Below are 288358 nucleotides of genomic sequence, written 5' to 3'. Positions count from 1 at the left end.
TTAAAACTTCTCTCCATCTTAGAGACCAACTCTCCATGGCAACTTCTCTCCATCTTAGAGACCATCTCTCCATTAAAACTTCTCTCCAATCTTAGAGACCAACTTTCCATGGAAACTTCTCTCCATCTTAGAGACCAACTCTCCATGAAATCTTCTCTCCATCTTAGAGACCAACTCTCCATGGAAACTTCTGTCTATCTTAGAGACCAACTCTCCATGGAAACTTCTCTCCATCTTTGAGACTAACTCTCCATGGAAACTTCTCTCCATCTTTGAGACCAACTCTCCATGGAAACTTCTCTACATCTTAGAGACCAGATCTCCATGGAAACTTCTCTCCATCATAGTGACCAGATCTCCATGGAAACCTCTCCATGGAAACTTCTCTCCATCTTAGAGACCAACTCTCCATGGAAACTTCTCTCCATCTTAGAGACCAACTCTCTTGAAAACTTCTCTCCATCTTAGTGACCAACTCTCTTGAAAACTTCTCTCCATCTTAGAGACCAACTCTCCATGGCAACTTCTCTCCATCTTAGAGACCAACTCTCCAAAACATAAAAGGTCAAAATCTCCATGGAAACATTTCTCTCCATCTTACTGGAAATATCTCTCTTGGAAACATTTTTATATTAGAGACCAGATCTCCATGGAAACTTCTCTCCATCATAGTGACCAGATCTCCATGGAAACTTCTTTCTATCTTAGAGACCAACTTTCCATAGAAACTTCTCTCCATCTTAGAGACCAACTCTCTTGAAAACTTCTCTCCATAGAGACCAGATCTCCATGGAAACTTCTCTCCATCAAGAGACCAATCTCTGGAAATTCATTAACAACTTCTCTCCATCTTAGAGACCAACTCTCTTGAAAACTTCTCTCCATCTTAGAGACCATTCTCCATGGAAACTTCTCCATCTTAGAGACCAACTCTCCATGGAAACTTCTCTCTATCTTAGAGACCAACTCTCCATTTCTCTCCATCTTAGAGACCAAATCTCTCCATCTTAGAGACCAACTCTCTTGAAAACTTCTCTCCATCTTAGAGACCAACTCTCCATGGAAACTTCTCTCCATCTTAGAGACCAACTCTCTTGAAAACTTCTCTCCATCTTAGAGACCAACTCTCCATGGAAACTTCTCTCCATCTTAGAGAACAACTCTCCATGGAAACTTCTCTCCATCTTAGAGACCAACTAGAGACCAACTCTCCATGGCAACTTCTCCCCATCTTAGAGACCAACTCTCCATGGCAACTTCTCTCCATCTTAGAGACCATCTCTCCATTAAAACTTCTCTCCAATCTTAGAGACCAACTTTCCATGGCAACTTCTCTCCATTGTAGAGACCAACTCTCCATGGAAACTTCTGTCTATCTTAGAGACCAACTCTCCATGGAAACTTCTCTCCATCTTAGAGACCAACTCTCCATGGAAACCTCTCCATCTTAGAGACGAACTCTCCATGGAAACTTCTCTCCATCTTAGAGACTAACTCTCCATGGAAACCTCTCTCTATCTTAGAGACCAACTCTCCATGGAAACTTCTCTCCATCTTAGAGACCAACTCTCCATGGAAACCTCTCCATCTTAGAGACCAACTCTCCATGGAAACTTCTCTCCATCTTAGAGTCCAACTCTCCATGGAAACTTCTCTCTATCTTAGAGACCAACTCTCCATGGAAACTTTTGTCTATCTTAGAGACCAATTCTCCATGGAAACTTCTCTCCATCTTAGAGACCAACTCTCCATGGAAACTTTTGTCTATCTTAGAGACCAATTCTCCATGGAAACTTCACTCCATCTTAAAGAATAACTCTCCATGGAAACTTTTCTCCATCTTAGAGACCAACTCTCCATGGAAACTTCTCTCCATCTTAGAGACCAACTCTCCATGGAAACTTCTCTCCATCTTAGTGACCAACTCTCCATGAAATCTTCTCTCCATCTTAGAGACAAATTCTCCATGGCAACATCTCTATATAGATAAAGAGACCAAAGCTCAATGGAAATATCACAAAACATAAAAGGTCAAAATCTCCATGGAAACATTTCTCAAACCAAATCTTACTGGAAATATCTCTTAGATGAAAAAGGAGACAGGATCACCTTGGAAACATTTTTATAAAATAGAGACCAGATCTCCATGGAAACTTCTTTCTATCTTAGAGACCAACTCTCCATGGAAACCTCTCCATTTTAGAGACCAACTCTCCATGAAAACCTCTCCATCTTTGAGACCAACTCTCCATGGAAACTTCTCTCCATCTTAGAGACCAACTCTCTTGAAAACTTCTCTCCATCTTAGAGACCAACTCTCCATGGAAACTTCTGTCTATCTTAGAGACCAACTCTCCATGGAAACTTCTCTCCATCTTAGAGACCAACTCTCCATGGAAACCTCTCCATCTTAGAGACCAACTCTCCATGGAAACTTCTCTCCATCTTAGAGACCAACTCTCCATGGAAACTTCTCTACATCTTAGTGACCAACTCTACATGGAAACTTCTCTTTATCTTAGAGACCAACTCTCCATGGAAACTTCTCTCAAGCTTAGAGACCAACTCTCCATGGAAACCTCTCTCTATCTTAGAGACCAACTCTCCATGGAAACCTCTCCATCTTAGAGACCAATTCTCCATGGAGAAATCCCTCTATATTAAAAAAATATCTCTATCAGGGAAAAAATTTTCATTTAACATTATTGCATATATAATCATTGATAGTGAAGGCAGGAGGTCTCAAAGGAAACCTGTCTACATTGTGTACAAAAAAACCCCCAAAATTTACAGACAGAAATGTATTTGTCTGAAGTTTTTGTAGTAGAAATTATTAAAAACTTATCAAGGATTCTGCTTTTCATGTGTCAAAATCTGTTTAAAGTTTGTGTGTTTATTAGAGGAAGCTTTTTCATTAATGATTGAAGGAGAACAAAGGACTTGTTCAAAGAAACTTGAAGAAGTCTCCTGTCTTGGAGATATATCACATGTATTTGTGCTATCACCTCCATCAGTACACTGCAGTTTGGACTGGAGGATTTATTCTTAAACAAATTTATCTTTAGAGATTTTATCGGAGGAAGTGACGGTTTGATAGATGCATGTTGCCATGGAAATGATATAATCCATTTGTTTAACCATCAAATAGACTTAGGAACAACTGTTGGTTGTCTGTACTGGGTCTCCATCTTGGATGGGGATCACAAAGATCCCAAGTTTTTTTAATTGAGATAGTTGTATTCTTAGTCAGCCATCTTTTATCATTTACATTCCTGCTGAGAAGATTTCAGAAATTTCTGACATATTTGTGAGTGCAGTAGACGATCACATTTGTGAAGTAATCACAAAAGAATCATTTTGTGACCTTAAATCCCGATTACGTCTTATCTGCTTTATTTGAAATATTCTGTTTATATTTAAAATTACAAAAATAGGTTTTGATGGATTATTTGTTTTAAAAAGTTCCAGAAGGGCTCTGCAGAACTAAACATGGAAACCAAATAAGTTTTTGTCAGGTTTAACTCAAACTGACTGTTTGTTAAGACAGGTTTCTTTTGTCTCAGCTAGTATAATCAAACAATCACTGCAACAGACAGTTCCATCCCTCGAAGGGGGATACAGATTGTCCCCTTACATCGCAAGAACACTGACGTTCGTCGGTGAGACGATACCCGAACACAAGAGGAGTCATGAAGATGGAAAAACTGTCAAAAAATCAATTTTGACTCAGCTGAAGTAAAGTTTGGTGAAAAAAAAAGACAATTCCACCTCATAACATAAGCCAATGTGATGCAGTATGTTTCCCTATAAAGCTTTGACATTCATATTGACTGTAAATGCCATATCTGGAGAGTTCAATTTTCATATTTATTTTTGTTACACTATTACTTAGATTCTAACGGATTAGGTCAGACAAATTATTTGTAAATATCTTCTCCATTGCTTTAATTTTAATGATTGTCACGGTTAAGAGACCAGTTGCAATTATAGCGAATGTGAATGTAACATCTCTGTTATTAGGTGTGAGACATAATAAAGATATTAATGTTAACACGCCCTGAGACCAAACCACTGTGACACCCTATTGATCGGGCACGTGTAGGGATAGTATTACGACAACAAAAGGATGTCCGGTAACCGACATCAGTGAAACAAATGACCAATCGTCGTTTATCCTGATTTTCAATTATGTGTCAATTTCGTCAAATTTTGATTTCGACTCTTGAGGCGTTGTGTAAGTGCAAAGGTGATATTGGATTGGTCCTTTGTCTGGGAGACTGCTGACATGGAGGAGAGCTTTAGGTCTGTAATTACGCAGGTCAATGATGGAGCTGTATAGTGACCAGTGTCCATTTTAGGACTACAGCATGGTGAACTTGATGCTCTGATGTCCAGAAATGTTGACAGTATTCCAATACTGCTTTGTATGTGTAGTGTTTCCTTAAGCATAGACATATCAGCCTTAAAGGTCATCTTATATATATATATCAATTCTATATAATAAATATATATATATAATATATATATGTAATCCTGTATATAACAAACACCTGACTAAAGAGACCACCTTTATTTAGCAAATACCTGACTATAAAGGTCACCTATATAATACAAATACCTGACTATAGAGTCCACTTGCATATAACAAATATCTGTGTATACAGACCACCTATATTTAACAAACATCTGTCCATTACAGGCCACCTGTATGAAACAAATACCTGACTGTAGAGACTATCTTTATATAGCAAATACCTAACTATAGAGGCCACCTGTATATAACAAATATCTGTGTATACAGACCACCTATATTTAACAAACATCTGTCCATACAGGCCACCTGTATGAAACAAATACCTGACTGTAGAGACCATCTTTATATAGCAAATACCTAACTATAGAGGCCACCTGTATACAAGAAAAATACATGTCTTTAGAGGAAACAAAATAACAAATGCCTGTCTATAACAGCCACTTGTATATAACAAATACCTGTCTATAACAGCCACTTTTATATAACAAATACCTGTCTATAACAGCCACTTGTATATTACAAATACCTGTCTATAACAGCCCCTTGTATATAACAAATGCCTGTCTATAACAGCCACTTGTATATAACAAGTACCTGTCTATAATAGCCACTTGTATATAACAAATACCTGTCTATAACAGCTACTTGTATATAACAAATACCTGTCTATAACAGCCCCTTGTATATAACAAGTACCTGTCTATAACAGCTACTTGTATATAACAAATACCCGTCTATAACAGCCCCTTGTATATAACAAATACCTGTCAAAGTTACTGGAGAGAAAGGAATGTGTTATATTTTTAGACAAGCCTTTATTTGTCAGGTTTTCGTTAAGACCTGTTATCCCTTGTGTAATTATGCATCCTTTAATTGCTTGAAGCCTACAAAGATCATTTTGATAACATTATGTTTTAATTTGTTTTTTAAATGAATTCAGGAATTCTGCAATTTATGAATAAATTACTGTCAGCCATTTATATAACATTTCAAAATGACACACTATATTTATATCATGTCTGCTTAAGTACCAGTTGCCACTGTACAAAGTGTCAGTTTGGTGACAACGTGTTTAATGTTTCTCTGTTTTGATTCAGTAAATTAATAAATTTCTAGAAATTTTCATGGATTCAACAAATTAATTGTCATCAGATTTTCTAACAATGTGAAAGATAACAAAGACTTTTGAAGAAATTTCATTAAGACTGAAATCTTAGTAATGACGTGTAGTTAGTTTGGCCGATGGTGGACCTACCACTTAAAGGGAAATGACCAACACTTCTGGAAATTTTTCATTAAAATTGGAACCTTCCTTATATAGCCTTCCAGACACCAATGTGGAGAAGGTTGTTTAATGTTTATTAGCTTTAGTTCAGCATACTTCTACAATGATGATGGTTTAATTTTTAATCTCAACTATGGAAATTTATAAGGGAAGAAATCAAATCACTTTTTTGTGCCAGAAATCACATACAGAGAATAATTGTAGGCAATTTATTTGGAAATATGTTTAAATGTGTATTTTTTGGAGATGTTAAGCTAACAAAGTAATGGGGAAAATTAATTTCCCTTCACAGCCACTTGACCCTTTCTGTTGGGTGTTTAGGTCTCTCAATCATAAATGGACCCTCCCCAAGCCTTCAGGCTCCCACTGAACCTGCTAATGACTCCAGTAATATTATGACAAGCACCGGCCACCTCCCAGCATACTAATTCTATCATCTGTCAGGCCGAAAGGTGGTGTTGATTCTACAATGAACAATTCTCTCTGTGATAATTGTTATGACTGAGATAAAGGCTTGTTATCATGAAGAGAAACATGGTTTTAATACTTGAAATATAAGAATGAAAAAATATCAAGCCTCACAGTAGTAAATTAAAGATTTCTTTTAAAGATATATCCATGCCTAGAAACAAATTTGATTTTTGAAATTATGTGTTTATCTAGAATTAGAATTAAATGTATTATGACTTTTCAAGGTTTGATGTAAACTGAAATAATATCACAGTTAAAATCTGTTGTTCATATTAATGTTCTGTAGTCTATTATAATAAAGAAATTCCTGATAAAGTTAAGACAAAACCTTTTCCCTATATGGCTTCACAAAATTTGTTTAATTACAAAAGACATGGATGTGAGATATCCAGAACTTGATGTGAGATATCCAGAGCTTGATGTGAGATATCCAGAACTTGATGTGAGATATCTGGATCTTGATGTGAGATATCCAGAGCTTGATGTGAGATATCCAGAACTTGATGTGAGATATCTGGATCTTGATGTGAGATATCTGGATCTTGATGTGAGATATCCAGATCTTGATGTGAGATATCTGGATCTTGATGTGAGATATCCAGAGCTTGATGTGAGATATCCAGAACTTGATGTGAGATATCTGGATCTTGATATGACCTTAAGATTGATCTTTTTGTACCACAGGGCCATGTTAGCGATACTTGCGTACACACTCAACCTGTAATTGTTTGTCAAAGTTTACAGAAAAACTGGCAACACATAATCAAATATTGAAATCAAACATTTGTACAATGAAAGTGTAACCAAACATTTCCCACTCTGTGGAACTCTTGAGAAAGTTTAGCTCCTAAGACTGTTTATCTGATGCCTCCTGACTTTCAAATTCCATTCACACATGAACTGTAACAATTATACATTAAAATTTGATTCCGGGTATTTTGGTCAATTTTTCAAATATCGAACTGAGTCTTGGTACATGGGTGTGTGATATGTAGAATCATTGTATTCTCTAAGTTGCTTAACTCTGTGTAGATTTTTTTAAAGACGTGTGTTGTTGGTTTAGAAAGGAATCAGAATCTATTTACTGGTTCAGACAAATGTTTAACCTGAGCTTCTTATTTCATTTTCATAAGAGCTGTAATTTAATATTGAGTTAGATTTATTCAATGAGAAACGATAATTAACAAACATGGGGTCTTTATCTACAATGACAGTTTTTTTTCCTGACCAAACATAACAAAAATCACCAAAATTTTAATCCCATGTAGCATGTTCGTTGCAGTGATTGTGATTATGTATAGATTCGAATTAAACCAATATATAACAAGTTTTTAAACAAATTAAATGTCACGTTAGTAAGATATAATATTTACACCTGTGTTAACGATTGATATGTATAGTACAGGTAAGTATTGACTGGTTTGTGAAGGTATGACGTTCTTTGAAAACTCTTGATGAACTTGTCGCAGGTAAATATTTCAATATTTACACTGTCGGTGAGACTATTACATGAACAGGTCTGCGAACTGCCAAATCAAATATCAAGATGTTTGAAAATATTGCAGTATTTACTTATTAACTAGAATTTTTATGAATTGAGAAAGTTATAGCTTAACTTTAAATGCAATGTCTTATTCAAGCTTTCATGTTTAAACTTCCCTATTGGAATTGCTCTCTTATCAATGGTAGATATTTATACCCCTTCGGTAATTTGTTTGCAGTTTATTTCAGTTACGATCAGGATTAGTCAGAATGTAAAGCCATTTTATTGAATTGTAGTTTAGTACCAAAATGGCTGTATTTCATACAAGATGGCACTACACATAGGGGCATAGGTATGATTCCTGAATAATCCTGAAACGGCTCTCACACCCCATTTTGGGACCGGGGCCCTTAGAATTGGGAAAAATAATGGTATTTTCCTTTGAATTGGGAAAACTTGGGGTCTAAATTGGGGAAAAAAGATACTATTTTGCATTGGGCATGGGGCCGATTATCGGCCCCAAATCTGGCAGATCAAGAGCCCTGTGAAACCAAATGTCCTATTCAGTCATGTATGTCCTATTCCTTTTTTTGGGGGGTTTATATCCTACATTTTAGGAGCCGTTCTAAAGTAAAAAAGAAAAAGGAAAACATCAGTCCTGAAAATTTCCAAACAATATACTCAACAAAACAAAATAATTATCAGTGTTTTTATTATCAATGATAACACGTTTGTAAAATGTTTGAGTAACACCTTGTCTGAACTGTTTCAGGTATTTTGGTGTCTTTGCTGCCATCTGAAACAACCTGAGTGCAAAGAGGTGAGTATTTATCAAATCATCTCTTTTCTGAAATCCAAAATGGCTGCTATGACTTCTGATTGGCCGGAACATTTACAGCTCTGATTTGAATGTGATCAGGCAGATTTAATTATCGTGGGAAGATACAAAAGAGGTAATTCTGCTCATTGTAGATCTGTAGAATATTTTATGTCTCCGACTGCCATTTCATGATCTGAAGCGTTGATGTTACCCGTGGTCGTCATTCCGTCATTTCATTCCCACTCATTTACTATTTCACATATATATATAGATACAGTCCAGTGGGAATGTGAAAACAATCAAATTGTATTCAAGCCTTTATATAAGAGCAAGTTTCTGGCAGACTCATGTGTCAGAAGAATCAAAATCACAAACAAGATTTGGGACAGATAAAAACATCTGTCAGTTGAAAAAAAAGGTGAAGTTTATCAAACACACTTTTAGCATTTCTATGGTCGAGTTTTAACAGACCTCATTTACAGATTTGCTTTGGTATATACTGACGATATCTTGATGTTTTCTTCGTCATCACCAGTAGCTAGTATAACACTGTAAGTTCCACACTTCTCCTTGGTTGTGTGTGGAGGTATTTCATGTTGCTCCGACCCGTCTAGTTTTGGAAAAGTGTTTTGTTTGTATTCTTGATCTACTTACTCTGGTTTTCTTTCCTTACCAAGAACATGTATCATTCATTTTGACTTCCAAATTGAAAATATGGGTTCAAAGTTCGTTTTGGTCGCAGATGATTGAAGGCGAATGAAGTTGTTAGTGTATACAACTGTATTACATTTGTGTTATTTATAAAACATATTCCCATGGTGAAAGACAAATACCTTCATTTGGCATAACAGGAATAATTTTATGCCCGGGAAATCATTTAATCATTTAAAATGCTGAGGGTTTTATCATTTCTAAAATATCCAGATTCTAGTATCTGTCTCCACTATCAGTCGTAATGAAGTTAAATTTTCTACAAAAACATATACTAGATATTTCAGATGATATCGTTCTTATAATGGACTTTCCTTACCCAACATGCCGGGCATAATTCAGATGAAACGTAAATGATAGATTAAATATGATGATGTTGACGTTACAAATTAACGCGACAGCTGCTATTTTGTCGGTGAACGTGATAGAATCTACATTGAGGTTTGTCAGGTGCCTTTATTTTTCACCCGTAGCCAACTTCTGGAATCAAACAGGCACAGTAACCAACACACCAGTACAGAAAAGTGCATTGGTTTCTCTGATAGAGAGTTCCCCCACTGGTAAATTGAGATACCATTCAGTATCTGTAGATTAAAACCTCACTACTTTTTACAAAACTAGGATAGAATTTTGTACGTTTTTACAGCTGAATTCTCCCTTTCGCATGTCTTTGCTATCTGGTATCAAACTGTGTTAAGTTTCTCTGCACGATTGTGGGCGATTTTCATGCAGTTTTTAAGTGCAGTTTGTTTGAACACTTGTCAAGCTTCAACAAGAAAATCTCCCACAACTATTACAAATATAATTCTCATCAACCATTTTCCTGAAACCTTCCAAATCAATATATGGAATTAGAAAAAACGGAGAAATACTGAAATTTTTATTTGTTGAAAATATTTGAATTAGATTTTTGCAAAAACTATTTTGTTTCCTCAGAAAGCTAACCAAAATCGAGATGAAATGATTCATGATATTTGAATTTTACTAAGACTTGTTTTAACCTTTTCACCTTCAGAGCACATTGACATTAGAATATATATAGACGCGTATAAGTTAACTGAGATGAATGGGGGTTTGGATACAAGTTATCTAGAAATCTTCAACGTTTTGCTGAGCAAATGCTGTAATTCCTTGGTTTAAAGCATCAGATGTTCGCCAAATCTTTCATTTATTGATGTTGTAAGAAACATTTTACAGAGAAAAGAGTCCACACCAGAAATCATAATTTTTAAATTTTCGATAAACACACATATCTAATGTTAACACAGACAAAATAGGATGTCTGAATACTCAGGGTTCAGATTAGACAGAATATTAGAATACACAGGGGTAAAATTAGATGTCAGGATGTCAGAATATACTCAGGGGTCATATTAGACGGGATTTCAGAATTCACAGGGGTCATATTAGACAGATGTCAGAATTCACAGGGGTCATATTAGACGGGATGTCAGAATTTACAGAGGTCATATTAGATGGGATTTCAGAATTCACAGTGGTCATATTAGACGGTATGTCAGAATTTACAGGGGTCATATTAAACGGTATGTCAGAACTTACAGGGGTCATATTAGACGGGATGTCAGAATCAGGGGTAAGATTGGACTGGATGTCAATATATTCACAGGGGTCATATTAGAGGGAGTGAATTACTGACACCATCCATAGTAGCAGGCATCACTATGATGTCATAACTACATCACACAATACAGCCAGGTATCAATGTCATAACTACGTCACACTATACAGCCAGGTCCTAATGTCATAACTAGTCCCTCTATACAGCCAGGTCCCAATGTCATAACTACATCACACTATACAGCCAGGTCCCAAATGTCATAACTACAACCCTCAATACAGCCAGGTCCCAATGTCATACCTACCTCCTCTATACAGCCAGGTCCCAATGTCATAACTACATCACACTATACAGCCAGGTCCCAATGTCATACCTATGTCACACTATACAGCCAGGTCCCAATGTCATAACTATGTTACACTATACAGCCAGGTCCCAAACTTCAACCAGTGATAACAATGCCTGGGATTACTATAGATGACAATTGTGACAGCAGTTACAATGATAAGCATTTTATTATGAAATATTACATCATCTTTATTGAACAATTCACACACCAAGTTGACTTCTTGAGTATAGATAACACCAGCATTTCTAATCCTGTATCGATTGTACGACTATCAGCTATTCACAGGTGAAAAAAATCCCAAAATGATACAAATGGCAGCAGATATATGTAAGGATTGTGGGATTACAGGTGGTATACAGTGGAAGTTCTGTCTGTTAAATACTTATTTGTTACACACGCCTGGAAGACTAAAATTGTTTTGCAAATTATTCAATTATGTCTTGGAACCACCAAAATTGTTACATTATTGAGAGATCAAATTTTTGAAGACTAATTTCTCTTATGTTCTATTATTAAAAGACAGAAATTTTCTGTCTTTTAATTATTTGCTAATCAAATTGTTCTGTCTGTAAAAAGACTTGGAAACATCAAACTGCTGTTTTGAAAGGGAGGAAATTGTTCTGACCAGGAAAGACAAAATAGTGGGCTGTTTTGGAAAGACAAAAGTGTCTTGTCCTAGAGAGACTCTTTGGTTCAAGTTGCCTTTTAGCAGTAGGTGACTGCTTAATAGAAGACCATATGGGAGGCCCATGGTGGCCCATTGCCAGACAACCTGAGCAATGAGGGTAAAGTAACTTATCCAAAGACACAAGGAGCGCCAAACCACGCACTACAGATTTTCAACTGAGATTACGTAGACCTGTATTTTACTGACTGAAATATCGTGGCCTCCTCCTCGAAAGACTAGAACTGTCCTATTTAGTCCAATCAGAATTAGACTCTGAGACTGATAATGGACAGACAGAAGATTCTCTGGGTTCCTATTCTCAGCCAATAGAGATGTTCATCTTTATTATCTTCCAACTGTGATAAACGCTTAGAATGGATGGTTCTAGTGGAAAGCTGACAAATTTTAATTTAGGAGAGTTCGTATTATTATTATTTATTATATAGTTTTTATTGCTTTATGAGCTATAAACATCCAGGGTCATTAACGGACATGCCAGGTTTGGGTGGTGGAGGAAAATGAAAACGTCACCCACCTGTGGCCAGTATCATGCCCCACATAGGTCTCAAACCCGTGGCTCATTGGTAGAGGGCTAGTGATAACGATGGTCAGATGTCTAAACCATTCGACCATGACCTGTGTAAAGTTTAGGAAGTCAATTCATAATCTGATAAGCTGACTATATCACAATTCCTTCCCTCATTTTTGTTTCTGTTTAAGACTGTTGTTTTGAGTCCACAGTTTTGTTAATAAATATTTACATGTGCCTGTTTTAAGTTGTTAAGAATCTTGTTGGTTTCTCTATAAAGACATTATATTGAAGAAACTTTTAGAAGTAACTTACAATTTTCACTGTCAAGATATTTGCACTATTTCAAAACTCTCTTTATGTTTGAGATATTTCACATGGGCTGTTTGACAAGTTTTACAAATTAGAAAAAATCACACTTACTTAATACTAGGTTTGAAATGTTACAAATTTGAAATCTGTCAGAAGTTCATTCCTTACACTGAAAAAAATCTGTTCCTACTTACCACCACAAAGAGATGATAAATTTCAATTAGCGCCAATTTGCAGAAATGGGGATGTCTATTTCTCTGCGCCATGTTTCCCTACTGGGGTAATTTATTAGTGCTAAATCTGTTAGAGTTTCAACACTCACAGCTGAGCGTTTTCACACATGGGAAAAATAAATTTGTACTTTTTTCTTTGACATATTGGTGTGTGGATGATTTACTAGAAAAATATCAACATCTCTTCCTCCGTCTGTGATAAGTTAATACATTGACCAGAGCTCTGTTGCTTCCTGTAACACAGATTAATGCTGTGCAACGTTTAAAGCCAGTTATACAGAGGGATACCAAAGTGAAATTTCATGTCGTCAGCTCATCAGTAAAATGAAATGATTTTTTCTCAAAATTGGAATTAAATTTCTGATTTAAAATTTATTACTTAGAATTAATTTAAATGTTGACAGAAAACATTAAATTGATGTAAAAAACAGCTTTTTTTCTATATATATATATATCCACGATTTTATTGTGACGCTCTGACCGCCATTTTACTAGATGTGAACTAACCTAATCTGATGTGTTTTCCCATCATCAATGGACACTTGCCATGTAATTTCAGCTGTCATGTGACCTTTAGCACTATTTCATCATATGATTTGTTGTATTTTATATCCCCCCCCCCCCCCCCCCCCCCCCCCCCCCCCTCTCTCTCTCTATGCTTTGTTACACCATCGACAGGTTATGAAAGGACTTATTTGCAGTAAAATACAGGATGGTCAGATGGCACTCGTCTTTCATCTAGACATCTGGGGTTCGATTCACGGATCTGACGTGAAAAGGTTGGGGATCACCTGCCTGACCATGGTGGTTCTTCCTAGTTTCTCCGAATCCTCCTTCAATAAGACCACTTGCTTGCTTACATCCAGACCAACAAGAAGATTAATAAAGTTGAAATAACTTCTTTCACGATTGTTGTTAAAGAAATAGAGTTTTTATTTAGAGTAAAATACGGTAAGTTGATCAGTGGGTTCCATTATCATGCAGTCACAGGACACATCACCATAGTGTTAGAAATGTCTATATCATTTGTCATATGACCTCAGCTGTAAAATTATCCCCATCATCAATGGACAGCTGTGTATGACATTAAAGATATCAAAATCTAGTCACATTTACTACAGATTATCTGTACTATGGGACATCTACCACAGCTCTGTCTTACATCACTGAAATTTTTATAGAAATCATAACTTTGGGACATCTACAGCCGATATAATCCTCCATTAGTGAAATTATTATGGAAATCATAACTTTGGGACAGCTACCACGAATCTTATCCTCCATTAGTGATATTATTATAGAAATCAAAACTTTTGGACATCTACTACAAATTATTTCTCTTCCATTATTTCAGTAATTACAGAAATCGTAACTTGGAGACATTTACTACAAATCACTATTGATTAGGCACTGGTGAGGAGACTGAGGGGTATATAAGCCTGATGGCGGTACTCTCAATAAGACCGCGACAGATCATTAAAACCACAGTCATAATTCTGTTATCTTGTCCTGTAAAATCCACACTTAATGATTTCATATTCATTTCTTTTCTTGGAAATCTTTTTTCTTTGATCTTCCAGTTGGGTTTTCTTGGTGTAAATATTACACAACCAGACTATTGTTTACAAATTGTTTGTCTCCAGGATAGTGAAGACAATTAACATTCAAAGTCTGGTAACATTAACCTGCTTCCCAAGGACAGAAATAGCATGACACGGATTTAATCACAAACTTTCTATGGAATATGATATAGACTTTGTGCTGTAGACTTTCATATATCTAACGACTCACTCTAAATGTTTAGGATAAAAATTCCTAATTTTCAGTCTGAGTTTTAGCCATAATTTATTTGTAGATATTCTCATTTTCCGCAAATTCTGTTTATTAAGGATGTGCTAGTTAAGAGTTCAAGGTCTATGAAACCAAATTTCTGAGGAGTGAAATTTTGAGCACGTGCAATTTCTGTTAAGAATTTACTAAAATGATGGCATGTATGCTTTTATTTAGCAGCGACAATAAATAGCAGATTTCTCGAGTTAAAGAATGACCTTGATTAGGAGACTACTATTAACTGCATGAACAAACTTGAAAAAGAAAAAGAAGTTGTCTCATTTAGGCAATCTAAGAAATGAGCAATAATTCAACAGAAATGTGTCTTACATAAGAGTTGGCTATCAAGAAAGGGGCCTGTATATTTTATCAGATTTGTAAAATAATTTTATCAATTTTAATTCAATTTTCGTGAATTGTGCTCTAAAATTTTGAAATTAGAAAAAAAAAAAAAAAAAAAAATTTGGGAGAAAAAAAAGTGTGAAAAAATCTAAATCTGTAATAAGAATATTATGCTTTGCTATTCATGAGTCCAGAGATTCAGGACTTGACCGTTGGTCAGGTGTTAGGCTCCTGACTGAACCTACGGGACTATTTTACACTGACAATGACCTGGTGTGTCCACTAAGAAGAAAATCCAATTTAATTAAAAACTGATTGATCAAAGGTTTGCGTGTAATGAGATTTAGACGTGGTTATAGTGTAGATATTGTAGGATGTTTGTCAAGGCCGTGGTAATAGGGTATTCAGTCCGTATGGAAATGATATGGTCTGGTCATTACAGGATGTGGTGCTTATTTCAGGTAAATTATATGATGGATCAAGCCAGGTAGACCATATTGTTGTCAGGACATAAAAGGTTGCTACTTACTTCAGACAGTTATCAATAATACTTTATTCCCCTTCCAAAGAGTACCAGACCATTTTCCCTTCCAAGAAATACCAGACCATTTTCCCTTCCAAGGAGTACCAGACCATTTTCCCTTCCAAGGAGTACCAGACCATTTTCCCTTCCAAGAAATACCAGACCATTTTCCCTTCCAAAGAGTACCAGACCATTTTCCCTTCCAAAGAGTACCAGACCATTTTCCCTTCCAAGGAGTACCAGACCATTTTCCCTTCCAAGAAATACCAGACCATTTTCCCTTCCAAAGAGTACCAGAACATTTTCCCTTCCAAGAAGTACTAGACTATTTTCCCTTCCAAGAAGTACTAGACTATTTTCCCTTCCAAGGAGTACTAGATTCCCTTCCATGAAATACCAGACCATTTTCCCTTCCAAGGAGTACTAGATTCCCTTCCAAGGAGTACCAGACCATTTTCCCTTCCAAGGAGTACCAGACCATTTTCCCTTCCAGGAAATACCAGACTATTTCCTTCAATCCTCTACAAGTATTTCTGTAGCTGAATATCCTGTGAAAACTTAAATTTTGTGCCATCTCCACCAATCTGTCTTGCCACTATCTCACATTTCAAATGAACAATACCTCATGGAGTGGCAGTGTGACATACATAAAATATCAGATTTCATACTCTGCTTTACAGAGTTATTGCCCCTTTTTACCAGATATTACCATAACTTGTACACAATTCAAGTACTTTTTTAACCTCACAATGCTGTGAAAATAATATTAGAATTTACTACAAATTATTGCATTTAAAATCATTTTTCTATAGAAAATTAATTACAAGAGATAATTTTGATGGTAAACAAAGTGTTCTGACTTATTGTGTAGACAGACAAATATTGTGTCAGAACACGTAGTCCCTGACAGTAAGCTGGAGGAAAGATGCCAGTAACTTATCTCCTCTGTGCAAACACTGCACCACAAGGCAAGGACGACACAGCACGGGGCAATATTGACTTTAACAACTCATTCTTAATTCTTATTTACATTGGGACCTGCTGGCTTCATAGGTAAGTCGTGTAGGCCTGGACAGGTGATACAGGTACTGTCAAGACAGGTGAGATATGTTGATAGTTCAGGTGATTCAAGACAGAAGACAGACTCTTATCTAGTATAACATTTCCGACTACCTGTAATTCCTACGTATCTCTCCGCGGAGGAATTTAAGCCGGATTTTCTCCAACACCTAATGACAAAAGAATCATGTATTAAAGGATATTAAATTTGTCATTGGGGATATTCTGACTAAGTGAGGATTGACCGGGGATCTTGGACTTTATGACATGATGCTTGTGTGTATCTGTAGGTAGTTACCTTAGCAATGACGATGGACAATAAAACTTTGATTTGTATCTAGTACATGTTTCATGGATCAGGATTTCCAGCTGGTATCAGCGATGGGGGAGGGGTGGGGTAAGGAAAATTTACATATATTTATACATATTTGAATATTTTCTGGTATTATTTACAAATTATATAACAAAATTTCATTAATTGATCTCAGAAATCAATACATTGAAAAGTCATTAAAGTTAATTTTAATTTAATGATTTATTTTTGATAAAATTGGATTGTTCTTACATTTTGACATTATTCTCAAATACAGATAAACAAATAAGTGGAGCAAATTGTCCTATAGTGTTTTAGATGTCATTTTCAGGCACTCAGACACATACTAGATAATGTCAGCGTTTCGATCGGCACCATGAACAATTTGACAAGTTGACAGTTACGTCAATAAAACTTTTTTTTGGCTATTTTCAAAAGTTAATTCTTCAGATACATTTATCTAAATACAAGTGTATTTGTTTCTGCCAGGAAACTGAAGTATGACACACGGCCAAGATTTATGGGATACGAGATGACAGCATTATTGATGTTTTCAAATTAGACATTGTGATGCAACTAAGTCTGCTGTGATCTTGAAAACTGTGACACAAGCTTCTGCGGGGAGATGTGCTATATGAGAAATTTGTATTACTAGGTGGAGGTAATACAACGGTACTTTAATTATTGCTAAGTTTAGCGATATATTAGGTGTCCTTGGTTGTTTCGTTTTCTGATAATAGTTCTGCACTGTCATTACAACTCCTCAACTCTTGTAGGCGGTTTGTCTGTTTGCTTTACCCACCTGAATCAGAAGGACTTTAAGTACAATTTTGTTCAAAAATCTGTACACTTTCTTTATGCATTGAAAACAGATACCAGAAAAAGTTAAATTTCTCTGCAAATGAAGACATTAATTTCCATATACATTTAAAACAATAGGTAATTAGCCATATTTAACCTTAAATAAATGAAACATCCCTGGTTAGGTGAAAATCTGGTGTTACCTCCTACATTGTGATTTATTGTTCCTGTGATTTGTGATTGAGGTACCCCACGTAGAAGTGATTGTATTGTTACTGTTTACCAGAATGAAACTCTTTTGGGAATGGAGGTTCATTTCAGATTTAAATAACATGTATCCTTAAGTAATACATAAGATAGGGTAAATGACAAGTGTTGTTTCTGTCCTGGGTGGTCTGGGTATATTCTTATTATCATCACAACTGAGAGATCAAGGTGAATTGGAATCCAACAGGTGCCCTCTCACACCTTCCTGTTCAGTTGTCCAGCCATCGGTCAGAAGTCCAGCTGGCGAGATTGACAGGTAAATGAGTAGGCTCTGTTCAGTCCCATGCTGTTGTAGAGCATCTTCGTTCTCTTAAACAGACGGATTGGTGAAGTAGTGCACACGCACTGCCAATAAACACATGACTTTAGGCTATGATTCTGACCGATTGACCAATTAGGCATTGTCCTCGGCTAATGTTGACCATTCACACTGGTCAGTGTCAAATTGTGATCCAATTTGATGTATGATTCTTTGTCTTTGTGTGGTAAAATTTAAGACCAGTATTTGAACAGTGTGAATCTGGTTCTATCCAGAAGGCTTCCTTCTAATAGAAGCCTTAGATCTTTTTATACACCATTCTCCATCATTTAAGATTTTGAATGAAGACTGAGAAATTTGGCGATCTCTGTCCTCGCATTGCACCATTGTTTGTGTGGAGATTTTTGTCCAGTTTGAGTTAATCTGCAATGCTTTGTCTTTGAAAGCCTTTAATATTTGCTCAAGGGTTTGTACTCAGTGAAACATCAAAAATTTGGGAGAAGAAAAGGAAAGTAATGCTATTATCAGTAATTGTACTGGTCAACAATTATACCTTGGCTTAATTGTCTGGTAGAAGTAGACAGATGCTGTATCTGGAAGCTAAACTCACAAGATTAAGAGAAGAAATCATTTTAATCTGGTTCTGTAGAAATATTGGGATAACTGGACATGCATTTAAGGCCAGATATAATGTCATGAGGCAGCCTCTGTAGATTCTTAATAGTTAAATACAGTTTAAAGGAAATTCTCCCTGGGCTTAATTTTCATACTGGATATTTGGATTTTATCCATGAAAAGTATAATTACTAAATGCAGACATCTATTACAAAATACAGAAAATTTAAAGATGAAAATTTTTAATGGTATAAAGTCTGATTTTAAAATGAAAAGAAACTGAGAAATTTATCATCTGTAAATCATCACAGTCAACATGTTTTGTACCAGAAATCTGTTCAAATATATAGGCCAGCCTGCTGTAAAGGTCAATAAATTCCTGTCTATAATGACCACCAGTAAATAACTAATACCTGTCTATAATGACCACCAGTATATGACTAATACCTATCTATAATGACCAATATATAACTAATACCTGTCTATAATGACCAATATATAACTAATACCTGTCTATAATGACCAGCAGTATATAACTAATACCTGTCTATAATGACCACCAGTATATCACTACTACCTGTCAATAATGACCACCAGTATATAACTAATACCTGTCTATAATGACCACCAGTATATAACTAATACCTGTCTATAATGACCACCAGTATATAACTACTACCTGTCTGTAATGACCACCAGTATATAACTAATACCTGTCTATAATGGTCACCAGTATATAATTAATACCTGTCTAAAATGACCATAAGTATATAACAAATACCTGTCTATAATGACCACTAGTATATAACTAATACCTGTCTATAATGGTCACCAGTATATAACTAATACCTGTCTAAAATGACCATAAGTATATAACAAATACCTGTCTATTAAGGTCATGTGTATATAACTAATACCTGTTTATAAAGGCCACTTTTCTCTTTTCTTTTGAGTGATGTTATTAAGTTTGATAATAGTAAGAACGTGAGAAGACACATTTTAACGACAATCTGTCTTAACTACCAAACCCAGTCTTATTGTTTGACAAGACACATGAACCAGTAGTTTTGTATGTCGGAAAGCTTGGTCAGTTCCCTGTGAGCAGATGTATTTCTCCGTTTGATAATCTGTTAAGTCATTATTTCTTTTGAGGAAAGTCATTCTCCTAATTATTCAACACTTGACACGATATGATGTGATTTCCAGGCGTGAATCACTGACTGGACTCCTGGACGTTCTCATTGTATTTACCCTGTGGCATCATTTTAATATCAATTCATTGTCCTCTAATATCCCCATCCAGAGTCGTATTTAATTTGTCAAAGCTTTGATCAAACCTAAAGTTTAATTGTCAAACATCATCAGACTGGCCTCCAGCTGTATACTCCTACAAGGTTTATATGTATCTTTATATTGCCATTTTGTTTGAAACTTTGGATCAGACAAATCCAAGAAAGCACAGTTTTCAGGTTTATTTCTTAATGGATTCATTATTCAAGAGGCCAGGCTATGTCTGGACATATATCTGATAACATGACTACTTAACAATTAATCTATATGTTTTTACTTCATATTAGTCTCGAAACATGTTTATATACTCAACAAATACAGAAACACACAAAGTCCCCCCTCCCACCCTGCATGCAGTGCACCTTAGCTCTAATGAAATGATGGAATATTTAGTCAGGTTTTACATCAAGAATGTTCTCCCTTCTTGACAAACTACCCTAAAATCAGTCAATTGTATGGAAAACTTCTTAAACTGGTACAATAATCAATTATTTTTGTTAGAAAAAAACTGACAAAATGGCTCAACATGTTAAAACATATGATATGAAGTGATAGTGTAATCTATTGTGTTGTCATCATATGGATGAAATGACATCGACATCACAGAATGGCAGATTGTGACGTCACCATGGAGACATTAGATACAGAGCTTTGATATTAACGTAAAGACTAATAATGTGGTTACTGTAAGTTTTCCAAAAGATGCTTTTTTTTTTTCACTTATACCACCAATATTGAGCCCCATGAAGTCCTATGATTTTACAATAATAAGTTCTTTGATGGTCAACCTTGGCAAATTCTTGAAACTTTATTGATACTTCAAGAAGAAGTGGTTCAAATCGTTCATTTTGATCAATATATGAATAATTAACAGACGTTTTCAAATATAACACATTTTTAAATATTGACACTGGTCAGTTCGACCATTGTCCAAAGAACAAAAGTCATCACAGGACCCTTGTTAAAGAGTAGTATTTTGTAGTGGTCAGTTCTGACCAGTGTCTATGTTTGGATAGTGGTCAGTTTGACCTCTGTTACAGAAAGGTTATCAACGGATCAGAGCAAATCCAAGGGAAGCTTATGAAATTGTCAGTTTTGACGAGTGTCTAAATCAGGAGTTAGTTAGATATAACCACTATTCAAATATGTACAATGGTCAGTTTGACCTTGTAACATGAAGGTTATCAAAGGAACAGAACTGCAGCAACTTTAAGGGAACATTATGAAGTGGTCAGAATTGACCATTGTCCAGAGTAAAATGGTGCTAGACTTTGATAGTCTCTGATTCATAGTGAACAGATGTACACAAGAACGACCCACTTCAATATCCTGTAGAAAATGTAACCAGAAGTTTTCAGGGTGGATACTGCCTTAAATCTTTTTAAAATTTTGTTGTGACCGGTTTGGACGAGGACAGATGTCGTAAAACAGATAGAATTAGGGATAATGAAGGGTCATTATCGCAGTGTCCAGTTCCACAATGGTCAGTTGTTTGTCTGATGACGAATGGTGACAGAACCAATAGTGGTCACATTCCCTCCATCACCGTAGGCCATTGTCGAGGGATCAGACGACACACAACAGATTCAGTGGAAAAAGGAAGCAATTGGCCGGATAGATTTCAGTCTCAGGCTCCCTGGGGGAGTGCAGCAATGTCCCTTTCCTAAACCTTGTCCTTAGAGCGTCCATCCATTCACTGGTGAAAATGGGGGCGGGGTAAACATGGTCCGTTCTGTTGTCAAAGCAGCGAGTGGTTTGTTTGATTAAACAGCGTTTCAGGGCAGGGATATTACAAGTCATATAATATGTCCGACCAATTTTGTAAACTAATCAAAAGATTTCAGATCTTTTTCTTATACATGATTAGATTCTGTATAAAGAAAGAAAGCATCTTCCTTTTGGCTGGAGGCATCGGGCTTAACCCGTCCTGGATATCACCGAACAGGTGATAAAAGCCATACAGTTTCTTATCTTTAAGAAGTTCTGATCATAATGATGTGAAGAAAAATAAAAAAAAAAAAGAAAATTTGTTCCTTTTTTTCTGACCTTGAATTTGCTCGAGGCTTCTTCCTCACTAGGTGGTTTGTACTTTGCGGATGTTGTTTCCATTGTCGAGATATTATGTTCACAAATTTTACATTATTGTGATGAGAATTTCTGAAAAAGAAATGTAATTAAACTAAATCAGAGTGCTTCAGGCATATCTGATGTATCTTAGGGGGCTAATTAGCCATACACCAAGGTCTTTTATCGTACGAAGCATGAAAAGCTTTATCGCAAAATAACAAAGCCATATAGCTGGTTTATATAATCTATTTATTACGAAAAAGAAACTTTCTACTGATCAATTGTAAATAAAATAGCTAAAGACAAGAAATATTTAATTATTTATGAAAAATGAAATATATTAAAGTAAAAGAGCAATGGACATATCCAATTAAAAGCTTGGATGAAAGAACCTGAGTGAATTGGATTGCTGTGATGTCATTGGCCTGACTAATTGGCTTGTATTTGGCATCTGACAGAAAATTTTCATGCTGCAATATTTTGCTTTTTGAATTTCCCACAAAATCAGCTTTGGGCAAGGTATTACTGCATATCAAACAAGATTATCTTTTCGTTAATTTAATTAAGACTTTTAAAGCGTTTCTTATTGGCAAGGGTGTAAGATACAGGATTGGTTCTGAGTAACAGAGAATATGGTAAAAAGGGCTTCCAGCTGGGATACGATCTTTATTACCAGGTCTGTGTAACATCAAACTTGAGCCGTTATGTTGTGAAATGTAAAAGACATCGTCATATGATTACATTGTTGTAATTAAAAATGAAAAAGGTTAAAAAGGAATTTGACCATCTGTCAATTGAAATTTGACCTGCAGCACACGAATAATGATTTTTGACAATCTTCAGCCGAGATGATACAACTTGTTACAAGTACACATGATCAGGTGCGATTTGTTAAAAGTACATGTGATCAGAATTACCGTAACAAAGTTCACGTAAGAAATATTTCACGTTTTTTTCGGTAGATCTTGATCATTGTCAAAATTTATTGTCAAAAGTAGAAAATAAAATCACAAAAAACAAAAACAACTTGAAATATGAAGGATTATTTTTCAACGAAAAGGTAGCCAAGTAAAATTTGTGATTCGAAAAAAAGGATCGGCACATTCCTGGATTTCAATTCGCTTTTCATTGAAAATATACTTCAATGAGTTACATTGATAGATTGTCGGTTACTGAATGAAAAGAATTGTATAAATCAGACCTTTTACCATTGTAAAAATGACATATTATTGGGAGGGGTATGGATGACATCCCTTTCGAGTAGAATGACTAACCAATTATTAAGTTCCATCCTTATCAGAAAATCTCAAACCATATCTTATAACAGACCATCTTAGAGTGAAAAGTGATATGACTCAGAAAAAAAGAAAATAAAAATAAGAAGAAAAACGGGGTGAAAAAACTCACTTTCACAACCTCATTCATGCTTTCTGTTCTAAATTGTTGGCTGTTGTAATTGAGATACTTTTACCTTCTGTCGTTAAATCAACAGTGTTTTGATAGAATACCTTACTGAGATTGATCAGGTAAAAAAATCGGTCACTACAATACGTGTTCAACAGCGACTAAGAACTTCTGTGTTTAATCTGGATATTTTTTATGATCCATCAACAGCTATTCTATAAAGCCTTGTCCCCCCGGGGCAGAAATCCGATATAAAAAGGGGTCGTATTAGTAACTATGGCCCAGGTCTGTAAACACTAACCTGCCCTTTATAAGGAATGAAGACGTACCTTCCTTTGTTTAGTGCTGACCCTGAAATGATCAAACATTTCACACTTAATTTGAGTACAGGTGAGACTAGTGTTATAAAGATATGTGTTTTTGGTTGTTTCTGATCTGGGAGTCTCGCCCGGAGGCGATGTGTCTCAGGGTCATTGATTACACAGGTATTAACAACGGTATGGCGAGACATTTAACACAGGATTTATACACACGTGACAACGGTATTAAACAAAATTGGGAGGAAAATTAGATTTTATTGATGTTTGTTTGTTCTGTGGAGAACTGATCTGTGGGTTTTAGGGTTTGCCTGTGATGGCTGGGCCTGTGATCCTGAAGTATCCATTTAACACTGTTCACACATATCATTTCCATAAAAGGTAAACAGTCTTTTTTCATTTTCTGGAGTTTGTACCATGACTAACCCTATTGGAAATCTTTAAAAGTTTTCTATGACATTCTCAATACAATTTGAAGTTTCATTACTTTAATGCAATGAATCATACCACTAATAATAGTTTAGTCACACTTGGTACAATACTAGAATCAGTGGCCTGTGTAAGTCTAGTAATAGTTTAGCTATCCGTGGTACTAGACAAGAACCAGGGGCCTGTGCAAGTCTAGTAATAGTTTAGCCATACTTGGCACAATACTAGAATCAGGGGCCTGTGTAAGTCTAGTAATAGTTTAGCTATCCGTGGTACTAGACTAGAACCAGGGGCCTGTGTAAGTCTAGTAATAGTTTAGGTATCTGTGGTACTAGACTAGAACCAGGGACCTGTGTAAGTCTAGTAATAGTTTAGCCATACTTGGTACAATACTAGAATCAGGGGCCTGTGTAAGTCTAGTAATAGTTTAAAGTTACCCTTGATTCTTTACCAGCCCATAGGCAGAGTTGTGGATATATGATGCACTGTGAGCTAGAGTTACACACAAATGATATTTTATTTGTTGTGACTCTGTGTTGGGATTATGTATGTTACCACCCCACCATTCTTGGCTTATTTCATGATAATTTAAGATATTGTTACAGAACAATTGAGCTTATTGCTGATGAAGTTAAGGTTGTATCTGTTAATGACCAAGTTCCCTTCATCTGATGGGACCTTGGACATGTGTAAGTCTTTCAATAGCTATATATAGAATCTGGTACCTTTGTCGGTCTATATCACAAAACTTTGAACTTGTAAAAACTTATAGAAAAATTCAGATTGGAACTCTCCTGTACTTCGTAGCAATGAAGGATACGGCAACAGACTAGAAAATCAAGAAACACACACCTGTAATTTTACCTGTCTGACAAGTAATGATGTCGTGTGTAACAACTTTCACCCTACTTGGTGTGTATTTGCCACTAATAGACCTATAAATAATTACATTTGACGGTCTCCGATTTCCATTTCTATCAGATAAACATCTTTTTTCTGTGTCACTAATCCTGTAGCCTCACAAAGCCAACGCCAATTTTCAGTCCCTTTACAATACGATCAGACCGGAAGTCACGACCACTACATTCAACAGTGAAGGCTTGGAGCTCGGAAATTGTCAAAGTTTCCGACAAAAGAAGTTTGATATACTACCTAGTTGTGTATAATTATTGGATTCTAAAGAAGAAAGATGCAATTTATTATAATACTATGACAAGGACGTAATTAGATTTAATAATTGTATCGCGGGTATAACAGATACAATTGGATATTGAATTTCCAGAAGCAAAAAAAATCTAACAGTTTTATCTAATGATGTATGAACGATGGTGTCTTCTCGTGGAAACGTTTGTGTTTTTATCTGGATGATTTACTTCAATGGTTGACAACAGTCGGCATTTTAATACAGGTAATTTACTCCAGTTTGGTTGATGGTTCAATATCAGTGTTGTCATTTAGCAACATAAAAAATCTGATTGTCAACATCTTCGCTAAAGCAGGCCACGCACAGTAAACAATACAATCAGATTCGATCAAAAGCTTGTCATCATAATCTCTTATCATTTTGTAATCTACTTAAGAATAATCCTAAATAAAAAAAAAATTTCAGAGAAGTTACCTTTTTGAAAAAAAGTGTTTATTTTTTTTTAAATGTTAACAGTAGTGAAATTTTGTTGACAATTTTTGAAAGGAAAATATAATTTGAACGAAAAAAATTGGGGGGAAATTTTATCTGTAGAAAAAATTTATTGACTTGTATTTTAGAAATTCATTGGTAGCAAACTTTTGTTGCCTATTTTTTGGACAACCATCAACAGGACTAAGTCCCTAAAAAATGTCTTGTCACTGTAAACAATTTGAAAAGATTTCCTTATTCAACACTGAAGTATTATGCTGATGTATATGGTTGGCAGTTGTGGATTTAATCTACCCTGGGTGGAGAAGGGGTTCGCTGGGATATAAAATGCCTAATACTAATCCGCTCAACTGAGACATAAGATGCCAAGCGATCGTAACAATTTGTCGATTTAAGATCGGGGCGGTTGATTCTGACCGTGGCAGTATTGTTGGAGGGACAATTATCCGTAAATTTATGCTAAATTGTCCGTCCCATAATACCCATGATTTACTGACACCTTAGTGAAACAGGAGGACTCTGTGTCCAAATAAGGTATCCCGACATGGTACAAGTTGAATACTTTTGAGCGAGAGTGAGGAATTTCAGGTCCCAGTCCTTTTTACCTCGTCAAGAAACGAGAATCTGTTGAGAACATATTTCAGATTTCACCAAGGTAAACTGCAAACAGATCTAAGGTTAAGTTTTTAGTATGTTGTATGTTAGAGGTGAAGTCTGCCTGTATCATTAGAAAATTTTAAAAAATCATTGTCATCAAAACTTTTTAACTAATATCTAATCTACAAGATAAAGGATGACAGGATGTCTTAAAGGGCAATCAAGGATGTGGAGCTTGTCATCAATTCTATTACATACTTATTACATCTGTAAGTATTTAGATAATGCTCCAGGTTATATTTTTCTAACCCTGGGAAATACTACCAGCAGTATACCACCCAGCTAGAAGGATTTCTCTTCAGCTGGATCAGTTGAGCATCAGTCTAGTAAGCCAGGGGTTCCGGGTTCGAATGCTAGCAGAGACATTGAAATAAATAATGACCTCTGTTACACATTTGAACATTATTTTTACTATATATATATATTGGATCAAAATAATTATTTTGAAGTTTTTAAAAACTGATTAAAAATGAAGAAAAATCATGTGATCCTAGCTTTTTAAATGATTTAATCCAGATATGTTTCATATCAGGTCAACATCAGCTGAGTTGGTGACACTAGATATTTTGGAAAGAAACCACCCCTCTAAAACTCTCAAAATATAAATAGAATGAAATGGTTAAGTTTGTACTGAAACATTTGTGGAATTATTTTAAGAAAAAACAGTTTAACTTTTCTTTTCTGTTCTTTATTTAAGCATCTGGTTGTAGATTTTTATTGATTTCCAAAAATTTTTTTATTTTCCTGACTTAGAGTCCGAATTTGCAAATGGGTATAGTTTTCTGAAGTGCAAGAAAAGACCAGAGTGTCACCTTTGTACTTCCTCTTAATAGTATAACATTTGTATATACTTGTAGGCAGGTAAATCAGGCCCAAGTCCAATGATTTGAAACTAATGTATCATTCCTAAATTTCACTGTCAAAACTTACCCAATGAATTTGACATTCAGGGATTGTCGTTGACACTGTCAGGCTCCACAATTGGTCACAGATCGTTAACTGTTACACAGAGGCAAAATATCAGCATTCTAAAAAGTCAACAAACGGCTTCAGTGATTTTAACAGTTTATAAATTTTAAGGGCCAGTAGTTTCATTTTCGCTGCCATACGTACGGATTTTATGTGACAGATTGCTGTACGCATGTTCACGTATTGTTTGTAGCTGTTGCGTGATCCGAAATTACATTCACTAGTTTTCGGATCAGCATTGTTTTTGTCGTGACTAATGCACTGTGTGGTTTAAAAGTCCATTGAACTGTGTGCAGATCTTTGTATCGCTGTCAGATGTGTGTTAAAAACATATTAATTCAACACGTTATTTTATAAAATTTAAATTCTTATTCTACGAGGTAAACCCGGGGTACCATATAATAGAGGAAGTCTATAGTCTATTGTGCATTAAAAACATATTAATCTTAAGTGTTATTTTTTAGAATTTGAATTCCTGTACATTGCAGTGCAAACTGAGTGGGAAGACACGTGATGTTTGCGGTAAAGAGATATCGTATCTGACGGAGAGTCCAGTCTGTCGGTACGTACATTCATTCATACTATACATTTAAAAATGGGTGGTCTGACAAGAAAATTAATTACTTTTAAATGTGTATAATGTCCATATCAATTTCTGGAATCTTCTTTTTTGAAAATTCAGATTTTTGTCTCGTATACGATTTTAAGATCAGAAATTATCTGACAGTTTTTCTCGGAGTGGTGTCACTCTGGCAGTTATCCAAGACGTCTGACACTTTGATGAATTTGACTTGTGGGTGCTAATATTTGCAAACAGACTCCTGTCTGTTTGACTGTCCAATTGTCCTTAACAAATGATATATTGATATTTTGACCAATTAAAAATATGAAAAAATATATAGATCTATATATATATATTCTGAAGTAAATAGATATTTTGGACAATTATGAAAATAGAAAATGAAATTGTAAACTCCACATGACAAAAAGGGAAATGAAATGGAAATGATACAGATGTAAATGAAGAATAGAAAAAAAGAATAAATAAATAAACATAAAGATAAATAGATAAATAATGATTAAAAAAATAAATAAACTACCATATGACAAACAGGGAAATGGAAATGATGTATACGTAAATAAATATGTATATAGATAGATGAATTAATAAATAATATAGATTAAAAAAATAATATTTAAAAAAAGATCAGTAAATAAGAAAAGAATAAATAAATTTCATTTGAATGATCAACCCAATTGTTACTGTTACAAGTGTTCTTTACTGGAAGGTATACATTCATCCTAGTCATGCTTTTATTTTTGAGCACGTAAAATCTCCCCCAAGAAAATTTTGAAAAGTTGGCAAGAAAGTGATCGTAAATTGAAGGTTAAGATTAACACTTAAAAGTTTGTTTACATCAAAGATGATGTACAAATTAAATAAGATATGTGATGACAGGCCATCAGAATTTATCAAACTATGACGAACTGCAACTAGGAAAATTCTGAATGGAAATAAAACACTATTTCGAAAGTTATATAACAATAAGACAACTATATATTTTGTAGTTTTAGTGGAAATATCAACAAATAATATAGAAATGTTCTGAAATTGGTCTACTACCCACAACTAAAAGTTTCTACTATCCACTAGTCAGGGTTTCTACTACCCACAACTAAGAGTTCTACTACCCACTAGTCAGGGTTTCTACTACCCACTAGTCAGAGTTTCTACTACCCACTTGTCAGGGTTTCTACTACCCACTAGTCAGGGTTTCTACTACCACCAGTCAGAGTTTCTACTACCCACTAGTCAGGGGTTTCAACTATCAACTAGTCTGGGTTTCTACTACCCACTAGTCAGGGTTTCTACTACCCACTAGTCAGAGTTTCTACTACCCACTAGTCAGTGGTTTCTACTATCCACTAGTCAGAGTTTCTACTACCCACTAGTCCGGGTTTCTACTACCCACTAGTCAGGGTTTCTACTACCCACTAGTCAGGGTTTCTACTACCCACTAGTCAGGGTTTCTACTACCCACTAGTCAGGGTTTCTACTACCCACTAGTCAGAGTTTCTACTACCCACTAGTCAGGGGTTTCTACTATCCACTAGTCAGGGGTTTCTACTATCTACTAGTCAGAGTTTCTACTACCCACTAGTCAGGGGTTACTACTATCAACTAGTCCGAGTTTCTACTACCCACTAGTCAGGGTTTCTACTACCCACTAGTCAGGGTTTCTACTACCCACTAGACAGGGTTTCTACTACCCACTAGTCAGGGTTTCTACTACCCACTAGTCAGGGGTTACTACTATCAACTAGTCCGAGTTTCTACTACCCACTAGTCCGGGTTTCTACTACCCACTAGTCAGGGTTTCTACTACCCACTAGTCCGGGTTTCTACTACCCACTAGTCAGGGTTTCTACTACCCACTAGTCAGGGGTTTCTACTACCCACTAGTCAGGGTTTCTACTACCCACTAGTCCGGGTTTCTACTACCCACTAGTCAGGGGTTTCTACTACCCACTAGTCAGGGTTTCTACTACCCACTAGTCAGGGGTTTCTACTACCCACTAGTCAGGGTTTCTACTACCCACTAGTCAGAGTTTCTACTACCCACTAGTCAGGGTTTCTACTACCCACTAGTCAGAGTTTCTACTACCCACTAGTCAGAGTTTCTACTACCCACTAGTCAGGGTTTCTACTACCCACTAGTCAGAGTTTCTACTACCCACTAGTCAGGGTTTCTACTACCCACTAGTCAGAGTTTCTACTACCCACTAGTCAGGGTTTCTACTACCCACTAGTCAGAGTTTCTACTACCCACTAGTCAGGGTTTCTACTACCCACTAGTCCGGGTTTCTACTACCCACTAGTCAGGGGTTTCTACTACCCACTAGTCAGGGTTTCTACTACCCACTAGTCCGGGTTTCTACTACCCACTAGTCAGGGGTTTCTACTACCCACTATGTGTTGGCCTCTTTATCCTGACAAGGTTGATTGCAGGATAAGTTCTGTAAGGCCTAACATAAAACATAAAGATGGTGGGCTTATTACTGAACCAGGATATATCATATGTTTGTATTTCTACTGTGTCTGTAATATATGTTGGTTAACTTATTACCAAACATAGACTTATTCTCTGATAAATATAATAAGTGATTTTGCCGTAATAGATGTGAGTAACTTATTACCAGATTTGGGCCTTTTCTGAGATAACTACGGTATTACAGAAACAGGTTGATCTACATATACGGTTCAGTCGATCCAAGTTTGGTGTTTTTTTCTGTAGAATGCTTTTATCTGGATGAAAGCTGTGAAGTGCTGCAGCACAGGTTTAAATCGGACCATTTGTATGGGAGGAAGATGCCTATCTGATTTTAAAATGAAACTTTGTCATAAAAACGTGATGAAATCTCATTTTTGTGGCATGTTTTGATTTTGCTGCTGATGTTTAGGATGATTTTGATTTTATGACAGATAGTCTTCATAAATTTCAATTTGAACCTGATTATCATCAACATGCGGCATCCCCTTTTGAATCTAGGCGTTTATCATTGCCAATCTTTAAGGTGATTTAAATGTTAGCAAGTTGAAGAAGACCAATCTTAGTCTAAGTTTACAGACAGGAAAAGCATTTAATTAACAAAAAAGTTTTATATCAGAAGTAAAAATCTGATATTTTATGCTGTATTCTTCAATACTAGTGGCAATCAATTCACTGAGTAAGTAGCAATCTATACATAGGTGTATAATTCAAGCAATAAAATCTATATAGTATGTAAAAGTGATCTACAAGAAAATAGATCAGGTGAGAATCTAGAACAGAAGATGATTACATTATTATGTTACTATACTAAACATACATCTCAGAAAGTTCAATATATATAATTGATAAGATCAATGTTTCTTTTTCTATTTTAGATTTTAAATTTTTTTTTTTTAATTTTGAAGATAATTGTAATAATTATCAGATAAAACTGTTATTCAATCTTTTAAGTAAAATTCTGGTGAAATTGAATACAATTTGGCAGGCAAGGTTGCATGTTTATCTTTGTGTACAGAAAAGTAAAGGTATATGAATATTAAATTTGAAGTCAATTTTTTTTATAATGAAATCGTTTAAGTATACATAGTATATATGTTTTTAATTTTCTTTCACTCGTACTGCATTATGCCAAATTTTCTACTTGGTTTGTAATGCGTTCATGTATGTATGAATAGCATCTGTCAATGATAAATCACGTCTCTGCTATGAAGATTCGTTCAACGTTGTATAATGATGATTTTGATAGAGCTTTGATTTAAATAAAAATGGAAAAAAAGACACGCGATTAATTTAACCACTGATCATGTTATTTTCTCCATCTTGAAACGATATCAATTTTTATCACGGCCATTTGAATTTATGAATATTTTTCTTTTCATACAAAATGTTCCCCCATTCTTCTTGAATTTGTATGCTTTCATTTCAGCATAATAGTCGCGTGTACTCTGGGTTGAGTGCTCATCTTTACAGACACGGCCTTTCTATACTCCCATTGTAGATGATATCTCGTATTTCAAAGGGTACAGACAAATATCTTGTCATTTACGAACCAGTTATGGACAGGATGTAAATAAAAAATTTTTTCCTAGTTTTCATTTATATTCTTTCAACCTCCCTCAAGAGAAAGGTCGATCCCGTTTTGTAAAGATGACACATACGTCAAAAAGTGTTCATAAAGAGAACCCAGGTTTTTGTGTTTGGCTAAAGAGATTGATTCGGTGATAGGGCCTGGATAAAAATCAAATGTCGAGACAGATTTTTCCATATCAAAAACAATTTATCAAGTATAAAGAAAAGAGATGATAGAAGGACATGTGATTGTAAAAAGTTTATCTTCATCAGTAATATTAGGTATCATTAAAGGTAAAAGAAAACTGCTTAATTTTATTGGTGAAAGTCCTACTTCGGGGGATGTCATCGTTCATGGTTTCATCATTGTCATAGTGGCTATCACAACTCTTCTTTTGAATTATATAAGGGACCTTGCACTACTGATAGAACCATCCAATATACATCCAATATATTATCTGATCTTTTGTGATTTGCATAAGGGACATGCATGCACCGTTAATTATCACCATGGTGACATTTGATGAGTCTAAGGGACCTTGCCAAAAAAAACTGTTTGTAATGTTGAAATTTACTGTTTAAATTTTTTTATGAGTTTGCAGTTAAGTAATGACAAATGTTGTTCAATGAAATATTTTGTGTATCAATTCAATAATCTACAAATCTTTTCAGGAGAAAATTATACCAACAATGGGAGAAGCCATATTGTGTACCCCCTACTGATTCTGAAGTAATTGACTGTATTTAATGGTGACATTCGTATAAATTACACAACTCTGCAGAACATAGTCGTATCATGTTTTGATAACTTTATTTGACATATATACGGATTATAAATTCGAAATCAACTGCTATGCTTTTTAAAACCAGAGGGAATTGTATGTGTACCAGACTTCAAAATATTGATGTTAAGATAGCATACACCGAATGGTCATACATTTGGATATTTATAATGGAAATCTAATTAGAAAATGGGTATATCATGTAAGTTACCTAATGAAGCTTGACACTATGCCAGAGATTAAAGGAAATCTGTCCTCATAATGTTACTGTATTAAATATCCTCTAATAAGCAGCAGGACAACAGATCACATCTGATTCAAAGTCAAGTGACAGACAGTAAAATAAAATGTATTGTTACCAGACATGGGCTTATCACCAGACATGGGCTTATTATAAGACATGGACTTATTATCAGACATGGACTTATTACCAGACATTGACTAATTACCATATATGGGCTTATTACCATATATGGACTTATCACCAGACATGGACTTATTACCAGACATTGACTAATTACCATATATGGGCTTATTACCATATATGGACTTATCACCAGACATGGACTTATTACCAGACATTAACGTATTACAAGGCATGGGCTTATTACCAGACATGGACTTATAACCTGACATGAGTTATTAGCAGATACGAGTTTGATCATTACCATGAAAATGTGTTTATTTCCCAGTTTGAGCCTCGTGCTGGATAATACGTTATAATTAGATACCTGTGTAGACAGGTGTAACTATAAGGTAATGAGACCATTTTTTCTTGTGACTTCCGTCATATCAAATGTAATGGAACACAGGCATTGATTCTTACAAATAGATTTTATTTCAAAGGCTGGCGACAGCTACCTTAAAGCATTTTGCTTAGGGAGATTTGATGTGGAAATAAGTTTTTAGAAAAAAGATATTTTTAGAAAAGAAAGATAGCTCATGTTTCATATTATAGTTTACTGAAGTCTATCACATCAAGGGTGGCTATCTGTATTTTAATCTGGTGTTTATCACCCACTCACTGTTTACCAACAGATTTGTGGTTTCTATATAGCTATGACATTTCATAATCAATCTGGCAGTGTTTCTGAGATAAATATGAAGTTGACTGTATCAATGTCTACTCAGAGGCTTCAAAATTAAGGCCCTTAGTATCACTGACGAGTCCTAGAAGGACGAAACGGCTTTATGATGTACCATCACTGAAGAGTCCTAGAAAGACAAAACAGCTGTAGGATGTAGCATCACTGACGAGTCCTAGAAGGACAAAACAGCTGTATGATGTAGTATTGTTTTGCCTTATTTTGTCTTTACTCTAAATTGATAGTAAAAGGTGCAACTCACTTGTGTGTCTTTTGTACAGCCTGCTGGTGTACTTAAAGCCCCATAGGTTTGCTGTAGCCTACACTCCAAGTTTAATTCATTCAAATAGTGGCATGAGTTCAGAATATACACATGTATTTGAGGCTGTTCTAAAATTATGTAATATATAGAAAGTGTGAAATTTATTTATTTTTGGGCTAGTGCACCTCCCGGTCTTTATTTTGGCTTTTCTTTCGATCACTTTAGATTTTCCTTAGTCGCCTCCTAGGCTTCCCATTTCATACCCTTAGTATCACTATGATGCAGTTTCATTCATTGTTTGACTCTATTGTATCTAACTCTAAATTTGTATTCCCATTTACTTATGTGTCTTTAAAATGTTTTACATTACAAATGAATGAAACAAATAATAAAATTTCTTTCAGTCTTGACCGTTCATTGAGCCTTTTTCTCGATGTTCTGTTGTGCTAAATATGGGCCCCATTCCAACTTGAATTTATTTCATGATTTGACCAAATATCCTAAATATGTAGCTTACTCCTAAAATTTCCTTCCAATCTAATAATTTTTTCCCAAAATGAGAAAAAAGACCCATACCTAAATGAGAGGGGAAAAGCCCTAATAGGTTCAAGTGGAGTTGATTCAAACTTGAAATTTATGCGAACACAAAAGACAAATTTGTTTTTCTCATGTATCTCATGATAAGATGGAATTTTAAGATACATTAAGTCTTATTTGACCTTATAAAATTGCAGTGATATTAGATGTTGCATAAAAGGTCAAAATGATCTCACTTCAAGGTTGCAAAGTAGTTCTGCTTCATTGGTCTGCCTGTCAGCTTGTGTTCCAAGATGGCATTGAACTTCGACAAATCATCAGCTATCATTTGACTTTAAAAGTTAAAATGTGCTCTTACCAGTTATTTCCTGTTAATCTAGCTTCGGTTTGAAGTCAATACTTATACTAAAACCTCATTTAGATGGTCGTGATATATTTGGTACGGAGTCATCCGCTGAAAAGCCGAAAAGTTGTAATAGTGGATGAAAAACCTGTTAAATAAATAATAAATAAATATATTTGGTACTGGAGCGATGTCTGACTCATTCAGATTGGTTCTTTTTTGTTTGTGCCGCAGATTTTTGACCCTTTACATCCAGATTACAGTACATCATTGTTATTCCTATAAAGGGTGTCACCCTAAACATCAGAAGTAGCTCCTGTTTATGTTCCCACCATATTGAAATTCATATCTTATCAAAATTTTATAAAATTTTACTAAAGTAAACATTGTGGATCTGACTGAGTTTTAATCTGTTACAAAGTTACTGTTATCATTATTGGCTGTTTGTCAATGATATAAGGGGTCAATTGATTGTTTGTCAATGATAGGAGGAGCCTTATCAGAACAAAGAGAAGTGACTATGTATCAGCCCTGTCCTTATCTGTGTATACCTAGGACAGCTGTATTTTGACCATTACAATATTCTATTGACCGAGTCAACCCATAGAGAGACAAAATCATAACGTAACAAACATTGATTGACCTAGTTCTGACTGTAGCTCTTTAATGTAACAAAAATTGATCCCGGAAATGCTTGGATATCTATTAGTCAATATGAAAATGATTATAAACAATAAATACAAACAGCAATTTGATAAACAAAATGATAATTATGAGATGCGATATCGTGTTCTTTTGTATGTTATTTTGTTACGGTAACATAACTTCCTGCCATGAATGATTTTCCCTCCGTTTAATTTGAATTTCTGCAGATTTAATAGCATACAAATTACTGCCATGAAGAATTTTCCCTACGTTTAATATTAACTTCTGTGGATTAAGTAGCATATGCATTAATCTATTGGTTGGCTTTTTCAATGGTTTGAGTTTTTGTGGTTGCAGAAAATTTTTTTTGTTAATGAAATGGACTTGAATTTTCATTATTATATCATTTACAGTGTAACCATTTTCCGCAATTTCCTTCTGTCCTTAAGCCCGATTGAAAATAACAGTATTTTTGTGTCCAATTATACTAAATATCTATGCATTCTCCTTCTTGTAAATTCTTTAAAGAAATTAGTATAATAAACGAAATTATAAAAGCTGAAAATACTGATTTAAATTTTTAGAATGAAATTTGATAGATAAAATCGGGTGAAGTTCCCACCAGTATCAAGATTTGATAAAACAGAAGCAATATGACTTCATGTCTTAATTAACAACAGGAAGTACTAAAGATGAAAAAACTGTCATGAACGGTGTGGAAGAAGTCCGCCCAACACATAGAATAGCTGGATCAGTGGAGTGATAAGAAAGACATCCAGGGTAAATAGGCCAATTTAAAGTTATGTTCTGTCAGTGGAAAAACTCTTGTATGATAAAGTTGCTGTAGGTTTTGGTTTGGAATGTTTGTCTGAGATAGAAATGTTTTCAGCTGTAGTGAGATGGATATATCCTGTGTCTCACTGTAGTGTTAGGTAGTCGTCAGCTGTAGTGATATAGATACATCCTGTGTCTCACTGTAGTGTTAGGTAGTCGTCAGCTGTAGTGATATAGATACATCCTGTGTCTCACTGTAGTGTTAGGTAGTCGTCAGCTGTAGTGAGATAGATATATCCTGTGTCTCACTGTAGTGTTAGGTAGTCGTCAGCTGTAGTGAGATAGATATATCCTGTGTCTCACTGTAGTGTTAGGAGTCGTCAGCTGTAGTGAGGTAGATATATCCTGTGTCTCACTGTAGAGTTAGGTAGTCGTCAGCTGTAGTGAGATATATATATCCTGTGTCTCACTGTAGTGTTAGGAGTCGTCAGCTGTAGTGAGATAGATATATCCTGTGTCTCACTGTAGTGTTAGGTAGTCGTCAGCTGTAGTGAGGTAGATATATCCTGTGTCTCACTGTAGTGTTAGGTAGTCGTCAGCTGTAGTGATGTAGATATATCCTGTGTCTCACCGTAGTGTTAGGAGTCTTCAGCTGTAGTGAGATAGATATATCCTGTGTCTCACTGTAGTGTTAGGTAGTCGTCAGCTGTAGTGATGTAGATATATCCTGTGTCTCACTGTAGTGTTAGGTAGTCGTCAGCGGTAGTGAGGTAGATATATCCTGTGTCTCACTGTAGTGTTAGGTAGTCGTCAGCTGTAGTGAGGTAGATATATCCTGTGTCTCACTGTAGTGTTAGGAGTCGTCAGCTGTAGTGAGATAGATACATCCTGTGTCTCACTGTAGTGTTAGGAGTCGTCAGCTGTAGTGGGATAGACATATTCGGTGTCATTTTCAAATTGAAGAAGTAAGTACAAATTTTTTTAAGGATGAAGAAAAAATTTCAAAAGCGAGGGGTAAAAAAAGCGAAAAAAAAATGAGCAAATTTTCAGCAATTCAATAAAATGGTAAAATTTTACACTTATATTAAAAATGAAAGGCAATGTTACTGAACAAGTCCAAAGGTAAAATTTGAATGTAGAAATAAACTATCATTTCTTTTGTGTAGTTGCCTCCCTTTAATTATCTCCCTTGATCATTGTGGCATAACAGGTTAATAATATATAGACTGACAAATATATCATCCAAACACTGAATGTTTAATAATTCTGGTTTTAATACTGTCAGTCATTGTAGTATGTATAGCAAAACATTTGATACTGTAGAATAATAAAAGATTTTTCAAAATAAAGGAGTTTTTACATCTTGTTAGTGTAAAAGAAATACTAGCTAGAAAATAATATATTAGAAATTAAAAGAAACTGAATGGTTGAATTCAGAAAAATAGAATATGTAAATATAGGAAAAACTCAATTCCTACACAACTCTTACTATTTGCTTTCTGGGGCTAAATATAGTAACAATTCCCTATTGGATTTATTTTATAACATGGCCAAATTTAAAAAAATATATATAGTTTGCTCTTAAAAACAATTTCCCAAATGACCTTTTTCTCCAAAAATGAGATAAAAGAAAACCATTTCCAAATGATAGGAAAAAATATATATAGTTTGCTTTTAAAAACAATTTCCTAAATGACCTTTTTCTCCAAAAATGAGATAAAAGAAAACCATTTCCAAATGATAGGAAAAAAAGCCTTGCCTTAATGTTGTAAATCACAGTAAATCTTTATTCTTACATCAAAACTGATAGACATTTACCGTATATGTTTGTACCAGAGTGTGTGTTATCATTGAGCTGGTGACTATTGCCTGGCAGACTTTTTAGAGCTGCTGTGCTGCCCCCTGGTGATTGTAATCGGTGCTGCCCCCTGGTGAGTGTAATCGGTGTGCACAGTGCAAGGTAAACCAATTATCTCATAATTATCACTGTATTTATCGGGTAGTGATCTTGACCTAGCCTGGGAGCCATTCATACAGCACCAAAAATTGATATTTCACAGTAATAATAAACTACAATCAATGTTGATGTTCACTTGACTAATGATTTCTGTGTTTGGCCTTAATATTCTATTTGCCGATATTTTTTTTAATTCTCAAATATCACATTGAGAAATAAAATCTTTCTGTGATAAAAACTTCCCAGTCATTTAAATGACCAAGGGCTAATTGTTTTTCTATGTTTCCATTGGCAGAAAATTATTTTCTTGTCTAATTTAGAACTAAAAACAATATGATTTCATTTTTTTCTTTTCCATGATGAAAAATGTAACCCAGAATACTTAAATATTTGCTGAATAAATAAAAGATAATTGAATAGATTTATTTCTGTCTAATATAGCACTGAAAAAAATAGATGTGTCACCCTGATGATGAGTATTTAGGATTATTATCTGTCAATGTATTACTGTTTGTACAAATCATAGTAAAATTAATTGTTAAGTTAGATAGTTTCATTATTAAAGCTTGGATCCTGAGTTAAAGGTTTCACACCTGAATTATTACCAATCAGAAAGTCAATATTTATTCAGTTTAATAATCGTCACTGATGTCTGTGGAATGTTTTATCTATAATTTCCATTTTATTATCCGCGTTTTTCTGAAGCATCATATCTAGATCTCGTTGGGATTCAACAATGGTGTTCATGTTATCACATGAGTCGTCCTGGGGAAACAGTGTTTATTCATTGAAAGCCTTATGCCTTGTTCAGCTTAATTGCAATGTGATGTTCCAGACCAATTAACAAAAATCATGGAGGTTTTGAAAATGGGGAAAAACTGAAACATCAAAAGAACTGAGATTTTACCAAAATAGTTGTACAACATAAGGTTCTCTTATCTGTTTCTTTTTGCATTGCTTTGGCGGAAGCTCAGTTTATGCTAAGGAAGCAGAACCTTGACCTTGAAGTGATACTGATCTAAACCTCATGTCTGACCTTGATATTGACCTTGACCTCATCCCAAGTCATGTCCTTGATCTTACAACTAACATTGAATTTATTCTTGACCTTGACCTATCATTTGACCTTGACCTCACAACTGTCCTTGACTTGACCTCATGGCTGACCTTGACTTTGTCCTTGACCTACACCTCTCAACTGACCTTGACATTACATATTAAGTTTTACTTTGTTGTCCTGCAAAAGCAGATGTTTATATGGCTGTTGGAGAAAAAAAATAATCCAGCGTTATGTTTCAGAAATTTCCGAATTCATTCTGACCAAGTGTTCTGTTATCTGCTATTGTAGACTAAAAACGTTTTGGTCTGTAATTCATTCTAGTTTTATATTTAATCTGCATGGTTGCACTATTTTCTGTTTTAAGCTAAGATGGATGTTTTTGAAGGTTATATTATGTAAAAACTTGAAATGTAATTTCAGAATTCTCTACAGTTCCTTCATAAAAATAAGGGGGATTTATAAGATATTCAGTGTTGCAAATAATTGACAGCTGCACATGCAATCAAACAAGAAAATTTAGGGATTTGTGAAATTGAAAAATAATTCTGGATGTAAATCTTTCTCATGTTTGCTATGAAGGGTAGTTTACAACATTGGATGTTTTTAAATTGAAATTTTACAGAGTCTCAACAAAAATTGTTTGTTATCTATAGAGTTTAAGAATGAAATTGTTTTTTTATGAGCCAAGGAAGGCTGCATCAGTACAGAAAATCGGAGATTCCATCTGATTTTATACTGCTCTTAAACTTGTTCTGAATGGAAGTGGTGAGATTTTAGGGAGATTTGTCAGACACTTCCGTAGTGGCTGGAATATAAGTAATACCTTTTGACCTGAAATCTCAGAATAATCATTTTTTGTGTGGAATATTTCAGGGAGTAGAAACTTCAATTCCATTTTTTTCCAACTGAAAAGAGTTTTGTTGTTTGGGTTTAAATGATGAAATTACAACCAAAAGTTTTTTCTCATTTGCAGTGTTCTTGGCAAAAATTACTTGTTTCTCAATGCCTTTCCATTCACATTTATCAATTAAAAAACCACAATTTTGAAGGTATATTTATACTCTGAACAGTGAACATTTTTGAAAATATTTTTCCATGATTTTTCTTTCTTTTCCTTAATTCTTATTTTACTTCTTTTCAAAACTTTGATTTAAATTTTCGTAAATCAAAATGATAGTAGGAAAATTTTGTAAAAGGAGAATAAGATGACACTAGAGCTCAGGAGTCTTATCACCAGACCCACCAACTACCAATATGTTATGGTAAAAATTACAAGTATATTTTGCTTCTTGTTACTATTCTTTCTTTCAGTAATCTGACGAAATACTATTTTTGATGTAAATATATGTCCCAAGAATTATTAGTAATTATAATTTTTCTGTGAAATATTAACAAAACTACTATTTCTGATGTTCAGAACTACTTAATTTCATTCGGAAAAGTTGGCCTGTGTCAGATTTTTTTTCGAAGTGTTATCATTTCATTCAGGAAATGCTCAATGACTTTAACAGAAACTCCGAGCCCCAAGTTTCCTGTGGGGTCCAGTGGTATCTCATGAAATGGTTTATAAATTATACTATTTGGCTTTGTCTGGGATAAATATTTATGGCAGACAGAGATATATCTCTTGGGAGTTTTAGAGTTACTGAGGTTCACTAAATAAGATTTTACTTATCAATACAGAAAAAAAAAAGATAGGTAGATGATAAATCAATGTATGGAGGAAGATAGGTAATATTTCTGGATGTAACCTGTAGTTATTTAAATGTGTGCTATGTAGATGGTTACACCAGCATCAGGCAGTCCATGACAGTCACAAAATGTAAGGAAACAGAATGGGTTACTTTCATAATGCATTAAAAGTTGTGTATGATTTGATTGTTTTTAATCCCTGATTGTATTTAGTGCTCAAAGTTCTTCTCTTCAACTCATGTTTCTTTTTGTGTCTTTATCTTTTCCCATCAGCAGTCTGACCTTCCACCCATCATCTTCTGGACCTGACCCTGCTCCATCCGATCTCCCAAGTTTTGTACCTGTCCCCATATTCTAGTCGTCTAGTCTTTCCTGCCCCAGCAAACTTTTTGTTTTTCCATCAATCATTTATTTTGATTTTGTTGTGTAGAAAACCCACCCTATCTCAATTATTGTCTGTTTATTCACAATGCAGTGTTCTACCCTATCTCAGGTTTTGACCCGTCCCCTCAGTCTGTCTTCCTTGTAGATCACCCCACCCTATCTCAGGTTTTGACCCGTCCCCTCAGTCTGTCTTCCCTGTATATCACCCCAACCTATCTCAGGTTTTGACCCATCCCCTCAGTCTGTCTTCCCTGTATATCACCCCACCCTATCTCAGGTTTTGACCCGTCCCCTCAGTCTCTCTTCCTTGTAGATCACCCCACCCTATCTCAGGTTTTGACCCATCCCCTCCTGCAGATCTACCCCTGCCGTAGAATTCCCTGACCTTTGACCTCTGTTTCTAGTCATACACTCCCCAGTTAGACATGCGTATGAAGATTGATGATAAAGACAAAACCTATATGATAACGTGGACACCTGCTTCTGTAACTTACGCAATAAATAAGTATAAAAAACACCACATGGGCTAATCACCATCTTTATAGCAACCGTTTGTGCTTCTGGTCCGAGATTGTCATCGCTGGGGCGAACTGCCACCAAAAACTCCACAGGGTTGTCTTATCTCACAGACCTTATCACAGGGGCGTAACGAGTTTCAAATGTTTTCGCGTTGATGTATCATTTGTATGGGAGAATGGATAAAATTGCTCCCGTTTTGATATTTCTTCATCATTTGTAACCACAGTATTCTCAGTAGCCTGGTAGTCTCAGTAGTCAGGTAGTCTCAGTAGTCAGGTAGTCTCAGTAGCCTGGTAGTCTCAGTAGCCTGGTAGTCTGGTAGTCTCAGTAGCCTGGTAGTCTCGGTAGTCTGGTAGTCTCGGTAGTCTGGTAGTCTCGGTAGTCTTGTAGTCTCAGTAGTCTGGTAGTCTCAGTAGTCTGGTAGTCTCAGTAGTCTGGTAGTCTCAGTAGCCTGGTAGTCTCAGTAGTCTGGTAGTCTCAGTAGCCTGGTAGTCTGGTAGTCTCAGTAGCCTGGTAGTCTGGTAGTCTCAGTAGTCTGGTAGTCTGGTAGTCTCAGTAGCCTGGTAGTCTCAGTAGTCTGGTAGTCTGGTAGTCTCAGTAGCCTGGTAGTCTGGTAGTCTGGTAGTCTGGTAGTCTCAGTAGCCTGGTAGTCTCAGTAGTCTGGTAGTCTGGTAGTCTGAGTAGTCTGGTAGTCTAAGTAGTCTGGTAGTCTGAGTAGTCTGGTAGTCTCAGTAGTCTGGTAGCCTGGTAGTCTCAGTAGTCTGGTAGTCTCAGTAGTCTGGTAGTCTCAGTAGCCTGGTAGTCTGGTAGTCTCAGTAGTCTGGGTAGTAGTCCTGGTAGTCTCTGGTAGTCTGTAGTAGTCTCAGTAGTCTGGTAGTCTGGTAGTCTCAGTGGTAGTCTCAGGTAGTCTGTAGTCTAGTCTGTAGTCTCAGTAGTAGTCTCAGTAGCCTGGTAGTCTGGTAGTCTCAGTAGTCTGGTAGTCTCAGTAGCCTGGTAGTCTCAGTAGTCAGGTAGTCTGGTAGTCTCAGTAGTCTGGTAGTCTCAGTAGTCTGGTAGTCTCAGTAGCCTGGTAGTCTGGTAGTCTCAGTAGTCTGGTAGTCTGGTAGTCTGGTAGTCTCAGTAGCCTGGTAGTCTCAGTAGTCTGGTAGTCTGGTAGTCTGAGTAGTCTGGTAGTCTCAGTAGTCTGGTAGTCTAAGTAGTCTGGTAGTCTCAGTAGTCTGGAAGTCTAAGTAGTCTGGTAGTCTCAGTAGTCTGGAAGTCTCAGTAGTCTGGTAGTCTCAGTAGTCTGGTAGTCTCAGTAGTCTGGTAGTCTCAGTAGCCTGGTAGTCTGGTAGTCTCAGTAGTCTGGTAGTCTCAGTAGTCTGGTAGTCTCAGTAGTCTGGTAGTCTCAGTAGTCTGGTAGTCTCAGTAGTCTGGTAGTCTCAGTAGTCTGGTAGTCTGGTAGTCTGGTAGTCTCAGTAGTCTGGTAGTCTCAGTAGCCTGGTAGTCTCAGTAGTCTGGTAGTCTCAGTAGTCTGGTAGTCTCAGTAGTCTGGTAGTCTCAGTAGTCTGGTAGTCTGGTAGTCTCAGTAGCCTGGTAGTCTCAGTAGTCTGGTAGTCTGGTAGTCTCAGTAGTCTGGTAGTCTCAGTAGCCTGGTAGTCTCAGTAGTCTGGTAGTCTCAGTAGTCAGGTAGTCTCAGTAGTCTGGTAGTCTCAGTAGTCTGGTAGTCTCAGTAGTCAGGTAGTCTCAGTAGCCTGGTAGTCTCAGTAGCCTGGTAGTCTCAGTAGTCTGGTAGTCTCAGTAGTCTGGTAGTCTCAGTAGTCTGGTAGTCTCAGTAGCCTGGTAGTCTCAGTAGTCTAGTCTCAGTAGTCTGGTAGTCTCAGTAGCCTGGTAGTCTCAGTAGTCAGGTAGTCTCAGTAGTCTGGTAGTCTCAGTAGTCAGGTAGTCTCAGTAGTCAGGTAGTCTCAGTAGTCTGGTAGTCTGGTAGCCTTGTAGTCTCAGTAGTCTGGTAGTCTCAGTAGTCTGGTAGTCTCAGTAGTCTGGTAGTCTCAGTAGTCTGGTAGTCTCAGTAGTCTGGAAGTCTCAGTAGTCTGGTAGTCTCAGTAGCCTGGTAGTCTCAGTAGTCTGGTAGTCTCAGTAGTCTGGTAGTCTCAGTAGTCTGGTAGTCTCAGTAGCCTGGTAGTCTCAGTAGTCTGGTAGTCTCAGTAGCCTTGTAGTCTCAGTAGTCTGGTAGCCTGGTAGTCTCAGTAGCCTGGTAGCCTGGTAGTTTTAGTAGTCTGGTAGCCTTGTAGTCTCAGTAGTCTGGTAGTCTCAGTAGTCTGGTAGTCTGGTAGCCTTGTAGTCTCAGTAGTCAGGTAGTCTCAGTAGTCAGGTAGTCTCAGTAGCCTGGTAGTCTCAGTAGTCTGGTAGTCTCAGTAGCCTGGTAGTCTGGTAGTCTCAGTAGCCTGGTAGTCTCGGTAGTCTGGTAGTCTCGGTAGTCTTGTAGTCTCAGTAGTCTGGTAGTCTCAGTAGTCTGGTAGTCTCAGTAGCCTGGTAGTCACAGTAGCCTGGTAGTCTCAGTAGTCTGGTAGTCTCAGTAGTCAGGTAGTCTCAGTAGTCTGGTAGTCTCAGTAGTCTGGTAGTCTCAGTAGTCAGGTAGTCTCAGTAGTCAGGTAGTCTCAGTAGCCTGGTAGTCTCAGTAGTCTGGTAGTCTCAGTAGTCTCCTTCCTATTCTATATAAGTGATAGTTTCTGGTAATGTTATAAGTTCTATGTTGGTTTGTTGAAATTTATTTCTTTCTATTTTAGATTCCATCATATTTTTTACATAACATCATTATGAAAAGCTAGTTGATGCGTAGTTTGGTCCAATATTGATGTAAATGTGATTCAAAAGTAGATTTTAATTCAAATTAATTTCACTTGAATGATATGTGGTTTTTTAACCTTGATTTGGTGTAGAATATTGATTTCAAAGATATATATATATATTCTGAAATCAGGAAAAATTTATCGTAGTATTTTGGCAAGATATCAATTTCATATCAATTTTCCGGAGAATATCTTTCAACTTTGTATATTTAATTAGAAAATTTGAAAACACCAGTAAGATGAGATATTTTTTGATGATAAAATGAGATGTGAAAAATTGTTTCTATCTCAATAATACAAATCAGATTTTCATTTCATAGTTACTTCTGAGCATTAAAAAGCAATCTAGTTTTGAATTTAGAAATCACCTAGAACATTACTATATAAAGACTGAGAAAAACTTAGGTTTCCCTCTGCGATGCTGATAAAAAACTAACGCGAAACAAAAATTCAGTGAAGTAAAGATTACACGAGCAGTATATAAAAGATGTTTTAAAGATTAAATAAGAAAATGACAGATTTCCCCTTGGATGGCCCTGCTAGCCTCTGACAGAGTGAGACAAGTGTTATGATAAGCTTTCTCCCCCCTCCCTCCTCTTCACCCCCTCCTCTGTATATTGAGACTATTTACACTAACTACATTGATAAGTCTTCATAGCTGTTGTTGATGTGAGGGAGTTTACACACTATACTCAGCATCTGTACCTTTTCTGTGTTTTATATAGGACCTGTAAATGGAATTAAGCTGTTGCGTCTAATTGGTAAGTAGCATTTAACATCTGATTGATCCTCATTATGATTCTGTGATCACAATATATCAGAAACTTTCATTTTCATTTGCAACTACATGTATTATGTAAAAAACATCTTTGCTATAAGGTTTTTTTCCCCTTGAATTTTGATTTTGATGTGAGGAATAGATTCTTTAAAAAAAAATTTGTTTGAAGATTGTTAGGATGACTTTGATTATTTGAAATAAATCAGAAATCAAAATCAAAAATAAAAAATGCCTAAAAGGAAAAAGGAGTTAATGAATTTCACAGAATATGACATATGCAAATTATTTCAATTCAGAATTACATGATAACAGTAGGGTTAAAGAATTGGAAAAAATACATTATGATGTCCTGTAGTGATTTTAAATTATGGAAATTTTTTTGTGTAATTAAATCCTATTCATATCTCTGAATGTATGTGCTTGAACTGTCAAAAAGTATATTTGATAGTACAAACAAGAGCAGGTGGATAACCTTGCGCTACGCAGATCTTAATTTCACAGGTTGACGACATGAACAGCTGCTTAGTTAAAAGTTAAGTTTATATGTCCTGTTTATGTAAATCTTACGATTGTGAAGCTCCCCCAGTAAGTATATATTACACCCCTTACCGTGCTGCTGGTATTACCATAATAACTGTCACAGATTCAAATACCTAGCATCACAAGAGCTCTCCTTGTCTACCTACAAGACAGGTGTAAAATCTTGTCTCTTTCATTCGTTACGACAGGTGAAAAAGTGACCTTATATAAATTTCAATAAACTTACTGTTAACCAAATGTTCCCTTATTATAAAGGGTTGAAAACTAAATATAAAAACCCCAGGTCATTTTTAACAGAATTCTGTGGTATTGTCTTGAAAGGTGTACATGATGTTTTATATGTCAACTGTCCTCTGTTGCAAACTGTTGATGCTCCGAATCGTTCAGGCGTAAACTATAGAAAGGTTTGGTCTTTTACGAGTCTGTATTATCATAAAAATCACATGTAGAGCTCTAATAATCCTGAGTGTGGATATTTAATAGGTCGGCTATTTCATACTCCTTTTATGTGTTTATACAGAAATATATCCAAACGGCATCCCTTACCTCAAAAGAATAAAGATATCCCGTATTGAATTCTAACCATGTCGAAAATCTATCAATCACGGTTTTAGAGGCCCCCTAAGGTGCCACAGAAATTTTTATTCCTTTTTTTCCTCATTGCAAGGCTGTCGTTGTCACTTATGAATATTCCTGGTCAGCAGACCGTTTAAATGAGGATAACACAGTGAATCTGATATATACGGTTTATCCTTTCAAGTCGAAATAGAATTTATAGTGAAAGATGTCTCCACTCTATCAGATACTGGTTTGCATAATAGAAAGAAAATTTCAGCGCCCCCTTTTTTTTTTAATGTGAAGTAAGAAGATCAACTGCTTTTGGATATATACATAGCGATAATCTTTATCTTTTCATTTGAAAAGTGAAAACGACGCCCTGAATTACAGAGCTAGCAAAAGATTTACCTAAATATAAAGGTTTTTATTGGTTTGATAAAGACAGATTTTTCAGGTCTGATGCACAATTTTATCCGATTCATGGTTGTAACCTAATTGAAAAATTTTGTAAAGCTTACATGAAGTTACTGTTTGATAAACTACTTATATCGAGGGATGGGGAGGGGGGAGAAGGGGGTTAAAAAAAAAGAGCTATTCATCGCATTTAAAATGTGTCAGAGGTTTAACATTCCGAGGGGAATCAGTGCAGTATCTGAACATAGGATCCTGTTGAGGGGGCTGTACGGTTAAATTTTTCGAAGTGTTAACTGAAGATTTATATTTATTTACTCGGAATGTTGAAATTTTAACGAGGTTGAAAAACATTGTAAGCAACACTACAGCCTATAAAGACATATATTTTTCTACATCTGGAAAATAAATCTTTGATGGACTATATTACCGTATGGTGACTTCTTGCAACTAACCTGTCACAAAGTTTTATTTATGCGAAGATGTTTCCTAGTTTTTTACAAGTATCTGAGATTTCATTACCATTGCAAGATAATAATTTGTGCAGAATGTCATTGTGACTGGATTTTTTTGGATGAGTTATTGCCCTTAGTTATTTCATGATCTGAATCTAGTTTAGATATCTAGATCCTCTCTCTCTTTGTTATGAACTAATCTCTTTGAAACTTAATAAACTTCCTATTGATGACTTGAAGTTCAGGATTCATCAATCATACACATTGATTTGACAATTCTTTAAAGAGTTATTGCCCTTTGCTATTTTCACAGCGAAGATCTCTTAACTTCGATTTTTAACCTTTCATTGTGAAACTTGGAACGGTTTATCATCATGACATTTTGAACAGTTTTTGCCGAAGTCGCATTTTGATCTGGACGATTTTTTGAGGAACAGTTCTGACATTGACAAAGTCATGACTATGTCATAACTCGTTTCCATTTTGACTTATATGAAGTCAATGGCATGCATTTAGTACAACCTCAGACATCGTAGTGGTAAAGTTATAATATGATTATAGCCCTTTTACTAGCCAATAGTAATTTCATCATAAATATTGAAAACTTTGTCCTAACATTAAGTCAGAAAGTTTTAACCTTCCTGCTAGTAGAGTTGTACATTCCTCGATTAAAATTTCATAAATATGCACATCTGATTATACTTTGCATGTAAATAGGACCAAATGAAGCAATCGGTACAACCCAGTGACATGTACATTTGTGTTTAAAGTGTGTATACATCACGACGCTGATGGACCACTTAAACGAAGGGAAAGTGACAGTTCTCACTCCTGTTACTAACGGTGACGTGTAAACATTACGAAGTAATGGTCCCAATCATTTTTTCACTTGAAAACATAATCTATGTGATACATACCTTAAGTATTCTGTAAATGTTATCGTTAAGAACTTGTGTGTCAGTTAAGCATACTAATATTCAACCTCAATATGATATTATAACATTCTGAACAAGCTTCTTCATGTGTCTGTACTGCTGTAATACATCAGATCTGTACAGATCATGCAACTTATGAACGTTAAAGAAAGATCTTCTCATCAAAGATTGAAACTTTTCCTAAATGTTGGGAGTCGAAAAGTCTGTCATATCAGCTACACATTATTGTATCATGATTTAAGTGACTTTTTGGCTGTTTGATTTGTAAATGAACAGGATTTTTTGATGAAAGATAGAAGGTCAAGGTCAACCTTGTATCGTTTAAGGTCATTCATAAATGAATTTGTTAATTGCAGTATTTTAAACAAAGATTTAAGTAACTTGGATTGACTTTTTCTTGTCAATTAAACTGAAAGCTGTTATTTCTCCACCTGTAATATTTCATTTTCATTCACCTTCAGACACATAAGTTTTGTAGCATTATCCATCTGAAACTTTGGAAATGAAGTATGATTTTTTTTAAAGTGTCCACAACTTTTAAACTTATTTCAGTAAGAAAATTGATCAATATTGCTTTACTATGAAATAAAGCCAATTAGGAATGGAGTCCAAAGTTAGACTGCAGAGTGACTCTCAAGGAGAAAACACCCTGATGTCATGTTGTGGAATAAGCCCAGCTATTTATAAGTTTTGTAATAAGCTTGCCGTTTGTAACTTAGAATAGAAAGTCATGTGGTGGCTGCCTGGAAGGGGGAAAGGATAAATATAGTTTGTAGATCAGAAAGAATGTTAAAAGGGTGGAGAGTTTGACAAAGGCTCAATGTTACAGCCCAGAAGGGGGAGGAATCGGTATTTATTGAAAATGTGGATTGGAAAATTGGACCAGTATGGAGAAAAGAAGGGAAAAAAGAAAACCAAGACAGATCAGCTTCAAATTTTAGGGGCCGAAAAAAAGGAGGAGAATGTCATGACAGAGATGGATTCTAACGTATTTCTCTTCTTTTCATTGGTTGACTCATGCTTTATAAACAACCATCGAAACCCAGTCCGACCACAGTAGGACAAATCGATCATTACAGACGAAGTCATGTAGGGTTGATCGATCGGCCACGAATACCTGTATTATTGTTACAATATAACAAAGATTGTATTCAAGTTTGAAGTTTTAAACGACCCCAAACATAAATGCTTGTATTTAAATACAATCTCCATTTACTCATGGATGTGGAATTTTTTTTTTCAGATTAAATTTTTCCGGAAATGAGAATTTTATTTCAGATATAGAACTCATTGCTATTGGGCTTGCTTGTCTGTGCACTTCTAGAAACAAATTTTACAATTTGATACAGACACCTGGAGATTTTAAACATTGTCTGATAGGCCATATCCTACTAACATAGATATATTATCTTGTCTCCCAATAGACCAGATTCTACTAGCCTTGAGTCTTCGGTGACTTGCATGTTTGTAAGATTTCGACTTCCATTTCTGTTATGTGTTGTTTTGGAAACTCATTGTGTCGTACTTACCAGTATTGAACTGTTTTGGTTCATCAATAAGCCCATGTCTGCTATTAAACCTGTTAAGAATTTCTAGCCTACCATTCACTTTTGCAGTATCGTGTTCTTTTATTTTTTATCAGCCTCTTTATCCTTTAATAAGCCCATCCTCCAGTTAGAATCAGAGATTAGGTGTTGGGACAATGTCCCCACTTTCCATCACCCCACACCCCCCCAACCCCCTCCTCCCACTTTCCCCCCTCCTTCTTCTTCAGACTTATTGCAGGATATATATGATTTATAATGGTCAAAGTGAAACTGCAAGTAATTAAAATTTTAAATTTAAAATATTGTTGTAAAATAAATTCAAAATATCAAAGTTTGAAAATTTCAATTTTATTTTCAGTGTAAGAATTATGTGCCAAGAAATGTCACGGTTTGTGGTTACAGAAGATAGCCTCTAAAGGCCATAAAGCTGAGAGGTATTAGATAATTAACTGGAAAAATTAGTTGAAGTATGAAGATGGAGTAGTGTAGACAAAATTCTGTTATCCAGGACTGTTTTTATTAAAAGTTTTTGTAACAATATATCATACGGAGCACATCTGCCGATTAATTATATGTTTTAATTGTCAACTTCGTGGCGAAGATCCTCCGAGTCACAATTGTCAGGGTGAGGTAACATTTGTTATTATATCCTGTTGTTGTGTATAAAAGGATATTCATGACCTGTAAATGATAGGTTAATTATAATGTGTAGTAATTGTGAGAGTTTAATTGGTCCTGTTTGTTACAGAGGTTTAAGTTCTATGACTTAATTAGACAGAGCCAGATGTATCAGTAAGTGTATAGCTGTCTCCATATGATTTAGTACGAGACTGAAATAGACACAGGTGTATCCCTAACCTTTAAACGAGCCCAGACCCAAAAGGAAAAGTACAAATAACAAACTGTAAATATAGTAGATTAAAAGTACAACTGACAGGAATTGTCACCAAATTTTATTTTAAAGATGAAAATATATTTCAATAATAAGATCAATTTTACCATTATTTGTAGCAGATGATTTAAAACAGAAAAGGTGATTAGAGACTTACCTAAATACTAAATTTCTGTGAACACAAATGTACTTCCCTGCATACGAGGCAATGTATTTTTGTAACTATGTCGACTGGAGTATGTATAGTCTAATTATGTGTGATTTTTCTTGTTATTTGGTTTTCAGGAATGTGATCAAACTTGTGGTATTTTTGACACATTTTCTTCCTGAAACAGACATAAATAATTCTTAAAAACTCTGGTAATCAGGTCATGCAGACACCCGCTATTAATCTTCTGTGTAACTAATTAATACTGATTAATTTTATTCATTAGTAACACTTTCCATTGATAGAAAATTAACACATTTCATCAAACCATTCAAACTTGTAAAATACACCTGTAATTAAGAATTTGATTTCAATCAGGTACTCATTAGCAGGTGTAATTATGGTGGTTTGACACACATAAGTAGTGTGTCATAAACATGCCAAACTACAATGGTCTGACCCCACCTGTAATTATAAGACGCACCTGTATACAGGTATAAAATGGTCGTTAACCTGTGGTCATCACAAACCATTCACTGCGGACCATTCCTCAGTGAAAGAGAGCTGAAACGAGGTTTACATTATGTTGCTTCATATCATTGTCAGTAACCATCCACCCCCTATGTCTGACTCACTGTCAACTTCTCATTTACCAATGGCGTGTTTGAAAAAGATGTTAATTCCAACTGTTATTAGTAAGTGTTAATACCTGTAATTGGAGAAATATGGAGATATGTATTATGATAAAAAAAACAGTGTTGTCATTTCAAAATTTATCATCATGGCGGAAAAATTAGTTCATACTTAAACTGAATAAGCCGTTCCAATTCATGCTGTACCCAGGGTACTGCAGTGGACAAGTGGTTAAGACATATAACTGTCTTTATCACTACCCCTACCCCTCTAGGCTGCAGGTTCAAGACACATGCGGGGCAAGTACCATGTATTAGCTACAGGTCAATCTATCTCCAGGAACACCAAGTTTTCATCCATCCAGACCTGGCATGGCCTTAAATGTCTCTCGCTTTTAATGGGACGTAAAACAACCGTAAACTCATATTACACCCTACCTTGTCCTTGTATCTGCTAGACATGTTTTTACTCTGTATATTCCAGAATGATAAATATCAGACTAAACTACTACTGTTTTATCTAATACCTATGGTACCGAGTAGCTGTAAGGTAAAACATATTTTTGAGAGTGTATAACAGAAGTTGGGGGGATTCGAACTGAAGACCACCAAGTTTTTAGACCGATATATCACTCACTATCACTACATGGAATGAAGAGTTAATTCGACAGTTACTTGTCAGAAATTGTATCAGAGATATCGAGGTTTAATTTCTGATTTGTCTAGATTCGTGTATCTAAATGTTTAAGGTGTAATATTGTGTGTGGTCAGTGACAAAATTGACCATTACAAAGTGATGATTTGATAAGTCTTTAGTCTCTAGAGTTGTACAAAAGATTGATTATGATAGCTTTTACAAACATCAGTTCAGGCACTGAGTGACCGTTGGTGGTCAAAGTCTGTTTTACGAGGTGACCACTCACCTTGTCGTTCCATCACTGACGGCAATGATCACCAGTACCTTAGCTGTTACGTATCGCAGTTTGATTGATAAGTATACAGGTATATATGTATTGCATCTGTATATTTAAAGCTTATACCCCCATTTGCTGTATATTCCTCACTGAAGGTATGATAATGTATTTGTATATGATACACAACTTTTTCCTATAGCCTGACACCCCTTTAGGTTGTAATCAGACTTCCCACTCTTCCTCTCAGGTATAGACTTTATTGATAACTATGGGGGGTGGAGAACAAGGTGGACTCTCCCGCTAACGAAGGCTTTCCTCACTCAGGTAAACTTCAGCAGTAGTAGTCTTAGTAAAACTGTCACACAGGTAACATGTGACACAGGTAACACGGCTAACGAGAAACGTACTACAGGTAAAGGTGTACTATGACATAGATATACAGACGACTTATCTCGATAAGAACAGACATCTGTTGATAGTGGCAATCGTGTTTGTTTAATCATCCCGAGATAAAGGATCTTACTTCCCCACTCCAATTGTCTTCAAGCGTTGGAGGATAAGTGGTGTGTATTTTTCTGGGAATTATTTACTCTGTAGTGTTAACAAATGTCCATTTGCAGACAAGACTGACCAATTCACTGGCCAATCATATGGAATTTATCATAATTAATGGTCAGTATCAATTTATTGCTGGATAATATTTTCTTCAATTTATACTGAAGGGAAATATTTTCGTGATTTTGTGCAGGTACAGCCTGGGATTCATACGGATTTATACGTGTCGATGAAGCAGGTGGGTGGTTGTTTTTTTTTTATTTTTCTCTCTTCTCCTTCTTCTTCGTTTCAATCATTTTTATTTATTTTTAAAAAAATTTATCAAATGAAAAACAGTCTTTTCAGTTAAATGCCATGTAGAAAAGGAAAAGTTTTCCAAATGATAGAAAAGTTTAAAAAAAAAAAAATTGCTTGCAAAATTAAAACATAAATACTGTGTGGGGGGGGGAATTACTTATAAATGTGATTGATTTTAATTCATGTGTGTTTTAATATGATAAACAGAACTAATAAACGAAACTTCATAGGAATGACAAAACAAAACTCATAACACTGTAGGTCCTATAATTTTTTTTTTTTCAAAACGAGGAATAAAATTCTAGCTGATATCATATTTAAATTTCCTTGGTTGATACATCACTTTTCATAAATTAATTGTCTGTGCATTAATTTAAATGAGTTAGAATAAAAAGAATAAAATATCTTCAATGGAAATACAGCTTTACATTACATGTGGGACATTTCAATAATGTAGGTTCTGTAAGTTATGGATATGAATTCAAAATTGATGGTAATTTATTCCAAATATTAATTATCTGGTGACAAAGTTGATTAATTAGAATAACTTTGAAGTGTTCATTGTTTTGTCGGTGGTGGATTGTACAGTCCATCAAAACGTAAAACAGACATAAATTATACAGATTTATGTGTAACGATTTTGTTTATACAACCTTAATAGTGATAATCTATCTCGGATACAAATACTACTATTTTTACGCCAATTAGGGAATTGTTTGATTAACTGAAAACTTTCTGAACACATGGATATTTTTTTCTCTATCATAAAACAATATCTGGAAGGATCAGTTCTAACTTTCCCTCTGTCTACTGATGTTGGATTTTAATGTACCAGTTGGCATCTGATGAATTGAGTTTAGATTTGTCAAACTTTAAACCAAATAGTTTTCCTGAAAATTTAACAACTGATTGGAGAAGCTAAATTGAAGCTGTATGAACTTGCAAAGAAACATGACCTTAATACGTTGACTTCCCTTTGAAGAAAAATGTACTTGTATCATTTACATAGGACTAGAGTGAAATTAGTAAAGTATATTGATAGCCTGTTTAATTTTCTGTTTTTCTTTTGATGTTTAGAAACATATAAACACAAAATTTATTTGGTATAATTATCAGTTTTGTGTAATTTCCTGAAAATATTTCATGTTTGTGTACACTGTTTGTTGTAAATGGTTTACGTTGTGAATGTCTGAGAAATATTAACACTAAATGGAAGTACAGTACTTTGCGTTCCGATCTCACAATCTGTTAAAGGGCCAGAAAATTGCAGTTAAAACTGTAATCCTAGATATGGGGGTCCCTGTGGTAATTTATCTGTACCTAAGGTACCCTTCACACACAATCATGAACATGAAAGAGAGTTCATTCACGCTTCAGTGCTCTCCTTACTATCACTATTACGTCCCAGGCTTTAGTATTAAAGAAAAATTTCAAATAACGTTTTTCTCGTATATGAATTTGGGTTTGAAATATTTATGTTTGTCATAAACTTGTGCATTTAATACCCAATCCATTCAATTATAGTAATTTTGAATAAATATTTATGAAAGTTTTTGAACGGTTCAAAGTGAATACTATAACACTAAATACTGTTTGTATCAGACTTAGGCTACGAATCCTGATATTACATTGCACCAGTTATTAATAAATTATGCTTGGATGCTTCCGTCTATAAAATCCGTCTCTACAAAGCGGAAAATGTTTTCTGTCTATATCTGGAATGGAACCGTGACTGAAAAAATAGACTTTGTTGACAAAATTCAAAATTATGAAAGTGAAAAATTAAATATTGATGAATGCATCATCAATAATTTCAGCTTTCTTTTTACTATTTATCTGACAGTAAAATTGTGTCCTGTAATAGGCCCACCCACTTACTATGAGCAGAAAGTGATGTGTGATCTCCTGGGCCTAACTGCATACATACAGTATAGTTACTTGAGGGAAGGGGGCTTATCACAGGAAAAATACAGTATGATAACTAAGGGGACTTATCACAGGATAAATATGGTATAACTAGGGGCAAAAGGGGTGGGGAGAGGGTCGGGTTATCACAGGATAAACACAGTATAAAAATGGGGGGGGGGGGGGGGGGGGGGGGCTTAACACAGGAAAAACACAGCATGATAGCATAGCTAAGGGGGCTTATCACATGATATATAAGGTATAACTAGGGATGAATGTGGAGGGGGGTGTGTTTCAGGTTATCACATGATAAACACGGTATAAAAACTAGGAGGGCTTATCACAGGAGAAACATGGTATAACTAGGGATGAAGAGGGGATTCAGGTTATCACAGGATAGATACAGTATAAAATCTAGGGGGGCTTTACACAGGATAAATACGGTATAATAATTATCCAGGTAAATTGGTACAAAATGTGATTTAAAAATTTTCCGTTTGTGACCAAGTAAAGAATGATGCAAAACGAACATTCTTAAGAATTAGATGTGTGATTTTCAGTTAGCAAATCAACTATTGGTGGAAATTTGGTGTCTGGACTCTACAATCGCCTGTCTAGTCCTTTACCTGTGTCTGGACTCTACAGTCTCCTGTCTAGTCCCTTACCTGTGTCTGGACTCTACAGTCTCCTGTCTAGTCCTTTACCTGTGTTTGGACTCTACAGTCTCCTGTCTAGTCCTTTACCTGTGTCTGGACTCTATGGTCTCCTGTTTTAAATTTTACTGTTTGCTCTAGGAATTGTCCATTTTTTAAAAATCTTTTACACTTCCAGAAATATCATCAACTTAAGTATGTGACCATCGGAGGAATTTCACAATTTGATTCAAGGAAGAAGTTCTTAATTGGTTGACAACTTTAGGTTAATTTTGCTCCCTCCTCCCAGCACCAGAATGAAGTTGAATCAGAAGAGCTAATTCCCCGTAGCCAAACCAATATCCATTGTCCGTGGATGGTGATCATGATAGCAACTATCCATGGAAACAGTTTCAGACTAGTGTAAAAAAAGATATAAACTTTATTTTGTTCAATATTGAGTTTGTAACAACACATAGAACAGTACAAGCGAATAGGATCTGGAAACAAGTTGTTGATACTTATATAAATTTGATTTCCTCGTATTCAATGCACGTTGTTTCTCAGGCCAATACAGATACACTGATCCAGGTGTAAATCTGGTCTAAGATAGATTTGTAAATAATTTTGGTCTTCAGAGCTGCTTGTGTGTGATATCTTTCCTAATATTTATTTTTTAAGGCCTATGATTTATTAATGTTAAGTCTAGGTCTATCTACAATGTAGAAGTTCCTGAGAGAGGAGATTTACAAATCACAATAAGATCACTGTGTCTGTAGACGAATCAGATGTGATTTTTATCTCTATATCAACATATGTTCCACCATAACGTTTAGGTAAATATTTCTCCTAAAAATAGATAAACCTGTTTTATTATGTAATGATGGAACATTTCATACTAATGGTTTCGGACCTGCCACGCCGATTGTAGTTTGTGATATTTGACTGGCCCATCATTAATTTACTTTTTCAATTTTTTAAAAGTAACGCCTCAGTTTTCTGAAAATCCTTTAATGCATAGATATTATATCAATCAAACGTTGTTGAATCATTTTTACCTTACACACTTAATGTTATTTTCAAATGAGGAAAGGGGGAAGGATGGGGGAGGGGGTAGAACTATTGAAAAATACAGTATTTGCCTTTGTTCAAACATATGGGGTAGAGGGGTAGGGGTGGAGGGTAGATCAACTTCAGAACAGTAGAAGTGCTGACATTTTGAGATATAATTCAAGACTTACAGAGAACTATCTACCAAAAATAATATGTATCTGAAACATATGGTGGGCTGTCTTATCTATCTCAAACAGCTACTGGTCACTGAAGGGGAGAGATACTGACCACCTGAGAAAGAGTGAAGGCACTGTAGATAGCGGAAGTATTTTGATACTATACTGGATAAAACAGCACACACCACATGTTTTAGTAAACCCAGCTGTACTTACTGTCCAGCTAAGGGTGGGAGGAGTCGATTAAGTAGACACCACAGGGTGTACAGTGACAGTGATATTGTGAAAACAGCTGATATCAGAGTGTAGAATTTCTATTCATCTTGACATGTGTCCCTCCCCTCCTCCTCCTCCTCCTCCTCCTCCTCCTCCTCCTCCTCCTCCTCTTCCTCATTTATATCCTCGTTTTCATCCTCCTTGTTATCATTGTCCTGTTCATCTTTGTTGTCTTCCTCTCCCTTATTCCTCCCTTCGGCTCCATGTTATCTTTCTCTTCCTCGTCTTCTGTCCCTTTTACTTAATAGGAATACCAGGGGAGGGCTGTGGTTGTTGATAAAGTCTGGAATCGCCTATAGAAATTATCTGTATATTTTCACAATGATATCGCTATAGACAAAAGTCTGCAGTATGAATCTGTAGCAATAGACCTGATTGTCTCTCTATATTTGTACCCAGTACTAATCCTAGTTTTCATACACTATCTGAAACCTCAAACTGTCTGTTAAACAGGATAAACTCATTCTACCATACATTTGATTAAATGTGTAAAGCAGTTGTTGATTTACTGAGAACCACATCTATTCTTAGAAGCAGATTTAACATCTACCTGCTGTCTCAGTCTGTCCCTACCCCAAACATACTATATCCCTACCTCCAGTCTTTTAATTTCTTTGCCCCACACTCATTAAACATGCAAATATATATATATTATATACATACGATATAACAGCCAGGCTTTCTTCCTGGTCCATGGTCCTAATACAATACCAGTTCCCAAATGCCTCCCTTTCCCTACCCCATCATCTCAGTACTTTATCATATATTAACCAGGTCATCACTTATAACTGATATGTAGTAGGGGGTCTTGTTATCACCAGACACTGAGGACTTTGATATGAGAGAAAGTAACATTCTGTTAAATAGTTCATAATTGATTTTGACATATACCTTGACATATTATAAAAATGTCAGAGCAATTCAAAATCCTTCTAACTTCAAATGTTATCATGTCATATCATAGCAGCTGACCTTTGACCTTTGCACTTATTCTGGGTAGGAATGAATTTATCCCCCTGTCGATCAGTTCTGGGAAGAAATCCTCCCCAATTTTTACCTTTAAGTCTATTTTCCCACAACCAGTACCTGACTTACTAGACTAACACTCTTTGTATTGGGTGAAAGTGAAAATCTATGGAGAAGGAGGAGGAGGAGGAAGGGTGATTTAGAAGTACTTGGTGAGGGTTGTAACAACTTTGCTCCAAATACACCACCTTTCTTAAGAACAAATTCCAAAATCATTCATCTTCCCGCATAACCACCTTCTGCCTCCTGATCCCCACCACACCTTCCACCTCTTATCCCCCCCCCCCCCTACACATACACACACACACACAAACCCCTATTCCTCTCCCCTCCACTCCTCGCCCTTCACCCCCACCCCATATTCCTTCCAGATCCTCCAACCCCACCCCTTTCTTTCTGTCTGGTTTCTGTGTTTACCTTTCTGCCACAATGTCTTCTAGTCAGGCAGCTCTATCTCTGGTACATATACGAGGCACATGTTTTAAGCTGATAATGTATATCATAAATTTACATTGAATTTAATGAGGTATAATCAATTTTCTTGTCTCTTTTATGTGATCCCATCAATCAGTTTCTGATCAGGTAATTTATTTACTGACAGTCGCTTATACGGTACCTGATTAAGTGTATGAAAATTCAAATTTATCAAATTTTAGGAGTGAAATCACATTTCATTGATCTTGAGAGTTACGAAAGTTACACATTGTTATTGAATATGTATCTCGTAATCCATCTCATCTCCTTTCTTCTACCATCTCACTCCAAAACCAAACAATTTTACCTTAGGAACAACCAACCTAATACTCTAACACCCTACCCACCCACACTATTAACCTAAAACCTTGTCCCAAAGCCTTGCCCAATGCCACCCTACCCCAAAATCCTAACCATCACCACCCTAACTCCAAAACCCTACCATCCACCCACCCATTCCAAAGACTACCCATCACCACCCTAACGCCAAAACCCTACCATCCACCCACCCATTCCAAAGACTACCCATCACCACCCTAACTCCAAAACACTACCATCCACCCACCCATTCCAAAGACTACCTACCCATCACCACCCTTCCCCAAAATACCTTTCTGAGTCAAGATAAAATTTCTAGTTATACTGAATTCTAGTTTGAAAGTTGTTTAATACAGGTGTCCTTTCTAACTCTGTTCAAAAACTTATAATGTCACAATTTATTATGTAATAAGGTAAAAAAGTTTATCCAATGTAATTATCTGTAATATGTTCATGAATATCACAAGGTGTGTTTCCCCAGACTTGTCCATATAACTTACCTGCTTAGGGTTTGTGAATTTTTACAGCAGCGTGTCGTCTGTCTTAGAGAGATTTCATTGTATTGGGGGGAAGTGTAATTGGATAGAAGTGGTCTGTCGACATCTTCGTTTTTATGATGTGATAGAAAGTGCAAATCTTAAATGTTAAAAAATCTGCAACATTTGGAGTTTTATTGTAAAATAAATGGTGTCTGATGGTGTCTTGTTTTTTGTCACGTTGTATAGAGTTTGTGATGTAATTTATACTTACAGTGTAACTTGAACTGTTCGGGGTTACATTTCAAACTCACGACTCCTTGATAGTCATGCCAAAACGTGCACGGAATACTGGCATTTTGTTAGAATTAAATCGGTAAAACGGTCATTTTCTGGTGAAATGTAAGACGATAATTATGGAATGATTGGAGCTATCCAGATGCATATGTTTCATCTTGAATATTTACAAAAAAAAAGATGAAAAATTTGTTTGAAAATTCTAATGTTCATCCTTTTGTAGGAGGATAAGCTTGTGATCTTTACAATGTGTGTAAAAAAAAATTGAAATTTGGTTGGTGATTTTTTTTCATTTTCACATTTAGTAGGTGGAAATTTACTTCAGAGACATAATATTTGGTAAGGGCTGAAAATTAGGTGTAAATCTATCTCTCCAACAGCTTGCCAGACTACACTTGTAATTCGAGAGGAAAAAAAATTTAAAATGTCTTATTTTAAAGAGAAAAAGATTACAGTGTAGAATTAAGTTCATTTGATACAGATAAATGGAAACCTTTTTTTCTTACCTCTGTTGATGGTAAATGAAGAGTTCTACAAAAGTGCATTGTAAATTCACCCATTCACTCAATCTTCTCACCCATTCACTCAATCTTCAATGACGCTTATATCTCATTTTGTAAAGTAGAAAAAAATATGACACTGAAAAATGTCTGTCAGGTTCGACCTAAGAGTATATATATATATTATATACATTCTTGGAGTTTAGAAAGGATTGTATATCTGGAGATACAATTATAGCTTTTTTTTTGTTCTTTAACTGCAAAACTGCACCCAGTTTTGAGAGTACATGATACTCCAGATCATATAGTAAACCGCAACCACGAAGAGACTCCCCGTTTTAAACGTGATATCGCTTGAAATTTTAAAATAAATCAAGAGGAAGGAAAGGAAATATCAAATTTTATTGCAGATATAGATCAAAGTGATTATGGAAATTTGTTGATGGGGTTTTTTTTTTTTAGATTTATGAAAAAAAAAATTCACGTTTAGCACTATGAGGTCAAATTCACAAGAATTTTTTGAGTCTTTAAAATGAAAAATAATGTCAAAATTTATCCTTTTAAAAATTTAAGGCTGTCTTTATTGTAAAGATTTGTTGTTTAAATGGATATTTCGAGGGATGAAATCTTGTAATAAAGAACCATTCATTGAGGAAGGATAAGTTAAGCTTCCAGTGTTTGGAGTAAGTAAGCTGCACACATATCAAGCCGTAAATAAACACTAAATTTTGGCACCTGTGAAATGACAAACTCTAGCAGACATATAGCTTATAGGGTTGTACAAGGTTTTAAAGTGTATATTTATTCAACAAATTTTTTTTTAAAAAAAAGGGTACTTGATAAAAAATAATCTTTTAAAGGGTAGGATGCTATGTGAAAGTGCATTTTATATGAGTTTGTAAGCGTTCTTTCACATGAGGTGATTCTCTGACGGTTTTCTTCACAAGGGGTGGTTCACGCGAGCTATACATCTGTTACGGTTCGACGAATGGATCCATTTCACCGCACACAAAAGCATTATTGTCCAGGCTTTATACGGGGCGAATTCAAAATGCTTTTCAATGTTTACACTCGGGCAGGAATATTCGTCCTATATGATGATCATATAGTTCCTTTACAACATATCGGCTTTATTTCTGAAAACATATACCGCATTATTCATCCCACAATAGGAATATTTACTGAAATATGATCGTCAAATCTTTCCAATTTATACAGGAGTCACGACCCATCGTTTCCTGACAATGATTCCTGTGATCTGTATCATAAGGAAAGAGATATGAGAGACAAATTTTATAAAGAAATATATATTTCATTTCTGAATACTATAATGTAAGTGACATTCATACAGAAAGATATCTACGACATTCCACAATATATTTTTTTGTGTTAATTTTAAAAAGCGTACATGTCAGAAACAACATACTGGATTCTTACTGGAGTGCATGTTGAACACATCTGGTAGGATAAGATAACAGCTTGTAGTTGAAAACCTATTCCCATAGTCACCTGACAGTTAACCTATCTGGTAATAAGCCCACCCATGCCTAATGCAGCTCAGTAGAATAATCAACAAGTGATATTTAACTGTCACATAATAAGCCCACCCCTGACTTCGAGAGTCCGAGATAATAGGTTTCCCCCCTTGGGCTTTTGCAGGACACATATTTGTTTGTATAAGTGTGATTCCAATTTCTGTGACCAGTGAAATTTGAGATACATCAACCTGGTATATCTGATTTCTCAGCCTGTACATCTGTTTTGATATGATAGCTATCAATTATGATGAAATAAAAAATCATTTGCCTTAAGTGGTGGTTGGTTAAGTACGTGGCTGTCAAACCGTGACCTAAATCATGGCCGTACATTAGTTACTGTATCAACGCCCCATTTTGAGTCTAATGACAAAAACAAAGCATTCTTGTACTGACAGAACCATGTGTCCACATATATTTGAAAAATAACAAAGAAGTGCATTTTTAAGAGAATAAAGATTCTTTACAAATACTTTTTTGAAATTGTTTATTTATTTTATGAAAATCTTGGATATACATTTAACATAATGTAACCCGGTGTCCAGACGTGGTCTTACTTAAACAGTGTAATTTACTTTAAACTGGCTTCTGTTTCACAAGATTTTCTGATGTATCCTCATTCTTGTATCACAAACATTACCTTAAAAAAATCTGCAAAAACATTTAAAAATTATTAAACAAAAAGGACTTTGTAGAGATTGATTGAGATCAAGTCTGTGATATTTTTATAATTGTTTTCTTGATTTTGTTATGATACGCATGTCTTTCTTGTCACTTGCGTTTCCATCATATCACATTTTAGAAATTTTAAGTCAGTATTACAGGAGTGCACTGAATGTTTTTTTATAGTTGGGGTCTTAAGGACTCGTAAATATTGTAAATGTTTTGCCGAAGAAGTTATGAAGTATTTCTTGATTTATGTGAGAAATCTTTGTAAAATTACAGCAATATGGCCTTGTGTTAATAAAAAAAAACTGGGGTTGAGATTTTCATGAAAAGATCATGAAAAGATAATGTTTTCATTAAATTGACCGTGATTAAATGCTGTATATTATATATACCATCGGTTATGTTTGTAATATCCTGCTCCAGTGTAGCTCTTTATGAATAGAGAACCTGTTCCGTACCCAGATAAACAGTGTTCATAAAACACGGAAATCGTCAACGATGCTTTCTGTAACGCCTAACCATAACCCAGCTGTACTTCGGACGACAGATAAACAGACCCGTCTAGATAAAATTCAAGTCTCATTTAAATAACAGGAGATAATATGTTTTATTTATCTTGTTCCTCATTTACAAGCGGGAGCTGGGCAGGTGAAATTTTAAACCCACTACGGAACATTACACCTTGTCATTATTAAACCACTGTCAGAAAATATAAACGACCTTCTTACTTGTCTTTCAACTTGAGATGTCCTTTCTTTGACCGAAGACGGGACTCAAAGACAAAAAATAGAATTTTAAATGTAACATATTGTTAAGTTGATAGACAATGTTTAGAAACTCCCAGAGCTTTTACAAATTAAACTAAATCTAAGTCTGTTTCTTAATATGTTATGCCAAATTAGACTCTGATAAATAGATTCTTGTACAAGTAAACATTTTACTAGATTTGATTAAGTAAATTATTTTGAATTATCTTCGCTCAAAACAACCAGTTGGTTACAATTTTTATTTCCTGCAGTACTGTATACTAGACTACAGAGAAAGGACGGCTCTGAATCATATTCAGGGCTTTCAAGAATTGATTTACTTCATGTATTGAGTCGTGTACAGTGTGCTCGGATAAAAAGGAGGAAAAAACTAAAATCCTGCACATTAATATTTGTTAAACTCTAGGCGGCTCCAAGAAAATTCTGCTATTGATATATTTTCATGCTATATTCAAATTTATAATCTTTAATTTCCTACGAGGTGAATAGATCTTAAAGAGAAATGATTTACCATGTCACATTCAGTTGTACAGACATGTCCTGTTTGTTGTCAAGAAGGAAAATCTATTGGATCATTGCTAGAACTTAAATCTTCTTAAATTACTCTGTCTGTGGAATACAAATACAGGATGGATTTATTTATATTGAAATTAGGTGTAAATTAAATTCCGGTATTTGAAATGCAGGACAAATTATGTAACGCGATCTGCAGGTGTGGTTTTCCTAACTAGTTTGTGGACTTCACCAACGAATGAATAATTTATTTTATGGCCATGCATGATCCACAGAAAAGGTTTCGGGAGAGATATTTTACCTTCTGTAGACATACAAGTGCAGTACAGTAAACGAGTGTCTCGGGTTCATATGTCTGTTTTCATGTTTACTAATTAAGGTTACATACATATGCAAAACCTAGCATCACAATAATGATATTGTTACACAGAGGTCAAACTGACTTTTTATAGAGGTCATAACATCAGACAGAGGTAACACTGCTTTTTTATAGAAGTTATGATGTCATTATACAGAGGTGTCATTATGCAAAGATCAAATTGTCTGTATACAAAGGTCAGTGTTTGTTTGCACAGAGGTCAAAGTATCATACAGAGGTAAAAGTGTCATTATACAGAGGTTAAAGTGTCATTATACAAAGGTCACATTGTCAAAGAATACTGGGAATGGACCAGTCCTTGTTTTGGTCGTGTCTTTTGTCAAGACACAAAAGTATCCTAATTGCTCTGGATAGCATGCTATGGGCCTCCCATGTGTTGTTCAGAAAGTTAAAACCATCAGCTTTTTCAAGGAGATCCTGTTCACTGGGCAAAAACCCAACAACCAAACATGGTCACTATATAGAGGTCAAATTGTCATTACACAGAGGTCACATTGTCATAGTTAAAAGGTGACAACATAACCATGCTATGATGTTATTCTCAGACCGTGTCCTGGGTGTGTTGTCTCTGACTCAATCTCATTGTAGATTAGTTCATGCATGCTTTGTCTTCACAGAATAAATAAACACTTGTTCATGAAAAAGTCCATAGTATTTCATAGATGTCTTTGGGAATTCTTTCAAAGTGAGAAAAAAGGGCATTTGTTTCTTAAAAGCCGGTATTATTCATGATATCTTAAATTGTGTTTGTTAGAAAACACTCATTTGTTTCAGTTTTCATCTACCATTTCAATTAAAAAACATTTAAATCTTTGTTCTATTAAAGACAGCAAGGTTCATAGAGGTCGATGTTTATATAATAATCTTTGGACTTTATTATTTCTAAATTACAAACAATATTCCCTGTACGAGTTTAGACTGTCTGTGATTTACATACAATATTTTCTGTGTGGTAGCCTCCCGGTTGATTGATCGAAAGTCTGCCGATTATCAGCTGATCGAGGTGCAATTACACAGGTGACTGATAAAGTTAGGGATAACCCTGACTGTACCATAATACACAATGAGTAGTTCAGTGTAGATACCGAGGTCATTTCTAAGCCGGGTGACATTTTACCAGAATAATGACGGTAGGTAAACTGGAAGCTAATGACAGTGATCACAGCTACTTAGGGGGATGACTTCCTGTTTCATACTGTGACGTAGTGATAATGGTCGATGTTTTGTGTTGGTGGTGTCTGTTGCATACTGTGACGTAGCGATGATGGTCGATGTTTTGTGTTGGTGGTGTCTGTTTCATATTGTGACGTAGTAATGATGGTTGATGTTTTGTGTTGGTGGTGTCGGTTTCATACTGTGACGTAGTGATGATGGTCGATGTTTTGTGTTGTCTGTTTCATACTGTGATGTAGTGACGATGGTTGATGTTTTGTGTTAGTGGTGTCTGTTTCATACTGTGATGTAGTGACGATGGTCGATGTTTTGTGTTGGTGGTGTCTATGAGAAATGCAGTGTATTTTGAGTCTGTCAGTGATATGCGAATTGCTACAGCTGTAATAGTAGCGAAAAGTATTTAATTAACGTTGCTACAGCTGTAACAGCAGCGAAAAGTATTAATTTTCAATTATTAATGATACAAGATATTGTTTACTGATGTCCTGTCATTTTTGATGTTTTGTCGTTGTTTGTTGCGGTTGTTGGTGTTTCTTACAAGTGTAGAAATTGAGCGTTCAGATCTCCTTACAAGCCTCGGCGTGTGCGAATTTCCCTGTAGTCGAGCGGTATAGTGTCCGGCTAGACACAGAAGGGTCGCTGGTTCGAACCCCAGCAATGTCAAGATGTTTTTCATTACTGCTTCCTATTACACAAGGTGATATAGAATATATGTTAGTGAAAGCCTTTATCATTGATTTGGGAGGGGTCATTTTTGGCTCATTTTGAAAAAAAAAAAATGGGTGAATTTTGAAGGAAATACTCATAAATTAATTGCAAATTTTGAGAATTTAAATATTAAATAATTTCAATCGAGAATACGGACCCAATATCAGCCCCAAGAACCCCTGGTAACTGTAATGTTTTGATAGGTACTTACATAATCATACTTGGGTCAATATTTTGCTGACTGATATTAATCTTGCTGTCTATTTTAATGTATTGTAGAAGTGTTTAATGTATTTAGGGTAATGGAAAATACTGATGCAGATATTATGTTGTTCAGTTTTCCTTACAAAGAATATAAATTGATTTTATTTGGCATGTATTCAACTGCCAGTGATATTGTGATAAACAATGCATTAATTACCATTTGTTTGTTAATGTAATGTAGTGGGCTGATGTTGTCATTGGATGGCGTTGTGTCACTGTCCTCAGGAATGGTTTGTTTTACATGAAGATATGTTGATAGTGTGTCATTTACCAGAAATATTACAGAAGGTAGCTAATTGTTGTCATCGGATCTATTACAGAGGGTAGATAGTTGTTGTCATCAGATCTAAATGTGTGTGTTAGTTGTGTGTTGTTGATCAGAGGGTAGATAGTTGTTGTCATCAGATGTAAATGTGTGTTAGTTGTGTGTTGTTGATCAGAGGGTAGATAGTTGTTGTCATCAGATCTAAATGTGTGTGTTAGTTGTGTGTTGTTGATCAGAGGGTAGATAGTTGTTGTCATCAGATGTAAATGTGTGTTAGTTGTGTGTTGTTGATCAGAGGGTAGCTAGTTGTTGTCATCAGATCTAAAAGTGTGTAAGTTGTGTGTTGTTCATCAGAGGGTAACTAGTTGTAGATCTAAGTCAGAAGGTAACTGGTTGTAGATCTAAGTCAGAAGGTAGCTAGTTGTAGATCTAAGTCAGAAGGTAGCTAGTTGTAGATCTAAGTCAGAAGGTAGCTAGTTGTAGATCTAAGTCAGAAGGTAACTGGTTGTAGATCTAAGTCAGAAGGTAGCTAGTTGTAGATCTAAGTCAGAAGGTAACTGGTTGTAGATCTAAGTCAGAAGGTAGCTAGTTGTAGATCTAAGGTAGCTGGTTGTAGATCTAAGTCAGAAGGTAGCTAGTTGTAGTAGGTATCTAAGTCAGAAGGTAGCTAGTTGTAGATCTAAGAAGAAGGTAGCTAGTTGTAGATCTAAGTCAGAAGGTAACTGAAGGTAGCTAGTTGTAGATCTAAGTCAGAAGGTAACTGGTTGTAGATCTAAGTCAGAAGGTAGCTAGTTGTAGATCTAAGTCAGAAGGTAACTAGTTGTAGATCTAAGTCAGAAGGTAGCTGTAGTTGTAGATCTAAGTCAGGAAGGTAACTGGTTGTAGATCTAAGTCAGAAGGTAACTGGTTGTAGATCTAAGTCAGAAGGTAGCTAGTTGTAGATCTAAGTCAGAAGGTAACTAGTTGTAGATCTAAGTCAGAAGGTAGCTAGTTGTAGATCTAAGTCAGAAGGTAACTGGTTGTAGATCTAAGTCAGAAGGTAACTGGTTGTAGATCTAAGTCAGAGGGTAGCTAGTTGTAGATCTAAGTCAGAAGGTAACTAGTTGTAGATCTAAGTCAGAAGGTAACTGGTTGTAGATCTAAGTCAGAAGGTAGCTAGTTGTAGATCTAAGTCAGAAGGTAACTGGTTGTAGATCTAAGTCAGAAGGTAGCTAGTTGTAGATCTAAGTCAGAGGGTAGCTAGTTGTAGATCTAAGTCAGAGGGTAGCTAGTTGTAGATCTAAGTCAGAAGGTAACTGGTTGTAGATCTAAGTCAGAGGGTAGCTAGTTGTAGATCTAAGTCAGAGGGTAACTGGTTGTAGATCTAAGTCAGAAGGTAGCTAGTTGTAGATCTAAGTCAGAAGGTAGCTAGTTGTAGATCTAAGTCAGAAGGTAACTGGTTGTAGATCTAAGTCAGAAGGTAACTGGTTGTAGATCTAAGTCAGAGGGTAGCTAGTTGTAGATCTAAGTCAGAAGGTAACTGGTTGTAGATCTAAGTCAGAAGGTAACTGGTTGTAGATCTAAGTCAGAGGGTAGCTAGTTGTAGATCTAAGTCAGAAGGTAACTGGTTGTAGATCAGAAGGTAACTGGTTGTAGATCTAAGTCAGAAGGTAACTGGTTGTAGATCTAAGTCAGAGGGTAGCTAGTTGTAGATCTAAGTCAGAAGGTAACTGGTTGTAGATCTAAGTCAGAAGGTAGCTGGTTGTAGATCTAAGTCAGAAGGTAACTGGTTGTAGATCTAAGTCAGAAGGTAACTGGTTGTAGGAGCAGAGTATAGAAACCTCGGATCAGAATTTGTGTGACAGTTTTATCCCTGCTTTCATTAACCTTTAACAAGCTAAGCTAAACTGTCACGCCTCTCTGTGTTACTCTTACTTCTGGGTTGACAAGTTTTATACATCAAATTCAAACAAAGATAGATTCAACTAATCTGCTATGTTAATTTTATGGCTTCTGTTGAAAGACGCAGTTATTTAAAAGTATATATATATATAGGTAATGCTTTTCAAGCAGTCACAGAATATATACGAAGTGTGGGGAAAATTAATTTTCCAGAATTTTAACCGAACCGTCATGCTACAACGTCCATTTGTCCAAATTGGTTCAGTATAATTGTGTCTGAAGAACGTTGTTCCAAAATTTGCATTTTCATTACTTTTTTTATGCAGATATTTTGACCTCTTTCAGGGGTCAACCCATCACAACTGATTTAAACGTGAAGTGTTTGGTTATAGACTTGTATGTTACAGTTCTAACAGTAGATTTGTTTTGAACGGCAGAATCTAAATTTGTAGTCGGAAGCACGGACAAAACGACGAACTGAAGTTGAAAATCTGCTCAGGGGAAAGCAGGTATCAGAAAATGTGGAAAAATATTTAAGTTCAAAGTTCCTTTTCCTAAATTGTGAATCTAAATAATGCCTAGTCTTACTTATCAGCCAGACAATGGGTTGTATATTTATGTAGACAAGGGTTTGTATTTAAGTTTTGTTGACATGTTTACTCTGCGCTAAACCCAGGTGTTAAATCCTACAAAAACATATGTATTGTTCGGCCAGACGGGTCTATTGGCCAATTGAAATCTGTTTTCCCCCTTAATTGCTGAATCTATAGAATACAGTGTTTGTAATCTCTGTAAATGTGGGATAATGCTTTCTGAAACGTGTTTAAGAAAAGACACACTCGTCTAGGCCTTGATGTAAAATAAATATTTGTTTGGTCAGTGAGATATATTGACCGATCTGATTGTGATGTCCAGCCAACTATTATCTCCATGGTAATGCTTCAGTAGTAAGTGATTTGCTGCGAGAAGGTTATACACAATGATGCTGAAATATGGTGTTGCATTAAGACATGTTATCTTTCATCATTTTTTTAATCTGGTCTGTTATTTTTCTTTGTTTTGTTTTTCATGGTTTTTTGTTGCTATTTGGGGGATGAGATAACTGGGACAGATAAATGAAAGTTATCAGACATTTTTTGCTTCAGTCTGCTCTACTTAATATCAATGGAATTTCTGTATACTTGTCAAAAGTGTAATTAAAAAACTTTTTTCCTTCAAAATTTAAATTGAAATTATTTAAAAATTTCACATTTGCATACATTATCTAATATAAAGCTTAAAAGTATGGAAAAAATTAAACCATGGACAATTTTTAATATGTAAAACCTCATATTCAAACTCTTTTTTAATAAGGATACATGAATTTTAGAAAGGTGACTTACAGCCTTAATTAGATGTTTCCACTATATACAGGTACCTTAATGGACTATCTCTGCTTTCTGTTGAGTGTAAGGTTTGACCACCTATGGTAAAATCCACTGACCTTTGTCCACTCGCTGACCAGGATGATGAATTTGTAGCACCCCCATGTGATATTGACCACTGTGTAGACTTTAATTTGGCCATGTTTAACTAATGTTACACTGTTCTCTATAAAAATCGTTGTTATTGACTATTGTAGTTCTAGCTGTTTCTGTTCTTGACTACTCGCTGTGCTTGACCAGTGTAAAACTTACTGTCCAGTGTGAGGTTTTAAGTAATAGAATTTAATTCAAGTGAGATCTCTTGCTGTGTTTTGCCTTCTCTGTTGTCTACCAGGTTTTACCAGCATAGTTAATATATAGGACTGATTTTGTGTACCCTGGGCTCCTCCACACTTTAGCCACTAGCCTTGGACAGTGGCTCGAGACTCCTACCATGTAGTTTAACAGTTTTACTACTAACGTCCATGCTTGACCAATGTAAAACTGGACATTGTCTACACCTATTGTAATCTGACAGCATGAAAAGTGATAAAGATCTCTGGACAATTAGTTTGACCACTGTCCAGGGCCTTGGGACACTATTCCTATACACCTGGATTAGCAGCTTGACCATCTAGTCCCTTTGTGTGGTCAGATTAATGGGAAGATTTACCTGACAATCGGCTGATATCTACAAAACCTCGTTACAGGTAAACGACACAAGGTCGTAATACCTAAATTGTCAGGTATCTATCTTAGAGTGGTCAATCTCACATGTTTTAACTTGTGTTCGGTCAAGCGAGAGAAAAAATAATTCAAACTTGAGCATCTTAATTTAATGTTTTATCTTTAAAAGGTTCTTCTGTTTATTGATTGGCTGTTTGATGATATTTTACGTGATGATCACTGACTCTTATGTGATCAACCATGACCATCAATCCTTACTCACGCTCGATGAACCGTGAAAAGGAACGATTGAGAGGTCTTAATCAATCTGTCAGAATTTGTCATCCTGCAGTCATCGAAGGCTGACCCGTTAGTTTTATTACAAGTCAGTGGGCCTGTATGGCCTTTAGTGCACTGTAAAGGCCGGACAAAAAGGGTGGTGAGGCAGATGATCAGTGGAAAGGATTGACAAAAGTTAACAGAAAGACGGACAAAAAAGGTGTTGATGTGGATTATAAGTAGAAAGCTTGACAGACAAAACAATAGAGTTAAATGTGAATTGTTTTTATTCTCTTCAAAAGGATTTTATCGAAAAAAACGATCAAGGTGTTGATGCGAGGCATTTCTGTCTTATCTGAAACAATTTTAACAAAAAATTATATGTGCACCAAGTGTTATGTGAAAGATGTCCATTCTTGTCTGAAAAGGATTTTATCAAAGTAAGTACAGTGTCTTGACAGCAGATTTAAAGTTTTGTACCTAGGAATTTGGATGCTGAAATGTATACAGCACGTAAAAGGATTATCACACAGAAAAGTTGGTGACTAGATAAACTGTGGGTTATTATCTCTTCTACACAAAATCTTACCACATAGATATCAAGTTTCTGTGGATTAAAAGATGTACATATTCACAAATATGAGAATATTATCTCTAAATTTTCAGATAAAAGAATTATGTCTCAAAGTAAGAAATTGGCATTTTTAAATCTGGAAATGTAATAGTAGATGTTGGTTTTAAAAAAAATAGTAAGTTATGAAATAGTGTTTTTATGGTATGTGAAATGTATTAAGTTAAAGTCCTAAAGGTAGGTATATCTTATATCTAACTCATGGTGCTGATTTCAATGAACTCATTATGTGGCCAATGTTGGGACAGATTCTACCACTAGAATAGCTTTTATCGATGCAAGCTTTGAATTGGTTCTATGCAATTTGCCCTAAATACACTACTCAATAGATTTAAGGCTAATAGACTTCACGGATACTTATGGACAACAGTCGTATAGATAGAGGAAGAAACCATGTGTGCAACACGCCTATTACAGGTAGTTTAGCCATACTTCGGTATTGAATTTTTCAATTATATTCTCCATATGCAGAAATGATAATTGAAAAAATTGTTCTGTCTCATTGTCATTTTTAATTTGTTAATGGTAAAGAATTTTTGTTCATATGTTCGGAGTCAAATTTTGTCAAGAATTTAACATGAAAATTTGGTAGTAACTTTTGTTATTGTATTCCTGCACATTTCATGTCACTATCAATTAGTGTATTTTGATATTGACTGTTTTCTGGTCGTGGCGACATAAAGTAGAAGTATAATTGAAATAATTTGTATGAATCATGTATTTCTATCAATCCTCTTACACGGATTTACTTCCTCGCCGAAGTTTAGTCCACCGTCGATAAAACTTCCTTTTTAATCACTATAAAAACATTTGATAAACCTGTACAGAGTAGATAGTTACTTTATTAAATGTTAATCAGAGATAAATATTTATATTGTGATCAGCTTGACCAGGAAGTGTTTAGAAACGTCATGGCTATACTACCCCAGGTGGTTTATAAATTCTGTCAAAAATCTTTTCATTATTCCATCAAAATTTTCCCTTGAGGAGTTCTTTTTTTAATGCGAAATAGATGAAACCCAAATTGACTCACCTTGCACTTTTATATGTATTTCAGAATTTTTATATTTGATTTAGAATTTTGTAAGGCAGTTTAACAAAATCACTTCATATTACACATACCAATTCAATCCCCCCTAAAGGGCCCCCAACAATTCTGACTTATGATTGATTTCCCCTCAGGGGGCCCCATGAGTAGATATTATGAGTAATTAAGTAGCTGGACATATGATAAATGTACTTGACACCTGTCTATAACACTTGCAGACATATTTCTACAACCAGTCAGGTTTTTTTCCCCACATTTTTTAACAAATTACTACAAATTTTTCTGATGACTTAGGCATATGACAAATACATCTCTGCCTTATATACCTAAAGGTCTTTCTAACTGTGACAAGATCATTCTAGTGTTTTTATATTTCTTGTCTATCCATAGTTAGATCAAGTCTGTTTTTAATTGTCTTGGTCAATATGTGAAAATATAAACTGAAGTCATTAGTTTGGCAACATACTTTCAGGAACTTGTCATGTACACACATCTTAATATTAAATTTTAATCTTCATCAGATTTAGAAAATTGAATAAATCAAAATGTGACTGATATTTAGATATAAAAACGAGCCATTCAGTATTGAATTATTGCATGTTTGTCCATCTCCAAAATGTTGGAAACTGAAACACTAAATTTAAACATGAAAATGAAATAAAAATGATTATGACTGTGCAGAAAATCTTTTGACAGGTAGTCAGTGGTCTCTTTTGGAAAGAGACAAACACATTTCAATAAAATGAAAAAACGAACTTTAATAGGCCTTGTGTAATTTGATGGATTATTCATTTGCCAGTTTTGGAAATGTCACAAATCTTCTTAATTTTTGTAATTAGAAAATTATTTCAATATCACATTACTTTTTTAAATGTTATTAAGGAAATATGAAACTGATTTCTTTAATGATAATTTAATTCATTGTATTGTGCTACCGGACTTTGAAAAATAGGCCTTTAGACGTAGATATAAAGATTGATCCTGGTATGTGTCAACAACTTCACTTTAGTAACATTGCATATGAACAATGATGAAATCCGTGATTGTTAACGTTTCCTCTTCAGAACTCACATTCATAATTAAATAGACATTTGGAGGTGAATTTCTGACTTCTATAAGTTAAACTGAGGCTTTTGTACAGCTAATGTAGTCTTTCAGAAAGCTTATCTCATTGGACCAGTCTGACTGTTATCTTTTATTTGATTGGATGATGTCAGATTACAATTTAAAACTCGTTGTTGAGAGATGGTGTGGTGGGTCATCGATTGATAAAGGAAGACAGGTGTTACATACCGTGACTAAGTGTGATATTTACTCTTGTACTCATAAAATGTCACTTGCGTGTAAAACATCTGCATCATGTATGTATCTTTCTGTTACATATTGATTCCTGCAACACATATTTAAACTAAGATGTTTTTAAGTGATTTCAGATTTTCATCATTGATCTCTGATTTATAACCACATATTTTCTGCATCAAATGATTTAACTTTCATAATAAAATATTGAAAATATCAAAAATGATTTGATAAATACATTATTTGATATAAAAATTATTTATACTTTAAACTTTCAGAATTTAATATTTTTTCCACACTAAATAATTGATAAGAGTAAAATGACACCTTTTCAACATAGATTCATTTACAGGTTGTGGTCGATTGTTTTGATAATGATATCTTTGGACCTGATATTTCATAGTAGATCGAACACAGACTCATGCATATAAATACACAACATGAAGTGGGTGTATTGGTGTGTGCTAATATTCTAATCTGTTGTTGATTGTGTCATCCGTAACTATGGTAACTACGATCTCCAACATCTGTACAGTTTATAATGCTTTAGATATTAAAAGCTGTAGTTGTTGATATGCGAAGGTATAGATATTCATCTGTCTACCTGGATGTGTTACCTGTGTACAGGTGATTAGATTTACCTGTAAATTAATGAAGAATACCTACGTGGTTACCGAGGATACTTCTAGAGAATTTATTCTTTCAGCAGCTGTACGAATGACAAATATTTTATCAGTCTTTGTACCTAAACGCCACAAGGTAGAAATGATAACCTGATACCAGTTTAATATATATACAATTCCATCAGGTCGAGAAAATCCTATTATCTTGTACATAATTTATAAAACGTTTATTTTGAATTCATGACAGTTACATATGAATGTACCTTAAATGGGTCAAGGATTCACCTGACCGAGGATTTTGATGAATTTAATACAGAGTCTATTTGTTTTTGTTTATATTAATTCTGAATAAGTGATTAGGTTGGTGAGGGGGGGGGGGGGGGTCATGGCATCATGGCTCACTTATCACTAACGACACAAAATGTATTCATCAGTATTTAGTTTTTAATCAGGATGTTTATTAATCGTTGTGAAATATTTATATAATGATAATGAGGACAACAGAAGATATTGATCGGTTGGCACAGTTGGTACATATACAATTTCACAGCTGTGGATGTTGGATTAAAGCAGAGGTCATAGGGCACTGAGGGAGTTGTTAGATTATGACTGAGGTCATAGGTCATAGGACACTGAGGGAGTTGCTAGATTAAGACCGAGGTCATAGGTCATAGGGCACTGAGGGAGTTGTTGATGAGATGTGTGATGTACTTCAACAATAGGAACAAACAGCTAGTAGTAAACAGAATATCCTTTGTCTTAATTTGTTATCAAAATTCATAAAGATAAATTGATAGATAAATTATAAGTATAAATAGATAAATAAAATGATATGGAATTTATTTTATAAATTTTGTTATCAAAAAAGTGGAAGAAAGATATTAAAATATAGAAAATGTTATAAAAATTTACATTAAAAAAAAAAAATAAAGAAATATTTGAAAAATTTTAATTTTCAAAAGATTGGAATCAAACAATTGCTTCATTGGGATGGAATCATGACATTAGAATGACGTACCGTAACTTGAAGTAAGCACTTTATTGGTCTCTCAGAAATTCACTTTATCAAGATTATTAAGTTTAGATAGTCAGGCAGAGGCATTTAAACATGAAATAATGAATTTCGATTTTTCTCATTCCGCCTTCTGTCTCTCTATCAATTTGAAATCAATAATTCTCCAGCTATTAAATGGTGTGAGTGCTTTCATGATATGGATTCAAATGTAATGCAAATACTAGCAGACAAATCAAGAATGTGGCTGTCGTATTTAAATTTGTCGATTGAGTATTTTACAAGGTTATTTCTACCTGCAGTTAATGAGGTTGTAATTATCAGGGGTAGATTAAGTCCTGTCAGTGTAAGGTGATTGAAGGACACACACATTGATTACAATTTTAACATGAAATGATACAGGTGGGTGGAGGGGGGAGAGACAGGTGATGTAAATATCCCCTAGTTTTGATACTAAAAAAAGAAATCTTGAAACACCATCTCTGTTCACAGGTCATTGACTTGGCTTTTAAATCAAATATTTTTTTCCTCTCTAGCCTAGTATTGATTTTTTTTTTATTTGAGATATCCCATGGCCAATTTTAACTTTAGAGGTCATGATATTCTAAAACAATGGCCCAATTAAACCTTATTTAAATCTTGTAGGTTTTGTGTAGGATCCCTGTTAGGGAGTACAATGTTTGTGTTTTGAAATCAATAACTTTTTATGTAAATATCAAGTTTTTGTATCTGCATAGATGTCATGTAAACAATTGCAACAATATTTGAATGTGATGAGAGTTTTAAGCTGTTATGACTTTCATCACGAGTTACTGAGAGTTTTCTGGAATTTTGATAACTCTGTCAGTACAGCATTTGTCTACATAATCTCAGGTGTGAAGATTCAGGGGGGAGAGGGGGGTGTTTTAAAGCTCCTGTAGTTTCTGTGTCCTTGGGCAAGATACTTTACTTCACATGGTCTGGATGGCGACGGGCCTCCTGTATCTTGTTCAGTGATATAACCACCAGCTACTACAAGACAACCAAGTCTCAAAATGACTCCGTCAAGGAAGGTGGAGGGGGGGGGGGGGGTTGTTACATGCTTTGAAGTGTTTCTACATGTCTTTTTAACACATTCTTAAAATACTTCAAAATGAATTTAGGAACTTGATGTTCCTTCAAAGTTTTTTTTGTCAGAATTTCAAGCCAAATCTAATATATCACTACAAGTAATGTCTTTATAAGCTGGTTCTGTGTAACGTGATGAAAATGATCGAAAGCATTCTGTGAATTTCAAATTTTTATCCATGTTTTTTCTTGTTTACAATTTTTAACATGATAATGATCTGGAAATAACTGATATTACAGAAGTTGAAAAGAATTCACTTACTTGTTGTAATTTCAATAAGTATACCTACCTTGTCTTTAATATAGAAATAAACAATAATACTACTGATAATATCAGCGACTGAAAAATCACTCGCGTATTTAATTATAAATAAACTTTTAAATGTACCTGAAATGTCTAACCACCGATTCCTTCTGGCCCTTTGATCTTGAACAAGCCGGGATTTGAAGCAGGGTCAAAATTCTAGACCAATTCGTAGATCTTGTGATAAAGGCTGCCATTCATTGAAAATTTTCTACTTGGAAAAATCTTTTTATTGATCAGAAAATAGAAAAAATTTGTGACCGACAAAGTGTGGGTAAAAATTATTACAGGTGTATGATGGTAGAAAGAATGTTGAGAAATATGATAAAATTAAACACATGTTTGATCATAATTGTAATTTTTTCTGATTTTTTTTCCAGATGAAGATCTGAAGAACACAGATTGGATTTTGGATTTAATCTAAAAAACATTGGGGTTTTTACTGCTTAAAAACTGTTGTCGAGGATATTGTGATTTTGGAGGGAATTATGTGATTCAGATGTGGATGTTTCATTAGTATGTGGATTCTAATACAGTGAAATATTCGTACGAGTTTGGATTATACCAGCTGTCCATATCAATCGTAGGTGGACTGGATTATTTTCGGTGGATTGAGGAAGTTACATGAAGCCTTTTATATCTCCCCGTTGTTTGTGACAGGCAAGGAGATGTCATGTGGAATACACGTCATACTTACGCTGAGTCTTAGTCTAGTGGTCATCCCAGGTAAGTCAACACACTAAGTCTCAGTCTAGTGGTCATCCCAGGTAAGTCAACACACTAAGTCTCAGTCTAGTGGTCATCCCAGGTAAGTCAACACGCTAAGTCTCAGTCTAGTGGTCATCCCAGGTAAGTCAACACTCTTAAGTCTCAGTCTAGTGGTCATCCCAGGTAAGTCAACACGCTGAGTCTAGTGGTCATCCCAGGTAAGTCAACGCGCTATGTCTTAGTCTAGTGGTCATCCCAGGTAAGTCAACGCGCTATGTCTTAGTCTAGTGGTCATCCCAGGTAAGTCAACATGCTAAGTCTTAGTCTAGTGGTCATCCCAGGTAAGTCAACGCGCTAAGTCTTAGTCTAGTGGTCATCCCAGGTAAGTCAACACGCTAAGTCTCAGTCTAGTGGTCATCCCAGGTAAGTCTACATGCTGAGTCTTAGTCTAGTGGTCATCCCAGGTAAGTCAACACGCTAAGTTTCAGTCTAGTGGTCATCCCAGGTAAGTCTACACGCTGAGTCTTAGTCTAGTGGTCATCCCAGGAAAGTCAACACAAAAGGTCTTAGTCTAGTGGTCATCTGAGGTAAGTCAACACGCTATGTCTTAGCCTAGTGGTCATTCCAGGTAAGTCAACACGCTATGTCTTAGCCTAGTGGTCATTCCAGGTAAGTCAACACGCTATGTCTTAGCCTAGTGGTCATTCCAGGTAAGTCAACATGTCTAAATCATATGTTATTGCTGTAATATTTAGTGATTTTTGGGACTCAGATATCCGGGTCATGTGGAACTCGGGTCAGATTTTGGCATCCCAAAATATATCTTAGTAATTTTGGAAATGCTTTAGAGGACTCACTGGAAAAAATCCTATAAAGATAACTAAATATTTACTATTATATGACATAACAACCGCTCATACGGTAATAATGTGTCCAATAGAGGTTGGACATGACAGAGTTAGGTAGATAGGTGTCTCATGTGTCCAGTAGAGGTTGGACATGACAGAGTTAGGTAGATAGGTGCCTCATGTGTCCAGTAGAGGTTGGACATGACAGAGTTAGGTAGATAGGTGTCCCTTGTGTCCAGTAGAGGTTGGACATGACAGAGTTAGGTAGATAGGTGCCTCATGTGTCCAATAGAGGTTGGACATGACAGAGTTAGGTAGATAGGTGTCTCATGTGTCCAGTAGAGGTTGGACATGACAGAGTTAGGTAGTTAGGTATCTCATGTGTCCAGTAGAGGTTGGACATGACAGAGTTAGGTAGATAGGTGCCTCATGTATCCAGTAGAGGTTGGACATGACAGAGTTAGGTAGATAGGTGCCTCATGTGTCCAGTAGAGGTTGGACATGACAGAGTTAGGTAGATAGGTGCCTCATGTGTCCAGTAGAGGTTGAACATGACAGAGTTAGGTAGATAGGCGTCCTCATGTGTCCAGTAGAGGTTGGACATGACAAAGTTAGGTAGATAGGTGTCCCTTGTGTCCAATAGAGGTTGGACATGACTGAAGTCTCAGTAGATTATCGTACATGAAGACCAATAAATTATGTATAATCACAGATTCATTGCATGTGGTGCATTAAAACCATCTACCAGTGCATTCTGTTTAGTATGCCTGGGTGCTGGTATCTCAGTATTAGTCACTGTAATATTTAAATCTTCTTTCTGAAAGTTTGTATTTTAATAATCTCGTCATTTGTTCATATAACAAAGAAATATTTTTCCAAGTGGTTTTGAAATGAACCATTAAGGAGTTTTTGAAATTCATTTTGATTTTCACAGTATTTTTACAGCTTCAACAGATATGAAAATAGTGAAAATATAAAAACTAAGACAGAAGTTTATAATCCAAAATTATATATAATATTTTATTTTTGAAGCATTACGATAAAATATCTTGACAAAAGATAACGTTTTAAGTGATAAGAATAGATATGTTTGAAGTTATGTAACTAGTGGTGAATTGTAAAAAGCTAACAATACTTTGGAGAAAATGTGTTAAATATCAACAGTTTTGAGGATTACCTAAGGATGAAAATGTTGAGTTGGGCTGATAAGTATCACTATCAGTGTGTGTAGTCCCAATATCCTGTTGTAGGGCCGAATATAGTCTTATTATCTCATAGACAAACTGATCTGGGGAGGGTTTAATAGCTGATTGTGGGAAACAAAACTTCACCAAAGTTATCCACTCAACTGACTCTCATCTGCAGGAATTTGAATTTTATAAAGTAAATACGAGGTGCAATGTTTTGAACCTTTGAATATGTCTGATTCTAAGTCTTAAAGTTTGTGAGGGCTTTTGAGCTAGTCGAGATCTGAAGCTGGAAAACTCTTCACAAATATGAATTTTAATATCATGTTGATCGTGAACTTTTAAAAATCACTTTGTTAATTTTTTTGAAATCTAAAGAAAAAATTACAAACTACATGTTTAAATTCTCACTAATTCTATGATAAGTGTAAGTTACTCATAATATAAATAGTACATATTACCTATACTTACGTTGTCTGTGAATTGATGGAGAGTTACCTCCCCTGGACAAAAATGAAGGCAATTGATGCAGGACTACTTAGGCCAGGGACGTCTGATAATATTGTTTGTCATTGACTATGGTTGATATGTGGTATATAGGTAGTGGGCTAAGAATACTCCCAAAATTACAGAAAACATGAAATGAAAGGGCAAGAAAATAAGAACAAATTAGTTGCAACATTTATTCTGTTTAACAATCTATTTCCGCATGATCCGAGACAAAATTACCACTCCTAAAATATGTTTTATTTGAACAGAACTCATTTTAACTGGAGATAAGAATACTGTAATGTCACATATGTTTTTAAAGTTAATTGCATAACATTTATTGAAATAAAGATGAAACTTTTTTTTTTTTTAATTTTATTGCAGGTGTGACTTGCATATCATGGAAGACCGAGCCTTCGGATGTGTCGGTCCGGGTTAACCAGGCAGCGACACTGATGTGTGAGGTCAATGATGGTGGTAATAGAATCATTACATGGAACAAAGATACAACAATATCTGTAAATAGCCAAGTGATAAGTCAAGCTTATCAAGCACGTTACAGTATTACGGGAGAATTTAACCTTAAAATTGTAAACGTAACCACGTCAGACGATGGAGAATTTTCATGTACAGTTCAGAACTTTACGAGTGGCCGTGCCTATCTCAATGTACTTGGTAAGTAAGATCTCTTTTCTTTCATATGTAGTTATGATCTCACACTATTTGTATATTTCAGTTTTATGACAAAATTTCCACCTTTCAAGGCGAATTTCATTAACAGGGATATCTTCACTGCTATATTCCCAATAATATTCTCCCAGAGTTGCCTTTACCTTCTTAAATATTCACCCAGGGATATTTTTGCCCCCTTCAATCAAAATGGATTAAGACAGTCTTTCAAACATTTTATAAATAAGTCTATTTCATGACATGTGACTTGCAACTCTATAAATATTGGTTGACATATCTCAAATGTTTTTTTACAAATTGAATTTATTATGAAGTTATTAACATGGATAGGAATTTTTTTCAGCACTGTTTAATACTTTATAATTCTGTAGTAAAAGTAATCAGGTTAATTCCATTGATATCACATCGAGTAGATATTATGGTGTATTCAAATGTTTTATGTTTTCTTCGTAATATTTTTTTGTATTCCCCACTATTCATGGTCAGACAAGTTGCCTTGTTTGTCATTCTGTCATAATTTTGTTTCCACTCAACAACAGAGAGAGATATAGATTGTATTTTGGTGTGTAGTTGTCAAAAAGTGTAATTTTGTGTGTAGTTGTCAAAAAGTGTAATTTTGTGTGTAGTTGTCAAAAGCTGTTATTTGGTGTGTAGTTGTCAAAAACTGTAATTTGGTGTGTAGTTGTCAAAAACTGTAATTTGGTGTGTAGTTGTATAATAACAGTATGCAGGTAAAGTTAAGATTTCCTCATGATCATTTTTTTATATAAAATTATGACTATTTTTAAAAATTTGAATCATAATTTTCACGAAATAGTACATAATATATTACCAAAATTGCAATGGGGTGCCTTTCCTAACTCCAGTGGGAATTTTGGAAAGATGTCACAGAAAAAACATGTCTACCAAAAGTACCTGTTTTACAACTGAAGAGTTTCAAACTATTGTTACTGCTACAGGCTTTGATGTTGCTAGGAAACATCTACTTATTTATTTTGTTAGATACATATTTCTTTGATATGTAATTCATCTTAGTAATATTTATATATTTGTTCATGTTTTCAGTGCCCCCTGGTGCTCCAAGTTTGTTTGTCAATGATACACGACCCGATTTAAATGAAGGGGACTATGTTTCACTAACATGTAACTCATCTGGTGCTAATCCCGCCCCAACGTTTCGCTGGACGCGAAGAATTGATGGAATTAAAGAGGATGTTCCATCTAGTGCTATTCTAACTGAGAACATTCAGACCAAAGTTCAATCTTCTAGTCAAATTGTGATAGCTCTACAACCTAGGGACAATGGAGCCGAATATATGTGTGAAGTTTTCAACAGTTTAAATGCAGCTAGTACACTTTCCTCTACCCATGTCTTCTCAGTTTTTTGTAAGTATTGAACATTTTCTATTTAAATATGAGAGATATGTTTATATTCATTTTGCAAAGCAAAGGAAGTGATTTTTGTAGATCAAAACAAATACTATAAACTGAAAATCAGGACATACAAAACCTGTACTAAAGAGACTACAAGTTGTGATCCTACAAAATCGTATGTTTATATGGTAAAGCAAGACACATCTGAATGATTACCTTTGGAAACAGTGATATTGTGGATCTTTCTTCAAGCCCTTGTGCTCCATTGAACATTTTGTGTTCTAAGGGAGATAATCTATGCTTGGTCTTGAATTTATGGTCAAGGGGAGGTAACTTTAAAAAACACGCAATTTCCATTATTTTGTGAGACTTGTATCAAACAGAGAAAATAAGTTATCCCAACTAAGTTTAAAGTTTTGAATAAGAATTATTCATATTTACATCAACTAGATATAATATTAAAATACATGAAATCAAATAAATATGTGACAAAATTAATATTTTTGAAAAATGTTAAATGTGAAATATCAGCATGTGATTGTCTCTGACAAAACTAACGCTAAAAATAAAATTAATAAAGACCAAATTGGAAACTAGACATCTTCCATTAAGTCACGGCCTCTAGTGATATCCTGTTTAAAAAATGAATTAATTAAATGTCACAAAGTGCTTAGTAGACATTTCAGAATCAGTCATATTTGATGGTATTTTACATTTGTAGCTTGCCATGGAGCTGATCTAAATACGATTTACCAACAAGATGTCACCAGAAAGTGACATTGAAGATTTTTTTTCATTCTTAAATTCTTTACTTTTTGCCTGTTAAATTTTTATTAAGCTTTGATTTTGAAATATAAATTGTGTATACCCTCCAACAAAATTCAAGGTTCACATGTAAAATATCCAAGATAAATATTGATTTTCACGCTTGTTAGACTAAGAATCACTCTGTATATAACAGGAAAGGTTAATGAAATTGTTTTGCCACATCCGAATGTTTCTTGACCAAAAAAACTTGATATTCATCAACTTGTCTTTCAAGCATGAGTCTTAATCAAGCAAAATTATAAGTGAGTATTTGACAGGACATTCTATACAATTAACTACTTTTGTCACATCAAATTTAGAACATTGTTTTACTATATATGTGCTGAAGATAACTTCATCACGCAGATATTGTTTACCTGTTTCTTTAACTTTTATTTATCTTGTTTATTTACAGATGCCCCAATCATTTCATTTCCACCCGCCTACCCTCCATTTAACATATTACTTGGTACATCTTTTAACATGGAATGTCTTGTCAATGCAAATCCATCTGCAACCTCCATCGTCTGGCGTAAGGGGTCGTCACCAATACGCACTGGAGCAGGTAAGATTCAGATTTGATTGAAATTGGCCGTTTATTAATATATAAACGACGAACTTGAAACATAAGAGTTTCAAGCATGAACAACAAATTTTACATGAGAAGACATTTGGTCCTAGGTGGGGATCAAAAACACCCACACCTAGTTTATAACAAGAAATTAATACATACATGTTTTATAAAAGATGGACATCAGAAAAAGATTTGGTCCTATCTTTAATTCTTGTTTGTATTGATAGTTCATAAAATGTTTACTTCAGTTTTGTTTTTCTCTCTCCCAGAAAATTTGATTGTAAAAAATTTAATGTTATTTTACAATGAAGGCTAAAATATGTGTAAAGCCACATGATGCCACCTCATATCGTGCACTCCTCATATTGTAGCAAGGGTACGATATGTGTTTGTTTTGGTAGAACGTTTGATCTTTTTTATTTCTTTTTTTTTTTATTAGAATATTAATCCTAACATAAGATTTACATTATTATTGTTTAACTGTTGTTTTTAACATCTGATTTTACAGGTAGTAGCCTTACACATGCATTCCAAAGTGCCCAGAAATCTGACACAGGAGAATATTCTTGTACAGCAACCAATAGTATTAACACCAAAGTTTTATCTACACAACTGACTGTCATGTGTACGTATTTATCATAGTTTTATACAATATGTAACTTTATCAACATTTAATTAAGATAAGACATGCTCTGAAATTTTTTTTTAGAATTTTGAAAGAATGGGCCCAACAATGTAAAATTTAACTTTTTCCAGAAATTCCATGAGTCTATCAAAATTCTATGAGAACAGGACTCGGGACACATATGTAGATTTATCATTGATTATTGAGCATAGTAACTTTAACAATGATAAGGTAATTCTTGAACACTGAAATTTGTTTACAGATGCACCGATCATCTCCGTACCACCTGAATATATTACGCGTAAATCTGACGACATAAGTATGAGATGTAACGTGGATGCCAATCCGCCCGTGACCTCCATTCAGTGGCTCAAGATCGACAGCAGCATGGGATCAAGTGGAAGAGATCTTAACTTGACTAACATCAATGTAAGCCAAATGGGCAACTACTCCTGTATCGCAAGGAATCGCCTACAGCTGTCCAATCAGGTCGCCCGAGAGGAGGAGCGGCGAGGATATTCCTACCTATATGTGCAATGTAAGGCTTTCTGTGATTGGTTAGATGTTATGTATCAGTACCAATAGCTTAACTAGGGGTGAATGATTAATGTACCAGAAAAATGAACAGAAATGGTTTTTTTTAAAAAAGAACAAAGATAATAAGATATCTTGCCTATAGCAAGGCACAAAATGTTGCTTGTTTTATAAAAAAAAATCCCACAACTTCATCTTGTGGGTTCACCTAGTCCATGAAATGTTGAAATTAGAAGAAGATTTATCAGGAAATATCAATCCGTGTAATTTTCCTAAAAACCATGAATATGAATTAATAGTATGTGTTATGATTGTTACAGATAAGCCCGGTGATGCCTTTATATCCCCATACAGCCCTGTAAACGCTGGTGAAAAACTCTCACTGCGATGTTCCGTCAATGACCCAGGTAAACAAAACTTGTTCACTGCTGATTTAAGATGTAGAGATCACACTCTTCATTCAAAAGTGATTTCTCTAACACCACTACAGACAGGTAGTCATGTCGTCTCATTAGACAGGTAGACATGTGACCACTATTATAGTCACCTCAGAAGACAGGTGGCTGCTTTGACATATGACCTCTAAACTCTAATGATCTTTGAGCCAGATCTCTTTAGGTCTGAAGTTTTAATATCGGATAGGCTAGAGTTACCTCCCTTCACCTGTGTCACCAACATAATATTTATCAATTTAGACAAGTAATTTATCTCCTTTTACTTACTTAACTGGAAATAATATCTGAACACCACTTCTGCTATTTAGTCTAGCTACTGACTAATAAACCTTTAAACAGAAAGGTTTAAAAATGGCTTTGTTGGCAGGTTATCCACCCCCAGAGTTTGAATGGAGACGCGTGGAAACAAATTCAAAACTTGCTCAGACCACGGCTGACCTGGAGATCCCTCAAGTTTCCCTGAACTATATAGGCAACTACTCCTGTGCAGCGACCAACATCATCGGGTCCGGGGGATCCAGTATCATCCAAGTGGATATTTACGGTAAGTGTGTATTATTGAGTAATTAACTTCTACAGCAAAATGATTATCAGAAAAATAAAATTCAGTTTTTAGAATGGATTGCAGTTTTTCCAAATTTTAAGTTTTATTAATGTTCATGGGTGTATGCTTTTAATAGCATGAATACAAAAATCGAAATCCTCCTTTTTTTAGAATTATGTTCATTAGATGATGAACCCCGCAAACAGTGAACAAACAAACAACAAACAGTGAACAAACAACACACAATAAATACAGATCTTATCTTTTATCAGTATTCTTGAGCAAAGTTATTGCTTCAATTTCTAAAATTGCTTTTAAACTTTAAAATTAAATATTTTTGTTCATTTTATAACTATAAATTTGAAATTTTCAGTCGTTTAATGTTTTCTAACAATATAGAAAACTGCAGCTATACTTACATGTGTTGTATTTTTCCAGAGCCAGTTTCATTCAAGGTGCTGCCCAATCCAAGGGAGACAATCTACCACAACAACACAGGCATTACTTTACAGTGTATGGTTCAAGGTCGACCTCAGCCCAATGTCGTTTGGTTTAAAGACGGTGTAAGGTTCGACCAAAACAGTGATTTTTACACTGTATCCACCTCTGTCAGTCTTGAGGGCAGCTATCGATATGTTGTCACCAGTCGCGTCTCTTTCCAAGGTAAAAAATTCATTTCCTTATAGTAAATGGTGAAAAATAGGTCATTTCTAAATTACCATCTTGAAATTTTTATAACATCTTTTGATTTCTTTTATGACGGAATTAGCTTGATTGAAGATATAATTATGATATTGATATATTAGTGAAATTTCAGATCAAAGAAGGCATTACCAAACTTTTGTGAGATCTGTTGTGAATGTTAACAATATTTCAATGTTTCAGTGTAAATTTTTCCTATTAGATATAAATGATTATACAGCCACCTTTTATCTAGTGAAGTATTTCAGAATTTGGAAAATATTTTTAATTCATGTGATAAAGAACGTAAAAGAAAATTTTGCTGTTGAAAAGAAATCTGGACTTCGTATCAAAAAGTAGAGTTTATGTAATAAGAAGTGATTGGTTTTTTCGTAGGTCCTGGCCGTGCCTCGTCTCGCGGGACACTACTGTTACAGGACATTGGGAACTACACATGTCTGGCTTTATCAAACGCCACCGGGACACAACAGAGTCACACTAAAGAGCTTCTCATCTTCTGTAAGTATCAAAGGTCGTGACCTTAGTTTGACCTGGTTTAGTGGGTTGGGGTTGTAGCACTATACAAATCAGGTAATAGTTTACAAAAGTCTCATTTTTGTTTATGATTTACATTTGAACTGCTGATATCGTGTAATAATTATCAATCATTGTGAAACCGTAAGGAAAGCAACATCTAGCGGAAAAAACAAGAAAAACAAAAACATTAATTCAATTATTATGCATACATTCAGTGTTCTACAATTGAAATCAAATGATAAACAAACAAAAAAAAACAAATTTTTAATGCATTTAATTGTAAAGAGAACAGTTAAACCTGAAAAGATGTTGTCACTTATCTGTCACCTTCTGTTTTATACCTTTCATCAAGCCTAAGGTATTGCAAATTTTTTTTTCTTTTCTTCTTTTTTTTTTTTTTTTTTTTTTTTTTTTCTTTTTTTCGATTCTGGACTTGTCCTATTTCTTAATGTACATATTGGATAAGATTTCTAGAAAATGAGTGTACATTTTTTAAAAAAATTTAATTTTCACTTAACAGTTCCACCACAGACTGATGAGGACGAGAAAGTGGCAGCAACAGCAAATGACACTGCCAGACTATCATGTATGGTCCAAGGATACCCCATCCCACAATTTCAGTGGTACAAAGGGGAATCACTCTTACCTCTGGGTGGAAGATTTAACCAAGAACCCACAGTTAATATTAGTGTTTCAAAGGCAACAAACATTTTACAGATCGCTGATGTCCAGAACGTAGATTTTGGAGATTACCAATGTAGAGTGCTTAGTGATCTTGGAACTGCTGTCAAAGTAATTACGCTGGCTGTGAAAAGTAAGAAGATTTACTGTGTATCTTGTGTTATTTTCCACATGCGAGAAAAATCTGGAAAGCAGGGGATGTTTGTTTTTATTGATTTACTTTATGCATACTGTGAAATCTTCTCTTTTGGTGATTTTTTTTTCCAGATATTTCAAAAACTTGCCACTAGGTGGATGCTTAATATCATGGATATTCATATCTCAATAAATACACTAATTTAACAGTTCATAGTCATATGAATTTATGGCTAAAAATTATTCATGAGATCAACTGAAATTAATCCTCCTCAAAAATTACTAATTTTACAGTACCAAATTTATTTATTATTATTTAATTTTTACCTGGAAAATTATTCCATTCTCTTATGTTATTGCAAATTTGCTTGATATATAAATATGTCGCACCAAGTTCTGAATTTCATTTCGGTTTTCATTTTTATTTTCCTGTTGAATTTTCAGACAAACCAGAGGCCCCTATAGGCCTCACTGTGTCCTCCAAAACATGGGAATCTGTTTATCTCCGTTGGATTCCCGGATTTAACGGGGGAGAGTCCCAGACATTTTATATTCGCTACACGAGTCTACCCCACTCATCACATGGTGCTAACGATGTCGATGTATCGACAGCAGATGAGTACAATGTAACAGGTTTAATGCCGGATACAACATACGACTTTAAAGTTTATGGTGTGAATAAGCTTGGACAGGGAAATCATTCGGAGTCTATTAAAGTTACCACTCAAAGTAAGTATTAACTTTTTAAAAAATTTATGAATTTTTAAATTTTTTAAGTTATGAAGATTATATTTTATTAGCAATTATGCTGGATTTTTTTATTATCAGACTTTAAATATTATTTCAGGAGGGTTGATAATGAACTTGAACAAATTTTATTGTAGAATATTCCATGAAAAATAATGAAGTTCAATTTGAATTGTTGGTCAGTATGCTAGTAGCCATTTGTCACCTTCTCAAGTCACACTTTAAAATCATTATTCCACAATATTTTTCTGTTTCTTTTCCAGAGCTGACTTTCCCAGTGATAAAAACAGTGCCGGTATATAAAAGCGAAGACAAGAAATTGACGTTGGATATCGACATTAATATTACTTTCTGTGTTCGTATTAAAGTCAGTCGCAATGGCGGCACAACATGGTCAACAGTTATTTTAAATAGTGTGGATTGCTTTGACGCTTCGCAGAAATCCTATTCAGTGCTAGAGGATGGTATTAATAAACTAAATGTTTCGCTGTGTCTGCGTTCTCGGCAGGAAGTGTGTGGTGCTCACGTGACTGCAGAAATCCGTAAGTATTTTTAATTCAACAAATTCATATTATTATATTTCACACTATGTAAATAGTTGCAGCACAATACTGGAAAAATCTGTATTTAGATGTATATTTGTATACTATAATCAAGGACCTGGGAAACATGTTGTTGTAATCAAGGACCTGGGCAACTTGTTGTTGATGAACATTTAACATTTGCCATTTGCCGTTTTGCCAACAGGCCGAAAATTAATCATGGCCGAAAGCATGATTATAAAGGTAAACATACATGCTATGTGTTGTTTGGTTAAAATATCACTGAGCAATGAAAGAAGTCATTCGCAAGGAGAAAAAAATCTACCCAGGGTGAATTTTCAACATATATAGTAGAGCAGTATAATGTGTAAATATATTGCATTCAGTATATACGAAATAGCAGAAAATTTGTATCAAATTTTCAAAACAAAGCGTAAATCAAAATAAGTTAATTAAAAAATTGGACACTTGATCTTTCAAGGTTTCAATTCACAAACTTTATTTTATTCAAATTAAAGGTGTACGATATTTCTATTGAAGCTTGTGAACTGGATATTGCAGGGCAACGCTGTCCAGAAATTCTTCCTGGTTCGTAGTTTGCTGAAGTGTTGTGTTACGATTCAGTTTTAAATGACATTGCTTTCTTGTTTTTAATTGTGTTAGCTAACGAATCTTACTGTATCGCTTGGTACATGTAAGGGGGATAATCCTGAAAGGCCAACAGTATATCTCTGTGTGATGTGGTTAAAGGGACATAACTTTTGTAGAATAGAAAATAATGTAAAACATAATGGAAGGGGCATAACTCCTGTTATCTTCCTTAAATTTTGGTCTTCAATTATTGAATGAATTTATTTACTAATTCATATTTGATATAAAATTTTAAAACTAGAAATCATTTTTCTTTTTTTCCCCAAAAAATATCCTCATTTCCTTCTTCATCAAGATTAAATTTTCTTATCATAATACTATGTAGTATCCTTTTCTCTGCCCCAGTGTACTCTTACAGAAATGGTTGCTAGGCAACTGTGGTAGACGAAGTCCAACATATGTAATATTGTATTACACCTTTGCTTCTAAAAAAAAACACATGTAACACAGCATACATAAGGGGGCTCTAGACAGGCTGTTTGGGGCGTGAGATTAGTGCAGAAACACAACACATAACTGACAAGTATAGCTATACCAGCTGGCTACAGACCACCTCATCGGAGAGGGGTTATTTTCCACATGCAAACTTTTCTCTTTAACAATACCTGTATGCATTTCCAAACAGAACTTTTTTGTTCACTTTCAAGGCGGGAGGAGGGAGTCAGCATTTGAACTTGTTGTTAAGCATAATTTTTTTTCAATAAGGCAAATTCACCGATAAAATATGTAAAACCGTTTTTCTTTAAAAATCCTATTGTGTCATGGAATCTGACATTGAAAAGAAAAATATTCTTATTCTGAATACTTCAAAATGAAACCAGGAAATCGGACATTTTATGTCTCGACTAGAAAAGGTTTGTGATTTCTATCACCATGAAAAAGTACGATTTACATAATCTGAAAATAAATCTATGTCAATCATGGATGTTATATTTGTCATTGTCAGACAGATTATTCAGCTTGACTTACTATACAAGTGTTTCTCACAGAGAAAAGCATTTACATATATATGTCAGTCTTAATCTTTGTGACCATTCATAATAGCCAAAGCCTTAACCCCCGCATCTGACATAACCTGATATAACCTACCTGATATAAATCATTTTAGCCTTCTTAGCTTGATATTATGACCAAATTGTTTGTAATTAAGCCCCATGTTTGTAGTTCTGTGGTGTAATCATATTTATGCTCCACGAAGGGAGAGCAGATAGTTTGCCACTTTGTCCATCTGTCCATCATATATTCTGTCCAGAACATAACAAAAGCTATAAGAGGTATCAACATAAAACTTCATAGTTAGATAAATCTCAACAAGAAGAAGTGCTGTGCACAAGAACCATCACTCTCTTTTGCATATTTAAAGAGTTATTGCCCTTTGTTATTTTTCATTTTTAAATTTTATCTGGAGTATTACACTAAAACTATAAGAAGTATTAACATGAAACTTCCAAGGTAGATAGGTCTCAGTGAGTAGGAGGGCAGTGCACAAGAACCATAACTCTCTTGTTGTCCTTTATTTTCCATTCTTAGATTTTGTCCTAATCAGCAGCATATCCTGTCTCTTGTTTTCAAATGTCACTGTTTTTCACACCTCTCTGTCTAAGGACAGTGTGTGAGACTTTACCTGAACAAAGCATCCAGACTTATTTAAGACATAATGGACTTAAATTAAATTCCTGACATCCATTATGACATTCAATTATCACACCTTGGGTCTTGTTTAAAATGTTTCATTTTCAGATTTTCACTGTTCATGGGATTGTGAAGTTTTAAATAAGTAAATGTTTGAATTATCACACGTTTTTCTCCAGCAATTTGGTCCTAACTTGAAGAGTTCCCACAAGCGCTGGTTCCCTACCATGACCTAAACCTGTTATTACCTCTGTAACAGTCAGACCGTGTTTCTGACTTTAATTTATCCCTTCACTTTACTCCTGTAATTTAGAATACTTTCTTGTTTTTACATACAAAACCTACAATTACTGTCAATTCTCAGTAACTCTACAATTACACCTGATTCTACGTGATACTACGATTACATGTGATGCAGGGTGACCATGTTTCAAACTTTTTAACAAAAGTTTCGAGGCAATGTTTTCGGTGGTAGTTTTTTTCCCACATGTTATATAACTGTTTCTCCTGCCTTTTAGATATCTTTTGTGTAGAAAATGACATTTCAGTAAGATCATTTATAGAAATAGACCTCTCATGGTTTATAGGGCTAGTACTATAATCTCTCTCTAGCCATTTTGCCTTAAAAGTTGCATCTTGTAGAGAGAGGAAAAAGGGAGAAAAAAGTGGTTTTTTATTTTTTGTTCTTTTTAAAGGAGTAGCAACATTATATGGTTAACCTTTAAGTCACTTCCATTAAATTTGATAATTCAGTTTTACATATTAATCAAAAACTTAATGTGCAAAAGTGTTGCCAGGGAAATTTAATAGTTTTATATGAAGGTCTCATTGTTGGTCTCGTTGTCGGTCTCGTTGTTGGTCTCGTTGTCGGTCTCGTTGTCGGTCTCGTTGTTGGTCTCGTTGTCGGTCTCGTTGTCGGTCTCGTTGTTGGTCTCATTGTTGGTCTCGTTGTCGGTCTCGTTGTTGGTCTTGTTGATCTACATGGCTCTATATTTGTAAAAGATTATTTTTTACAGGACAGTAGTTCACCCTCTGGCCTTACCTTACAACGTATACATAACTTTGTGACAAATCAGATTTTTATCCCTTTTTTTTATACATGAGTGATTCTGTTATGGAAAATAACAGATGACTATTATACCTGCATTTTGTTAATGGAATCTCCCTTCAGGAATAATTATCTCGGACTATTCTTGTTTTTAGGTAGGAAAAGGTATTGTGTGCAGATTTTTAAAGCCTGGGAAAGCATGGTTACATATTTACGAGCCCTCCAAATTCTGTGTTTAGAAATATTAAGAGGATATTAGGAGGAGTTTAATGGATTCAGTTTATCACCAAGCCATGTCAACTCCCTGCTCGTTCAACCGGAAATCACAGTAATAGCTCCATTTACACATTTTAATGGAAGTTGACATATTTCCATGGTGATATGAATTCCTGATCTTATAAATATACAGCTATTGTTTGTGTAGGGAAAAAATTGAGATTTAAGAGTCAGGTTTTTAAAACTCCATTTTGACCCAGACTTGATAAATATGCAAACCTGTCCATTAGGGCCACGCGTTTGAGCAGGAAAAAAAGTGCCTGTGGTCTTTACGACAGGTAACCTTTATATTAAGGATGATTTTGCATTGGGACTCGAAACCTGTGGGCTTTATGACAGATATGTGTTCCATACAGGGGGCCTTTATAGACAGGTATTGTATTGTACATGTGACCTTTATAGACAGGTATTTGGTAAATAAAGGTATTCTTAGAAGATGGCCTTTTTCGAGAGGAATTGTGATATTCAGGTGACCTTCACAGACAGGTATTTGTTAAGTACCAGTAGACAGGGTTTTTTTTGTATATAGATGGTTCATTTGAATATTTTTCATTTGAAAGTGTTTTAGGCAATTAACACAATCAAGTGACATTTTCATTTTTCCAATGGCAAATTAAAAGATTTCTGTCATTAAGTGATGTAGTTAATGTGGACATACTTAATGGTCAGTCTGTGTACACAAGTTATGTCCAACCTGACTAACAGGTGAATCAGACATACATTCCTAAAAGTCAGTCTGACCCTCCAGGTATATAGGGCCATAATATTATACATCACAAAATAATGAGTGGTCAAGAATGACCTGTAGGGGTCAGTTGATTGGCCCAAGGGTGGATAGACATGTGGTCTGGCACACCTGTTTCATGGCACACAGGTGAGACCAACAGCAAAACACCATGATATTTTACAGTAATGGAGACAGGACAGGAAGGAAAAAAAAAACACCCAATTGATGACAGAAAGAAGTGTTTTCCTTATGTGGAGTTACACATAATAGACATGTATAAAGGGATTTTTTAACCATCCTATCTCTTATTGGTAGATTGTATCAGTTTAAGAAATAAACATATTTCATTTATGATTTCCTCACAAAGCTTTCAACAGCTGTAAAGAAAACTGAAACAAGGTAACACATTTATAACAAAGGGAGCTGTACACTGTTACATATCTGTCACCTGTAAACATGTTACAAAAATAACATCAATACAATTCTAGAAGGTGTTCTCTGTAGAAAATACAAAGAGTACATGGTAGGTCTTGTTTTGGGTCAGGTACTGGCTTAGTGTGGGATTGGATTGTGTTTCTGACTATTAACATTAACGATATCAAGCCATTTGTCAATTCCAGATCACAGGAAAGCTTGGGACAGTGACGACAAGGGTTTCAGTGTTGTAATCCTTGCAAATACCAAATGTAATACACCACTGGGCTAGAGAGAATGTAACCCAGGTAACAATACTGCTCTGTTAGTGAAAACCCTTTTTGTTGATTGATTAAGCTTAAGACTAGTAAGTCAGGGGTTCCAGGTTCAAACCCAAGAAGAGACATTGAAATAAAATGACCACTGTTACAGTAGGATTAAACTTATTCCATCATCAGTTGTCAGAAATTTACTCATTACACAAAAGACATACGGGAATTCGAAAAATTATGATCGTTTTTAACCTTATTTGTTCTTGTAATTCCGTTTCAACATCTGTGGTGTTTAAAAAGGAGTTCTTAGGGTGGTCGGGTGGCGCAGTGTTAAAGCACTCGCCTTTCACCTAGCCGACCAGGGTTCAATTCCCGGAACGGATGTGAAAAGGTAAGGGGTCACCTGCCCGACCACGTGGGTTTTCCGCGGGTACTCCGGTTTCCTCCCACAATAAGACCCCTTGCACGCTTACATCCGGGCCAACAAGAGTGATTAGTATAAGTTGACATAACTTCGCAATTGTTGTAAAATAAATAAAATTTATATTTATAAGCAGTTTGATTTAATGGTGATGTTACAAATACAGTTATATGTTGTATGCAAGGTAAACGACAATTTGAGAACCCTTGGATTTTATAGTATAAACCCAACCTGTACCAAGTCTGTGTGGTACTGTGTGGTACTAGTCTGTGTGGTACTGATTGATTGACAGTCTAATGATGTCATCCAATTCCTTTTCATCTTATAAAAATAAAAAATAAAAATTGATGTGTAAAGAATTCATTCATTTCTGAATATTTGAATTTCAAATTTACAATAACTTTACCTTGTAAATAGTAACTTATTTATTATGTGTGTGTTTTCTTTTTTCTTGACATAGACATACATGTACACCTTGTTTATTGTGTGTGGTGTACCAAGTCTATAAAGATCGTGTGTCTTTATACAGCTGTATTGAATTTTATACTACAGCCAGTGTTAAATAATGGATTCAAATTTATCACGCTTTCAGAAACTTATCGAAATTGCAGATCAATAACGACATCAGCCGACACCATTCATATAAATATGTCAGTCCATATTTTACACAATCCCAAAACTTACATTAGTTTGCAGACTGTGTGAATACTTATTTATACAAGAAACTGACAAACAAGCAGGACAGGTTCCCCTAGTATACCATGTACACTAATATTTGTCTTTCTTCTCAGAGTTTGAATTTCTTCTTTCTTTTGAAAACATCCTTTCCCTTCAGCTGACAATGAAATATGTTTGTATAAAGTTTTCCCGAAGGAAGATTAAATCAGACCTGTAGGATTTACACTATAATGTGAAATCTCATGTCACTCTGATCTCCGTTCCTTTGAATAAGATGATGTTATCTGATGAGTTAGCAAATTCTACATTTATTTGTATAATAAAATCTAATTTAAGGATAAAATTGATCAATTTATTTGTGTGATTATAGGATAGAGTTGTCTGTCCCTGAAATGTAGTCACTGTTAAGGTCAAACTGTTAAGAGAAAATCTATAAATAAAATCTTAACACGTAAATTTCCGTTTCATTTATACAGCACATTTCTTTTTTATTCTAACAAAAGAAGTGATAAACTTTGTTAAGACTTCAAAAAGTTAATATTCTCTTGTTTCCTGTTTTCTTTGATCCCTACGCTGAAAATGATATTCATCACGATACAGGAAACTGGAAGGAAAAAAATAAAAACGAAGAATATTCTGTATTTTGGTATCCATTTCTGTGATTGGATCACTATTATGCTGTAGAATTAATCTTCTCTGCCTCAAGGTCCTAGCTATTGTTACTGAGCTGTTGACATTTTTATGCGTGATATTGAAGAGATTTACATAACAACATGTCATACAATTTTAACATTTGACAGGTGTTGTAATCACCTGATCTGACAACATTGCTAAAGGCAGGTTAATCTTCTGCCCCTTTGGCGGCCTCAAATTGTCATTGTTGATACCATTCAAACTTTTTTCACAGATTTTACAGAGAAATTTTCGTGTCCTTATTTAGAAATTTTGTTGAAGAAAAATCAGAGAAATATAATTCAACTTGAGAAATTGTTTATAAAAGTCAGCTTTGAAGAGAAAAATAGCAGAATTAAATATCACGAAAGTTAGCTACCCTTTAGGAGCCCCAATTTATATTTACCAGGTAAAATGATTGAGTTGCCTTTAGTGAAATTAACAGTATGGACTGGTAAAATTGTCTATGGATGTTCACATTACAACCTGTACTTAGGAGCAAACATGACTCTTCAGTATTTCCTTGGCATTGAGTAGCTTTCTTATTGTAACACCTATCCAACAACACAATACATTCTTACTTGGGTCTAAAATAACTACAATAATTTTCCATAACTGTTCAACTAAAACATCCCTCCTGGCACAATTAGGTGAACCAATTGTTAGCTTTGATTGCCTTATTGGGTGAGTCCATGTTTTTCCTCTACAAGGGTAGACAGGTATCACCTGTGTCTATACCTGTTGTTGTGATTAGGTGCTGTGGGTAGCTGTGTTGTAAAACTAGGCCAAGCCGAGGCAGCCATAGTAGTTTGTATAGAGTACTATAACCAGCTAGCTTTCCCATAGTGGAACCTGGATCCTCTGTCTAGTGTTAGGGATCTCAGTACGGAGTGTGTTGCTGTATCAACCACAAGGGCTGGAAGACAAGCCAATATTTCACCTTCACTAACAAGTAGCCGGACTCTAAGGAACAGACTGTTGGGAAGTTTAGTTGACAAAGAAATTTTCTGGAGGGATATTTGTACCTGCTTTGTGATCTGTGATTTTTTCTTATTGTCCAAGCTCACCTTCACTGTACGGTAAAAAAATTCTTTCACCTCAAACTTATTATCAGCATTTCTGACTGATCAACATTTACTGGTGGGAATTTAGGATTGCTGTAAATATTCTATATACCTGGAAGTACATGTACCTGTATAGTCGTTAGTGGATCTCTACAGGTAAATATCCAGGTTGACGTTTCCTAATATTGAGGGATATACAATATATACACAACACTACATACAGAGTAAATACCTAAAATGTCAACCAGCTCGAAGGAAAGCGTGATTTTTATGTCGGAAAGAAAACTTGATCAATATTCACCAGAAAGTAGAGGGGATTAAACTGTGTGTGAAAGCTTGGAGTCATCAGGATTTTTACCTGGGATTTAAGTTTACACAATTTATTTGTAAAATAAAACATATGTGGATTATATTTCAATCTCTGACAAATTTGTGTGGATCTTAATCTTCGAGGAAAAACATGTGGATTATCTAAACACGTCCCGTGGGAATAAATTTTGTCATTTGACAAAAACAAGTTACCAGTTTTCAGTGAAGATAGAAGAATTCAGCCAAAATGTCAGATGGTAAATATCAAATGCAATATAGAAAGTATATTTCACCTGTATACAGGATGTGATATCCATCATGAAATAATTCTCCTTATGTAATATGTTGGTTAATGTCATGTTTCTGTTAACATCATGTTTTATTCTTTGTCTTTCTCATTGGACATCATATTCAGAATAGATTTCATTCAGTATATAACAAGTTTGTTAACTTGCAAAAAAATACTGCTTGATATATTTGTTTCTCAGAAAGTTGAGTCTCTTTGTTAGAATTGAGAGAATACTAAAACGGTACAGTTGTCTGAATCACAACCATTATGTGATATTAAAAGGACTCAGTACTGTATGACATGCAATATGTGATATAAAATGGAATAATTACTGTATGATATGCAGAAAATGACATTAAAAGAAGTAAGTACTGATTATATACCATCCCGCCTTTCCAGAAATAGATGGCACAAATTAGGCTTTGTGGGGGCTTTGATAGCTTTAGTTAGAAGAGTCTGTGTAGTCAAAATACCATGAAATAACAACTGATTATAAAGCTAAACCCTAATTGATAGATTTTGGTGATGTCCCATCATGGCGTTATATATTTGCATTTTCTTATATACATTATATTTACAAAAAACATATGCTCTTCTTTCAAAACTTATTTGAGGAAATATCCTTTGTTTTGCTCACAATAACAATCATAAAAATGTAATACTGAGTATACCTGCACAGTTAATTGATTTTTGTGTTGTAACAGGGGCAGCATATAAATATTAAAGGGAGATAATTTGATCCAGTCATGAGTTATATCACTTCCCTTTAGATCAGTGAAACAGAAACAATTAAGAGAGGATACTTGTGAATTATTTATGGAGAATTCTTTCCTGTTTCCTTTGTAGAAAAAGAATAATGAGAAGGAGAATATGACGTAAACGGATGGAATTTATTATTCATACTTCAAAATTGGCATAAAGGGGTTTACAGTTGGTTGGAAGGAAGCATGCAGAAAATACTGAAAAGGAAATTTAAAAAAAAACAATGATTTTCTATGGCCATGAAACATAGGAATATTTTTAATATTCTGTTTTGCGTTTGTTAACTGGTATGATAGGATGACAGGAATTTCAGTATACTAGGAAAAACATAGTAATTGTTAAAATATTTTGAGTACTTCAAACACAGTAAGGAAAACAGATATCTTAACTAGGAATCAACAAAGTTGTAGCAATGTTTGAAATAGGGCTACCATTGTTTGAAACTAAACTGGATTACCAGTGGTTGAACAATGGTTACAAATGGTTGAACAAGGGTTACCAATGGTTGAAACAGGGTTAACAATGGTTGAATCAGGGTTACCAATAGCAGGATGCATGGTGCCTTCAATGGGTTTTAGCTCAACATGTTTAATGAATTCTTCTGGCAGTAATGGTATATGAGGATTGTGTGGGATTCCACAATGATGTTTGTAAGACTGAGATAAATCAGACATAACACTGATAGAGATTCCTGAGATGGGAGCTAAATAGATTCATCAAAGCAGATGCTTACAATGTACAATATTGGGGCTTTATAGATAATCTTGTCCAGATTCAGCAAGACTGAGACCATACAAACATAGATATATGTTTCTTAGAGATTCATTTGTAAACTAAAACATGTCGCTCGACACCACCAAAACCAGAAACAGCGGGAAACGATCATAACCAAAGATAAAACAGAAAAAAGAGAAAAACTGGTTTTTTTCTAAGTCCTTCTTCAAGTGACGATCAATTTCTTTCTATATGTCTAAGATAATGATATGATCTGTAGATTTACTGGTCTTCATTTATTTCTTTTGCCACTGACACATAATGTCGTTAGTAAAGCTCACACTTCCTCACCGACTTTATCATGTCACATTGTATTTGATACATGTGTTTTTCTTAAAGACTTCATTTCATGAAATTTCTAAAACAAAAAAAAAAACATTCTACTCGACTTCCAAATTTTTGAAATGTTTTAAATTGTATCAGTGGAGGTTAAGCTTGTTAGATAAAAGAATGTCCCCCACAATGCCACCCTGATATCCTACAGAGTAAATGCAGTGTGTACAGTACTTACACTAAGAACTATAAAAGATCAATTTTACTAATCCTCATGTTAGACTTATCCTGGATTAGATAATCCTTCCTGTTACATAATCACACCTGTTCTACAGGTAAGCTGTTAAGGACTCAACACAATGCCTAAATGCAGCAAAATATTTCTAACAAAAGAAACTTCACAGATTAGTTGGAATTTACAAGAAATTACCAAAGTTTACAGAGAATGTAACTACAGTACAATAAAGTATAAAAGGCAGTTAATGGTACAGACACAGTGAGATTGGATTCAATATTTTGTAACAAAGAAAGTATTAGTGATATTTGCTATAATCTAAAGGCTTATACTGACCAAAAGTTATGAACAATTAACATGATCTGAAGGCTGCTGACGAAACATTGAGGTTAGTTACCGTAATTTAAAGACTATTGATATCAAGTTAAGGACAGTTACCGTAAATATTCCAATTTAAGGTCACTGCTGTATTCCATACATGTGTACTGGTGATTTGTGTCAAATCAGTACTTATCTGGAAATGTATTATCCTACATTCTGTGAATTCTTGGACATATTCATTGAGAAATAAATAAATTCCATGTGAAATATTTAGAATATATACACATAATTTTTACCTCTGACTTCCCGGAGGATTTTCGGACATGTGTATACAGTCTTGAGAATGTTTTGGTCTGAAATCTAAATTTTAAACCCACACAGTTGTGGATAATTAGAAGCAGTTAAAATGTAATTCTAGATTTTAATTGTAAAACTGATCATAGGAAGAGATCACCTACCTGTTCGTGATTCTTACCTGCGTACCTGTAAATTATTCTTATTTGTGTGAGTAATGATTATATCTAAACCTGTTACTTCACCTCTCATAATTTTGTCTTCAAAAAGAAACTTATGAAAACTGATGCATTATAGAGTCATTTGTATAACCTTCTTTATATCAAACCATAGTTCTTCTGTAATCGGATCCAGCAAAGTTCTTCATCGAAATTTACATACAATAAAAACAAAATTGAAAAAAAAGACATTTTCTTAATCAAATTTATAAATATTCTGTCAAATCGGAACAAAAGAAAATGAGCTTGCAACTCCTAAATAAAAAAATTCATATGTGTGAGAAAAAATTGGAACTCTTCTTTGTTGGAGGTATGATAAAGAGTTTTGGTCAGGACTATGTACTCTACAACAGTCTGCCTACTATAAATTATGATTGATATGCAACTCCTAAATAAAAAAATTCATATGTGTGAGAAAAAATTGGAACTCTTCTTTGTTGGAGGTATGATGAAGAGTTTTGGTCAGGACTATGTACTCTACAACAGTCTGTCTACTATAAATTATGATTGATAGGGTGTGCCACCGTACACACAGAAAAAATTGAATGATCATGGATTTGTGCGGAAGATGGTCAAAAGCTTCTCGATTTGTTCTTGGATCATAAATAGTTCCCACAGTTATTTCCATACTACAGGTATGGTGATGGATAAGATGGCATTTTTATGGTTCAGTGGAAAAGATATAGTGATGGAGTGAGTGCGTGGATTTAGTGTTAAGACACTCTATCGACCTCCAAAATATCATTTCTGTTTGTTTGTATTTTCAGTGACTTGAAATGAGAATATCTGCTTTGTGACAAGCGTCACAAATGTAAAAGTTGGAAAAGGAGTGTTATCGTTCCATAAATATCACATTGAAAGATCTCTTGTTTGTAGTAATAGATGTAAAATATCTGTATGTTTATATTTAGAATTGTTAACTTACTATACATGGTAATGTTTTAGAGATGAAAATGTCTGTGTCTGATATGTTTTACATGTTATGTTAAATTTTACTATATATAGATGTTTGGACGTCCTATACAACAAGTACACTTTGTCGGGGTCATTTCCGGGGGGGGTTGGTTTAATGCTATAACGATGAGGACTGGTTTCCTGTATAGCGGTGTATGTGTAAACCATCGACTAGTTAGTGTAGGCTGTTTACCTTTACAAAACCACAAATCCCGATGGTGTCACCGTCCCCAGGATAATTACACGTCAAGGTGAAGCTCGCCTTTCCCTTCATAGAAAATTTTCACCATTTACAAAATTTGTATAATTTGATCAGGCTCCTAACAATGTAAAACAAGCATTACAATCAACAAATTCACCTTTTCGTTGACAATTTTGTGAAATTTAATCATGGGTTCGTCCCAGTCTGCAGGTAAGGTAACCATTACACCCAGTGAAATAGCCATAGGGGACATCTGTCAGAGTGGATCATTCTAAACTCGGAGCCCTGGCCAAACCTTATTGTACATAGAGAGACTTTTCTCTGACTCATACACAAGCACTCCAACAACGTCTTAAAGGAAGTTACTCATGTGTGAATATTAAGGTCGGAAAATCAGGCTGTTTCGGTTCACCTGTCATACATGGACAATCCAAGTTCAGTACAAGTGCAGACAGATCTAATTCTGTTCCCTTGTCCAGTTTGCTGTTGTTATGGTGATAAAGGGTCAGTTTTCTGTTCATCTTTTATATGGCTGGTTAAATTTGTCTCTGCGACGGCTTTTGTAGTGGTTAAAAAAAGTGTGTGGAGGGAGAGTCAACAATATTGACTGTAAAAAAATTTGTAATTTTATAAAATTGATGAGTATTCGGAAAAAGAAAATAATTGCAATTAAGATCTTTTAGAAGTCTTTGATTTTTATATAAACTAGATTCCATCTCTACAATAAGGCATATCAGTCAGAAATAACCAGCATCACCAGATTTATTTCTGTTGGATACCAAACAACACTGTTGTCTAACAAATTAAGCCCCCACTCTACAATTGGCCTAAGGTTATGTGTGTGTTGGACCTGGGGTTTATTATTAGTAATAAATGTCGGAAATTCTGGAAATATCTTCATATCCTTCTAATAAACTTCAAAATCATAAAGAAATTTATACAGATGATCCATTATGTTGATGTAAAAATAAGCCATTTTAGAAATTTTGCTGTAAATTTGCTATTTTTAGACTGTAAGAGCTAATTATATTAAATCTAGTATTTCACAATCAGACTATCATTAAATTGTTTCATCAAGAGAGATAATTAGGCTCACTGTAATGTGTGATGTGGATGGATGTTGACTTAAGTCCAGCTCATATTTTATGTGATGATAAGATGTAAGCTTCTGCGATTCTTCCAGTCTGATGTTACAGATAAACATGTAAAGCTGCTGTCAGGCATTCCTTTCATCAAAGGGAGATAATAAGGAGACAAGGGAGATAATTCTATCCTACTTTTTCATTAAGCAGCTATGATCTTAACTGTTTGATAAGATATCTGAAGACATATCTTCCCTAGCCTTTTAGTGTGTTAGCCTAGGGTTTATGATGGTAGATGATAAGATATGAACTAGAGAAAAGCATACTGCTGATTTGTTGTAATGTAAGAGTTCTGACTTTCATAAAAATATCACAAGCAATCAAACAATTGTCATATTTTTCTTATCTTCACTGTAAAAAGAAAAATGAGAGAAATCTAAACATGTTCATAATATAGTGATAGATTTTGAAATTATTTGTTTCATTCTAGTCTCTAAGAGTCAGACTGTTGTAGGAAAAAATCAGTTTTTAGTAAGGCACCAGCACTGGAGCTATCACTACAGTGATATCTATATAATTACTTTTTCTAAGTGGAGAGATACAGTTTAATGACATACCGGATGTTTTTAAGTGAAAAATATATCAATGATGACTGAAGGGTTCTGTTCATAAGAATCCTGATTTTTAATTCCTGTCTGCCAAAAATGTTCTGATGATATGTAAGTGAAGTGGTATTACTGTAAAGTACAGCCTGAGAGCAATTCACCCAAAGTATAGCTTGAGAGAAATTCTCCCCACAATTATCATCCTGCCAACGTCTTGGCATACATGCCCAAGACCATTTTTTTGTGGTGAGGCCCCCCATCACAAATTTCTTTCCTTAATGGCACAACTTCTTCCTAGTGAATTTAAATTTTTTATCATTTTAAGCAAACAAAGCTTTGTATTTATTTACCATTAATGGACCTGTGATGAGGTTAATATGGTGTTATATGGACCTGGTAGAAAAATATTGACATATGTTATAGATTGAGTTCTAGTTGTTAATTGTAGTGTCAGACTGATCAACAATGTCTTCCGTAGTTACATAACACACAATTAGTACAACAAACACTGGCATGTTAGTTACATACATGTGCTTTATGTTTACAATCCGTAAACAAAACATTCTGGATTGTCAAAAAGCCAGCCGACATAATATAAACAACAAAGATAGGCAGAAAATGTAATTTGAGAAGGTGGGAATTAAAAACACAAAAAAAAAAGTTTGAAATTCCAGCTATAATATACTCTTGTAGTGACAAAGCAAATAGCTACGCAGTGAAAAGAAAGACTGAATATGATATTGGTATAAACGGATTTTCACCTCATTAGATTTGATTTTCACATGAAATGAAGAAAATGATTGAACAACTGTGTTTTTTCAAAGACAGCCTATACATTGTCTCTGTTTTTAACTTTTTCCCTGGGAAAATGGCAGGGGATTTAGAGACTGGTATACTTATTAGGTAGGGCATGCTTTAGGGGCTGGTACATTTATAAGGGAGACCTTGCATTTAGGGGCTGGTACGTTTATTAGCGAGGCCCTGCATTTAGGGGCTGGTACACTTATTAGGTAGGCCCTACATTTAGGGGCTGGTACGTTTATTAGCGAGGCCCTACATTTAGGGGCTGGTACGTTTATTAGGAGGTTTACGATACTATCAGCACGTTTAGTACCTGTCACATTCCTATAACGTGTTGGGCACAAAATTAAAAGTAAACATTCCACAGATAGGGCTAGAGTGAAAACACCGTTTACCATCAGGATTACCCTAGATAGTAGCAAAACACCATGTCCTCACATCTTCTGACCGACGGTCAAGCCATGCCTCCGACCAAATATGTACGTTGCCATGTTGACGATGATTTGTGTTATTAAAAGAATGGACGGTTAGGTTTATCAGTGTTTGTCCCAGAGCTACTGCAGAAGATAAAATGTTAACACATCAGATTTAAAGGGTTTTTTTTAAACACAAATTTCACTTTAAATTTTAATGTTAATTCAAACAGGAGATTTAGGGAAAAAAATCTAAAAAGTTACTTTAAGGAAAAATTAAAAATGAAAGGAAATTTTTAGCATTAATGTTATGAGTTATTTATAACCTCCTGAAAGAATTTGGATAAAGTGGTGAATAGATCCCTGGTTTATTTCAAAAGTCAAAACTATTCAAATTTCTTTCAATGTACCTTTAGACAATGTTTGTACTCTGTGGTTAGGTCAGTTCAGTGATTGTATCAAACCAACTGTAGCAATGAACTTCTATTGATAAAGGACGTTTGTAAAAGTGAAATGGAGGGAGATTTCCTGTTTAGTATAGAATGATGGATGACGTAGAAGTCTTTGGTACAGTATTGTATGTTATAATGTTATAGAAAATGGACTAGACCTGAACTTGTCAGGAATCAGCTGGACAAATATAGGATAGTTAACAGGAAATCAGGGTATTTGCTCAGCAATTTTGAGCTCTTTGTCAATAGGTTGTAAAAAAACATTCAGAATCACCTCAGTTTTTATCAATATTGTTACATTTAAAAACGAGGAAGGTCATTTTTATTGTACGTGCAATGTTTGTACAGATATTGTCAATAATATATATAAGTATGCAAAAAAATAAATTATCTTAATTACACGTTCATTGTGTCCGAATATCTCCTCCTATTTGCAAAATTTACATTTGTTTTTTATCTTTCTTTTTTTTTTTTAGAAATATTTATTATTATTGTTAATGTATTATTTTGTATGTTAATTTGACATTGACCAGAGGACAGGGCGTGTCTCAACTCCTCGGCTGTTAATTGGGAGAAAATTCTAACTTGAGGAAGTTGTATCAGATTCTGGTTTAACTAAACATGTTTCCTCCTGCAGTAAACCTGTCTAACATAAACCAGACACCCATTGTACACAATGGCTATGTATCACTGTATCAGAAATCTGGTGTTAGTGGTAGTGAGGGTGGAATGACTGAGAGAATGAGAGATTGGTTCAGGTGAAGGAAGGAAAAACAGACAGAAGAGCAACAGAATGGTGAAGATGAAAGAGTGATAACAAAGAATGACAGATTGGTTCAAGGAAGGAAAAACAAAACACAAGGAAGGAGAGAGGGGAAAAAATGACAGCTATCATTGAGAGGGAAATAATAAAATTGATAATTGTTAAAGATGAAAGTTTTGTTTGTAAAATTAAACAAACCGTAAACTCCCCTGAGGTTAATTCTTTACCATTTCATTTCAAAACCTCAAATGGGTGTAGCTATCTGGCATTTTTCTGAAGTGTATTATTATCTATCCTGTTTTCAAATGTTATAATATATAAATGCAGTTATCTCCCCTGATTTGATCCTCTGCCCCAGACATCAATCAGGGTCTGTTACATACAGCTAGGATTGTGTTGCAAAATTTAAAAGCTTTTGATAATTTTGTCATGATTTGATCATAATCTGCACTTTTTCAACTCAGCATTTTAATTCTTTGAGTTTTATCTCTGAATAAACAGCAACTTGGGACGTCAAAAGCCCTAGAAGCAATTTTCAGAGAGGTCATTCAAGGTCAAGGACACTTGATTGGATACAGAAGTGTTATCTTCACACATGATTGGTCGTTAACTTTTCGAAAGCGTTTCAAGAGGAATAGATTTAAGGATTTTTTATGAGTTTTAGTTTTATTAGCTGTAATAAAAGTCAAAATTTGATTCGGCTTGTATTTATATCACCTGTAATGTAACCAACGCTGAGGTTTAATCAATTCAGTGTATATTGGCCGTGATAAAAATTTTAAATTCCGTCATTTTATACAATAGATCATGTGTGATGAGTATTACAATGAGGGGAAAACAAGATAAAAATTGAAATATCATTAAAATTTTCACCATTATGCATGATATATACATTATATGTATTACATGTAGGTGGATAGGAAAATATAATTTCAGATTTCAGGGCTCTCACACCCCATTTTGGGCCCAGGGCCCTTAGAATTGAGAAAAATAGCTTGTTTTCCTTAGAATTGAGAAAAATAGGCTGTTTTCCTTAGAATTGGGAAAACTTGGGGTCTAAATTGGGAAAAAAATATACTATTTTGCATTGGGAATTCGGCCCCAAATCTGGCAGATCAAGAGCCCTGGATTTTCATTGGTAGGGGGAGGGGGAGAAAAGACATTGTTTCTGTTTTTCTCATCCAACAGCCAGAGTCATATATGAAAAAATATTGATAGAAAAGATGTATTATGGTATGATGTTAAAAAAGGTAACTCTAGGTCTGGTTATGGCTTGTTTGATGAAACCAGAGATTTCACACTCATTATACCTGTCTATGCCGCGGTCACTGGTCTTGATACAGGGTGTTTGTAGAAGCTTATCGAAGCAATCAAGACGAAAAAAAAATGACACAAAAATCAATATGATGGACAGTGTTGATAAGTACATAGTTTATTGACCTGGCTTTCAGTAATAGTCTATATTATATCTACCTGAATAGATTTACCTGGCAGAACGAGAAATGTATGAAAAGCCTACAAGGACGAGCAATTTGTCGATAATATGAAAATTAAGTACCTATACATGTATGTGTCGTATTTAACTAGACTTAAGGATGGTCTGTCTATGATGACTCACTTTCTATGATCACACGTCCTTTTTAGACATAATCTAACGAGGAGTGTTCTCTGCTTGTGATATTCTACAATATACATAAAGTGAAAGATTTAGTTTTGGGTTATTTTAATCCAGTAGCATTGCTACCTTGTAATGACGGTCAAAAAAGATATTTGATCAACATTAAAATGAATTACAGGTGAATCTATTGATTTGTTTGTATTGACTATGAGGGAGGTTTTCTTGAGCTAAAGAAATTTGAATACACAACCACAGAGTTTATGTATTCAGTTGTGGAGAGATCAAACAGTACAAACTGCTGACTTGATGTTCAGTGAAGGCTAAGATTGGGGACACTAAGACCCCTAGCATACAGAGGATGCCCACAATGCCCTTCCATCATTACAAGGCTTATAGGGACATATGAAGATGGTTATTTGGGCCATTTTGTAGTGTCACCATTCTGAAATATCATGAATTGGAACATGGTAGCACAATGCCCCTCCAATCACAAAAAAGACTCGCCAGACATCTTGGAATTGAACAGGATTACAAATAAATAGCAAAAGATGTGATTGAAAACATATACATGATGTTAATCAGCGAAGAAATTTGTGGTCATAGATGTTGCTATAGAGGGTATTCATTTGGGAGGTGGGAGAAGACATGGCTCAAAGCATGTGAAATTAGTCGTCCGCCACAATCATATAGTGAAGTGTGTGCAGGTCATTTCTTTTCACTGAGCTGATTGGAGGATTCTCTGTCGACTTTACATGCCATAACAGATGATACATCATTAACAAGCTATATATTACCAGGGCAATTTATTGAGAATATATCTCATTAATAGATATTAACGTATTGTGAAGCACAGCTGTGCTGTGTTATCGATATTGATGACTCGCTGCCAGGAGTGTTTTAAAACAACTTTATATGGATGCATGACGATTGATATTCCAGTCAACTTCATCTCTGATAGGAATTAATACAGATGGAAAGTTCAATCTTTATAATGAACATCCACCGTGAGAAATTAGTGAAAGCGTTTGTTCCCTGAGGAATTCACACTCTGCTCCATGTGGTTGACTCAGGGCGTTACACGAATACCGGATTATTTTTTCATGGGCTTGCTTTCAAATATTTCTTGATTATTTGCAACTGTTTCCTAGATTCATTAATTTATGTTCGTGGATGTCATTGTGATATGATTTTGACCTGATCTTCTTTGCACCACAAGATATGGCTTGTTCAGGGAAAACGCGGGAGGTTTGTTAACGATCAAAGGGACACCAGTATTAGAAAGCTAAATGGAAGAGTGACTCTGGTTTGAGTTGTCAGAGGATTCGTTTTCCTCAAAGTAATTTAATAATGAGCTGATTTAAAACATGAGATGGGTGTTGGGCTACACTAGGTCTTACTGGGATTTGGCTGCAGTTAAACTTTCTCTAATGCTGCAACGGCATGAGGTAAAATACTGCTAGTTCTAACAATAATCACAACACGAATACTTGACATTTATAAACTATGAGATACAGTAAAACAATTTCGTATTTATATCCAAAAGCACAAACGGCGATATGATATCTGACTCAGGATGGGAATGGCTCACATTAACGCAATGATATTGCATTTGTTTTGAATTCTTGAAAAGAAGTGGGCTTATAATCAGTATGTTATTTATACCTTGTAGTAAACCTCGATGGTGAGAAGGCTCTACCTAAGGGATGTATGGGCTTATATCTGACAATGATACAATAAATGTTGGCATTTTTCCTGATCTGGGTGGGTTTATTATCAGACATGGTCTTACAGAGACGGGCATTGATTGTATTCCGTTGAAAATTCATTTTGATATTTATATGATTTGTCGTTGTCATTGTCGACGTCCTCGTCAGCATCATCGTCTATATATTGTGTTTATCTCTCTATGAATCATCGGGGTAATATTGTGACAGAATATAATTACTCTGGATGGTATGTGATGGGCCTCTTGTTTGTTGTTCACTGAGGTAGCCACCAGTTTCTATAAAATGACCCAAGCTGTTCATTGGGCAATAAACCCAACAAATAAACTATTTCAGTGCTGTTGTTGACACTGTCAAAAGCATGTGCAATGTTGTCCTTTATTTTACGTTGTGCCATGTCGAAATCCTGTCCTACTAATTAATACTGTATGCTGGTTTGCTTTGCCAGCATCTTTAATGTCCAAATGAACCTGCACCTGCTTCTGTAAAATACGCAAGACAAACTCTCTAGGGAAATCACAACCAGAACTATAAAGTTACATTTGGCATCAGAAAATATCTTTATCAAAGGATCAATTGTTAAATTTTGTATTTTTCTGTTTGCATGGTTACGCTGAATAGATTTTTTGGTTATTTTTATCACGGAACTAAAACTTGTATACTTCTGAATCAACAGTTAAACACTTGAATTGAGTGTGTTATGTCAGTCAGACGGTAGCTATACAAGCATAAACAACAACAACTTCCTCACGTCATAAAATATTTTTAGAGAAAAGTATCATCCAAAATGTCAGACAAACTTAACTGATAAGCGTCAAAGGATTTCTACTGATTTAGAGTTTAAACACAGAGCTGTCAAGATTTAAACACCGGAAGTTTTACTGTTTGTTCCGTCTGGTTGTTGACATAGGCTGACAGCTATATCATTGACTTTTTTTGTTCGACAGGAAAATGACGACAATTGAATCTCAAAAGCAAATTATTGTAATCTATGCCGTACTGTCCTGTCTCCATCTAGCTTAGGGGATGGTTAACGTTCAAAGTAAATCTGTAATTTGTTGGTTTCTGATTCAAGATCTAAGACTGAACGCAGGTCTCTGTTATTCTGCTCCAGTCAGCCATTATGAATCGTCTGCTTTAAAATTTCACGTTTAACTACAAAATATCCTTTGATAGATCACTTTGTCTTATTTTATTTCTGCAGCATATTTGGGTCAAATTTGATGAAAGAAATTTACTTTATCGGAACTTGTATCCCCGAATATGAGTATGAATGATTACCTCCCATACTGAAAAAAAAATATGTATAAATATACTGTAATGCTCCTTTTAGTACATAACTTTGTGTACTTTTTCTGAAAAGTACCAAGAAGTACATCCCTTTTTTGTACTGTTTTAGTACTTTTTTTGTACATTATTTCAGTATGGGCTGAGAAAATATACACACCCTTTCTTCCTTTTGTTTCTCTCCTTTGGTGCAAAGGATGTTGATTTTTTTATGTTAATGACCTTTGATCTACTTTGACCTGTGACTCGACATTGATCTGTCATCAATCAGGATGGGAAATGACTTCAGTGATCCGATTTCATAGTTAATCTCTGACATCCTGGGAACGTTGAGGGAAAAAAAACTGAATAATACCTGTCCTCGGGAGAAGGATGAGTAAGCCTCCTGAGGAAATGAGGAGGGGGGGGGGGGAATCAGGGAAAGAAAGAAAGTGCAGGAAAAAGAGAAAATCCAGATTAAATTTTCACATTCAGATTTTTAATCTGAATAAAAAGTATTTCTAAAACTTTGAACTCACCAAAGCAAATTTCGATTGAATGAATAAAGATATATTTACGCAAGTATGACCTTTCAATTGATGGAAAACTTATGTATTGAGTAAAATTTTTTACCAAGTGAAAAAAAAAAATGTATGATTAGTTTGTACAGTCTATCTGTTATACATTTCTATAAACAAGGGCTGATGAAAAGCTGAGTCTGGTGTTTCTTCTCAACAAACTTTTAGTCCTGTCATCAATCTTCTATTTAAGGCTCGTTCTGTGACCATCCCTACAACTAAACCTATTTCCAATGATTGAAGAGTTTGTATTGGTATAAGTTCTATTGTACCGCCTTTGTGTTGTACTGATATATACAACCGCTTCGATGTTCATTTCTCAAGGGAAATCAATTTCAATTTGGTCCCACAGCCTTAAAGCATTTGAATTTAATATCTTATTATTTAAAAAACATTGGTCCAGATATTAAGAATTAATCAAAAGTGTTTTGTTAGAAACACTGTTAAAATATATTACGATTTTTAAATTATGAAAATTTTTTATTCAAATAGAAAATAAAATAAAATATATTTGAACACTTATTGAGATTTAAGAATAACAGAATGATGCAATGGTAATCACTTACAAAATACACTCATTGAAATCATGTCCATTGTCATAAGGGACTTGTGCAAGTCTATTGTGTATCAGATATATAGGAGTATAACGGATTCTTTGTAAACTGAACAATCTGTGTTTTATCAGACCAGGAATGGTTACCATATGTTAACAGCTGTAAGGTTGTACAGTTTTCCTGTAATAATTGGAGGAGGCAGTTGATACCTGATAGCTGTGCATGTTTTTTGTGAGGGGAGGGGGGGGGGCAAGATAGGACATGGGACTTGTTACTGGAAATCAGTCTAAACATTTGGAAACAAACTTGTTGTCCTTTACTGATAGTTGAAATAGAAAACATGAAAATATACCTTTACCTCAAAATTTCAAAGGGTGTAAACACTTCCCCAAATTCAGAAGGTGGGCTTATTAAAGGACACTCAGATAGCATAGATTGTCATGTCTACTGAAACCCCAAAATATAGGGGTGGGCTTATTATCAGGCATGGGGTGAGTGGATAATATAACTTCAAATGTTTTGTGTATTTCAAGATGTGATAAAGCTAAGAGAAGTTATGTAACAGAATTAGGTACATGGCCATATGTTATAAATAACAGAATTTTGTGCAGAGGAGTGGGGAGGGGAGGGGCTGGGAATTTACAATGAAAAAATGAAATATATGTGATGTAAATGTATTTTGATAAGAAAATGTGTCAAGGTTTATAAGAGTCATGGACTAATAGTCATAACGACAGACAGGGTCTGGAATGGTAATAGAATAATGATAACAATGCTTGATTATACCTACAGACAATCTGTGTTGGGGTGTGAGATGTTTTGGGGTCATGACCTTTACCTCCCAATTGATATACCACATGGTAGACACAAGTAAACAATATATCTGCCACTGTAAACATTTGTATCTTGGTAATTACACGACCCCTCCAGATTCCTGGGGCGCTAACATCCTCCCTCTGGTTGGGGAGGCAACCTGATAGGATCCCACTTATACAGGGCAAGGTAGGGAAAGTGACTGATGAGAGGCCCTACAGGGGCACTCCTTAAAAGTTAGATAGTGCATAAAAATTTGGGGAGAATTACACTTAGGTTTTATTTTTTAAATAAACTTTTTTGAAGTATAAATGATAATTTTTATTAATTGATGTCATCTTTAGGTTTTTTAAAATAACTAAATTAACATTTACTTGTGTCTTTCTTAATTTCTCAGTTTTCAAGATATATTTCAAGTATAACGATATTTGTTTGTTTTCTTAAATATCATTTATAGAAAAAATATATGAAAAATAACTAGGAATTATAAAATTAAGATAAAGACAAATATTTGCTGATTAATACTTCAGATTAATTAATAACAAATCATTGATTTTTATTTTTAAAAATTTTTGAAAAATGAAAGAATTAAAAATGTGATTTTGGTTGATTTTGTAAACAAGGAAATATTTCCATTGTTTTACTCGGCAGGATCTAGATCTCTCATTCAGGTGATATCAACAACTTCAAGGTATTCCCAGTCTTTTAAAATTTAATTTCCGATGACTCATATAGGTTCTGTACTATTTGTGGAAACATGATCTTAATCTTAACGGGGTATTATCAAAAGCACCTGTCATCCGAAACGATTCCTATTTCTGCTTGGCATATTTGATTGTGGTGATAAGAACATGGACTGTGTCTGCATTAATACAGAATGAATGACTTGTGTATGTTGGCAATATACTTCTGTAATCAATTAGTGTGCTGATCAGGGTCATTTCATGTTCACTGTACATTGAAGAACTGTATCAAAGGGAGACAACTGAATAATTTCAAACACAATGGAAAGATAAAACATTATTTATATTTAGAATAGATTTCTTAAAATAATATTGTGAATCATTTAGACAATGATGTTTTATTAGTGTTATTTTACTATCAGATAAATTATATACATGTATATAAATTATTGTAATTTCAACGCATTAGTATTTAACAGAAATTATTAAAAAGAAGTGTTAAGGCATATAAAGTTATTAAAAAAAATTATAATAAATTTAATTCTTTATCGTTTATAAGTAAAATAACATAAATCAAGAATCAAAAAGTTCAGTTGTACGATTCCCCTGTGGTGAGCCCCTACTTAGGGTCAGTTGAAAGGTTGACTACTTCATTCAGATGGCTTGAGGATAATGGTTTCCACACATTTTACTGTGCAGTGGAAGCCAGCTTCAATATTTCCAGTTTTGTGCCCTTCTTACTAACTTTTGACATCATAACTGGAGAACAACAGCTATGTCCTATCAGACAAAACAATCTATGGCCAGCCAAGGTAAGTTTTTTATAGATCACAGGCCCTACAAGTACCATGGGAAGAGATGTTTTACAGGCTCCCTGTACCAAAATTTTATTTCTTTAGTTAAAAGTTTGTTGTTGTTTGTTTGCTTATTAGTGTACATACCTACAATTCTGTATTTATTTTTGGGTTTGTAACAAATCAGTTAGATATTATTTGGGACTCAACATTTTTAATGAACTGGTGATTGTATAAGTAGATTTATGATATAGTGTACCTACAGTGTAAGTGTAGAGATCTGCTGTTATCTACTCTCTTAACCTCTATGTGTGAAATGTTCCACTGTTGTAGGTTCTATGTAATACCAATGTCAACAATTTCTGCTCTAACTCAAACTTTCAATCTTCTTGTGTGGGTTTGGTCAACATTCACACAAGTTTCTTTGTTCATTTTTAAGATAGCCATCAGAATTACTCCCCTTGTTTTTTAAAAGTCTTTTTGATCATTACAAGGGCAAATGGGTACAAAATTCAGATCAAGTGATCTGCAAATTCTTGCCGTTGAAAAGCAAGTCGTGACTGTATTTTGAACTTGTGATAGAAATACTTATTTGTTTAGAAATAAGTCAGTGTAATGGATAATAGGTTATGAATGTTACCTGTTTTTCAAAAGAAACAAGAAATTCTTAATTGTTCAGATAGACAACTTACAGTGAAGTTTTGTTAGTTTTAGAAAAATTAGACAAGTATAAATTGCTGGAAATGATAAATTATGAATCGTGCTAATGTAGAGGTTTTCAAAGTCCTGATGTTTTTATAAATAACACCTTTAGTATATGTCAGTTGGGTACATATTAATTGACAGGACAACAATTAATATGATTTGTGGATGTTTTTGGTCAACATCTCACAAATATGTTCAATCAGAGAAAAACATCAACACCTGACATAGAACAGCCATTAGCTACAGGCTTCACACAGTCAGCAGTGCCCTAGTAAGGCCCCTTTAGGTGATTGAAAAGGTCTTTATTGTCCTTTGGGGGGCCATTATAATGATTTATAAAGGGCCATAATTAGATTTCCCAAGGGGAAACCTTCTAGTATTGTCACCATAGGGAGTTCTGATAACTGACTTTGTAATGGACACTTCGGACAATGGTCAAAAGAATGGACAATGGTTAGATGACCTGGGAAGGTAACGCAGAGGAATGATTGTCATGGTGATTGAAAAAAGTAACAGGAAAAATTCGGGAAAAATATGAAAGGTTTGTGATCTGAAATGTTTGAACAGCTGACCATATATTACAATATATGGCTTCAAACTTTATACTGGCTCATGTTTCTAGAATTTTGAATTTGATCACTGGAATATATCTGATTCTGTGGAAATCGAGAAATAAACCAGACAGTATTTAACTAAAAGACTGGACAAAGATAACTGATAGAATTGTCTCTGTGTTTTATGGCTGTGAAACAGTCTCTAAAACCTACACAACACATATTCATTATCATTATAGCTAGTGGTATTTGTTAGGGTGATGTCAGAGGAAGTGAAAAGTTTGTTGGGATGTTTAATTTGTCGAATATGTGATAAACATCAAATAATGTCATTCTATAAACACGTCTTGATTGGGAGTATTGAAAAAGGAATTTTTTCAGAAACATACATAACTTTCCCTTCTTTAACACTTTTTGTAATTTTCAGGAGGCTGTTTGTAAATCTTGTGTTCTTTTATTTCACCGTAGTTTTGTCTAATTTGAGTTCAAAAATTAAGATTCTATTTATTCTGTTGTTGCTTTTCTCCATCATCCTGTTTCAAACACGTTCAAAAATCATCGCCACATTGACTTTACAACACTTCATGATCATGACCTTCAATTTTTCATGAATCAAGACAACAAGAAAAAGTTTTAGAGTAAATCACATCATCATTAGGTTTGTCGTACTTTTCATCAAATTTCTATCTATATTTATCGGCCTTGTTATCAATGCAATTAAGGAAATTGACTTGAATAAAAGTAAGGTGGAAAAAAGACCATAAAAGTGTCACATTTTCTGTAAACCAGGAACAAATCTATAAATACAGATTTATAGCATGACCTGCAGACAAACTAGTATCACTCCTTAGTGAAAAATTTCCCATTATGAAAATGGCATTAACAAATTACGGTAGATATTCTTGAAAATGATCAACTGATATTCAACTGGTGATTAACATTTTGTCTCATGTGAAAATTTTACGTATTTAGTGAAGATTGGTTTATGTTAAAATTAACATTACAACACATTTAGTAAAACAAAGCAATTCTTTTTATTATCCATAAATTGATTATGAATTATCATTTAATTTTCTGATATTCACAATGTGGGGATTTTTACCGTAATTCCAGACAGGTCTTTTTTTGCGTAGTTCATCAGTCATCTTTGAAGCTGCTACATAACATGTACATGCTTCAAAATGATCCATTTCATTCGGGCGACTAGGAGAGAGAAAGCTGTTCAGTAGCAAATATCGCTAGAATTAATTGGTTCCATCATGCTGCATAACGAATCAAAAGAAATTCTTCATAACCTTGGAAAATGCGTCTTCCGTTACCATAGCAATGCATTTATCAATATATAACAGTGTCTGTTATTGGATAGGTGTGCGTTTTGTGTGATGTATAAAGGATAATCTGTAGTGGACCTCCATTGTGATGGGAGGTTGGTGTCGCAATCTCAAATCATTAATATGCTTCCTTGTATTTGAATTAAACAAACATTCAGGATGCAGTAATATTCTTTTTGAAGGTACTGTAATACTCTTTAGAATATTTTCTTTACTGATGTTTCTTCGTTCTGTCATTCCAGGCCAGGCCAGTAACCCAGATCTCTCCGCGACGGGAGTCATTGCTATAGGAGCTGTGTGTGCCGCAGTCCTCATCGCACTGCTCTGTGTTCTCGTCTATTTCATTTGCCGGCGGCGACAAAATAACGGTGAGTATCGCACATATCTGACCAGGGTGGACCAGTTTTTCTCGTCTCTGTTTAGTTTGTAAGTCAAGGATACGTCAGATCCATTGTACTGTGTGTAATACCTCTATTTTACCTCATGATCAAGTCATGTGACATTTTTAGCGCGATATATATGGTAAATCGTCATGAGAAAATCTGATTTCTGATTCAGTTCGAGTTTGATTAAACCAATCTGCATTCATAGCTTTCATAATATTCATGACTTCTTAAATTTCATGTCAAGTCTTGCATAATCTTGAAATTTAAAATCTAAAATTTAAACTCAAATTCAATATTTTATTCATGATGTTTTTGCTTGAACACGATTGGTTTTTGGAAAATTAAGTGTAAATGATTGATAAAAGAGATTTTTGGAGTTAATCTTGAATTAAAAGTGCAATGATGGTATAATTTGTAATGGCGGTGGTATTAGAACTGTCCTTTGTGTGCCTTTGTTCTGTCTACCGCAGATTAGATAAATTGACAGCTTCAGTGTAATTGATTAGATAAATTGACGCCCTCGGTGGAATTGAATTTCGATGTTTTCTGTGACAAAGACATTTGATATTTTCTGATGCAGGTGTTGATTGTTGAAATTGACATTTGTCTCATACAGTGACCTACTTCTCATACACTGGAAATCTAAAAAGTAAAATGGGACTACATTTATTACTGTTTTGACAGAAATGATTTAGAATTTATGATATTGGCAGCAGTTTAATGATTTGACGGATGGGTAGTGTTTTATTATTTATATCATCTCAATTCGCAAGTAATAATTTTGACATGAGAATGAAATGAAGTGATGTTGGGTGGCCGTGTGTGATGGTGGCACTGTCTGACGGGGGCTCTATGACGGTAGGGTGTGTACTTGATATTAGGGATTGATACAATGATAATCTGTATTTTATTTGGATTTGATCTCCATGTCTTCCATAACCATCCCATGCAATTTCTGTCTCTCTGTCTCTGTCTGTCTGTCCATTTGTCTGTGTTCATCCATCTGTCCGTCATCTGTCCAATATTTGTACTTTCTGTCAATGCTAAATATACATGTACATTTTGTACGGCTGTCCTGTTTCCACTTTCTGACAATTCTATTGTGTTTGTGCCAATTACCTGTTCTGTCTGTCTGTCTGTTTGTGTCCATCTATCTGTTGCTGTTCTGTCTGTCTGTCTGTGTGTGCCCATCTATCTGTCACTGATCTGTCTGTCTGTCTGTGCCCATCTCTCTGTCACTGATCTGTCTGTCTGTCTTTGTCCATCTATCTGTCCATCGTTTGTCCATGCTTGTACTTTCTGACAATTCTAGTGTTTGTACCAATTATCTACTGTATCATCCTCATATGACCCTGACTATAGTACGGACTTTAAGTCAAGAAAAAGTTTGATTTCAATTTTATCTTAATGTATTTAAATTCTTTAATCTTCACTCTATTGATAATCTCTGTAATTATTTGTACTCCACAGCTGCCAAAGACTATGAAAACGCACAAAATGCCAAGTAAGTAATGTTTCCAATTCTTCATCAAATTTCCCCGTTTTAATGGAATGAAACCGTAGTATAAGCCTAACTGTCTCAACACAACGTCTCGTAGCTTCAACACAACATCTTATAGCTCCAACACATCGTCTCGTATAGCTCGGTTATAACCTCGACTGACACCCTTCGATGTAGGCCATTTTGACAATCTCTTGATTATCGTTTGAAATCTGCCCACTTGATCATTTCATGACAATTTCTATATATGTGTCATTTGCAAGAATAATAAAATTTTACAAAAAAATTGTTTAGGTAATTATGAAAAATACATGTATCGTACAGCTACAAAATTTGAGCATTTCATTTTAGTGGATCAAATCTGTCTCAGAAAATTGGAATTTTTTTGGAAATATTGAAGAAAAAAAGGAGGATAACCTTTTTTTCATTGAGAACTTGGATTTAGATGATAAACTTTGAGTCAAAAAATAAGATTGAAGAAAAATCCTAGGTTTGACATTAAATCAATTGTTTAAAATGGCAGCTATTGAAGGAGCAGACGACGACCTTTGATAGTCTGTTATATATACAGACTTAGAGAATGCATGCACTTCATACACACATGTTCTGTATGGGAATTATGTGTAATTTTTAGTTTAAATGGACTTGCAAAAACCGTTACAAAATGTCACGTCCTGGTAGCTGACAACCCCAACATTCGGCAGAGATGTAAACAAACTTAGATGATGCATCCATATTTTCTGGATTTGTAAATATATTTGTTGAAAACCTATTCTCAATTGGAGACAAATTCTGTTTTCGAGCTGATTTAATCTTGACAAAAGATTTTACGTATGTAAAAATCTGTTTGAAATCTTTTCTTGTTTTCATAACAGAAACACTAGTCTCTGTAAAAATGATATTTTTTTCTGAAGTAAGAAATCATACAGAAGAATCATTTTTATCCTTGAAAATATGATGTACATCTATATTATCTAGATCTCTGCCACCAGTGTTTTCTTTATTAGTTGTTGTAGCCATATCTACAGTAAAACTTGCCAATAGTACATTGTTATTTGGCCCCTGCATTTTTAGTTTACTTCCTGATGTGGAAAATGTTACAATCCTTTGTGTTGCTTCTTCCTCACATTTTTATTTGCATTTTGTTTTTCAGCAGGCAGACACAGCCGGTAAACGGCATAAATATTCCTGCCAAACCAAAACGAGGCTTCGACAATCCAGGTATGGACACAACAGAGTTTTACGAGTCCTATCATCTGGACCAAACGCGTGGCATGAGTGGTAGTACTAATATGTGTGAGTAGTGGTTTCTCTACTAAAACAAGGTCACAGCAACCCTGTTTCCAAACACTCACTATTTTACTCAGAATAACTCATAAGAATCATTAAGAATCTTTAAACCAATAAAAAAATCCTTATATTTAGACTTCAACTGTCTGTCCAAACTGTATCAGTCAAAGATAAGGCAATATAACATTTCATTTTCACATACTCACTACAATTATTTGTTTATATATAGCATCAAATTTGACCTACTTTTTCATAACTAGGTCATTGTTACTCTAACATTACTCAATATCACACTTCTTTGATTGGTTCTCTTCAAAATTTATGGAATACAAGTAAAGTTTAAGTAAAAATAGACAAGGGAAGGGAGGGGGAGGGGCATTTCCTTCTTTTAATAAAAAAACTTTTCTTACAATGCAAAAACATTGTTTTAAAAAGTCATTTTTTAAAATTCAGAAACAATAAACTGTTCAGCTTTATAATCAGGAACTTTCGAATTGTAATCTGAAATTCGACCATATTGTTGCTGTTTCCTGTTGCAGGCATGCATTAAAATCATAATGGACTTCTGTTTTTAAACAATTGATCTTCATCCCTTACTTTCAAAACAGAATATCAAAATTTTTGAAAGAAATGAAAAATAAAAAATTATGATTTACTTTCACTGTAAACTTCGTACAATCAGATTTTAGCACAATATCTTTATCTTTTGGCAAATAATCACAGTGCTGAATTAGCGCATTCACAATTATTGCTAAACAAAAATTGCTGAAATTAGTACAATCATATTTTAGCCGAATTTGATTTCTGCTAACATATGTATTGTTACAGTATATCAAATACAGACATAGTATGTTGGCATATCGAATATAATTTTTATTACAAAAACTACATATCTAAGTGTAGCAAATAGATTATTGTATTTTGCGATCAAATTATAAACAAAATAGAGGTCTGTTTTCCTTCCAATATTGTTTGTGCACTTGCTTGCTTGCTTGTTTTTCTTGTATGCTTTGTCTTCTGTTTTGATTGATTGATTGAAAATGATTTTAATTCTTGCTGGTAAGAATATTGTTTATTTCATAAAACTTGAGAAGTTCAAAAATATATTTCAAAAATTTTCCTGAAATTATAGTAAAGAAAAGTATTATTTGATGAATTTTAGAAATTTTGAAGTTAAGAATTTATTTTTTGAAGATATCAATCCAGCAAACCAGAAGATATCAAAATCCTTGTTATTTTCATCTGTTTATCTTTTTTTCCTCTGAGTTTTAAAGTAAAACCTTGTTATACTGTCATTGTAGTGCATTATAATGGCACATTTTATCATTATACAGAGTTTGGCGTTGTATATTATAAGTCAGATTCAAGATTTAAAAATCATTTAGAAAAAATGAATGATATGAAAACTGATGACATTAAAAAGATAGAAAGCAGCGTTATTGATGGAATTTCAAGGTTTTACATCATAACCATATCAGCATTTTGTGCAAAATGTGAAATCCATTTCTTTGCTTAAATCATTATTCTTCACCTGCTTGGAAATTTTGCCACATGTAAACTAATAATTTCACTTTTCATTTAATAATCAAATAATACACATTTATATCTATATATTCTAAGCTTGGTGGTTGGTTATCTCCCCTTCCTTCAAGGCACTTTCCTTTTGACAATTTACCTTCCCAAAGCTTCAATTACCTCCCTTTGCAAACTTCCCCTTGCCACCAGATGTCACTGTATGCAAAACAAATTACTGAATTTATGTTTTAAAAAAAAATTTTTTTTCTTTGAAATGATACTATGTTCTAGAAAGTGTGATAAGTTCTTAAAGAAATATGTTGCAACAGAAGATGAAAAGTATCATATAAGAAATTGTAATTTCATCCATTTTGTATTTGGTCAAGTCATTTTTTGTGAAATTTTCATTTGATATGATAGAAAGATGATGTATGAATTTTCAGTATGAAAACTAGATAAAGGATATTCACCTTTTGATGTGTTGATTCACATATCAATTAATTTCAGATTCTGGACTGAACCATATGAATTATCCTTCTCATGCTAATAATGGCCACACCCCCAATGGGAATATCCCTCTAGACACCTCATACGATTCTCAATTAGAGAAACGTCTGTATGAAAACGAAATGAACAGACGAAACGACAGTAAGTTATTCATCATTACACAAAATAGTAAAATATCCTTTTCACCCCTTTGTGAATATATTAGAATCTTCTTTCCCAGAATTGGGTGAAACTATTGTCCCTTAGGAGAGTTGAAAGGTTGGTTTCTCTTTATTTCTATGGCACAAAATACACAGTATATAGTTTATGCTCATATCACCAGTATTTCATTGAAATTACAGTTTTAAAGAAATTACTGGTAATTTAGGCAATTAATCACCAAGGGAGATAACTTTGAAGTTACAGAGCATGTTTTTTCTTCACCAATCAAATCATTAAGCACTATCACCTCATTTGCAACATGATCATAATTAAATCATTCACTCATTTTATCCTCTTTGTTTTGTTTTTCATAGTAAAGATTTATTTCATAAGTGTGTGTTGTCTCCCTTGTGTAGTACTCTTCAGTATTTTCAGTTTTTAGTTGAGAATTTATTTTACTAAGGTTAGATTTTTTGAAATCAATTTAGAGGATGGTTTATTATCACCTTTTATGTGTTGTGTGTAGTTTATATATAATTATCTCCCCTTTGGTTTAGTTACAAGCATTCTGATTGGGGAAATAGTAAACCAATCATATTGCTCCAACTTGTTTTTGAGTTTGTTTGGTTTTGATATTTTGAATTTTTAATACTACTGATATAATCTTGGTTTTGGTTTAATTGTTTCTTAACTTTGAGTTGCAATTTTCATTTATTGTAATATATACCATAGAATTTAATGAAGACAGAATTTTTGACAAAAAAAAGAAGAAAAAAATAATATTTAAAACAATTTTTAAAAAAAATAATTTTGAAAATTTTATTTGAAGAAAGTATATTGAATTCATATTACACTTGTTTACAATAAATATTCATGAAGGGATCATTTGATATGACATTTGCTTAGAGAGGAAAAGAATCAAAATAATGATTAAATGTATTATCACTTGGCATGTCTGTACAACAACAAGGTACAAAGGGATGGCTATCAGTGTTGTTAAATTGTATTTGTCACCTATTTAAATGTAAATTTTACGTGTTTACAGATATGAATAGCGAGGCTTTTAATCACAACAAACAAACAGGTGGGTAGCAACTTGATTGTCTTTTTGTATCTTTGTTTTTCCATTGTGTCTTCATTACCATTTCTTCCCGAGAAGCCTAGTCAGTCTAAACAATGTCAGCTTCACCTGTTTAACGAGTTGGCTTTTCAAATTGTTTATTTTTTTTTCAAATACCGATTAAAATGAATTTTGATTCATGCAATGTTAACATTGTAATGCTTATTTTAAAAGTCAAAGAGGATGAAAATTTCGCGTTGAAATGTTAAAAAGCTGATGAAGCGTATGGATTAGGTTTGCATTAAGACGTTTAATCTAGATCTCCATTTGTCTGTGTTTTTATATAAAAGACTGACATCTACTGAAGTTGAACTGTTGATGTGATCATCTGCGCAATTTAACGGACAATTAATTTTGTGTACGACTAGCTGATCTAATTATCCTGTGTGAGATTTATCTACCTCAACTAGGCACGTTTAGAACGGTATTGATTGTAGAATAAATTTTTTTTCCTTCATTTTTGGAATAATGTTTCAGTAAAGAGTGTAATTTGCATATTTAAATCGTTATTATTTTACATATATTTGATAATATTTACATAAATTTAAATACATAGATTGGTCTGATAAATTTAACATCCATCATGTAGTTAGTTTTTTAAATGAAATATTCAAATAGGAATACCATGGATATGACAATATTAAGAAATTGGAGATTAGTGTTTTTTCATTGATTGTAGAATTAGTTTTTTTCATTTCTTATTGGAATATTGTTTAGGTAAAAAGTGTAATTTGCATATTTAAATCATTATTATTTTCCATATACTTGATAATATTTACATAAATTTGAATACATAGATACATTGATTGGTCTGAGTATTAAGAAATTGGAGATAAGGTTTTTTTTTTTCATTTTTAAATTAATGTTATTAATATTTTTACATTTGTTGGTACTTGTCATCTGTGTAAACCTTTTAGAATCTCAAGAGCAGAATACAAAGCAAAGAAATATGAAGTGTTTTGGAGTGGGGAGTTGGGGAGGGGGGGAAGCTGGAAATGTTGACTGATATTAAACGAAATTCACCGTTTTTGTCTTGACAAAACGTTCATTGCCTCAATATAAAGTTTCATTTTACAAGATTTCTTTACTGGCTCCCAGTTTGTTTTTGATAGAAAATCTGGTCTGCATGGAGAACATTCAATTTCTTTAAATACATTACCAAATTCATTTCTTGCTTGTTTTGTTGTGAAATGAATAATAAACTCTTGATATTTGAGTAGTGTATATATATAAAAAAAAAAATGGACCAGAATTCTAAATTTAAATTTGAAAAAAAAAAAAATCTGCCATAATTTTTGAAATTACCCATAACTCTCTTGTTTCAGATTCATCTATTCATGGAACACCTAGAAAAGATCAACAACAGTACATTGACCTCCATCCGGAGGACCATAAAGAGGGCGGAAGTTTTGGAAGTGGCATGGAGAGTGGTTATTCAACTCCTGATTCATCCAAACCAAAAAAGGTTATTTACGAGGTTGTTGTATGATGTTCTGGAGCCACTTGTGCTATTTATAGTGTCGTGAAGTACCTGTGAGGCTACATGTTGTCATGGTGATCAGGACAAAAAAATCTGCCTCATTCTGAGGAGCATAGCCAAGAGGCTGCCTCATTCTGAGCAGTGTGACAAAGAGGCTGCCTCATTCTGAGCAATGTGACATAGAGGCTGCCTCATTCTGAAGCAGTTTTATGACACCATGTCATTGATGAATTGACCTCTGTGACAATTTGTGCTTCCAAAAATCTCCAAGCATGGGTATTCCCAGTTCTGTGTCGTCTATGTTTGTGTTGATGCCATAAGTGTTCCTCATTTCTATTGGTGGAAACCAAAAATCCCCATGCCTCTTGTTGTATATGATACAAAAATCCCAAGCTGGTTACCAAAATTGTTGCCATAGTAACATCACAACACCATTTGTTCTGATGACTGATTTAAAGAGTCTCTTTGCAAGGCTTAATGGATTTTTACCTTGTTGTCAAGGCGACAGCATTACCTTGCTGTGAAGGCGACAGCATTACCTTGTTGTGAAGGCGACAGCATATTCTTTATAGTAAACATTTTTTTTTAAAAAGTGCTCTATGAGGTTTAACTATGATCCACATCTACAAACGTTTATAGGATGTAGGATTTTTTAACATGGTAATCAAGCATGATTATGATCTCGAAATTCCATGTGCTCAGGGGAAGCAAGACATGGGAAGACATTTATTCTGGCGAAGAGAATCGCTGTATGTGTAGGCAAACACATGTACCCGTATACGCAGACGACATGACACCCACAAAACTTTTGTATACGCAGAAGTCATGACACGCATCCTGCTGTACGCTGATGTCTGATCGCAATAATACACAATAGTTTTAAGTCTATATAAATCATTTGTCATCATTTAACAAAGTGAAAGTGTAAATAACTCACAAATTCAATAATTTATGACATTAGAAATTGTTTTCCTTAAAAAAATCATTGAAGGAAATAACTTGCAATAACATATTTTTTTTCTGAAATCCAGTAGAATTGTCATTTGTTGAATATGAGACTTTACTGCCATCTTTGTCATCAAATATTGTTGTCTTTGCTGCAGAGGGGGTTTTTCATGATTGGTGCTCAGTTGTTAATCATGTTATGTGTCTCTGGTTCCATTTCAGTTATGAAAGAAATTTTGAAATAAGGTTTGAAATATTCAAATATATGTTAACTTAAAACATGATTGATATTTTTGCCCACCATATATGTTTTGTGCTTATGTTCATTTCTTAAAACTTTGTAAGTGCAAAACCAAAATTTGTGTTCTGCTAAGTGTAGAATATTCTGTTGTTTTCAGGAAATATCTTCTTTAATCCAAAAATTATTTAAATCAGTACAATCTATCAACGTGAAATATCTATATATAAAGATTTTTATTACAGAGTGTATTTAATTTTTAAATATGTAAATTTTAAATGTTGCTGTAAATCACAAAGTGGCCAACCCGAAAGAAAATTGTTTGTTGTTTTAAATACTCATTCAATAGACGCATTCACATGAAATATATGGTTTAAATTCTGTTTATGGAAATTAATTTAAAATTTAACAAGAAAATTGACTTTCTAAGGGTGAGAGAAAAAAATTATGCTCCATGTTGATAAAAACTTATCGTTTAGTTAAATATTGAAAATATATCTTTGTCATGAGAATTTTCTTTAAATTAACCTGAAAATTCAAATTTAATCATACATATGCTTTGGTCCTATACTGTTTGTTTCTTAATATATATACAGGCAGAAAGAGTGTGTGTGTTTTTATATAAAAAAAAATGTTGCGTGAATGTTTTTTTTTTTTTTCTCTCTTTTTTTAACTCATGTACCTCAAAGTTGTAAATACAAAAAAATAATTTTGTGTATTACCCTTGTAATGTCCGTGGATTTGAAAGTTCGGCTTCAAAAGCCAGTGTGTTTGAATAATCAGAGTTCAAGGGTTTTCATTTTGGCCTTGTTCAAAGTTTTTGGAGAATAAGTTATGTTCAGGATAATGAACTCAAAATCAAAATATACCAATTTTGAAGGTATATTATCATAAAACATTGAATCATTGGAGAAATATTTCTTATTTCTTTGATATTAAAAAACAAAACAAGAAAAAATTGTAATTACATTTTTTTTATTCTTTGCATAAATCTAAACTAAAACAACTAAAATGCTTTAAGATTTGATTTTTCAAAATCATCACTGACTAAAGCAGAAAGGAGCGTTGGCATAACTGTTTATAATGTTTTACTTGAATTAAAAATAGATCTCTCGATGGCTACTTCAGAGAGTAAACTTAATGAATAAACATGTTTGTTACAAGAGAAACTCTTCAAAAATTTAATTACCGGAATATAATTTGAATTCCAAAAATGATTGAAGAGAATAAAAATGAATCTCCTTGGTTTGTGAGAAAACATAATTATTTTTGTACATTTTTTGTAATTCTATGAAGTTGTAAATATTTAACTATGAAACATATCGTCCATAAAACACATATATCTTACACAACAAAATATTATCCTGAAAGGGGAGGTAACTTGACCTCCACTCTGAATAATGCCACACTAATCAAAATCTTTCACTGATTGAAGGGAGATAACTCCAATTTTATAAATATTTTCTTTTCTGTGCCTTTCATGAAATAAATTTCATACTGATGCAAGTTATATGCACATATCATATTTTTCATTCAATCTAATTTTTGAGATGCAATATCTTGAACCGTCCGTCATCAAAAAAAAAAAGATGCACTGCTTTAAATATATAGATCAGAAATACCATGACACATCAAAATCACTTGCCTTTAGAATGCTGTCATTTTTCTCCCATTACAACTGTACTTAGATTTGGCAAAAAATTAAAGTGTTGGAAAGTGTTTTTGTTATTAGTTCCCTTTTAGGTAGATATTTTCGTGGTTTCAGAATAAAACTGTTGGTTTAATAGTTCCTGGTTCTTTGTTTCCTGTTATAGATTCTGTAATAATGTTTCGTGTTGAATATCTGTTTCTTTATCTATAGACCTAACCACTGCCAACTGATCATTCAGTTTCCTTTCTGTGAAGTTATTTTTCCCTTAAATAATTATAAATTTTCACATTATCTGATCTCTAAATGTGAATTTTAAATTTACATGAAAGTCATCCCAAACACTTTTTAGATTGCTGAAATATATTAATATTTTTATCCCTAAATATCAGTTATTACTTACATTAATTAAAATGTTAGCCCAGAGGTGACCATATTGAAACAAAACTAATAATTATGATACAAACTAGAGAGAAATTAGATATATTAATCTTTAAAATTTTTAAGTTAAAGAAATATAGTCAAGAATTATAAATGTAAAACAATTTTTTAATCGAGAGTCAAGATGTATATATTGTATGCATGTCAGCATAGTTAGAAATACTGTGACATAAGATTACAGATGTTTGATATACAGGATCTGGGTTAACCAAAATCTAACAGTTCCAGTCGTTGCATTCAGACCAACCATTTTAGAGGATGAGTGTTTTTTTGTTGTTTTTTTTTTTTTCAAAGAAATTCAGTGAGAGAACTTTTGCAGAAGATGTTAATCAAAAGTAGATTATGGAAAGCGAGAGACGATCAGAGGGTTAGAATGAAAAAAGAAAAATTGGAGAAAGCTAAGGATGAAAGTGAAAGTATAGGAATACCAGAACTGGTGTTTGATAATGAAAGCGTGAAAGATGAAAAAGAAGCTGAGATAATGAGTTGAATTAGAAAGGGTATAAGAGAGTGATAGAACAGATGATTGAGAGTGGCAGAGGAAAGAAAAAAAGATGTTAGAAAAAATGAGATGCTGTGAGTGAGAGAGGAGAGAACAGAGATATAAAGGTACAAAAGAAAGACTTGCACAAGTCATTTTATTTTTGCACCTTTAAATATTATGTATAAAAATCAGCATGTAGATTTATTTATACCTGTATCTAGCGCCTGTACATTGTAGAAAATCTAATTGAACATTTTTGTAACAAAGAATGAAAGAAAAAAAATGGTCATAATAAAAATATTATAAATAAGTTATTTGTTGGTGTTCAGTGTTGTCCATGTTGTATTACATAGTTCAGCTGCCTGAAAGAACACGGAGCTGAGGCCGTGTCAACTTTTACATATACATGTCATATTTTGAAAACACCAAGAGGCCAGGAGTTGTCCTTCTGCCAGTTATATTTTTGAATGAAGGACAATGATGTCTCATATTAATGACGCTTACCCTATTTCAAAGTCACATAAGCTGAATGTGTAACAATTTTTCAATAGTTTTTTTTCTGAATAACTAATAAGCCCAAACTATTGCTATGTGGCTTGTGGCTTATACATTGTAGCAATATCAATTTTTTTTTTCAAATTAATGACCTTGACCTACTTATAAAGTGACACGTGCTGATTGTGTTTAAATCTGAATAACTGAAGGCTTAGCTTACCATTGGTAGGGTGTAATGAAAAGCAACCAGATTTATCCGATTTAACTACTTTTAAGGCAACACAAGTCGAATATGTAAACAATTTCGAAAAAATGGAAAGGCCTAACCATTCCCATATAACATTAATGATTTACCAAAGTTCACACTCAACAATGGCGTTTATTCATCCCAAGACGTTTATAAATATCCAGGAAGAAAAATCTGCAAACCTTAAGAGAATAAAACTTTGACACAAGACACCGGGAAAGGCGAGTCATAATTAGACTGTCCGGAGGTCTTTTCACGACTGTTTTAATGGAACACCAGTCTTAAACTGCGGTCTCACGAGTGTCTCGTCTAAAGCTCGTTGGCATGACGTCTCTCCTACTCCATTATGCCGATACCAAAATAAAGAAAAATTATATGTTTATTTTAATAATGTCCGCTGAAGGCCGTAACAGTTGAATAGATAAATTATTCTTCTGGAGTCAGAAATTCCTCATACTGGCGGCGCTATTTGATGATAATTAAGAAGGGCTCCGAAATACATGTGAGCATGTTGCTGATAATGATAAATGCCAAGGACTTCCGAAACATCTTTCTGCAGACGACAGACCTGGATATTCTAAGGAATTAAGGAGTCCAAATGAGTTAATTTTAATGATCCACTAATGTTTACATCTTCTTTACAATTTTACATGCATATGAAACAAACAAAAAAGGAAATTCAGGGAACTTTGAATATGTATTACAGAAAACCAGAAATTTCTGTTTCTATGTGAGATTTGAATCTGGATGTGTTTGATGCTCGCTTGTTTACTTCGTGGTTTCGTTGTTGTTTAATTTGTTCTTATATGGGAACGTGACATTACTTACTTGGACTGATAAAGATTTACACGTGGGGCGTCCTTACAACAGAAGACACTTATACTGCCGGAACACCTGGTCTTAAGTTCCTTGTACTTTTATATGAGTCTCGGTGTAAATCTCTACTTTGTTATTATTTTGCCGTAGTTTATCAAACTTATGTTTGAATTAAGATTTTTTATTATTGTTTTAGAAGGACATGGAGAGACATTTCAATCTGTTGTGTTTTAGTATTGATCAATCTAACAATATTATGTTATAGAGTTTTCACGAGGAGTGACACCACGACTCGCGTTGTTATAACATGTTTTCGTACTGGCAATAACCAGGATCTCTGTCAGTACAGTGACGATGTAAATGACAAAACTTATCGAACACCTTCCACACATCAAATATTCTCCACACCCTCCGAGGTTTATATCCTTTAAAGTTTTACATTTACTGTGCCCACAAAGATTTACATGGTGGGTGTTGTCGATGAAGCAGAAGACCCTTACTCTTCCGAAACACCTGGTTTTATGCTCTTTATACATTTTCATTATTTTCCATGTAAATCTTTCTTTTCTTCTTCATTTTTTTTATTAGGATTAAAATCACGTGAACAAAACATACCAGTAAAGTGTTCTTCAGCTGTACCAGACACGAGGGAATGTTACCTATGGTTGAATATGTCCACGATCAAGAAAGCTGTTCCCGGCCCCGTACATGCTAATCTCCCAGAGTTACCTCCCTTAGCTCTGTCTCTCGACATGGTATATTTATAAGCTTGACAGCCGAAGAGGAAAGGATTATTCCCGCGCCCTAAACCCAAACTCCGTACTACTATTACCGGTATAGACGTTTCCAACAGGACGCTCTCCAATCTACTCTGAATTAATATCATCTCCTAAGTCCGTATTAGTTGAAACAATAATATATTTGCGGTTTTTTTTCTGCACAATGATAACCGATATTTATAAAGTGATAAGTTAACACATTCGGACACCTCTATGGTAATAATTCGTGCGATCCTATCTGAATCAAATGTATCTCATAATGGAAAAATGTTTATGACCCTCGCTGAAATCGGAAATACAAACATAATGGAACATGACGAATGTCACTGAATGTGTTTGTATTCATCACATAGCTTGTCTTATATTTCACTGGATTCACCTATGTCATATATATGTCAAGTGTAATATACCCAGGAGGGGTTTACACTGGCTGCACCAGTCAGAAATCGATTTAGATTTCTTACTATGGACAACTATCTGATATACTAGTAATGCATGGGACATGGGCAAACAAAATGGCTGCCTTCATTTTTGTCCTCCCCGTTGTTTACTTTAAAACTTTTCAGAATAAAACTTTTGTGTTCCTTGTATCTACAGTTTTATTTAGATGTCATGGTTTTCCTTGTATCTACAGTTTGTTTGGTGTCTCATCGCTTAATGTTGCTTTTCCCCGTTTTCGTTCAAAGAATGCCCTTTGATCCGATTTTACATCTGTTTTAAAATGATGTTGTTTTTCCTTTTGTTTTGGTGTCTTCCTGCTACTGCAATATTGATTATCATTTTTTTAATTTTTTTTTTATGCAGTGTATTTTTATAATTCAGATCAGAAATTTCATCTTTGTCTGTTAATTTGTTTGATTTCTCGTCCTGGCAACAACTTCGATCATATAAAGGTAATGCCCGCAGATTATGCGCCCTTCTTTTATTTCGCTATCAGTATAATGTCACCGATTTGTTTAAAATGCTGTCATGTCCTAAGGCCACATAAAAGTATCTGCTAAAACATTTCTTCCTTGTACGCCGATGATATGAAACATTTCTTTGTGTGCCGGCGTTATGTTTCTTCCTTGTGCGCCGACACTATAAAATCTCACCATTTACACCAACGCTATGGAATTTTATACACCCTGCTGTACTGTAGTTATTCTAAAATATTTCAAAACTATCCATATGATTGGCGATATAAACCATTATCGTGTGATGCTTGAATCTAGGTCTACGCGAAAGAAACCAGCTGGATATGATTTGTATTGTATCCAAGCCTTATTTGTTCCTGGTATTGTTGAGAAAGAGCCTGCCCTACATTATTTTCCTCGCCGTTAAGTTTGTGTGTTTGTGCCATCTTCTGTTTTTGTGAGACTTGGTGTTAAAAGTTGAATAGAAAGTTTGCTGTGAATGTCATAACATCCGATCTAAAAAGGTTATCTGAAATTAAAAATCGAAATTATTTTGTGTGAAGATTTAACATATTCTTGTCGCTTTTTATTTCAGAAACAAAAACACCGCCACCTAACTGTTTCTTCATACTACTCCGAACACTCACAGTTTGCACACGACCCTCCGGGTCACACGTGCGGCCTCCCATGCTGCAACAGTGACCTCTACGTGCACTTGAAAGTTCAAGGTCATCATGCTGGATGCATGGCTATACCATTTCTCCAACGTAAAATCATCGAAGACAATTTCACTTTTAGAAAACACCAACGGAGTTTATTAACTGGCAGACCCATGTTCACCAACTACTTTCATTCTCTGCAGCCACCGAAACCACCCACTCGGAAACCGCTTCCTAAATTTGGAACCACTCGGAATTTGTTTCATCCTGGAGACTCTTCTACAGATCCGGGGAATACGCTTGATCACGAGCTCTGGAAAAATCAAGGACATTTTCTCACTGGAAGGGAGATAACCCTCCCAAGAAATATTAACCAGACCTATGAACAATACCATTTTAAAGATTTTGATTTTGGAGAGAGTGTGGATATTGATACAAGTGATAGTGAAAGTAGTTCCGATTCTTCTTCTGATACGGATTACTACGCCAAGATTCCAAGTATTAAAGAAGAATGTACCGCCGAAATACCACGGTTACCTGATAATCTTATATACCCTTGGGATCTCCTGAAATCGAGAACAGAAAACACCGACGACACAAAACCTGACTACAACGGAACTGATACAACACCCACACAGGTCACAAAAGCTGATTATACCGGAACTGATACAACACCCACTCAAGTAACAAAACCTGATTACAACGGAACTGATACAACACCCTCACAGGTCACAAAACCTGATTACAACGGAACTGATACAACACCCGCACATGTCACAAAACCTGAGTATAATGAGACTGGCATTATAGCCACAATTGCCACAAAACATGTCCATGACGATATTGACACTACAACCACACAGGCCACAAAATCCTGCCATCAGGAAACTGGCACTACGCTCAAATTAGACACAAAACTTGTCCGTAACGAATTTGGCACTACACACACACTTGCCACAAAAGCCGTTCATCAGGAAAGTGACAATAAAACACAGACCATAAGTGACAATAAAACCGTACAGGGCGTAGAAAATGTTATAACTTCCTCGATGTTAAATGGTGTTACCGCCTGGAACATCGTCGGGAATCGTTCAGAATTTTCCGTCGGTGTTACAAAACACGATAACACAGTGTGCCATCAACACCTGTATGTGGGCTCGAGGTCTGACTCGGAATCTCAAACGACGAAACCTGATACGGGTTATTTAAAGGAGACTGATATTCACGGAGATTCTAAAAACACACAAACTGCAGAAGAAAATTCAAATGGTGTGAAGGTTGAAGGGGATTCTCAAAACATGAAATCTGGAAAAGATTTTACAGAAGACATGAAGGCTGGCTCAAAGTCTCACTCAAAAAATTCAGGAAAAGACAATTTTGTGAAAACGACGTTCTGTGTAAATTCTAAAAATATGGAATCAGAAATGAACGGTAAGAAGGTAACTGCTGCGGATGGATATTCTCACAACATGAAATCTGGAAAAGACTTCTCAGACGACGCGGAGACTCATTCAGTGAAGAAATACGGTAATTCACAAAACATGACACCTCAAGGTCACATTTTAAAATCGACAAAAGCCTGCAAAGTTTCGGACAACGATAGACACTGTTTAGAAAATGTTACTCACTTTGGTGAAGATGTTAAAGACAGAGTACCACAACGTCGCAATTTGGCATTGAATACAGGAAGTGACGTCACACATAACACCGGAAAAGGGGAAAATAACATTTATAGTGATGATAAAATTGAGCCAATATATTACGATATTATGTCAGATTTGAAGTTACCTAAATTTGGTGAAATGTCCCGAAATAGATCCCCTAGGTTGAAACGACATAACCGGCATGCCAGTGGAAAGAGTAATAGTTTGCCGGTTTGTACGAAATTAGGTGGGTACGAAACATTAAGTTTTCAAAACAACATGTTTAAAAGTCATCAATTTAAAGCAAACTGGAGACAAAAAATAAGCAACGGAACTCTTACGGATGATGTGAGAAGACACACTTTAGATCGACCAACAAATGTGAACAATATTTCCGTAGCGGTCGATATCCATGTACCAAATGTGACTGTCAAAGAAGGTGACGTGAAAAATGGAATGGATCAAACAGTTTCAAATTCTAAAGCAGAATTCTACATCGGAAACAAAGTGTCGGGATCTAATCAGGCATTTATCCAAGACAAGGGAAGCGAAGAGGTCGGAAAATATGCAAAACCACCACTGCCGAGGGGAGACAAAGAAACATTAATTTTGAATCCACGGATTCATATTGGCGAAAAAACCGAGTCAAACAGCAAAGTGGAAGCACGCAACTCGGCAGAACAGGAGAGCGAGAAAAATGAACTTCATTCCAACAAGAAAGGGTGTGTATCTTCCATCAATCCAACGTGTATCCAGGTAGATGCAGGATTATCGAAATTTACGAATGAAAAATTCCAGGAATGTTCTTCGGATAAGGAAGGTACATATTTGAGGATAAATAGAAGTTTGTTGGACGAAAACGATGATTACGACAAAATGATAGTGAATTCTAGACATCAGAATCCAGTCCCACACAGAAAGACGTTTGATGGGACAGTGGAACTAAACTCCGGAACTGATCGTCCGGAAGGCTATGATATTCCGGATGAGGATGTTTCCCTGACAACACCAACTGATACAATCTCCATTTTGGCAAATCCTAAAGTGGAATGTAAAGAATTCAAGGAGAGACTTGCAGTAATTAACGAAAGTTTTGAAAATGAAGAAGAAATGATGGATCGTGAAAGAGAGAAACAGAAAGACACAACAATTGTCCAGTTGGATCTCAACTCAATTAAAAACAAGGAAATACCAACCGTCACTACAAATGCTAACGTCGACGAAGTTAGAATTCAAGAAAAAAATATTGTGAATCAGGACAAAACATATAAACAAGAAAAATTAGTAACCTGTTATGCTGAAAATCAAAACAATTCCCATGACTTTGTTTCCGGGCCAAAATCTGTTTACGATGAAATACCTATTACTTTAATACTATAGAGTTAGGTCAGATATAATAATTATCAAGCTATATTTAGACTCTCACGTGAATTTCCATTTGATCTGAGATTTAAAAAACGAGTCTATGATTTTTTTTTATTTTAACGGGCCTCTAGTGAGGTAATCTATGTGACGAGTTTCTTAAACACATACAAAACAGAAACAAATTTAAAATCCTTTTTATCACATAATCGATTATTATCGTGGAATATGGACATTTCTACGTGAAACTGGAATATAAATCCCCTCTTATATATTTGTTAATTATGCACGCATTGAACTGCATTCAGATGACATTTATTGGTATATGAATGCCAAATGGATCAGGACAAATTCTATGCAACAAGTTATACCTGCTTCTTCTTTAATTTGCCTTTATCCAGTTGGCATTCATACTGACCATGAATGCCAACTAACAAGCAAATCAATGATTTATGATTTTTGCTTGCTTAGTGTTGAAAAGGGAGATAACTTCCATTGAGTATAGCACTTAAACTATTCCTACGCCTTTGGCAGTTCATGAGCTGGTAATACACAACGGACTTTGGTTTAGACCACAGCATAATTATGATTTGAATATCAGCGTTTGAACATCGGCGAGTCCTAATTTTCTCTGTTCTCACATCTCCAAACGAAAACAAACTCATTTAACTTTGAAACCTCTTGTTAGAAATAACCTGAAACGTTCTCCTTTTTAGCACTCCTTGATGAAAACCAATTTAACTTTCTTTTTCTTCCATTTCTGATGAAAATTAGTTATTTCTTTTTAGGATTTTGTAAGCAACAAATTCAATATTTTAACTTTTTCCACCTTCTACTCTTTTTTTAATGTGAAACAAAGTCGATAGTTTTCTGTTTTTTGTTAGCAACGATTTACCAATCGAAAAGTGAGAGTGTCCTACATGCATCTGTGAGATGATTGTCATGTGAAATTTCAATGTTCTTCATGAAATATCATTCCAATATTTCTGACATTGTATCATACTCTACAACCTTTATCACGAAATAAAGAAAATTAAAGATTTTTTTTTTCATGAGCGTGTTCCTTTTTTATCAAGTGTATTTTGCATTCATCTCCAATAAATAAAGACTACAGCTATGGGAGTTCCGCGACATTATCGTTTTATTTTGGGGCCCTGAATATATAGGTCAATCTGAACTGTCGCTTTATGAAATAACCTGAGAGAGTTACAAAAAATACCTTGAAACATGACAGAAAAAAAGGTGTTTCCACAACAAATGTGGAACCCGCCATGATGTTTCCAGTCACCTCATTTGATGCTTGCCCTGATGTCTCTAGCACCATATATGGCGTCTTCCATGGTGTCTCTAGCACCATATATGGCGTCTTCCATGATGTCTCTAACACCATATATGGTATCCTCCATGATGTCTGTAGCACCATATATGGCGTCTTCCATGGTGTCTCTAGCACCATATATGGCGTCTTCCATGGTGTCTCTAGCACCATATATGGCGTCTTCCATGATGTCTCTAACACCATATATGGTATCCTCCATGATGTCTCTAGCACCATATATGGTGCCCACCATGATGTCTCTAGCACCATGTATGGAGCCCTCCATGATGTCTCTAGCACGATATATGGTATCACCCATGATGTCTCTAGCACCATATATGGTGCCATTCATGATGTCTCTAGCACCATATATGGTGCCCTCCATGATATCTCTAGCACCAACGACCAACGAACCAACCCATATATGGTGAGGCATCCGTCATCAATTCTCCCATCATCACAACATGGTTAGACAAAATAACATCCGTACAAATCAACGATGATTTGTTATCACCAGTTTAAAGGAAAATGGATGTCGTTTATTTATTTATTTATTTATTTATTTATTTATTTATTTATACATAAATATGAGTCATTGCTGAGTCTAAATTTATTTTTTTTATTTCATGCATGAATAAAAAATTATTTATCCATTTTGATATACACATGTATTTCATAGAAATAATGTCACCCTCCTCGATCAAACATCAGTAAGAGCTATATATGTATATATTTATATTGTATTTCAGTCTTTTAAAATGAATTTCCAATGTCCAACTCTCACTTAAACACAGATTTGGATACACATTATAACGAAACCTGGTGTAAAGAGAAAATATTTAAATGTCTGTAATTAAAGGTCTATTGTATTGATAATGATCCGACAAAAGACAGATTTGAATAAACACGTTATTTATAACACTGCTTTTATATGAACACATAATGGGAGTTTTAACTTGACAAATATTGTAGGTCTAGTAAATGGATTTTATTTCATTCCAATATTTCAGCAATGTCCAAACGATCCTTTGAAGAGAGAAACTCTCTATTCACGCTATTGTTACTATATTAGGCTTTTTTATATGAAAGAATAATCAATTCGTTTGTGACATTATAATGTACTGTAACAACATACAGATTGTATTCTATGGTATCAATGTCATAAAATGCTGACATGTGCTAGACAAAGTTTAGACCCACGTGACGTCATAGACATGCTCTAGACAACGTTCACTCGGAACTCCTCGAATGTGACTAATGTGAAGCACACCCGAGGAGTTCCGAGTGCTTACATCCGAGGTGTTGTGAAGCACACCCGAGGGGTTCCGAGTGAGACAACGTTTGGACCAACGTGACGTCATAGACATGTGCTAAACAACGTTTTGACCCACGTGACGTCATGGTTTGTTAGCGATCTAGATATTTTATGCATCGTCGCTGCTGTTCTGAAATGAAATTTCCTGTAAATCTTGATCCAGGCGAAGCCGAAACTATAACACATAAAAAAACACGCAAACAAACAAAAATACAAAAAGAACCAAAACAAAAGTAAACAACCGTCATTTACTTAATGAAATATTTAGCTTATGGTAACAATTTGTGTTAAATTCCGCATTTAACAAGAAGTGGACAAGAAACATATTAAGGGAGATTCTGTCGGTCGTATAACTAAAGACACAAGTCTTTAGCCTGGTGTATGTATAAAACACCTTGTAAATCGCTGTAAGTAGGTCTCACATGGTTTCAATGCCCAGGTCTTTATGACTGTTATTGTGTGGGGGAGCTAAGTCGGACCGAGTAAGGTGTAAGGTCAAAGATAAATAAAGACTGTAGTTGTATACACCTATATGTACATACACACGCGTCATTAGATTTTAACTCTCGTTAAATTTGTTTAAACCGTAAAAAACATAATTAGTCTAGATATGTTTTACCTTTCGCTAATTTAGATTATCGTCTGTTGATCGAAGCTATTTTCTGTGCCAATTAGATGTATAATGAATATATCGAAACTTCTATGGAAAGGCACGCACCTTGGCGACAGTGTGTAGACCGCACAATTGCAGGGAAACCGGTAGATAGTAATTATCGATAGGGTAGGTGTCCGGGTATTTATATACGGGTGTTTAAAGCCCGGATTACCGCGGTGTACATTTGATATACGTGTTTGTGTTATCAGGGAGATTCTGTCGATCATGTAGAGGAGAATATGTTGCAGGTGCGACTAAAACACGTGTAGAGACAGGTAAGTAACCCAACGTTCATTACTTACAGCATATATATATGTATTAGAAATTCTACGTGAAGATCGTAATTCAGCACATACTATTTATTCATAATAGTAACTATCATTATATATGGTATGTATGTTCCAACATGTCTAAGTGTGACAATTAGTAGTTTGATTTCCTTTCTGTATACATGTCATATCTAACAAACACTTCCCCCCTCTCCCCTCCCCTTCCCTCCCCCCTCCCCACCCGAAAACTTCTACTCTATCTTAAGCCTCTCATCCCCATTCCATGTAGTGGCAGCATAAAGTATAGTGTATTCTACTATATAAATGTTTTTTCCAACATGTATAATTATAGAATATTATCCGTTGGTGATCAAACCTAGTCTAACGTCTAACTTTTAAAAAAGGCAGCCACCCCCGCCCCAGAGAGAGAGAGAGAGAGAGAGAGAGAGAGAGAGAGAGAGAGAGAGAGAGAGAGAGAGAGAGAGAGAGAGAGAGTAGAAGACTGACATACATACGGACAGATAGGCCGACACACGGACGGACAAACAGACAGAAAGAAAGCCAGACAGAGGGCACCCTTGCCACATTCTCACATTCTCACATATCCACTGTCATACTGCAGATAATTGTCACCATTCCACTTCCTTGATACAGCTGCATGCCATATCAAACACCAGGATACAGAAGACTTACTCTGTCTACCCTTGTCATCAGGATGTCCATGAATAATGTATATACACATTAGCAGTATTCACCAGTGGCCGTTTGAAGGTGTTTTTCGCACGTATATACCAGGTTCATCTAACGTTCAATATTCAACGTGACAAATCAGAACGGAATTTTGTTTCTAATTTCAAATGCAATTAATTATTCACAACCAATAAAATTGCATAATACACACGCACGTGCACACACACACACATATACAGAGAGACGCATAGCCAGGTACCACACAAACAGGGACGTATATAATACATAGTTAACTTAATAAGAACTTGATAGTCTTTCCGTCTAAACAAGTCCTGTGCTGCATGATATAAGTAATTATGTATGGCCGTATTTAGACAAAGCGTATATATATATATCTCACTCTCGGAGTAGATAAACTCACCCATACATTTAACACATATAATTTACATTCCACGTACAAGTGATATTTAATTGCTTTGTGACAGATATTCTAGCAAGTGAAAAGCCTTGCTCGATAGTATATATGTCAAACTCTATCATCAGAAAATTAGCTTAATTTTAAAAACGAGTTCATAGGAAAACCGCATCTATGTACGAGAAATCGTCATATCTCGGATTTAGACTCTCAATGAATACCTTCCATCCGGGAGATTTATTTTTTTTATTCAAAATAAGTCAACCGTGGACTTATATATTAGGAGAGTTATTCATACGTTAATGGATTGTAAATAAGGAATTTATTTCATCTAAATTATCAGTCAAATCTATGAGCTTAAAGCGGGTAGGATTTTGTCTATATGCATTTACTTAAAGTACCTCTGTTAAAAGAGGATATACTTGTACAATAATGAAAACGCCATGTCCACGGAAAATATAACAGTTTGTGATTTCTCTAGAATCTTAGGATTCATAAACTTTTCAAATAAGATCCATATGTATTTGATGTTTATACCTTTTTAAAATCAAAATAAAGAAAAGTCATTTTAAAAAAGTACTTGAAAAATGAAAATAAAAGTATAGAAATAAACAAACAAAAAACCAAAACCAGAAAATAAAAACAAAAACAAAAACAAAAAATAATAAAACAAGAAATATCGTTGATTTGTTTTAATGCCTTTCTAAAAGCTCTGGATATTAGCGACAATAAATGAGATAGTTCAGATCTACACCTATTTTTGTTGTACAACAAAAGGGTAACAATAACAAGCTTTAACATGGAGTTAGATCTCCTGGGTCGAACATGGTTAAATCTGGTAGTGATAAGACGAGGTGACAGGCAGATCTCACCATTGTTATAAATGAAAGGGTTTGTTTTTCAAAGTGAAAATGTATGTTTAAATATCCTTCTTATCTCAATCAGTAACACAGTATTACTTATCTTAAGATTGTAAAAGTGATATTGGCAATGCTGGCACAATATCAAGAGAATGTTCAGTGTACAGAGTGACAACGACTAGACAAAATAATATCGAAACTATTTACTTTTACCTTATAGTCAAACAAAGAATTAAACTGTATTATCAAGCTGTTTTGTCCTTCTAGGACTTGTCGTTGCAAAGGGCTGAAATCAATGTGAAAATGTAGGAAGATGTATAGGACCCATTAATCAATGAACGTGCATGAGATAGACAACTGACATTGTAATAACCCCATAACGGTGTACTAACTCAATAACTTAATGGACGGACCCATTGAGCACGGACGGTGTACTGACACGGACGGTGTACTGACTCAATAATTAAATGGACGGACCTATTTAGCATGGACGGTGTACTGACTCAATATACAATGGACGGACATATTGAGTGCGGACGGTCTACTAACTCAATAATTCAATGGACAGACATATCGAGCACGAACGGTGTACTAAAGCAATAATTCCATAGACAGACATATAGAGTACGGACGGTGTACTTACTCAATAATTCAATGGACAGACATATAGAGTACGGACGGTGTACTTACTCAATAATTCAATGGACAGACATATAGAGTACGGACGGTGTACTTACTCAATAATTCAATGGACAGACATATTGAGCACGGACGACGACATGACACTCGGGTCAACTGAATTATATCATTTTGATACGGTGAATGTTTCAGTAATATTCCCGAATGAATGAATGAATGAACGAACGAACGAAGATTTATCTACAGTTGAACGGATGGACGAATACAAACATTAAAGTAAGATTTTGATGACGTCTTTCTGGAACCAATTAACTTTTCTCTGCACGTCATGACTTTACAGATTTTAATCACGAGTTACGTCCCTTGGCACAGTACGCTTACAAGAACCTCGTGTTAATTGTGTTGAAAAGCATACCCTAAACCTATAACTGACAAAAGCCTCTCGTAATCTTGCCTCCACTGGCGATATTTATATCTACTAAGAATTTTTATCTTTGGGTATTTTTTAGTCTGATGATTCAATAAATTACACGAGATCTTCACGTGATGTTTAAACTTTTACTATGTTGATATACGTGAAAACTGATGTTTTTAGATGAACTTATATCATTTTATCATTTGTCAAAAGCTTTAAAAATATGTGGCTAGTTACCTAGCTGTTAAAGAGATAGTGCACGTGGTCTGGAGGGGATCTAATTAGATGGCTCCGTGTAAAAATTCAAACAACTATACACGAATGTATTGAATTTTAATGATGATTTCAAGTGACTGACTTTGATATAGTTTTACTGAATCGTTACCCAGCTCATGAACAAGGGTAAAAATTAGAAATGAAAGAGAATTATTGTTCATTTCGAATCTGAGCTTCATCGGAAACCCAAGAAAGAAGCGACGACATTCTCAAAAAAATAAATGTGTTATATACATGAAGATATGGGATGAATTTGAAGTTGCCGAATTAGCTCTTTACATGTAGTTTTGTAGTTTTCATTTAAATCATTTTATACCAATATTTCTACCATTTTTTCTGCTGATGTGAAGACAGGGGTCAACGGAGGACGCAGGCAATGTTTCGAATTTCCGTTGCATTGTCTCAAACGTATTTTCAGTTCATCAGTATAAAAGTATTTTTCAGTTTTAAAGAAATATTTACTGTAGTGATAAGACGATACATGGACTTTAATGTTTTTAAAGTTTAAAGTTGTAACTACGATACTTAAAAGAGTAGAAAAGAAACCTAGCAGAAAAATTAAAACCTGATTCAGAATTCCTGTAATTAACCGCAGATTAAAAATTACAGAAAATTGAAGCTCGTTTCCTCTTTCCGCAAAGATGATGGTTTCAGCATGTCTCTCGTGGTACCAACATTCCGGAGAATAAACATTAGTCCACAGAAATTGATAGTAAATGGGGACCAAAAGATCGGTACCACAGTATAATTTTTGGCCGCCATTTTGAAATGTCCACTCCGGACCGTGTACACGAAAGCGATCTGAACAGTTACATAATGCAAGATATTTAACAAAAGGTATACGGCTTCATTTCCTTCTATGTATATCATTCATTCTTATTTTCATACAAGAAATATTTTCACAAAACATTAAAGATTGAATAAAAACCTTTCCTTCTTTCTTTTCAGAATGTCCGAGTATTTTGCATGGAGAACGGTGAATGCTTGCTTGTATCACGGTTTGGCGATGTTTGAGAACAGGTGGCGTTATTTCGTGTAATAAACATGTCACGAAAGAAAATAAAGAAGCTTCTCGCCGCGGTTGCTATGGTGACGTTTCTTGTGTTGATATGCATGATCACGTGGTCTTACGACGGTGGATTGCTTTATTATAACGGTAATCAAATACCGCCACAGAAACAGGTACCTCTGTTGAAAATGGTGACGTCACCGACAGGACGTAAAACGTCATTACTTGAAATGGCTGATGATTACGTAGTGCCCAACATTGTACACTTCACGTGGATCGGAGAACGAGTGTATTTACAATTTCATCATTTCCTGAGTATAAAGTCGGCGGCCATTTTTATTCGTCCGGATCACATCTACCTCCATTGTGACTATGACCCTGTTGGTAATTGGTGGCAGACCCTTCGGAAACTCATCAAAATAGAAGTGATCAGGACTTATCCGTCAACTTCCATATTTGGTCACAGGGTGAAACGCCCTGAACACAAATCCGACCTCATCCGTCTTGATGTCTTAAAGGAACAAGGTGGAATATTTCTTGAAAATGACGTCATTGTGTTAAAGTCCTTTGACCCATTAAGAAAATATGACTTTACAATGGGTTTGGAGTATCACGGATCACCGGGCAGACTAAATAACGGAATCATCGTCTCTAAGAAAAACGCAACATTTTTGAATATTTGGCGGGAAACATATCATAATTTTACAGAGAGAGAATGGGACCAACATAGTTCAATTATACCTTACAACTTACAGTATCAATTCCCGCACTTAATACACGTTGAGGAAAGGACCCTGAATTATCCAAGCGGTCCCGACCGCCATCTTATTTACAGAGATATATATGATTGGAATGAGAACTATGCCATACATCTTTGGTATGAACTGCACGCGCTCACGCACTCACCGAAAGATATAAAATCCATGAACACGACCTTCGGACAAATCGCTCGGTATGTGTATTACAATACCACGAAACTGATGCCATAGATTATGTTGGCGGCAGGCAGATGTGTGTTACTGCCATCTCGGGTAAATCATACAATCAAGTCCGAAAATGATACCTCGTGTTTCCCTATATCTTATTTATAATACTCAATCAATTGACAATGTTCGTGAATGATTGTAAAAGAGTCTATTTTCATATTTGTTGAATAATTATTTTAATTTATTGAATAAAATCGTTATGGACTTTGGAGTTAATATCATTCTTCTCGTCATAAATATGATTAGCGGGTAGGAATCTCTTTCCCGACCTAATGTCGACATTGCGACATAGCGACATAGCGACAATGTGATGAAATGATAATACGACGAGATACATTTCGTCTACCTTTCTCCTATCCGGTTCACCAACCCGTATTGCACTCTCGCTCTCTTTCGGATGTCTTTTCGCATTTTTATTATTTCGGTGCCCCGTCCTTTTATTTCTTATTGTCGCATTCTCGATTACCCGATGTCTGGTATTGTCGCTTTGTCGCCGTCTGTTCTAGAACGGTCGGGATTGTTATTATAACTACCTTCAGTCATCAACAATGCACATCTGACCACAAAATATGCACTGTTAACCCATTGTTTATGCTTAACAACCAAATTAGATATTTGAGAACTACAAACGTCTTTTATTTATGATAATGACTAGTCCTCAAAGAAAGAACCATGATAGTGATATCGGAATAAGGAGGAAAACAACAAAACAACAAAACCGCCTACCTTTACTGTAGATAAATAAATATACTAATTTCATTTCTGATTTTGAAGTATATTGAGCAAAATCATCATTTGAATTTTTTCCGATACTTTCAAATAGCAACAACATAAATATATAATGTATAATGATAATGATGACTTCAAAAACTCGAAATTAAGTACAGGTAATGTAGACAAAATGTAGTTAATTATTCGGAAATATTTATAAGTATATGTTGTAAAACTTACCTGTATACAGATAAGTACAGAAGTAACGATGGGAAGGCACCGAGATGATGGACTTTAACAAGTCGTCGTGGCCGAGTGGTTAAGGCGATAGACTAGAAATCTATTGGGGTCTCCCCGCGCAGGTTCGAATCCTGCCGACGACGTTAGATTTTTTATACTGCGCCATTTAACTGAAATCCATTTACCCAAAATGTGAATATAAGAAATCAGCGCGTTATGCTCCCAGATCGAAAAATCGGGGGTATATTGCATCTATGCTGTCTGTTTGTCGATTATCACGTGACCTTGACCGTGATCTATGACCTACATTTGAAAAAAAAGTTAAACATTGCACAATGGAGACGTAAGTGTTTTACAACTTTAGAATTTTGTTACAACCGTTTCATAAAAAACACTTGTTTATCATTTAATAATTCTAGAAAATGAATATCATTGTAAAACGGTGACGGAGAGAGTCTTGTTTTAATGATAACATTATTTATATGTATGTTACGATGACTGGAATCCGATTTACAATGATATTGTATCATATTATAATATTACAATGATATTCATTTTCTAGAATTATTAAATGATAAACAAGTGTTTTTTATGAAAAAATATGCCTCCGGTTGCAACAAAATTATGAAGTGGAAATTTAAACTGCATTGTGTAAGACATATGCTACTTGTATGCACACGTTTTAAAACACTTACGTCTCCATTGTGCAATAGTTGAGGCCAATGTTTAACTTTTTTCAAATGTAGGTCAAAGGTCACGGTCAAAGTCACATGGTCAAAACTTTTGAAGCTACCAGAAAGGTCTTGTCACAAGAAACACACATGCCAGAAATGAAATCCCAACCTCTTACGGTGTAATATGTATGGGCAAGGTTTATGTTGATAATCGACAAACAGACAGCACAGATACAATATGCTCCCAATTATTCGATCATGGAGCATAAAACACTTTTCACATTTACAGTATAAATGAGTTTCAGTTAAATGGCGCAGTATAAAAAAATCTAAGCGTCGTCGGCAGGATTCGAACCTGCGCGGGGAGACCCCAATAGATTTCTAGTCTATCGCCTTAACCACTCGGCCACGACGACTTGGCATACAATATTATTCCATTGTATTTACTGTAACTCTCCAACTTGTCGTTTTATTTAAATAATTATGTGATGTATAATTAATTAATTGTATGTTAGCCTTAGTTACCTACACGTAGTGTCTCCGTGAACGTGATATAAAGGTGTTTTCTGAATCACTTAACTTTCATTATATACACAGTATAATGTGTCAAATCGCTAATTTACTTATGAAAAAGTTACAACGATTTTAAAACGACTTAGTATTTTTTTCAGATAAAATGATTGACATTCTTTAAAAGAAATGATTGAAATGAATGTCTTCAAAGACTTTTAAATGACAAGGTGAGTTTTAATATACAAAGAAATAATGTCCCAAAACTGCTGGCACAGACAGGCAAAAACCAGGAAAATGTCAGAGGAAAATTCATATGCTGACTTTTTTCACAAAGATTATGAATGTAGGTTAAAGTAATTTGATTATACCGAAAGGAAATCGACATCTTATGTACCAAAATTGTTTATTTTACCATCATTATCATTACAATACTTAACAAAACATTTGTGATTTAAACAATAAGTGTTATGAGCGATTTCACTTCTGTGTGATGACAGGGATTTTTTCTATTTCTTTAATAGGTTTTTGTAACATCGTTTTAAGAATCTCTGTTAACACGAACTATAAATAGTATGCTTACGGTGACTATTGAAATCTAAACTCAGTATGATTTGTGGGCTAACTTCAATATCTCGAGGATGGTCGTTACTCTAGTGACATGTCTATAACGACTGAAAAATTAAAAACTCGAGATGTTTTGTCTGACTTCAATATCTCGAGGATTGCTCTGACTTGAGTTCCATCTACGGTAAAAGTAATTCATAAAAAAAAAACTTTCCAGACCGAGGTAGGAATCAAAATAGCTCTATTTATAGAACATGTTTGTACTGTGTAACCTAAGATATAAGGTGTATGATTCTATCCCTGTTCGAGGCGATTTGGGATTCACGGGAAGCTGAGGTCGCCCCGCCCACTGTGCTTTCCGCATGATGTTCAGTGGTGTAGCCACCAGCCTCAACCAATAGACCCTGATTCATGTGTCTTATCTGATTGTGGACGTCAACGAATTGTTCATATTATTAATTACAGTGAGATTACGCATATAATTTAATGCATCTGACAATAATCGAAAGTACAAAAAATATTCCGTCGTCGGCAGGATTCGAACCTGCGCGGGGAGACCCCAATAGATTTCTAGTCTATCGCCTTAACCACTCGGCCACGACGACTTGATATATGTAATGGTATGACAACTGTCTGTCTGATGATATGAAAGATAATGAATATTTATTTCTTAAATCTACAATTCACTTTCCCATGAAACTGGTATACGGACAACCTGTACTGTCGTCGTTGTGTCATTGAACAAGACACTGTTCAGGATGGCTGGCGACGGCCTCCCGTGTGTTGTTCGGTGATATAGCCACCAGCCGTTTATCACATCAGATAGTTAGAACTCTTCTCTTTAAATCTGAATATTAAAATGCTGATTTTAATGCGTTCATTTAGATTCAAATAAAAAACATTTGAAGTGGAAAAATATCATTTGTATAAAACATATTATTTGAATTTCTCTAAATCCAAATTGATCATTTATTGAATACAAAAGACAATAAAAAAAATTGAATTCAAATAAGTCATTTTGAAATTTGAAACATAAAACTATAATATATGAATAAAAAGGCACTTGACATGCTATCTACTAAGATACTTAATTGAATTCCAATCCGTCAAATTGACGATAACGTGGATGAGGGGTGGGGCGGGTTGGGTGTGCGTAGAGGCGTGAGGTGGATTAGGGGGTGGGGCGGGTTGGGTGTGCGTAGAGGCGTGAGGTGGATTAGGGGGTGGGTAAGGTTGGGTGTGCATAGAGGCGTGGGATGGATTAGGGGTTGGGTAAGGTTGGGTGTGCGTAGAGGCGTGGGATGGATTAGGGGTTGGGTAAGGTTGGGTGTGCGTAGAGGCGTTGGATGGATTAGGGGGTGGGTAAGGTTTGGAGTGCGTAGAGGCGTGGGATGGATTAGGGGGTGGGTAAGGTTGGGTGTGCATAGAGGCGTGAGGTGTATTAGGGGGTGGGTAAGGTTGGGTGTGCGTGGAGGCGTGAGGTGGATTAGGGGGTGGGTAAGGTTGGGTGTGCGTGGAGGCGTGAGGTGGATTAGGGGGTGAGTAAGGTTGGGTGTGCGTAGAGGATTAGGGGTTGGGTAAGGTTGGGTGTGCGTAGAGGATTAGGGGTTGGGTAAGGTTGGGTGTGCGTGGAGGTGTGAGATAGATTAGGGGATAGGTAAGGTTGGGTGTGCGTAGAGGATTAGGGGGTGGGTAAGTTTGGATGTGCGTGGAGGTGTGAGGTGGATAAGGGGGTGGGTAAGGGTGGGTGTGCGTTTAGGCGTGAAGTGGATTAGGGGAGTGGGTAAGGTTGGGTGTGCGTAGAGGCCTGAGATGGATTAGGGGATAGGTAAGGTTGGGTGTGCGTAGAGGATTAGGGGGTTGGTAAGGTTGGGTATGCGCGGAGGCGTAAGCTGGATTAGGGGGTGGGTAAGGTTGGGTGTGCGTGGAGGCGTGAGGTGGATTAGGGGATAGGTAAGGTTGGGTGTGCGTAGAGGATTAGGGGGTGGGTAAGGTTGGGTGTGCGTGGAGGCGTGAGGTGAAACTTGAATAAAGACCTCTTTGATTAAAATCAGCATTTTAATATTCAGATGTAAAGCGAAGTGTTCTAATAATCTGATAAACGAATGGTGGCTATTTCACCGAACAACACACGGGAGGCCGTCGCAAGTCTTTCTGAACAGTGTCTTGTTCAATGACACAACGACGACAGTACAGATTGTCCGTATACCAGTTTCATGGGAAAGTGAATTGACAGTTGTCATACCATTACATATATCAAGTCGTCGTGGCCGAGTGGTTAAGGCGATAGACTAGAAATCTATTGGGGTCTCCCCGCGCAGGTTCGAATCCTGCCGACGACGCTATACATTTTTGTATCAGCTTTTCTCAAATAATGTCCGACTTTCGATTATCGAAAGATGAATAAAGTTATATGCGTAATCTCACTTTGTAATATGAACGACTCGTTGACGTCCACAATAAGATAAGACACATGAATCAGGGTCTATTGGTTGAGGCTGGTGGCTACACCACTGAACATCATGCGGAAAGCACAGTGGGCGGGGCGACCTCAGCTTCCCGTGAATCCCAAATCGCCTCGGACAGTGATAGAATCATACACCTTATATCTTAGGTTACACAGTACAAACATGTTCTATAAACAGAGCTATTTTGATTCCTACCTCGGTCTGGAAAGTTTTTTAATGAAATACTTTTACCTTAGTCGGAACTCAAGTCAGAGCAATCCTCGAGATATTGAAGTCAGATAAAACATCTCGAGTTTTTTAATTTTTCAGTCGTTATAGACATGTTACAAGTGTCAGGTACATTCTCGAGATAATGAAGTCAGACAAAACATCTCGAGTTTTTAATTTTTCAGTCGTTATAGACATGTCACTAGAGTAACGACCATCCTCGAGATATTGAAGTTAGCCCACAAATCATACTGAGTTTAGATTTCAATAGTCACCGTAAACATACTATTCATACTTAGTGTTAACAGAGATTCTTAAAACGATGTTACAAAAACCTATTAAAGAAATAGAAAAAATCCCTGTCATCACACAGAAGTGAAATAGTTCATAACACTTAGTGTTTAAATCACAAATGTTTTGTTAAGTATTGTAATGATAATGATGGTAAAATAAACAATTTTGGTACATAAGATGTCGATTTCGTTTCGGTATAATCATACTACTTTAACCTACATTCATAATCTTTGTGAAAAAAAGTCAGCATATGATTTTTTTCTGACATTTCCTTGTTTTTGCCTGTCTGTGCCAGCAGTTTTGGGACATTATTTCTTTGTATATTAAAACTCACCTTGTCGTTTAAAAGTCTTTGAAGACATTCATTTCAATCATTTCTTTTAAAGAATGTCAATCATTTTATCTGAAAAAAATAATAAGTCGTTTTAAAATCTTTGTGGCATTTTTCATAAGTAAATCAGCAATTCGACACATTATACTGTGTATATAATGAAAGTTAAGTGATTCAGAAAACATCTTTATATCACGTTCACGGAGACACTACGTGTAGGTAACTAAGGCTAACATACAATTAATTAATTATACATCACATAATTATTTAAATAAAACGACAAGTTGGAGAGTTACAGTAAATACAATGGAATATCATTGTATGCCAAGTCGTCGTGGCCGAGTGGTTAAGGCGATAGACTAGAAATCTATTGGGGTCTCCCCGCGCAGGTTCGAATCCTGCCGACGACGCTATATTTTTTATACTGCGCCATTTAACTGGAATTCATTTATACTGTAAATGTGAAAAGTGTTTTATGCTCCATGATCGAATAATTGGGAGCATATTGTATCTGTGCTGTCTGTTTGACGATTATCAACTACATACATATTACACCGTAAGAGGTTGGGATTTCAATTCTGGCATGTGTGTTTCTTGTGACAAGACCTTTCTGGTAGCTTCAAAAGTTTTGACCATGTGACTTTGACCGTGAACTTTGACCTACATTTAAAAAAAACTTAAACTTTGACCTCAACTATTGCACAATGGAGACGTAAGTGTTTTACAACGTGTGCATACAAGTAGCACATGTCTTACACAATGCAGTTTTAATTTCTACTTCATAATTTTGTTGCATCTAGGGGCATATCTTTTCATAAAAACCACCTGTTTATCATTTAATAATTCTAGAAAATGAATATCATTGTAAAACGGTGACGGAGAGAGTCTTGTTTTAATGATAAGATTATTTATATGTATGTTACGATGACTGAAATCCGATAAAATGCTTACACACACGTAGTTAAAGGTATAATACTCTTTAAACTTTCATCGATGGTAAAACATTCACGTCTCAATACACATACTTACTGTGTTCAAGAACAAGACACCCCTTCACAAAGACGCGTGCACCCCTTCACTAAGACACTTGCACCCCTTCACTAAGACGCGTGCACCCCTTCACTAAGACACTTGCACCCCTTCACTAAGACACTTGCACCCCTTCACTTAGACACTTGCACCCCTTCACTAAGACACTTGCACCCCTTCACTTAGACACTTGCACCCCTTCACATACAAATCCACAACTACTAACTCAGAGACACTCATCAATTCTGTTCTCCAGAACAATATTAAAATGGAATCACACAACACATGAGGGATTCAAGACACATTTACCCAACGTAGCCCTTGAAGCCCTCACAAGGAAATAGTAGGAAACGCCTGTCTTTCACTCGTATCTCATACACATCTCTTCACGAATTTAACAAAATTACATGCACTAGTTTATTTCCTCGCCCGTCTCTACGCACACCCCACCTTCCCCATCCCACATCCACGTCACGCCTCTACGCATACCAAACCCTCCCCATCCCTCCTCCACCTCACGCAAATAGCACGCAAAACTTTTCCCGTTCCATCTGCATGTCACCCACCAACGCACGTCCCATTCTCCTCAACCTTCATCCATCTCACGCCTCACCTTACCCCCCAATCCATCTCACGCCTTTACGCACACCCAACCTTACCCAACCCCAATCCATCTCACGCCTCTACGCACACCCAACCTTACCCACCCCCCAATCCAACGCCTCCACGCACATCTTAGCAGATAGCATGTCAAGTGTCTCTATTTTCATATATTGAAGTTTTATAATTAAATTTTCAAAAATACTTATTTGCATTCAAAAACTTTATGATCTTTGTATTCAATAAATGATCAATTTGGATTAAGAGAAATTCAAATCACTTGTTTTATACAAAAGATATTTTTCTACTTCAAATGTTTTTTATTTGGATCCAAATGAACGCATTCAAATCAGTTTTTGTTTTTAACTGAAATTGATGTTTTTTAAAACTCAAATAAAGGCTTCTTTGATTAATATCAGCATTTTAATATTCAGATGTAAAGCGAAGAGTTCTAATAATCTGATAAACGAATGGTGGCTATTTCACCGAACAACACACGGGAGGCCGTCGCAAGTCTTTCTGAACAGTGTCTTGTTCAATGACACAACGACGACAGTACAGGTTGTCCGTATACCAGTTTCATGGGAAAGTGAATTGTAGATTTAAGAAATAAATATTCATTATCTTTCATATCATCAGACAGACTGTTCTCATAACATTACGTATACCAAGTCGTCGTGGCCGAGTGGTTAAGGCGATAGACTAGAAATCTATTGGGGTCTCCCCGCGCAGGTACGAATCCTGCCGACGACGATATAATTTTCATGACCTTAAATTTCGTCAATATTTCTGTTGTTTGGAACTATCAAATGATGTATAATAATCGTATTTTGTCTCAAAGCCATGAAACAGTGACACCAATTAGATTATACTTGTTGTTCTTTGATTACATAATATATATATATAAATTACGAAATGTATTGAGCAAGTGCACCTCCCTCTCTGGATTTCGACTTTTCTTTCGATCATCTTGGATTTTATTCAGCCGCATCCTAAACTTCAAAATTCAGGCCCTTAGCATTACTGACGAGTCCTAGTAGGACGAAACAACTGTATGATGTAGCATCACTGACGAGCCTTAGAAGGACGAAACAGCTGTATGATGTAGCATCACTGACGAGCCCTAGAAGGACGAAACAGCTGTATGATGTAGCATCACTGACGGGTCCTAGAAGGACGAAACAGCTGTATGATGTAGCATCACTGACGGGTCCTAGTAGGACGAAACAGCTGTATGATGCAGTTTAATTGATAATTTGTGTCTACTGAATCTAACTCTAAAGTTGTATTAAAAATTGATGTTAACTTGTTCGTCTTTTGTACAATCTTTTTACAAGAACGACCTGTATAGTTTCCAAACAGACAAATATCAACTTTAACCTTTTCCGCTCCCCAGACGTGGCTGACCCTAGATCTTTTTAATAGAATGTATTGACTTGCCTTGTTGTATTAGTAGAAAAAAACTTGATCTTGTAGATGATTTAAACAACAGTTAAGAATATCTTATCATACCATACAGGTCTTGTGAATTGTTTTTAACAGGATGTTTTCATGTATTGTAAATCTGTTATATTTCGCGTAGGGTTTATTTTCGCGGAGGGTCATTCACGAATTCAAATCCACCGCGATTATTTGCACAGTAATAATTCTTGATGACATCCATGCTGATTCGGTTACCGATACCACAGACCATGTATCTAATAGCCCATCATTCGCGAATTTAAAGTCATTTCTAGATCACGACTAGAATAATCTATTCGCAAATATATCAGAAGAGATAGGTTCGCGAAATAAAGTTTTCACGAAATTAAAGTGATTTACAGTAAGCACACAGGTGTGGTCGCCCCTTATGTTCTCCCAAAGTTACTCCCCTTTATATCTATCAGACGATATATAATAAGCGTTCACGGCCGATGAGGAAAAAATGCCCTGTAATAGTTTGATGGACTACCACAGTGAACATTATGCGGAAGGCCCGACACATGCTTTCCAAAGAAATAAAGGTAAAATGTCTTGTATCTTGTAACCATAATACTGTTTTATTGAATGCACATCAAAATGTGGATTTTCGTATCCAATTATTTAAAAGGCTGCAAAAGATTGTTTAAAAGGAAAGTTTGTCTTACATGAAATTTCGAAATCATTTTATGAACAGACAAGAGGAGACATATTCAGTTTACCTGAAAATCTGTACAGGTAATGAAGAGGGATATCTAAATAATTATGCATCATATCTTCATAAAACAGTATGTTGGCGATTACTGTTGACTGGAGATTCTTTATGCCAAGTCATTAATTATTCAGAAATATTTAGAAGTATATGTTGTAAAACTTACCTGTATGCAGATAAGTACAGAAGTAACGATGGGAAGGCACCGAGATGTTGGACTTTAACAAGTCGTCGTGGCCGAGTGGTTAAGGCGATAGACTAGAAATCTATTGGGGTCTCCCCGCGCAGGTTCGAATCCTGCCGACGACGGAACATCTTTTGCAACCAAACAACAAATCAGATAAGTTGAAAGTAAAGATACTGTCTACTGAAAACCCAAACAAAGAATACAGCTAAAACTAACTATCAGATGTATCAATTATGGACAACTTATTCCAGTAAGCTACGTTATATATTGTCTAAACTTTTACTGACGACAGGCATATGTGTTACAGGCGGATGTCAGTGTGTGTGATATTAACACGTGTAAATGTCACCAAGTTTGAGTGTCATCACATGTGTATGTCATCATGTGTGAGTGGCATCACGTGTTAATGTCATCACGTGTAAATGTCATCACGTGTTAATGTCATCACGTGTAAATGTCATCACGTGTAAATGTCATCACGTGTGGGTGTCATCACAGGTGATTGTGTTTTGGTTTTTGACGAGCGGAACATGTCGGTTAAGGATATGGTGTCATTTTTATGTTAGGAAAACAAAACTATCCACAACAACAAAAAAGTGGGCGAAGTTCCGGTGTGTTGTTTCTTTTTGAAGTTCCTAATGTCACCGACAAGCTTGTCGCAGAGTCAAACAAAGGGAAGTAACTCTAATACTCCTTATCCAGCTGACCAGGATTCAAGAGCTGAAGGGAGGTAACTTCACATATATTTCATTTTATGTTTGGTCCACAAAGAAAAAAACATGCTGTTGATTGTGTTTAAAATATTTAAATTCTACCTGGTAGATTATCAAACCACGAACGGAGCTCAAGTTACATTTCATTTTGAAAAAAAAAATTTTCATGCTGAATATTGAATCTGTATGATTAAAAGATAAATAATTAATTAGATATAGTAAAGGTTGAGTCTAAAGAAAAGCAAAGGTGATCGAGGGGGGTGGGAGGGGGATATCTTGTATGAAAATTCCTCAAGGAATTTCAGGACATCCTAGCCGATGACTTCCTCCTGTTCCTTGAGAAAATTTTATACAAGCCGTTTTTGAGGAGATATCAGCTGAGGAAAATCTCGACTTGAGGAAATCTCTTGAGATGTTTTATACAAGTGGGGCCAACAGTGGTTACTACCAGCAATTTAGAGGACCAAATATAAACATTTGATAGCACTAAAGTAAGGAACGACAACTCTGTTCTGATGTGAATCCGATATATAATTACAATAATTTATTTTATTTAACCTAGCCATACATATATATATATTAATGGTATTAATTTCAATTTCTATATGTTCAGGTGTCCGTCCGACAATGTAACTGTATGGCTAGGTTGTATTGGAATAACTAGATATAACAGACTGAGGTGTGACATTGAATGGTCAAGCTTTATACCAGGTTTGGTTGTATTTGGGCTCATCCTTTTTGAGTAGCTGATCTAAATGCAAAAATTTAAAGTAACACTTTGACACTTTTGTTGCCGCTGGAAAAAAGGAATGGTGTTGATCATCTTTGGCGTTGATAAGTGAACAATATTTAATAGATATTAACATAAGCTTTTTTCGGCCAATATGGCGATCGCCTTTTTTTGTATCCGTGACTTTTCGTCATAGCCGATACAAAATGCTTAAAATTAATTTCTTGTAAATTGCACACTTCTTTAAAGCCACACAGCACATGAAACCACTAATCTACATATTTTGTCTTCTTTTTTTCTCATTACATCTATTTTAAAAACCGTTTCGTCAAATCGATAATTAAATATTACAATTTGAAATAATAATTGAAGCTTCCTGTGATTCTTGTTTCACACTTTCGTATAATCAACGGAAAGAAACCGGAAATCTCTGAAGGTGTGATACGTGCCAGGTGTCTATTTCAGATGTTTCCAAGGTTACTTAGCGTAGTTGTGACGTAAGCAGTGAAGCTCCGGGCAGGAAAACGTGACCGTACGCGAATACAATCGTTATGTGACATTTTTTTTCTTTCAAAGATGTGCTAAATGCATTTCATAAACGGACGCCTGCCATTTTCTTTAAGTTGATAACACTTTTGAACGGAACATCAGAATAATATTTCTTTACATCGTCCTTAAATGAATTTAATAATAATCTTCATTTTTAGAGGATGAATATATGTTAAGCCAAAGGCTTATTTAAAGCATGTTCCTCTTGTTAGTAAAAGTACATATCAATGGGTTAGTAAAAACAACATGTATGAGTAAACAATAAACTTCATCTGTTGGATACCTGATAAAAATTACATGATTACATACATTATTGAAAAGTATACAGTGTACAAATAAAAAACTTGGTTGCTCTAAAAAGTAAAAAGCAGCAGTATCTTGCAAAATTGTCTACAAATCAAGTAAAAGTTTGAATTTAGCTTTTCCTTGAACATTAAGCAATGCTTAAACAATACGGAAGGTTTTTCCTGTGCATTCATGTACTTCTTTTTTATTGAAAAATAATATTCTGGTATAAACGATTTCGTTAACGAAGGGAGACAACTCTATCTCGGTCCTAAACAATACCCGCGTTTGTTTTTCCACGTTGTTCAACAGAGGTTTCGTTATTAACAAAGGATAACCCATTACAAAGAGTTTTCAATTCGCTATTACGACCACCTCTCTATTAATACAAACATACTACGAAAACCTTGTTGTTCAGACTTCCTTACTATAAAGGTCACTTCACTATCAAAACCACCTCACTATCAAGACCACCTTGCTATTAAGACCACCTCGCTATCAAAACCACCTCACTATCACGACCACCTCGCTACTAAGATCACTTCGTTATTAAGACCACCTCACTATTAAGACAACCTCACTATCAAGACCACATCGCTATTAAGACTACCTCGTTGTTAGGACCACTTCACTAATAAGACTATCTCGTTGTTACTGTGGAGGAAACCGAATCACACGGAGAAAGCAGAAAACGGACAGGTGACAATCTTCCTTTTCACGTCCGTTCCAGGATAAAACCGGACTATATTTTTCATTTCTCGCACACAAGTTCTCGACAACACGCCTATCCCTTTTGTTAAAAATCACTAACACCTAGATGTCGTTATCAACAGTAATGGTACATTGGAGTATCACTCTGAAAACATTTTAACCAAAACATGGAAATCACACTCTGAAGACATTGTGACCAAAACATGGAACTCTCACACTGAAAACATTGTAACCAAAACATGGAACTCTCACACTGAAGATATTGTAACCAAACATGGAACTCTCACACTGAAGATATTGTAACAAAACATGGAACTCTCACACTGAAGATATTGTAACTAAAACATGGAAATCACACACTGAAGACATTGTAACCAAACACATGGAACTCTCACACTGAAAACATTGTAACCAAACATGGAACTCTCACACTGAACACATTGTAACCAAAACATGGAAATCACACACTGAAAACATTGTAACCAAACAAGGAAGTCTTACACTGAAGACATTGTAACCAAAAACATGGAACTCTCACACTGAAGACATTGTAACCAAACACATGGAACTCTCACACTGAAAACATTGTAACCAAACATGGAACTCTCACACTGAACACATTGTAACCAAACATGGAACTCTCACACTGAAAACATTGTAATCAAAACATGGAACTCTCACACTGAAGATATTGTAACAAAACATGGAACTCTCACACTGAAAACATTTTAACCAAAACATGGAACTCTCACACTGAAAACATTGTAACCAAAAACATGGAACTCTCACACTGAAAACATTGTAACCAAAAACATGGAACTCTCACACTGAAGACATTGTAACCAAACACATGGAACTCTCACACTGAAAACATTGTAACCAAACATGGAACTCTCACACTGAACACATTGTAACCCAACATGGAACTCTCAAACTGAAAACATTGTAATCAAAACATGGAACTCTCACACTGAAGATATTGTAACAAAACATGGAACTCTCACACTGAAAACATTTTAACCAAAACATGGAACTCTCACACTGAAAACATTGTAACCAAAAAAAATGGAACTCTCACACTGAAAACATTGTAACCAAAACCATGGAACTCTCACACTGAAAACATTGTAACCAAAAACATGGAACTCTCACACTGAAAACATTGTAACCAAAAACATGGAACTCTCACACTGAAGACATTGTAACCAAACACATGGAACTCTCACACTGAAAACATTGTAACCAAACATGGAACTCTCACACTGAACACATTGTAACCCAACATGGAACTCTCACACTGAAAACATTGTAATCAAAACATGGAACTCTCACACTGAAGATATTGTAACAAAACATGGAACTCTCACACTGAAAACATTTTAACCAAAACATGGAACTCTCACACTGAAAACATTGTAACCAAAAAAATGGAACTCTCACACTGAAAACATTGTAACCAAAACCATGGAACGCTCACACTGAAGATATTGTAACCAAAACATGGAACTCTCACACTGAAGACATTGTAACCAAAACATGGAACTCTTACACTGAAAACATTGTAACCAAAAACATGGAACTCTCACACTGAAGACATTGTAACCAAACACATGGAACTCTCACACTGAAAACATTGTAACCAAACATGGAACTCTCACACTGAACACATTGTAACCAAACATGGAACTCTCACACTGAAAACATTGTAATCAAAACATGGAACTCTCACACTGAAGATATTGTAACAAAACATGGAACTCTCACACTGAAAATATTGTAACCAAAACATGGAACTCTCACACTGAAAACATTGTAATCAAAACATGGAACTCTCACACTGAAGATATTGTAACAAAACATGGAACTCTCACACTGAAAATATTTTAACCAAAACATGGAACTCTCACACTGAAAACATTGTAACCAAACACATGGAACTCTCACACTGAAGATATTGTAACCAAACATGGAACTCTCACACTGAAAACATTGTAACCAAAACATGGAACTCTCACACTCTGAAGACATTGTGACCAAAACATGGAAATCTCACACTGAAAATATTGTAACCAAAACATGGAACTCTCACACTGAAAACATTGTAACCAAAACATGGAACTCTCACACTGAAAACATTTTAACCAAAACATGGAACTCTCACACTGAAAACATTGTAACAATACATGGAACTCTCACACTGAAGATATTGTAACCAAAACATGGAAATCACACACTGAAGATATTGTAACCAAAACATGGAACTCTCACACTGAAAACATTGTAACCAAAAAAAATGGAACTCTCACACTGAAAACATTGTAACCAAAACCATGGAACTCTCACACTGAAAACATTGTAACCAAAAACATGGAACTCTCACACTGAAAACATTGTAACCAAAAACATGGAACTCTCACACTGAAGACATTGTAACCAAACACATGGAACTCTCACACTGAAAACATTGTAACCAAACATGGAACTCTCACACTGAACACATTGTAACCAAACATGGAACTCTCACACTGAAAACATTGTAATCAAAACATGGAACTCTCACACTGAAGATATTGTAACAAAACATGGAACTCTCACACTGAAAACATTTTAACCAAAACATGGAACTCTCACACTGAAAACATTGTAACCAAACACATGGAACTCTCACACTGAAGATATTGTAACCAAACATGGAACTGGAACTCTCACACTGAAAACATTGTAACCAAAAACATGGAACTCTCACACTGAAGACATTGTAACCAAACACATGGAACTCTCACACTGAAAACATTGTAACCAAACATGGAACTCTCACACTGAACACATTGTAACCAAACATGGAACTCTCACACTGAAAACATTGTAATCAAAACATGGAACTCTCACACTGAAGATATTGTAACAAAACATGGAACTCTCACACTGAAAATATTGTAACCAAAACATGGAACTCTCACACTGAAAACATTGTAATCAAAACATGGAACTCTCACACTGAAGATATTGTAACAAAACATGGAACTCTCACACTGAAAATATTTTAACCAAAACATGGAACTCTCACACTGAAAACATTGTAACCAAACACATGGAACTCTCACACTGAAGATATTGTAACCAAACATGGAACTCTCACACTGAAAACATTGTAACCAAAACATGGAACTCTCACACTCTGAAGACATTGTGACCAAAACATGGAAATCTCACACTGAAAATATTGTAACCAAAACATGGAACTCTCACACTGAACACATTGTAACCAAAACATGGAACTCTCACACTGAAAACATTTTAACCAAAACATGGAACTCTCACACTGAAAACATTGTAACAATACATGGAACTCTCACACTGAAGATATTGTAACCAAAACATGGAAATCACACACTGAAGATATTGTAACCAAAACATGGAAATCACACACTGAAGATATTTTAACAAAACATGGAACTCTCACACTGAAAACATTGTAACCAAAACATGGAAATCACACACTGAAAACATTGTAATCAAAAACATGGAACTCTCACACTGAAAACATTGTAACCAAAAACATGGAACTCTCACACTGAAGATATTGTAACCAAAACATGGAACTCTCACACTGAAAACATTGTAACCAAAACATGGAACTCTCACACTGAAGACATTGTAACCAAACACATGGAACTCTCACACTGAAGATATTGTAACCAAAACATGGAACTCTCACACTGAAAACATTGTAACCAAACACATGGAACTCTCACACTGAAAACATTGTAACCAAAACATGGAAATCACACACTGAAGATATTGTAACCAAAACATGGAAATCACACACTGAAGACATTGTAATCAAACATGGAACTCTCACACTGAAAACATTGTAACCAAAACATGGAAATCACACACTGAAGATATTGTAACCAAAACATGGAAATCACACACTGAAGACATTGTAATCAAACATGGAACTCTCACACTGAAGATATTGTAACAAAACATGGAACTCTCACACTGAAGATATTGTAACCAAAACATGGAAATCACACACTGAAGATATTGTAACAAAACATGGAACTCTCACACTGAAAATATTTTAACCAAACACATGGAACTCTCACACTGAAAACATTGTAATCAAAACATGGAACTCTCACACTGAAGATATTGTAATCAAAACATGGAACTCTCACACTGAAGATATTGTAACAAAACATGGAACTCTCTCACTGAAAATATTGTAACTAAAACATGGAACTCTCACACTGAACACATTGTAATCAAAACATGGAACTCTCACACTGAAGATATTGTAACTAAAACATGGAACTCTCACACGGAAGACATTGTAACTAAAACATCAAATTACATCGCTACGTTGAGAAATCTAAAATACACCTTTAATAGAAGAAAAATGAAAATGATCTTATTCTAATTAGACTTGTTTTTAATGTACATGCGAGGTATTACAACTGTCACACTTGAATTAGCTAGATAACATCCAATATGAAGCAGATCACATAATACCTGGTTACCAATTTTAAGGACAATTCATGTTACCACAAATCGCAAAGTTTCCGTCATATTTAAATTTTCTACTACCTGCTATTGTCTCAGACGTCTCTAATTATAATGTTACAAAGAAGAAATAGTTTCAAAGACCAAGATATAGACTGCAAGTGACAAGGTCATCCTTTGTACCAGAGACTTCCGACTCCTGGAACAATATACTTTATGAAACAAAGCTATCGAAATCCCGAATTCCATCTAACGGACACTATTCTTATACAAATTACATTCTTTCGTGAACACAGGTTTAGAGAAGTCAGCTTAACTAATTTTCAACTACGAAACCGCAGTATCTCTTCAAAACCATGATCTTTATAAAGGCGACCTTCGGGACGACCCTACTTGTGATTTTGGATATCTGTAGATTTTTCTTACTATCTACTCGTGGAATACCAAAGCTTCGGAGATCCGAATCTAGACATCAGTCCAAACATTTTAATTTGTTTGTCTGTACATTCACCTTATTCAGATTAAGTTTATCTATTATTTAATCCATATGGATTATCAGTGTAGATACACAAACAACAGGAAGACACATTCAATATAAACAAAAACACACACTCTACCACACCCTACCACACACCCTACCACACCCTACCACACCCTGAAACACACCCTACCACACCCTACCACACCCTGACACACCCTACCACACCCTACCACACCCTGACACACACCCTACCACACCCTACCACACCCTGAAACACACCCTACCACACCCTACCACACCCTGAAACACACCCTACCACACCCTACCACACCCTGAAACACACCCTACCACACCCTACCACACCCTGACACACCCTACCACACCCTGAAACACACCCTACCACACCCTGACACACCCTGACACACCCTGAAACACACCCTACCACACCCTGACACACCCTGACACACCCTACCACACCCTACCACACCCTACAACACCCTGAAACACACCGTTCCTCAACCTTCTCAACCGAGATACTCACCCTTCTACACCGTTCTACTCCCTGTCACACACCCTACCACACCCTGACACACACCCTACCACACCCTGACACACACCCTACCACACCCTGAAACACACCCTACCACACCCTACCACACCCTACCACACCCTGACACACCCTACCACACCCTGAAACACACCCTGCCACACCCTGACACACCCTGACACACCCTACCACACCCTACCACACCCTACACACCCTACCACACACCCTACCACACCCTGACACACACCCTACCACACCCTACTGACAACACCCTACCACACACCCTACCACACCCTGACACACACCCTACCACACCCTGACACACACCCTACCACACCCTGAAACACACCCTACCACACCCTACCACACCCTGAAACACACCCTACCACACCCTACCACACCCTGAAACACACCCTACCACACCCTACCACACCCTGAAACACACCCTACCACACCCTACCACTCCCTGACACACACCCTACCACACCCTGACACACACCCTCCCACACCCTACCACACACTGACACACACCCTACCACACACCCTACCACACCCTGACACACACCCTACCACACCCTGACACACACCCTACCACACCCTGAAACACACCCTACCACACCCTACCACACCCTGACACACACTGACACACACCCTACCACACCCTGACACACACCCTCCAACACCCTGACACACACCCTCCCACACCCTACCACACAGACACACACCCTACCACACCCTTACACACACCCTACCACACCCTGAAACACACCCTACCACACCCTGACACACACCCTACCACACCCTGACACACACCATCCCACAAACTGACACACACCCTACCACACCCTGACACACACCCTGACACACCCTGACACACACCCTACCAAACACTGACACACACCCTACCACACCCTGACAAACACCCTTCCACACCCTGACACACACCCTACCACACCCTGAAACACACCCTACCACACCCTACCAAACCATACCACACACTGACACACACCCTGACACACACCCTCCGCACCCTGACACACACCCTACCACTCCCTGACACACACCCTACCACACCCTGACACACACCCTACACCACCTGACACACACCCTACCACACCCTGACACACACCCTACCACACCCTGACACACACCCTACCACACCCTGACACACACCCTACCACACCCTGATACACACCCTACCATACCCTACTACACCCTGACACACACCCTGATACACCATGACACCCACCCACACCCTACCACACACTGACACACCCTGAAACACCTACCACACCCTACCACACACCCTTCCACACCCTGAAACACACCCTCCCACACCCTACCACACACGGACACACACCCTACCACACCCTGACACACACCCTACCACACCCAAACACACACCCTACCACACCCTGGCACACACCCTACCACACCCTGACACACACCCTACCACACCCCACCGCACACTGACACACACCCTACCACACCCAAACACACACCCTACTACACCCTGACACACACCCTACCACACCCTGAAACACAACCTACCACACCCTGACACACACCCTACCACATCCTGACACACACTCTACCACACCCTGAAACACACCCTACCACACCCTGACACACACCCTACCACACCCTGACACACACCCTATCACACCCTGAAACACACCCTACCACACCCTACCACACCCTGAAACACACACCCTACCACACCCTTACACACACCCTACCACACCCTGACACACACCCTCCCACACCCTGAAACACATCCTACCACACCCTACCACACCCAAACACACACCCTACTACACCCTGACACACACCCTACTACACCCTGACACACACCCTACCACACCCTGAAACACACCCTACCACATCCTGTAACACACCCTACCACACCCTGACACACACCCTACCACACCCTACCACACCCACACACACATCCTACCATACCCTGAAACACACCCTACCACACCCAAACACACACCCTACCACACCCTGACACACACCCTACCACACCCTGACACACACCCTACCACACCCTGAAACACACCCTACCACACCCTGACACACCCTACCACACCCTACCACACCCAAACACACACCCTACCACACCCAAACACACACTCACACACACACACACACCCTCACACACACACTCAAACACCCACCTATCCACCCACCCACCCACCCATATATCACGCGTGCGCATACATATCGTCCGGTTGCAGCTAAGAATAGTGTAGAGAAATGTTTCACAAACATTACTCAAATTTAAGCAATGTAAATGGAATATAAAAATATTTCTTGGTGATAAATATCATAGGTAGATGTTCACATAATGTTTAAATTATTTGTGACAAATGGTATATAGCTCAACACAGATAAAGTGAGTTTGGTTATTTTTATTATAACATGTTTCAGATTAAATGACCAGAACACATACAATGTCCTTTGACTTTCTTTTTTCTTCCGCTCCTCAGTATTTTCTGAGGGACTGAGGGTCGTCAAGGAGAAAGGAAAATCACAGGATGTAATATAACTTTAGAAAAGCAGAGGGTTACGTATGCTAAGTATTGTTTTATGCTTACAGTAATGTAACAGAGATCATTGTTTTGCCCTGTGACAGTAACAAATAAGGGAAATTACACAAGCGATCTCCAATATGTGTTTGTTAAGGAAAGGACATTTAAGTTGTAATAGCTTTTGTCATATCCATGTCTCTTTTTTTTAGATAAAATGATTAAACCTGAAAAACAACTTATATTTATCAGTATTGTTGGCCTGAATGGAAGAACACAAGTGGTCGTGATGTGGGAGGAAACCGGAGTACCTTTTTATCGCATGTGCGGGAAATCGTACCGCGGACACCTAGGTGGTAGACAAATGCGTTATCACTGCACCACTCGACCACTCAAAATTAGATACACTGTATGTCCGTGTTATATATATATATCTATATAAGATATAGAAAGAAAGATTTTGAAAGCCAAGAAACAAACCACGTATATCCTACGCCCGCCAACGAGAGCGAATTTAGACAGAGTTCAATCGTACGACAAGGCGTCGCAATCGGGACCCCAGCATGTAGAATGTGCATGTTCTATGGCGGCATCGGAACGACAGAAACTGGACAGAACTTTGGAAGTTCGGTAATCGATGTAGAGACCTGTCACCAGAATTATTTAGTTTTTGTTCTGCCCTGATTTTGACATCTTTAATTCCGTTAGTCTCCAAGTGTTATTTACAACGAATTTCACTCTATGATAACCCCTTCCCCACAACCCCACACATCCCCTACAATACACTCACAAAGATAAAACAAGAAAAATAATTGTGAAATTCAAAACTACACAAGGGATTGTCGACGTATGAATAAAACCGCATATAAGGAACTCATTATCGATAAAATGTCACGATGATTGAGGGGAAAATTAAACAAAATAAAACTTAAGTATTTTATGGGCAAGTCAGTGCAGTGAGTGGAAATACTGATACACTCGGTTTTATATAATGTTGATGTGCTGATAACAATGAATCTTATTATAATACCTGGATAATAAATGTATTTGATCATCAAGGATGTTTTAAGCCGAGTCCTGATTTGTATGTGAATTATTCATGTCGTTTTGAATAATACATAAACCTTGCGTCATCCGTAATCAATGGTTTTAGGGCACGCGTTTAATGTGCGTTTAAATCAGTTAGTTAAGCAGAATGTCAAACTACAGGTAAGAAATGTATAGACAGCCCATTACAGTCACGAACAGTACACACCAGTTCATAATTTCAACTTAGATCCAGGTGTAGGAGGAAGCAAAACTGAAAAATTCTCCGCCCACACTGGGGCTCGAACTATTGACCTCTCGCCCTCAAGCGAACGTCCTATTATACCATAACAGGCCAAATGGGGCTTCTCGTCGAAAAAAAAATTTACTTACTTTATGTGAACTGTATTTGTTGAAAACAAACAAATACCCATAAGAAAACAAACAAAATGTTTTTTTTATTATTATTTACGTTGACGCGGAAGCCATGTTAACGGAGACAAATACGATCGGGTGAAGATCCGAGGTTTGTTTTTCGAATCCTACCGGGAGACTAAGATCATAGGTCTCGTGCAGTCGTGGTTATGTTCTGGGCAAGACACTTTGTCCAATCGCCCTGGATTTCCGACAAGACTGGCCCTCTCGCATGATGTTCATTTAATTATCCACCAACCGAAGGTAGTAAACGTAAGAAAAGGCTACTGTTATCATCACTTACTTAGGGCAATCCGATATCGGGGCATGAAACTGATGTTTGTTAGTATTCATCACGTGTTGAGTTATTTTTAGAATAATATCATATAGGAGGAAAAAGAGTAAATACTAAACCCTCCCCCTCCCCCTCCCCCCCCCCCCCCGTTATAGATATAATGATTTATTGTATAAATCATCTATTTATTTATGAAATGGTTTTATATGCTAAACAAATATCTGTTGTTTCCTTTATGAAGTTCTTTATCATCACAGCTTGCTGTAGCTACAATATTTTATGATAAATCTAGTTAATGGTAAGAACTTCTGCTCAAGCCATTTGCTGATTGGGTTTTTTCCAATCAAAAATAGAAAACATATTATATCATATCTAAAAGTTATCAAAACAACCTGATTTTATGTAGATGTTAAATTATATAAGGTATCATACGAAAGATCAAACCTTAAGTGAGATATCAAATTTTATAAAATACAGATAAATCTCAAAAAGTTGATCAGTCAAGAAAATTACAGTTTTCTTCTGAAATTCGGATTTTGAAGGTTTTCGAATTCTGTCTGTTAAAAAATCTGAAACTCGACGCTCAACAGGAAAATTTTTCAAAAATTGTTTTTATCGGGTTCCGGGAAAATGATTGCCAAATTTGGCAAGGGGAAAATGTTAAATTAAGAATAATATATATTTTATATACCTGTAAATCAAGTTCATTTATTTACGTATTTATTTATATTTTCATTGCATTCTTACAGGGTCTACATATAGATCTAAGTACACATAACATGTAACGACGGACTTTTCTCTCCGTTCAGATCAGTACATGTCCTAGTGTAGTCTAGAGATAAATTTAAGTCCGGGTTTAAATAAATTATACTTCGTTCGCCTTTTGTATTTTCAATCCCGTTTTAACAAACATTATATGGTAGGCAAGGGTTTGAATAACTATTTATCTACTCATTTACATTCTTTGTTGCAGATACGTGTCATACGTGTGTTATATTTGTTTTCATTTCTGTGAATAAATCGGAAGATGGTAGGTGCTCGTTGGAAGAGTTCCGAGGCTGCTCGACTAGGTTGTTACGCATGCGCTTTTCTTCGAGAGAAACAAAATGGCGGCCACTAAGATGGCTGGAAAGGCCCCTGGTAGTGGGGGTATAGTAAGAGTAGGTTACTATGAAATGGAACGGACGATTGGAAAAGGAAATTTCGCAGTTGTCAAATTGGCAACTCATATTGCCACAAAAACCAAGGTAAGTTGCCCAGTGTCACCAAAATCCGTCAAGTTTACAATAGTTTACACTCCTTATGAATCGTTTTAGAACTCGACGTTGTAAACATTGACATTTTATTCATGTATTGTTACTGTTATGAAGATTAAGCGATTAGAAAAAAAAACCAAATTGATGTGCTTCATTGGTAAACCAGCTTATGTTTATGTTTCACGTATAAGGTCTTTATTTTTGAAATAAACCTTAGTAAAAAGACGAGTTATCAAGTAGTACATTATAGCCATCGTCAACTAGTATGTATCTTATAGTATATTTCATGATGGTTATTTTGAAGGAAAGTAAACGAAATTTTGATGTAGGTCGGTTATAGTTATTATAACATATTCTGGGTTGAATATACACAACTGACATGATAGACAATAACAAATAAATCGACCAAATCCTGTTAACTATTTACTGTTTTGGGAACATCTTCACGTTCGCATTTGGAAGGATGCAGTTGAAACTTCACCTTATGCGTCCAGTTTCGATGATAAAACTCACGTAGATTCGGATAAGGAGGAATTGGTGAACAAGTTAATGGTTAAACGTAAATTAAAAAAAAATACAACATTGAAATCAAAGGAAATCAGGTGATATGTTTTTAGTTGTATACAACTTAGATATTTCTTTGAAAGTTTTGATAGATAGCTTGATGACTAACCATCTTCAGAATTAGTTTGGTCATGGTAGTGTATGGACTTTCACATGTCATTGTGGTGTTAGTGAACATCAGAACTCTGGCTCACTATAAAAGTAAAGGAAATAAGCAACTTATGCCTGGGTTAGGATTCAATTATTATTGCGGAAAGAAATCATTCTTATGATCAGATTTGATTCTCTTGAACGAATATAAATGATGAATCATTTATAACCTAAAATCTGCACTGGGGTTTCCTCTGCCTAGTTACTGGGACGTGTACTGTTTATTTGAGTAAATGTACAATAAAATCGCCATCACATTTCAAAACTCCTGTGTCTCGGACAAGATCTGGTGAAAGTCCATCTTTCCTCTCTCAAATGATAGGCACACCTGGTACTCAAAACACCCGACATCTAGATCGCAGGAAAAGCAAGACTAACAGAACCAAGCAATGTTGATTTAATTACATGAATTAAGGGTAGATGGGTGGAAAGTCCTGTCAGAGTGAAGACAACACACACACTCATTGATGTCACCTCTGTTGAATGACTACCAAGGCTCATGTGCACCAGTAGCACCAAATGCGAAACATGCATCATACTCTTCCAACTACTCAGTTACATAACAATGCTTATGTAACAGAGGTCATTATTAATTTCAATGCCTCCGCTAGGAATCAAACCCGGGACCCCTGACTTACTTGTCTGACGCTCAACCTATTGAGCTAAAGAGAAGTTCTCTCTAACCGAGTGGTATATTGCGGCTAGTATTTTACCAGGGTTACACTTATTTCCCTTACTTATAAATGCCAGAGCTTGAATGTTCATCAACAGAACATGCATCATACTCTACCAACTACTCAGTTATATAACAATCCTGATTTCCCTTACTTATCAATGCCAGAGTTCATCAATGCAGGGCTTATATGATAAAGTCAATGGAATGACAGTTTAATTCACATTAAACAAGTTAGTTTTAATGTAGTTTTCCTATATATAAATTATGTAAATTGAGGGTATTATATTAACACAAGAGCTACTGAAACAGCACTGAATTGTTTTATACCGGGACCCACCGGTACTAAATTGTTTCATACAGGGACCCACCAGTACTGAAATGTTTTATACAGGGTACCCACCAGTACTGAATTGTTTTATACAGGGTACCCACCAGTACTGAATTGCTATATACAGGGACCCACCAGTACTGAAATGTTTTATACAGGGTACCCACCAGTACTGAAATGTTTTATACAGGGTACCCAACAGTACTGAATTGTTTTATACAGGGTACCCACCAGTACTGAATTGTTTTATACAGGGTACCCACCAGTACTGAATTGTTTTATACAGGGTACCCACCAGTACTGAATTGTTTTATACAGGGTACCCACCAGTACTGAAATGTTTTATACAGGGTACCCACCCGTACTGAATTGTTTTATACAGGGTACCCACCAGTACTGAATTGTTTTATACAGGGTACCCACCAGTACTGAAATGTTTTATACAGGGTACCCACCAGTACTGAATTGTTTTATACAGGGTACCAACCAGTATTGAATTGTTTTATACAGGGTACCCACCAGTACTGAATTGTTTTATACAGGTCACCCACCAGTACTGAATTGTTTTATACAGGGTACCCACCAGTACTGAATTGTTTTATACAGGGTACCCACCAGTACTGAATTGTTTTATACAGGTACCCACCAGTACTGAATTGTTTTATACAGGGTACCCACCAGTACCCACCCGTACTGAATTGTTTTATACAGGGTACCCACCAGTACTGAATTGTTTTATACAGGGTACCAACCAGTACTGAATTGTTTTATACAGGGTACCCACCAGTACTGAATTGTTTTATACAGGGTACCCACCAGTACTGAAATGTTTTATACAGGGTACCCACCAGTACTGAATTGTTTTATACAGGGTACCCACCAGTACTGAATTGTTTTATACAGGGTACCCACCAGTACTGAATTGTTTTATACAGGGTACCCACCAGTACTGAATTGTTTTATACAGGGTACCCACCAGTACTGAATTGTTTTATACAGGGTACCCACCAGTACTGAATTGTTTTATACAGGGTACCAACCAGTACTGTATTGTTTTATACAGGATACCCACCAGTACCAACCAGTACTGAATTGTTTTATACAGGGTACCCACCAGTACTGAATTGTTTTATACAGGGTACCCACCAGTACTGAATTGTTTTATACAGGGTACCCACCAGTACCCACCAGTACTGTATTGTTTGATACAGGATACCCACCAGTACTAAATTATTTTATACAGGGTACCCACCAGTACCCACCAGTACTGAATTGTTTTATACAGGGTACCCACCAGTACTGAATTGTTTTATACAGGGTACCCACCAGTACTGAATTGTTTTATACAGGGTACCCACCAGTACTGAATTGTTTTATACAGGGTACCCACCAGTACTGAATTGTTTTATACAGGGTACCCACCAGTACTGAATTGTTTTATACAGGGTACCCACCAGTACTGAATTGTTTTATACAGGGTACCCACCAGTACTGAATTGTTTTATACAGGGTACCCACCAGTACTGAATTGTTTTATACAGGGTACCCACCAGTACTGTATTGTTTTATACAGGATACCCACCAGTACCAACCAGTACTGAATTGTTTTATACAGGGTACCCACCAGTACTGAATTGTTTTATACAGGGTACCCACCATAACTGAATTGTTTTATACAGGGTACCCACCAGTACTGTATTGTTTTATACAGGGTATCCACCAGTACCCACCAGTACTGAATTGTTTTATACAGGGTACCCACCAGTACTGAATTGTTTATACAGGGTGCCCACCAGTACTGAATTGTTTTATACAGGGAACCCACCAGTACTGAATTGTTTTATACAGGGTACCCACCAGTACTGAATTATTTTATACATGGTACCCACCAGTACCCACCAGTACTGAATTGTTTTATACAGGGTACCCACCAGTATCCACCAGTACTGAATTGTTTTATACAGGGTACCCACCAGTACTGAATTGTTTTATACAGGGTACCCACCAGTACCCACCAGTACTGAATTGTTTTATACAGGGTACCCACCAGTACTGAATTGTTTTATACAAGGTACCCACCAGTACTGAATTGTTTTATACAGGGTACCCACCAGTACTGAATTGTTTTATACAGGGTACCCACCAGTACTGAATTGTTTTATACAGGATACCCACCAGTACCAACCAGTACTGAATTGTTTTATACAGGGTACCCACCAGTACTGTATTGTTTTATACAGGTACCCACCAGTACTGAATTGTTTTATACAGGGTACCCACCAGTACTGAATTGTTTTATACAGGGTACCCACCAGTACTGAATTGTTTTATACAGGGTACCCACCAGTACTGAATTGTTTTATACAGGGTACCCACCAGTACTGAATTGTTTTATACAGGGTACCCACCAGTACTGTATTGTTTTATACAGGATACCCACCAGTACCCACCAGTACTGAATTGTTTTATACAGGGTACCCACCAGTACTGAATTGTTTTATACAGGGTACCCACCAGTACTGTATTGTTTTATACAGGATACCCACCAGTACCAACCAGTACTGAATTGTTTTATACAGGGTACCCACCAGTACTGAATTGTTTTATACAGGGTACCCACCAGTACTGAATTGTTTTATACAGGGTACCCACCAGTACTGTATTGTTTTATACAGGGTACCCACCAGTACTAAATTGTTTTATACCCACCAGTACTGAATTGTTTTATACAGGGTACCCACCAGTACTGAATTGTTTTATACAGGGTACCCACCAGTACTGAATTGTTTTATACAGGGTGCCCACCAGTACTGAATTGTTTTATACAGGGTACCCAACAGTACTGAATTGTTTTATACAGGGTATCCACCAGTACTGAATTGTTTTATACAGGGTACCCACCAGGGTACCCACCAGTACTGAATTGTTTTATACAGGGTACCCACCAGTACCCACCAGTACTGAATTGTTTTATACAGGGTACCCACCAGTACTGAATTGTTTTATACAGGGTACCCACCAGTACTGAATTGTTTTATACAGGGTACCCACCAGTACTGAATTGTTTTATACAGGGTACCCACCAGTACTGAATTGTTTTATACAGGGTACCCACCAGTACTGAATTGTTTTATACAGGGTACCCACCAGTACTGAATTGTTTTATACAGGGTACCCACCAGTACTGAATTGTTTTATACAGGGTACCCACCAGTACTGAATTGTTCAATATTGAACTTAATTCTGTGCCTCAATTTTTCTTGGTTTTAAATTATTCAGAATTGACATATAGGACTTCATTGCTGATAAGTCCCCCCATTCAAATTCCTGTAAGACACTGCAGATACTGTTCTTCATGTTGTAAATTTAAAGTGTAATGTGCATGGTGGCACTAGTTTTGAATCAAAGTTGAAGTGTTTTCAGGGTGCAGACTAATTTAAAAAGGAAATCATAGTTCACACATTTTTGATGTTCCCAGATTTCTAGATAAGTACAGTTAACTTCTAGTGGGTGGTCAGGTGGCACAGTGTAACACCTTGCCCTTTCACCTAGCCTTTCAGGGTTTGGTTGTGAAAAGGTACGTAAGTGGTTACCTTCATGATCGTGTGGGTTTTCACGAGGTACACAACAGTAAGACTTCTAGGATATGAAAAGAGCAATTATGGATGAAAAAGTGCTCATTTTCTCTGTAGCCTTGCTCAAATTCTCACATTTACTCTAGACTTAAGTTATCTCCCCTACGAGGGACTTAAGATTTCTCCCCATAACCGGTCACTAAATAATATGGCTGAATTATATAATTTTCTTCTTCTTTTTTTTTAACACGTCACCAGACCGCTGACATTTGTCGGTGAGATGATGCCCAGAAACAGGAGTAGTCGTGGCGAAGGAATTCCGATCAACTAACCGACCGATATACAACTTTAATTTCCAATTCACACGATATTTTCTCATTTCACAGTTTCATATCATAGCATAATTCGTGTCTTCTTTGGGAATTCTTTCAGATTGAGGGAGACCTTCAAGGTTTCAATTCATTTCGCACAACCCTTAAAATAGATGGAAATATTGCCCAATAATATTTGCTGCAAAATTCCCCGAACAAATCTGTAAAATTTTGATTGAAAAGCAGACTCTTGTTTACATGGATGTATTTTTTGTTCTTTCTGCCAATGAAGCAGAAGAATTGTCGTTGCGATGTAATGAAATGTATTTAGAAAAATAGCAGTATTTTTTATTTATCAATGGTGGTTTGAATCCCTACTGCCAGGAGCAGACAAAAAGATCAGCATATGTGTGCATTTCCACCAATCACAAGTCAGGATTGAAATCTTCATTTGTCGTTAAAATTAAAATCTTCATTTGTTGTTAAAATTGAAATATCTGTTTGTCATTACTTTAGAAAGTTAGGAGTGGTATCTTGACTTGTAGAGGTTGTTAGCGTGAGGAAATGTGCTAATTACAGCATATCTAGTGTATTTGTTTCACTTTCATATCTTACATTAACTGACTCAGAAATCACAGTTTTCGTTTGTTTTTCATCTTGTTGGATATTACGTAGGTGAAGTGATATAAACTAGTAAAACGCACACATCTACTGATATATCAGTATTTGACAGCTGAGTTGTGTGGATTGAACATAACGCAAGAGATTAATGTTTAATAGTTAAATATAATTCAGTTGTCTTATGAAACATCTGTGTCTCTTTTCAGAACATTTTCTTCAGGTTTTCAATGTCATATAGAGTAAAAGCTCTCATAACACAAGCATTAGACAGTGATTTTGAGGATTCAGATATTTTGAGTTCTGGACTCATGTTTTCCTGCTGTAGCTGGGATACCTTCGAAACTTCGGAACCAAACTTATCTCTTAGTAACTAGACTCGTTAAAGTTATAGAAATAGCGCTTTAGACTCGCCAGAAAAAAATCTTACAGAATTTAGTGAGTACAAGACCTGTATCTAAAAGTGTTGCATTTATTTATTTGAAGCAATAAATATGGATAGTGTGCAATTTTATGATCGATAAATGTAGTGAAGCACTTTTCTTCTTTCACAGTATACACCTGTCAACATCAAGAGCTTTATACCAATCACTAGTTATGCAGAGTTGGGGCCTCAAGTTGTGCCAGCTGACTCATGCATGATATGCAGAGTTGGGGCCTCAAGTTGTGCCAGCTTGCTCATGCATGATATGACAATTTAAGTAATAATTAATATGTAGGGTTTTATAATTAGTAAAACTTTTTTTATGCTCCTCAAAAGGAGAGCATACAGTCGCAGCTTCATCTGTCCGTCATAATTTTGTCATTAAGATGTATCAACATAAAACATCATAGGTAGAAAGATCTCAACAAGGGGAAGTGCAGTGTAAAAGAACCCTCTTTTGCATAATTTAGGAGTTATTGCCCTTTGTTATTTTTAAAATTTTAACCAGAGCATTACTCTAAAACTACAATTTTGGACCAGGAAAAATGATGTAAAGGTTTGCATTGTTTGAAACAAAGTTCAGACTACATGTATTACAATGCTCCTAATTCTTCTATTATTAGATACCTGACTGACTGAATATTTCCTCATGTACAATAGATAGTTATCATTGATCATCTTTGTTACCAGGTGGCAATCAAAATCATAGACAAGACACAACTGGACGAGGACAACCTTAACAAAATTTACAGAGAAATTGAAATTATGAAACTTCTGAAACATCCCAACATCATACGTCTTTACCAGGTAAGGAATTTTATCAAAACCTATGTGATATCTCAAAATAGAAACGTATTTACCAGGTAAGGAATTTTATCAAAACTTCTGTAATATCACAACATCATACAACTTTACCAGGTAAGGAGTTTTATCAAAACTTCTGTAATATCACAACATCATAAAACTTTACCAGGTAAGGAGTTTTATCAAAACTTCTGTAACATCCCAACATGATACCTCTTTACCAGGTAAGGAATTTTATCAAAACTTCTGTAATATCTCAAAATACAAACATGATGTAATACAGGGAGATGGATATGCCAGAAAAGGATATTTTAAAAGAAAATGTATGTAGATTTGTTTTAGTTCTACCATAAAAAATGTGATTTTATGATAATGATTAAATATTGCTGACAAAAAGGAATAAAAGCTAGACGTGCATTTGAGCTTAGAAATCTTCTTATTAAAGGAGAAAAAAGACTGAAATGGTCTGGTGTTAACTTCAATATTTCAATTTATCATAGCCATCGTGTTTTGTCCGTTATCGTGCACCATCCACCATGCGTAAACTTTCCATTCAAACGACTTCTTTTCAATACTCCAAAGGCCCAGGGTGCTGTTACTGGTCTTGCAGCATGATGGGATGAAGGACTACCAAGTTTGTTAAAATTAATGACCTTGACATACTTTCAAGATCACAGGGATGAAATATGTTAAAATCTTCAAACAACTTCTTCTCAATAACCAAAAGGCCAAGAGTGCTGATAATGATCCTGTAGCATAATGGGATGAAGGGCTACCAAATTTATTTAATTGAATGACCTTGACTTACTTTCAAAGTTTCTGGTGTCAAATATGTCAAAAAAATTTGTAACTACTTCTATTCAGTAACCAAGGGGCCCAGGGTGCTGATATTGGGCCCATAGCATGTTTGATAAAATGAATGACCTTGACTCATTTTCAAGGTCACCAGAGACAAATGTGTTAAAATCAAAAGGCCCAGAGTGTTGATAATCGGCCTGTAGCATGCTGGAATGAAAGATTGACATTTTTTTTTCTTTTTAAAGGTCGCACGGGTCAAATGTGTTAAAATATTCAAACAACTTCTTCTCAATAACAAAAGGTCCAGGCTGTTGATATTGATATTCAAGATCTCTTGCATCAAGTGATATTAAAAATTTCTCTCAACAACCAGGAGGTTCGGAATAATGGCATTTTTGTAGTAGCATTTATAAAGGATATGATTTCAAGTTTACAGAAAATGTTTTTATGAACCAACAATGTCTTCTATGTAAGCTGTAGAGTAGTTGAGCAAATTTATTTTAGGCCTATTGCACCTCTTTCATATATAGATCTTTACAGTCAGATGACTGTTAAGGTCTGTGGGCCTCTTGTAATGGAATACAATATTCAATTTAATATTTATGAAGTTCGCTGAGAGAGGAAATGGCTCCAACTGAAAAGTTAAATTTGAATATCTGGTACAAGATGAACTAACTAGAAATGCTACTTAATAAAAACTTGTCACCAATTATAAGTGAATACTGCATCAAAGGAAATAAATATATAAATGTTTTCCATATCTGTTCATTGTAAATATTATAAATGTTTAAAAACTATGTATTTTATATTTTCTTTGGACAGAAGAATGTGGTTTACAGTCATAGATAAGATTATTAACTGATTTTTTCTGTAGTTGTGTTATGTATAAATATCATTGTGTCTGAGCTTCACGACTTCAAGATCTGTACCAGTAAACATGAACCTTGACCTGATTTAGTGAACTGCACTTTTATATAGGCCAATGGCCCAGTGACTGATTTATCATGGCCCCTATGTAAACCTTCAGAGCTGTAATAACAATTGACATGCTGGATATTGCTGGTGTCATGACAATATAAATTACACCGTTATATACAAATAACCAGCTCACAGTGTTTAATGATCACTGTTGATGAAGTTAGGTCACAGATAACACATCCTTAGTGTATGATATTGATTGGGGTGGGATGGTGCAGTGTCTCTGTTCTGCTTTTGTTGATAAAGTTAACATTGTGTATTATTGATCTAGGCTCTATTGTTACAAAACAGGGTAGATCTACAACAAAGTCGATCCATTGTGTTTCATGTTTATATCTGGTTCACATGTACTCAATGTAAATTTTAATTATCTCTCATGGTCAGAAATTCTTAAAATGAAAAGTCGTCATGAAAGGTATATATATATATATATATATGTATATTTTATACCTGGTTTGTCAGTAATGTAATGTACTGATGTTGTATTTCAAATGAGACGATCAATTCTTGATCAATTTGAGCGCTTCTGTGATTTTAAATTACTAATGAATAAATGATAAATTGAAATTAAAGTGAATGTGTCTATTAGACATTAAACCCCACACCACATTATCAGCTGGCCTGAGAGAGATCTGTTCCTGTCCAGTAGAATTAGGGGCTGTTTTGGCCAAGTGGTCAAGTCACCACATTATCAGCTGGCCTGAGAGAGATCTGTTCCTGTCCAGTAGAATTAGGAGCTGCTTTGGCCAAGTGGTCAAGTCACCACTTAATAAGCTGGCCTGATAGAGATCTGTTTTTGGTTTGGGGTATGTAGTGACCAAGTGGTTAAAACCTCATGCCATCTATATCACAAGCCTTCCACCTCTAGGTTTGCAGGTTTGAGGCCTACGTGGGGGTGTTGCCAGGTACTGTCCTGGCCGTGGGGCAGTGTTTTTTCTCTTGGAACTCTAGCTTTCCTCCAAACCTGGCACGTCCTTTAAATGACTCTGGCTGCTCATAGAGCATTACACAACAGTTTAGCATATTCAGTAGAATTAAAAAAAACCACAATTATTTGCAATGTGGGAGACCTGTATGTATGAAATATAAGAAATATTTGATTGGAAATATCCCTTTAGAAAGATTCTAACAAAGTCATATTCTTGTACTTTAAAACAAAGAATCTGTTATCAGGCTTTTCAATTCCAGTACATGTACCTGCAGATTTCATGTTAAAATTGTCTTATAACATATTAATAGGGACAGTTACCCTGTCATATGCAATGATAAAAATATGTAAAATTTAGAATGACTTTAAAGTAAATGTAGGGGACCAAGTTTTTCTGGTCGGCTGTCTGTCCATTTGTCCACTGCTGTGGACAACTCCTTCAAACTCACTCACCATTTTAGGTGATTTGTCTGGAATCACTACATTCACCTCAGCAGCTTAAGATTTCTTACAGAATATTAATAAAACTTTACACAGAGGCCGACTACAACAATGCTTTAGATGAGGTCATGTGACAGATTTATGAAAGGTTAATGTCAGCACCACAGTTACAACCTTATATAAGTTTGTTGAACACCATCACTTATTTTTAGCTCACCTACCTCATAGTGTAAGTGAGATTATGCTGTGGCGTGGTGCCTGTTGTCTTTCTGGCATGAATTTTTACCCTTTAATTGACTCCTAACTATCTAAAAAGGTGCAGTTGTATTCTGAAATGAAGACCAAAGAGCTTGAAAATTCCATCATTGCTTGTAACATATCATTTTGTTTGTTTGTCTTTTTAAGGGATTTTTGCAGCAAAAAGGTGACCTCCTTCAAGATTGAAATTATTTTAATTAGCCCTTGAGAATTCCATTTCCAATTTGCCAATTTTCTCACTAAAATGAGCCAAAGAAAGACCCATATATATATGTAGTATGATGAGGTATATGATGTTTTGTATAGATATAAAAGTTACAAAAATATAAACTCATCCTATTGAAGTTGTTTCTTTATAAGCTAGAGAACAGGTAAGTAATACAGGTCCTTTATGGCTGTTGTCAGGAAGCTGACTGCATATTCTTGCTTATAATAAAATCATGTTTTTGTGTCTAGAATATCAATTGTTGTAAGAATATCTTAAATTGAATGAGTTATGTCAGCAGAGAACTGATCAGTATCTTTCTGTATATATTATGTTTATAAGGAGATAATCATTATATGCATGCATGTATTTTGTATTATATTTGTAACGTACCTGTCAATCTTGGTATAGGTGATGCAGACAGAGCGTATGTTATACCTTGTCACCGAGTACGCTAGTGGAGGGGAAATATTTGGTAAGTAAGTCATGGCTTTGTGATCAGCTCTCAATCGAATGATTAATGAACGTTGTCATTTATACAATTAATATTTCTGATTACATTTCAATTTTTTTTGTGGCTGAAAATATTGAGACGTAAGCAATTTCAGAATAATTTTTCTTTTTATGATGTAATGATGTTAGGGTTCTGATGAATTTGTGACTTTTCACATGAGTTATATTAATAACAAGGTTGACAGTTTCTCAATATATGGGGAAGCCAATAATTCTGTAGGTTTGATTTAGGTTAGCGCACTATTTCTATACGTCACCTCAACTGAAGGTCAGAGGTCGTTGTTCGGCACTCCCTACCCTTAGCAGTTTGTGTGTCACAGGAAACTGAGAATTTGATCTGTGTTGTCCTTGTTGTATCTTCTGACCTCCGTCTACCTGAAGGAGACCACATCACAAAATGACCTGGGCTATTTACGGGATGATTCACCCAGCATACAAAGTTTTACAATATGGAAAACTGCACACAGTAGATGCTGTTCTTTTTCTATGGTTCAAAGTTTCTGCAGTTTTAACAAAAGCTTGAAAGAAACTAAGGCGTTTTTGTGAAAGTCAAAATACAGTCTAACCTGTCATAACGGCCACCTTAGTTAAGACGGCCACCTGCTTATAATGGCCGTTTTCAGACCCTCCCAATCGATTTTGCTCATTAATGATACCTAATTTAACGGTTACCTGTCTTATGTGGCCAGTGGCCACCCTTTTCATCCCCAAACTCGCAATCGAACCTCGTTTAAACGGCCGTTTTGACCATAAGTCATTTGACAAGCTTTCTTGACTGCGAATCACGTTTTCTCGCCACATGAACATTCCTACAAAGAAAACAGCTGATGGCACGTAAAGACAATTCTCTATGCTTTTTATATTGAGTTTGATTTCATTTATGTCATTGGTATACACAATACAGGCTTATTATCACTATTGTGGCAAATCACTTCAAAATATGAGCAGCAAACAAAAAACTTTAACTCTTGAAGAGCGCTACAATGCACTTTCGATGCTTGAGACTGGAAAAAGTGCACGGGTCGTTGCTAAAGACCTCGGTGATGGCAGGACACAAATTCTCCAAATATTAAAAAGAAAAGTCGAAATTTTAGAAGAAATAGAAAATAATGTGTGAAAGGAAAAGTAAAAGACATAAATCAGGAAATGAAGGTATTAATGATTTAACATAGAAGTGGTTCAATACTGGCACGCATTCGAGAGGAGGACACGGATTGTGAATCAGAGGAGACAGATGATATCGAAACTGAATGTGACAAGAGTGAAGTCAATCCAATTATGTTAATGAATGATTTTATTGATTCTTTGGCAAAAATGAAAAAGTTTGTAATACAGGAGGGCAAGTGTGATACTCTGTCTTGTCTTATGGAGAATGACAATCTGATAGCAAATGAATGTATTGACAGCCATTCGAAACAATCGGACATCCGTTCTTTTTTTCAATAGCTTCATTAAAACGTGTACATGCCTTCCTTTCAGTTTTTTTCTTTTGTAGTTATAGTTGTGTCATAAAATAAAGATTGGTCTGTCTTCAAATTACTTGCTAACAAGATAATAAATAATAACAGATGATGTTTTATATCTTATTATTAAACGGTATTCAAATGTCAATGTGGAAATTGCCGCAACTTGGGTTCGAAAATAAGAAACCTCAATTAAGAGGCCACCTCTCTATAAAGGTCACTTTTATAATTTCCCGACAGTGGCCGTTTAATACAGGTTAGACTGTATGTAGTTTGTTTATTAGCCCACCATCTATCTAATAGATGAGATACTGCTATATCTGAGGAAGTACTGGATGGATCCTTCTGATATTTCATAGATATTGGTTTCCCTTGGTCCCTAGTTGTGCATTGTACCTTTTTTGGACTGATTTGAAATCAAGGTGGCCCACAGGCAGCCATCTTGGATGTCGACAGTAATACAGCACAAGCATATTGTCCATTATCCACCTGTAACTGACTGCTATCTAATAATACTTTGGGATCTTTTTCAAATGATATTTGCTAATAGGTGCTTAATAAAAATATCATGTGCCATCATTGAGTACATTCAATAAAGACCAGTTCATGAACATTTACACCTGTAACAAACAAAAAAAAATAAACAAATCTTCAAGAACTGAAAACAGATCCTCAAATGGTGGGCGCCAAGATCCCTCTGGGATCTCTTGTATGATTTTGTTCTTACCTTGAAACAGGTGAAAATTAGATTAACATTATTTACGGAATGTGACTTTGTGATATAATACAAGGATGTAAATGATGTGACGACCTTTTAGTTCTAGCTGACCAGGTACATAGGACCTGTGAGTTAATATCGTGGCCTGACCATCCCTCAGTTTTCTCATCTGTCATTGATCATTAAGTTATGTTTGTCTCTGTTTGTAGTTTAATAATCTGAAACATAATACTTCGATAATAGTGACATATAAATAAAATCTTAATTTGAAAACTAAATTAATGAAACATGGCCAAATTCTAAACACAAAAGCTTTCCAATTAAGGTCATTAGGGCCATCAGCCGATGAAAGACAGCGATCCTAAAGGAAACAACATCAAACAAACTAAAAGGTAAAAGACAATTGCTAAAAATGTTGAATGGCTATATTATCACAAAAGATTAAAACAGTTTTCCAAAGGGATGATTGAAAATAAATGAGGAGAATAAGTCGAGGTGCTCAGGAAAGAGTAAGCTTAATCAACAATATAGGCTACAGGAATCTTTGTATTTATTCAGTCAGTATGGGACAGACATCAGTTTTATTCAGATTGATAATGAGAGCAAATATTGAAGGTCAAGGTCATAATTACTATTGATTCCATCTTTTATACCGTTTTGTATAAGATAAGAGATTTTTATGTTTAGTTGATATTTTGTTTCTCTTGTTCATTAAAATTAATAATTAAATATAGAGTAGAAATGTGATCGTTTGTTTGAGGTAATAATTAGATTGAGTAATAAGGCAGGTGCTTGATGTAGCTTGGCTCGTTAGCCTGTTATTGTTTACAGTCTCTATGAACACTTGTATGTTCTAATGTTTTACCTGATCGATCATGTCTATATATATGTATATATATACCTATATATATCTATGTATATATATATATGTATATATATGAATATATCTAGATATATATGATATATATATATATATGTATTTATATGAATATATGTAGATATATATGAATATGTCTATGTATATATATGTATATGAATATATATTATTTACAGGTGCTAGGAATACATTTATGTTATAATATTGCATCTGATAGATCTTCAAATATAAAAGTTGAATTCTTTGTGTCCGGTGAAATATATTAGAATAACTTAAAACAACATGTCAAATTAAGCATTAGCACTTTCATTCCTAAATTTTCATTATACTTAATAAATTGCCTAGATACAATGTCTGTGACGTAATAACAAGACGTCATAATTGATTGGGAGATTATATGTATGTATATATTGTTAGCACCTACTTATCAGGTTTGCCATTAAACTAACTAGACAAGTCAAAGGGTCAATCAGTGACCTATAGCAGATAACTACTGTACTTAAAATATGTTGAAAAACATAATCGCATTATGAAAGAAACAGAATGTCTTTTTTCACAGTAAAACTCCTTGATAAATGTCATATCATAGGTACATCATCATATTTGTATCTCATAATTATCAATGTTGTTTTAGTACAATAAATTGTTTACACATGTAAAACTTTTAGGAGGTTTTTAGTGTGATGTTGTACAGGATTTATTTTTCCATTGTGGTTTGATGTGTGTGGTCTGTTGTCCACATCATTTAAGTCCTTTTACAGTTTCTGATATTGCTTTTTCTTGAGAATAACTCGAACGATTTATCTCAAATTTAACATTAAGGTTCCCCTTGGCCCCTGGTTGCATGCTTTTGCTTTTGGGACTTGTTAGAAAATCAAAATGGCTGACTTGACTGGTGGCCATCTTGGATTTTGACATTGAGAGATTGTTCTAACTATTTACAGGCAAAAACTTTCTCAACTTTCATGTAGGTTCTACTTGGTCCCTTGATGTGGCCTCTTGAATTGGAGACATATTAAAAAACACAAAATGGCTGACAGGAAACCATCTAGAATTTTGAAAATGAATGTTTTTTATTTCTCAAGAAGTATTAGATTGATTGTTCTCAAATGTCGTCTTCTCTTTAACTAAGCAATGCATGGCTATGTTATATATATTAGATTGGTTTAGCATCGCAAGGTGTTGGAGATTCAAACTTTTTATATTTCTGTTTTGAAGATCACCTAGTCGCACATGGTCGAATGAATGAGAAGGAGGCGAGACGAAAATTTAAACAAATTGTGGCTGCAGTGTCTTACTGTCATAGTCGCTGTGTTGTACATCGAGATCTGAAGGCTGAAAATCTTCTACTTGATGCCAACCTTAATATCAAAATAGCAGGTAAAATCAGTCAGTCTTCATCATGTACACGTCTGAGTCATTGTTTGAAAAATATTTTTTATTGGGAGCAAAAATATTGCGTCACTGTGTGGTAGTAATTTTTAGCAAAGACACCATTCTTTAATGTCTCGTTTTCATTGAACAATTTTTTTAATTGCATTTAGTACTGATATAAATGCCATCAGGTTTACATAAATTATATTTACATTTTAAAGATTATTTCAGACAATATCATATCTGTGTATTTTATTTTTATTTCAAAAGTTTTTTAAATTTGCTTCCTGATGTTTTTGTTTACTTGCACTTGAAATTTGACAGAAATTTTTTCCATCCACCTCTTTTTTTTGTTTTCTTTCAAACTTAATTTCTCTTTTGATGTCCATCCTCATACAACCCTGGTTAGTGCGACAATGTTTAATCATACTGAAACAATCCTATTAAATCTCTCTATCTCTGATTTGTAATGTTGTGCATGTGATTTATTTTCAGACTTTGGGTTCAGTAATTACTTCAAACCCGGGTCATGTTTAAAAACCTGGTGCGGAAGTCCTCCATATGCGGCTCCAGAACTATTTGAAGGCAAAGAATATGATGCTCCGAAAGTTGATATATGGGTAAGTGTTTCTATGTCTACTGAATTCAGTGGGGAAAATCTTAATGATTTCTAGTGGAAAAAAATTCATTTTAAAATAATTGAGTTGCATTTTGTTTTACAATTCAAAGGGTAAAAGGGAAGGAAATTTTGTTTTCCAGTTAATATCCTTTCATACATAAACATGCTCATCTTTGACGTAAGATAGCAATATAGCTCTATAAGATCTTTCTTCAGTGTTTAGACAACTTTTTTTATCTTTTATTACTTTTCATGGTTTGTTAGATAATGAACCTATATGATAAACTGTAAATCACTTTGATTTCACGAGCACTTAAATTCGTGAACTGATGTCACGAGTTCTTTATTTTGTGAACTGATGTCACGAGTTCTTTATTTTGTGAACTGATGTCACGAGTTCTTTATTTTGTGAACTGATGTCACGAGTACATCATTTTGTGAACTGATGTCACGAGTACTTTATTTTGTGAACTGATGTCACGAGTTCTTTATTTTGTGAACTGATGTCACGAGTACATCATTTTGTGAACTGATGTCACGAGTTCTTTATTTTGTGAACTGATGTCACGAGTTCTTTATTTTGTGAACTGATGTCACGAGTACATCATTTTGTGAACTGATGTCACGAGTTCTTTATTTTGTGAACTGATGTCATGAGTACATCATTTTGTGAACTGATGTCACGAGTACATCATTTTGTGAACTGATGTCATGAGTACATCATTTTGTGAACTGATGTCACGAGTACATCATTTTGTGAACTGATGTCATGAGTACTTTATTTTGTGAACTGATGTCATGAGTACATCATTTTGTGAACTGATGTCACGAGTACATCATTTTGTGAACTGATGTCACGAGTACTTTAATTTGTGAACTGATGTCACGAGTACATCATTTTGTGAACTGATGTCACGAGTACTTTATTTTGTGAACTGATGTCATGAGTACATCATTTTGTGAACTGATGTCACGAGTACATCATTTTGTGAACTGATGTCACGAGTACTTTATTTTGTGAACTGATGTCATGAGTACATCATTTTGTGAACTGATGTCACGAGTACATCATTTTGTGAACTGATGTCACGAGTACTTTAATTTGTGAACTGATGTCACGAGTACATCATTTTGTGAACTGATGTCACGAGTACTTTATTTTGTGAACTGATGTCACGAGTTCTTTATTTTGTGAACTGATTTAAGAAGTACTTTATTTTGTGAACTGATGTCATGAGTTCTTTATTTTGTGAACTGATGTCACGAGTACTTTATTTTGTGAACTGATGTCACGAGTACATCATTTTGTGAACTGATGTCACGAGTTCTTTATTTTGTGAACTGATTTAAGAAGTACTTTATTTTGTGAACTGATGTCACGAGTACTTTATTTTGTGAACTGATGTCATGAGTACATCATTTTGTGAACTGATGTCACGAGTACATCATTTTGTGAACTGATGTCACGAGTACTTTATTTTGTGAACTGATTTAAGAAGTACTTTATTTTGTGAACTGATGTCACGAGTACTTTATTTTGTGAACTGATGTCATGAGTACATCATTTTGTGAACTGATGTCACGAGTTCTTTATTTTGTGAACTGATGTCATGAGTACTTTATTTTGTGAACTGATGTCATGAGTACTTTATTTTGTGAACTGATGTCACGAGTTCTTTATTTTGTGAACTGATGTCATGAGTACTTTATTTTGTGAACTGATTTAAGAAGTACTTTATTTTGTGAACTGATGTCATGAGTACTTTATTTTGTGAACTGATGTCACGAGTTCTTTATTTTGTGAACTGATGTCATGAGTACTTTATTTTGTGAACTGATGTCACGAGTTCTTTATTTTGTGAACTGATTTAAGAAGTACTTTATTTTGTGAACTGATGTCATGAGTACTTTATTTTGTGAACTGATGTCACGAGTACTTTATTTTGTGAACTGATTTAAGAAGTACTTTATTTTGTGAACTGATGTCACGAGTACTTTATTTTGTGAACTGATGTCACGAGTACATCATTTTGTGAACTGATGTCACGAGTACTTTATTTTGTGAACTGATGTCACGAGTACATCATTTTGTGAACTGATGTCATGAGTACTTTATTTTGTGAACTGATTTAAGAAGTTCTTTATTTTGTGAACTGATGTCACGAGTACTTTATTTTGTGAACTGATGTCACGAGTACATCATTTTGTGAACTGATGTCACGAGTACTTTATTTTGTGAACTGATGTCACGAGTACATCATTTTGTGAACTGATGTCATGAGTACTTTATGTGAACTGATTTAAGAAGTACTTTATTTTGTGAACTGATGTCACGAGTACTTTATTTTGTGAACTGATGTCATGAGTACTTTATTTTGTGAACTGATGTCACGAGTTCTTTATTTTGTGAACTGATGTCACGAGTTCTTTATTTTGTGAACTGATGTCATGAGTACTTTATTTTGTGAACTGATTTAAGAAGTACTTTATTTTGTGAACTGATGTCACGAGTTCTTTATTTTGTGAACTGATGTCACGAGTACTTTATTTTGTGAACTGATGTCATGAGTACTTTATTTTGTGAACTGATGTCATGAGTACTTTATTTTGTGAACTGATGTCACGAGTACTTTATTTTGTGAACTGATGTCATGAGTACTTTATTTTGTGAACTGATGTCACGAGTTCTTTATTTTGTGAACTGATGTCATGAGTACTTTATTTTGTGAACTGATGTCACGAGTACTTTATTTTGTGAACTGATGTCATGAGTACTTTATTTTGTGAACTGATGTCACGAGTTCTTTATTTTGTGAACTGATGTCACGAGTACTTTATTTTGTGAACTGATGTCACGAGTACATCATTTTGTGAACTGATGTCACGAGTACATCATTTTGTGAACTGATGTCATGAGTACATCATTTTGTGAACTGATGTCACGAGTACATCATTTTGTGAACTGATGTCACGAGTACATCATTTTGTGAACTGATGTCACGAGTACATCATTTTGTGAACTGATGTCACGAGTACATCATTTTGTGAACTGATTTAAGAAGTACTTTATTTTGTGAACTGATGTCACGAGTACTTTATTTTGTGAACTGATGTCATGAGTACATCATTTTGTGAACTGATGTCACGAGTACATCATTTTGTGAACTGATGTCACGAGTACTTTATTTTGTGAACTGATGTCACGAGTACTTTATTTTGTGAACTGATGTCATGAGTACATCATTTTGTGAACTGATGTCACGAGTACATCATTTTGTGAACTGATGTCATGAGTACATCATTTTGTGAACTGATTTAAGAAGTACTTTATTTTGTGAACTGATGTCACGAGTACTTTATTTTGTGAACTTATCTCTACAAACATATTTATGAATATGTGATTTTGTTAACGCTGATTTAGAAACGACTTTAAATTCATGAATGATGAGCTATTTGAGACAGGGACTCTTCAAGGCTTCAAGACAAGATAACAGGATTAACATTGATGGCCTCAACATTGATGCCATCCAGTGCGAGGGATTTTAATTCACAATTTACTCTCCTCACTAATCAACGTGAAAATAAATACCACACGACATATAAGTGGTTTACAATATTAAAATTTCACTTTGGAACTTTTGCAGGACTTGAGTTGTATATTTTATTATGTGTGTTTTTACAGCTGGATCAACATTTTTTCATTTTTATTTTCAGAGTCTTGGAGTGGTGCTATATGTTTTAGTGTGTGGGGCGCTGCCTTTTGATGGCAACACGTTACAGAGTTTACGCGGACGGGTGCTAAGGGGAAAATTTGGAGTTCCGTTTTATATGACAACAGGTAAATATGCTTATATAAATTATGACAGATGAATTTTCTTTCCCATGGAGCTTATTATCACCCGGAGTAAAACTTTCTTTTGCATTGAGTTGAATTATTGCCTTGTTATTAACTCTCCTATTGAGCTGGATTGTCTCCCCTGAATAACCTTCTCTGTTTTCTTTGATGATACAAATTTCTCAATACAACTTTGCCCGATCCTGAATTTCACACCAGCGCAGATTTACTTTCAAGTTTGGGGTCACATGACAATTTTTGAAAATTGAAAAAAAAACAGAACACTGTCTTTGATGACTGCAACAACAGCTGTGTCAGTGCCTCATATCAAGTTATCATTGGATTGGGGCTGGGCTATGTCTCGTATCAATAATATATTGATTGCTACGCAGACTTAGATGTAGATCAAACTCTGCGATCTTTGTCATAATGGCATATCATTATTGATAACAATTCGTTGTTTGTAATTAAGGTATATGTCATTGCATTAACAATCTCATAGTCAGTGTTGGCCCTGTAAGGGAAAAGTGCTGTTTTCTTTATTTCATTTTTACGTCGTCTATCCAAATAAAATAATTCTTGTTACCACTATTTCTTGAAAAGTACTTGATAGATCTTTCTCAAATTGCATATGTAGGTTCCCCTTGGTTTCTAGTTGTGCCTCTCTTAAATTGTATACATAGGTTCATCTCTAGTTGTGCCCATCAAATTTTAAGACTCATCAGAAAAACAAAATGGCAGAAAGGTGGCCATCTTAGATTTCACCTAGTAAAGATTGTTATCCTTTTTCTTCAGAAGTATTGAATGGATATCTTTTAAAATTCATACACATGTTCCCTTTGGTCTTTCCTTGTGTCCATTTGATTTTGGGACTGATCAGAAGAAACAAAATGGCTTCAAGGCAGTCATTTTGGATTTGGCAGGTAAAGACTATCATCGCAATTTCTGCAAAGAAGTGTTCAAATGTCTTATCATAAAGAGCAAAAACAGAGAGGAGAAAAGAAGGGAAAAGATCTCATTTTCAAAAAGCAAATGAAAATCAAACAATGGTGGGCACCAAGATCGTTTTGGGATCTCTTGTTATATAATTACTGTAACATGTGACCAACCACTTAAATGTTTTATTCAAAATTGATGTAGTACTGAAGGTACTCACCAGAAGACAAAAATGTAAGCATGCATTGTTGAATTGTTAATTTCTTGTTTGTTGGAATTATTCCTTTCCTGATTATCAGGCCTTCTATTGAACAGTTTTATCAGTGAGAAGTTTCAACTCAATGTTAGATGTTGAAATTGAAGCAGAAATATAATTTGGGTGTATTATGAGATAACAGGTTCAGAACATGTTTGTTTGTTTATAGTTTTAAAATAATTATTAGATTTATCTACCGCAGAAAAAAATTTCATTTTGGTAGAACAGTAAACGTGCTTCATCAATGATTTTACCTGTGACCTCTTTAAAGAACCAATGTTTAGAAATCTAACTTGAATATTTCTAGTTCTGTTTGTGTCTATCCACTGCTATATTCGTGGTTTCACAAGTTTACAAAGGTGTGAATTCACCCAACAGGTATCTCCATGTTTCCATGGCCAAACAGCCTAGTTGACACCACTGCTGGTAATGGAGGATTGTAGAACCACGTTTTGTGTAGTGTAACAAAACCATGTTGTCATCACACACAGTCAGAGTGATTGGCTACACGTTGTATTTTAACGAGTCTAGCTGTAACTTGAGTCAAATGTACAGGTGGTTATCCTTGGTCAATGAAAAACTCACCATGATTGTCTGCTCGAGTCAGTTATCAATGCCTGATGGAAAAACATGCACCATAATTGTCCTGTAACAGGTCCAGTCTCTGCTCGAGTCAGTTACCAATGCCTGATGGAAAAACATGCACCATAATTGTCCTGTAACAGGTCCAGTCTCTGCTCGAGTCAGTTACCAATGCCTGATGGAAAAACATGCACCATTATTGTCCTGTAACAGGTCCAGTCTCTGCTCGAGTCAGTTACCAATGCCTGATGGAAAAACATGCACCATTATTGTCCTGTAACAGGTCCAGTCTCTGCTCGAGTCAGTTATCAATGCCTGATGGAAAAACATGCACCATAATTGTCCTGTAACAGGTCCAGTCTCTGCTCGAGTCAGTTACCAATGCCTGATGGAAAAACTCACCCTTATTGTCCTGCAACAGGTCCAGTCTCTGCTCGAGTCAGTTACCAATGCCTGATGGAAAAACTCACCCTTATTGTCCTGCAACAGGTCCAGTCTCTGCTCGAGTCAGTGACTAATGCCTGATGGAAAAACTCACCCTTATTGTCCTGCAACAGGTCCAGTCTCTGCTCGAGTCAGTGACTAATGCCTGATGGAAAAACTCACCCTTATTGTCCTGCAACAGGTCCAGTCTCTGCTCGAGTCAGTGACTAATGCCTGATGGAAAAACTCACCCTTATTGTTCTGCAACAGGTCCAGTCTCTGCTCGAGTCAGTGACTAATGCCTGATGAAAAAACGTTATTGTCCTGTCCAGTCTCTGCACATGCAGTCAGTGACTAATGCCTGATGAAAAAACATGCACCATTATTGTCCTGTAACAGGTCCAGTCTCTGCTCGAGTCAGTTACCAATGCCTGATGGAAAAACGTTTTGTCCAGCAACAGGTCCAGTCTCTGCTCGAGTCAGTGACTAATGCCTGATGAAAAAACATGCACCATTATTGTCCTGTAACAGGTCCAGTCTCTGCTCGAGTCAGTTACCAATGCCTGATGGAAAAACGTTTTGTCCAGCAACAGGTCCAGTCTCTGCTCGAGTCAGTGACTAATGCCTGATGAAAAAACATGCACCATTATTGTCCTGTAACAGGTCCAGTCTCTGCTCGAGTCAGTTACCAATGCCTGATGGAAAAACGTTTTGTCCAGCAACAGGTCCAGTCTCTGCTCGAGTCAGTGACTAATGCCTGATGAAAAAACATGCACCATTATTGTCCTGTAACAGGTCCAGTCTCTGCTCGAGTCAGTTACCAATGCCTGATGGAAAAACGTTTTGTCCAGCAACAGGTCCAGTCTCTGCTCGAGTCAGTTACCAATGCCTGATGGAAAAACGTTTTGTCCAGCAACAGGTCCAGTCTCTGCTCGAGTCAGTTACCAATGCCTGATGGAAAAACGTTTTGTCCAGCAACAGGTCCAGTCTCTGCTCGAGTCAGTTACCAATGCCTGATGGAAAAACGTTTTGTCCAGCAACAGGTCCAGTCTCTGCTCGAGTCAGTTACCAATGCCTGATGAAAAAACGTTTTGTCCAGCAACAGGTCCAGTCTCTGCTCGAGTCAGTGACTAATGCCTGATGGAAAAACGTTTTGTCCAGCAACAGGTCCAGTCTCTGCTCGAGTCAGTTACCAATGCCTGATGAAAAAACGTTTTGTCCAGCAACAGGTCCAGTCTCTGCTCGAGTCAGTGACTAATGCCTGATGGAAAAACGTTTTGTCCAGCAACAGGTCCAGTCTCTGCTCGAGTCAGTTACCAATGCCTGATGGAAAAACGTTTTGTCCAGCAATAAGTCCAGTCTCTGCTCGAGTCAGTGACTAATGCCTGATGGAAAAACGTTTTGTCCAGCAATAAGTCCAGTCTCTGCTCGAGTCAGTGACTAATGCCTGATGAAAAAACGTTTTGTCCAGCAATAAGTCCAGTCTCTGCTCGAGTCAGTGACTAATGCCTGATGGAAAAACGTTTTGTCCAGCAATAAGTCCAGTCTCTGCTCGAGTCAGTGACTAATGCCTGATGGAAAAACGTTTTGTCCAGCAATAAGTCCAGTCTCTGCTCGAGTCAGTGACTAATGCCTGATGAAAAAACGTTTTGTCCAGCAATAAGTCCAGTCTCTGCTCGAGTCAGTGACTAATGCCTGATGAAAAAACGTTTTGTCCAGCAATAAGTCCAGTCTCTGCTCGAGTCAGTGACTAATGCCTGATGGAAAAACTCACCCTTATTGTCCTGCAACAGGTCCAGTCTCTGCTCGAGTCAGTGACTAATGCCTGATGAAAAAACGTTTTGTCCAGCAATAAGTCCAGTCTCTGCTCGAGTCAGTGACTAATGCCTGATGAAAAAACGTTTTGTCCAGCAATAAGTCCAGTCTCTGCTCGAGTCAGTGACTAATGCCTGATGAAAAAACGTTTTGTCCAGCAATAAGTCCAGTCTCTGCTCGAGTCAGTGACTAATGCCTGATGAAAAAACGTTTTGTCCAGCAATAAGTCCAGTCTCTGCTCGAGTCAGTGACTAATGCCTGATGAAAAAACGTTTTGTCCAGCAATAAGTCCAGTCTCTGCTCGAGTCAGTGACTAATGCCTGATGGAAAAACGTTTTGTCCAGCAATAAGTCCAGTCTCTGCTCGAGTCAGTGACTAATGCCTGATGAAAAAACGTTTTGTCCAGCAATAAGTCCAGCCTCTTCAGAGTTGTATTACCTTAGCTTATTGGAGGGTAATGATCATCTAATGATATGAAGGTGTAATTTTGCATACTGATAGAAAATCCTCACATCTTGTTAAATCATTTTGGTTTCTTGTTTTCCAGAATGTGAAAATTTAATAAAACTGATGCTTACAGTAGACGCCAATAAACGTATCACGATGAAACAGATAATACAACACCGGTGGATGAAGGGTGGAGAGGATGATCCAGATTTTGAGGAATTAATAAATGAGTACAACCGACCAACAGATGTCGATCCCGACCTGGAGAACTTAAACGAACAGATCATGTCTCATATGGAGTACCTAGAAATAGATATCGACCGAGTGGTTAGGGTACGGTATCTATTTATAGATCTATATAGACTGAATGGTTAGGACACAGTATTTATTTATAGATCTATATAGACAAAGTGGTTACAGTACAGTATATATTTATAGATCTATATAGACAGAGTGGTTAGGGTAGGGTATCTATTTATAGATCTATATAGACAGTGGTTAGGGTACGGTATCTATTTATAGATTTTTCTAGAAATCGTTAGGGTATGATATATCTATTTATAGACTTTTTTAAGACAGTTTTGTTAGGATACAATATATATGTAGGTCTGTATAGAAAAGTATGAATTGCTTAAAATAGCCACCATGTTTTCATTTCAGTCGGTAAAGGAACAATGCTACGATTTCCATAGTGCCATATATCACCTGCTGTTAGATAAACTAAAGAAACATCCAAAGACAATGATGAGCAAACTACCGACCTTAGGTCCTCCAAATCTGCCCCTGGCCGTACGGACAGAACGCAGATCTAGTATTACTACTGGTGTTGGTAAGGAACCGGAAATTTGTTGACTTAATATGAAAGTTTTTAAACTCTCAATCAAAGAATATGGCTTATTATTAATATTCTTTGTATTAAATCTGACATTTATGCAGTTCACTTGCTAAAAATTCATTGATAAAATTGGATTAATATGAAATATTCTTTTTCAGAATTTTTTAGAATCATTTTTCGACTTGGTTTGACTTTTTATGAATTTGTGGTGACTTAATCCATAGATTTGTATATTGCAAAACGATGAACAGATAAAATAAAAATCAAATAAAATAGGGGGATATTCTCAATAGCTGACAAATGAACCTTCATCAAATTGAAATGGAAATACTATTATTAACATGAAGGAAAATAAATAAAAGATTTTTTTTTTTTCAGTGGAAAGAGTAGAAATACCAGTAGAAGTAGAGGTATCCAAGGAAACGGAGCCGAAGATTCCTGCTGCCACGAAAACCATGGGTGCTATACCACAAGTACAGTTTTTTAATGAAAATAACCAATTAACAGAGGTTTGTTTTACTAACATTGAACTTTTATTTTTTGTTTTTGATAAATCTATCAATATCCTGAAGACTGGGGAAAAAAAAAACAAAAACAATAATAACTTAAATGTTTACTTTCGTTTGTAGTAAAAGTAGGTCTTTCATTTTTATAATGATTTAAATCTCAAAAAAAGAGAAAAGAAAGCAAAAAATGATAAATTGACAACTTAAATGTGACTTGTTAGTTTCAACAAAAGTACTATTTGAATTAACACATGTGAATTAATTTACAAATCGTTGTTTTGTAAACCACCCAGGTTTTTGTTCACATTATACACTGATTTCATATCCTTCATTTGGAATATTTAAACTTCAGTAAGGATAAAAGTACCACAGTAATTACTATTTCAACTGGATTGTATCGTAATATTTGGTAATATTTTTAAATCAAATAGAAAGAGATAATTTCTGAGATAATCATTCCTTTGTAACAGGGTTTTGGAGATGATGAATCTCCAGAATACATGTGAATTAAGATATAAAACAAAATTCTTTATCACCAAATTGAGAAATAAATCAAAAACTTCTTTATCACCAAATTGAGAGATAAATTCAAATTCTCTCTCACCAAATTGAGAGATAAATTCAAAAATCCCTAATACCCAATTTAGAGATAAAACAAAAAATTCTCTAGCATCAAATTGAGAGATAAATTCAAAAATCCCTAATACCCAATTTAGAGATAAAACAAAAAATTCTCTATCATCAAATTGAGAGATGAATTCAAAAATCCCTAATACCCAATTTAGAAATAAAACAAAAAATTCTCTATCATCAAATTGAGAGATGAATTCAAAAATCCCTAATACCCAATTTAGAGATAAAACAAAAAATTCTCTATCATCAAATTGAGAGATGAATTCAAAAATCCCCAATACCCAATTTAGAGATAAAACAAAAAATTCTCTATCATCAAATTGAGAGATGAAACAAGATTTCTTCTTATTTGAGAGATAAAATTTAATTCTTTATCACCAAATTAAGAGATAAATTCAAATTCTTTATCACCCAATTGAGAGATAAAACAAAATAATTTATCACCAAATTAAGACATGAAAAAAATTCTTAATCATTAAGTCAAGAGATGAAACAAAATTCTTTATAATCAAATTAAGAGATAAAATAGCATTCTTATCATTGAATTAAGAGATGAAACAAAATTCTTTATAATCAAATTAAGAGATAAAATAGCATTCTTATCATTGAATTAAGAGATGAAACAAAATTCTTTATAATCAAATTAAGAGATAAAATAGCATTCTTATCATTGAATTAAGAGATGAAACAAAATTCTTTATAATCAAATTAAGAGATAAAATAGCATTCTTATCATTGAATTAAGAGATGAAACAAAATTCTTTATAATCAAATTAAGAGATAAAATAGCATTCTTATCATTGAATTAAGAGATGAAACAAAATTCTTTATAATCAAATTAAGAGATAAAATAGCATTCTTATCATTGAATTAAGAGATGAAACAAAATTCTTTATAATCAAATTAAGAGATAAAATAGCATTCTTATCATTGAATTAAGAGATGAAACAAAATTCTTTATAATCAAATTAAGAGATAAAATAGCATTCTTATCATTGAATTAAGAGATGAAACAAAATTCTTTATAATCAAATTAAGAGATAAAATAGCATTCTTATCATTGAATTAAGAGATGAAACAAAATTCTTTATAATCAAATTAAGAGATAAAATAGCATTCTTATCATTGAATTAAGAGATGAAACAAAATTCTTTATAATCAAATTAAGAGATAAAATAGCATTCTTATCATTGAATTAAGAGATGAAACAAAATTCTTTATAATCAAATTAAGAGATAAAATAGCATTCTTATCATAAAATTAAAAGATGAAACAAAATTATTTATCACTATCTGTTTGCTATTATGAGATATACTATTTGATCAGATCCTTCCTGGGATTAACGTTTAAACCCTTAGCAATACTGAACAGTCCTAGAAGGACAGCTGTATGATATAGTTTAATTCACGATTTGGCAGTACTGTATCCAATGATAAATTTGTTCGGAAGTATGCTATTGGTGTGATTTTCACTTGTAGAAGGGTGTTATACTTATAAGGAGATTCAATATTAATGGGATGCGTTATTGTGATGAACATTTTTACTGTGATCTTGTGATAGAAATGACAAGTAACATGTGTTTAGAATTTGATATCTTTTGTGTTAAACAGATTCTAATAACTTGAGTTTTTTTTATTATCTCCCCTTTTTTATTTACAGCCTGACGAAGGCAGTCAGCATTCAGATTCAGACAGTGAGGAACCATGCCCTGAAGCCTTAGCTCGTTACCTAGCAATGCGACGGCATACGGTAGGCGTTGGGGACAGTCGTCACGAGGTGCCAGAAGACGTGCGCGTCAAACTTGCCAACAATCAGCCAATCATTGCCCTCCCTCAGCCAAACTATCTTCTGCCTCTGAGTCTCTTGCCTCATATGAATCTCCCCCACACATTGCCCCAGGTACAGAACACAGAGGTCCCTAGCTATCCAAGCGGTGAACAGCATTTACTACAGCCACCCATATTATGGGGCCCAGGTAAGGGGTGATATACCAGCTTCATCCCATTTGTTCAGTAAGGGCGAATCTATCTTCAGCTCAATCCGTAGAGCTTAAGGCTAGAAAACCAGTCCAGGACCAATTTCCAGAGACAACGAAAAAATAACAATCTTTAGAATTTGAAAATAAACTGGTTATTTCTATCTTTCAGAAAAATATCCTTCAGGTTATAAATTAGCTGTTTAGATTAATTTAGTTATTGACAAACCATGAAAATCACTCACAACGAAAAAAACTTCAGATGGAAGGATCAGTGTTATGATTGTGTGTTTAATGTTTTCACCAGTGAAATGATCTCTTGGATTTAAACCAGACATGAAAGTTATAACAAACATTTCATGTTATACACTATGTGTCCGTCCTTTTTCATGTCTGTCTATCCATCCGCCTTCTTTCACTGTCCATTATTGCAGACCACAATAGAAAGTATCAATAAACTATTAAAGGGCATAAGTTCGGATTTTGTAGGATGCTTTTGTAGAAAACTATACAAAACCAGCTACTAATGGATATTGTAAACCTCATTTAGATAAAAATAAAGATATTTAATTAGCAGAAATTCTATATAGATCTAGCTCAATTGATATATAAATCTTTGTGCAGCCCTAATTGTGTCATAACAGGTTTGTGTTGTTATTAGCTGAACAGAATGAAATATTTGTGTAAATCATAAATTCAACAGAAAATAAATGAAAAAATAAAAATGCAACTCAGAAATTTCAGTGAATATCATACACACTTGTATATTTACCCAGTACTCTGCATAAAATCTATGATCTAGTCATCCTTCAGTCCAAATTTTATGAATTTCGCGAATCCAAATTGACCACAGAAAAGATATTTTGATGCTATCAATAGTTTTAAAAGTCATTTTATTGAGTTCTCAAAGATACAGAACAGTCAGAATTTTTGCAACCTTGGTGGAATATCCCTTTAATGGGATTACAGTCTGATCGTGTGTTCTACAATCATGTCTGTTTGTCCATCTGCCATGTGCCGTTGGCTGTGCGAAAACTTTTGACATTTTAAACTTCCTGTAAAGTGGCATTAGTGGGATTGAGCTCAAACTGTCTGAAATCCAAGATACTCAGGATTTTCCATAATTTTGTTAGTAGTAGGCTGTGTAGTGAAAGTAGGAGGCTGGCCTGCCGTGTTCGTGTAGTCGTGTACGGAACATTATTACGGAACTGGATTGGTGTAGGCAGCCAAATGATCAAAGTAGCCGGTCAAATTGGCCGGCAACCGGCTCTTATGGAAAACCTTGGATACTACCATCTTGAAAAATATATTTTAAACTTCTTCTCCAGTTCCACCAGTGCCATTGAGCTAAAAATTAGTGGGAATGTTAAGGAAATGTAGCCAACAAAGTGTTGTTATTTTTTGACCTTGTCAAAACTTTGGGAGGCCATTTTGTTACATGATTGCACAATCATGGTTTTCCTACCATCTGCATCATGGAAAACAGTTTCATAGTAAGATTTTATTCAAAGTAGAAAATATAAGCCTTTTCCCTGCTGAAAATGTTTGTATTCAGATGACAGGTGTTTGTGCCTCTTGTTATTTATTGTACATGTTTTATATACTTCAGTTACATTTCTATGCTGTCCCAATTCACAGTCAATTTCCAATGACCAGCTTGACGACCTCTTTGGTTCGGGAAACCCTCTTAAATTCGGCACTGATAATGTCACTTGATAGTTTTGAAAATGAGGCAGTTTATTTTGTAAACATGAACACAGGATGGCAGAATAACAGCGACAGTAGTGATACAGTCTGTAAAATCCTGTATTTCAGCACTTGATGGGTTTGGAAAATGATATTTGAAAACTCTAAATTAATTCAGAACTACAAAATACGATAATCTCCAACGAATTCAGGCAGGAAGCCATTTTTGTTTACAGGCGAAGGTGTGTTGGGCATCCGCGTAATCGTCTATAACACAAAATTTACATATCCAGACTGTTGATCAAGAGTAAAGGATTCTATTTCTATAATTATTGATAAACGTCTTTATGTGCATATTTCAGCAAAAACCACCTATCTTTCCTAAAATCATCAGGTTAAATGTATGTAAAAATAAAAAAAAAAGGGTAAGAAAAAAATCGTTTTACCGTGATGTCACTTTAAAATATTTATCATCTCTGACATTTACACATTCTAAGTACTGAGTATAACCTCCTGGTATTCATAGTGTAACCCATGCCTGTCCTGTTTCGTCCCAAGTCAGTTTGTACTCTCCGGAAATTAACTCTTTGTAGAGGTTTTCCTCAGAAATTTCATAGAGATCAACAATGACATTACATCGGATGAATTTGTGTTTCTGCAATCAAAGGTCACAGTCACTCATTATCAAAGAAACTTGAAAATGTTAATACTTTTGAGTTTACACATACAACAGTAAAAAAACAGCCCTTGAAGTGATAATATATAGGTCAAAAGATTGATAATTAACAGACATTTTCTAGTTAACATGTGCGACAGTACAAAAACACAGCCTGTGAAGTGATATAGGTCAAAAGATTGATAATTAACAGTCATTTTCTAGTTAACATGTGCGACAGTACAAAAAAACACAGCCCGTGAAGTGATGATACATAGGTCACTGAATTTGTTACTAGTGGCATACAGTACTTTATAAATTAGGGAATTTGGATGGGATGAAGAAAAATTGATATCTTGCTGAGAAAATGAGAAAAAAGTAAAATCTTCTGTTGTTTTTATTTCATCTAACCAGAAGGATCAGTATGATCTACAGCCATCAAATTTCGTCCGTCATTTTTTTTTTTTGCGATTTTTTCAGCCTTGTCAAAAATTTAATATGGCTGCCATAATGGCTATATTGTAATGTGATTGTATTATCGCAGTTTCCCTGACAACACTCATTTTAAACTTCTCAAGTTCCATCAGTGCGATTGAGCTGAAATTCACTTGAAAGGATCCTGAGACAGTCCCACAAAGTGTTGTTATTTTTCAACCTCGTCAAAGTTCATTATGGCCACCATGCTGCCATTTTGTAACATGGTTTCACCTGAACATGATCTGTTTTAAACATATTTGAAAGTCTCACCTATGAGTTTAAGATGAAACTTGCCTTAAAGGATCTTGAAATTGACCTGACCAAGTGTTGTTATTTTTGCGGGTCAGTCCTAACTTCAATATGGCTGCTATCTTGAAAAACAACATTCTGTACTGTTATAAATGGGTAACTCTTGTTTTACAGATGTTGGTGGTTGTCTTGGTAACATGAGCAGACGGGCATCTGATGGTGGGGCCAACATCCAGTTGTTTGCACGTCAAATGTATGGAGGCAGTCTACCAGGCAGTCCAGGAAGTCAGGAGTGTCTAGCTGGGGTATGTGATACATATAAAGCTTTTGTGAAAATGAGGGAATTAAAGTTTTCCTCTCAGTCAGTCACTGCATCTGTAAAAGTTTGTCAGCAGTCTTTATCAGCAGTCAGCAGCTTCATTCCTTGAAGGATTCTCATCAGACACAAGACCTCAAACTTGTATCCCTTATTAAACATCAAAATATCTTAAACATGTTTGAGTTGGGTTGCTTGGTTGCTGGGTCAAGGTCAATATTTCTATTTTTAGAAAATCATTGTCAGCACTCTAGTGGTTTCATTACAGAGGGGGTCTTATGAAACTTCTCACTTCTGTAAAGCATTAGATCATTTTTGACAAATTCGAGATTCAGGGTTGTTGGGTCAAGGTCAAAGTTACTATTTTTAGAGAATCAATGTAAGTGCTCTAAACACTTCAATCCTTGAGAGATTCTCATTGAACTTCACATTCTTTCAAAGTACAAATAAAAATATCTTAAACAAGTTAAAAGTTTCAGGGTTGTTGGTCGATATTGAGGTCACTATTGTTATGTGGGCCGGTAGAGAACATGTACTTCTGCCATGATACTCAGTAGGCTTCTTTATTGGGGTGGGGGGGAGAGAATAGGGAAGGTTTTGACTTATAATTTATCATATTTTCACTTTTACTTAAAAATTATTATACTAATAAAGCTGGACAGACAAGATATATAATTATAATTCTTGTTAATACAAAGTGTATTGCCTTAGTTATTTACGTATTTAATTCTGGTCGTTTGAGGAATCAGATAAGGAAAAACAAGACATATTCAACAAAGTTTTGATCTTACAAAAGTGAATGCTTGCTGGTTTTGCAGTCGCCCTTGTCCCCAGTGGGAATGCCTTTGACGTCCATTCAGGGTTCGGTGACGGTGGAGGAGAATGAAGATGGCGGATCAGATCAGGAGCCCGATACCGAGGCAGTACAGAGGTATGAAATGTTTAATCATACGTTAACAGACTGAGCGTTGTTTAGATATCGTATAATAGGGTTTGTTTTAACATTGTGTAAGTTTTGCTATTTTTACTGTTATATTGTGTGACTTATACTAGACTGGTGCACGATCGTGAAAGAGAGTTATGTTATGTAGTTTTTTTTCCTTCTCTTTTTATGGTGGAGACATGTTTAGAATCAGGTATTCCAGTTTCGACACCAAACAGCGAATTTTTCACAGGACAAAAGTTACAGGTTATTTGCTTTTACTCAACCCCAGTCACGTGGGTTTTTTCACTGGTTTGGAATAGGATATTTTTGTCCCATTTTTCCATTTATGAAAGAAAAATTGATGATTTGCAAAAGGAATTTTTCTGGGATAATTTTCAAATTCTGGACATTCGGCTTTGATAAGAAATAAATCCAATTGAGAATGGGGAGTATTTTCAGCCCCAGATAACCTTCACAACAAGCCATGAGCCATAACAGTTAACCTGGTCTCCTGAATGAATGGGGCCGAATTCCTGAATTTCCTCAATTGGGAATTTCCTATGAATCCATATTTGAATCATGTAATGAATTTAGTGAAAGGGAATTATATTTTCTATATTGATGTTGAGAGATACATTAAAAAGTGGCTACAATTGAGATCAATATATAAGAATGCTGAAAAAAAAATCAAAGGGAAGGATGCAAGCTCTCTGGGTCTGTTGTTGATCATAGCAAGGAAAATTACCTTCTTTATGAAATGATGTTTTTGGATTCTGAGGTCATGTTGGAGATCACATCTACTTTCTATAAAAAACAACGTGAACCAGTTCTGTTATATCGGTCCAGCTACTTCATATTCAAAGTGATTGTATTTAAACATGATACAAAGGTGGACTATAGCAATAGATTGGATAAGACAAGGTCACTGTTATTAACTATAGTATACCAGTGTCATCACGCTGTGGACTTTAGATTGATCAAACTTCACAGAAAAGTCTCGCGATGTTATTTTCTTTTCAGATTGATATCAGTGTTATTAAGTTACAGGAATTCTCAGACTTATTTTGATTTGTCTGCCTTTGTAGGTATCTGGCCAGTAGGGGGCGCAACAAGCGACACACATTGGCCATGTCTAACCCAATGCACGAGATTCCCGAGGAGTTGCAGCGTAAATTGTCACTTCAGCCAATCAGACCTGTGCGGAGAAACCACTTCGCTGGAGGAGGGTCATTAAGTATGTATCAATGTAAAAATACCTGATATAATTTTTGTTTGAGTTTTAAACAGATCTTAATTATGATTAACATTTATAATGACTGTATCGGTGTTTTGTTTGTTTTTTTTTTGCGCTGTTTTACAGTAAAAAAAAATGCTGTTTTTCTGAAAATGAAGAAAAATTAAGAATCTCTACCAATTCCAAAGACATATTTTCCCAGTTTTTCTACGCACAGTCTCTAGAAAAAAGTTTAGGTGGAAAAAGTACTAACTGGATGCAAAATATACAACACAGTTAACAACTATTCAGTAATACAGTATGAACTCAGTAATACAGTATGAACTCAGTAATACAGTATGAACTCAGTAATACAGTATGAACTCAGTGATACAGTATGAACTCAGTAATACAGTATGAACTCAGTGATACAGTATGAACTCAGTAATACAGTATGAACTCAGTGATACAGTATGAACTCAGTAATACAGTATGAACTCAGTGATACAGTATGAACTCAGTAATACAGTATGAACTCAGTGATACAGTATGAACTCAGTTATACAGTATGAACTCAGTGATACAGTATGAACTCAGTTATACAGTATGAACTCAGTGATACAGTATGAACTCAGTTATACAGTATGAACTCAGTAATACAGTATGAACTCAGTAATACAGTATGAACTCAGTTATACAGTATGAACTCAGTAATACAGTATGAACTCAGTTATACAGTATGAACTCAGTAATACAGTATGAACTCAGTGATACAGTATGAACTCAGTAATACAGTATGAACTCAGTAATACAGTATGAACTCAGTAATACAGTATGAACTCAGTGATACAGTATGAACTCAGTAATACAGTATGAACTCAGTTATACAGTATGAACTCAGTGATACAGTATGAACTCAGTGATACAGTATGAACTCAGTAATACAGTATGAACTCAGTAATACAGTATGAACTCAGTAATACAGTATGAACTCTTTATAGCAATTCTCAACAAAACACTTCAGGACACAAAGACATTTAAAAAATATGTAATTCATACAAGTCAGCTTACCACAAATCCAACAGAATTGGTAAATCCTGATGACATTGACCTCTCAGACCGACATCCTATTATAGCTAAATGCCCCATGGGATTGATATGACAATATACATTTCTGGAACCAAACAGGAAATTAAATCTTGGTATCGCTGTGAAGGGGAAAAGCAAAGCAATTGTTTACTGTACAATTATGAAAGCTTGATATAGGTACACTTTCTTGCAGTGGATAAAGTTATGTAAAGAATATTTCTAAATATATCGGGACAAATTTAAGTGCATAAGCAACCGATACACACACCAGTGACATGAGAAATTGATCTCGGTGCATATTTTAATAGTATTGGCAAAAGATAATTTGGGATATATCCTTACCATCACAAGTTAGATGAGTCAAGAACAGTAAAAAGACTAAGCAAAGAGGGTGTGTTTGTGGAACTTTTCAAACTGAAACTAAATGGTAGTTTAATAGTGTCATTATACCTTAAGCATTAATGATGTAATTATCTCCCCTTTCCTTATTAATTGTGTATTACATCTTAATACTGTAACTAAGAAAGTGATAAGGTGATCTCTGGACAAGAGTCAAGAGGTTCAAAACTCTTAACAAAACAATACTTTGTTGATAATTCAGTCTGACTGGTACCTTTATGTAATATTTTCCATCAAGTGATGTCACAATTGAAATGATGTAATATTCAATTGTCTTGATTATAACAAAAAAAAAAAAAAAAAACAGAAGGAAATCTAATAAAATTGAAAAATGAACAATATTTGAGAAAATGACAAATATTTGAGAAAGTTTTATACATGTTTGACAATATCGTGTGGGAGAAATAGAATCTATGACACATATACAATGTATATGTTGTGACAGATTCATTTCAGTCTCATTCTGACGTTTGCCTCAAATCAGATTTTGTAACATTTTCCGACAATTTCAGCGCCTAACTCCTTCCGTGATGTGAACTCACTACACCTACCTAACGAGAGATTTTCTCCTGTCCGCCGAGCCAGTGATGGCCTTCCCAACCTACACAAACATCAATCTCACCTGGAGAAACTGTATAATCAGAATCTAAATACTCGTCACAGTCACTCAAGTCTGAAACAGCTTCATCACGAGTGTCAGGAACTACAGGTGAGTACTCGTCACAGTCACTCAAGTCTGAAACAGCTTCATCACGAGTGTCAGGAACTACAGGTGAGTACTCGTCACAGTCACTCAAGTCTGAAACAGCTTCATCACGAGTGTCAGGAACTACAGGTGAGTACTCGTCACAGTCACTCAAGTCTGAAACAGCTTCATCACGAGTGTCAGGAACTACAGGTGAGTACTCGTCACAGTCACTCAAGTCTGAAACAGCTTCATCACGAGTGTCAGGAACTACAGGTGAGTACTCGTCACAGTCTGAAACAGCTTCATCACGAGTGTCAGGAACTACAAGTGAGTACTCGTCACAGTCACTCTAGTCTGAAACAGCTTCATCACGAGTGTCAGGAACTACAGGTGAGTACTCGTCACAGTCACTCAAGTCTGAAACAGCTTCATCACAAGTGTCAGGAACTACAGGTGAGTACTCGTCACAGTCACTCAAGTCCTAAACAGCTTCATCACGAGTGTCAGGAACTACAGGTGAGTACTCGTCACAGTCACTCAAGTCCTAAACAGCTTCATCACGAGTGTCAGGAACTACAGGTGAGTACTCGTCACAATCACTCTAGTCTGAAACAGCTTCATCACGAGTGTCAGGAACTACAAGTGAGTACTCGTCACAGTCACTCAAGTCTGAAACAGCTTCATCACGAGTGTCAGGAACTACAGGTGAGTACTCGTAACAGTCACTCTAGTCTGAAACAGCTTCATCACGAGTGTCAGGAACTACAGGTGAGTACTCGTCAGTCACTCAAGTCCGAAACAGCTTCATCACGAGTGTCAGAAACTACAGGTGAGTACTCGTCACAGTCACTCAAGTCTGAAACAGCTTCATCACGAGTGTCAGGAACTACAGGTGAGTACTCGTCACAGTCACTCTAGTCTGAAACAGCTTCATCACGAGTGTCAGGAACTACAGGTGAGTACTCGTCACAGTCACTCAAGTCTGAAACAGCTTCATCACGAGTGTCAGGAACTACAGGTGAGTACTCGTCACAGTCACTCAAGTCTGAAACAGCTTCATCATGAGTGTCAGGAACTACAGGTGAGTACTCGTCACAGTCACTCAAGTCTGAAACAGCTTCATCATGAGTGTCAGGAACTACAAGTGAGTTAAGTAGTAGAGGTTTGCATATAATTATAGATAAGAAAGAAAGAACTGGAGGAAAAACAAAGGAATTCATGTTAAAACGATGTTATATTGCAGTTACAATAACTGGTTTTAATGGGAATTAACTTAAGACTTCTTGGAATTAACTTAAGACTTCTTGGAGTATTTTGTTACAGCTAATATCAGATTTTGTTGGAGCTACCTGGTAATTTAAGACTTTTTGGAGCTTAATGAAGATTTTGTTGAAGCTAATGTTAGATTTTCCTGCAGATAATTAAAATTATTAAGATAATTTGAGATTTCACCGGAGCTGATTTAAGATTTATCAAAGCTAAAAAGAGATTTTTAGAGCTAATTTATTAATCTGTTTTATTCCTACATACCTGGTGTTTATTGTTACAGAAACAAGTGTCTACAAGAGACCCTGGCAGTGAGGCAGAGCTACAACAACAACATGCCCTCCACAGACTACATAACACACTACAGGTAAAACACACCTACACAGACTACATCACACACTACAGGTAAAACACACAGACTACATCACACACTACAGGTAAAACACACAGACTACATCACACACTACAGGTAAAACACACCTACACAGACTACATCACACACTACAGGTAAAACACACAGACTACATCACACACTACAGGTAAAACACACCTACACAGACTACATCACACACTACAGGTAAAACACACAGACTACATCACACACTACAGGTAAAACACACAGACTACATCACACACTACAGGTAAAACACACCTACACAGACTACATCACACACTACAGGTAAAACACACCTACACAGACTACATCACACACTACAGGTAAAACACACAGACTACATCACACACTACAGGTAAGACACACCTACACAGACTACATCACACACTACAGGTAAAACACACAGACTACATCACACACTACAGGTAAAACACACCTACACAGACTACATCACACACTACAGGTAAAACACACAGACTACATCACACACTACAGGTAAAACACACCTACACAGACTACATCACACACTACAGGTAAAACACACAGACTACATCACACACTACAGGTAAAACACACCTACACAGACTACATCACACACTACAGGTAAAACACACCTACACAGACTTCATCACACACTACAGGTAAAACACACCTACACAGACTACATCACACACTACAGGTAAAACACACCTTCACAGACTACATCACACACTACAGGTAAAACACACCTTCACAGACTACATCACACACTACAGGTAAAACACACCTACACAGACTACATCACACACTACAGGTAAAACACACCTACACAGACTACATCACACACTACAGGTAAAACACACCTACACAGACTACATCACGCACTACAGGTAAAACACACCTACACAGACTACATCACACACTACAGGTAAAACACACCTACACAGACTACATCACACACTACAGGTAAAACACACAGACTACATCACACACTACAGGTAAAACACACAGACTACATCACACACTACAGGTAAAACACACCTACACAGACTCACACACTACAGGTAAAACACACCTACACAGACTACATCACACGTGTTACTACAGGTAAAACACACCTTCACAGACTACATCACACACTACAGGTAAAACACACCTTCACAGACTACATCACACACTACAGGTAAAACACACCTACACAGACTACATCACACACTACAGGTAAAACACACCTACACAGACTACATCACACACTACAGGTAAAACACACCTACACAGACTACATCACACACTACAGGTAAAACACACCTACACAGACTACATCACACACTACAGGTAAAACACACCTACACAGACTACATCACACACTACAGGTAAAACACACCTACACAGACTACATCACACACTACAGGTAAAACACACAGACTACATCACACATTACAGGTAAGACACACCTACACAGACTACATCACACACTACAGGTAAAACACACCTACACAGACTACATCACACACTACAGGTAAAACACACATACACAGACTACATCACACACTACGGGTAAAACACACCTACACAGACTACATCACACACTACAGGTAAAACACCTACACAGACTACATCACACACTACAGGTAAAACACACCTACACAGACTACATCACACACTACAGGTAAAACACACAGACTACATCACACACTACAGGTAAAACACACAGACTACATCACACACTACAGGTAAAACACACCTACACAGACTTCATCACACACTACAGGTAAAACACACCTACACAGACTACATCACACACTACAGGTAAAACACACCTACACAGACTACATCACACACTACAGGTAAAACACACCTACACAGACTACATCACACACTACAGGTAAAACACACAGACTACATCACACACTACAGGTAAAACACACCTACACAGACTACATCACACACTACAGGTAAAACACACAGACTACATCACACACTACAGGTAAAACACACAGACTACATCACACACTACAGGTAAAACACACCTGGCTCTAGGTGGAAATCTGTGACAATAACAACGGGTTATTGGGTGTCTGTGTGGATGAAATATGTTGTGAATTGTGATTTTGTTTGTGGGTTCTCTGTCCATGCATTTTGAACAAGACATTACATACCATGGCTGCTACCTCTGAAATCCAAGGATTTGATGACAAAGATACGTTTTTTATATATTCAGAATATATTTCATGATGAAACTTGTCACAAATTATCCATTTGATTGGCTAAAGACCACTGACTTTTGTTTGAAGATAACTTAGAAGCCAAAATAAAAAAATCAATAAGTTTATATAGCCATGTGATTTAGTGTATCAATCAGGCTTTTACTGGTAGAAGATTTCCTTGTCATATTCTACAACGCTGTCAAGGAGATACCATGTTTTCATGTCCCTAAAGGAAAGGTTATTATGTTAACAAAGACTTGACAAGCCTCATGTTTTCTAATTTAAGAATCTGTTTCCTCAAGGGAGTGACAGATTTCTATGAGTCTTCAGTTATACAAGTAGTGATATGAAGGACCCAGTAATATCTATACATATTCAATAATACAGAGGTTATGTATGTAAGAACCCTTGAATTTTGAAGACATGATGATGCATGTTACCTTTACTGTCTTGCTAGCTTCTGAAGACTAGTTGGAGTTTGTTCTTAATTAAGATTATTGAATATGATATCTTGAAACTGGTTATCTTAATACACAGCAAACTTGCATGTGAATCAGTTTTGACACCATTGTGATATAAAAGATAACATTCTACCGCTTTCCTTTTTCTATCACACTTCTACGTTGATTATCAGTTACCTTCCTTGGCTATGCCTCTTTGTATTTTATAATGTGTTAAGGTGTTATGCTGCAACACCTATAGCTACCTAACTATGCTGGATTACCTCCCTTTCCGTGGATTATTCCCCTTTGCTTTGTGCATCTAAATGACCTCCCTTTGTTTTTGTACATCTTAAATGACCTCTTATGATATCTTATATTTCTTTCCATTCTAGACTAACCCTTAATGCTTATCATGTACTGCTAATTTACCACCCCCCCAAGTCCTTATGAGTTATCTCCCTTTTCTCTTTTAGTACATTTCAGTTCTCCTGCAAAAAGGAAAATGTAATTTGGTTTCTTCTGTTGTATGGCTATACCCTGTAAACACAAAACCAATGTTCAGTAATTCAATCCATGATCAGAAAAAAAATCAACTCTTTGAAAATTATTGAGTTTCATAATCTGTTGTAAAAGCAGGGTAAGAGCTTCTCATTATTTGTCTTCAGCATCATATTCTTTCATATTATGATCAAACTTCAAGGATTTTGATTGTGAAAAATTGTATCAGTTCAAAGTTATTTCAAAGTTCATTTTTCCCCATCAATCAACATGAATTAAGGATTTTTATGGATAAGGAAAGTTTAAAGATAGTTTTGTATTGAAACTATTTCATTACGATGTAAATTCTCTGAATGTATAAAGTGTTAGCATGTTGTCCATGATTCGGGTATTGTATTCAGAATTCAAGCCTGCCCTTACTAATACACCTAAGTTCCCATGTCTATAGATTGCACAACCTTTGGAATTGGTGCTGCAGCTTCTTTACCTAGTAAATTTCGGTGACTGCTAGCTTAGCAGGCTTACCCTTGAGAGCTGGGCTGCAATATCTATTGTCAGGAGTCACACAAGTATTTAAAACCATTGAATCTGTCTTACGAGTCTCTTGAATATTGCTTTTAGCCTTGAAAAGTCATTAAAACTAAATGGAAGAAAAATCTGTTATTTTAGTGTTCTGATGTTCTTCTTATGAAGTTTAGTTTACTCAAGAGATTGTTAAATGTTTGGAACACTGAACAAATTGACTGAGAGACATATCTCTGAATGGAAGATTATTATAACCAGATGTGTTCAAACTATTGTGATTTGTACACACACAGCTCTTGCACTTTATGAAATAAGTGTCGTGAAAAAGTCTTAAATTTTGACTTCCAGAATCTGTCCTACCCCATATTGAAAACCCCTCAAAAAAAAAACCTAACATGAAATGTCTGAATTTCTAGGATGCTTGTGTCATTCGTCTGTACTGGGACATTGTCTGGACGGTAGATTTATTTTGCTGGCACAAAACATGCACAATAAATGGTTTAAGTTTTCCCAACCTACTGAAAGTTATAGGGTTCAGATGACCTCTATTAAAGGTCTGTAAAGCTTCGAGTTGTCAATAAGCTGTAATGAAGGTCATTCAAGGTCACAAATATATGTGGTTAGATCTCTAGTTTATCTGATGAATTCCTATCTAATTAACACTGACTTGATGCATTAACCAATTAATTTGTTGTGTTTGCATAAAACTGTTAGATTCATTGATATATTGTGTTTGTTTTCCTTGTGTGGTTAAGAGCAATGTAATCTTCCTCTGTGTCACCTTTGACCTTTTGCATATTTAATCATTTGACCTATGACATTTGCATAATTTTGACTTTTTTTCGTTAGGACAGCACGGGTCAGAGTGTTTCCCCAAAGTTTCTATAGCACAACAGGTTTGTTATGTAGCTGTTCTCCTCTTCACCAGCTTTTACCCTATCTAACCTGTACCACTGCATGGGAGGCTGTGCTACGGTGTAAGGGACATAGTTTAAAGGTCATAGGTCAGGAAGTCATCAGTTAGGAATCTGGGCTTAAATGCTAGAAATTCATGACTAAAGATTTCTTGAGTAAGGTCAGAGATCATTTGCTTACAGAGCCTTGACAATAGGCTTGGAGACAGGAACAAAATGTGCAGGTTAGAGGTTAGGGGTGAGATGGTAAGGGTTAAAGGTTAACCTTTTTTTCATCAAGTAGTTTGAAATGTAACTGAAAGGGTCAAGGGTACAGATTGAAAATAAGAAAGTTATGATAATGTTTCGTGTAATTTTATGAATATAGAACCTCATTTAACAGCATTTGTAGCTTAACAGGACATTCCTGCCTATGTCCTTGATTGGTCCAATTCAGCATAGCCAAGGTGAAGGTCATACCTGGAAATCTCCTGCCATTACAAGTTTTAGGTCAGATCTTCATAAAGCTTTACTCATCAGCTGGTGGTTAAACTTACAGAGCTGTCCTTCCACTACGCATTACAAGGAATAAGGATAAATTTTTCATCATCATTCAATTTTGGTGTACAAAATTTTTCAGATATACATATTTTTTATTGTTATCTCATTGGTAAAAACGGAAAATTTTTGTTAAAATTGATTTTTATATTTCCTGATCTATTTATATTAAGGATATATGGTATAATACAATCTTAAAAAGATTATTTTTCTTTGAATTTTGAGCTTATGTAACTTGTTCTGGTGGGAGGTATTTTGCCTCTGAAAATCATTTTAGGAACTATTCATGAAAAATTTTCCAGTTTAGTAAAGAAAAAATCTAGGAATTCAGTATTAGAAAAAGTTATTGAATATTTGTTATTTGTAATAAGAAAACTGAGATTTTTGGGTTGTAATGGATAATTTGAGTGGTGGGAGAATTAGTACTAAACACTTTCCTGTTTCTTTGACTCTCAGTAGCTATCACCTGCTTTATTATATACTCCTATACTGTTGTATATGCTTCCATCATTTACACATGGTTTTACTAACATCAAGACATTATTGAAAATTTGACTGAATAAATGTGTTGTAAATAATGAAAAAAAGGTGATAACTAGCTTTCCAGGAGTCAAGATGTTGTTAAATGTATTGGTTTATTACCAATCTCGGCGATAATTTGCCTCAATTTTCATCTTTTCTGAATTTTTTCATTTCCAGACATAAAACCTGTTGCTTATTTCGCTTAAAGGAGTACCTGTTAAAGTCAGTGGAATAAAATAAAAATACAAACTGAGGGTTATTTGTCGATGTTATGATCATTTTGATGGATGGGATGAATATACTGTATAACCATCACACTTAAACTTTCGCGTATTTCACCTCTAAATATAAAAATGAATTAGGTTTGAAGTACGATCTATAAATCATTTGATGGCAAATTTAACTTGCAGCAAACTTTTACCTATATAGTGTTTTTCTTATTAGGGATAACAGAGAGACCAAGTCTCGCAATCTGTTGTATGATAATGAAAAAAAGGACATAATGGTGTGCCATAACGTTTAGCCTTTTTGTCATTTACGGATCCTGGTGTGCCGTACTTTTGTGTTTTTTTATGTCAAATACGGTACATTTATCTATTTCATCTGGAGAAAATGGCAGATGAAATTTATAATGCAAGGTCATAAAAGTCACTCACTTCCATCACTAATGTCTAAATATATTCCATGTTGTGTTAGTCTTATACAGTGTCACAGATCACATGACTGCAGACCATGGAACAAAACTAATCACCAATCACATGACCTGCATGACTACAGCCACATTTACACCTCACATTTAGTTAGATTACAGGGACAGGCATGAATAGAAAATCAGTGGTTGTCTAGTTGTGTTTTGACAAAATGAATGAAATATCATGTTAAAGTTTATATATCTCATTTTGCTCAGATCTCCACTGGGAGCAGAAGCCTCCTACCTCCCCTAGGTCTAGAACTTACCTTCCTTGGGACTAGAACTTACCTCCTCTGGGACTAGAACTTACCTCCCCTGGGTCTTGAACTTACCACCCCTGGGACTAGAGCTTGCCTCCCCAGGGACTAGAACTCACCTCCCCCGGGTCTTAAACTTACCTCCCCTGGAACTAGAACTTACCTCCCTTGGGACTGGAACTTACCTCCCCTGGGTCTTAAACTTACCTATCCTGGGCCTCTTAAACTTCTTGAACTTACCACCCCTGGGACTTCCTCCCCGGGGACCTACCTCCCCCGGGTCTTAAACTTACCTCCCCTGGAACTAGAACTTACCTCCCTTGGGACTGGAACTTACCTCCCCTGGGTCTTAAACTTACCTATCCTGGGACTAGAACTTATCTCCCCTTTGTCTTGAACTTACCTCCCCTGGGACTCGAACTTATCTCCCCTGGGACTAGAACTTACCTCTCCTGGGACTAGAACTTATCTCCCCTGGGTCTTGGACTTACCTCTCCTTGGACTAGAACTTATCTCCCCTGGGTCTTGGACTTACCTCTCCTTGGACTAGAACTTATCTCCCCTGGGTGTTGAACATACCTCCCGTGGGACTAGAACTTACCTCCCCTTAGACTAGAACCTAAATCCCCTCGGACCAGAATCATTGTCCCTTGCGATCAGAATCCGACGACAAAGGGACCAGAATCCACCTCCCCTGGGACCAGAATCTGCGACCTTGTTCTTCTTTTACTGAGACTGAATTATTTGACCAGCTGGAGATTTCTGAATTTCAGAAAATCTGTAGTCAGCTGAAGATACAGAAATCTGGTTAGACAGAGTCCAGTGTAGACATTGTTTTAAATTGTATTTTGAACAGATTACAGAAAAAATTTTGAAAGAAATGTATGAAATTTAGACTTTATAGATTTTTTTAGTTGAATAATTAAAAAAATTCTTGGATTTTTTGTTCATACTTTTTTAAGCTGGTAACCAAAATGATTGAGATACTGTAGATTTAGAAAGTCTTGGAATAAATCTGTTAACGATTTTGTTCTCTTCCATAATTCTCAAGTATTTCTGGGTTTTTAGGAAGTATAAATAGGAATCTGTTTTATCCCCTAGGTAGAGACGAGACAATTACAGCTGTAATATGTGGTCCGATATCACTCACAATGTTGTAGCATCATCATCTTACATAACAACGTGGCACATTTCATGGAATATTGATGATAGTGCAATGAAAAGGTTTCCAAACAGCTTGCAGTTTTTTTATCTATGAGAATCGAAAAAGGGATTAAGAAAAATAATCAAACATGATCAGTACCACAGACAGGGATATTTCAACCCCAGAGTAAAAGTTTGGCTTGTCAACTCTTGGAAGTCCACAGATCCTCTTGCTAACCAGCCAAACTCTGGTGGAAATAATCCTGTCACTGGAACACACCCATGTACCATTCTACCATTCTTTTATAACAGTGTCAAATTTGGAGATACATGTATGTATGGACATATTTTGTTTTGTTTCTTGTTATATATATCATTCCATTTTAACTAATACTGTTTATGATACAGGTAGACAATTACATCAAATTCAGTGTCACCAACTCACCTTTGTCAGAACAAATTCTTATTGGACATGTCATGTTCAGCTGGAATCGTATAAAGTTAGTCAACTGATATTTCTTTACTTTTTATCAGTATTCAAAAATTTCAGAGTTTTTGGATCTAATATAAAAAGTTAAATTCAAACATAACAATGAGCTTCATCACCTAAATATGTATAAATGTAATAACTTTACAAAAGATTATAAGGTCTTTTATTTGGATGGTCCTCTTCATTGGGAAGTCTGTGACCAGAGATTTGATGACTAGAAGTTGCCGACACTGAAAATTACATAAAGGTTACTATGTGTTTCTTTTATAGATGAATTCATGAAAGACTCATCACCTCTTGTGGGTTTTTTTAAATCCTTTTTTACTAATTTTATTTATTTTGTATTCTTATGTTGGTTTTTTTTAATCATCCTTTTTTTACTCTGTCTCTGTTTCAGATGTTGAAATGAACTTAAACATTGTAAAAGTTGTCTCCCTTGTCCCATAGAAAAACTTCACCTGATAAAACTTTTAATGTTGATGTTAATTTATTGATACAAGATTTTAGATATATAATAATAAACTTTAACATTGTAGAAGTTGTCTCCCTTGTCCCAAAGAAAACCTTCACCTGAAAACTTTCTTCCTTGTTTATCTTGATAAAACTTCTTATGACAGAATGAATTTGTTGATATTAGAATTTGGATGTATAATGATACACACTTCTTCCCCTGTGTTGCCTCCTCAGCTGAAAGGTCGTAGAATGGATGTATAACCTATTAAAGATGTAAATAGATAAATAGATAATCCTGGAGGAGGATAACCACAACATCTTGATTTATTTTTTCAACTTTTAGTCTCAATTTAGTCTATAAGTGTTGTTTTAAAAAAATTTACATTAAAAAAATTTTTTTTTTCTTTTAAACATGTGAAGGTTTTGATAAATATGACCCATGCATCACATTGCATTGCATGCTTATGTTTTACTATTTATTTTTATATTAAGACAAATATACTTAACACAGACCTTCTATCTCTTTTCAGCCTACTACTACAATACAGCATTCACCTGTACCCTCGCCACCACTAGCTCCAGCCTCTCCAAGCTTTGCACGGCACACTGCAACAACTACAGATTCTCAGAGTGCAACTCTGTACCAACACCTTCAGCGCCTCCATCTACACCAGCAGATCCAGAACTCACAGCAGCCATATCAAAGAGGGTCTCCACCCACTTGCCTTCCAATGCAACGCACTGATTCACCTCCTCAGAATTTCTCCCAGTTGTATCAGAATTTCAGTCAGCCGCACCAGCGGAACAGTCCACCACCCAACATCACTAACTTTCAGAACCTTCAGATGATTAAAGAAGACTCACAAGACCTCCCTGATCAGAGTCCCAGTGAGGACGGTGAGGTCAACATGCAGGTTGGAGAGGGTGAGTTCGCCTCCCAGGAAAAGAAACACAGACAGTTTTCAGGAAAGCCACAGATCAGTATTACTGACACCACTGGTCATGTGACAGATGTAACTTCAGAGGGCGAGAATGAGATGTCTCCATCGACAACAGATGTCGATGCCCTCTCTGCAAAGTCAGGAACATATCACAACTTTCAGGACTCATCAAGTTCACAAAGTTCTCCTCAGCCATCTCCAACACGTTCTCATCGCCCTCTCACCCATTCTCATTCCTCTCCAGCCTCACCTAATCATCAGTCGCATCCCCCTACTAACTTCACCTCTCACCCTGCCACTTATAATTCGCTCATCTTCGGAAATTACATCACAAATCTGGCTGCTATTCCTTCCATTGTGACGGACCTCGGTAACCTCAAAGGCTACTCCACGCCTGATCCTAGCCATGCCAACATTCCCTACACATGTGGATGGGCTAGTCCACAGCTGTCCTCACAAAATAGGTCACAACGACCTAGTTCTGGGCGAATGGCTGGTAGTCGACAGTCACCAGGGGTAGGAAGGAGTGTTCTGGATTCAGTGAATTTCCAGAATGTAGGTGTACAAAATTCAAGTGCAAGTGTTCCGATTGAAGCCCATAGCAATAGAGTTGTTTACAATGGTGATCAAAATCTTATCCAAGACGTTGATATGTCGTCTGTGAAACAGGACGAACAAAATGTGTACAATAGTATAGGACATGGTAACTTATTAGAGTCTCCAGGATTGAACAAGGTTCAAGGCTCGAACATCAATCTCACCTCCACACGAGCTGTTGGGGACATATTACAGGAACTGAAGAGAATTCTGGGAGATCGTGGAAAGGAGATAGTGTATCAGTGTTCGGATCATTTATTCCGCTTAGAGAACTCTGACGTTCAGATGGAGCTTGAAGTGTGTCAAGGAGTTAGCTATAACGGCCTACAGGTACGGCGGATCTCCGGTGATAAGGGACACTATCGGGCGCTGTGTCAGGAACTATTGTCTGGCATCAATCTATGATGGCTGCCTGAATATCGTGTTTTAAAAAATGTTTTAAGTGATGGTGTGCACAGTGTCGATATTTTTGTCCTTCCAATGTGAGGAGAGAAGAAAAAACTTCAGGTGTGAAAAGATAAAATACCAATTGTTTGAGCTTGTAAGATTCCTTGGTGAGATTTTAACACTCAAAACATTTTGTTGTGTCATCACTCAAAATTTTCAATTCTCAACAATATTGTATTTGTGCCCTTGGTATTTCTAAAATATTTGTAAATCTAATTCCTGTAAATGTTTGTATTCTGACACTGTGCACCAAACGCTGTAAACATCTGGTTGTGTTAGATCTTACCTGTGGTTCATTGTCATGTCATATCAAAATGTTGAAGTTCTCAGATTTTATAAATGGTTCATTCACAATTTGATGACATGGCGTACATGTGCATTTAAAGGAAGGGACTGTATCAAAGGTCACTTTTGTTAAAACTGATATATATAAATATGCTTTTGGTACAGTTCCTTTACGGGAATATAAAACATTTTTGGTCTGTGATAATAAAAAAATGCTTTTGGCTTTTTGGTCAGACCCTCACATCCTTGTAAACTGTTGCAAACTGATCTTAAGGGAAGACGATTGAGTTGCTGGAGTAAATGCCTGGATCGATACAAGGGTGTCAGGGTCTGTGAGGCTCTTTTATGCTAAGAAAAGGTGCGTTTCCTGTAAACTCTGTACATAATGCATGGTTAAAAAACAGGTTTTTATAATCACGATTATCACTTTTTTTTTTTTTTTTGTTAAATATTAATGTTTTTATTTAATTATTCATTGTCTGAAGTCAGATGTTGGTTGTATAGTGAAATTAGTGAGGTAAATTTTAATGTATTGGTAGACACAATACAAACATCTTTACAGGGCATCTATTACACACTGTAACCCCACTTTCAATAATGGGTGTATATTTTACAACTAAGGGCCGTCTGTCCGTCCGTCCATCCATCCATTAATGTATAGGTTCCTTTCTGGGAAGTGGAAATGGGTGTGTCGCATACCAAAAATAGGTCACTCCCCCAAGTGTTTTAACCTTTGACCTTTAGCAAACTCTGATAAGATTAATGAAAATATTTATGAAATATGGGGTCACTTACTCTGATGGCTGAATTAAAATCACCTTCACAAGAATGTTAGGTACATTTTTCCTTGTTTTTTCAAACTCTCATTCTATGATGAAATATTGAGTGATGTTGTCTGTGAAGATGATATTGCAAATTAGTTAATTTATCATTATTAGAAATTCCATTGATCTGGTCCTCTACTTCGCAAACTGTTTATCATTGAAAATTCTATTGAGTTACTGTAGGAGTGAAGGGGCATTCATTGATATTAATTTGAAAATGACAATTTTTTTCTGAACAGTCAAAATCTGGGAATAGTGAAATGTGAAGAGAAGATTTGGGTAGGGGAAAGTATCTAAAGGGCTCCACTCAGAATGATTCTAGTCGTCTGTCGGAATTTAATTTAATTTATAATCACTTACGATTTGTTCAATACTACTGATGATATTAGAAACACTGAGTCAAATATGTAAATATAGGCCTGTTGAAAATCAGCTTTCAATTAAGTTCTTAGCATTGACCTGGCAAAATCATGGGTTTCTAACACTGTGTATAGGAACTTTAAGTTCTGACCCCAGTTTTGTCCAAGCATGGTTAGAATTATCCAGTGTTAAGTGATATAACTCAGATATAATTAAAACGAAATTGGGAACATTCTTGATTGTTTCTCAGCTGTTAATTTACGGAGAGAGGGCAGATTGATGTATTTTGAGTGTAAATTTTGCGTTAGAAAACCCTGCTTTTTCAGTGACAACAATTCAAATTTTTCACTAACTACTGATCGACAACATCACTGAAGTAGATTTTCTGTGATATCTTGTATAACTTTGTCCAACCTCACTTGATTACTGAAAACTTACAGTTTAACACACTATACACACACCAGTGATGTATAAGAACACAAATCTCACTGTCCCAGGAACTAAAATTACAAATTAAAATGCAGAGAAACACTTACAGATAAGGTATCTACTGTTATACTGTTACCGTGGTGATGTTGTAAATTGGTTTTTATTGTTTGTTTCAAATACTTGAACATGTTGTTTAGAAATAAGAACCAAACATGGAAATGTTTCATGTAAATTTGAAAAATTGGATGTTCTAAGAAGTTTTGAAATACAGAAAAAAATGTGCGACAAGGACTTCAGTAGCTTTTCTGAAAATTCAGGAAGCAGGTTTGTGCAAGAGTTATTTCCCTTGTACCACACAGGTCTCTAATCTTAACTCCAAATATACCTTGTTGAAATCGTATAACATACAGTGTTGAAGTTTGTCAAGTTTTGCAGTCACTCGATCTTTCAATTGAGAGAATCAATATTCAGTCCTCTGAGTATGAATTTTAATAACTTTTTATTTTTTCTTGGCAGGTGGGGCAGGGAGGGGGTTTACTTTCATTTATGTCAAAGTTAACACATAAACACATACAATGAATATCTTAACTGATATATCTTGTTATATGTCTTTCATTGAAAATTTTATTTTGCATGAGGTTGAACATTCTGTGTCAAGTTGTTGGAGAGGCTGAAATAACGTATAGAATGCAAATCTATTGAAACACGGTTAAAATGAAATGTGTCTGAATTTCTACAGATAACTAGTAACTTATCGTGTACTTAGTAATTTGTAAGTATTTCTATTTTCACTTTCCATTTTAAGTAGTTTCTCATATCTTATGATGCATAAAAAGAAGACAGGTTTTAATTTTGGCAAAGTGAACCAAAGTTTGCTTCATTTATGAATTCAGATTTATTTCATTTGAATTAGAATCCAATTTAATAAGACTCAAGTGAAGAATTAAATGAGGATGTATTTTGAGATTAATCTCATGCATTTACATTCTGTTCCCATCAGCTTCTCTGAGATCAAGATGTTATCCACAAGTACAAGGAGGCATACCTATCAAGCCAAAACAATCGGGATGTTTTTTTAAATTTTTTAATAGATTTGGAAAATTTTGTCCCAAGTTGGAAATTTTTAAACAATTTTTTAATATTTTCACATGAATAATGTTTTTTATTCTGAAATGAAGTTTACTATTGTACAATTGGTTAAGAGATGCTGAAACACAAATGTGTTTGAGTTGAGGTAACATAGCCATCTATCTCCAGTTTGTTCAGAACTTTCTCTACAGTTTAGTAGATATGAAAGTTCTGAGAATATTTAATGTCCTCGATCCCAATAATTACTTTAAATTTATAAACAGTAAAATTGTCTTTGAAACATTTTTAATTGAAATCAGTTTTACAGTAGATACAGTCCTAATTTTGAGTTGTAACTGTAATAATAAATAAACTATAAAAATCATGGATCTTATCGACACATATGGTAGAAATTTATCATCTTATCAACAGTTTCTACTCTGTTGCTTAGATTTGTGTTTCAGGAGCCCAAAAACTGCCTCTCTATAAACAATTGATAATTTATCACTTAATCAGAAAAGTTCAGAAAGTGTGATTTTACTTTCTGTTATTCTTTTGAAAGTGGCTTCTTTTTATTTATTTAATTTTTTTTTAATGATATATTGAATCGATGTTGAAATTGACTTGAGATATTTTCATCATTTGCTTGTGCAGAAAACTTTCCAGACAAAACAACACAACAAAATCTGAAGTAAGAGTTATCTTGTGACTAGCAGTTGAATTGTTGATACAGGCCCCTGTAGCCTCTTGTTATATTTTATCATGATTGTGATTGGTTTTAAGCCCTCCATATCTTGTAAATTACATTTTGATGTTAAATCGACCCGAATCGAAATAGATCAGTTTGTTACACTGAATGTGTGAAAGGTGGGGGGGGGGGGGGGGGGTCAAAGTTAAAAATTGTATGTGTGACAGTGGAGCTTTTATGAATGAAATCATGTGACCTAATGTTTGATCACATGACTTTTCAGCTGCGTTATTTACAGTAATTTCTCTTTAAACTAAAAGCCTGCCATTTTTAGGAAAGAAATTCCCAAACTTTTCAAAAGTAACACATTTTGTTTTATATAATTTAGAATACCGGTGTTCAGTTTGTCCGAGGAGGTTAATAATAGTGAAGGGAATTTGCATAATAATGAGCATTTTTTGCAACTGATGTCATTTTTATACATCAAATGAATTTGATTTTTGCTTAGATGTAACTTAATCAGGTGCCGTTGATCGATTAAGAAAAATGACAATTGATCATTAGATGGGGTTAAATAATGAATTGTATCTTGGTCCTATCACTATCAGGTCGGTTAATGCATCACAGAGAGGTGAATAATGGATTTTAGGATATGCATGATTTCTCTCTTCAAAATTTCAAAATGTTGTTAAGTGGAAGTACTGCCATCATTTTCCATGAATATATTGGCAACATAAAGGCTTTCATGGACAAAATAAGAAATTGCAGGAAATCAAACTAAGATGTAAAGTGACAAATAGAGAGGAGGGCATTATATCAAAAAGTTGTTACAGAAAAACTAAAAAAATAAACTGGGTTTGTCTGAATTATGGGTGATAATTCTAAGTACATGATTTGCATTAGACAACAGGAACATACAGATGATTGGCAGTAACTCTTGTTAAAATGTTCAGAATCTGGACATCAGCTTTACCCTGTCTTGTAATAAGCCCATCCACATCTATTACAGTTTTGGTAGGAATGCCAACAAATGCTTTAATACTGTTAATTCATAAACCTAGCTTCTTACTTCCAGTCAGCAGTTGTGGGTTACCTCCCTTGGATTATAGTAGCATAAGCAGAGAGTACTTTGGATTCCTGTAATCAGTGTTAAACACAATGCAAGTGTATGATAGCTTTTTATCAGTATCACTGTATATCATGAGAAGAAAAAAGAGATGTTCCTGCGCGTGATAGTAACACTATTTATTGTTGGTTATTGTGCATTGTTTTATCTAGAACTCCTTGTTAACTGTTTTATTATACTATCTTGTGTAATGGTGCATATTAATTACCATCAAAAATTTTTTTAACTTCATTAAATGTATTTTTTAGTTAAATCATATTCTATCACCAATACAAACAGAATTTAACAGATTTAAAATAAAAAAGGCAGAAAAAGCTAACTTTAAAAAAAAAACAACTTGCTCAGCAAGAAAAGAGGAGAATCATTTATTTTTATCAATTTCAACTTTTAGTCATTTTTTAAGCGAGATTTGAAACCATTTGAACATTTTGGTATCTATTAGTAGTAAATACATATGGGACATTTGTAAACTTGGTGCATCCTTGATGGGGCCCTTTAGGGTTTTGGACATTATATGTCTGGTAAACCCCTAAAAGGGCCCCAGATTGTGTGACTCTTGTATGATTAGGATACTGAAAGGGGAACCTTGAGAGTTTAGGAAAATCGGGTATTAGAAACCCTGAATATTATAAGCAAGTGTCAGTCTAGAATACCCCTAAGGTGCCCCTGAGATTTGAGGATGGGGTACTCCAAAGGGTCAGTGATATTTTAGTATGATTTTGTGACAGGGTTTCATGTGAGAATTTTTCCAAAAAGTGATTGAATGTTTTGGGTGGCGCCTTAAGTGTCCCCTTCGCGTTTGTAATGTATGGTTATGGAGACACTTACGATGTTGTGTTGGGGATAATGCCCTACAAAGGTATGGAACAGCATCCATGTTTAAATAAACAAATATTTGTATGAAGAAGTTACACTGGTGTAAATGTATTGATATATGTGTGGGTATTTGTGTATATTTGTGTACAGGACACGTCCTGTGGTAAGTGTGTGTGGTCAATGTGTGATGGAATGTGTACACATGTACCTTGTAACTTACTGTCATGTTGAAAAAAATAAATGACAATAAATTGGAAGATTCAGCATTTTCTCATGAAGAAACTTTATTTGTTTGTTTTGTTTTATGAAACAAAAATGAGATGAAAAATATCAAAGGAGGAGGAACTGTTATTGGGAGCATACAGTGATAACCAAAAACAGCCGAAAGATCCTACAAAAGATTGTCCTTGGCTGGGACTTCTCAAACATACCAGGGGCCTACATTTTGAAACCAAGGAGGTAAGTGAGGAAAACCCCAATTGATCCAAAGTAATGTCAAAGATGGGGAGGTGCACCTGCTGAAAATTTTAACGATGATTTGAAAAGTTTTAAAGAAACTTTTGAACATTTTTTTGGAAGGATAAGCCCATACTCATAAGGATGAGTAATGTAACGTTTTCAAGAAAAGAACCAAGCCAGGATGATGAAACCCAAGAGGTATCACAACCAACAGCATCGCACGTAGGATGATTTCAAATTTCTCAAAAGTAGAACTCAATCCAACATAAAAAGTTTAGTAGAAGATTTCATTACGCTTGGATACTCTCTGTATACATACTTTAGTCCCGATGGTTGCCATAGCGACACGTGCCACATAACTCAAATGTCATGGTCAAACATGAATGGTTGTGTGGTTCGGAATATTCACATGTACTCGACATAATTTTGATATAGACCAATACGTAATGACAAATGAAATTATCATTTCGCTCTACTCTACCAAATTCTAAAATTAAAATATGCTATGAACAGACATTGATTGGGTTGAGTCGAACGACTGAGGTACAGTGTTTCAGTTTTACATTTACTCGACCAAGAGGTTATATCTACAATACAAGAAACAATGACCGATTATTGTCAGGACAACCCTGTTCAGTCGAGTTATTGAATAATTATATCAATTTGAAAACAGAGCCAGGAAAACGATCATGAGACCACAATGCTTGATGACAGGGTAGAGGGGGTTACAAATTAATCACAGGGAGTGAAATATTGACATATTACACATGGAAGAAAGTTTATTCGTGTCACGAACTAGATAACTCTCTCTCTCCTTCTCCACCATATTTCAGTTTTTTTCGCGAAAATATTGCTACGTAGTTGGTTATTTTAAACATGAATACCTCCTAACAGTTTGATTTAATTCGTTGCATTGAATCTTAAGTGAAACAGCACCATGTATGCAAATGACTCTAAAACCACACAGACGATGTCATGACACCAATATAAGAAATGCACCAAAGGGAGGATGGTGGTCGTGTCTTTGCTTATAAAACAGGGGGCTTTTAAACGTCACTATATCCAAATTTGACAACATATTTAAATGAGTTATTTAAATATGCAAATTGGATTTTCCCGATATTTTCGATTTACGCTTGATTAAGATCTACTTATTATGTAAGTAATCAACACGGACTAGATGAATTCGATTTTAATTTGCTGGTGACTGGAATATCGAGAAAAGCGGACTTAACTTTTACCTTTTCACTTTTTCAAGGTTTTATCATCGCAACGTAGTAAAATGTTACCATGAACTTGTTTTTTTCATTGAATTATATATGACTAACCAGTAATCATTGTTTGATTCCAAGATGAGCTTTTGTATTATACATTAGTCATAGACAATGTGAAACATATACTGCTGGCGTCACTTACATTGTAAAACAGGTTATCTGTCGTGCGACATTTAACGAAAACGTACAGAAAAAAAACTAGCGAATAGATACTTTGTTTCCTTAATAAAAGATAAGACTTGTGTAATGTATATTATTTGAATGATTTTTAGTGTAAGAGTAGGGGTGCAGTGCTTGTTGATATGGAGATATTTGATTTTTTGGCATTTTAGCATAATCAGTCATTAATGTACTGACCACATCATTGTCATCTTTGTTTTTCTTGACACATGTTTAGCATTCCACACAATCACAAACACAAAATATGTTCAATAGATGGAGTAAACTACATACTGAATAAGATTCCTAAATTTTCACTTTGTCATGTGTAACGTAACGATAGTACAGTGGTAAGCTATCCGTTGTCGACTCCAAAGGTGCTTGGATCGAAACCTCAGTTGACATTTTTTTTTGGTTTTCAACTGAAAAGGGAAATTACATGATATCGAAACTTTCACGACGTTGTTTCTATTTTGTTTCGTTAGAGGTCATGAAAAATAATGAAACAATTAAATCGTTGATTGTTTGAGAGTTGAAATTTAATCTTTACATAAATCTTTTAATTCTCAAATGGTTTCCAATCACTAGAACTTCAGGTTATCTCTTAAGCGAGATTCTTTTTCTCATCAACAACAAAAAAGTGGTATGACATAGATATTTCTATAAGGAACTCTCATTCTCTCAATACATTTAAATCAATTATCAGTAAGACAGAAACAATACATGACAAATGCTTTTAGGTTTGGGATTTACGTAATTTAAACATACGTCATTTCCGTTTGAGAAATCCTGCCATATCTCTTGATTACGCATTTTCAGAGCGAAAGTCAATACAGCTGAATGTAGATGCAGCAACCCATGCGAAGACTTTTATTACTATTTTGATGTTTGTCCCCTATATATTCATAATCGAAATCTATTAATAAGACAGTTACAACCTTTCTTTGAGAATTTAATTAGATTTACTCATATATGGCGATCAGAAATTAAGCAAAGATGATGATATCTCTTAATTGCAAAAAAAGTAAAATAGGGATTTGATTGAATGTGACTCTCTCTCTGTGTGTGTGCCTCCCTCTGTCTCTCTTTCTCTCCCTACCTCTCTGCCTCTCTCTCCCCCTCTCTCTTTATCTCTTTCCCTCTCTCTCTCCTTCTCTCTCTCCCCCTCTGCCTCTCTCTCTCTGCTTCTCTCTCTTTCTTTCACTCTCTTAATAACTCAATAAATAGATTATTAAATAGTTATATAAATTAATAAATAATTTCATTTATTCTATTATCGTGTTATGAACAGAATTCAGTAGAAAATAATTTCATAATAAATGTGTTGTTGTTCACGACATTTACGGATGTGAAAATCAACATGTATTTGTTTATTACACTTATTTTTGTTATTTTGTGTTAAACAATAGTCTACGGTAAACAATTAAGTATATATATATATTTATTACACATTATTACAGCTGTCACACGTACACCCATAGTGACTGCCGCACACGTCGTACTGATCTAATATTAAAATTTGATCTACCATCATTCAAACATCACGTTCAGATGTTGTTTTTAATTTGTTTTTTCTCTGCTTTTCGAGATATCTGAAGAACCTTCGGCGTCCAACCTGCCGAAGGGATTATCGAGACATTAAAACATAAAAAATATCAAAACTGAAATGGAACAGGGCTTTAAACAAAAACTGGTAGTGAGATCTGAAACAACAACACAAAACTACAAAACAAACTCCGAATTATACAAAAATAGAGCAACAGAGCATCAGTTCCGTCAGAAAATCTAGCTGTACTAACTCTATTTATCTGTTTATTTATTGTTTGTTTCATGTCAAAACTGTTTTATGGTAAACAATAAAATCGAGACACCATTTTGAAGACCCGCCATCGAAGTGACAAGATTATTTTAGAGTACAATCTAGCTAAAATTGTTGCTAGATAAGGGAATTCCGGTCAGCCCTGACAAGAAATTCATTACTTACATATCATCACGTGACACATCAATTACTACTATGATAAATGATAATGTCAACAATGATTGATACAAATGACGTCATTGAGATGAATTTTCTTTTTCATTTCTGTAAAAATAACTACTGGCTGTAGAAAATAATTTAAATCTACATATATATATTCCAATCAGCATAGTCACCAATAAAAAGCTTTTGATAGCCAAGTAAAAAAAACGGTCGTAAAACGAAAAGATGAACTAAATGGGTTGTATAAATCAAAGATCGATACATTGTTCACGGTATCTATGTGTATATCAATTAAAAATTTCAACAAAAGAACCTCAAACACTACAGTCACTAACATCGGATATAACCGTCACACCGTCACAGTCACTAACATTGGATATAACCGTCACAGTCACTAACACTGGATATAACCGTCACACCGTCACAGTCACTAACATCGGATATAACCGTCACACCGTCACAGTCACTAACATTGGATATAACCGTCACACCGTCACAGTCACTAACATTGGATATAACCGTCACACCTCACAGTCACTAACATTGGATATCGCACACCGTCACAGTCACTTACATTGGATATAACCGTCACACCGTCACAGTCACTAACATTGGATATAACCGTCACAGTCACTAACATCGGATATAACCGTCACACCGTCACAGTCACTAACATTGGATATAACCGTCACAGTCACTAACATTGGATATAACCGTCACACCGTCACAGTCACTAACATTGGATATAACCGTCACACCGTCACAGTCACTAACATTGGATATAACCGTCACACCGTCACAGTCACTAACATTGGATATAACCGTCACACCGTCACAGTCACTAACATTGGATATAACCGTCACACCGTCACAGTCACTAACATTGGATAAAACCGTCACAGTCACTAAAATTGGATATAACCGTCACACCGTCACAGTCACTAACATTGGATATAACCGTCACACCGTCACATTCACTAACATTGGATATAACCGTCACACCGTCACAGTCACTAACATTGGATATAACCGTCACAGTCACTAACATCGGATATAACCGTCACACCGTCACATTCACTAACATTGGATATAACCGTCACAGTCACTAACATTGGATATAACCGTCACAGTCACTAACATTGGATATAACCGTCACATCGTCACAGTCACTAACATTGGATATAACCGTCACAGTCACTAACATCGGATATAACCGTCACACCGTCACAGTCACTAACATTGGATATAACCGTCACAGTCACTAACATTAGATATAACCGTCACAGTCACTAACATTAGATATAATCGTCACAGTCACTAACATTGGATATAACCGTCACAGTCACTAACATTGGATATAACCGTCACAGTCACTAACATTGGATATAACCGTCACAGTCACTAAGATTAGATATAACCGTCACAGTCACTAACATTAGATATAACCGTAACAGTCACTAACATTGGATATAACCGTCACAGTCACTAACATTAGATATAACCGTCACGTCGTCACAGTCACTAACATAACCGTCACACCGTCACAGTCACTAACAAAACCGTCACACCGTCACAGTCACTAACATCGGATATAACCGTCACACCGTCACAGTCACTAACATTAGATATAACCGTCACAGTCACTAACATTGGATATAACCGTAACAGTCACTAACATTGGATATAACCGTCACAGTCACTAACATTAGATATAACCGTCACGTCGTCAGAGTCACTAACATAACCGTCACACCGTCACAGTCACTAACATTAGATATAACCGTCACAGTCACTAACATTGGATATAACCGTCACAGTCACTAACATTGGATATAACCGTCACAGTGACTTACATTAGATATAACCGTCACAGTCACTAACATTGGATATAACCGTCACAGTCACTAACATTGGATATAACCGTCACAGTCACTAACATTGGATATAACCGTCACAGTCACTAACATTGGATATAACCGTCACAGTCACTAACATTGGATATAACCGTCACAGTCACTAAGATTAGATATAACCGTCACAGTCACTAACATTAGATATAATCGTCACAGTCACTAACATTAGATATAACCGTCACAGTCACTAACATTGGATATAACCGTCACAGTGACTAACATTGGATATAACCGTCACAGTCACTAACATTGGATATAACCGTCACAGTCACTAACATTAGATATAACCGTCACAGTCACTAACATTGGATATAACCGTCACAGTCACTAACATTGGATATAACCGTCACAGTCACTAACATTAGATATAACCGTACTTATCGTTATTGGTCCTAAAGACTGTAATCTGATTCTCATTTTGGTGTCTTTTATTGATTTGGAGAGTTAGTGACGTCATGAAATAATGACATCACAATGGAAACGATGGGAACCTTCAGTCTCACATGTTCAGTAACAATGGGCGTTATTGATTGATATTTGGGTAGTTACTAATATCAATACTGAATTCTGAATTGTTTTTTATTTCATATGGGATTTCAAATTTAAGATAATTTAACCTTTTTTCTCATATCTTTGAATAATTCATTTTGATGGGTTTTGAAGTCAAGATGTTGGGGGTTCAAATCGGAGGCAGTCATTTTGTTGCGCCGTTTTATATTCATGACGTAATGTAATTGTCGATAATATGACCTCACAATAGGTTTCTTACTGGTGCAGCCAATGAAAAACGCTCCAGGGCATATTGCACCAGTGACGTATTAAAATGATCAGTTGGACGACGTCACTGAATAACACACCGATTATGCGTTTAATAAATATATTGAGTTGATTATACAAAAGACACACGAGTGTCATACAAAATTCAATAAGACATAGTAGAGGCGAATAATGAATTAAACTGCATCATGCAACTGTCATGTCATTCTAGGACTCGTCGGTGATGCCAAGGGTGTCAATTTTGAAGCCTAGACAGCGCTTGTGGAAATTCCTAAGTGATAGAAAGAAATGTGAAAATCTAGATGTGGAGGTGCACTGATCCCATAATTCGGTAAATTTACATGCTGATAATTTTAGAACATCAAGTACATGTTTATATTCTGAAACGTGCCACCATTAAAATAAAACGTGGCATGCAGGTTACGACAAAGTTCGAGGACTAATAGTTCGCCAGTAATGTTTATCACCTGCAATATCGACTATTAAACAAAAGCCCTACACGTGAATATCACCTTTTAAATACAAATTAAGAGCTACATACAGTAGAGCTAGAGAACGTGTGTAATTGTAGATGTGTAATTAACCAGTATTTTCTTTAACTGTACACGAGTAAGAGGTCAAACGTATCAGCAATCATGTATATTTCTGTAAATGTGATTATATTGCACTAAATATCAAAACGTACACTGAAGACAATAAAATCTGCAGAACGGGCAAGAGAGTTACACGGGAACAACAACAGATATACTGCTGAAATTCTTTGATTAAAAGTACAAACATGTGCATGAAATTGGTATGCACGTTCTTTCCTCGGCTAAATGCCCGCGTGATGGTGATACTACACAGCACTGAAATAGATGCTGTACTGACTATTATATCTGCGCGCGTGCTTTCATTGTAATGAAATCCATACCTATTGTGTTTAAACTAGAAAACAAAACACTGACACTTCTAGGAATATCAGACGTTGTCACAGGAGCCAACTGTACGGAACCTTGTTCCCGTACTTCTGACATTTAGAAAGTAAATTTTACAACCCCGAAAACATATTTCAAAACAATTTCTGTCGGCCGAGCTAGGAAACTGTGCAATAATTGATGGGATGACGTCACCATTGACGTCATACCTCACTCGACTGACATTTATCAGGCGTATTTGATGTTTGATTTTCTCGTTTCGATTTTTTACACCATTAATCACCTAGTACACGTTTTAATGGTACGAGGGAAATGAATTATAACCAGGAATATCTAATGTCAGTGGAACAACTGGTTTACAAACAGACGCGGATACATAATAGCCGTTTTGTAGAGTAAAACATATTGTATCCTCGGGGCCTTTCCTGGCAGGGTCAGATTGCTGTCTTCTCACACGGGCGATTAGCCTTCTTGACTAACGATGAAATCCGTAATTGATTCATTTATCTAGGATGAATGAGTGAAACAAGGAATTAAACAACTTGGAATTTTTTGTTAAACTCTAATACAAATTCCCGGATATTTTTTATCCGGGAATTTTTAAATAATTTACAGTGCAGATTTCAAAATCAATTAAATCTTGTAATTAATAAACATGGAAAAAGGATGTAATTTGTTGCATATAATAGAAAGCAGGATGAACGTTATCAGTGACAATTTAAGGTAAAGATATTATTTCAAACGTAATTTCCTTGCAACTGATATGATTAAGTAACACAACGCGAAGATCGATGTTCAGGAATTTTGCAGTTGTCTTTATTGAACTACGGGGATTCGTGCCCGTTTTGATATCGACATTTATTTTGATTACTTGTTGCCCCGGAGATACCAGATGTTTTACACAGTCGTCTCCTTGGTTTCAAATATTTAAGGTCCATAGCTTCACTGACGACCCCTGGATAAACAAACACAGCTGTACGTGTTGCATCTAATTCTAAATCTTTATTGTAAAGTGCTATTCACTTGAAGGTCATCCGAAGGACATATATCTCTCGTCATTACAAGATCATTTTCCCATCTCAAGATAATTATTTAGGTCCTTACTTCAAGGTCATTGCTTAGCCTCAAAGTCATTACCTTAGATAACTTAATTAGGTCACCATTTTAACTTTCTAATCTCCCAGAGTTACTTCCCTTCGTTTCCCTCGGTTAGATGGTATAGCGTTAAGCTTGACAGCCGACAGGGACCGAGGTGGCATTTTAAGGTCATTGCTCAAGTGTTCACTTCAAGGTCATTACTCAATTCGTTACCTCAAGGTCATCACCTAGTGATCATTAGTCAAGGTCATTACTAAGTTCATCTCCTTCAAGGTAATTTCTCAGGTGGAAGATCAGTTCACTTTTACTAAATGACAATCTCCGGACAAGGACTTATAGCAGCGTCTCACAACTCTTGAAATAGAACTGAGACATGTCTGTGGATGAAAACTAGTAATATTGTAAACGGTTCAAACGTCCAACTTTTAACACATCCAATGTGGAGTATAATGTTGGGAAATTACAACTCTAAAACTGATATGACAATACTTTTTTATTTTTCATGTCAACAAAATTGCTATTGCATGTAGAACGTTTCAATGATATACATATATTTAATATATATAGTGTTATACATCTGATGTGGAACGTCCACATCCGGGACATTGCGCAGTAGAAATCAAGACACTTGCAATATCAGGCTGCATTGAAAACAGTCTGCATATAACATGTTTGCAATGGATTGGTGCACTAAAAATAGCTACCAATAGAATACAGCATCCTATCAACCAATCGGTGACAATATAATATTATACTACCAACCAATGGGTAACGATGTAACATTATACTACCAACCAATGAGTAACAGTATACCATTTAAACAAATCAGTAATGATGTAACATCATACTACCAACCAATGAGTAATAATATAACATTTTAACCAATTGGTGACATTACACTTTCAACCAATCAGTAACAATGTCACATTATACTATCAACCAATCGGTAACAATGTTACATTATACTATCAACCAATCAGTAATGATGTAACATTATGCTACCAGCCAACTGGTAACAATATAACATTATACACATCATTATCAAACAATCGTACTTAAAAAGCAGTGCATGTCAGTGTTATGGCTTACATCTTGTCTTTTGAAGACTTTCATGACCATGGTGATTTCAGTACACGATTTGTCAGAAGATTTTCATATTTTCTATTAATTTCTTGCAATGAAGATCATGACAGCAGAGGAATTTCAATAATGATACAAGACTTGCTATCTGAAATACTCTCATTTTGAGAGTTAAGACATATCAGTACTAACTTTTTTCTTGGTTTTGGGTGATATTTAGGCTGTATTCATAGCAACACTGGTTATAATCATCTAGGTCATTCTGGCCAATCAATACAATCAGAACAAACAATAAATCCCGGGTCAAAGGTCATCTAGATCATTTCCTGACTTGAGCATATTCTTAAAACATTTCAAATTTTTAATACAACAGGGTCCTGAGTTCTAGCATCTGAATATAAGTTAACATCCTGATTTTTCAAAAAAAAATTCCAAAATTATATCTGAATCACATGTACAATGATTAAATAATTCCATTCAAGTAGTTTTGTCATTCTTGAAATTAAGTCACTTTAATTGTCATTTTCTACACACAACGAAAATTGTACTGTAGGTTAACATTGTTGACTATGTATCATATTCCTGCGAGGATTAGTCAGTCAGAAATACATTCTAAAACTGAGGGAAATTCCTGATACTTTGTTTTACTTGTAGAAATAATTACCAATTAAACATTTTTTTATTCCCTACTCCCCAGTTTTAAGATGTTTTTCAAAATCTGTAATGCTTTCCAACTTGAAAAATTTAAAGAAATGTCTTCAAGTGTTTATCAGTAGCCAGGCACCTGAAAAACTGCCTCAGTAATATGTGTGAATTATTCTGTCAATGTCTGAGTAACATACACAAGTGTGATAAATTCATGTACTGAAATCTTTCGTGACTAGAATGTTTGGAGACAGTTGTGTATGGAAGGATACTTGCATCCTCCAACTTCTTATTTATATACATGACTGAAGTCTTCCAACAGAACAGACTGTGATTGGCTTACCCTTTCAAAAATTAACTGCTGATAATTTCATTGTAAAAATACTAGTGCATAGCTATTGTGACAACAAAATCACAATATCAATTAGTGATATAGTAACTGCTGGACAAAACAAAAAAAATTGTGACTCACAGCAAAAAACGAACATCTTTCGTAAAAATTGTATATTTACAAATCACAATGTTTGTGGGCGTTTCCTACAATGTAGACACAAATGAACATATTTATGATGTATTTAATTTATATCTGCACATTGAATTTTATCATAAATAACCTCACTATCAGCTTAGCAATCACTAAACCCCCCGTACAGATAACTTTGTCTAATAAGAAAGCCAAAGACATTGTTCAAACTGATAAAGCCTGGTCTACATGGCCAACAACACTGTATAGCAAATTTAGTACACAACTTGTAGGAAAATTCAACACAGGCCAAGAATTACTGCTCTAAATGACACCTTATACAAGAATCCAATACTCTTATCAAGAACAGAAATTAAAACCAATCACAAAGTTACAACCAAATTCTTTCAGTTTTCCTGAAAATTAAAACAAAGAGCTACATATAAGAGATCTATTTTTCAAAAACACTTCCTGAGTGTGAAATAAAAAAATTAAAACCTGCTAAAAACTGTTGCCATAGATTTTAATAGTCTGAGTGAACAACTATAAAACCAGACACTGTCACTTTTAGAAACTATATTTGGGTTTAAACATTTCTAAGAATGGATTGCTATAAAGAGATCCATATCATTACAGGATAGTCTGCTTGTTTTTATACTGGAGATTTAGTCAGGAGTTTGATTTTAACATAAGACAAAGTCAAGTGTCAAAGCAATAAAATTTATGATGAAATCTTTAGTGCCATTATATGTATAAAAGCAAGCATACTGTCACCATTCTACCAGGCTTAGTTATGTAATTTTCGCAATATCAAAGAAATTCAACAAAAACCAAGATCTGCATACTTTTGTTCGAATCAGATCCTCACATGTTCTAAGCTAATAAAAACGCTCCTTTTAATCATTGAAGAGACTGACGCTCTGCCCACTTTCAAGTCAATTTGTAAATAGATTGAGGTCAGGATGCAGGTCAAAGCATTTGAAAAGCCTTCAATGATTCTCGTTGTGGGTTATCTGTCTAAATTGTTGTTTATATTGATTCCTTGTGTACATACCTGATATTTGTCACGTCTATCTCTGAATGGTAAAGGTATGTGTTCACTAAAGTAGATTAGTAAAACAATGGACATTGTGGAGAAGCATCGACAAGAGATCATGTTGGGAGAGTCGTTCCAAATGAACAGTAAGTTTGTTACAGAGACTGGGACTTATGTATCATTCTCTATTATCCAGTAAAGGTAGGCCACAATACCATGTGATATGATTTTAATTAATTTTGATGCCATAACTGAAGCTGATCCCTGGACTGAGGGAATCACGGAACAGCTACTGTATCAATTATCGTCTTTATCAACATTCAGTGAAGAAGAGTGAATCAGAATATGTCACGAGGATGATCATCCTACTCCCCGCTTCACATATTTCATTGACACATTTTAACACGCCAGTACAATCAATTTCTAAAATGTTGATGTTAACCCTCTGCCTTAACCCGAAAGATAGCTGCCATCTTTGGGCTAGTTTCAGATTTCAGGAGTAAATTGGGGATAAGATAATGAAAAACGCCCAACAAAATATGCCTTACATAACCATTATTCTTGAATTTGGTTTAAAGTATTTTTTTTTGTGTTTTACCTTCTTGACCGATTGCCTTCACAAGTGTTTCAGAAGTTCTTTTAATTTTACACAACCATTCTACATATTTGTTGAGAAATTGAAATTTGCATCTTCCTGAAGCAGTCTAAAGGCAGTTTTATCAATGATTTTGCTAATATGCTAATTAAAAAGCATAAAAACAAACCGTACCATAAGATTAAGTACACATTGAAATGGTAAGCAAACCTTCTGTGTTACTGACAAATGGAAATATGTTTGAAGTCAATGTAAAATGAGAAACCTGAAATGGATAACTTTGGCAAATTTTCTTGTTATGCTAAAAAATCACTGGAATTGATGATGAAATGTATGTTACATATTGTCATAGACAAAAGTACATAATATTTGTTCCTAAAGTGACCACAGATTTCCTAGTGATCCTTACACCACAACAGGAAGCACAATAACCACTGACACTATAAAGACACACCTCCACAATTGTAGCTAGATTCTGTACAGTTGAATAGTTTTGAAAATAAATATTTGTTAGAATGCCTACCTAAAACAAGCAAATAAAGTAATGTTTACAACAAAGAAGCTTCTGATGCCAAGTATAATTTGAATAATAACATTCTTTGTTACATATGCAGTGGGGAAAAAAAATCATTTTGAGGTGTGAAAATCTAGAAAAATCAAATTTCTTGTCTATTAAAACATGAGTGGTGTGTAAAGTATTGTGGTCCAGAACATCAGATGTAGACGATGAGTTGGTAAGATAGACATGGTAAGCCAAGATTCACTGTATACTCCACAAGTGTTGGACGGACAGATGCTTGGTACTCGTAATATCGGAGTACTTTATCAGTTGAAAAGTTTGCTTCTTATACCGAGGGATTTCTTAAAATTCGATGTCATTAGTTGAATTGCAAAGCTTAACATTCCATATTTATTTTGAGTAGTAATAAAAACTATTTTAAATTTAAGCAAAAAAAAAAAGTTGCTTTGTCAAGGCAAATTATTTTAAGATTTCACACACAAGAACTTTTCACTTAAAATCATGCTTTTTTTACATAATTGAAGAGATTATGGAATTCATTTCTCTAATAACTGAAGCGTCAACAGCAATGTAATGTTTAATTTTGCAAAGGGAACAGCACTGTAGCATCCAGAATGACAAATCATGCTTAAGATACTGTAAATAGCCACCAATCATGATTATGAAAAGTAACAAATCATGATTGTGATACTATAAATAATCAATCATGATAAAGATACTATAAATAACCATCAATCATGATTATGATTCTATAAATAACCACCAATCATGATTATGAAAAATAACAAATCATAATTATGAAACTATAAATAACCAATCATGATGATAAAAATAGCCAATCACAATTACAATAACAGTCATGATTATGATAAATATACCCGATCATTAATGATCAGACTTCACTAGAACGTACACCGATTTAAATAATACATTCAGCAAGCTAGTAAAACCATAAATATTATCATTCTTGTCATTAAACCTAACAGATAGTCAAGTTGTTCTGTGTTTGGGCCGAAGGGTCGACCAATAGTGACAATATCGTAAAAATTAATATATAGAATGTAATCAGAGGGGAAATTTCATTCACCATGTTTAGAAAACACTACAATAACATATTCAATTTGTGTAAGTATATATATATGTATATTAATGTAGAACAGGAAAAATTTAAAGAATTCTGTAAACTCGTACAGACAGATGGCATAGTATAATTTTTTTCAATTGAAAATATCAAGAGTCTTTATAATGAAGAGGGAAAGATATAAAGTATGATGTACACACAAAATTTAGGACAATGACATTTAACTTGAAAATGACAAATTTAACCTAAAAATGATTTAGATATACCCCTTGTAAATTCCTTTTTAAAGTCAAAAGGCTTATAGAAAGAAGAACTCAACGACCATAACACTAGAACAACTTGATCCCGGGGTCTCTACTCTGTAGGGTTACAACAAGACACTCATAACTTACACACTTACTCTTATTGTCTGGATCAGTTTTCTACAAAGTAGCCATGACAATAAAATCACTCTGTTCCCCAACAGAACAGGACTTCCTGTTGTAAAACAGTAATTGCACCAATCCTTTTTTATATAATGGATACTAAATGTAGTTGACTGCAATAACAAGGCATTTGATGCCTATTTATAATTAAGTATTAAAAACTCCTTATCATGATTTTCAGTAATTTGAAGATTAAAGATCCAGACCCTGCACACGCTATACTTGTACAATGAGTACACGTGTGTACACTAATAACTTACACATACATCCATATCCTTACATGTTAAACATACATACATTGAAACGCAAACTTACATATTACATGCACGCATAGCGGTGTGAAAACATATGTACACATATATCATGCCGTACACATGACCGCACACACATTCATACAATACACCACAATGGCTACGACACATCCATTTGTTCATCGATGGCGGTCACCATAGGCGGGGTCATATAATATGGCGACACGACCACACCTGTGTCCTGTGTTGTGTGACTAGGAGGGGAGATAACTCCGTTATGATGCTGTGAGTCCCATGAGCCCTGTTTCAGTGACTCAGTAGAGGAGTGGGGAGAGGTGGAGGGCAACTGTGTAAGGGACAGCTGACTTGAATCGATGCTGAGTGAAATATGAGAATTATTAATGTCTGCAACCAAAACTTCATCATTCAATGGCACCCCTGTAAAGGTGAAGCTAGGCAGCTGTTGCTGCTGCTGTTGTTGCTGTTGTTGTTGTTGTTGTTGCTGTAGTTGTTTTTCCAATGCATATTGTTGTTGAAGGAGTGCTAGTTCCCCTCCCTGGGGTATGAATGCATTTTTGCGGCTTGGTGAGTGATGTGACACGGACTGCTGCTGTTGTTCAATTTGTTGATTCTGTTGTTGTTGTAGTTGTTGTTGTTGCTGATTTTGCTGGTAGTCCAGCATCTGTTGATTCTGTTGTTGATTCTGCTGCTGTTGTTGAAGCTGTGTCGTGTACAGAGGCGGTACACTCACCGTCCTCTGCTGTTGTTGCTGAAGTTGCTGAATGACAACAGACACATTCTGCATTGGGACACGCTCCTGCACACTTTCTTCCTGGCCGTCATTCTCTTGCGTAGGTGGCAGCATATTTTGTTGCCACGGTGCGTCACCCCCATCAGACATAGGAGGCATGACCGGCTGCTGTTGTGCCAGCTTGTAAGAGATCTTTCTAATCACTGGCGGTCGACTAAGATGATTCAACTCATCATGTTTATTAGCATGTCTCTGTTTACAAATGTAAGGAATTTGATTGGCTGATGATAATGAGGCTTGGTCACCTGGGACAATATGCATCTGTTGGAACTGATGTTGAAGCGGAGTCTGCTTCTGCAGTGTCTGCCTTTTCTGCTGCAGTCGATGCTGTAAGAATTGCTGCTGCAACGGTTTGTTCTGCATCGAGTAGTCGTATTGCTGAGAGAATGGAGGTGCTACCCCTTGCTGGGTCAATTCCTCACTACTGGTGACACGATCAAGCTCTCGCTCAACTTGCATGCTTTGTTTAATTGCAAGGAGCCTGTGAGGCTGCAGATCGAATGTCTCTGATGGCAAGCTCATCCTTTTCATCAAAGGTCTTGAAGGTCTGGGAGGTTGGCCGTGTTGACCGTCCTCTAGTGACCACTGTCGTCCGTTTTTCTCCAGGTACTCCGAGTGCTGTTGCTGAAGAGCCACCACCTGCTCATTGCTGGGCATTCCACTATACATGTGCTGCAGATGCTGGTGCTCCTCCCGCAGCTCAATCATGCCCTCAGCTCGCATACTATTTTGAAGTCGTTGTCTAAATGCAAATATTCCTTGTGCAACTAATCCATCACTAGCACGCCGCCCCTCACGGAAGTTGACAGGAGAACGCGTTTGATTGCGATCTTGTGAGTACTCTTCGGACCCTGATACCTCAACAGAGCCAGTATTCTCCTGATACGAGTCACCAATAGCACCAGAATTCATGACCATGGCAGCAGGATCAGGATTACCGGTGACATAATTAGGGCCACCAGATAGGGACCCAGATCCTGTTGACTGCTGGGAACCTTCGGAAAGACTAGACATAAAATCAGGCTCCATTGAAGAGTCAAAACTGGCAAAAGGTGAGCCAATTCCTGTGCTAATAGAGGTTATACTACTATTACCGTTTGCGTTCAACTGTGACAAGTCACCAAAAGCACAGCTCGGTATGAGTCCCATGCCAAAACCGTCGCGCACAAACTGGCCTTTACTAGCCACACTATTATCATCAGGTGAGTCCATGATGTCTACCTCTACACCCTCATCTATAGACGTTGTTATGAGGCGTGTGGAACGCGGGGTAGCAGTAGCTGTCTTTGTCGTAACCCCTGTGGAGACAATTTCCTGTAAACATCCAGGAACACTGGGCGTTGGAATATCAATATCATTTAAGAAGTTTATATTGGGTGGATTTGTACAGTCTGTTGTATGACTAAACATGCCCTGTTTGACGTTGACTAGTGGTGTACGTTGCATGCATCCAGTCATGTGATCTGATTGACTAGTCTGTGTGTGGTGAAGCATGGCCTGCTCCGCTATGGTACTTGGTCTGCGCTTTCGAGGATCTATTCGATTTTCCGGTGGGAAACTGCTCCGGTGCTGTTTTAAGCGCTCCAAGAGGAGGTAATATATGGCAGTATAGTGATCATATGCATCACTCTTTAATGCCTGAAACCATAAAAATAAAGTGTCATTTGTCATACAATTATCATCTCTGTTCTATTTTATATATCATGTTGTGCAATATCATAGTGACAAACTCTTTACTTTTATATCAAATATTTTGTTGTATTCCAACTTACTCAAATCAAAAACTTACAGAACATGAAGTTTTCCCATGGTTTTATCAACTTATTTCTAGTTCTTTGTTTCTTTCTTATGTCAGAAATGAAGGAAATTTTCAGCAAACTTGGACAAAACTGTAAATGTTATTGGTGTGGTCAAAGCATAGCAAATAATCGATTCTTGGTTCATTAGAGTGATGCAGAATTTGATTATTCATAATTAATCACATAAATTGCTTTATAACATACAGTCACAAACAGGGTGACAAACACTAAAATAAGACAACCTTAAGATATCTACATTTACAGTATACCTTTTTTTCATATACAAATTGCCCACTCTGAAGAAATCCCTACCTCCATAGTTTTGTGTTGGTCAATTCCAAGACTATGCATTAGGCGTAAAATCTGCTCGTTAAACTCGCCAATCTTCGCATTATACCCAATAATTGGACTAGGAGGTGACTGCAGCTTAGGTGGGCCGCCATCAGAGGTCATCCATTTGTGCTTCTTGATCTGACCAATGGTCAAGCGCTTGGAAGGATCAAGCACCAACATACGGCGAATGAGATTTTCACATTCTGAAAACAGCAGGGAAGTTGTGATAAGATTTTCTTTAATATCTATTACATTTTAGTTGATATAGTCTATAAAATTAGTAACTTGACAAAGTTAAGCAAATGATATATCTGAAAATGTCCCACTACAAAACAAACCAGAGTTATGTCCCTTACATGGGCAGGGCAAACGGCAATAAAAATGTTTATACCATGGCACATACCTGTTGACATAAAGAAGGGAATTCGGAACCGGCCCGACAAGACACGATCCCGCAACATCTGTAGATTATGGCCGTCAAATGGTAGTGCACCACATACTAACACGTACAGAACTACACCCAGACTCTGAAACAAAAATATATATGTTTACAAAATCTTCATTTTATACCATATAACATGTATTTAAATTCAAGTAGAAAATGTCTATGATACTCCCTCTCCTATACAAACCAGAATCTGATCACATGTACAACTTGATGTTATGATGATATGGTATAAGTAGGAATCAGATTATTGAAAGGTCCTCCAGATATAATGTTGGAGAATTGAACAGAGGAACAAGGGTAACACTCAATGTCCCCTTCCTTCCCTTCCCCTTCACAGGGAATGTCAGGGGCCGTAAAAACATCTTTATGTCAGCAAAGAAAACAATCAAAATTGTAGCAAAGACTACTGAGGTCACATGGTATGTATATATTTGTATAAGGTTGAAAAAAAGGTAATTTCAAATCAGAATATTATTCCCTGGCTATGATTGAAGGAGGATGTAGAGAATGATTTTATAAGGTACCCACCCATATATCAATCTGGGGACCCAAGTATTTCTTTCCTTCAAACACCTCTGGAGCAGCATAAGGAGGACTCCCACACCACGTGGCCAGGTGTTCACCCGTCTTGAAGTAATTACCAAAGCCAAAGTCGGCTATTTTTATATTCATATTGGCATCTAACAGCAGATTTTCAGCCTGAAACGATACAATGGGAAACACAAAATTTAAGAATCATTTTAATTGCTTCCTGAAGTTGTTACAACCACTCACGACATAATAAATCGGTCAAGAATAAAAACTTCAATAAAGAGTTGGCAAACATTTCATTTTCCTCACAAGTTGTACGCCTCAAATACATCTTTATGAAACCAAAATTTTTAACATTGTGAACCAATACAATTGTAATATCTTCAGAAAATGTTAAATCTGTTCCTAACATACTTTTATTATCTGTAGTTTTGACAAATATCTCATTTATGTTATTAACTCAGATGGATGTAGTATGCTGTCAAACCTGTCTGAAAGCCCACCTTTATACAAATTTCACCTTTCTATTAAGGTTGCTTTTTAGTTCCCTATTAATACAATTCATAGTAATTGAACCTCTGTATAAAGGCCACTTTTCTATGTTCTTCTGAGTGGCCTTTATAGACAGGTTTAACAGTATGGATTTACAGTTAAGATTCCTGACATATCATATTCTCTGTGACCTCATGACTATTTTCATAATCAGGTCAAAATTATGTATAGATAGTAATTCAGTCAAGAATCACCAGTCTGTGGGTGAAAATTCTCCAGTCTGTGGGTGAAAATTCACCAGTCTGTGGGTGAAAGTCATACTAACGTTATCGCTTTTTTGACAAATTTATACAAATTATATACAAATTGGTATGACTTATTCATACATATATCTTAATGTGTTTACACCAACATAACTGCAATAGATCTAACTCCAGTCAGGTTTAGATTTTTGAAACCAAACCAATCCTATGGTGGTGACCAACTTGTAGGAGATTTGTTATTTGTTAATCTTCCCCTACACTTTCAGCAGTAATCGCTTTCTTACTCATCTCTGATTCACATCAGGATTCCCTCCCACATCATACATCATACTCCTACAAAACATTCCTTTTCATATGACTTAGTGTAGAAAAACAGGGAAAAAATCAACTGAACGTTCATTTTGAGGATGTTTCCTGTTTATTGTGATAATTATCTCTTTTAAAAACAAAATTCTAAATTTTTTCTCCAAAGAATTGTGTATTATTTTGTTTTTGTTAACAAATTCAGCTTTATATTAAAAAAATTTTTGTATTAAAAAGCTCAAAGCAACCCAATCAATCCTACAAAGAAAACATGAGATAAGAAAGGTACATTTATATCCAAGTACATCACATAACCAGTCGTTAGATCCTGTCCTTTCTACCTACACCTACATAAAAACAAAGCACTCATTCTCATTACAACACGGACATGTAACTTTCATGGTTTATAGTGCTGTATTGGGGTCGATGAAGCCCTGAGGTATTTAGGAGGAGGGGCCTTAACATAGCCCAGATATATTTAGGAGAGAGGGGCTGTCATAGCCCTGGAGTACGTAGAATTGAGGTGCTGATGTAGCCCTGACATTTAGGAAGAAGGGAGGAAAGGCTGGCATAGCCTTGAGGTACCTAGAGTTGAGGGGGCTGATGTAGCCCTGTGGTATCTAGAATTGAAGGACTGACATAGCCCTGTGGTATTTAGAATTAAGGGGCTGACATTGCCCTGTGGTATTTGAACTCTCTATATATTAAACACTTAAGTATTTTAATGTAATTTATGACACCCACACCAACACAGTACAGTCACAGTAACATTAATTAAATACACATCTTAAAAATATTCATTTTATAATTCAGGAAAATTCAGAAAAAAGTCCGTCTACTACACAACAATAAAAATCAATCTTTTGCGTGTGATGTTGACGGTAATGCAAGCTCTAATGAAATTGTTCTCAGCCTGTTAACTCTATAATGTGGCTACAAATAGGTATAACAACTGTTACTAGGAAATGTTACCAGGGCAGGTGGGAAGGTAATAGGACCATTACTTATGTCACTGACCAATTCATCCTTACTTAGTGTTGGGGGCGACAGCTTTCTGTAATACCTGTAATGTTGTAACAGAGATGAAACACTGTATGGACTGAATCTCCAGTGTAACACATGTCAAAGCAAAGCAAGAAGACAAAAAGAATCCCGCATTGTGACAGACTACACATTTACGCTTGACATTTTCAAAAAATGAACAGATGTAAGTAAATTACTAACACTGAGCCATGGGGTTTTTGATCAACATCTAGATTTTGATATTTCCTTCGATTAATTTTTACTTTTCTCTCTCACCTTGTAGGTCTCAAAATTAAGGCCCTTAGCATCACTGACGAGTCCTTGAAGGACGAAACAGTTGTATGAAAGAGTGTAATAAGTTGTTTGACTTAACTATGTCTAATTCTAAATTTGATTTAAATGGAAGATAGAACACCAGTTTATCAGCATCTCTACCTAAACAGGTTTCAGCTAAAAAATGGCACCAATTATGGCCATCTTGGATTTCAGACTGACCCAAAAAGTAACCATAGAATCATATTTTGGTTAAATCTCATAGGTAGAAGTTTATTCATGGTGGACAAGACGGATGAAACACAAAATTACAATATCATAAAGGTTTTCGGCCATTCTGGACTCTTTGTATAAAAGTAAGAGAAATAACAAATATTCTAGTTATTAAATGTACTGTTTACATAATATTGATCCTGTCTATTATCTGTATCACCATTTTGTAGAATTTCTTACTTTTTTTAACAGAAGTAGAATCAGTGCAGTATATCATTATAATTGGGAAGGAAACATTATCTATACAATTAATTAATATCTGAGTTACAAAAATTTCAGTTCTTTACTCAATTTGTACAAAATAATTAGAAAAAGGTTTTAAATTCCATCGAAGAGGAACAAGAAGAATGTTAACTCCAGAACTGATACAGACAGGGAGTGTGAACCCTTTTGGTATTCATAAATGTATCAGATAAGTTATAAAGGTGAATTTGAACTTGGTAACACAGCTACAGGAGTGAAAAGATCACAGTGTTGTTGTAAAGTTCGAAGAACAAGAACTTCAAGGCTGCTACATGAATTAAGTATGTTATTTGCCTCCGCGTATGTACTGTCTGAACCTACAGTCAGACCTGTGTGTAATCTGTGCCCAGCCAAGCATGTCCTGGTGACGCGGTACAACATCAAATCACAAATAATGATATATGCAGAATTAATTATTGACACAGAGAGATGGATTTTATTAAATGTCCCAGCTGATAGACATACTGATATCAAAGTTACTAGTCACTGAGGTCACATTCAACATTACTAAAGGCCAACAATGTGACACATTCAGTATCATTAAAGGATAGGACTGTAATGTCAAATCTAGACAAGGTCATGTATTTTTTATTTGTGTACGTCATATTCAACCTAAAATTGAAGCACAAGGAGACTCATATTGTTATTAATTAGGTGGGCAGTAATTAGTGATATACAAACAGAGCATTAATATGTATGTTAGCACTGGATGACGCAAGACGTGGTCATAATACACCACCAGGGCCTTCGGTGACTGTATATATTTGGATTCAGCATCACATGGGCCCTCTCTGACGTAGGTGTCAACAATTTCACCTTGTGAAAAATAAGTAATTCTTTTTCACCAACAAGGATTCTGCGTATGCCTATTTCTATGTGATGTAAACAAACAGAAAACTTGCCTGTAAGTGACTAATAACCACAGCTCTAAACTGAATCATAAATATGTTTCATCTTGCACATTCTACCAAGTTATCTCCCTTGAAAATATAGTTTGTGTAGAGTAATGTCTCTTAAAAGTTATCTTCCTTATATAGTAATACTTCACATAAAGTCATCGCCCTTAATTTGTATACAGATCTCTTTCTGTAAATCAGATTCGATTAAGTTTGGTAGGAAGTCATTATCATGTTTCATTTTTTGAATTTTTTCTGAAAAGTAAAACAATAAAATACATCCCAGTACAGAGAAATGAACTATAAATTCATCTGACACAGTAAACAGTGTCAATAACACAACAACGCTGTGCAAAGTTTTAAAAATGTATTTTATACTATATTTTAAACACCTTCAAGGCAAGGAAAGTACCTCATCACTTAATCCCTAATCCTTGTATATTCTAGTCCCGCCTCCTACAGTACCTCTATAAGCTGTATACATAACAGCATGTACGTTTTTTGCTAACAATTCATTGTGTTGCTAATTTACGACAAAATTCTTGTCAGTGTTTTCAGTCAAAGTGCCAAAAGAATGCCACCAACTACATGAATGAACCTACCTCCTAGTACAGCAAATATACCTATACCTTACAATCTACCACCAACTTACTTCTAAAACAGCACAAAAAATAGTCTGAATACAAAATAATACTTTTTTATTTCCCCAATTTCACTATAATTTAAATTTTTATGGTATTTCTTTCAAGTCCAAATATTAAACAATATTATGACATTTGCTTTAAAAACAACCATGAAAAACATATGAAGCTTTAGACAACAGAAAGATGATTTTAATGAGATGTTGAAATTAAATATGTGATCTGGAAAGGATTGACCATTACAAACAGCAAATAACCAGAATGAAGCAAGTGTATCATTCATCTTAGAGATACCACATTCCAGTTACATCGTTTTCCTGCCCTGACTCTCCCACTCCTGTCACAATACTACACTACTCACAATACAGTACTCGCAGATTAGATATGCTTCACATAAACAACCAGTCTTGCCACCAGTATGACATTTGCATTCAGAATTCTTCACTAATTGCACTCAGGAATTCCCTCTTGTAACTTTTACATTGTTTCTATCACTGACCTTTTTGTACTAAAGAAAATCAGTACTAAAGGTTTTCTGAGGACCTTGAACAGCCCATTATTTCTGTGCCAGTTAGCCCCAGTTGTGGTGTGGGATATCAAGGTCAATTGAAACTGAAATTTCTTTCTTACTTTGGGTTTTGCCTGTTTCTGCTAATGAGTTAAGAAAAGATGGAAGTGTCATGGTAATTACCAAAGAGCCTGAAAGACAACGGTCATTGTAACAGGAGACGTTGATCTATAGCGTAACTACAGTATGGAATGCCCACCTCCATGTATTGTTACTGACTGCTTTCCCAAACATGGAAAGTTTAATGACAGGCCTATCTATTTAATCACCAGACCTGCATGTCATTGATTGAAAATAATCATTTGCAAAAACAAAGAAAAATCAAGATACAAGGTAATGTTTCTGAAAATTAACGTATAAAATGAACAGAGTGCTGTAGGTTATTTTTCTTCCTCACATGACTTAGTGTAAAGACAGGAGATTCTGTCAACGTATTCTCCTTTTTTTTCTCCAGAATAAGTAAATTATATCACTAAGAGTTTATATTGTTTTTCTCTCTAAGCCTTTTGTTATATACCTGATGCAGTAAGAATTCTGATGATGATATCTTTAAGATTATTCATTAGCAGTATATTATTTTGTTTACAAATGAACTAAAACTGGGGATTTAGACTTAACGACCTTCAGAAGAGGTGTCGACAGGAAATTCATACCGTCCGTGACATCCTAACCCTGTCTGCAGGAAGTCAGACCCACTGTGGACGTCAAAGTACATACAGGTTTTGTCACATACATCTTGTTGGGATCTGTGCATATACAAGTCTCAAGCTGTTTGACCAAAGTACACTATAAAAATTGACATAATTTCAGCCAACATACTTTATATAAACACGTAAACACACCTAGCTGATGTAATCAGTGCATTTAAAACTCGATAAATATCTCTTCCATTTCATCAATAAAACCTTACCTCCAAAAGCACACTCTGTTTTGATAATTAGCTGGAATGTCTTCAACTTGCGTAAACAAATTCCAATAATTTCCAACTTGAAGAGATCTAGGCATGAAAAATCATGCAAAAAAACAAAAACAAAAAGTTCTGGCAAACATTCAGCTCATCTGAATCCCTAACTTGAGTGTATTGTTCCAAAGCATTGAGTCTCACCATTATTAATATTTCATCTCAATCCTCCACTTCAGAATTGTTCTATACTTTATCCTGTCAAACAAGATGCTCTGATTTGGAAAATTAATACACTTGAAGGCATATTGCCACAAAGTTCCTAAAAAAAATAAAAAAAGAAGTTCTTAACCAAACCTTTTTGATACAAAAGTTATTGATATTCCTTCAATCAGGAAAGTACTTAAACAAAAAGAAACATTATGATGAACTGTATTTCATAAACAAAGCTTACATAGTACCAAATGTTATTTTCAAAGTCCTTAAAAATCTTCCACTTAATTAAGAAAGCAAACAAGTATAAACAAACCATACTGAAAACACTTTGATGTTTATATATATTTCCAGGGTTGTATAATAAATTTCCGGAGAAAACAGGCATCATTCTTGATCCAAAACCTCCTATCTACAACTCATCCACAACATCCTATCCAAACTCGAAGTTCATCCTGATCCACAACCCTGAGTCAATCCTGATCCACAACTTCCTATCCACAACTGCGAGTCAATCCTGATCCCCAACCCTGAGTCAATCCTGATCCACAACCCTGAGTCCATCCTGATCCACAACTTCCTATCAACAACTGCGAGTAAATCCTGATCCAAAACCTCCTATCCACAACCCTGAGTCAATCCTAATCCACAACCTCCTATCCATGGCTCTGAACAAGTTTATACTAACTACAGACGGCCTATTGTAGCTTCCATATCACCTCAAGTTTGTAAAAGAGCCTAAACAAGCTGACAATGAACTAAAATATCTATCATCCTACACAAAATTTTGAGCTTCTTCCTTCAGACTGAAATAATAGGGAAAAAAACTTCTTTCATGTATAAGCTTACAGATTTATAAAAGAAGCTTTCCGCTTTCCTATTCTTCTGCAGAAGTAGCTTGTTAAGTTACACAATGAAGGTCACGATAAAGCAGTCACCACAGAAGGTGTTAAAAAAAGCTGACTGAAAGAGAATAAGTGTGTTAGCTATGTGAGGATTTGATAGCCAAAGGAGATAATTACATTGTAAGGTTTGCTTATTCACCAAAGCGAAAGCTAAGCCGGTACTGATGGAAAAACCATCCTACAAATTGGTTTTATTTAACATGAAGCAGTGATTGACAATGTTATGAGGGCCTATGTGTGTTTATGACCTCCAAGCTCAGCCATTGACGTAAGCTTCAACCTTTGACCTTTACCTAAAGAGCTGTAACATGAGGCCCCAATGGGAGATCTCTCGATTTAGATCATAAAATGTCAATATATTATGTCTACTCCAAAGAAATCACAGAAATTTCACTATACACTACAAATAGATTGCTTTATGGTTTTTTTTCCATCTGCTCCCAAACGAACAAGTAATAGTTAGCATATCTGTGAGGCAAACTTGTGTAGATGCATAAAAATCTGTTTCAAAGAGAGACATAAAGGTGTGTTTGCTTTTTACCTAATAGTGTGCTATTTGTATTTTTGCTGAGAAATCTTGGCCAGATTTATTGATTTTTTGGATGACGTACGTTTTGATGTTATGTTTTTATACAGTATTAATTAAGTGGAGTTTGCATGTGTATCAATTAAGCATGTGTCCGTCTCTGATATGATGTGTATACAATTGCATGTTTTCTGATCCTCCTTATGTGATTAGTGTCTTTCTAGTACCATGTAAACAAACACTGGCCTTCACCTGCTGTTTTCACAGATGTTCAAAAACAGGTTTTTATTTATGAAAAACATTCACTTTAAGGAATGGTACACAGGAAGAATTATCGCCTGTAAAGTAAAATCTTTCAAAACCAAGTGAGAATTTGTAGGTGTTCTAGTTAGCTTAGCCTTGCCTCTGTCAATGCGACATTTAAACAGATTTTGTATTTATGTTCATTCATTTAGAGAGGGCCTGATGAACTTGTTCAACAATTATTTTTTAACTCTATCCATAAACATCCTGTAAGCAAATCCAGCTGGGTTGTTTCCTTTGTAACTATTACTGATATGTATTTTACGTGATCATTGTCCTGTGACTTGGCCATCTAGTGCTGTATACAATATCCTTAAAATCACACTGGATTTCAATATCATGATGGCCACTTTAAACAATCAACACCATTCATGACTCTGTATCAAACATTTTTTCTAATTAATCTGTCAGAAGATTTTTTAACATCTGTTCCTGAGAAACATTGCGTAAATATCATTATTCTTCAAAATTCTTCATTGAACAACACTTAAATCTGTAAAGGTTGTCTGACAAACCTGCCCCCTTGGGAGCCTACATTGTAGTTAGGTCCCTACATATGCTCATGCAGTGATATTTCATTATAAAGTGGCAGATTTTACAGCAGGCAATATAATCCTCCACTAGAATACACTGGCTATATTGTCTTCATATCAATGTCCAGTCAGAAAATACTGTACTTATTCTATAATAAGCCGAGGGAGCCAGCACACTACTCTCATAGTCTATTACAAATAAGGAAATAGACTTATTGCACAATACTTTAGCATTTGTTTACTGAACAGCAAATGGTAAAGGTGGGCTTATTGACACACATGGGTCTAGTACTACCAGACAAATCTCGTGTGTCTTATTTTCATGTTTTATATTTATACTGCCATTGTTTTATCAAATTTGAGTTTAAAATTCTGTTGACATTTTGGTATTGTTAAGTGTTTTCTTATGAAAAAGTAAAAAAAAAAAAAATGGAAACTAGTTTTTTTTAATTTCATCCCCTATAATTCTGTATTTTAATTTGATGAATATCTCCACTAAATTGGCAGACAACACAACCATATAGATGTTCTGTCAAATACCAGCATCAAAACCAAAGACACATTTCCACTTTTTCCTTTATTCAATTTTTATTTTATCACTTATTTGATATAGGGATTGAACAGAGTTTTTATTGCATTTATGGTGGTATGAATGCAATAGGATACAGGCATATTCTATGTAGCTCGTTATAATTTATACAGGCTTATGTAAATGTATCATTTTAAATGACATTTTCTTCTGCATTTCTGACAAATAATTGCAGACAATAACAGGAAAAATCAGAGAATTTTGAAAAACAACATGTTGACAGTAGAGCAGGTGATGAAGCTGGAGCCAATTTACCATTAATATGGAAACAGGTTTTTTTTTTTATTCCTGGTCATGCAAACATTTCTGGCATGAAGCAGCAACCTAGCACCAGTTCCTGCCAGGAACTAAAATAAAGCAAGGCAATGACGTCAGTACACATTCAATGCCATTACTTTCACTCCGACACCTGGCCAGACTTAACACAAGATCCTTTACACGTAGTCAATGCCAGTACAGGTGTGAAAGTCACTGATCCCGATTAATTTACATACAGGTAAAAGTAGTAAACAGAATGGTATGTTGGTCAGCTACAACACCAAGGTCATTTTATCAGTACACAATCTACATTTTTCCTGAAAGAAGTCTCCCTGATTTGATTTCATCATTACTACACAGACATCCAACAGGTTACATAATCAATTTACTACAGTGTTACTATTTTACAAATTATCTTTCTCCAGACAGGAACTTTAACAGAGTTCCTCATTCTGTAACACTTGAGCAAAGATTTAAATTAAGCTGTGATATTTATTTATGATATAACGTTTAGTATGATCTAATAGGAAATGATCATGTATGATCCTAAGTTAACAGAAAAGTTAGTCATTAAGTGTTTTTCACTGTTCAAATGAACCTTGCACATTAACTTCACATACCAGGAAAGAAGACAGAATCATTTTTAACACCGAAAGCAAAAAGGCGGAGTACATGAGATCTCCTTACCAGATGAACAAGTTTCCTAACAGTGCCACCCACACAATTTCTTTTTTGAAGGAAGAGATGACTGGAATACACCCTCAGACGAATATTTATCAGTAAAATTTAACAAGTTGATAGATTTTGACATACCAGGTTTCCTTTCACCAATAATTTACTATGAAAACTTGAATTCTCTGAAATTATTGTGCAAATAGTAAAAGGCATAGACACTTAATCACAAGCAAACATTCCAAACTTTTCTTCTGAAATATCAAAATTCTGCTTCTAGATACTAAAGTACATTGCACTTCCATATTCTACATCATCAACTGTTAAGTTAGGAAAGGATTTACTATTTTCCAGTAGCTGAAAAGACAAGGAAAAGTTGACAAGACTTAAGTGTCTTTCATTTGTGTGTAGTTGCAGGGCAGTGACCGACGGAAAGCAACACTGTGCCTTACTGAGCTATGTCAGTACCAGGCACAGCATCCGACGAAATCCTTCAAAAGTTAAACACGTCTGAATAACATCTTTAGAGGGGGCTCCTTGTAATTAGTTTTCGACCTAGTGACATTTGTCTGATGTTGATGGAGTGTGCTGCAGGCCCTGTGACCTCACCATCACAGGCCACTCCAGGTGTGGATGTGGCTGCAGAAGCCACAGAAAGTCACTTCAGTAATAGTGAGTTTGACCCAGTGGCATTTCCAATCTGGACACTAGCAGGGTGAATACATGACAACTGTCACACATAGTTATGTGTACAAATACATCAGAACATGCCAAACTAATTACAACATTTCTCTAGGTTAATTCTATAGAAGACAAAATTGTGTATGTTTTCTTTCATTCAAATTCCTTTCACTATATATACATCTTTTTTCATAAAGCTGTTTTAATATATTACTGTACTCCGAACATACTAGACAAAGTCGACCTTTGTTATACTGTTTTGCGGTATTCAGGAAAAAACTCAGATTTTCACAAATGGTTTTGTCATCAGAAATCTGACCCACATCACCAGGCATCACGATCTAAACTTCATTACAAGTCAATGTTATTCAACTGTGTATAACTCTACAGATAAAAAGGTCGCGGTTATGAAGCATTGCAAGAGCGTCATCATTAAGAGAGGTATTCTTATGTATTATCGACTTTTACATTTCTTCACAGGAAACTGTTAAAAGTCTGTCTGGCTGAACAGAGAGAACATCAATGAAATGAAATGGCTTGAATCTTGTGTAATAACATTATAGCCATTTCCATAAGGACAAAGCCTCTTTTTTGAGGAAATGTAGGCAAAAGTCCTACAGATCAAACAATATTTCTTACTAAAGAATGCACCTGACTGACACTTACACAATGACTGACATTTATATGTCGCACTCTTATGAATTAATCGCAGTTTTGAATGTATCTATGTAAATTATACATTATATAAATATGCTTGGATTTCAAACACTTTCAAGATCATGTACCTTGACCTGAAAAAGAGCATCTGAAGTCTGGTGATGACAAACGTTCTCTCTCTATAAGCTACATTTTCTGCTGAGGGAGTCTTAGAAAGAACTTTGTAAACCATTATTCTCTATTCTGCTATATATATATATATATATGCCCATTTTATGATATCAATTAAAATCCGATCTCCAATTGTGAATTATGATATGATAAAATGTTCTTTTATATAATTGTCAAATAATTCAGTATCTTTAAATAGTTGAATCCTGAACATCAAACAGTATATAAATGCTGTGTTCCTCATTGGTTATCATGGTTTTAAACAATATATAATTTATAAAGTATTTCACTTCTGTTTCCGACAGACTCAAATACTGGTTTATATATCCCTAAATGATTTTGGTCTTTCAATCCTTACTTACACGCCTTTATTTGCGAAAGTTCTGTGATCTCACTATCTAGTCTGATTAAGCTTTAGGATGACTTTGAATTTTTGCTCTACACTAACTGTTTTGTCTGCACTCCATAGTGGTGCATGTTTTTTTATGTATGTTCTTCCACACGGAATCAGAGGCTGCAGAGATAGATTGGTTTTACTAGATTTACCTTCAGATCTCTGTGGACGACATGATGGTTATGACAGTATTCCACGGCAAGTATAATCTGCCAAAACTTCTTGCGTGCCTCTTGTTCCGTCATGCGTCCGTGTCTGGCTATGTAATCTACAAAGAGATGAACAATTTGTTGCTTATGATCACGGGCAAAAAATTTGCAAAAATTTCTTAAAATAACATCACAAAAATATGTATTAATTTGTGCAAGATGTCCAGATTAACGACACCCTCCATTCTGTGATCCGGAGTCTGGGAATCAGCGTCCTATCCATGACCTTGGGCCAAGGAATCAGCCCCCATTTTGAGACCTGGGGCAAGTGAAGAAGTGCCCTTCCTGTGATCTGGGGCCAGTGAGCAGTGCCCTTTCTATGATCTGGGGCCAGTGAAGAAGTGCCCTTTCTGTAACATCTAAGGCCAATGAAGCAGTGCCATGTCTGTGATCTGGGGCTGGGGAATCAACCATTGTTATAACACTTTAATTATGACCTCAATTTCATTTCATTGTGTATTTTAATTACTATAATTAATTTAAATTCTGGTATAGATATTTTACTGATAACTATTTGAATTGGAAATGCATTAAATGAAAATCCTATTCATTTGAATATTTCTATCCTATGTTGTGACTAACATACATCTATACCAGGTTGTTTAATATTATATTTAGATGTTAGCTTTCCATTCCTATAAGCAGCCTTCTAATTGGCCCATATAATCTTTATTAATGATCTTCGTTTTGCAGATCTTTGATAGTAAGTTTTGACTCCCAAAAATAAGCTTTGAATCTTAGGACTGAAGGGGAACGCCAATTTCACAAATTATTTAATACTATTAATGCTTCAGATTTGTGATTTGAATTCTGAAATTGCCAAAAGGTCGCCTGAATGCCCTGTAATAAGTGATCAGGCCTCTTCATCCACTTTTATTGAATGTATATCATTATCATAATTTACGGTGCATATTTAGCACCCTTGTCTACGTCATCCATTTTGGACCCCTCAATCTGTTCTCATTTACAGCAGACGTCCTTGGCACAAGCCAGTGTAACTTCTTTCAGGCACATTTGAGTGTTCTATTTTAAGTGAAGGCATGACTTACGAATTTTCCAGGCACTGTTATGAAAGCTAAAAATAGTAGCAGCATTTTAACAGGCCAGGGTGAAGTACACTGATACATTTATATACTGACATCACATGAAAAGGGCTTGTCATAACCCTCATGGTCTGACAATATTTGGAGGCGGGCTCACTGTAAGTTTTAAAGTCCAATAACATGAAGGAGGGCTCAATGCATCCCTCAATGTCTTACAAGATGAGGAAACAGTCTCACTGTAATTCTCAAGGTCTGACCATATGTCGAGAAGGGCTTGCTAAAACATTCACAGTGTGACATGTTGAGGGGGGCTTGCTATAACACTCACAGTGTGACATGCTGAGGGGGGCTTGCTATAACACTCACAGTGTGACATGTTGAGGGGGGCTTGCTATAACACTCACAGTGTGACATGTTGAGGGGGGCTTGCTATAACACTCACAGTGTGACATGTTGAGGGGGGCTTGCTATAACACTCACAGTGTGACATGTTGAGGGGGGCTTGCTATAACACTCACAGTGTGACATGTTGAGGGGGGCTTGCTATAACACTCACAGTGTGACATGTTGAGGGGGGCTTGCTATAACACTCACAGTGTGACATGTTGAGGGGGGCTTACTATAACACTCAATCTGACATGTTGAGTGGGGACTTGCCATAACCTTCAATGTATTAACTGCAAATGAAAGTCCCTAGTGGTGACAGCACAAAGAATCTTTACTCTCCCTTCTACTTATAGCAGTGGCAACCTTATCTGTATAAGTCTTCATCTTCTCAAATTATACTGACAAGATAAACAATAATGTAAAGAATTTACAATAATACTACAAAACTGGATTTTATCCCTGGAATAACTTCTTGGAATAATAACATGCTTATATCTGAGTGTCAGGCAGACTTTTGGGAATGTTTACAATGTAGGTTGGTTGGAGAACCACTGTGATTAGGAAGTTGACCTAAATGTCCACAATTGTCACACAGACTTCACTGGATAACCAACCCTTGGTACAATGGATAACCAACCTATGTGTAGGAGGAGTGCACCTTCAGCTCTGATTGGGTGTCAATAAGGAGATGATGAGAGAGCAGCTGCGATGAGGACAGGAATGTCAGAGACAAAAGATCAGTGATAATTACACTGCTAGTAGTGTGCATATCTATACAATACAAAGGAATAGAAATGTCAAAGTTGAACTTTTGCCCAAGTGTCTTCAAAACTCAACATGCAATTTAATATCCCAAGCACAACCTGAGACTACTACACATCCCATAATAACCATGGCTGGTGCTGTGTTGCCTTGGCAATACCAAATGACGTACATGTTACCAGCGTAATGGAAGAATCGCACATAAAAATGCAATAGACAATTAACAAGGACTTGCTAGAAATCAAAAGGCTATCATAAAGATAGGCACATGATGCTTAAAATTGTGTACTGAAAAACTACAAACAGGTATACAGTGCACTAAAACAGTCCTCTATAGACAGGTATACAGGGCACTACTATAGACAGGTATACAGTGCACTAAAACAGTCCTCTATAGACAGGTACACAACACACTAAAACAGTCCTCTATAGACAGGTACACAGGGCACTAAAACAGTCCTCTATAGACAGGTACACAACACACTAAAACAGTCCTCTATAGACAAGTACACAACACACTAAAACAGTCCTCTATAGACAGGTACACAACACACTAAAACAGTCCTCTATAGACAGGTACACAGGGCACTAAAACAGTCCTCTATAGACAAGTACACAACACACTAAAACAGTCCTCTATAGACAGGTACATAGTACAATAAGGAGATGGAAAGCCAAAGTGAATAGATGCATTATTTACAGAAAGGCTCTTGAATTAGAAAAGTAACAATACCAAGTGTTTAGAAAGGGTAAGCATCTTCTGCTTCACTGACACCATGAGCAAATTCACTGACCAAAATGTAAATGAGATTGAATAGTGTTGATATTCACAAATTTGAAACATACACATACATACAGACACACACACAAATGTTAACTTACCAAATATTTCACCATTAGGAGCATATTCTGACACTAGGTATAACATGTTCTTTGTTTCCATAACCTGTAAAATAATAAACAGACATTAATTTCACATAAAATTTTAAGAATTTAAAGCATCAAAACATCATGTTTAAATCAGTTGAGATAAAAATGTGTAACACATATAATAAACCAATTTTAACATAATCATTCAGACCGCCTATAAGTCATTTATTATGTAATCTTTATAAAATCTTTGATTTTTTCTTTTCCCAGAGAGACATGATAGCATGCTGATACATACAAATGGATTGAGAAAAGACAACTCAAATAAAATTGAGACTTCAACCAATTCAAAATTCAAATTTAATTCAAAGATTTCATTTTTCTTCTCTAAATATACAATTTTAGTGTGTGATTTTACTGAATGGGCAGCTTTTTAATGAAACAGGGATCAATGCATTATGCCATGAATTTACACATATAGACTAAAATTGCTCTTTAACAGCCATATATGGTAGTGGTAGCCTTGGCTAGGAGCCAAAACAACAACTACTTCCTGTATACCCGGCTGTTTTATGAATGAGGACAAGAGTACCTGTATCCTACAGCTTCACCGACTTAACCAGGTGCAACGTTATCGTCCTTTCATGAAAGTTAAAATATACATTTCTGTATGTATGCCACGAATCAAAGTGAACAATTTGTACACTAAATTTAATTTCATCATCTGTCATTCTTACAAGATCACAATATAAAACTTTTTTTTATATTTAAATGGAATGGTTTTGTGGTTTTATTTTCTGTAATGTCACGATCTAATTCTTTCCCTGCTATTATCTAGAAAAAGACACTCATGTAACGAGGACTTGATAATCCTAGTGAGCAGCACATAAAAGGCCTCCTTGTCAAGGTCTGTTACTATAAAACCGATACAGGTAAATACATGTTTTTATCAATAGGTACAGCCTTCTGGATCCATAAAACATTAAGTGTTCAATTACTGTTTAAAACATCTTTTTCTTCAAATTTTTCTTTTTTATCTGTTTTCAATCATAACCTCTTTTATCTAAAATGTTTCTATAAAACTTCTGGAGAAAAAACAATCTGGATTTTGCCCAATCCTTCGAACAAATAAGGTGAATAACCTTTGAAAATCACTGATGACGAATCTCCTTCCTTTCTGGAAGATTCCAATGTTATGAGCTACAATACAGATGCCTTTATTGACAATCCAGATAACCTTTTGCCATGTAACTTGTGGAAACTACAAAAACTACCTAGACTATGAGACAAAACCTGATAAATGCTCAAACTTCCTGCTACTAAACTTCACGTAGTTTCAGACCAAATTGTCTGTCAAAGTTTTACTGAGGGTTTTTTTATAGTGTTGTGACAAACAAAAACACTTATGAGATCTTAAGTAATTACTTTCCTTTTTCTAACTTTAAGAGAGTTTCACAAGTCAAGGATATAATAAATATGGTTACAGCTGAAAGCAAATCAATAACTACTGCTTTAGTGTCCATTAAGATATGTAAACTTGGAAATCTTCAGCATTTCAGAACATTGTTTGGAATCTCATTATGCACTAAACAAGTGAATTCAAAATTTCCATCTTGTGTGTCTTCTTCGAAAAAAAAAAGTGTGTATTATGAACAGATTCAAATAAGAATATAGAAATTTCAGACAAATTCATAAATTTTACTTATTTTAAAATTCATAATTTACATCTTGTGTTATTTTATAATAAAAAAAAAATCAGACATAATTTATAATGTTTTATCTATCTTCTATAAAAAATGATATAAATACATACATGTTAATCAGGATTGCAAACAGCTAGAAAAGTAAAATGGGTTGGATTTAACAATTCTAAACTTTAAAAAAATAAAACAAGGTATTGTTAAGAAGTTGTCAATCTGAAATCGATACAAAATCTAAGTACATTATCAGGTATGAAAAAAGTTGTGTAAATAGATTAGTGACATTTAAAGGAACCTCTCTTTATGGCTGAACAATACAATCATTTACAGTTGGAATATTTATAAATTCTAGACATGTAGACACACAAAGAGTCTGTGTTTGTACAAAGACATTTGTTGGAATTGACGAATACCTTATGTAGCGGTTTTGTTTACATACAGTCAGCTAAACTACGTCAGTAAGTAGACAGACCTATCTCACAAAGTACAACATTACATACAGTCATACTGCTCCTTTCAAATCTCTTAATTCCATAACAAATAAGATTTGTAATACCTCCAAATATTTGTCTTTATGATGTCTGTAATGTTAACAACAACTTTTATACGTAAATTAGGGGTGAACAACCGTCAATTTCTACATCTATAAACTATATCCGGGAAACTGTATTTATTGAAAACACAGATTTACGTCACTACTGAAGACACTGACCCTTTAATGGCTAACATAACTTGACTAAAGCTGTGAGGTCATGTATTATTGTTGTAGGTCATTTACATAGTGTTTAGGCTATGTACATTTGAATGTATTCAAGGAAGTTGCTAGAGGTTGAAGATCTTATCAGTCACTGCTTTCAAAATTGTTTTTAAATTTTTGTAATTTCTTTTTTTCATTTCAAATTTTATCATAATGACAAACATAAATTCTTCAAAAGATTTGTGAAAAATACTTAAACACACCACCAGCTCCCTCGATCCTCAAAGAAACCATGAATTTTGAAATTGTTTCAGAATCAAATAATATACTTAAGGACTGGGAAACAAGTCTAATTCAACAGAACCATAATGGTTTTTCAAATCATCTCATGACCATTTTTAACAAAAGCCTCAAATAGCTTACATTTTATATATTGTATCTGGCCATTTCCTTCGTGTCTTTTTTTCTCAGATTTACAAATATAACAAAACTATCCAGAAAGTGGTATCAGCTATAACTTACTGTAAAATATTTTCCTTGGACCTTTCCATATTTTACAGTGGCCTAAAGCTGTCCAAATATTAAACTTGTAAATAATCATCTACTGATCCTATCTCTAATAAACAGTATGACGTAGAGGTTTGAGTGACTGACTGTATTGATAAATATTGATTACTTACAAACCTATGTAGGTAGATGCGGAAGTCAGGGTTAGGGCCACGTAACGTTTACTTTGTGCTGAAGATTAAAGTAAATAAAGAAGAGCTTGGTGGGGGAGCTAACATACCAGGGATTTACGTCAATGTGGAGCTAATACAGGTGTGCTGTAAACATTGTCTTACGAACAGCCTACCTGTAATTCCACCGTATTCAAACATTGTTACACTTCTGTATACAACATGGAATCCCTCCAAATTATCCTGATTTGCTGGCGTCAATGGTTAAGGTCGTGGGTTCATTAGGTCACAGGGTCATCTACATATATTCTATCAATGTAACCCCTATTATATTGCCCATCAAATATATAGTTCGTGGTACTGATAACAGGTGTAGGAATAAAGTACTTACATTACACACTTTTCTATCCCAATGATTTAAATGAATAGTAAGAAGACTTTATAACTTGTTAAAACATTCAATATAATGCTTTCAACTTATCCTCTGAAATCTTGATTAAAAAGAGGAAATCTTTAAGGGCAAATATCCTTTTTTAAAAATTTCTTTTCCTTTTCAAAAATTTACAGTGTTTAACTGTACGTCTGAAACTCAGCAGTTCTACATGGATAAATATGAATTTTGTCCATTATGAAAATAAACATCACAGATGTCTGATGTTTATAGGGATGTACAAAATATATAGATCAACATATATCAGAACTTGTCTTCTTTACACACACTGTAAAAATGTAAGTTGATCAATATGAGTTACATATGGATGTAAAGCTATCAACCAGTTCAGGAATACAGCCCAACTTTTCACATTTTTAGTTATTATACTCTAGACCAATTATTACGAGAGCTGATTTAGGAGAGAAGTGATTAGGCTTTAGGTATTGTTATGACTTATGAGCCAAGGCACCAGATACAGATATGACTTAGGAGTCGATTAAGAAATGATGTGACCATCAGAGGTCATGTGGTACGGTCAGTTCTAATGGGATTACTGACCAGTGGTATTGTGTTTAATCTCCATAATTTGGTCAGTGGGTTTAAAAGTCATTATCAGATTGGTATGTGTATTCAGATATGAGTATCGGGAAGTTAAATCAAATGCATTACGGAAGGGAATATCTTAATGGATTAATTAAAGACGTTTTAAGAATGATTGTAAACGATAGTCAGAATTCATGTTCAGCGAATTTTTTAAAGCTGATTTTTACATTTGAAATGCTTTTACAACCTTCTCGTGCACTTATCTTAGCACCAATTCACTTTTAATGAATTGGTTTCGTAGCCAACACAACAGATGGTACAATAACATCTCACAAGCATCAGTTTCAACTGATTAATCAATTATTAAACTTAACAATCACTTAACTGGTAATGGCAGTCATAATTTCCTATTGTGAGTGTCAGGTTTGAAGCAAACAACTTGTAAAAAGTCAAGGTAATGGTTATTGTGATACTGACTTTAAAATCCTAATTAATTCATAGCATGGTTTTAAAATGAATGTGCCCCTGAAACGATCTCATTTTCATTAGTTAAAGTTATGGTTTGTAAGGCATTGATCAGAGATCTTCAATGAAGCTTTTATACCTAGCAAGACAATAATTATACATTGTTTTGTTACAATAGTTAATAAAAAAACACAAATATTCCAATACTTTCATTGATTATTCTCTTAAAATAGCATGAAAATACAAGATTTGCCGTAGGAAGCATTTTTCTCATTAGCATCCTTGGAAGAGTGTATTGATTAAGATAGTGTGAACAGTATGAGTCACCACAGGTACAGGTACAGCAAGCAGCAGACGAGGTAGAGTGTTCCAACAAGTGCTATAATATTTATCATAACAGTCGCAACATGGAGGTATGCGATGAATTCCTGCTTAAAAATGCCAAAGAATTAAACGTTAATTCCAGATTCCTGCTTTTTTTTTTTCTTGCTTTTTTTCATTGAGTTTTTTTTCTCTTTTTTGGTGTTGTTTCACTTTACTGTATTTTTATATTCTTTATTTGTCAGGAAACAAATGCATCCCAACTACATGTCCTCTTTGATAACAGCTCTATGATGTACAAATTCAATGTGGAGTTTTGTGATGTTCCTATCCAATACTGCTAATATATTTTGGTGTCATGATTCCATGTACTTGTTTTAATTTGTGAAGCTGCCATTCGGTATGATCGTTTTTAAAATGTCACGATTCCATGCCACCTGCTGTGTTTATCACCATATCAATCAAAAGTGACACAGCATCAGCCTCTGTAACTTTGGAGTCAAAATCAAATTTATAGCAGCACCACTGAGGAATTTATCACTACAGCTAAAATTTTATGTTCCCCCAACGAACATAAGACTTTGACTAAATACCTCATAACAGTCTATTATATTGGGGTGACAATGACTACATACCTGGTGAAGTTTTATTATATTGGGGTGACAATGACTACATACCTGGTGAAGTTTTATTATATTGGGATGACTTAGCATCTTCAGTATTTGAACTTCTCTGTCAATTTTCTGTAAATTATTTTCATCCAGTTGTGTCTTATCTATAATCTTGATGGCGACCTGAAATTTAAAACAAAAATTGATTAAATAAATTATCACTTTGACTTGCTCAAAACAGAATAATACTAAACAAAATAAATCTCCCTGATTCAGACAAAATATAAGAGTGAAAAATAACAAAGGGCAATAACTCCTAAATTATGTAATAGAGAGTGATGGTTCTCTAGTGCACTGCACTTCCCTTTGTTGAGATTTATCTACCTATGAAGTTTTATGTTGATACCTCTTATATTTTTTTAAGCTTTGGACAACATTACGACGGACAGATAAATGGACAGACGGATGGACAGACAGACAAATCGATGACTACATGCTCTCCCCTTTGGGTAGCACAATAAAATTTGATGTAACGTTTGTCACATGTATGGAACAGAATCATAACATATTTCACAAGATTAATTAAATCTGAAGGAAATTAAATGGACTTCTTAGATGATTGAAATGAAAGACAGTTGACAGTTCCCAGTTTCATCAACACAGAGTGAAGTTGAAGAGAGATACAAGTCTCATCAAAACTGAATGAAACTGGACAAAGTTATCAGTTTAATCAAACCTAGATGATATATTACATTAGTCTAATGAGAATTCACAGAGACATCAAATTGACAGGAGTAGAAATCAGCAGGAAGACAAAATTGTCAGATGGAGGATAGACAAAATTGTCTGATGGAGGATAGACAAAATTGTCAGATGGAGGATAGACAAAATTGTCAGATGGAGGATAGACAAAATTGTCAGATGGAGGATAGACAAAATTGTCAGATGGAGGATAGACAAAATTGTCTGATGGAGGATAGACAAAATTGTCAGATGGAGGATAGACAAAATTGTCAGATGGAGGATAGACAAAATTGTCAGAAGGAGGATAGACAAAATTGTCTGATGGAGCATAAAGAAAATTGTCAGATGGAGGATAGACAAAATTGTCAGATGGAGGATAGACAAAATTGTCAGATGGAGGATAGACAAAATTGTCTGATGGAGGATAGACAAAATTGTCAGATGGAGGATAGACAAAATTGTTAGATGAAGGACAAACAAAATTGTCAGATGGCAAAATTATAAGATGTGAGACAGACAAACTATCGGATGGAGGACAGACAAAATTGTCAGATGGCAACATTATAAGCTGGAAGACAGACAAACTATCAGATGGAGGACAGACAATAAATAAATATAAATTCCTCAAAATATAAGCCTATAAATTTGTTCTTTGTCGAAATATTGACAGGCAACTGAAAACATCCTGACATGCAATAATGACACATGTATCTATGTAGCTGACATAACTATGTAAAAAACAGCTAGATTACCAACATACATAAATTACAGTACATTCACTCTTACCACTGATAACCCATATATGTGCCTAGAATTGTATTTTGTGGATGTTTTCCATTGATTCTCCGCCAGCAGTATAATCGTTAGGCTTACTAATTTAAGAGCTTTGCTCATAAATAAAATAATCCTGTATATTATTGTGCCCATTATCACTGACAATGTACCAAAAACTGTAAAACACCCAGGAGAATTCCAACACAGACAGAGACAAGCCAGAGAACAAAAAGGACAGAAATTTTAATATTTAGCATCAAATTTTCAGGGACGTGAAATGGGGATATTGTGTTGTTACAGCCAGATACCTGAATCTCCTCAGGTCATATTCCACACTAGTACACAAGTCCTTGTGTTGTTATATCTCACCTGTACAAAACACTTGAAAGTTGTACAACAAAACCTTACCGACTATATAGGATGGTATGAAAAATGGGTGAATAAAAAACTCATTTATTGGAAACTAGTCACCTTGATATGACAATATTGATATTGCACAGTGTTACGTTCCACACTACTAGTACACATAACATACATGTTTACAAGTTTTATCAGACTTTTACCAGTACACACCAGTTGTCAGAAACCTGTAGATTTTACAGAAACATACCCAGCATTAGTCAACACATATAAAATACAAATGTTCAAAACAGTTTCATTTTTACAAGTCATTCATACTTCCAGAAAAACAAGCTTGTTAAAATACAACTTTCCAAATAGACTAATACAACACACCCTCATTATAGATATTTTTTTTCAAATCCTGTATATTCACTACAACTGTATATATATCTATATAAGTGTTAGAAGACAAATCACTTGAACTTTTGACCTTCACACAATGGCACAAGGTCATATTCATAACTTACAATATGTTATCCTTCAAACATTCAACGGATATCAATATTTATGAACATAACCTGCAGCCAGTGAACAGTCAAGTACACTTTTATTTTTTCAACATTTCTATTTGATATTTTTCCTTTTTTTTCATTTACCAGAGTATATACATGTATGTCTCAAGATAAAAACATTTGGTAGAAAAATGGTCTGCCAGTGAAAACGCCTAAGGTCGTATGTACATTCATCGCTCTGTATCCACCTACATAATGATATATATACTGTACCACAAAGAGACAGGTCTGTCAGACCTAAATTTACCCACGCAAGCTGTTTTTGTACCATTCTTTTAATGAATCAATGATACATATGTACTAGGGACTATTCTGAAACTTGATTCTTCAACAAGTTGAGGGACCCAATCCATTAACATATTTTTCAGTGTCAAGGGGTGTGTGCTCATTACAGAATAATGAAATGTAACGTTAATATATAACTTTATGGTATCACAAAGCATCTCAAACATTTGTAATATTTTTTCAAAAAATCAAGACAGACACATTGTAAGCTAAAAATAGGAAATTGTTCAGTAGAATAGATTGATGTAAAATATCGTGCAGTTCTGTTGACTTCTGCTAATGACACGAGCACTATCAATAATGTAAAAATAAATTGTGCACGATTTTTTCCTTATCAGCACTAGGTGTGATAGCAATCAGGTGGATTATTTCATCTATTTTCTCCACGTATTGATCACCACTACTAGGGTGGACTGATTGATCCTCGACATTACCCAGACTGTAGCCAGTCACAGCTAGAGTTAGAGATAGACTTTACAAGTTTTACATATGTGTATTATACTAGTACATAATACAATAATCAAGCTGGCGCATTCATCATATATCATGTATAAAAAAATAGGTATATTTTGCTTACATATTTTCCCATTTCATACATAGATAGGATTTTTTGCATATTGTTTTATTAAAGCTACAAGCAAGCAAGAAGATATTTAGGTATTATGAATATACATCTTTTTGCATTTTCACTTATTTTAGTAATTTTTGTACTCAAACTATCGGCTTAAATATGATTATTGCATTTGTCAATAAACAATTACTACTGATGTGAAAAACAATTGTTGCGCTAATTTCCAAAACAGTGATAATGCACTGAAATTTGATTAGTGTGTCTACGATATAGGGTTATTCAAGAAAAAAGGTTTACTCTGTTGCAAAATGCCAACATACAAATTTTGACCCAAAATTGAAGGATCAACTTTTGCTGGATAAGGACATACTATAAAACAACAATATGGGTAGGTAGATAGTGCCTTAACAAAATGTACTAAAATGTATAAGGGAAATTTTGAATTTGAAATGATTATCTGCAAATACCTTATATATAAATAAGGAAATATGACCGAAAATATATTATATTTAAGCGAGATGAAGGAAGTCTTAAAATGATAAAAATATCATGTGATATCAGCACAATGAGCACATTTTTCTAACCTATTTCCTGTTACATCATCACACAGGTGATATATTTACAAACATTGATGGATTCATGAATATCACTGATGGTTTACTGTACCAGCTCACAACAGCACTGGCTACATCACCTTACCATTTGACACCAAAATCTTAGTGATAGTTTTCTGTATACAGCTACAGAGGCCTATAAAATATACATTCAGTTAGGAAATTCTCATCATTGTTTCTATATTTCTAGAGAAAACTCATTATCTTAACAATATATTTATAAATGTTGCAGTATATTATAGTATTAAACCCTATCACTCAATTTAAAAAAGTATTTCTGAAATCAATTTACTTGACCATGAATAAAATTTCTATATTTAAATTTTTGTACATTCTACAAATGTTGGGAAAAAAATAGCTACACTTTGTAAGAAAAAAATTATAACATCTAAAAAATGTAGAAAAAATATTGTTTTGACATCAAAGAAGTCTTACAGCGAATCCAATCATCGGTTCTAAAGTGTCATGTACATCATACAAAAATCAGATCACATTAACTGAACCTAAAATTTCAATTAACAGCTCTGAATCAAGACCGCGAAACATTTAACATATAAAACGTGACTTTTGTACACGTTCCAAACTCTATCACAATGGATGTATGTAAGCCTATACAAAGTCGTCCGTACCTAGGATGTCTTTGATTGGACAGGTTTTATTGTTTAACTTGACAATCAAACAACAAAGAGTATTATACCTAATTAACATACTATTCCCATTTAAACCATGTAACTGCCGAATCATGAGTATTACCAGATTAATATGTACCGTTAACCACTACATGACAAGGAATGAGATATGATACACATACTTATTATACAATATTTTACAAGTGTTAAGAGTCATGATCACACATCTAAAATATATGCTATTGGAAATGAAATGATTCTATACCTATGTAAAAAAAATTGTGGAGATTTCCAAAAGATATTTGACATTCAAATGTTTACCTACCAATTATTTATTAGTGTTGTCAATGTCAGTTTCTGTACATCCTGCTGTTTGAAAGAAACATTTCAAAAAACTTCCCTCTAAGCTTTTGTGTATCCTGATCACTAAGACATCCCACTGATTAGCATTTCTTGACTAAAGAAGACACTTTAATTATGCAGCCTCAAAACATATTTTTAAAAATATTTTTTGAGTGTTTCAGGCAATACCACACAATCACAATTAAAAGCTGGGTTTATCAAAGAACATATGCAGGTGTGATACTGGTATGACGTATTCATACATCCGTCCAGCTGTATGGTGGAATGTTTCATTTCACAAGTTGATATATGAATATTAAATGATAAAAAAAAAATTTAAAAACCAAGTATTTACTTCAAATTCTTTACTGGTTTTAATCAGAACCCAGCATGGAAATAATTTCAGCAGCTGCTGTCAATGGAACCTGTTCATGAGGTAAATAAAGTGCTTACTTTATGTTTCCTATCAACACAGGAATTTATCACAAATATGTTTGTAAACACAAAATTTCATTTTTTTTCATACAAAGTCACTGCAATTAAGAAATATATATCAATTTAATTCTAATTTCCACACAAAATACTGTTATAATTTTCACCATCTGTTTAAGTTCACTCTTACTATTTCACTACCTGCAGTCATGATGATCATGATAATGCTGTGATCAACTTTACACACCTTTTAACTGATCAACCTTGGGCATTTCATTGTAGAAAGGATTTTGTGTGTTTAATATCTCTGTTTACATACTTAACATGTTAAACCTCTGGCTACACAATCACCATAAATAGACTGGACCTCAGGATCTTGACCTTAATGTCTGACCTTGGAACTGACACAGAGACAGATCCGTGTAATCCATCATCAGGAAAAAGTGTTCTAAAGTATCCCAGGTACAACAGGTGACCTTGTTCTTTACAATAATCATTGATGTTAGTCCTTTTCTTACTTATTTTACATTTCACAGAGATTTTCAGCAACATCTTCTTGCAATATAATGTATATTGTTATGTTAATCTAACTTAACCTAACCATGGGCAGCACCCTGGACTTTTTCGCCCCCCGCCCGATTTCTTCATAATTCTGTAAGAGTACAGCTTGTGCAGGCAACAAGTGTCTGGCTGAACAAACTACACCACCCCCACATCCAAAAACGAAGAAAACTATCAATAAAATGCTGGTACATTTGTATGCTCAACACCCCAACCCACCCCACTCCACTCCATCCAATCCCTTCCCTCCAACATAGATAACAAGATCGCTTGTAAGTTACATAATATATTATGTAATATTTTCAATATGCTTCTCTTCATAAAAGCTAGAAATAACTTTTGAAAAGCTGATAATTTCTGCTTATTGTTCTTTAATTAACACTTACTATTCTCTGAAACCTGATTTCAAGTTCAATACACACAATTTTTATTTGTTTTTTTTTATTTATTCCTAAGAAGACACTGTATACCTGCTTTGAAATTTTGTAGTCTGGAAAACACACAAACACAATCCTATGAATAAACATTGCTTCTCAGAGATTTAGCGCAAATATCATTTAACAAACGAGGATCTGTCTCGAGTGGACATTAAAGCTAGAAGTGAATGCATTTTAGATTTTTAAAATGAACCCTCTATACTTTAGCACTGATGGTGGACCTCCTAATACTGATGTTAATAGGAGTCTATGTTGGGACAACTGCCAAATCATAATGAATGTACTGATAGATTATACTTGATTCTATATTGAAGTGTATGTGTGGGTGGTGATGGTTCACATTACAGTTTCTTAATCCATGCAAGAAAACAGAGTTCAATGTGTACTTTTGAATTTTCTTTTTATAAAAGTGATGGAATGGAACTTGAAACGATCAGAACCAAGATCTTATCTCTATGTTGCCAAGTTTAATTAAATGCAAAAATGATACAGAACAAAAACTATTAAAAACCTGATTAGAAAATGGAAGTGAAGGTGTTTCTAAGAATAAATTGTGCGACTGTAAATATTTGTATACAAACTCACTATCAGGATATAGTCAATGATATGCCGTTATTGACCTGGTTCTCTTTTTAAGAGCATGACATCACTTGGAAAGACCCATTTGGTGTTATTATTAAAGAAGCAGTCAGTTAGATCCTGGAATACATTATCTTACTCTTCTTGTCTTTATGCATGGATCTCTAACACACTATGTAAATATCACATCAATTTACAATTTGAATTGTGACTTTGGTGATATATGTCAGCAAAACTTTGTTTTGTTATCATCTGGCAAGTGGATCAACTAATATTATACTATGTCCATCTATTATTTACACCATCAATTTTACTACATTTATGGAAATATTACTATTATTAGCAAATGCTGCCTTCAATGATAACAAATAAAAAAAAAACAATTGAAAGCAAGCTCAACAACAACTGGTCTTTTTTTACAGCTAACCTTTAGGTGAAACTGAATGTTTGGTCAATCAGTTTTACATGCATCATGTTATTTGCTTCATTTTTATTCATAGAAAATGTCAATTTGGTATTAAAATGTTGCTGTCCTGTCAAGATCAGAATGAGTAAAAAAAACTATGTTTGCATCCAAAACAAAGTGGGTTTTTTTTCTTCTTGGTGTGAATTTCTGGCTGTCAACAATACAATGACAGAGCACTTGTGCACTTCAACAAGGCCTACATTGATCATGCTTTGTAACAATATAATCATACCTTGTAAAGAAGGCTCTCAATCAAAAATCTAAATAAATGATTATCAACTGCACAGTATGGTTTCACTGAAAATATGAAACAGGGTAATTTAGACTGGATTCTGGACACAACAACCATGGCTAATATAGACTGGATTCTGGAGACAACAACTTTGGCTAATATAGACTGGATTCTGGAGAAGGAAACCTTGGCTAATATAGACTGGGTTCTGGAGATGACAACCTTGGCTAATATAGACTGGATTCTGGAGATGACAACCTTGGCTAATATAGACTGGGTTCTGGAGATGACAACCTTGGCTAATATAGACTGGATTCTGGAGATGACAACCTTGGCTAATATAGACTGGATTCTGGAGATGACAACCTTGGCTAATATAGACTGGATTCTGGAGAAGGAAACCTTGGCTAATACAGACTGGATTCTGGAGATGACAACCTTGGCTAATATAGACTGGATTCTGGAGATGACAACCATGGCTAATATAGACTGGATTCTGGAGATGACAACCTTGGCTAATATAGACTGGATTCTGGAGATGACAACCTTGGCTAATATAGACTGGATTCTGGAGATGACAACCTTGGCTAATATAGACTGGATTCTGGAGATGACAACCATGGCTAATATAGACTGGATTCTGGAGAAGGAAACCTTGGCTAATATAGACTGGGTTCTGGAGATGACAACCTTGGCTAATATAGACTGGATTCTGGAGATGACAACCTTGGCTAATATAGACTGGATTCTGGAGATGACAACCTTGGCTAATATAGACTGGATTCTGGAGAAGGAAACCTTGGCTAATACAGACTGGATTCTGGAGATGACAACCTTTGGCTAATATAGACTGGATTCTGGAGATGACAACCTTGGCTAATATAGACTGGATTCTGGAGATGACAACCTTGGCTAATATAGACTGGGTTCTGGAGATGACAACCTTGGCTAATATAGACTGGATTCTGGAGATGACAACCTTGGCTAATATAGACTGGATTCTGGAGATGACAACCTTGGCTAATATAGACTGGATTCAGGAGACGACAACCTTGGCTAATATAGACTGGATTCTGGAGACAACAACCTTGGCTAATATAGACTGGATTCTGGAGACGACAACCTTTGGCTAATATAGACTGGATTCTGGAGATGACAACCTTGGCTAATATAGACTGGATTCTGGAGATGACAACCTTGGCTAATATAGACTGGGTTCTGGAGATGACAACCTTGGCTAATATAGACTGGATTCTGGAGATGACAACCTTGGCTAATATAGACTGGATTCTGGAGATGACAACCTTGGCTAATATAGACTGGGTTCTGGAGATGACAACCTTGGCTAATATAGACTGGATTCTGGAAAACCTTGGCTATACAGACTGGATTCTGGAGACGACAACCTTGGCTAATATAGACTGGATTCTGGAGATGACAACCTTGGCTAATATAGACTGGATTCTGGAGATGACAACCTTGGCTAATATAGACTGGGTTCTGGAGATGACAACCTTGGCTAATATAGACAACCTTGGCTAATACAGACTGCATTCTGGAGATGACAACCTTGGCTAATATAGACTGGGTTCTGGAGACGACAACCTTGGCTAATATAGACTGGATTCTGGAGACGACAACCTTGGCTAATATAGACTGGATTCTGGAGATGACAACCTTGGCTAATATAGACTGGATTCTGGAGACGACAACCTTGGCTAATATAGACTGGATTCTGGAGATGACAACCTTGGCTAATATAGACTGGATTCTGGAGACGACAACCTTGGCTAATATAGACTGGATTCTGGAGACGACAACCTTGGCTAATATAGACTGGATTCTGGAGACGACAACCTTGGCTAATATAGACTGGATTCTGGAGACAACAACTTTGGCTAATATAGACTGGATTCTGGAGACGACAACCTTGGCTAATATAGACTGGATTCTGGAGATGACAACCTTGGCTAATATAGACTGGATTCTGGAGACGACAACCTTTGGCTAATATAGACTGGATTCTGGAGACGACAACCTTGGCTAATATAGACTGGATTCTGGAGACGACAACCTTGGCTAATATAGACTGGATTCTGGAGATGACAACCTTGGCTAATATAGACTGGATTCTGGAGACGACAACCATGGCTAATATAGACTGCCTTGGTAAATGTGACCTGAATACAGCAGAAGACACTCCTATTTTAGGGCCTAAGGTATCCAACAATATATTGTAGTTACACCAACCACATGGTACCGTGTAACAAGGATAAAACACAGGCTACAGCATTGTTGAGAAACTAGAATTGTTGCATGTCTTCCAAACTACCCTGCAGTCATAAAGGATGCTTGTGTATGGTCTTATGAAAGCTGCAGTAACATTCACCTTTTGTTGTGTTAAAAGTCAGAATGCAATTACATGTACAATGAACTGGACCCTATATTATCGTGTCAAAATCATCTGGATTATGAGATTCCTAACAGCTCATTTTTAAACATCTCCCTCAACTATTATTGTGTAACAATTGTGACAGCACAGAAATCCATTTCCTAATATTTCAGTGTGGATTATGAGTTTTCTTGACTACTGGCCTCCCTTTCACCACACGTCTCCTATATCAAATTTCATCAAAATCAGACAATATCTGTATTTTGACAGACAGGATAGCTGCATTTAATTTAGTCTCCACATGATCTAAATTTTCATTATGCATTATAATTGTATATGCTTTAATGTAATCAATTACAAAATAAAAAATATGATGTTCCAATGAATATTTATTATAAATAGTTAAAGAAGGAACCATATATAAATTAGTTTCAAATTTACTTTTTATCTATGTTTTTATCACAAATAGTTCAATACAGCTACCACATAATGCCATCATCTGTGATAAAATTTTGAGGAATTTAGAGTGACAATATGCCTGACACATAAAGCTACAATTTTATTGTATGAATATTTTATCAGTCTATGCCGTTGAACTGTAAACTTGTTACGTCCACAAACTAGTACTATCTGGTTTCTACAAAAACCAAACATTTCCTGGTTACCTGCATTACGAGTGGATTTGAACACCACGAGTCACTGTTTAAGCTTATGTTCAGTAATTTTTCATAATAAGACTAACTTATTATATGTACATGTCATTTAGTACCAGCTGTAATATCTAGAAATTACAAAAGCTATTGTAGAACTTTTCAAGTGATCAATAATTTTTATGCTATGCAGGCCTTAGAAAACAGTCTCTTACTGTTAGATGACGGATGGGAGGTGAACATGGACAGACGTAGCATAGAAACCATTACATCAGAGAGAATAACAATTAGGATGTCAAAGTAATGGTGATGTTAGGTTTTACTTTTTACATACAGGTGAACTTTTCCTACAGAAAGTTATCACAATAAACATGTTTACATTTACAACTCTCTCGTTTTCATAAATACTGACAATTCATTTATGATGAGATATTCTGATAATAGTGCTGAGGCACACAGTGTTTATCTTGTAAGAAAGTACAGTACACAACTTTGGTTTATATCATGTATTACCATTATACCTGTGTAGGTGTTCAGGTGTATAAAAAATAGCCAGGAGAAACAACTTGATATTTGACTCGTATATAACCTATATAGTATACACATGATGGCCAGATACTAATATTCAAGACAAATCAGACTTGTTAACCTTGTACATATATAAAGTATGCTTTTTCATGGTTTCACTTCATGAGGTCTTAACATTGGTAGTTTTTTTGTTTCAGATTATATTTTACACAGATTTCACAATGAACATTTTGTGTTGTTGTTTTATCATCATCAACATGACATTCAAATGTCATCAACTACTAGCTGTGAATTTCACAATATATTGTACAACAATCTTCATGCAAATCCTGAGTCCCTGTACTCGTGAATTTTATGGCACTCAGAACTTCTTAAATAGTTGAATTTTTACACCGTGTGACCCATTGTTTTAAGCAATTAAGTTTAAAGACTCATAAAAACAAGTTGTAAGATTTATCACTGTTATAATTCCCTACATATCTAACCAATTACCAAAAAAAATGCATATTATTGTTATTTTTCTTCCAATTTGAACAATGTTTTGTTTTTAGGGGAGAAGGTTATTGTGGAGTAGAATGCAACTTTTCATGAAAAGTTTGCACAAATTCAAACATTTGAAAATGTAGGCTCCTAAAAACAAATGTTTGTGTCCGTAGACAGCTAACACTGGTACAATGATTGAAATGACCCATTGACCTGGTTCACCTATTTATAATGACTTTATAAACACCTGTGTATATATGATATCAATACACTCTTATAATACATACAATGTTCCAGTTTCAATGTTTTGAATGTGATTTAAACTTATTTCAATCCATTTCTTTCATTTAGATCTTTTAATTTTATTCTATAAAAGGGGTACAAGTTAAAAGAAACAAAACAATCGTGTAAAAGGAATTCATTTGGAGTTTTTTTTTTTTTACTTGTTACTAAAAATAACATATACACAAAACGGAAAGCATGTGTCGAATTGTCGAATCTTATGCATGTTATACAGAAATATTTACCTGACACTGAGACATGTCATATAAAACACGCAACCGGGACTGACCAATGACCACGAACAACTGTCATATATCGCCTCAAGCTGGACGAGTAAAGCCACACACATGTCATTCCCCAATACACAAAGAACCCTGAAGAGACGACCCAGCGTTCACTGCTTCGGGACAGGTCAATAAAACATAACATAACTATTCAGTAGATGTTTTAAAAACAAAGTTTGAACTAAGAAAACTAAACCTATCTGGCAAACACAAATTCATAATATTTTGAGGATACAAACAGGAAATGTCAGAATAGGACTGATTGCACAATGAGACTTCCAAGTTCGTGCACAATAGACACGGTGTTTGCAAGCTATTACGTGCACCTGACTATCATGTTTTAACTGTATTTTCAAATATATAGGAATCATTTAGCTCTATAAATTGAAGCAATACTCTAAGTGTCTTATTATTTTCATGCATGCAGCTACTAACCTCTGATTTAGTTATACGGTGCTTTCCCAGTTTGACCACCGCAAAGTTCCCCTTTCCGATAGTCCTTTCAATATCATAAAATCCCACCCGAACGTGACCCTTCGATCTCTCAGCCATGACCATGGTCTATGTTTGGTTAGTAAAATCCGTCCTTTTTCGTCGTACATCCACACACACAGTCTCTTTAGCTCCGAGCTCACTCAGTGACTGCCTCATATTATTTTGCATGGCGCTGAGCCGTGTATACCGGATTGTGACGTCAGTGTGACGTCAGTATCGAGCTAGAAGTTGCCTACTAATTGCAGATGAAAGTTTCGTATTCGGCGTTGCTAAGGATGAGTCTCGGCAATGACGTAGGTTGGATAGAACGACAGTCAATAAAATTATATTAGCGGTTTTAGAATGAGTGAAACATGTGTGTTTATCACAACCATCGGCGAACTTGCTCCGTTCCTTGCACCAATGGCATTACCAATTGCTAATGCATTTTTTAATAAAGATCGAGCACCTTGCAGTGAAAGATAGAACTTGTGCATGGATTCATCTTCATTCACAAAAATGATGTCCAGTCTAATGTTTTATTAGTAAAATAAGATCTTGCTATATTTTCATTATGTATAAAATATTGCATAATGTTATCTATGATCATATTATTCTGTCTCCCTTCGAAACGCGGATTTACGTCATTCAAACAGATAAAACTATGTGAGTGACCTATCCAAGTGGTGGTAGAGTGTATAAAAATGGTAAATAAATTATGCATCGTCAGCTTCGTATTTAATTTTTTCATCTTAATATAAAGTATTTTTAAATTCTGCAAAGTGAAACTACAAAGCCTTCTTTAAAACAGCATACTGAAGACAAAATAATGAAAATACCAACTGCATTATTTTTTTATATTGATAAACTTTCTTTAAATTTTCATAAAAAAAAATTGGAAAGCTAACTATGCCTTGTGCCGATGAAATTGTTTCACAATCGAATGAGCATGGATTATTTCAAAGTCAGGGTTGAAATTTATTTTTCTAAATCATTATGAAACGGTGCGCAGTTGGATGGTTTGGTAAGTTCTTTTTAAAACCATGAAATGAAAATGACTAATGAAAAAACACGAGTAACAGTAACTAGTGTGTACGCGTCATTGAATTACATTAAGTATACGTATCCGGAATTGACGTATGTCTGGCTCCGACAATAGAATCAATACAGCCACAAACAGTATTCAAAACCAAGGAAATAAATCATAAACTATTGTTTTTGTTCTGTTTTTATTTGTTATGTTGTTGTTCATTTTTTTATCATTATAATTTATTTATTTATTTTTTAAAATAATTTTCATGATTTTTCGCATGTAGGTTTTTTTAGAGAACACGTACCTGTATTGATTACACGGTACCTTATCCATGCACGCTGTTTATGTCAAAGTTTTGATTGTGTTTACTTTAATGTTTTATGTTGTGTTTTTAATTACTTTACATTTACTGTAGAAATGACTCTACAGACATCTTGTTTAGATATTTACACATGTAAGGTTTGGAATAATCATTTCTTGAGTTCAATTCTGATCTTTGCAATCGTTTTGTTTTCTGTACGAATTATTCAAGAAAAAATGTGAACTTTGAAAAGCCGAACAAATGGAATAGAGGAAAGTCGAATAGTGCCTAATGGGTCTGGGAAGATTCACTCACTCGGCCTAAAACAAAATTTATGAAATCATTCAAACGTTTTGTAACTACTTCCATCTTGTGTGAATATTTAGGTGTTATATATCATTTTAGGGAGGGGGCTTAATATAAGTCGGAAACTTGTGCCCGATCCCCATCGCGTATATTTGATATGATAAAAATGTTTTAATCAAGGGTGGGTGCGGCACTGCCTCTCCATCACTCCCCACTCCCTTTCTCCCTTTCAAAACGCGAGATGACTTAATTAGAATTATGAATGGCGGTTTCCCGCGCTTTGATGGGGATGACGTCATTAGAGAGAGGGGAGGGGCAATGATGTTATCTAGATGGGGAGAGGTCCCCTCTGTTTCCTACTACTATGGCTTAAAAGATATAGAAATGCTATACTTATTCTCACAAAAACAGTCAGAAAGCTTAACTTAAAAGTATTGATCTGTGCTGGTTTTGTCCTTAGACACTAAATTCCCTGCTTCGGACGGCATGCGACGGACCGCTGGTGTTTTGTTCAGTAAGGTAGTCACCAGTTACTGTCTGAAAATTATCCTGGATTTCACGGGGTGATAAATACAGCAAACAAACGTGACTTGATGGTGATGATCAGACAAATGATGTTAACCCTGAATAAAATAAGTTTGATATTTTTTTGTCTTGTAGATCAAAATGGAAATCTCCCTCCCTCCCCCCACCTCCCCCTTATCTGTCTGATTTTCACCAACCCCCACTTCCCAACCCCTATCACTATTTTTTCTGTTTCCTTCCCTATTTTCGTGTATCAGATATAAAATGTCTTTGTCTTCGACTCGGTTTATGGTAGATTCTTGGATTCTCGCGCCAGAAACTTGGGTTCGATTCCAGTTGGGGCACTCGTTAGGTGTTTCTTCCTGCTGCATATTTATATATCGGTAATAGGAATTAGTTTAAAGTTCTTTTGCAGCCTACTTATTACATATCCTCCCAGTTAAACCTGCATTTCCGATCCTCATTCTGATATCCCAGAGTTACTTCCCTTCGTTTCACTTATGAGATAGCATGGCGGACGATGGGAGCCGCGAATGCCAACAACTAGTAATAAAATAATAACGACCATTTTGCAGCCCCTCCTCCCTATTTCCTGTACAGTCCGACCAGCGAACGCTCAGCTGCTTCCATTAAGTGACTTTTGTCATGTAATGACTTAGGGAAATAATTCTAAGCTCACTTGTCAAGACCGATCTGTCAGAAAAAAAATAACATTATTTACGGAGCAATTCCGGTTTCGGAAAATATGACAGTTCCTTATGAAATCACATATATAACGCACCTGTTCCGCTTTGAAATAAATTGCAAGAATATATGATGATAATAAACTTTTAATGAAATAAGGCGCTTATTTAGTAATTTCCAGAGTATGTTTCAAGGAAAAACCATAGAGAAAACATCTGTCATCCTGTGTTGTGGTGAATTTTCCATAAACAATGATTTATAATTCGAGAAAAATCCGAATAAATATAAGTAGAATGATTCTGCAGAATCACACAGACGCAGGATTAGTCAGATATAGATACACACTTGTCACTGTACTTATATCACCGATCACCTGTATGTCATAATGAGTATCGTGTGTATAAAAATGACGTCGAGTCGAGAAATATTCTATAAACTATGGCCGCCATCTTTATTATATTGTAAATACATTATGTATCAAATCGATTGCGTAGTAAGGGTATCATTTTATTTCAGGTAATAAAATTAGACCCGAAATTTCTCCATTAAGTTCCATCAAGGGTACAATACAATAGCGACTTTGTCTTTATTTATTTATCTGTTCATTTATATATATATATATATATATATCTTTAATTTATTATTCATTTCATTTTTAAATAAGATCATGATAAACAGAATATCAAACTCGTCATCAGAATTTTCTTAAGCTCTCTCGAGAACATATATAAAATCAAGACGGAAATTCCAGAATGATCTCCTACTGACGTCAGTAACCATAGAAACAGAGTAATGTTTTCGACAATGTTATTTGTATCAAGAAAATAAAACAACAAAAATATTTCGAAGCTATAAAAGATTTTTGAACTTGTCGTTTTTTAAACGTACATCATGGATTAATTCTTCGTAGAATCGTATTGTGTGATATATTATTTACAACGCGTCATTCCTAAAGGCCGAATTTAGATCTGCATTTAACTTATAAATACATATGTTTGCAGTATGTGATTATGCTATCGCTTTTTCATAGCCATATACATGTACATCTGTTTGGTGGTTTTCTTCAGAAACTTGCGATTAAAATATTGTAGTCTGTAATACGTGATTCACAGTTTCACGAGTAAGATCAAACTTCTGTTCTTTGACATCTGAAAGGAATTATTTCCTTTTTTCCGACTGAAAAATGTCTTTCTAAATCACAGCATTATTCAGGCGTTAAATTACCTAAACACGAAGCCGTTAATATACATCTGATGCTAAAATTAAAGACAAAATCAATATCAATATTTCAAAATAGATAGTGACGTTGCAATGACGTCATTGTGATAGCCTCGTTGCTTGGCAGCAATAACGCGATTAGCGTAGGGCGATTATACCATTACAGATCACTCACCTCTGAAAACAAGTCTTTTTATTGATCTAGTAATTAGAACTATTACGAGAAAGTTAAAATTCCGACAGAGAGATGATAAGTATTATGGTACGAAACATAACTATATAAATATGCTTTGTACGCATTTCGTGAGTTTGTTCGAGTTATCTCCCCTGTTTCCATATAGTTTGACTACAAATGCAGGATTTCGACGACGCCACACTAACGTTCGTAGGTGCGACAACATCAAACGCCGGAAAGAAGGTCAGAGAGACAGAAGTTGCTAACTAAAGAGAATGTTTAAATCTAAAGATGAACGCCTTCTTTTGATCGTGTGAGAAATAGTAATACATATCCGACAGTTTTAACAACTTCAGTGACAGCAAAAACCATATGACTTGAAAGGGTTAAACAAAAGACAACTAAAAATCTAAGTTTTTGAGTGTGTTTTAGCTTCAGACCCCTGTGATGTAGGACTGATGTTGTAAATATAGGCACCTGTGATGTAGGAAGACTGATGTTGTAGATACAGGCACCTGTGATGTAGGACTGATGTTGTAGATACAGGCACCTGTGATGTGGGATTGATGTTGTAGATACACGCGGTTGTGATGTAGGATTGATGTTGTAGATACAGACGCCTGTGATGTGTGACTGATGTTGGAGATATAGGCACCTGTGATGTAGGACTGATGTAGATACAGGCGTCTGTGATGTAAGGCTTGGGTTTGTAGATACACGCACCTGTGATGTAGAATTGTTGTTGTAGATATAGGCGCCTGTGATGTAGCACTGATGTTGTGGTTACAGGCACCTGTGATGTAGGAAGACTGATGTCGTAGATACAGGCGCCTGTGGTGTAGGACTGACGATGCAGATACACGCTCCTGTGATGTAGGACTGATGTTGTAGATACACGCGCCTGTGATGTAGGACTGATGTTGTAGATACAGACGCCTGTGATGTGTGACTGATATTGTAGATACAGGCACCTGTGATGTAGAATTGTTGTTGTAGATATAGGCGCCTGTGATGTAGGACTGATGTTGTAGATACACGCGCCTGTGATGTGGGACTGATGTTGTAGATACACGCGCTTGTGATGTAAGACTGATGTTGTGGATACGGGCACCTGTGATGTAGGACTGATGTTGTAGGTACAGGCGCTTGTGATCTGGGACTGATTTTGTACATACAGGCACCTGTGATGTAGCACTGATGTTGTTGATACAGGCACCTGTGATGTAGGACTGATGTTGTAGATACAGACGCCTGTGATGTGTGACTGATATTGTAGATACAGGCACCTGTGATGTAGAATTGTTGTTGTAGATATAGGCGCCTGTGATGTAGGACTGATGTTGTAGATACACGCGCCTGTGATGTGGGACTGATGTTGTAGATACACGCGCTTGTGATGTAAGACTGATGTTGTGGATACGGGCGCTGTGTGTAGCACTGATGTTGTTGATACAGACTGATTTTGTACATACAGGCACCTGTGATGTAGCACTGATGTTGTTGATACAGGCACCTGTGATGTAGGACTGATGTTGTAGATACACGCGCCTGTGATGTGAGACTGATTTTGTACATACAGGCGCCTGTGATGTAGGACTGATGTTGTAGGTACAGGCGCTTGTGATCTGGGACTGATTTTGTACATACAGGCACCTGTGATGTAGCACTGATGTTGTTGATACAGGCACCTGTGATGTAGGACTGATGTTGTAGATACACGCGCCTGTGATGTGGGACTGATTTTGTACATACAGGCGCCTGTGATGTAGGACTGATGTTGTTGATACAGGCACCTGTGATGTAGGAAGACTGATGTCGTAGATACAGGCGCCTGTGGTGTAGGACTGACGATGCAGATACACGCTCCTGTGATGTAGGACTGATGTTGTAGATACAGACGCCTGTGATGTGTGACTGATATTGTAGATACAGGCACCTGTGATATAGAATTGTTGTTGTAGATATAGGCGCCTGTGATGTAGGACTGATGTTGTAGATACACGCGCCTGTGATGTGGGACTGATGTTGTAGATACACGCGCTTGTGATGTAAGACTGATGTTGTGGATACGGGCACCTGTGATGTAGGACTGATGTTGTAGGTACAGGCGCTTGTGATCTGGGACTGATTTTGTACATACAGGCACCTGTGATGTAGCACTGATGTTGTTGATATAGGCACCTGTGATGTAGGACTGATGTTGTAGATACACGCGCCTGTGATGTGGGACTGATTTTGTACATACAGGCCTCTGTGATGTAGGACTGATGTTGTTGATACAGGCACCTGTGATGTAGGACTGATGTTGTAGATACACGCGCCTGTGATGTGGGACTGATGTAGATACAGGTATCTGTGATGTAGGATTGATGTTGTAGATACAGGTGCCTGTGATGTAAGACTGGTGTTGTAGATACAGGCGCCTGTGATGTAGGACTGATGTTGTAGATACAGGCGCCTTGGATGTAGGACTGATGTTGTAGATACAGGCGCCTTGGATGTAGGACTGATGTTGTAGATACACGCGCCTGTGATATAGGACTGATGTTGTAGATATAGGCACCTGTGATGTTGGACTGATGTTGTAGATACAGGCGCCTGTGATATGAGTGTTATATATTATAGACAGGCCCCTGTGATGTTGTAGATACAGGCGCCACTGATATGAGTGTTGTATAGCAGAGACAGACATCTGTGATGATGGTTGTTTAAACATGCTTCTCTTCTGCGACGTACAAATGTATTGTGTAGGTATCCGGCTGGTCCCACTACCGGAATTAATTACCAATACCCCGATGCAGGTCCCTGTGAACATGCATCTTACTCGGCAGGATACTTTCGGTAGCTATGACGTCAATGGAACCAATCAAGCCCAACACATCTCACATCATACATCGTGTGATACAGACAGCAAAATGGATTGTTTTTCTACTATCACAAATCTTCTATCATTTTTGAATCGATCTCAGGGCGGAGTGTAATGGTTAACAACACTTCTGACGTCAACAGCAATCTTTGTGAATATGATCCGTCTTTTATTCCAGTAACGTGTTAAATGTCTCGGCTATACTTCACGTTAGAACAAAACAAACCAGAGAAGTCTTTATTTGTGCCTTGGTAACCAATTATTTCAGTAATTACATAAATCAGTTTGGATATGTTGGTATAAACAATAGGTAGGATTTGATTTATTAAATATTTCGAAAGAAACCACAAGAAAAACAACATATTAGAAATTGCCAATTCAATGAACAATTAAAAAATATCCCCAATTAATCATTTACCACTTCCTCCTCCTCCTCCTCCTCTCTCCCTCCACCTGCTGCTGCTGCTCGTCCTCCTCCCCATCTCTTCTCCTTTTTATCCCCCCTTCTCCTGCTCCTCTCCTCTCACTCCTCCTTCTCCTTCTCTCCTCCTTCACATCCTCCTTCTCTTCCTCCTTCTCCTTATCCTTCACTTTTTCCTCCCCTTCTCCTCTCCTTTTAACTATCATCTCCTCCTGCTCCTCTCCTCATCCTGCTCTTCCTCCTCTCCCCTCCTCCTCCTCTACTCCCCTCCTCCTTCTCCTCTCCTCTATATCCTCATCCTTCTACTCATCTCCTTTTCCTCCCCACCATCTCAACCTCCTCCTCTCCCCTCCTCCTCCTCTACTCCCCTCCTCCTAATCCTCTCCTCTCCATCCTCATCCTTCTACTCATCTCCTTTTCCTCCCCACCATCTCAACCTCCTCCTCTCCCCTCCTCCTCTACTCCCCTCCTCCTACTCCTCTCCATCCTCATCCTTCTACTCATCTCCTTTTCCTCCCTTCCATCTCAGCTTCCTCCTCTCCCCTCCTCCTCCTCTACTCCCCTCCTCCTAATCCTTTCCTCTCCATCCTCATCCTTCTCCACATCTCCTCCTCTCCCCTCCTCCTCCTCTACTCCCCTCATCCTAATCCTCTCCTCTCCATCCTCATCCTTCTCCACATCTCCTCCTCTCCCCTCCTCCTCCTCTACTCCCCTCATCCTAATCCTCTCCTCTCCATCCTCATCCTTCTACTCATCTCCTTTTCCTCCCCACCATCTCAACCTCCTCCTCTCCCCTCCTCCTCCTCTACTCCCCTCCTCCTAATCCTCTCCATCCTCATCCTTCTACTCATCTCCTTTTCCTCCCTTCCATCTCAGCTTCCTCCTCTCCCCTCCTCCTCCTCCTCCTCCTCTACTCCCCTCCTCCTAATCCTTTCCTCTCCATCCTCATCCTCCTCCACATCTCCTCCTTCTACTCCTTCTACTCCTCCTTTACTTCCTCCTCCCCTTCCCTACCCCTTCTTCTCCTCATTTTCATCCCCTCCCCCTCCTCATCCTCCATATCCCCTACTCTTCAACTTCTCCCGCTGTTGCTGCTAATCCTCCTACTCCTCTTTCTCCTCCTCCTCCTCCTTCTGCCCTTTCCTTTTCCTTCCTCTCCTCCCGTGCGCCTTTTCTTTCTCATTCTTTTTATCCCATCCCCTTCCTTCTTCTCCGCCTCTTCTCCCCCACCTCTCTTCCTCCTTCTATTTCTCCTGCTGCTACTGATCCTTATCCTCCTCCTTCATTCCCTCCTTCCTTCTCCTTTGCTTCTTATTTCCTTCCTTCCTTCCTTTACACCTTTTCCTTCTTTCCTCCCTTCATTCCTTCCTTCCTTCCTTCCCCCATTTCCCTCCCCTCCCCTCTTCTCTGTATCATCGAAGGGGATTCTTACGGAAGGTTCTTTCTGGCGAATTTTACACGTTTACAATTAATCGATGAAACGGTAAAATGCTTTGTTTTATACATACAATATTGCTCACCAGTGCCACCTGGTGCAAAGATTTTACATTAATCATGATTAACTACCAGCAAAATATAAATGTATCGTTCTAAGTATTTACATTCACTGTGTAGGAAGGAGATGCTGTCATGGTCTCCATCACGATGGTGTTAGTTGTTAGTTGTGGAATTTACAGTGTTAATAGTCGGATAGTGTCCTAACTAGAGCGCTTAATCACTAAAATATCGTCTATCCAAACCCTAATGTACCGGTAGTGGACTGGGTTGACCGGAAGTGTTTATAGTACGGAGGGTTCCGGACTCCAGTCCCGGACTTACTGTGCATTTTCCCATTTCTGTTACATTTGGTGCTTTTGACCAGTTATTATTTCAAATTGGTATACAATGAGATACCCCAACCTGGGTTGTTAATGGCAGTGTCTTCAAAGGATCGACATTCCTATACGCCTTATGAAATTTCTCCGTTCCTGTTTTGGTAACGTCAAACATTTCTGTTATTTCATTGGTTCCCATTACTAATTTCGGTATACACTCTTGTACACTGGTAGGACTCGTCAGTGAGGTAGGACTCGTCAATGATGTAAGAGTATAAACTCGTGTACACTGGTAGGACTCGTCAGTGATGTAAGAGTATACACTCGTGTACACTGGTAGGACTCGTCAGTGAGGTAGGGCTCGTCAGTGATGTAAGAGTATACACTCGTGTACACTGGTAGGACTCGTCAGTGATGTAAGAGTATACACTCGTAAACACTGGTAGGACTCGTCAGTGATGTAAGAGTATACACTCGTAAACACTGGTAGGACTCGTCAGTGATGTAAGAGTATACACTCGTAAACACTGGTAGGACTCGTCAGTGAGGTAGGGCTCGTCAGTGATGTAAGAGTATACACTCGTGTACACTGGTAGGACTCGTCAGTGATGCTCAGGGCCTATTTTTCAATCTTTTAGTTTGAGGCGAGCGTAGAAGCATTCAAATCAGTAAAAATGAATGCCACCAACCAGATTGGAAGATGTTTGAACTCATTCCAAAATTCAATAAAAATCCTAGAATTTGATATTGTTCTGAACTGTATCTAACGAAAGGACTTCATCCAAAGTTCTATTCATCATTTCGTGTATGCTTTACTTGTCTACTGTGTTTTAATCAATCACTTGACCTTTGACATTTTGTAAAATCCCTTACGTAATCTATATATGGATTGATTCTCCGTCTTTGTTTTCTTGTAATTTTCAAACCAGAAGGATCTTTTGTGTTCTCCTCTCATAATCACATTGATTTCAGGTGGGTAGCTCTCAAAGCAAGGCGCCTAGTCATTGCTGTAGAAAAAATTTTATATATATATATACACTCAACATTATCAAAAATAACACACGACATTAAAACAGATAAGTTCAAAGCGGCATTATTCTGATTAAAAATATATAATATATTGTATCTATTGACAACAATGACGTCATTGCGCTGCTAAAACATACTTATTTCATAATTATTTTGAAATAATGAAAGGTTATATGAGTCCAGGTAATAATATTTTGGGAAAAACACCAAGAATATTATACCTATAAATGTGAAATAACCCTTACTTATCTAATTGTAAATCCGCTTTGTATGCGCTGTTCACTTTTTGCACTTTTCCTACATAACAGGTTGGGTCATATCTCTGACGTTTGCCGCAACCTACATGCCACATTTTAATTCATGTGAATAGCGGCATAGTCCAGAATGTACACCTGTGAAGTTATCAGACATCATTGGGCTAGCTAGTAAACTTTTCCTTTAAAATTTTTACAATCTTTCGATCACTTTGGCATTTCCTCCGTCACCTCCTAGGCTCCAAAATTTAGGCCCTTAGCACCTGGCCAATCAAAATTAAGATACGTTATCATGAAGAACACCATTGTAGTAGATATAGGACATGATATATATATGATAAAATATGTTACGTTTCAAAGATCATCCACATCTGAAACTGATAAAATGGTCGAATTTAATCTTTCAAATTGATTATCTTTTGAAGGAATATTAACGATGAGTCAATAATTAAATATTATATAGAATAATGAAAAAATTCATCTTCTTATTCCTAAGAGTGGAGCCCAATTTCACCAGACTTTAAAAGCACGAAAGACAACCCCGAGACATATATACAAACATATTTATTTACATATGATAAACCTACCAAATCAAATTTGGCGTTAAGGGCAACTCAGCTATCAGTACACAAAACTATTATATGCAAATTAACACAGATAATCTTCCAGCCTGGATTACGATGGACGATTATCTGTTAAGTAATATATCATATTAATTTTTAATACGCATGCTTTGTTTTGACAATATATCCAGATCAAATGTAAGAAAGTGATAGTGAACGTAACCATTGGAGTAGCCAGGATGGTTCCAGGGGTACAGAGAGTGATAGTGACTGTAATCCCTGGAGTATCGAGGATGGTTCTAGAGGTGTAAAGAGTGATAGTGATGGTAACACCTGGAGTATCGCGAATGACTCTAGGGCTAAAGAGAGTGATAGTGAACGTAACCCCTGGAGTATGGAGGCTGGCTCCATGGCTACAGAGAGTGACAGTGACTGTAACCCCTGGAGAATCGAGGATGGTTCCAGGGGTACAGAGAGTGATAGTGACTGTAACCCCTGGAGTATCGCGGATAACTCCAGGGGTACGGAGAGTGATAGTGAACGTAACCCCTGGAATATCGCTGATGGTTCCAGGGATACAGAGAGTGATAGTGAACGTAACCCCTGGAATATCGCTGATGGTTCCAGGGATACAGAGAGTGATAGTGAACATAATCCCTGGAATATCGCGGATGGTTCCAGGGGTACAGAGAGTGATAGTGACTGTAACCCCTGGAGTATCGCGGATAACTCCAGGGCTACAGAGAGTGATACTGATAGTAACCCCTGGAGTATGGAGGCTGGCTCCATGGCTACAGAGAGTGATAGTGACTGTAACCCCTGGAGTATCGCGAATGACTCTAGGGCTAAAGAGAGTGACACTGATGGTAACACCATGAGTATCGAGGATGATTCCAGGGCTACAGAGAGAGATAGTGAACATAACACCTGGAGTATGGAGGATGTATCTAGGGCTACAGAGAGTGACAGTGAACGTAGTCCCTGGAATATCGAGGAAGGTTCCAGGGGTACAGAGAGTGATAGTGAACGTAACCCTTGGAATATCGAGGAAGGTTCCAGGGGTACAGAGAGTGATAGTGAACGTAACTCTTGGAGTATCGAGTAAGGTTCCAGGGATACAGAGAGTGATAGTGAACGTAACCCTTGGAATATCGAGGAAGGTTCCAGGGGTACAGAGAGTGATAGTGAACGTAACCCTTGGAATATCGAGGAAGGTTCCAGGGGTACAGAGAGTGATAGTGAACGTAACCCCTGGAGTATCGAGGAGCGAAAGTGAACGTAACCCATGGAGTATCGAGGAGAGAAAGTGAACGTAACCCCTGGAGTATCGAGTAAGGTTCCAGGGGTACAGAGAGTGATAGTGAACGTAACACCTGGAGTATGGAGGATGGTTCCAGGGCTACAGAGAGTGATAGTGAACATAACCCCTGGAGTATGGAGGATGTATCTAGGGCTAAAGAGATTGACAGTGAACGTAACCCCTGGAGTATCGAGTAAGGTTCCAGGGGTACAGAGAGTGATACTGATGGTAACCCCTGGAGTATCGAGTAAGGTTCCAGGGGTACAGAGAGTGATAGTGAACGTAACCCCTGGAGTATCGAGTAAGGTTCCAGGGGTACAGAGAGTGATAGTGAACGTAACCCCTGGAGTATCGAGGAAGGTTCCAGGGGTACAGAGAGTGATAGTGAACGTAACCCCTGGAGTATCGAGTAAGGTTCCAGGGGTACAGAGAGTGATAGTGAACGTAACCCTTGGAGTATCGAGTAAGGTTCCAGGGGTACAGAGAGTGATAGTGAACGTAACCCCTGGAGTATCGAGTAAGGTTCCAGGGGTACAGAGAGTGATAGTGATGGTAACACCTGGAGTATGGAGGATGTATCTAGGGCTACAGAGAGTGACAGTGAACGTAATCCCTGGAGTATCGAGTAAGGTTCCAGGGGTACAGAGAGTGATAGTGAACGTAACACCTGGAGTATGGTAAGGGCTACAGAGAGTGACAGTGAACGTAATCCCTGGAGTATCGAGTAAGGTTCCAGGGGTACAGAGAGTGATAGTGAACGTAGTCCCTGGAGTATCGAGTAAGGTTCCAGGGGTACAGAGAGTGGTACTGATAGTAACCCCTGGAGTATGGAGGATGGTTCTAGGGCTACAGAGAGTGATAGTGACTGTAACCCCTGGAGTATGGAGGAAGGTTCCAGGGGTACAGAGAGTGATAGTGAACGTAACTCTTGGAATATCGAGGAAGGTTCCAGGGGTACAGAGAGTGATAGTGAACGTAACCCCTGGAGTATCGAGTAAGGTTCCAGGGGTACAGAGAGTGATAGTGAACGTAACCCCTGGAGTATCGAGTAAGGTTCCAGGGGTACAGAGAGTGATACTGATGGTAACCCCTGGAGTATGGAGTAAGGTTCCAGGGGTACAGAGAGTGATAGTGAACGTAACCCCTGGAGTATCGAGTAAGGTTCCAGGGGTACAGAGAGTGATAGTGAACGTAACCCCTGGAGTATGGAGGCTGTGGAATTGTT

General features: G+C 35.6%; 4 protein-coding genes and 7 non-coding genes across 11 annotated transcripts; 8 read left to right on the top strand and 3 right to left on the bottom strand.

Moving 5' to 3' along the window:
• The first annotated feature begins 78230 nt into the window (after nt 1-78230).
• Nucleotides 78231-128920, top strand: LOC132555924 (hemicentin-1-like). The gene is made up of 19 exons (XM_060220302.1): nt 78231-78288; nt 81179-81469; nt 82550-82870; nt 84081-84230; nt 84748-84864; nt 85127-85402; nt 85719-85805; nt 86221-86397; nt 86836-87060; nt 87475-87597; nt 88136-88429; nt 88876-89160; nt 89442-89720; nt 117185-117310; nt 118799-118832; nt 119983-120125; nt 122142-122282; nt 123328-123366; nt 124728-128920. The coding sequence occupies exons 1-19, from the start codon at nt 78231-78233 to the stop codon at nt 124889-124891; spliced, it is 3330 nt and encodes a 1109-aa protein (XP_060076285.1). The 3' UTR covers nt 124892-128920.
• A 14511-nt stretch (nt 128921-143431) lies between these two features.
• Nucleotides 143432-144385, top strand: LOC132555922 (uncharacterized). The gene has a single exon (XM_060220300.1). It carries the CDS (start codon nt 143432-143434, stop codon nt 144383-144385), a length of 954 nt encoding a protein of 317 aa, XP_060076283.1.
• Nucleotides 144386-145394: 1009 nt separating this feature from the next.
• Trnas-aga (transfer RNA serine (anticodon AGA)) lies at nt 145395-145476 on the top strand. The gene has a single exon. It is a non-coding gene; the product is annotated as a tRNA-Ser (tRNA).
• Nucleotides 145477-146341: 865 nt separating this feature from the next.
• Trnas-aga (transfer RNA serine (anticodon AGA)) lies at nt 146342-146423 on the bottom strand. Its single transcript has one exon. It is a non-coding gene; the product is annotated as a tRNA-Ser (tRNA).
• A 1184-nt stretch (nt 146424-147607) lies between these two features.
• On the bottom strand, nt 147608-147689 carry Trnas-aga (transfer RNA serine (anticodon AGA)). The gene has a single exon. It is a non-coding gene; the product is annotated as a tRNA-Ser (tRNA).
• Nucleotides 147690-149344: 1655 nt separating this feature from the next.
• On the top strand, nt 149345-149426 carry Trnas-aga (transfer RNA serine (anticodon AGA)). Its single transcript has one exon. It is a non-coding gene; the product is annotated as a tRNA-Ser (tRNA).
• Nucleotides 149427-150712: 1286 nt separating this feature from the next.
• Trnas-aga (transfer RNA serine (anticodon AGA)) lies at nt 150713-150794 on the top strand. Its single transcript has one exon. It is a non-coding gene; the product is annotated as a tRNA-Ser (tRNA).
• Nucleotides 150795-152684: 1890 nt separating this feature from the next.
• On the top strand, nt 152685-152766 carry Trnas-aga (transfer RNA serine (anticodon AGA)). The gene has a single exon. It is a non-coding gene; the product is annotated as a tRNA-Ser (tRNA).
• A 1644-nt stretch (nt 152767-154410) lies between these two features.
• Trnas-aga (transfer RNA serine (anticodon AGA)) lies at nt 154411-154492 on the top strand. The gene has a single exon. It is a non-coding gene; the product is annotated as a tRNA-Ser (tRNA).
• Nucleotides 154493-168267: 13775 nt separating this feature from the next.
• Nucleotides 168268-218429, top strand: LOC132555923 (serine/threonine-protein kinase SIK3-like). The gene is made up of 16 exons (XM_060220301.1): nt 168268-168408; nt 175754-175870; nt 179887-179950; nt 184265-184426; nt 184916-185040; nt 188754-188877; nt 193434-193666; nt 193994-194162; nt 194547-194677; nt 196967-197282; nt 200524-200654; nt 201484-201596; nt 202676-202824; nt 204804-205000; nt 206529-206612; nt 215829-218429. The coding sequence occupies exons 1-16, from the start codon at nt 168268-168270 to the stop codon at nt 217239-217241; spliced, it is 3669 nt and encodes a 1222-aa protein (XP_060076284.1). The 3' UTR covers nt 217242-218429.
• Nucleotides 218430-236992: 18563 nt separating this feature from the next.
• Nucleotides 236993-274785, bottom strand: LOC132555926 (serine/threonine-protein kinase SIK2-like). Its single transcript, XM_060220303.1, has 8 exons — nt 274606-274785; nt 262038-262154; nt 256537-256600; nt 253406-253521; nt 241473-241643; nt 240900-241023; nt 240476-240699; nt 236993-240002 (listed from the first exon to the last, which is right to left on the bottom strand). Exons 1-8 carry the CDS (start codon nt 274726-274728, stop codon nt 237714-237716), a joined length of 3228 nt encoding a protein of 1075 aa, XP_060076286.1. The 5' UTR covers nt 274729-274785; the 3' UTR covers nt 236993-237713.
• Nucleotides 274786-288358: the final 13573 nt, after the last annotated feature.

This window comes from Ylistrum balloti, unplaced genomic scaffold (assembly GCF_031769215.1).
Source record: "Ylistrum balloti isolate Yb309-2 unplaced genomic scaffold, AGI_CSIRO_Ybal_v1 Utg370528, whole genome shotgun sequence".
NCBI lineage: Eukaryota > Metazoa > Mollusca > Bivalvia > Pectinida > Pectinidae > Ylistrum > Ylistrum balloti.
The sequence above is the reverse complement of the archived record's forward strand: the minus strand, read 5'-3'. Positions and strand labels throughout refer to the sequence as shown.

Coding starts and splice junctions, on each gene's coding strand:
- LOC132555924 (XM_060220302.1), top strand. CDS start 78,231: ATGTCATGTGGAATACACGTCATACTTACGCTGAGTCTTAGTCTAGTG. Junction 81,470..82,549: donor TGCCTATCTCAATGTACTTG/GTAAGTAAGATC, acceptor TCATGTTTTCAG/TGCCCCCTGGTGCTCCAAGT. Junction 118,833..119,982: donor GAAAACGCACAAAATGCCAA/GTAAGTAATGTT, acceptor TTTGTTTTTCAG/CAGGCAGACACAGCCGGTAA.
- LOC132555922 (XM_060220300.1), top strand. CDS start 143,432: ATGTCACGAAAGAAAATAAAGAAGCTTCTCGCCGCGGTTGCTATGGTG.
- LOC132555923 (XM_060220301.1), top strand. CDS start 168,268: ATGGCGGCCACTAAGATGGCTGGAAAGGCCCCTGGTAGTGGGGGTATA. Junction 188,878..193,433: donor TCCGTTTTATATGACAACAG/GTAAATATGCTT, acceptor CTTGTTTTCCAG/AATGTGAAAATTTAATAAAA. Junction 197,283..200,523: donor ACCCATATTATGGGGCCCAG/GTAAGGGGTGAT, acceptor CTTGTTTTACAG/ATGTTGGTGGTTGTCTTGGT.
- LOC132555926 (XM_060220303.1), bottom strand. CDS start 274,728: ATGGTCATGGCTGAGAGATCGAAGGGTCACGTTCGGGTGGGATTTTAT. Junction 253,522..256,536: donor TCCTAATGGTGAAATATTTG/GTAAGTTAACAT, acceptor ATCTCTTTGTAG/ATTACATAGCCAGACACGGA. Junction 240,700..240,899: donor TCCCTTCTTTATGTCAACAG/GTATGTGCCATG, acceptor TGCTGTTTTCAG/AATGTGAAAATCTCATTCGC.